A 235,963-nucleotide genomic window follows, 5' to 3' on the forward strand; every position below is an offset into this window, starting at 1 on the left:
TGTGTGTGTGTGTGTGTGTGTGTAACAAGCCTCAAAAAATCCTCTTGTAAAGAATTGATACAAAGTTTTATAACTTCACAACTTTTTTGTGTTTCCTCCTTTCATGGAAATCTGAGACATCATTGCTTGAATTTAAACCAAGTGTATCTGGGAAGGAATCTTTGAAATAATGCGAAGAGAATGCCTAACAGCAGCGGGGAGGGGGGAGGCTGATAATGCAGAACTGGGGGGCAGCTTCTAAAGGAAGGCTGTGAGTAGCAATGCAGTTGTCAGAATCCTTTTCCTAAGGAACAGACAAAAGTGAGACAATCCCTTAACTTCTGTCACAGTTTTCAAACTGTAGTAAGAATTTATCACTATGCAGGTTACCATTTATTTCTCTTTAGGACATTAGTTATCTCTGACTGCATCTTTGAAATGTATAACCTATGTTTCTTGGCTTCATAAGCTAAAAATAAAGCAGAGTTCTCTTGCCCCATCTTAGCTGGCTCTACCCAAAGGTCTGGTGGGTATTCCTCACCCCAGGTCTGTGTGAACCCCTGGAGGAAGCTGCGCAGGGAGCCCTACTGAGAATAGCTGTTTCCTATATCACCTCCCACCTTGTGGCACCGGTCAGTAGGATCTCATTTCAGTGCTTTAGGTTTTAGAAAAAGGAATCATGCCAGTCATACCACACATGCATATGCAAGTCCAACTACAGAAAGAAGTGGAACACCACAAGTGGGGTTCTTCTAAGAGCCCCGACTTTACCGCAGACTCCCTTTAACTGCATCGTTCCTGTCTGAGGATGCTTTTGATTCAGGGTTGGGAACGACCAGCTGAAGGCACATTTTTCGAGGCCGAGGGAAGCTCACTCCAGCCAGTGCCAACAGACCCCTGCCTTGCAAAACCCCCTTCTGGGACGTGCATGCAACAGCAAAATTCCCCTGGAGCACTGGCTATCAGGCAACGGCACTGCTGAGTACAGATGCTCTTTGACTTATTTACGAGGCGGTTATGTCCCAATAAATGCATCCTAAGTTGAAAATGTCCTAAGTCAAAAATACGTTTCATAGACATCCTACTGAACACTAACTTAGACATGCTCAGAATACACTATCCCCCCTCTCCCGACCTCCCCCCACGAAAGCTGGCAACAGCACCCCGCAGAATATCTGTTGTTTACCCTCGTGATCCTGTGGCTGACTGGGAGCTGTGGCTCGCTGCCACTGCCCAGCATCAGGAGAGGATTCTACTGCATATCGCCGGCCCAGGGGGAAAATCAGTGCCCATTGCTTCTGCACCATCGTAAAATTGAGACATCGCCAGTTGAATCATCATCAGTCAGGGACCACCTCTACTTGCAAAATGGAAAGAAGGATGTAATCGGGACCTTGATCTGACTCCAATTCCCATTGACGAGCTGTGGGATCCTGGTCAAGCTGGGTAACTGCACAGCATTTCAGTGACCTCTGAATTCTGGAGATTTTTGCCCACTGCTGTCCACGCTTCACAGGTGGTTGTGAGGGTCAGATGAGAAATTGTGTGTTATAAATGTGCTACTCAAGTATAAGGGATTGTTATTGTCAAAAACTCCCCGGGAGAAGGTGTTTTTGCCAAGACCCCAGCTATAGCTTCCCTTGTCATCACTTAGAGTAGGAGAGAAGAATGTGAGGAGACAGTCGTCTGCCTCTGCTCAGAGAGGTGAACGCTTATCGCAGGTGTGTGTTTAGGGTTCTTCCTTCTCCTTCTCCTCCACCCTCTTTGCTTTGGGGGAAAACTGCTCTTCGGCTATTATTCCATGGGGAGGAAACCTGCCCTACCCTTCTGATAACTGCAGTGAGCAGCTTTTCGGACCAGGGTCCATACTCTGCCCGGTGGCTCTTCATAGACCAATGGCTCCTGCAAGTGCTCTGCGCTCAGCGTCCTGACCCTGGACGGTGAATCGGGCCCACTCAGTTCCCCGTAATCACAGCTACCAGAGCCAAGGCTTCGTCCCAAACGCATCTTTGTAGGAACTTAAATTCCCCCAAATGAGATTAGAGGCACTCATGGAGTCATGTAGCCAAGCCGCTGGTACACAAAAACACACCCAGCTTCTGCCAGCATCTGGAAACAAGCCACCTTCTCCCTCTATTCGAGAGAGCCCGCGTCTGAAAGTGTCGCCCTGGCACTGATGACGTGGAGGCAGGTACTCGCTGTTCAGTGCAGGCTGGGCCTGTCCTGTGTACATGGGCCTGCCGCTCCTAAGCCGGAGGGGACTGTGATCACAGCCTGTGCTTTGGACTCCTCTCCTTTCAGTCTTACACCCCAGGAGAAAATCGAAATCCAAAGAGGTCAAGTAACTTGTCCAAGTTCATGTGGTCATTTTGGCTCTAGAGCTCAGATTCCTTTTATTGCAGCCCTCGGCTTGCCAGCTCAGTTTCTGCCATTCCCAATTTACCCCTATGACTAACTTGCAAATACATAGTGCCCTTTAAAATGGTTTCCCCTTGATTGAACCAGTAAATTAGGGAGTTCTTAGAGGAAAATCTGTGTCTCACCAATGCTTGGAGCAGGAGACAAAGGTCCAAGGGACATTGGGAATCACTTGGGTCTACCCAGCGAGGTTACTCTCATCCCGTCACGCGGAGAGACCGAGCCCAAAGCACCTTGCTTCGGTCAGGGTTCACTCTCCTGCACCGACCCTTAGCCTGCAAAGTTCAAAGCTAGTCACAATGACGGTGATCGCTATGGAAGCCTCTCTGACATTAGGTCAAGCATTGCTTGCTGTTCATGGGGTGGAAATGTTTTGCCACAGTCACTTGTTGCGTGTTTACCATGTGTCAGGTGCCTGGTGATCAGCAGAGGACTTTGGTAATTCATAGACCTGATTTCCATTAGTTTCCACTCTTCCCGGTGTTAACGGAGTGTCTCCGACAAGCTACCTAACTTCTGCAGCTAAAATCTCCGTGTGACGAAGTCAAAGCTTTCTGCAAAAATGTTAGCATGAATTCATTCTTTCTGCAAACATTTGAGCACTCACTTTGTACTCAGCATTGTTTTCCACGTTGGAGAGAAGTGGCCAACAAGACAAGACAAAGTATTTTCTTAGAGGCAAGTTACAAACCAGTGAATACCACTTTCTAAAATGTCTCAGTACATTCAAGTGCTATGAAGAACGTAATATGGGGCACTGTGATAGCAAGTGTCTCAGGTCTCCTTTCAACCTGGGCGTCTGGGAAGGCCTGTGGGAATGATGGAAGGAGCCAGCCATGCAAAGATCTGGAGACAGTTCCAAGCAGAAGGCACAGCGTGTGCAAAGGTCCTGAGGGAGATTTTACTTGGTGTGTGAGTGGTAACAGAACTCTGATTTACACAAAGAATTTTCTCCACGCTGATATTTCAATTCCTCATTGACCTTGCAAATTAAAAAGATGATGAGTATGCCTGTGTTGTCTTCAAAAGTAACAAGTAAATTTGGGAGAATCAAGAACTTTTTTGGGGGGGAGGGTTAGAATTATAACAACAAAGCGATTTGGACATTTTGGTAACAGAAATTTTGTAAATAGACCCCATACATTATAGTCTGTGCTTCGGTGCCTGCTCCGAATCCTAAGTGAAAGATGATAAGCGCCTCCCTAGCTGATGTGTTTTAGACAGCCAAGCAAATTCACACTGATCCATAGCCCTCGAGAATGTGAAGGAGAATACTGAGGGATAAATACGGGAAAGCTGATTTACTGACCGGCCTCAGGGTCAAGTATAGGCCCAAGGGGGCCACCTGCAACTTTTTATAACTTTTTATAACTCTTCTCAGGAAAATGGAACTGTGCCACCTTGGGTTTGCTTGCTGGCCCAGTATGTGAGAGGTACGCCCAACACATGTTGGGAAGGTTATTTCAACTTTTTGCTACATCACAAGTCTTGTGATTTGTGAACGTCAAAAGCCCAAAGAAACACATGCACCCTTGGCTGGCCTTGGGTCAGCATGGAGAGAATTCTACCAGTCAAGCAGAAGATTCTGGATTTTGTCTGATAATCCTTGAGCTGAACCCTGAAACATAACTGTGATAGCCACTCTTGCTGCAGCTACTGCCGGCCCTGTTCTTCTTTCAGACTCAGTTCGTGCCAAGAGCTGCCAGGAAAAGAAGCATTTCTCACTGTGGGCCTCACACAATTAAATGGCACCAGACTGAAGTACCTTGTTCAGTATCTAATTAGCTTGTGGCTTTAGGAAGTGGAATAAAGCCTCTGCATTTTTGTAGGATGTCACTTGAAAGTGTTTGCCGAATAGCCTCAGCTCTTCAAATAATAAAGCTAGATACGATGGAGCTGGAGCGTGTGTGTGGGCTGGGCTGGGGGAGGAGGGGTTCTGGAGTGAGGTAGCAGTAGTCCTGGCAAGAAGGGTCTAGGCCTCTTGGAGATTTAAAGGGCTAACACAGAAATGGCTGCACATTTTATTTTCCTCTTTAAAAAAAGCCCGATTTTAGGTTTAGAGTGCTCCTTGTGTGAACTGGGGTTGTGGAAGGAGAAACGTTTCTCTTCCTTTATTCTGGTGGGGTGAGGGTTTCCCTTAAAGGCAAGGGAGGCTCCTTGGCAGGTGTGGGTGGAAGTTCTTTCAAATTGAATGGATCCCTAGGCCTGTTTCCTCTCCTGAGAAACGAGAAGTGTGGATGAAACCAGTTTCCAGGCTGCTTGTAGGCAAGTGGTCTCTGGAGTGCTTATTCCAAAACCACTCCTGAATCCGAATACTCAGGAGCAGAAATCTGGGTTTTGAGCAGGCAACCCAGGTGGTCCTCTTCCTCAAGGATGTCTGGGAATGGTGGCCTGCATGATGTCTACGTCTTCTAGCTCTAAAACCCTTGGTTAAGTCTGGAAGGCGGTGATTTCTAATTGTGTTTGAGGCCCAGATCTCTGCAAATCTAAAGACAGCGGTGGATGCTGTCTTTAGGAAAAAATGTATTTAGATACAAAATATTGAATCTAGTTTCAGAGTCTCTGGCCCTTGATTAAGAATTCCTACTATGAAGTCAGCTCTCAAAAGAGAATCTAGGAATTTAGAATCATGGCTGTCACAAAGTAGCTGCTCACTGAAGGTTAGTTACTCTGTTTGTATGTCCCAGCTTTCCCATAACATGCTAGTATTATTTTCATTTTATAGATGAGGAAAGCGTGGCATAGGGAGATTAAGATACCATGAAAGTGGTGGCTAGATTTGAACCCAAACAGTCTGATTCCAGAGCCAGTGAACTTAAAATATTGGGTAACTCAATCACGTGATGACCAGAGTTGCCTTTCTGCAGTCGTAGCTCTTTCTGCCCACTTCCCTACACCTCTCCCAAAGTAGTTATAATTAGTTGAGCAGGTACTATGTGCCAGAAACTATCCTAGGATCTTCATATGCATTTTTTCATTGAAAAGTGTGTTCAGAAAATAGAATACAGTATTAATGTGCACATTGAGTCCTAAGTAAAAATAGAAAAAAATAGGGAAGGAAATATTTCCTGAGGCCCAAATTTTTTGGATTATTCCTCTTTGGATAATTTTTCTTTCATGATACTATCAGAGAACTACAGATAGAGAAGAAACCAAAGATTTCCTTGTTCAAATACCATTTTCTTAGGGACCAGCAGAGAACAGTCACACAGTTGTTTGCAAGGATTATTTAATTCATTTTAGATTCCTAAGAAGTCCGGTGATGATTTTATCCCTCTTTTGCGCACTTTAATATCCGTCAGCTGATTATCAATAAATCAACAAACAACAAATGCTGCCGCGGATGTGGAGAAAAGGGAACGCTAGTGCACTGTTGGTGGGACTGCAGATTAGTGCAGCCACTATGGAAAACAGTATGGAGGTATCTCAGGAATCTGAAAATGGAACTACCCTATGATCCAGTAATTCCACTCCTAGGCATCTACCCGGAGAAATCCAAAACTCCAATTCAAAAATCTGTATGCACTCCTATGTTTATTGCAGCACTTTACACAATAGCCAAGATATGGAAACAACCGAAATGCCCATCGGTAGATGACTGGATTAAGAAGCTGTGGTACATTTATACAATGGAGTATTACGCAGCCATAAAGAAGAAAGAAATCTTATCATTTGCAGCAACATGGATGGATCTAGAGAACATTATGTTAAGTGAAATAAGTCAGAAAGAGAAAGACAAGTACCATATAATCTCACTTATATATGGAATCTAAAGAAAAGACTATGCGAATGAACTAATCAGAGACAGTTTTGGGGACGCGGAGAAAAAACCGAGAGTGGTTAGATGGGTGTGTGGGAGGGGGTTGGGGATAAGGGGAAAGGTGAAGGGATTTGGAGGCAGCTGGTGACCACAAGATGGCCTCGGGGTTTTTTTTGTTTGTTTGTTTTTGTTTTTTTTTTTTGTTTGTTTGTTTTTGAAAATTAATTTGGGGAAGGTATTCTATAATGTTGTGGAGATTTTGTTGGGTATCCGATGGGCATGCGTCCTGTTTGGGAGACCACCTCAGGGATGCTGTGGATACCTGATCATGGCATTGGACACCAGAGGCTGGACATTAATGAATGCCAACTATAATTTTATATATATAATGTGATGGTTCGGTGTGGGGTCGGAGGGATGGTGGATGGGGGGAGGGGGGTTCACAGTGTGAGGGATAAGGATGATGAACGTCTAAGTATTACCTTGTTTTGTACACCTGAAACTAATAAATAAATAAATTTATGGAAAAAAAAAATATCCGTCAGCTGGCCCTCTGTGTGCTGCCTGTCAGAGCCACACTAATGATAGTAAGCGCACTATCGATTGAGCAGGTGCTTCATGCCACCACTGTGCTCAAGCACCTCACCGGCATCATTTCACGTTACCTCGCAATGACACCAGCCCTTCATACTTCAGATACCCATTTCAGGCTAAGGCCTTCAAGAAGAGATCTTGTCTGAGTGTGTGCTTGCACATTTCCCAAATGGGAAATGTGCACGATTGAGGAACAGCTACCCAGCAAGCCCAGGAGAGAGAGAGAGAGCGAGAGAGATTCCCCAGGGCCGAACTTGTGTCTTCCTGACGGCTCCCAGGCCAGTCTAGGTGGCTTCGCTTACCAGGCTGGCCAAGCCGAGATCACACACAGCGGGGAGGATCCTAAATCACAGGGGATCACATGCTCCACTGACTGAAACCAACACACAACAAGGGCTGGGCCCACTTCTCGGGGTGAGACCCAGAGAGGTTCCTGAGCTCAGCCCCATCTGCTGGTGCAAGTGGGTGTCCCAATGGACAGGCCCCACCCTGGGACACCAGCCTCCCCACCTGCCATACCGGGAGGACAGCTGGAGTCGGGCACACCTAGGTGGGGCATCCACTGCAACTTTTTTACAGGTAGGCCTGGCACGGTATGATGTGCCAAGCCAGGCAACAACGGATCTCAAACACTCACCTGTGCAGGACTCTGATGAAGCGGGTGGAGGTCCAGGCCTGAGAGTTTTAGCCTGTTGTTGGGGGAGGGGTGCAGCAGGCCACTTGGTCCTGGCCTCACTTTGGCAGGCAGTCTCCCATTATGGCCTTTGAGGTTTAATACACGCAGTCATAGATGTGTACTGAAATAGTTATAAGAAGGAATGTTCTCCATTGCAACTTTAACGTTGTCCAGCATTCCCTGTACTGCTCTTGGAATGGATTTCCTTAATGAGTCTTGAAGTTAGCAGTATCACACGTCACCTCGTGTGTGTGTGTGTGTGTGTGTGTGTGTGTGTGTTAAACCCATTCATTTATTTAATGGAACACACACAAAAATACCACATTCTTTGTATCCTATTTTGACATATCTTTGTTTTAGAAACTGTCAGGGCCTCAGTAAATGCGAGTGGCTCAGGTCACACTTGACCTCTGCGAGGCCTGGCAAGACCACAGATTAGAGATGTCAGCAGAGGACCAAACCCAAGCCCCATTTCTGCGGAAGCTCTGTCCCCAGCCAAGACTTCACAGCCACAAGTCCTACAAGCATATTGAGGGCTCCAGGCTCAGCTCTGCCATCAGCTGTGGGATTTGGGTCAGTTGCCCACTCTCTGGGCTGTGTTTCCACAATGCAAGGCTGGCAGGACTGCATTATATTTCAGAGTTCCCCTGCCTGTGACACCTTCAGAAGTTAATGATTTGCTTGACAGCTTACAAAGTTGCCCTGGGAATGTAGATGTCCCACAAGCTGCTTGGCTGTCAGTGCGAGGGGAGGTAAGCAGTACAGAGACGATAGGTGACCTGGACGGAAGCCAGGCAGCTCGGCTCTGGGCTGTCGCTGATAAAGTGTAAGTGATACTGGAGCCACTCTGGCCTGATGTACCCAGCAGGAGGTTGGACTCAAAAGACTGGGCCACACTTCCTTTGTTTATTAGGTACGGTATTAATTGAACACCTACTCTGTTCTGGGTTTGTTCAGGATTCTGGTGATTCAAAAGTGGATAGGCGAGGTTCCTGCCTGGCCTGGGGCTTACAGTCTAGGAGTGAGGAGGATATCACTATCGGAAATGATCTTACTTACAGCCTAATGTCATTATTTAAAAAAAGGGGGGGTAGTTTGAAGGGTGGGTGAGGTGGGGAAGGGGTTGGGGAGGAATGATCGGAAATGGTCTTTTGAGTTCTTCCAGTTCTGAACTAACTCATCGTGAAAATGATCATCCAATCATTTTCACCCTGAGGGTCTCGGTTTTCGGTTTCTATATTCCCCCAAATAGGGGGTTGGCCTCCCCGTCTTCGAGTTCGGTGGGATCTAGCTCACTCACTCTTATGTTCCATTTACCGAGCGGGCCAGGCTGGGAACTGGCCGGCCCTGTCCCCGCCGCTTCCCAAGCACTAAGCGTCCCAGGTGTCACCTAACCCGAGTCTCCCGGGCCTCCCTTCCATCCCGCGGAGGATCCGTGACGTTTCCCAGCGGAGCCCGAGTCCGGGGCTGCTCTCGGCGGGCGGACCCACCTGTCCGGCCTGGGCCCTGTCCTGGTGCCCCAGGTGTCTCGGGCCGGGGAGGAGCCGCGCCCGGCCCCGCCCCGCGCGCCCGCAGCCCACGCCGGCCCCTGGCGGGCGCGCTCGGAGCCGAGGCCGGGAGCCGGGCGGGCGCGCAGAGGCCCCGCGGGCGCGGGCGGGGCAGGTGAGCGGGGCGGTCGCCGCGCGCCGGGGGCGGTGGGAGGCCGGGGCACTGCGGAGCTGTCGGGGGCCCTGTGGGGCCGCGTGGCTGCGGCGGGCAATGCGGGGCGCCCCGCCCGACGCGCCGCGGGTAGCGAGGCGCGCGGGGACCGCGGCGCAGCGGAGGGGTGGGAGTCCAGGGGCTGGCTGGGGACCAACAGCTGGGAACATCTGGACGGGGCAGGGACGAGGGGCCCGGGCCGGGCGGGGGCTGTGTGGCTCTCTACGTGGCCAGGGTGCCGCGGAGGCACTGTGTTCGCGGCGCTGGTGAGAAGAAGAGGGGCTGGGGGGGCTGGACTGCCGAGGAGAGCCTGGGGCTGGGGCGGGGGTTCAGGCCGCCCGAGGGCGGGGAGCGAGCTGCTGCCCGAGTCTGCGGCGCTTCACGGGCCCGCGCCGTGCTGATGCCCTCTGGATTCGGCTCTTTACTTTTGGTGTTGGTGTTGAATAACCGTCTTACACATGGGTTACCTGGGGCTTCCGAAAAGCTGAGTGTGCAAAACGGCTCTGACTCCAGGGACCTTCGGTTGTGTGTAAGGCTGCAGCTCTATGCGCCCTGGGGCGTTGTGAGAGCTGGAGGTGGAGGGGCGCTCTCCAACTCCCAGGGCCTGGCAATCAGGGTGATAAAGTGGAAAAAGTCCAAAATGGTGTTTAAACTGTAGTTACCAGCGGTGTTACCCTGAACAAATTGCTTAACTTCGCTGATCCTAGTTTCCTCAAACGGTAAAGTGGGTATTATAATCATTAGAACAGCCTTAAGTTACATCATGCTGGTAAAGTACCTAGTATAATGCTTGATGAGAAAGTTCTCTCCATTTTTTTTTTAGATGTTAATGTAACACTTTATGCCTTCTAGAAGTCTCCACACATTTCTGAACAGAAGGGAGATCCAGGAGGCTTAGATTACCCTCTTTTAGGAGGGAACATGGTGGTGGTGGTGGTGGTGGTGGTGGTGGGTGTTTTTGGCGGGAGGGGGCATTTTTTTTTTTTTTTTAAACCACTCTGACTTGTTCATGGCTAGGCTGCTCTGGGCTGTCTTACTTCCTGACACCATCCTAGAGGCCAGCATTGAGAGGTGCTGGTGCATGGGCTCTTCAGATAGAAAGAGTATTGGCAGACAGCTCTCATCATTGCTGACTGTATTTGTCGGAATTCTTTCCTTTGGGTTGGGTTTTCTTCACTTGAACTTGCCTTATGCAATACAGAAATTGATTGGGTCACATAAATGAAAGGGCTGAGGGATTTAGTTTCAGGCATAGTTAGATCCAGGGGCTCCAATAAGGTTGCAGGTCTTTCCCCTCAGTGTTGAGTGATTCTTAGTATGGAGTGATACATAGCGCTGGCACCTCCACTCTTACCTGCTCCTTCAGAGAGGGGGTGGGGTGGGAGGAGTCTCTTCCATCTCCTCCATCATTGTAATAAATCTTGTCCATATACTAGCCCAAAGCAGGGCGAAGCCGTCTCAGTGGACAGGGAGTGGGTTTCCACCATAGAAGTGGGTACTTTACCCAGGTGTCATTAGTGTTTGGGAGGGATTAGTTCAGCTACTGTGACAGTGCCAGCCCAGCTGCTGGGGACTGGGGAGGGGCAGTTCCTAATGAGAAGGCTACATTCTGGACAGAGAAAAATAGGACATGGCCATTGCACTATGTCTACCTGTGCTCACCACCATCTAAATGAAGTCCATAGCAGAGCGGAGGCTGCCCGGATGCCATATCTGTCTCTGAGTCATCAAGTCTTTTCCAAGGCATGAAAGTATTCTGCACGTTCATGTTTTCATTTATTGTTTTGTTCATTCATTCACTCAACATGTAAATAAATGCCCAGCATACGCCAAGGCCTCTGCCAAGGGTGAAAATGCCTGCTTTTGAGAAGCTCACAGTCTAGCTGGAAAGGCAGATGTGCAGATAACACCGTCTGGGACTGGTTAATGGGGGATATAGTGAAGATTTCCCAGGGAAACTGTTGTTAATGTCTAAAATGGAGATGAGTAGGACTGCTCTAGTAGAAAAAGTTGGAGGGACTTTTCAGGCCATGTGGGAGGATACCAGTTAGGGTACTTTCTGTTGTAAGTAACATTATTTAGCTTACTTTACTATCTTGTGTAAAAGGTCTGGAGGCGCGTGGTTCAAAGTGGTCACAGCTCTAGGGTGGGTTCTTGAAGATTCTTTTAGTTTTCTCTATTTTGCCAGAGTGTGACTGGGCCGCCATCATACCTTCAAAGCAGGAAGGGAGGGACAGGGCTTGCTTCTTTGTGTTTCTCTAGATAAAAAAGGACAAAATTCCCCAGAAGTTCCCTGTGCCATTGCCAGGTACCACTGGCTGGAATGGTCACATGACCACCTAAACCAGTTACTAGTAAAGGAGAAGAGAATGGCATGAATGTTTTGGCCAAGCAATCATCTGGAGCTGGGGGAGGGGCTCACTTTCCTTGAGCACATGAACAAAATCTGAACAAAATCAGAATTCTGTTAGCAAGGAAGAAAGTGTGACTACCATTCGGGCTGTGAGGTAGGCAGTCAAGCATGTCTCCCACAGGTGGTGACTGAAGATGAAAGCCATGGCCCATAGGGGCCGTCAGAAGAAGTTCAGTATAACAGGAGACGGACAGAGTGTGGCTGGGAGGAGGAAAGGAGCTGAGGCTGGAGACACAGTAGAGGAAGGAGTACCTACGTCAGATACTCTGGATATCACTAAGAAGCACAAATCTTGGTCCCACTCTTCTAAGAACTTACACTCAAACCCTGGAAAGGTTTTCCTGAGGTTTTCGTGGTCCATTAGTAACAGCAGCAGTGGCTCACTGTGTGGTGGTCATTCTCGAGGGGTGGGTTGGGGTGGAGGAGCCGAGGACGGGCCCTGTGTAGTGTGAAAAAGCTTCACAGCGGTTCTGCGGTGCCTCCCACTCCCCAGCCCTCCTCAGTACCTTCCCTTCACCTTCCCTCATGCCCCCCTTGAATCACATCTTCATTTCAGTATTTATCTGCCTTCAAACTATTGGACTGGGACTTGGTGAGGAAGCAGTTTAGTGGTAGATCCTGGACTAGAAAACAATTGTGCAGACAGTGAGCACAGGGAGTGACTACTCGGTTGTTGTGTGTAGGAGGAAACCAGCCTCTGCCTACCGCTTTTAAAGCATTTAGCCTGTTTTCGTTGGCAGTATGAGTTGAGTGCTGCTTTTTGTTTGCATTTGACTGGTGACCGTTGATGGACATTTGGAGTAGATTGGGTAACCTGGGATGCTACTTCTCTTGATCCTCCATCCTCAGTGTCTAGTTGCCATAGAAATTGATAAACAGATCTGGTCATTAATCCTGGCAGAGAGGAGGGAGTGAGAGCAGCATATTTTGTTATTTTCATCAGCAGTACTGCCATGGGCTGGCCAGAATCACTGGAAGGTTGTGAGGGAATGAGGTAGAGAGATACCTTGGGCAGTCATTCATTCCTTAAATATTGAACATCTGCTGTGTGCCAGACACTGTTCTGGTTGCAGGTGATAAAAGAGCACATAAGAAAGAAAAAGTCTCTGTTCTCATGGAGCTTACAATCTACTGTTTCCTATGCCAGTTGGTGAGAAGTACTATAATGAAAACATAGGTTAAGAAAAGAGTGCAGTCGTTGGAAATAAATTAGCCATAGTGCTGGAAATCTTCAAGGTTTATTCTTTCCTCGGGTTTCCAGCAGAGAAATATTCTTTGAGCAGGTATGGTATTGGGCAAAGAAAAAGACACAGATGTTCACTGGGAAGAAGAGAGTTACATATTGAATAACTTGATCTTAGAGGATCTCTTTCATGCAGAATGTCTTTGTTTGTTATACCTCACATTGTTCCCAAACATGATTTACAATGACTTACAAAATATACCAGGTGATGAGAAATAAGTGAAGAAATATGAGCAAAGGGAAAATCAAGGTCATTTCTTTCATCATAGTGTTCTGGAATTGTTTAGTTTTGGTACAAGGGAAGGAGGAAGTATGGTGATTAAAAATGTGATGATTCATGCTCAGGGTTCATTCTTTAAAAGGTGAGAAAATAAATTTTGATGACTCAGGAAGTTATAACTTTTTTTGTTGTTATTTAAAGAATTGATTGTATTTGATAGGAAAAGTCGTCTCCTTACTAAATAAGGACTTATATGAAATACATCTCCTGACTTGAAAGGAAACTAATTTTTTTAGATCAATATAAAGTGTTTAAGAGGTTAATGGAGATCAAAAGCCTAATTCAATTGTCAAATAATATGGTACAAATGAAAATTGGTGACAAGTTTGGCTCTATAACTGACTGGAAAAAATATACAAATTCAAATAAAAATTTACAGCATAGAAGTGCTATGCAGAGGTAATTTTGATTACCTAATTTTACTGGGTTGTTTGTTTTCTTATTTTCAAGTTTTGAAAATTCTTTACGTAATCTAGATATACATTCTAGATTACATTCTAGATATACATTCTAGATATTCTAGATATACATTCTAGATATACATTCTAAATTATTTGTGACTTACAAATAATTTTTCCAGTTTGTGCCTTATCATGTTATTCCCATAAAATGATCTATTTCAGGGCAAAGTTTTTAAATTTTGATAAACCAATTTATCAATCTTTTTATGGATCAAACTTTCATTGTTGTATCTAAGAATTCTTTGCCTAACCAAAAGTTTTGAAAATTTTTCTACATTTTCTTCTAGAGTTTCATAGTTTTATGCTTTACACTTAAGTCTATAATCCATTTTGGGCTAATTGTTATATAAGGTGTAAGGTATAAGGTATATGAGTCAACAATTTTTTTTTTCTTTTGGCACGTGGAAGTTCAATTGTTCCAGCACCATTTGTTGAAAAGACTATCCTTTCCCTATTGAATTGTCTTGACACTTGTTGAAAATCAATTGACCATAAATATAATTATTTATTTCTGGACTCTGAATTGCATTCCAATCATCTATATGCGTACTTTGTGCCAACACTACACTGTCTTGATTACTGACTTTATAAGCTTTGAAAGCAGATAGTTTAAGTTCTCCAACTTTGCTCTTTTTCAAAATTGTTATGACTCCCCTAGTTCTTTTGCCTTTCCATATAAATTGTAGAACCATCTTGTCAAACTCCTGTTGGGATTTTAAATGGGACTGCATGGGATCTATAGATTAATTTAGGAAGAACAGATATGTTTACAATATTGAGTCTTCTAATCCATGTACACGATATAGTTTAAGTCTCTATTTTTCTTTTCTTATTTTTCTATCAGTATGCTGTAGTTTTCAGGATATAGGTTTTACACATGTTTTGTTGATTTATCCTTCAATATTTCAATTTTGGGGTTGCTCTTGTTGCTAATATGTAAAAATATAATTGATTTTTGTATATTGACATATTCTGTTATCTTGCTAAAGTCACTTATTTGTTCTTGGAGGTTTACTTGTAGATTCTTTGGGATTTTCTACATAAACAGTGATGTCATCTGTGAATAGAGACAGTTTTATGTCTTTCTTTCCAATCTGGATGCCTTTTATTTCTTTTCTTGCCTTGTCGCACTGCTTAAAAATTCCAGTACAGTGTTGAACAGGAGTGGTGAGAAAGAGTTTTCCTTGTTTCTTATTATAGGGAGGAAATAATCATACACTATTAATTATGATGATGGTTGAGGTTTTTTTGTAGATGCCCTATGAGGTTAAGGAATTTCCTTTGTATTCTATTATGGATGGATTTGGAATTTTGTTGGGTGCTTTTTCTCCATCTATTGAAGAGATTGTGTAATTTTTCTTTATTTTTTACTATGGTGAATAACACTGATTTTCAGTATTGAAGTAGCCTTGTATTCGTTGGATAAATACCATTTGGTTGTATTGTATTTTTGGAAGAGAATGTATAGGATTAGTAGTTTTTCTTCCTCCCGTGTTTGGTAGAATTAATTAGTGAAAACATTTGAGACTAGAGTTTTCTTTGATGGAAGGTTTTTAACTATGAATTTAATTTCTTTAATAGATACAAGATAATTCGGGTTGCCTCTTTTTTCTTGATAAGTTTTGGTAGTTTGTGTCTTTCAAGAAATTGGTTTACTTGACCTGAGTTGTCAAATTTATGCATATAGACTTGTTTGTGGTAGTATTATGTTATCTATTTAATATGTGTGGGGTCTATAGTGATATCCTCCTTTTCACTCCTGATATTGGTAATTTGTGTCTTTAATCTTTTTCTTACTCTGTCTAGAAGTTTATCAATTTTACTGATCTTTTCAAAGATCCAGATTTTGATTTCATTAATTTTGTCTTTTATTTTTCTGTTTTAACTCAGTTGATTTCTGTTCTTTATTATTTCCTTCCTTCTCCTCGCTTTAGGTTTAATTTACTCTCCTATTTTGTTAAGGAATAAGCTTTTATTACTAATCTGAGATTTTTCTTCTGTTTTAATATAAACATTTGGTGTTATAAATTTCCCTCTACCATTGCTTTAGCTGCATTCCACAATTTTGAAATGTGATTTTCATTTCCATTTATTTTGAATTAAAATACTTAAAAATTTTCCTTGAGACTTCCTTTTGACCCACGTGTTATTTGAAAGTATGTCATTAAATTTTCACATATTTGGGAATTTTCCAGAAGTCTTTTCTGTTACTGATTTCTAGTTCAGTTTTATTATTATCTTACAATATAATTTGCGTTTTTTCTATTATAAAAAAATTGTTCATGTTTGTTTTATGGCCCAGAATATGGTCTATCTTGGTAAGTGTTCAGTGTGCACTGAAAAGAATTTGTATTCTGCTATTGTTGGGTAGAATGCTCCATAAATATTAGGTCCAGCTGCTTGATAAAATTGTTTAGGTCTTCTCTGTCTTATTTTCTGTCTACTTGTTTTATCAATGACAGAGAGGAATGCTAGGGTCGCTAGCTAAAATTATAGATTTTTTTTTGTTTCTCTCTTCAGTTCTATCACTTTTTCTTCTTATAGTTTGACCATCTCTTCTTAAGTGCATATCCATTTGCACTTGGAGAATTGATTCCTTTCTTATTGTATAATACTCCACTTTATCCCTGTTAATATTCCTTGTTAATATTAATGTCTTTGGGTGTTAATAGTATAACTACTCCAGGTTTCTTTTGGTTAGTGTTTACATCCTGTTCTTTTCCTTTTAACCAATCTATGTCTGTATATTTATGGGGGTTTCTTGTAAACCTCATATAATTGGGGGGCATACTTTTTTAGCCAATATGACAATATCTGTCTTTTAATTGGTTAGATCATTCACACTTACTATGATATTGATATGGCTTAATGAAAGTCTGTCATTCTGCCATGCTGTTTTCTATTATTCCATCTGTCTTGTTGTTATTGTTGTTTTCTCTACTTCTTGAGTATTTTTTGTAATTCCCTTTTATCTCCACTATGGACTTCTTATTTATGTATCTTTAACATTTCTTTTTTTCAGAGTTCAGCTTTTAGTTGAACATGTTACAAAAGAGGTTTAATCAGAAAGACTAAAGCTCATGTCATCATCAGACTCCTCAGATTCTTCTTTCTTTGCTTCCACTTTCTTCTCCTCAGCTGGGGCAGCAGTGGTGGAGGGGGCAGTACCTCCTTCTGGGTTAGCGGCAGCTACCCGGGCAGGCCCACCAGCCCCTACATTGCAGATGAGGCTCCCCATGTTGACCTCGGCCAGAACCTTTGCAAACAAGCCTGGCCAGAAAGGTTCAACATTTACACTGGCTGCTTTAATGAGCGCACTGATCTTGTGCTCTGTGACTGTCACCTCATCGTTGTGCAGGATGAGGGCTGAGTAGATGGAGGCGAGCTCCAAGATGGAGCCCATGGTGCCCTCGAGTGCGGGGCGAACGCTGCCGGGCACGGTGCTAGTCACCAGATGAAGTGAGGGCCTCACCCAACACTGCCTTAGCTTCCTCGGAAGGACCGAGCACCTTACACCTTACTGGTAGCTGAGGAAAAGGGCCTTTAACATTTTTCAGTTATATGTATATATATGTATATCTCAGAATGTATTTTCGAGTAATATACTGTTTTATGTGTAGTGTATAGGACCTTCACCAGTATATTCCTGATTTTTCTTTTCCATCCTTTGTGCTGTTGTTATCATTTTTCTTTTATGTATATTGTAAATAAAACCTTGCTACTATTTTTGCTTTAAACAAGCAGTCATCAAACTTTTTTCTGTAAAAGGCCAGAAAGTAAATTTTAGACTTTGAGGCCACATGTGGTCTCTGTTGCGTATTTTTCTTCTGTTTTTAAACAACATTTTAAAAACATAAAACCATTCTTAGCTTGTAACTCATACTAAAACAGACGATGGGCTGGATTTGGCTTGCCCATAGTTTTCTGACTCTTGCTTTAAATATTCAGTTATCTTTTATAGCAATTAAAAATAAGAAAAATGTGAATTTTATTTGACTTTCATTTATTCCATTTCCAGCACTTCTTTCCTTTGTGTAAATCTGAGTTTCTGTCTGACCCCATATTCTTCCTGAATAACTTTATTTAGCAATTCTTACAGTGTAGGTGCCTTGGCAATTAATTCTTTCAGTTTTTGTCTATGAATAGACGAATTCTTTCAATTTGTCTATGAGAATCCTCATTTGTCCTTCATTTTTTGGAAGATATTATCATTGGGTATAGAATTCTGGATTGGCAATTTTTTTCCTTCCAGCGCTTTAAAGATGTTTCATCGTCTTCTTCTTTGCTTGCCTCCTGAGAAGAAGTCTTCTGTAATTCTTATCTTTGTTCCTTTGTATTTAATGTTTCATTTTTCTCTCACTCATTCAATACTTTCTTTTTGTCTTCGGTTTTCAACTGTTTGAATATGATATGCCTGTGTGTATCCACTTGGTATTTAACCTGGTTGGTATTTTTGAACTTCTTGGCTCTGTGGTTTGGTGTCCGTCATTGATTTTGAAAAAATTTCAGCAGTTATTCAAATATTTCTTCTGCCCTATTCTTTCTTTTCTCCTTCTGCAATTGTGATTACATTTAGGTTAGAGTTTTTTTTTGGTAGTGTTTCACAGCTGTTGGACAATTTTTTTATTTGTTTGTTTTGTTTCATTCTTTTTTTCCCCTCTTCTTGTTGTAGTTTGGGTAATTTCTGCTGACCTATTTTCAGGTTCACTGATTCTTTTCTTGGTTGTGTCCAATCTATTGAAGAATATCTGTTGAAAGCATTCTTAATTTCTGTTAGAGTGTTTAGCCTTTAAAGCATTTCCATTTGATTCTTATAGTTTCTATTTCTCTGTCAAAATCTTACATTTGATCTTTCATGTTGTACACCTTTCCATTAGAGTCTTTTACAATTAATTATGGTTATTTTAAATCTGTCCGATATCTTCAACATTTGAGTCGTATCTGAGTCTAGTTCTTTTAATTGCTGTGTCTGTTGGTGGTGTAATTTTTTTTTTGTGTGTGTGTGTGTGTGCTCTGTAATGTTTTGTTGAGAATGTGACATCTTGTGTAGGACATTAGAGATTGAGATAAATAGTTTTTATGCATGGAAATGGGTATGCCTTTCTGTTTCTACTAGAAAGGCTGATCATTCTAGTCAGGAGTTGAACTGGATTTGAAGTTTTCTATGATTATCCTCAGTGCACCACAGACTTCGGATTCCTCTTGAGTTACCTTGAGTTTAGAGTTGGGGCTGGTTTGCCACAGGGCTATTCTCAGTATCTGTTTCAGTGTCAGCCTTATGTTTTTCTTTTGCACTGTGCCCAAAAGTGGTCTGTCTCTGTGCTCGTTCAACTCTTCCAGCAGCATACCATTATTATTTGTTACCTGATGCTTGTTAGCCAGTGGCCATGTGAATCTGGCTCAGGTAAACAAGTGCTCATATCTTGTATCTTTTTGCAGGTGCTTAGGTCTCCTTAGATTTTGGGCTAATTTGTTCCCCTGTGACCTCAGCTGTCTAATGGATTCAGCAAAGTTATGAACTTGCAGTTTGTATGGCTTTTAATTTGTTGTAAGCATGGGAGTGATGCTCTTTCCAGTCATGAGCAGAATTCAAAAGCCTTGATTTGATGTGTTCTAGCTCGCTCTTTTTATGATCTTCATGTAAAATCCTGGTGCTGTTTTCCTTCTGTTTGTGCTTTGCGCAATGTTATTGATACATGTTATACATATGAATCAGTGATTCTCATGTTACCTGGGGAACATTAAACAAAATAAAACTCTTGGGCTTCAGTATTTCACTTGACATACCGCATTTTCCCGAAAATAAGACCTAGACAGACAATCAACTCTAATGCATCTTTTGGAGCAAAAATCAATATAAGACCCTGTCTTATTATAAGACCGGGTATAACATATAATGTAATGTAATGTAATGTAATGTAATGTAATGTAATGTAATGTAATGTAATATAATACTGGGTCTTCTATTAATTTTTGCTCCAAAAGTTGCATTAGAGCTGATTGTCTGGCTAGGTCAGGGGTGTCCAAACTGCGGCCCTCGGGCCAACTGCGGCCCGCAATCCATTTTTAATTGGCCCGCGGCAAATTCCAAAAATATATTTAGTTTACTTAAATAAACCAGGTGAGGCAATACGTACTTCACCTCGAGTAAGTGGCCCGGCTGTTTGTGTATTTTACCGCATCTGGCCCTTGGTGAAAAACGTTGAAAAAAGTTTGGACACCGCTGGGCTAGCTCTTATTTTTGGGTAAACATAGTATGTATGGATCCAGGCAAGGGTATCTTTTAAAAGATCCCCAAGTGATTCTGATGTACTTCTAGGCTGAGATCTCCTGGGCTAAGTACCACTTACAACTTTTAAGTTTCACAAGGTGCTATTCCAGTATAAACTCCCAAATGAAACTTCAGGCTGTATGTATTCACTCTTGTGACTTCTGTGGAATTGTTTTCCTTCTAATTGTGCCTTTAGTGGTAGTTAATTGCCTGTGATCTACTGATAGTTTCATAGAATGGGGAGGAAACTTAGAGTTCTTCTCATTTCACTATCTACTATTTAACGTGAATGCCCTCCATGACAAACTATGGCTTTGGTGCTGATGCAGTCTTTTAGGTACTGAAAACTCTCTGCTATTCAAAATAATACACCCCATTGTGTGATAGTTTTACTTGCTACAAGTGGTTTCCTTTTACTGAATTGAAATGTATCCTTCTATAATTTACCAGGTGATTTGTCTAATTAACAGCCTTGTAAAATGTTTGGAAAGAAATCTGTTTGCGTGACCCAGTGCACATGTGTGTGCATGTCTGTGCGTGTGCGCACACACTCATACCCATGAGAAGCACTTTATGAAACAGCACTTATTGTAAGTCTTGTACTTCTACATTGGTATCATGACCCACCAGTGAGTTGGTGTTTTGCTGGATGAAAAATGCTTCTCCAGCCCATATTCCAGCAGATAAGCTTTCAGAGGTTTCAAGACAGCTCTCCTGGCACCTCAAAGTTTTCTTGTGCCTGGTGTAGTGCTGGTTCCTTCAGCTGTTTCAGCTTTCTCACCACTCTGGCCAGTGTCTCGCACTAGATGGACTTCAGTGTGTGGCGTCTTCTGCAAATGAATGGCCTCGTTCACAGGCCAGGGTTCTGCAGGTGGGCAGATCTGTTCAGAGTAGAGGAAGAGTTCCTTGACTTTTTCTGGACACCATTTCTAGTCACTGGCTCAAATTCAGTGGGATGTCAGTTGAAGCCGTCTCTTGAACATTGTTGATGGCTTTTCTTTGTAATTTTTATGTGTCCCACTTTTTTTCATATTAACGACATGTTATCCTAATTAACTATTATACATGTGTGTCTTTATTTTCCAAGAGACTGTGAACTCCTTAGGTGTCAAGAAGAACAGTTTATTCTTTTTGTTCATAAGTAGTGATCAGTACAAAAACATAATTTGTTGAGGTAATCTTAAAGAACTGTGTTCACAGTCAAGAAACTTTGGTCTTTTTGCACCATTCCTTTGCTAACGGTTTTGCTACTAATCTTATTTATAACTGGCCGACGCAAGGGCTTAATAGCCCTGTATTTACTTTGGGCAATGGACAGACTGGGTAATCTAGATGAACTTGTCCCCTTAGTACTCATGCATGAGATACTGTGACTGGTTCTAGGTGAGATGCCCGTATTTCACAGCTTACAGAGCATTTGGGGACACATGACATGCAAGATGAGTGTCAATGAGTTGTGTAGTGGGTATGTGCTCTTAGAGGTCACAGGTGAAAGAAAAGTCACACAGGTAAGAAAGACTTGATTTTGGCTTTGAAGGTAAATATCAGACACATGGAGTGGAAGGTATTTGGAGGTGAGCAGGATTTGGAAGCGGAAGAAAGCTGTTTTAATAGTCTCCCAAGTTCTACGAAAGCTCTGCTCTCACTGGGAGTGACTTGGATCCGTAGGATCGGAGAGAAAATGTAGGTAAGATACAGAAGGAAATGTAATTTACACTGTTTCTATAGCAGGATAGACATTCACAGAAGGTGACAGGCTCAACTCCCCTTACTCCCCACCCCCACCTCTGAGCCTTCAGAGACTCTGACACTGAGAGATGTAGTCCGAGTGTTGTTCCAGAAGCTACTAATTGTCACAGTGAGGGTCAGCTTGCCAGGGCCATTTCAGGGCCAGCAGCTCTGGCTCTACCTCTGCGTGACTTCCATCAAGTTTACAGCAACCATTCGTAGCCACTGACCTAATTTTTTTCTACTTTCTCTTCTCAGAGGGCTCGATTGGATGTATTATTAAGACACATACATCCTTAAAGTATACTGCATCTACCACTCTTCATTCGTGATCCACTTCATCTGTGAGACAATCTTCTGAGTGTTCTCGTTCGTAGTGAATCAGTGTCACCATCAAAATATCGCATAAAAGCCAGGGATTGTGTCCTTGGAGTCATATTGAAAACATCTCATTCATTTTGATACTATTTTGCTATGATAGAAAATAGGAGTGGAAGTACTTTATGAAAAAATAGTAGGTACTGTGTGTGTGTGTTATTTGTTCCTTAGCAAAGTATGAGGACCTTGACTCTTAACTACAAGAATAGTTAGAAAGGTGAGGGCTGTGCTACACTTCAGGCTCACTGAGACGTGTGCATCACACATTTCTCTTAGAATCTACTGCCAGAATGGCCGTTTATCTCCTGAGAGACCTATGTAATTCCTTGTATTTCTCTTTGAGCCTTGGAAGCAGGAAGCCCAGAGCAAAATGTAGAAATACTCAACTATAGCAATAATTTTATTTCAAGTTCTAAGTACAAAGATTTCCTGTCTAAAATCATGTGATTTCATCTTTTAAAAACAATACTCTTATTTTTTCCTTATTATCACAGTAATATATGTTCATTATAGAAAATGTGGACAATAATAGATTAGCTCCCCAATCAGATATTTTCCCATTACACAGAGATAGTCACTGTTTATGTTTTAATCATTCTCGTTTCTTCTAAGCACATGTGTGTATGTGTGTGTATAACAAAGTGAAATGATACTTTTCACACTGTGTTGAAACTTTTTTTTAACCTTAACCTTTATAAACATTTTCCATGTCATTAAATATTCCTGCACAGCACTATTTTTAATGGCTGGTATACTATTTCATTGTGAGGCTGTACTTTGTACTTTTAGCTTGAATTCAGCTTTTGGCTATCATAAACAACTCTGTCATGCATATGTTTGTAGCTAAATCTCTGAAGCACATCCACGATTATTTGCTTAGAATAGAGTTTCTAGAAGCGACATAATTGAGTAAATGGCTGTAATATTTTTAAAGCTCTAGATATATATATCCATGTTGTCCTCCGGAAAACATGAACTAACTAACCTATTTTATCACCTAAAGCTTGAAAGTGCCTCTTCCCCAAGCTTCCTGCAGTACCAAGATTATTATTCTTTAAAATCTGTATGAGGAGGCCAGATTTCTGGCTTTGGCCAAGTAAGGAGGTTGCAAATCCTCTTCCCCAGAAAGCAACTATAAATCTGGACAAAATGAACAGAAATAGCCATTTTATCACTCTGGTGATACATCAAAGGCATACAACAATCTGAGAAGCATTATTCTTGAAAAACTGCTGAACTTTGGGTAAGAACAGAGGTAGTCCGTGGTGCTCTTTCCTGGGGTTGCTCCCATTTCCTCACCACCCCTAGTTCCGAGGGTGCAGACATATGGTCTCAGCAAGAGAGGCTATCAGAACTAGCCCCTTTGCTGCCAAGATCAAAGCGACTCATTCCATTTGCAGTGGTGGGCAATGTCTGCGCCAAGAGAGTAATTTTCCAGGTCCCTTCTCCCCAGTTCAGTTGACTTCGAATCTTTAAAAAACAAAAATATTCTTTTATTATAAACATTTATATTTATTATAGAAAGGGGGAAAATAAACATAAACAAAGAGGAAGAAAATTATGAGGCTACTTGGTGTGCATTCTTTTGTATCAGCTCATTCCAGTAGAACTTGTTGCGATGATGGAAATGTTTTGTACTGTTCAGTGCTGCAGCCACTGTCCTCAGGTGTTTGTTAAGCACTTGACGTGTGACTAGTGTAATGGAGGAACTGAATTTTTAATTTTTATTAATTCCCATTAGTTTAAATTTAAATATACACATGTGGTTAATGGCTATAGTATTAGACAGCCTAGTTCTATTATTTCTTTAATATGGAGGCATGGATACCTACATATAGTATAGTTAAAAAAAACCCCACAAAAATATACTTTATATCATATTTTATTTCCTTCTTTTTCTGGTTAACAATGTATCATAAATATAATTTCAATAGATGACTCATTTTCTATGGATTGAATGTACTGTAAATCATTTAACAAAATCTCTGTTGTGCCTTCACGGTATTTCCAATATTTTAACGTTATAAACAACATTGCAGATAATCTTTATAGCTAAAGTTGTGACATTTATAATTATTTACAGAGGATAAAAATCTTAGAATTTAAATGATCTGGTCAAATTTGATACCCATTTCCAAACCTCTCTTCCAAGAAGTTCTATCAGTGAACATTCTTACCTGCAGTATATGAAAGCATCTCATTATTATTATTTTATTTTAAAATTGAGATAAATATACATGCTGCAAAAATTATTACCCTTTTAAAGTAAATAATTCAGTGGTTTTTAGAATATTCACAAAGTTGAGCAACCACCATCACTATCTATTTCCAGAACGTTTTCATGATTCCACAAAGAAATTTTATACTAGTTAGCAGTCACTTCTCATGCCTTCCTTCCCTCAGCCCCTGGCAACCACTTATCTACTTTCTATCTCTATCGATTTGCCTATTCTGGACATTTCATACAAATGGAATCATTCAACATATGGCCTTTTTTGTGTCTAGCTTCTTTCACTTAGCATGTTTTTGAGATTTAAGGTTCATAATGGTTTCAAGGTTATAGCATAAATCGGTACTTCATTCCTTTTTATGGCTGAAAAACATATTGTAACGATATGCCATATTCTGTTTATCTGTTCGTCTTGATGGAGATTTTGGTCATATCCATTTGTTTGGCTACGATGAAGAATGCTTCTATGAACATTCATATACAAGTTTTTTTGTGGACATGTTTTGAGTTCTCTTGGGTACATATACCTATGAGTGGAATTGCAAGATCACATGGTGACTGTATGTCACCAAAGCAGCTGTGCCACTTTACAGCAATATCTGAGGGTTGCAATTTCTCCCCATCCTCACCAACACTTTTTATTGACTATCTTTTTACTTATAGCCTTCCTTGTGGGTATGACATAGTATTTTCTTGTGGTTTTGATTTGCATTTCCTAGTAACTAATAATGTTGAGCATCTTTCATGCACTTATTAGCCATTTGTGTATTTTCTTTGGAGAAATGTCTATTCAAATCCTTTGTCGGTATTTAATTGGGTTATTTGTCTTTTTATTGTAGCGTTGTAAGAATTCTTTATGTATTCTGGATATTAGACCCTTATCAGATATACTATGTGCAAATATTTTCTTTTATTCTACAGGTTATCTGTTCACTCCTTTGATAGTATCTTTTGAAACACAACATTTTACTTTTGATAATATCTTTTTAATCTTCTTATTTTTTCACTTGTGCTTTTGGTGTCATACTGGAGAAACCATTGCCTAACCTAAGGTCACAAATATTTACACCTATGTTTTTTCCTAAGAGTTTTATACTTTTAGCCCTTCCATTTAGACATTTGATTTATTCCGAGTTAATTTTTGTATATGGTGTAATTTTGTAAAATGGTGTAAAAGGGATCCAAATTTATTCTTTTGCATGTAGCAATACCCTTGTAGTAGCACCATTTGCTGAAGAGTATTCTTTTCCCCATTGGCTGTCATAGCGCCCTTGTCAAGATCAATTAACTAGAAATGTATAGTTTACTCCTGTATTCTCAATTTTATTCATTGACCTGTATGTCTATCCATATGTCAGTACCACACGTTTGATTATTTTTATTTTGTAGTTTGAAATTGGGAAATATAAGTCTTCCAACTTTGTTCTTCTTTTTCAAGATTGTTTGGGCTATTGTGGATCCCTTATATTTCCATATGAATTATGGGATTAGTTTGTTAATTTCTGCAAAAAATGTTAGTTGGGATTTTGATAGGGATTGCATTGAATCTGTAGGTCAGTTTGAGGATTATTGCCATTCTAGCAATATTAAGCCTTCCAGTCATGAACATGGGATGTTTCTTCAGTTATTTAGATCTTTAATTTCTTTCAACGATTTTTGGTAATTATCAGTGTTCAAGTCTTACGCTTGTTTTATGTTTTAAATTAAATTTATTGGGGTGACAATGTTAGTAAAATTACATAGGTTTCGAGTGTACAATTCTGTAATACATCATCTATATATTACATTGTGTGCTCACCAACCAGAGTCAGTTTTCCTTCCATCACCATGTATTTGCCCTCCTTTACTCTTTTCTACTATCTCCTCTGCCCCCTTCCCCTCTGGTAACCACTAAATTGTTGCCTGTATCTATGAGTTTTTGTTTCTTTCTTTTTTTTTTTTTAAAGATTTTATTGGGGAAGAGGAACAGGACTTTATTGGGGGAACAGTGCATACTTCCAGGCCTTTTTTCCAAGTCAAGTTTTTGTCCTTTCAATCTTAGTTGTGGAGGGTGCCGTTCAGCTTCAAGTTGTTGTCCTTTCAGTCTTAGTTGTGGAGGGTGCAGCTCAGCTCCAGGTCCAGTTGCCATTGCTAGTTGTAGGGGGCGCAGACCACCATCCCTTGCAGGAGTCGAACCGGCAACCTTGTGGTTGAGAGGACGTGCTCCAACCAACTGGCCCATCTGGGAGCTTAGCGGCAGCTCAGCTCAAGGTGCCGTGTTCAATCTTAGTTGCAGGGGACACTGCCCACCACCCCTTGTGGGACTCGAGGAATTGAACTGGCAACCTTGTGGTTGAGAGCCCACTGGCCCATATGGGAATCGAACCGGCAGCCTTCAGAGTTAGGAACATGGAGCTCTAACCTCCGGAGCCACCGGGCCGGCCCTGAGTTTTTGTTTTTCCGTTTGTCTTGTTCCTTTGTTGTTTTATATCTTTGTTTCAGTTTTATATCTTGTTCCTTTGTTTCAGTTTTATATCTTATACTTGTTTCATTAAAGAAACAGTTTAAAGTTAATTTTTCAAGTTAAATTTATTACTGAGCATTTTATTTTCTGATGCAGTGTAAATTAAATTGTCTTAATTTCATTTTTGGATTGGTACGACATAGAAGTATAGTTGATTCTTGTGTTTTGATTGTGTTTCCTGAAACCTTTCTAAACTAGGTTAGCTTTAGTAGTTTTTTTAGTGAATTCAATAGGATTGTGTATATACAAGATCATGTCATCGACACATCGAGATTATTTTACTTCTTTCTTTTCCATATGGATGTCTATGATTTATTTTTTCTTGCCTAATTGCTTTAGCAGTACAATGTTGAATACAAGTGGTGAGAGCAAACATGTTTGTCTTGTTACTCTCTGATGTTCCTGATTAATGAGATAGCCAGTATAATTTATGTTATTTTTTTATGACTTTTTATACTTTAAGAATCTGAGTGATGGAGCAGGAGTTGCCGACTGGTTCCTCCTAGGGAAGGGACAGTTAAACAATAAGACTTCCCTTGGTTCCATACATTGGAGGATTGGCATAGTAGTTACTAGAAAAGAAGTATTTTAACTGAAGAATCTATTCATGTGACCTTTAGGTGCCAATGAGTTTGATTAACATTTTCTAAAATATCAGCATTCATTATTTAAAAGTAAAATTTCAATTTTCCCGACTAGTTTTTCCATCCTTCCACATCTTTGATTGCTTACTATATTCTTCAGGTACCGTGTTGGGATCACAAAGACTAAACACAAGCCATGTCCTCAGGGTGCTCATGGAGAAGTCTTTTGGGGAGACAGAGAGGAAACACGTAGTTTAATACTTTGGCAAGTGTTTCCTTTCAAAGGGTAACCTGTGACAGATGTGGGCTTTACCCTTAGAGTTTTTGGGTCTCAGTATGCTAATGGACATTCTCTTTCTATCCCATGGAATCAAAGAATTTTAGAATTGGAGGCTTGAAAATCCTTTATCCATCCTCACATTGTTTGATAGGAGGAACCTCTTACCTTATGCAACAATTCCTGCTCTATCTCGTCAGCAGCTCTTCTTTCTCTGAAATGTTTTTTCTCTCTCTCTCTCTCTCTGTCTCTCTGTCTCTCTCTCATACACACACACGCACACACACACACACACACACACACACGACCTTTTTCATAGGGAGGCAATCCACAGTTAGCCCACTTCCTGGCTCCATTTGTTGTGTCTGGTTGGGGTAATACAATACCAGCCCCGTGTTCATCTTCAGTGTGACTTGGCTAGGATTCCTGCTTTCCTCGGCCTGAGAAGACTGCTCAGCATTGTCCTTCTGATAGATGCTTTTTGATGTGGAATTGACAAGGACTGGACATTATCCGACTTCAAATCTGAGTTACTCTGAAAGCTTGGGGAGGGCTTCCTGTTACGTTTTATTGTACATTCAACTTTGTGAAGCACATACTCCAGCCATTTTAATCTTCTCAGTTCAGAGGATTAACTAGAATGCATAGAAAGTCATATCTGGGTGCTTATTGTAAAGACATCTTTCTAGGAAAGAAAAGAGTGAATGTAGTATGAACAAAAGCAATGACATTGGTACACATCTTAAAAATGTTTACAGAGTTTTGTTTTTTTATAAGTCAATTCAGAATAGTGTGGTACATGTGTTTCCATTTTTACTTTGCTATTTAAAAAGAAACCCTCGATTCTGGCTTTATTATATATTATTTATTATCACAATTGAAATAACATCAGGTTCCATTTCACTGGTAAAATGGGAACAGGAACCTTATGGTCTTGGGCTACAAAAGAAAATGAATTGTTCCCACAAATCTTTCAAGTTTAATTAACTTTTAAACAAATACGAAGTTCTAGTTTTCTTGTTTCTTTTTTATTACACTGCATTTTTTCTTTTGATTATGTGAGGGGTACGATAAGGACGCAGAACTGCTTTCTGGTTCGCACTGTTTACTGCGTGTGATACAGCAGCCAATTCAATCACAGAGAAACAGGAAAATAACTACTCTATTTGGGTGTTGTAAGCAGTTTGTAAAGTCAGCCTCCAGTCCCTACCATTAAATGTTGGCTTCTCTCCTTGCAGACTTGTAAAATGAAATTAGAAAGTGGAGCAAACAACATTTTAAAACCAAACACAAATACTGTGTTGGGACGAACCCAGCAAACTGAAGAATCACAGCATTGCAGCTAATCATTTGATTCACTGCTGATAAGAATGCAACAGAAAGGAAAGGGGTGGGGAGGGGATTCTGAGAAAGTTCTAGGTCATTGAAAAGCCTCTAATGATTTGCCCATGTTGAGGGTCAATTGGGGTGAAGAGAGGAGGGGTGGATTGGTGTTTATAGCAGTGCTTTCCCTATTATGTGTGTGGTAAAGGCATCCGTAAAACTGTCACTAAGTTACTCTTGACCTCAGTTTAAGCTCTAGAGTGGCCCTGGGACTTGCCAGTGGGGAAGGGAGAGGGAGGTGAAGGTGTGAAGGGCCTTCCTAGAAAAGAGGGTGGCGCTGTGTAGAGGCCATAGCATTTGACCTGGCAGTTGGGACCCTGAGTCCTGTTCTTGGCCCTTCTGCTGTCAGACCCTGTGACCTTGGACGAGTCACCTTACCCCTCTGAACTGTGGTTTCCATACTGCAAAATGCCGGTTTGGGCTGAATCTGATTTTCAAGCCAAATTCCTAAGCCTCCAATGAGCATCTCAGAAGTTGTCCTTACACCAACCATTGGGAGTTCCTGGCCTCTGCCTCCTAAAGGGAGTGGCCTCAGTTTCCTCTCCTGTATTGAGGCTTCTGCAAGCCATTGTTTGAACAAAGAGGTCACTAGAAAGGGGTCACTAGGAGGCCTCATCTCAGAGGTCTTCTGGTTCTTACATTCCAGTTGTCCATAATGCTGACTTCACAGTCCAAGCTGAATGTGACATGGATCAAGGCACACCTATGATTCTGGCCTCTCCCGTCTTTCCCAGGATACACCAGGGACACGTGTCTTCAGCATCAGAATCATCGCTCATTCGGGAACGTGATGGTGCAGTGGGGAAAGGGGTCTGTGTTTTTAGGATTTCACCCTCTATCTCCAGGAACATTTCACTCTTATGGATTATACTTTCCACTCGGCTCCACCATGAGGACCTGGCTGTGATAAGTGGCCTAGGAGCCATGTGATTTTGAGGACAGCTGTAGCCTCCATCTCGTAGCTCTCGTCAGCTCCCCACAGGTGCTGTCAGGTTGCCAAGCCCTGAACCTTTACTGTGTGTCTTTGAGGTTAAGGCAATAATAACCGCTTGTCCCCTGCAAACTGGAAGTCGGAGAGCTGGTCCTCTCGCACACTAGTTCATATTAAATAAACCTTTTCTCCCCAATGTCGTCACCAATCTGAAGACACATTTTATTCCTTTCCTTAGTGTCTTCCTCTGCCACAGACTTTCCTCCGTCTCTTTTGAAATCATAGTAGACATTCTTTTGTGTTCCTACAGGAGGGAACATTTAGGGGGTAGGCCTTCAATGTCCCTGCTGTTGCAAGTAAATATATTGCCTTTTGTTACTTGTCCCAGGATGCCCTGGTGAACACATAAACCTGCGAGGAAAGGTTTGGCAGAGGAAACTGTCATGAAAGAACTATTTTAATTGAAGAATATATAGCTGGAGACCCAGGGGTGTTGAGCAATTTAATTAATGTTTATTAGAAATGAAGACTTGCTATTTAAAAACGAACCACTTAAACCTCCTCTCCATTTCACCCTCATGTCATTGTTCCTCTCACCCACATTTTACCTTAGCAAACTTTTATTGTGTTCCCACGATGAGACCAGACACTGTGTTAAACCACGGGGTTGACAAAGAGGAGTAAGACCTGGGCTTTGCCCTCAGAGGGCTGGTGGCCATGCTCAGGGAAAAACTAAGCAGATGATAACAGCCCAGAGGGGTCAGTCGTCTTTGGAGAAGGTCCCGGAAGTTAGGGGCCACTCAGGATGAGCGGCCAGGTGTACGTGTCTGAGATCAGGAAGTAGTTCCTACAGGAGGTACCCCAGGGTCTGTGTCCTTGAGGATGACCTAGAGGTGGCCCAGGAAAGGAGGAGGAGGGCACTCTGGGTAGTGGGAAGAGCGGGTTCAAGGGCGAGGGAGTTGGTGGGTTTGGTAAAATATAGGAGCTCAGTGTGGTTGGAGCCCACTGTGAGGGAGGGGTGAGGAGAGAAGCAGCAGTCTCCACAAGGATGGGACGGTGAAGGGCCTTGAACTATAATGGGCTTGTCAGTTTGCATTTTCCCCCGAGGGTGTGGGAACCCACAGCAGAACTTTAGGCAGGTTAGGCTAGGGGGTGTGCAAGGCTGCGTAGCACAGAAGTTACAGCAAGGGCTGTGGAACCAGGCGACTGGTTTTGCGTCTGCCTTTGCCACAATCCAGTTGTGGGCAAGTGACTTAACTGTGCTGCGTCATCTTTAAAATAGGAATAAAAATCCTGTCTGTCTTACGGGGTTCCTCCGAGTAATAAACAAGTAGACGCACCTAAGGCTCTTACAAGAATGGATCTATAGTGAGCACTTATTAAAATTTAATTCTTGTTTTCTGGGGAAGGGACAGACCCTATTTTCCATGAGCAGTATCAGTTAATTTCGCTATTGCCATAATAATGCCCTGTAAACATTCTATAAAACACAGTAGCTTAGAATAACAATGCTTTACTGTGGTCTTGCAGTTGTGGGTTGGCTGGTGTGTGGCTCGTCCACCCTGGACCTGACTGAGCAGCCATGCTTCAAGCTATGACTTGGCTGGGCGTGCAGTTTGGGTCTGTGTCTGCTCCACGTGGGATCCCCTGGGCATCTCTTCTCAAGGCAGAGGCAGAGCTGAAGGTCTAAGAGGAAACCCGCAAGACTTCGTAAGGCCTGGGCTCCCTCCAACCAGAGCAAGTCACAGGCAAACCCAGACTCTCGGGGCAGAGATCTCCGTCAGTGGGCAGAGCTGCAAAGTCACATGGCAAAGGGCCTGAGCACAGAGAGGGGTGAAGGATGGTGGCCAACACGGGAGGTACCACAGGCTGCCTTGGAGTTTCCTCCAACTGCAACTCTGTAGCTTCTAAGAGGAAGCCTCCCTGAGGGGCAAAGGCAGCACTCAGCTTGGCAAGCCTGAGCCCAGGGGCCTGCTCTCCATTAGCGACCTTCCTGCACTCGTCCCAGGGTGATTCTTTAGGCTTTGCAAATGAGTGCCTTCTTTCTCCTGCTTCTCTGACGCTTTGGGGGAGACTGCACATTTTAGGGGAAAATATGCTGGTATGGGTTTCAATCTAGACTCCGTGGCATGAAATGGGGCAATAGCCTCGGATACTACTTATGGGAAAGATTAGAGAGAAGCAGAAGTGTTCCTGCAGGAATGCTCTGTAGCCTCTCTCTCAGGTTACCCAGGCTGCGTTGACATTCTTGAGCATGGTTTGTAGCAGATGAACTGCTAGGGTAAGACTGACTGTTTCTATCGAAGAATAAAACACATGTTTGTTTGCATGTGTTTTTAGATGTCTCAGTCCCAGTGGAAGGAACTGCGTTTTTTCTGGGCGCCCTGGCATTTGTTGTCTACTTCCTGTGAACCTACTATGAGGCGTGCCTGACTCTCCTCTTCAGGGCACACCCCTAGGCGAAAGCTGGGAGAGAGGCTAGGGAGAGGCAGCATGGTTAGCATTTATTAGCATGTAACTCTACCCCTCCTTCTCTCGGACTCCTTGGGGCTTGGGAGTAGGATGGGGACAGTGATGGCAGGAGTCACATACGATTGCTTTGACAGCATGTAAGATAATCTCTCTCCTCTTCCCTGGCCTCCTTATGCTGCGTGACAAATGTATCCATTCTTCTCCAACCGAAAAGAGAGAGAGCAGGGACAGGCAGGGCATTCTTAAAAGTTAGACTTTCCTATTTTCTGTACGAGCATATATTATGAAATTAAAGATGACATTTCTTTACATGCTAGTCATTTACTCGATTAAGAAAGTAAGCAAGAGCTCTGAAGTTACACTTACTAATTAAGTATTTTATTAAACTGAGCAATTTTTTTGGAGATGGGGAGGGAATACATTCTACAGTTTTTTGGGGTAACAAAAACAGCACTGGAAATACTAACAAGTAAAACAGAAGTGATTGGCATATATAAGCTGCACAGTAAATTGTAGCACTGATGATGATGATAGTGCTTTCTCTAAACTTTTATTGGTGGAGGAGACTAAAAACAGGGATTGCAAGGCTGGGGGCTCCATCCACTGCCTCGCTTCCGAGGAACCTCCTTCAGCTGTCGCCTCCCGACGTGGAAAGCAACAGGAAAAGGAACCCAGAAAAGCTCAGATTCTACAACCGAGCCAAGTATATACCTTAGAAGTTACTTTTTTTCCCCCCCTTAAAGTGATTGCTTCTAAAAGGTACAATTCAAAATAGTCACTGCAGGAATAGACATGCTGAAATCCTAATGGCACAATTCTGTTTTGTTTAGTCAAAAAATAGGGCTGGATAATGATGAGTCATAGCTATGCAAATGCGAAGACAGATCAGCACATCTTGTGCTTCAGGGAGTGCGGTGATGGCAAACCCTGTCCCTATTACTTAGTAGGGAAGATGGGTTCAGACAAAAGCTTTCAGGTATATATGTTCTTTTTCTTTTTCCTTTTCCTTAAGCATCCTTTATGGCTGAAATGCTAAAAGAGTTGATCTGTTGGCTCCCTTTTCTGAGTGTTCACTGTGGGCAAGGCATAGCAAAGAGGTAGCTATAAGGATTGCAAGTGAATCCTCCCTCCTTCCCTTCCTCTTTCTTTCCTTCCTTCTTTCCTTCCTTCTTTCCTTCCTTCCTTCCTTCCTTCCTTCCTTCCTTCCTTCCTTCCTTCCTTCCTTCCTTCCTTCCTTCTTTCCCTCCCTCCCTCCCTCCCTCCCTCCCTCCCTCCCTCCCTCCCTCCCTCTCTCCCTCCTTCCTTCCCTCCTTCCCTCCCTCCTTCCCTCCCTCCCTGCCTCCCTCCCTCCCTCCCTCCCTCCTTCCTTCCTCAATAAACAGTTTTTGCAGTCTTTGCTTTCCAGGAGCTTGTATCTTAATGGGAATAGCAACATACAGACAGTAGAAACCAAAACAACAAATGCAAATTTGTATAGGACATACTGTGTGTGGTAGGTTTCTAGTATATCTGGAAGAAAAATAGTAGAGTAATAATGATGGTTCTAAATCTTGACTAAATTAAATAATGACTTCCTTAACTTCTTTAGTTTTTTTTTTTTTTTCAGGCCAAAGGGTGTTATTTCCAGGTGTGCCAGGGTGAGAATAACATTGCCACCCAAGGAGTAGCCCCTCCCCATAAATAAGCAGAGAATTCAAACGGTACTTGGTGACTCAGCTACCATATACTTATAGACCCTACAATTACATTCTCAAAGCCTTCTACTGAATAGGAAGACTGATTTTAACAGGAATTATCACTCAGCTGCCTGATGTCCCACTGAAGATGAAATGGCTTGATGGTGCTGATTTGATTTGTTCGTGATCCCTTACTGAGATTTTTTACACAACTATTATGCATATTTGAGTTTTTTTTTTTTTTACATTTTTTTTTTACATTTTTTTTGCCTTTTTGTGTGTGTGTGTGTGTATGTGTGTTTTGAGAGCCCACTGGCCTATGTGGGAATCGAACCGGCAGCCTTCGGAGTTAGGAGCATGGAGCTCTAACCGCCTGAGCCACCGGGCCGGCCCATATTTGAGTTTTAATTTGAGGTTCTTGTACTTTATATTAAAAAGTGAATTGGAATAATTTCCTATCTACATACAACTCAAAGGTGCTCAAGTTTTCCAAATAAGGCAATGGGGAAGAATTAGGTAATAGATTCTTTAATAAATGGTTTGGACATAATATCACCTTGGATCCCACAAACACACCATATCTCAAAAATGAACTCCAGAGAGTTGAATATTGCAAATCAAATTATAGAAAAACTAGCAGAAAATATTTATTAGGTCTGCATAGGAATGACAATTTTTATGGCTTTAAAGCAAGAGAAGCAACCAGTGAAGAAAAAAATTAGCATACTTGACTATTAAAATTTAAAACTTCTATACAAATGAAAAGATAATAGACTGGGAAAGTTTGCATTAAGTTTGTTACACACACAAATTATTAATATGTGTTATAACTTTAATATATAGCTTACTCAAATGTATAAGAAAAGGGCTGGGGCCTTAATAGAGAGATGGAAAATATTACAGCCACCCTTTATTGAATATTTTTCTGTGCCCACATAGATTTACAAAATCTATACTGACTGCTTTGTATACAGTTTTCCTCACATGCCCAGACTATGTTGCTAATTAGTCTTCTAAAACATGGTTTTCAGTAGTTACGAAGTATTTCATTGGTAAAGAGGTACAGTGCAATTTTACGTAACTAAGTTTTCTAAGTTTTCGGTGGTGGATGTTAAAGGTGATGGAAATCTAATTGAAAGTGATTTTTTTGTGGTATCTCTTCTACCTATAAAGCCACATTGTTAGAAAACTACATCCCATTGAATGAAACTGAATGATTTGCAAAGAAGCACATTTGATACTGTTTTTGTCAACAATTTTATAAGTAGCACTTGCCACTGAAACCTGTTTCAGCAAAAGAGGAAATATCATCTGAGATCCCATACTTGTCACAACATGTCATCAGTTATCTTGAAAGGCCTTAGTAAAAGAGACGTGTTAATTACCATCCCTGAGAGCATCTCGAGGGGAGTGATGACAATAGTATTATATTAGGGCACTTTATCAAGCATGTCATTCTCTTATCTTGCTTTTATAGCAGAGGAAATAAAGACACTAGAGAAATATCTTTGAGGTCACACCACAAGTTAACAACAGATAAACATTAGAACTGGCAGCTCCAGAATTCCCACTGTGTGTAATTAGTTCACTGCAGGCAGGAAATGACAGCATTGGGGATAAATGGCAAATGTAGTGTTTGGGGACCTGGAAGCTGGTGGGAATTTTCTGTGCTTTTCCGAATGGTTAATTAAGTTAGTTTCTGAAGGTCTCACTGCATAGAACTTGGAGGTCTCTCAGCCAGGTACCTTCTTCCTTAGGGTGAAAGGAAACACGCTCACCTCTAGCACTTTGATGGGCTTTCAAGGTGGAGGAGATTGGGTGTGGGCCTGAGTAGTTTCTTAATCATTTCAGTCTCTTACTGAGGCATTATGGAGTTTCTGAGTGTGGTTTTTGTTATTAGCTCCTGATGGACCCCAAGGTGGCTGGGAGTGTGAGGTGGTGAGTGAAAAGGCAGAAACTGTTTTGTCTGTTTACAAGTTCACACCCCTGCCCTGAACCACAGGGTTCTCTGTCATGTGGTAAGTGCCTGGTCTGCTCATGGTGGGAGTACATGTTTGCCTTGTTTTGGTCTTTTTATGAGTTCACGGACTGCCTCCTATTCTTAGACATCTAACAAAATCATTATAGGAAACGATATGGTCTCTGAAAACCACCACCAAGAGATTTGGTATGTTTTTGGAAACTTCTAGGGAGTCCAGAGGCAGTCTGCCAAATTGGAGCCAAAGGCTAGTTCCATTGGGTGGCTCTGACAAACTCATTAGGTCCCGGAATCATGATTCTCCTAATTTCATGGACCCCCTTTTAAGGACATGACTGAATCTCTGTCCTTCCTTTAGAACTTTGAAAGAAGGTAGAATTCTGAGTTAACTTCTAGATGATTGGGGAACACCACTGCAGAAAAGCCAGTTTTTGTTTCTTGAGCTCTTTGCTGAGACTCGAATGAACGAACCGTTGCAGAAATCTCTGCTTTTCTAGGTTGTTTGGTAGAAATTGGCATGTCATTGTTAACATCTGTAGACTAACTGTCTGGGATGTTTGATGGGGGTCAGGGGTGTCTGGTGGTGATTTGCCCTGTAACGTCTTTGCCAGGCTTTGTTGTGGAATACATCACTGCCCTCAACACGGAATGTTATCAGGTCAAGTGAAGAATTCCGTGCATTTCTATGTCCATGGACTACCTCTAGTTGTTCTGAGAATGATTAATGCAATTTGCAGTTCAGGATCCAGAGTAACTAATGAGTATTTCCAAAGTTTCAAACTTTACTTGCCTCTTTTAGAGAACATTAAGGGGATTCAATGTGTATTTCTAAGAAATCTAAGTAACAACTCTAAAAATCCTCTTCCTTCTCTCCCGCCTCAGACGGTTCTGAATCACCTCTCCTCAAAACTTCTTTTCACTCCTCCAACCCATGCCTTTCTGAAGACCCGGCTACTTCTTCCACCCCATTTCTTCATGTGTAAATCACTTGAGCCCCATGGACTCCTTTTAGTTTTCTTTCTGATTAACTTTCAACCTGGAGAGAGGTGAATTTGTTGATTTTTGTGGGTGGGACGCTGGGCGTGGCCTTGGTGGAATCTGAAGGTGAAAGACTGTGACTACTTAGTCATTGATAGCAGATGTTTTTTGTTACACCGGCTTCAAGGTACCCTGTGTACTTCATGCTTGTCTTGGGGACACAGACTGCATTCTTAACAGTGGCGTTGAGTCTAACCAACTACAATGAGTTGGTTAGAATTTATGAATGTTTGTTAATCGGAAAACTGTCATGTGCTGCATGAAACTAGGTTGATCAGGATTAAATTGAACTGAAAGATGGCAGATCTTCAGGTACCGCCCCAAACCCTGTTGTGTCTCAGATGTTTGGCTGCTAGCATCTGATTCATGCTGAGAAGCTGGTTGGGCAGGAAGGATGTGTGGTATGGATATTACACTAGTCTGCTTGTCATTTAAATTTGCCAAAGACTTGAAGGCAATAAACATGTTAAGAAATGTCGCTGTGATAATAAATTTCAATGCACCAGTCTCCCGTAATTCTGCACGTTATTCTTTTTAACCAGCATGACACTTTTTTTTTTTTTTTTTTTTTTTTAAGAAGGGCGCAGCTCACAGTGGTTCATGCGGGGATCGAACCGGCAACCTTGGTGTTATTAGCACCATGCTCTAACTAACTGAACTAACCGGCCACCCCCCACATGACATCTTTTTATAGCATCGTTGCACGACCAGTTGCCCACGGTGCTGAGCTGTATTGTCTGTTGTGACGCCTGGTACCAGTCCTATGTATGGAAGCTGAGACTCAAAGCAACAGTTTTTGTTTCTATTCATTGAAGCTTAGGGTTTTTCCCCAGGCAAATATGTTTGCTTGCTGTATAACTTTTTTTATTGCTGTTGTTGTTCTTTATTTGTAGGGGGCAGGTTGTTCTCTAGAAATATGGAGATATAAATTCTTAGAAAAATAACCACTGCAGAGTTTTGAGTAAATGAAAATTTGGTAAGTGGGTGGTTTTCCTGTGATTGATGAAAGGGCATATGTTTGGAAGCAGGGTTCTGTCTGGTGTTGCTGCCTGCTCCTCTCGGGTCGTATTTCTCATCTCTCTTTCTGTGAACGTTACGTTCTGGCGACACTGGCACTGGCCTCCTTGATGTTCCCCAGCATGCCAGCCATGCTCTGCCACAGGACGTTTGCACAGAAATCTCCCCTGTCTGGAATACTTTTTCCCATTTATCTGCAAGACTGGCTCCCTTATTCTCTCGAGACTCAAATATGAGCTTCTCACAGAGGATGTCCTTGGCTACCCATCTGTAATTTCACACACTCCTTGAGGCCCTTTGACGTTTCATATTCTGCTTTCCTATTTTGTTGTTTGCTTTTTGTTTTTCTCTTCTCCTTAGCACTTATCAATATCTAACACAGTATACATTTTACTTATTTATCTTGATATCTCTCTCGCACTAAACTACAGCCTTCCTGAGGACGTGGTAAGGTTTATTCCCTCTTGTACTCTCAGTGCCTACAACAGTGCTTGGACCATCATATAAATATTATGTCATCATATAAAGTGCTTGATAAATAATGGCTAGAGGGAAGGAGGGAAGGAGGAAAGGTTGTGAATGACTTTTGTTGGCTGCTACTTACCACGATTGACCTTCACATTTTAGACAACCCAGTGAAAGCTAGCACCTAGCCCAAGCCCTGCCCAGAACAGTCTGTGATTTTAAGGTGAATTTGAGGCTCCTGGGTTCTTCTGGCAGGCTTCACTGTTGGTAATCATAGGAAGTAAACTATCGTTAGTATTTGATATATAGAGGCATGTTCTGTGAAACCAGTAAATGCCTCTGTCTCTACACGGTTCTATTTCATACATTTCCAAGAAGTCAACAGGTAGTAACAGATGCAGCCTGATTGATTTCTGGGAGGGTAAAGACAGAGCATATTTGCAGTGGGATAGGTAAATGGAATCTCTGGCACTGAGATTCTATTATCTTTTGTGCACGGCTGAAAGGTGTGTGACTTACTTATCATTTAATCCCACACGCAGCATTAGTGGTAGTGATAGGTGAGGGGTGTGAGGAGAGGGACTTGTGCATAGTGATAAGATGGTGGGAATGTAAAACTTGGTTTGGCAGGGTCTGCCTGGGATTTTGCTGAGTCCATAGCAATATTTAATTAACTGTGCAAACATTCTATTCAAGATAAGACTATAACAGTTGCCTTGGGGAAAATTCTTTTGAATCAATATTTGTTTGATCTTTTTTTTTTTATGTAGTATTTTGGCTCTGCTATTCATGCTATAGCAAAGTTCCTTTTCTAAATGCCATTTTCGGGGATTTGCTATATTTGCACACCAGGCCACTCCTGGAAGCAGTAAAGGATTGGAATCTCTGTTTAAATAGAGATTCTAAAGGGGTTTCAAAAGCATTTTTAAAAGTGGAAATGCTATGTTTCAGTCACTTGACAAATAATTATTAAAAACCTGTGTTAAGTATTCTGGGGGATTCCAAAATATAGGATAAGATCTCTGCCCTCAATTTGCTTACAATTTAGTTGTAGAAATAAGATTTTAATCAGCATATGTGATACAAGCAGTGTCCTAAGGCTTTTCTAAGCATGAACTAACTTTTAATCCTCTCAGGAGTCCAGTGAGGTAGGTGCTGTTGGTTAGTGTGAAGTTTGCATGGCACAGACAATGCTGTGGGAGTTTGGAGAAAGGGGAGGCCAGGGAAGCAGAGGGACATAAAGAAAACCTTGAAGGAGGAGGATTCTCACCCTAGATTTTAAACATCAGGAAGCAAATGGCTGTGGAAAAGGGCCTAATGGGCATTTGTTGGTTTTGCCTGTATGTACTATTCCTTTTTCTCTCTGGAAGGTGTCTTTACCCTTCTTAGACTCTCAGCACATATGCTTATGGTGAAGGGGACATAAACAAATATATAAGTAAAACATACAGAATGTCGGTGTGTTGTGTGCTTTAAAGAAAAATAAATACAGAAAGAAGAAAGTGGTAGGGTGTTGGAGGAGAGGATTTCTAATTTTTAATAGGGGGCTCAGGGAAGGCTGACTGAGACGTTTGAGTGAAGATTGAAGGAGGAGAGAGAAAGAGCTATGGGGTACCCATGGGGGCACCTAAGTAGAGCAAGTGCAAAGGTCCTAGGGTGGCAACTACTTGGTTTCTTCAAGGAACATCAGCGAGGTCAGAGAGGCTGGAGAATAGTAAGCAGGGAGGAGAATGGTTGCAGGTGATGTCTTCAGAGGTAACGCTTTCCCAGTGACTGTTGGTTTTGATGATGATGGTGGTGGTGGGTACGTAGGAGGATCTATGGAGAGTTTTTCAGTGAGTGGAATGGCAGTTTGGCAGCTGTTCCTGCTTTCCCTGAGCAGCTGTAGCTCCTTTGCTTTGCACTGGCCGGCCCAGCTCCGTAGCTCTCAGTTCCTGATCCATTGCTGACATGGGCAGAGGCACCCTGGCAGCTTCACACCCATCTCCTGGCAGGTAGGAAATTTGTGACCCCGTTCACACCGTGGATGAGAGCATGCACATGAGCTGAGTGACACCCTTGCCTCAACCCTCACAATATTTCCTTGGCCTGTAATTCTGAGTTTCTTGGATTGTTCGTGCTGGGATCACAGACCTCTCGTCTGGGCCCTGGGATCTGCTTGGTTCTTGCCATCTTCCTTGCCAAGCCCCCCTCCCCACCTCCATGTTGCTGGGAGTTCGTGCTGGTTCTGGGCTGTATTTGTAGCTGTTCAGGGCTCTGCGCGGAGTGAAGACCTAGGGAGATCCAGCGCTCGGCTTGGCCTCCTTTTCCCTACCCTAGTGTTTTTTGGTTATGGTCATCCTGCTCTTGTATACCAGGCACGGAGACTGGAATGAGGCATGGCTGACCGTGCTTCTTTAGACACACATGCTGGACTGTTGCCAGAACTCTTCAAGGCAGGCATATAACATGCGGATTCCCTCCAGCGTGGGTTTGTCTGTCTCTGATCCTTTGGCCCGTGCAGCTGATCCACTCAGTTACAAGCACAGGCTATGCCAGAGGAGAGAATGGGGACCCGGGGTGGGGGGATAGAGACCCAGACCAGGGCACTGGCAGTGCACGTTGAGAAAGGAGGGCAGAAGTGAGCGGTCTGGGGAAGGAGGCCTCTGCAGAGCGTGGTATAGTCTGCTTTATGGTGACTCAGTTAAAAGCAGAACCAAAACAAGAATTTAAGTGTTTACAAATGAACGTTAATTCAGAGGTCGCAAGTACCACTAGTGCTTTCAGAGGCTATAGCTGAGTCCTGACCACATTGTGTTAAGAAGAATGTGTCTGCCGTGGAGACACTGTGAGGGTCTAGGTGGGGCTGGGTAGATCCAAGTGAAGGTCGGATCAGAGGGTCACGCTAATGTTTACGCAAAGGGTCAGCAGTCGGGTTCCTGGGGTGATAACACACCCGTGCATGCACACACAACTTTTCACCTGTTCCTTCATTGGGTCTCTGTTTTGAGTTGCAGTTCCGTCTCTATGTGTAGACCTAAAACACCGACTTGAATGCTGTTAATAGGAACAACGATAGTGCAAATAGATCCAATTCTCAAACTTACAGACCAGACGTTGAGGTATTAGAAAGTTCTCCGCAGTATTATCCTGTTCTCAGCAGCAGGAACCTGACTTAGTAGGGGTGCACATAGAAGCTTTTTTGAATCTGCTAGGAATCACGGTATGCTGTTGGGCATTTCCAGTGCCAGAGAACAGTAATCGGATTGAAAAACGTTACTATAAAATACAATATTGGCATGATCCTAGAAGGTGGTTAAACTAAGAGATATTCCCTCTTTGAAGAAGAATGCTAACTTATTTGAAGTGAGTGATCTCCCCGGGCCTACCACTTACTGCTCTGGGAAAAGGATTAATTTGAGTTAACATTTATTGAGCTTCCAGAGTATTCTATGAAATGCTTTAAAATTTTAAAGTACAATTTATTTTCTGAGTAGGTAATTCACTCATGGGGTTCAACATTTAAAAGGTTCAAAAGAACGTTCAGTGAAGAAAATTCTCCCTTCCATTCCTCCTCCTCCAGTTGGTCAATTCCTCCTCAAGGCAACTCATGTTCCCAGTTTCTGATATTTTTTGTTAATAGATAATGTAATTGCCAATCAATGTTAATAATATTATGGAAAAACAAGGTGTCTTTTCTGTCCTTAAAACCTTGCATTTAATAAAACAAACCGAGCCAGTCAATCATTATAGCTGTATTTTGGAAACTTTTATTATAAATCCAGTCATTACAAAATTCTTAGACGCTGAAATCTATATATTGGGGGTACCAAAAAAATGTATACAAGGGGCATTTTGGTCAACGTTGCTCAAGCAGTAGTTCGTCGTGATCAGAAGTGTCTGGACACTGATGGTAACCACTTTGAGCACCTCTTGTAATTGCAGAAGTCAAACGTGACTTGTATTCATCTTTTGTTATTAGTATATAATGAGCATTACAATTTTTCTTTTTTTTAAAAGGTACCAAAATCCCCAGGCTTCATTCTAGACCAATTAAACATTCTAGACCTATTAAGTCAGAACCTGGGGGTGTATGCTAGTGGCATCTTTTCTTTTTCTTTTTAAATTTTATTGGGGAATATTGGGGAGCAGTATTTCTCCAGGGCCCATCAGCTCCAAGTCGTTGTCCTTCAATCTAGTTGTGGAGGGCGCAGCTCAGCTCCAAGTCCAGTCGCCTTTTTCAGTCTTTAGTTGCAGGGGGCACAGCCCATCATCACATGTGGGAATTGAACCGGCAACCGTTTGTTAAGAGCTTGCACTCTAACCAACTGAGCCATCTGGCTGCCCCTCTGGCAGCTCAGCGATAGCTTGTTATCTTCAATCTAGTTGTGGAGAACGCAGCTCACTGGCCCATGTGGGAATCGAACCGCAACCCTGTTGTTCAGAGCTCATGCTCTAACCAACTGAGCCATCCGGCCGCCCTGCGTATTACAATTTTAATACAGTTTTCCTGTCTTAAAATGTGTATTCATTTTTCGGGGCATCCTCCGTATTTGCTACTCAGGGTTTGGTCCTCAGACTAGCAGCAGTAATATAGCCCCTGGGAGCTTGTTAGAATGAAGACTCTCCAATCCCTTTCCCCACCTCCCGAATCAGAATCAGCATTTCACACTGACAGAGGATTCAGAGGCACTGAAACGTTTGAGAAGCCACTGCGGTATATCATGTTCACAGTGTCAGACTCAGGTCGTCAGTTGTAGAGTAACGTGAGGTTCCAATGGAAGGAAGACAGGAAGAGGTGGTCATGGAATTGGAGCTGTGCTCCTCACATTATTCCCAGCGTTTGGTTGCTAAAGTTAAATGATGGTGCTCTTTTCTTAATTTGCAACCACAGATTAAGATGGTTATAAACGTTTTGTGATTTGGATTTTGAAATTCAGAAATCTTCCTCCCTCTCTCTTTCCTTCCTTCCCTCCCTACTCGTGAATTGGCATCCTTATGGACTGTGCTGGTCCTAAGTGAACAAGTAGTAAACAGATAGTAATAGAAAAACGTAGAAACAGCTAATCAGATTTAGATTGGCGACTTCTATTTTGATGGATATGTATGTTTATGGTTGTGGTTTTATATTGTATTTTGCAGTGCATATGTACATTTTATTAAATTACCCGTTTCTGAGTAATTTAGATTTAATATATATATTTGTGTTAAATCTCAGTGTGATGGAGTTACATAGTTCGTGGGATTCTAAAAAACAATGAACTAAGGTTTAAACTCTTGAATAGTTGTCAAACTTCCAGAGGAGAAAAGAAAGAAGGAAACTAATTTGTTTTATGTAAATGGAGGCCCAGACGGCAGAAATTATGGATGAATCTGTAAACTACTGCACCTGATTTGAATATGACTCTGCGTTTGACTAGGAACTTGTGTAAAATTTTACCAAAAGGAAATTAAAGAGTAGGTCATAAGACTATATCAAGTGCTTTTTTGGCTAGACACTTAAATGTTTCTAATCACTCAAGGTTTTACATTCTAAAAAGCAGGTGACATAAACAAATATGTCATCCCCATAACTTAAAAAAATAAGCTCGATAGAGTGCTTTTTTGAATGTGTCGTGGCAGAGTTAGAGGATGAGTGAAAATAGGCAGAAACGAAAGCAAATACATAACAAAACCCTACCCTCTTAAAGGTGAGACTACTTAAGCCTAGGAAATTGGGGCCTGTTCTACTGCGGGAGGCAGGCGGTTTACCTGAGAATAAGGCCAATGCAGGAGAGAAGATCCTGAAGAACGTTTTAAGGGAAGAATGGTTTTTGAATATCGGTGAGTGAAATGTCAGGATTTAGCACTGAAATGAATGAGAACCCTTCTGGTAGTGTGTTACTTAAACTTTAAAATGATTTACCTGTTTGGGTAAGTACACCTGGAATAATTCTAACTCTAGAAATATATTTTCAAGGGAATGTCTGAAATAATAATAAAAAAAACCCTTTGGCCTAAAGATATTCTTTAAAGTGTAATTTATAATAAAGAAATATCGAAAGTGAGTTAATTATCTAACAAGAAGAGAATGGATAAGTAATGGTAGTATATCCATAGGATAGGATGTTTTACAGCTAAAATAATATTTATGATATGTTCTAAATTAATTATGATGCAGGATGAAAATTGGAAAAAAGTCAGGAAAAGAATGTTGATGGTGGTTGTACATATTTGATGGGATCTAATAAATCCACTATAGTGAGAGTGTAGTACCTTAAAAAGCAAAGGAAAAATTTTTACTCCAATTTACAAAAAGTTCCAGGATTGAAAATGGACAGGAAACTTGGTTGCCTTTATTATTTGGAGAGTATTATCATGAATGTTTAAAAAAATTTAAAAAAATCTTTCCAGTTATAGTTGTGATAAAACATTATATCATTTTCAGATGTATAACAGAGTGATTAGAGATTTATATACCTTACAAAGAGATCGCCCTGTAAGTTGAGTACCCATACAATACCATACATAGTTATTGTAATATTATTGACTATATTTCCTGTGCTGTACTTTATATCCCCTTGACTATTTTTATAACTGGTAATTTGTACTTCTTAATCCCTTTCACCTTTTCACTCTCCCCCGAACTCCCCTCCCGTCTGGCAACCATTGGTTTGTTCTCTGTATCTATGAGTTTTTTTCTGTTTTGTTTGTTTGTTTATTTTGGTTTTTACATTCCAATTATAAGTGAAACCGTATGGCATTTGTCTTGCCCTGTCTGACTTACTTCATTTAGCATAATACCCTCTCAGTCCATCCATGTTATTGCAAATGGCAAGATTTCATTCTTTTTTATGGCCAAGTAATATTCCATTGTGTGTGTGTGTGTGTGTGTGTGTGTGTGTACACACACAGACAGACCACCACATCATCTTTATCCATTTGTCTTTTGACGGACAGTTAGGTTGCTTCAGTAATCATGAATGTTTGAAAATCTGAGGTGTTCATGGCATTTTTGTAAATTCCTTACCAGTGTAGTGTCAAGGTTAAAATGTGCAGGGGTTGGATTTGGTTATTTAGAGAGAGAGAGGAGGAAGCAACTCTGGACTAGGGAGAAGTGAAGATATCCCTAACCTAGGATACACATAGCTGCAGGTTCACCCCATACCCCCACCCCTTTTGTACTAGAGGCATTCGTATTTTGTGGAGATGACACTCTGTGCCTTTGGCTATGGCCAAACTACTGGCTGGTTGAAATGGACGGCCTGGAGCACCTGGAACCTGTGATCAATGTCCTGTTAAATGCCACGGAATGCACTGAGGGCTTATATTAAATTTCCAGGGCATTTCTTGCAACTTTGAAAAGGTAAGGCGAAAATATCCCACTGGCGGTTCACCCAGTTATATCTGCAGGAAGCGCTGGAGAGCATTGAAACTTACTAGCTTTCCATCAGCCCAGCGGGTGGGGAGTATGGTTTCCGGGATGGCTTAAATAGCCATCTGGACATAATAGATTTACTGAAAAATATGTTCCCTTTGTGTTTGGAAACCATTGTATTCCTATACATTTTGGTTTTTCTTAAAGACAATGTGACAGGTAGTGAGAAGTGGTGACTATAGATTCAAAAATTTTCCCTGGGATTCCCCTGGTGCAGCTGGCTCTTCAAAAGGCTGTTTTTAAAGTGATTGGAAGGGAGTAACTTTTAGTTTTCGTCCTTTCTTTTCAATGTACCTTATTCTTTCAAGTTGGTGAGCGGAGCATATTCACATGACCACACAATTATCATTGTTCCATTTTTGAGCTCCCCTGTGGCACAGTGACAGATCAGCGCCATTAGCACAGTGCCCCCATCCTCTAATTGCTGGGCATATTTTTAGGGGATAAATTGTGAGTTTAATCATGTAAAAACCGAAGTTAATCACGCTGGCATCTAACTTTTCATTTGTCTTTTGGCTGAAAGTGAGATGATGTCATTAAGGAAGAAAGGGGGTGGAATGACGTCAAGTCCCAGTGCTGTGGCTGTGGTCTGAAACGGAGCTGTTGTTCCTTGAAGCAAATGCAGCTGCTTCATGAGGGAACGACTTGGGCGAAGAGGCTGTTTCTGAGCGGCTTTGTCCTCACTGGGACAGGGAAATTGTAGAAGTGACATGAGGAATGTGACAGTCAACACTCTTAGTTTGGCTGGTAGGCTGTCCTGCCGATGTCCGGTCTCAGTGCCACAATGTCAGGCCAGAGGAGGGTCCTTGAAGGACTGAGGAGTCCCATATGTGACGGTAAAGGGAATGCTGCCCTCACTTTGTACCCCTGCCTCCCTCTGGGAAAGTGCCACGATCCCTGGACAGAGACCTGGCTGTTTCCTGCCGTAACTGATAGTCATCGAAGTGGCCTGTGCGTCCCTCTCTGGCCAAGGAATGCTTTGCCCCTGTCACATCGGCGTATGTTGGAGGGCAGAGTTCTTTTCCGGAAACCAATGATTTGAAATGTGAAGTTGTCAGCCAGGATAAGAAGTGCAGTCTCCTGATGTACCTTGTCCTTTGGGGATGAAATCAGTGACTGGCTTTCTAAAGCTATCCATCGGTCTGCTTCCGTGGTTGGTGCACCCACTAAGTGGGACGAACCCTCCTCCCTCCCCTACACTGTACCTCTGAGAAGCCAGAGCCCAGACTCCGGTACTCATTTCAGTGATAGTCATGGAGGGATGGCTAATTTTCAAATTCAGAAGAACAAATAGAAATTTCTAAGATTGTTGTTACAAAATTTACTTCTTTAAAGACTAGCAAGTACCATTGGATGAGTTACCTCTAAACTCCAGCTTGTGAGCCCTTCTCTAAGCCCCACGAGGGCAGGGCTAGTATCTGTTGTGTTCATGGCGGGGTCTTTCAGTGTGTGGACTGGTGTCCTGTATGGAGCAGGTGCCCAATCAATATTTCTTAAATGAGTGGGCTTCCATGTCATAAAATTTAACTCGAGCCATATTTTTCCAGCTAGTATTAAGTTTAATCTAGATGTTACTGATGTTTGCTGTAATTTGGACTTCAGTCATACCTGGCATATACCAGAGATCAATTCAGAATACCCATCCTAGTGCTGATTACTTTCAGAGATTCATTTTTCTCCCCCCACTGTGGCTGCCTTTGAAATGGACACCATTGTGCCAGGTTTTTGCTGGATTGACATTTTTGGAAGACAGTGTAGATTAATTCTCTGTTAAAGTTCAGAAGTGATTCTGAACTACGAGCCTTCCTTGGAGTCTTATTATGTATTAAAATGCCATTTCTATTCATATTCTCTTTTTTTCTTGTCTTATTTTCAGTAACTACATTCTTTCTAGCAGATTCAGGCCTTTGAAAAGTAATTCATTCCTGCAATGGGAGTTACCAGTCTAGGGGAAAGTTATGCTGGAGTTGGCTTTGGGCACATAACTTCCGCCACCTTTCTCTTTGGAGAGAACCATCTGGAACCATCCTAGACAGAGGAGTTAGCAGGTCTCCAGGGAAAGAGAATTGACTTCTTTCATGCGTTTACTTCACACACCATTTTGCAGCTCACTTTTTCTTGATTCCTGAATTGTAATCTCAATCAGTGGGGGCTTTGTGATGTAAAGCAGTCTACTTTTATTTCTCTGTATTTGTTCCTTCACCTCCAAGATAATGATAGAACTACCTTGCTAACCAACATTGCCAGACCTGGGCTATGTAGGGGTATTACTTTGCTAGGGTTACCATAACACAGTAACACAAACTGAGTGGCATAAACCACAGAAACGTATTTTCTCACAGTTCTGGAGGCTGGAAGTCTGAGATTGAGGTGTTGGCGGGTCTTGCTCCCTTTGAAGGCACTAAGGAAAGATGTCTTCTGGCCTCTCTCCTGGCCTTGGCTTGTGGCAGCATAACTCTAGTCTTTACATGGTGTTCTCCGTGTGTGTGTGTGTGTGTGTGTGCACGCACGCAAGTTTTCCCTTTTCATAAGGACCACAGTCATGTTGGATTAGGACCCACCCAGTTCCAGTATGACCTCATTTTAACGAATTGCATCTGCAATGACCCTATTGCTACTTAAGGTCGCATTCTGAGATACTAGGGGTCAAAACATCACCATATGAATTTTAGGGGACACAGTTCAACCCCTAACAGTAGGCACGAAGGTCAACTAGGATTGGACAGTCTGAAGTAGCAGGCTGTGCCATTTCTCTCCAGTTCTCTATTTTTCCTTCCTTTTAAAGAATCCAGTACATTAGGAGAAATGCCAACCTGGGACAGGGAGATTGGCTGTCTGACTGGAATCCTGCTGACAAACACCAGACAGAAGTTAATTTAGTGGTGTCTTGATTTAATCGTGTGTTTGCTTCAGGACATCAGTGACACCTTGGTCCTGCATTCAGCTGTTGTCACGCGAAGGGGCAGGATCAGGGCTTGGTTCTGTAAACAGGTGTCAGAGAGCCGCGGGCCTGTTTGTGGACTGGCCTCCTTGGCATCCAGATAGAACGTATAATAGCAGATCAAAGGCCTCTGTAATTACTGCCCCTCAGCAATTCTGGCTAATGCCTTTGGACTTATTCACATGCTATGGCCGGGACTGTGTCTCATTTTACTTTATGTGTAGACTTAGATGTTGGTTTCCAATTGCCTTGCCCTCTCACGTTCCTGAAGTGGCTGATTTTATGTATCACCATCATTGCTGAGGTGGTTTCCAACGTGGAAGTCACAGCTCTCCTGGCGTGGGGGTATTACATTATCTTTGTATTTTAAACTTCGCGAATGCATCCTAGCAAAAGTGTTACATACCTCATTGCTGAAAATCACTATGGTCACTTTCAAAATACTCCCCTTGGGGAGCTATGCACTGACGCCAGCGCCTAGTCCACCCTTCAAAGCAATTTTGGAACTCTTTTTCTGGAATGGCCATCAGAGCTGTTGTCGTATTTCCCTTGATGTCCTGAATGTCATCAAAATGTCTTCTTTTCAATATTTCCTTTATCTTCACGTAAAGAACGAGTCATTGGGGGCCAGATCAGATGAGTAGGGAGGGTGTTCCAATACAGTTATTTGTTTACTGGCTGAAAACTCCCTCACAGACAGTGCCGTGTGAGCTGGTGCATTGTCGTGATGCAAGAGCCATGAACTGTTGGTGAAAAGTTCAGGTCGTCTAACTTTTTCACGCAGCCTTTTCAGCACTTCCAAATAGTAAACTTCGTTAACTGTTTGTCCAGTTGGCACAAATTCATAAGGAATAATCCCTCTGATATCAGAAGAGGTTAGCAGCAGCGTTGCAACAAGTTCGCGAACTTGCCAAGCCTCATACAACATACACAGAGAAAAGTGCACCTGGAAGAGTCCAGTTCAGGGCATTTCCACACACTGAGCACAGCTGTGTAACCAGCACCCACATCAGGTGGGAGAAACTTACCGGCCCCCAGAGATAGTCCCTGCCCCTCGCGCTGCTTCCTACTGACTACCTGTCTCTCTAAAAGTCACCGTTATGCGGAATTCTAACAACATTCATTATTTCGGTTGGTTTGAATTTTATGTACTTATTTTTAAATACACTTAAAACTTTTAAATTAAAACATTTTAAATAAATTATTTCGATAGCTACATTTTATACAGTCATAGCATGTACTTTTTCGTGTCTGGCTTCTTTGGGTGAACACTGGATGGCATTGCATCTGTGTTGTTGCCTGTAGTGATTGATGTCCATTTATTCTGTAGGAGGAAAAATAATTTTCCTCCGCCCTTTTGAGTTCTTAGCTAAGACCCCCTATAATAAAAGACAGATGAGCAAGAAAAGACAAACGAAACAAGTTTGTTAACATGCATACCTCATGTATACATGGGACATACCCAGGGGGAAATCTCCCCCAGGGAGCTGAGAATTCAGGCTTAAATACCATCCTAATAGGGAAAGGGGAGGAGGGATATAGGCCTCTTAGGGGAGAGTAAATGATTTTGGGGGAAGATGGATGGACCCTTGAAGAATAGATGGGAGAGATGATGGTTTGTGACACAGTTGTTCTGGGTGTGCTGTTGACGTCTAGTCTCCTGTCCTGTGATGAGTCAATCTCCCCTGGTTGAGGAAACTCGGGGAGGCGGTTTATAACGACTGTGTTCCCTTGGGAGGATCTGTTGTTAAGCAGGTAGGGAATTCAGAGACAGCCTTTCCTTGCATTTGCTGTTTTTCAAGTCCCCACAGCTCAAAATAATCAGGATGCCAACGTGGGAGGGCAGGTCCTGAAGTCTGACAGTCATATTTTGGTGTGGCTTATTCTGTTACCCTTCAGTTCTAATTGCCACCTGATATTCCAGTGTAGCCTTCCTGTGTTATTAATAAAAAAATTGTTCTCTTCTGTATAGTTACTATGTAGATACAGTTACCATGTAGTTAAATACTGGAATCACTTGCTGAATGTTTTGCCACACTTCCTTTTTGTACATGTTTAGCTGTCACTGTCCAAGATTGGAAGTCTCACCTAAGTTCGCGGATGTTAGAAGGTCCCTTTTCTCCTTTATTCTATCCCCCTGGGGTATTTGAAGCTTGATTTCCCCCCTTAATAACTCTCAGCAGTAACTCTGCGGAGGGAAACATCTGCTGTCGTCTTCTGACTCTTCTAACACTAACGTGTGAAAGGAGCTGTGGCATTAGCATGGCCCGGGAGGAACAACTGGATAAGATATATCTTTGCTGCTCTTGCTTTGATTGCCATGGTAGGCAGCTGGGAGCAAGCTGTGATTTTTGGTTCTGGTACATTCTTTCTCATGATAAATGGTGATGGATGCCTAGACATGGCAAGAATTTGAAGTTTTGCATTAATGGTTTTTAGGAGAGAAACAGTGAACCTCCTCCCACCCATAGTACCAATTCCCATTTTTTCCAGCAGTGATGACTTACCCTTCTGAATGTGAATAATATTACAAATTACGCTTTGGCCTTTACCTATAATGAGTATTGCTGTCGTTACTTAAGTGTAGTGTTTAAAGGAATAATGATTGACCACATCTGGAAATCTATAAATTACGATACATGTAAGCCACTTAGAATGGTGTCTGGCACACAGTAAGTACTCAAGAACTGGGGTTGTCAGTGTTATTGTGTGAAATTACTTGGGATTGTTCTTGTGCCAGCAGAGGGCCCAGATTGGCTGGACTCCATTGCGTGGTTAATGATTACCATGTAGTTAGGCAGCTGGAAAACCTTGTCGCCGAACCAGACTGGGTACAGCCATAAATCAGGCCTTCCTTTCTACCTCATTGCCAATAGGAAATAAGGAATTCAGGGTGTGGAACAGCTTTCTCTGCCTGCTTGGGAGCTCCCGGGTATGCCTCTGTAAAAGCAACCCAATGCCAGCACAGGAAACATGCTCCTGCTACTGCTAACGAAGCCAGTGCAGAAATCCATGCCCAGAGACACTGGATGAATGAAGTACCCTTGAGTGGGAATAAAAGGGCACAGTAAACATACCTTCAGAGCAGTTATTACAAAAGGAAAGAGCTTCATGTGTACCACGCCAGTACACTGCACCAGCAAATAGCCTTTTGCTATATCTGCTCTTCTCTCTCTCCTCTCTCTCCAGTTTCAAGCATCAGAGCATTTCACCTCTAAAGACTTCAGAATACATCTGCTAAGAATAAGGACATTTCCCTGTTCATTACTATATTATTACAACTAAGAAAATGAACAATGATTTTTTTATCATCTAATATCCAGTATTTTCAAATTTCCCTGCTTATTCGAAAAATGTCATAACTTTCTTTTCAACATGAGGATCTAAGCAAGGTTCACACATTACATTTGGTTATGTTAGTTTCCTTTAATTTATAAGCCCCCCCACCGCATACCTCCTTCTTTATTGTTTTGTGGAGTCTGGGCTAGTTATCTTGGATAATGTCCCACATGATGGGTTTCTTGAGGATTTTCTCCTGAGTCAGTTCCTTATTCACTTTCATGTGTAAATCCTGTAAACTGTAAGTTAGGTTTAGAAGTGTGAGTCGATTCAGGTTGAACATTGTGTTGGTCTGTTCACGCTGCTCTAACAAAGTACCCTAGACTGAGGAGCTTATAAACAACAGAAATTTATTTCTCCCAGTTCTGGAGGCTGGGAGTCTGAGATCAGGTGCCAGGGTGAGGGGTCGTCTTCTGGGTCGCAGACTTCTCCTTGTAGCCTCATATGACGGGTTTGGGAGCTCTGTGGGGTCTCTTATAAGACACTTATCCCATTTGTGAGGTTCCACCCTCATGGCCTAGTCACTGCTTGAAGCCCCCACTTCCTAACACATCATACTTTGGAGGTTAGGATTTCAACGTATGAATTTTGGGGGAAACCTAGACATTCAGACCATAGCAAACATTTTTGCCCAAGCTACCTCATAGCTGATGCTGTGAATTTCATATTGCACAATATCCTCCTGTCTCAGTATTACTGATACAGAGCTAATGATTGCCAGAGCTTTCCACTGTAAAAGTACATTTTTCTTTTGCAGTTAGTAAGAATTTGTGGGGTGATTTTTGGCAAAGTGCATATATCCTGTTTCTTAACAACTTTTTAACCAAGTTTTTTGCTTCCTTTGATCCCTGCCTGAATCAGGTATTACACTGAAGTAGCCAAATGGGGATTTTGCAATTCTTTCTTTGCGTTGGTATTGAGCTGCTGACATTTTTCTGTAAAGAATTTCCCTCTCCCTTTTTTTTTTTGAGTATCACTGTTGGTTTGTGGGTTTTTATTTATTTAATACCTTATAAACAATTACGGCCTTTATTCTTTTGATACTCTGGATGTGCATACTGAAGGCATGAGGAAGTTGAGTTTGTTAATTGACAAGTTTGCTTATGTAAGAATAGAGCCATTTAAAGTAGTTTCTTCACTAGAGGTAACTGACTTAAAATTGGTTATTTTCAGAAGTATTTAGAAGGTTCCAGCAATGGCGGTATATATGTGGAGGGTTAGTTCTCTTTAAGAACCAGTTTTGTTGGGGCAGTTATAAAATTGTACAACCTAAGAAGGGGTAGGATGCTGAGTATTGCTAAAGCAAAGAAGAGAGGAAGGAACTCATCTAGTCACTTTTATGATCAGGTAACTTTTCCTAAGTTTTTTTTTTTCTGATTTGAAGCATTTCTCCAGCTTTTCTGTCACTAATATGGGAGAAGAATGAGGAAGGACCCCCGGGAGAGGATGGGAAGGGAGCTGTTCAGAAGGCTCATCAGGGAGGACTGGAATTACCCAAAAGAGGAAGTTAGGCTCTGAGTGCCTCTCTGGTAATGCAGGCAGCAGGACAGACATCCATTCAGAACAACTCTATCAAAATCCAGTACCGTCAGGAAGCTGCTCTACTGCAGAGGACCTGGGCCTTTCTAACGCATGGATGCGCCGTAAGTGAAGTGTTTTGACCAGGTGTAATGTAGCCTGTCTTTTTCTTCCAAAATTAAATGTTTCCAAATACACTCCCTACCCCCTACGCAGATAAACACTTCCCCCATGTAAAACAGCCTGCCCACATTTGCACACATTTAATAATAATGAAACCAAAGGAGGCTATGTCTAGAAAATGGAAAGGAGCCATCCATCCATTCTCTTGCCTGATAAGACAGGCAAGGAGAAAGCCAGTTGGTTTTAGGGTTTGTGAATATTGGACTTCTTCCTTCTCAGCCCTCACCTCCCAGTCCGCACTCTGCTCCTGCAAACCCAGTACTGGAAAAGGAGCCACAGGAAATGAGTAGTAGTGGTTTTGGTTTTAACTGTTGCTGTGCAGTCTTGCCCATTCTGTAGCTGGATACTTTTAAAATATGTATTTCAAAATACATATTAGCGGTTCAATAAAAAGGCAATAAAAAAGTGAATCCATTTTAAAAATGAAAATTGCTTAATTGTGCAGAGGCTGGACGGGTGAGTGTTTGGAACACTGTTGCTGTAGCCAACTGTGTTTATTTTTTATAGCTGTGATAGAAATCCCAGCCCTTCACGCTCATATCCTATTTCATTTTCTTCCTGTACAACATGCACCTAATAGTGTATAATGGGGATGGAGGCAATCTATTCTGGGAACCCAAAATCTGTGACTTTGTCTTGATTTGTATATTGGAGGGGTGAGGGAATTTTGTGGCTCTCTCTGCATACATTTCCGTTCTTCCAGTATGGTGAGGATTTTGTCATCACATAATGTTGAATTAATGATAATAGATGATATCCTGAAAAAAGACTACATATTTCAGAGATAAGTGAATTCACCCTGTGAAGGGCATCAATCCAGCCTAAGGCATTAACATAACATAGACTCACATGCTATTATATAGGCCTTTTAGGAAATGGACTTATTTTCCTAGAATGGTTCACATACAATTTCCAACTGACCAGCGGGTCATAATGACTTACATAGCAAAGTGAAATCAACGTGCACTTAAATTATATGAATAAATCAGTGTTTCTGGTTGATTTCTTTCCATTTTAGACTTGTTTTCTTTTGGCTTAAGCCTGAATCAGAGGTATTCACAGAATGTTAGGAATGGAAATGATCTTTACTGATATTGTCAGGACTCTTTTAGTTTCTTCAAGTAGAATTGTTCATATTAAACCAGACTTATGTCCATTATAAGACGTAAATGGAGATACTCTAAAAATCTTTAAGTTATTTTGAAATAATACCCTATTTGTTAAAGAACCAATCTTAAATGATTAGGGGAGATAGACAGGGGACCCAGTGATATTGGGTACATAAAGCAAATGAAAGGGTCTTAAATCTATAAAACAATACAAAAGCAGTAAGGTTGTCTTTACTCATTTAATTATTTAACTGCTTTTTACTAAGTGCCTATTATGTGACAGGCATTGATTATTTTGAAACCCTGAGGCTGTAAAACCATAGCATTGGACAACATAGTGTGCTGAGCATGGGAAAAGATAGTAAGATGCAGACCTTTCCCATGAGTTTTGTGAGGTTTCTTTTCCTTGAATTTGTTCTGGTTGGTCTAAATTATTCCGAAAATATGTGGGTGCCATGTATTAAACACAGCACTTGAAGTGAGATTGAACACAATAAATCAGAACTCAGTTCTTGATTCCTTATGTCTACAAGGTAGGATGAAGTAGCATTAGCTTTGGGAGAGCCCTTTATTCAAACTGAGCTTTGCAATAAAGTAAAGCATTATATATATTTTCATTTCTACAATTTTCTCTATTTTATTACATCTCTGCATCTGTGTAGTTGGGGTTTTGGACCTAAGTAAAAGACCTAAATTAAATGAAGGACTTTATATTTATTTTTTAAACAAACAGACAGACTATATATATACATAATATATGCATATATCATATATATCACATATATATCATATATATGATATATCTATACCATATATCATATACCATATATCATATATATGTGTATTATATATCGTATATATGATTGATTGATTGATTGATTTGACCCATTCATTCTCAGTCTATCGAGAGGCTTTGGATCTTTTTTGTGGCTTGCTAAATTTATTTTATTCTTTTGGTTTCAAATCTTTGGTATTTTTAATGACATGCCACTGTATCCTCATTTATGTTGAGCCAAACAAGTCCAAGGATAAAGTTTAAATTATGTCTTTCATGAGCTTCCCTTGTGTTTATATTCATCATAATTGCCATTCTTTGTTTCTTTAAGTAGCTACAAATCTACCTAAGTTTACTATAGTCTAGAATGTATTCTTATTGTCATCAAGTCATTTATCTGTCCACCATTCGACCCATAAACCAATTAATATGTATTAGATGACTCTGATATATCACATTCTGTGCCACTTCTGCAACTAAAATATAGAGAAGACAGGTTGTAAGCTAGTAGAGGAGAAAATGGTATAAAAGGACAATTTCAAGTCCGTTTTGAGGATAACTGCTTTAGAAACAATTGACTCAGGATAGAGGTTTGTTCGGAAGGTAGTGTGAGAGTTTCATTTGACCAACTATGGTGTCCAGATTGGTCGAGGGAGGGAACCATGGGATGGTTGGGAGGGAAGAAGGTGATGAGGGAGGAAGAGAAAAAAGAGATCGATGGCAAGAGATAGAGAAAGCCTGGCAGGCCAGGACAAATGCTACCAGGGGACTAGCTGTCTTAAAGTGACAGAGTAGGAAAGTAAGAAAGCTGGAAAGATAGGAAGGGGATTGGTGTGGGGGCTTGAGTTTAATATGTCAAAGATGACCATAAGATCTAGTGCGTGGATGGAAGTGGGGATAGCAGAGCTGGAGGAAAGGTGAAAGGGTTGGCATTGAGGAAGTCAAATAACTGTGATGGTAGGGGGCTGAACAAGCTCTCTTTATGTACATAAAAGTCATCTTAGATGACAGTGGGACTTGAGATGTTATGAAGACCATGAGCCAGGTGTCATTGAGCATGTGGAAGTGACAAGGCAATCTCTATTTGTTATTCTGGGACAATCCTTGGTGGTTCCTGATGAACTCTACTCTTTCTCTAAGTGCTCATGGGCCATTTCTTTAAAGGTCAAGTTCAGGTATTTCCCTTTGGATTTGACGTTTTGTACTGCGCATGGTTCACTCTTCATTATCTAGACAGGACTGGACGTCTTTATTCTCTCTTTCCACATGCATGTTCTGACATCACATTTTCTTTATTACCTAAAACTTTTACAATTTGTGATTTTTCTCTTTCACCAAAAATTTTCTTTTATATTTCTTGTATATACTAGGAATCTGCATTTTGTTTTACTTCTTTAGCTCTTGTCAGTGAATAACTTGGTTTTTCCCGATTTATGATAATCACTCTTAAGTTATGTTCTCACACTTATTCCAGCTCCACTAATTTGGTGACGCATTTTTCTCTATCATCTGTCCATCTGTGATTCTTCTTAATCACTTTGAGACTCTTTTACATCACCTTTGTCTTTCTAATTATAAGGAAATAAGAGTTTTCTTGACTTTTTTTTGTTTCTGATATATTTTAATGGAATATTACTTTGGTATTGTGGAGCTGATATAGATGGTAGAACAATAAATGGGTAAAATAAACATGTATAATGAATGAGAAGATTTCCTCCAGCAAATAAGAAAATAATTATCTACTTAATTTTTGGTACTGATTTAATTATTTTTGGTCCCCTGTGTGTGAATGAATAGAGATAATAATACATAGGGTAAAAATCTTTTTGTCTTCCTTTTTAAATGATCAAGCAAGGATTTGAATTCCAGAATGCAATTTCACTATATAAATGTAAATGAACTTTTGACATAGGAATGATTGGACTCTGGCTCCCATAAGGAAAATTGAATAAAGCCTGTAACTTCACTTCTGGAATTCCAGGGACATGATACAGTCTTGGAGATATATTTTGCATGTAAAGATCGTAATTAGATTCGCTGAACAAATATTCAAAGGATTGTCTGAAAACATGCCACTGAACCCCAGGTGGAAGTGAGCAGTCAGGAGACTGTTACCCTAGGGTTAACCATTTGCGGATTAAGTTCTGGATATGGTACCTTATCAGAGCAGGAGAGTAATGGTGCATTTCCTGTAAGACTGGTATTTGTGAGAGTATTCATAACTCTCTGATGGATTTTTGTTTTTGTAAAGAAGAATGAGAAAATTAGATTTTACTTTAAACTTAGATTATTTAAAATGAAACAACATTTATAGACAATAGGAACATCAGCACCGTTTGCTTGTAATCCCTGTTTTCATGTCTGATCCTTGTCAGTAGATGACAGCTAGCTAACTTGTTAGTTGTGATGAGGAGCTTCACACCACCACCATATTATTGTTTTGTTCACTTGGCATTGCTTAGTCACTTAAAAGTCGAAGGACTTTTAAGGAGCATGTGCATGTATGAAATAGCAATTCCAAAAACAGCTATCAAAACAATAAAAATTTATTAACATCTGCTGTCATTATTCTGGCTTGTGTGACTTTTAATATTCAAGAATTTTTGTTTTAAAAGATTGCGGCGGGTTGGACGGATGGCTCAGTTGGTTAGAGTGTGAGCTCTGAACAACAGGGTGGCCGGTTCAATTCCCACATGGGATGGAGGGCTGCATCCCCTGCAATAAAGATTAAAAATGGCAACTAGACTTGGAGCTGAGCTGCGCCCTCCACAACTAGATTGAAGGACAATGACTTGGAGCTGGTGGTGGGCCCTGGAGAAACACACTGTTCTCCAATATTCCCCAATAAAAATTAAAAAAAAAAAAAAAAGATTGTGGCATGGACACCATGGCTGACGTACTAAGATGAAGGCAAAAGTTGAAAGGACATTTCTCTTTTTAAAAGGCTGGTATGCCGTTCCAAGCGATATGGTGCTCCCCGTTGAAGACATTTCATTCACAGAGTGAAAATTAGTGTGTGTGTCTAGTTGGGCTTGGGCCCCTCCTCAACCCAGTGGGAATTTGGTTAAGCACAGTGTTGCTTAGTGATTTGTATGCACTTGGGTTGAACAATAAAAATTATTTACTCTTAGCTAATCTGGTTAATTATTGCTGTCTGTCTGATGTCAAGGAAGTGAATGGGAGAGAGGGCCGGTGTGACAGTGAGGTGAGAAAGTGATCAATTGAGGGGGTCTGAAGGACAGAGAATCAGAGAGAGAGGGAGAGGGAGAGGCAGAGGGGGAGGGTGATGGGGAGGGGGAGAGGGAGGGAGAGGGAGAGGGGGAGAGAGAATGAATATGCAAAAATAAGGCCAAGCAGGGGAGGGAGGACAGGGAGAGAAAAAAAAACGGGGAGGAAGGGAGTCAACAAGTTTGAGGTGGTGTTGTTTGTTAGGGCCGCTTGGTAACTCCCTGAATTCCTTCTTGGTGAGTTATCATGGTGCAAATGTAAATTTATTGTATGCCAGTCAATGAATGGAAAATCACTTGAGAGACACGTAGCAAATTTACCCCTATGGGTTAAATATCTTTATTTTCCACTTAGTCCATCGTTTCAGATCCTGAAGTTGGGTCCTGAGCTCTGTTCATCATTACTTAATATTAATATGGAAATGAATTTACCCTGTTGCAGTCCCAGTTTCAATCAGTAAGTAATTATGAAAATGAGTCTTAAAGATGCTGTGAAAGGGTGTTGCTTTCCAGGCAATAATTAAACCTCTCAGCCATCTCAGAGTGGTTGATTTCTTTCTTCTTAAGTTGTTTTTTTTTTTCCTATTTTACTTTCTGCAGGTGAGGAAAGATGGCAAGTTGCTGCTAACTGAGGGATTCATTAGTTGAGGTGTGTAAGGTTTCATCAAGAGAAGAAGGTTGTGCATAGAATGTGTTAGAGCTGAAGACAAAGAAAAGAAATAACTGCTTTCTTCTGGCCCAAAGCAAAGAATTACTATTTTTTCAAAAGTGTGACTAGAATCTTTAAATCCCCAGTTATTTTCAAAGGGATAATTTTGAGCCAGATCTCAAAATGTGGAGCTAAGTCTTCTTCCTCAGTGGGAGCCAGCCAAACATACTTGCCAATTTCAGTTTCTGGCAATTAGTAAACAGGTGCTCGAAAATGGCAATGCATAATAACTATTATCATCATCATCTGGAAAGTGCTGTGGGAGCTGTGCGTTACTGCAGAAGTGGAGCCTGAAAGGCTCGTAGGCAAGCTGCTCTGCTGGCACCATGCACCACTGTCTGCTCCCCACCTCCTCCCCCCAAAAGAGAACCTCTCTCATTGGAAGAGCAGGGCCAAGCCACTCTGAAAGCCCTTAAAGTATGCCGCCTTCAAAGACATGGTGTAGATGGAGGTGCTGTTCTTCAACTTTGGATCTGCAAAAGTTGCAAACTCACCAGGATGTCGGAAAGGAGTCCCCTTACACCGGAACACCATACACAGGAACTCACTGGAGGGAGGTAGGGTTGCCAGATAAAATACAGGACACCCACTTACCCTTGGATTTCAGATAAATAATGAATGCGACATTATTTGATGTTTATCTGCAATTCAAATTGAGCTGAGCATCCTGTGTTTTTATTTGCTGAACTGGCAAGCCAGCTTGCATCACCTCGGTCGGGGACGCCAGACTGTGGGGACAGAGCCCTAGAGAGCAGTTTCCAGGCTCTCGGCCTCATGTGGAAAGGTGCTGGCTCGAGTAGTAGGGGGCCATCATCAGTAGTAGTGAGCCATTGGCCACTGATACAACTGCCGCAGCTACATTGGGGAGTGGAGTCGAGGGGAGTTGAGGAGGGTCCTCCGTCGGTTGGCAGAAAAGCAGACAGCAGGTCACACGTCCTGTGAATCCAGCCTACAGTGAGACTATAGTGGTATGACTCCCCTACCTATGGTCCGAGGGTGTTCCTTTTTGGCCTAGCCACATCCTGCGTTCTTATGTGGGGAGCGGGAGCTGAGACCCCCACAGGCCTCCTCGCGTGACACAGACCCTAACGCTCTCAGAGGGGCAGTGATTGAGGCTGTTGTTCTCAGGACTGTGATGGTTCCTCTGTTCTAGGGGGGTTGTACCTTCTTCCAGAAGGTGGTATCGATGTAACTGGGAATAATTATGAAAGGAAGAAGGCAGAGTTTTTGGATTAGATATCACCAGCAATTTATACAAGTTAGATGAGGCAATAAAACAAGCCTCTTAAATAAATGAAGTTGCTTTCCTGACTTTAGAAAAAGTCAATGGCTGTTGATCCATCAGTGAGAAATACAAATGTGCTTGAATCAAAACATCAGCAGTTTTCTTAGGCGATGTGGTCATTCCATCCTGTACCCTACATGACTTTTAAAGCATAGACACAAGATTTATTTAATGAGGAAATAGTAGAAGGGAGTAGAATTTTTAAAAGTCATTGAGTCAAATACTGCATTTTTGATTACTTTGAGGCAATATCTTTTAAAGAGCTCGCAAATAAAAATTGTAAATAATTGCTTTCTTGTTATAGTTATGCCTTTTTTTTGCTTATTGAAGGAGTTGGCATAGTGATGGAAAATCCTAGGAATTAAGAGACCCAGCCCCAAGTGCTTCTCCTGAATTATTTTCTTTGTGAATGGGTACCAATGTGGGTACATTATGAGTTTCATTGTGAATTCCTGAGACTTAAATTTCCTAAGGTTACTCTAGCTTTTATGGTTTCAAACATTATATCCATGTAGTAAAAGATCTGTTTTCCCTGGGTGAGTTGTAAAGGACATGACTGAGGAGATTTAAAACTGGGTTTGATTTCTTGCCTTACTTCTGTAAGTTAAGCTTATCTGTTATATGAGTACATTAGAACTTTGAGATCTATCCATATAATATATATATTATATATAACATATACATATTTTACCATACTCATTTAACAGTGGAAAGTTGAAGACAGATGTGAGCTGCCGGGACTTTGATGCACTCCCACGTTCTGCACTTTTCCGTGGCTCCCGGCTGCCTTTCCCACATATTGCACTGTCACTGAAATGATCAGTGGCTCAGAATGCCTCCTGAATTTCCGAGTAGCTGCCAAAACAATTGCTTAAATAAATGTTTCCTGATGTCCAATGACCGTTAATGTCCCCCATATATAACGGGTTATGAGCTGAGATCTTGAAGGTGTACTGCCTATACTTGAGTGAAATCTGTGAAAAAGCTTTGCCTCTGTGGTACACTGGACCAGGGAGGGCAGGTAAAGTCCTTTCGAGGGAAAGGAGCACTTCTCTTACATCTATTTCTTCAGGGACCAGAGTGGGTATCTGAGCGGCCTGATGACTCCTGGTAGGCGCACACGAGTGCCAGCAGGAGGCAATCCATGTTCCAAGATGCCTCCAAGCTTGGACCCTAGTGGTCTCTGCATTGTTTCAGTGTGGCGTTTGGAAGGAGCAGTTTGCCCTCATTATGGTCCATCCGAGGAATTTCACACTTTTCTTCTAAAGGGAACCATTTATACCAACTTATTTCCTGTTAGGAAAAGATTGATGATTGATATCTGCCAGGGCCTGCTGGGGAGGGAGGGGTGTGATGCAGTACGTGACAGTCTAAACCATATCATACTGCGTTTTAAAGTCATGATAAAGATATAGCCCCTTTTCCTTTTGGCCCAAGTGTGACCGCAGAATGCGTCTCAACTCAGTGTTCCAAGCTGTCATTGCTCATCAGTTGGCGTGGACACATAAGCAGATGTCAATTTGCCACTTCTCGTTTAGATGGATTCTTTTTCTCTGCTTTCTCTAGAAATTTGTATTCAAAAGCAGCTCTGTGGGGCTTCCCCTAGGTCCCTCTGCCCTGTCATTAATGGGTCATGGGTCCTTGGACTGGACTAGAGGACCCTGTAGAGGCTTACCTTCAAAGAGAGCCTACTGGCCAATACATCCTCTTCTTGGACTGGTTTAGTTCTCCTCACTACCCTCTCCTCCAGACTTTATGAATCAAGCATCTTATTGACATGGTGACTTTGCGGATGCTGTTGTGGAAGGCTAACTGAGTCCATCTTTGCACTTACTAACAAATCCTCCTTTAGAATTCTCCTTTCAAAGTTACCATGCAGGCTGGACTGTGAGCTACCCAGAATGTGGAGTGTAAAAAGCAAAACAAAAATGTGCATCTTATCTATGTGCATACCAACCCAGGCCCCTCCTGCCATCCAGCTGTTGGTGGCATTTTTCATCCATACTCTCGCTGCTTGAACTCACCCTTGTCATAGTTTCTATCTTGCAGGACAAAGCTGTGTCTGCAGACAGTTAGAACCCATTTACTTAAACAGTAGACCCTCTTGTCAGTTCTGCTGCTTTCAATGTGTTACCTTCACTCGGCGTTCATTAGTGTGTGTCTTTGACAGACAAAGCATACCTCCACACTCCGCTAATTGCTCAGCTGTTCAGTATCAGCGTGACTGGATGGAAACTAGCCATCTCCGCAGAGGGCTGCTTCTCTGCCAGATCCAGTCTCCAATGTAGCAGCAGTGGGGACAGGAGTAGCAGTGATGAGCCCAAACCCGAGGAAATCTGGAACCCTCCAGGGAAATGTCAGTGCTTCCTGTTTCTCCAGTATATTTCCCCTCGGAGTACTCCTGAGCCACTGCACAGCCTAGAGGCTAGAAATGAAAAGGAATTAGGTGGGCGTGGGGGGACACCACAGAGAGCCCTAGAAAGTCAGCCATGGCATTATGAATTTAGTAGTAACTAGTGCAAAAGCTGAGGCCTGGGTAATGCTTGGCAAACCATTAAGTCTGGTTGTGCCTGTTGTTCATGGCACAAGGGCACCAAGCCAGTGGGTTGAGTGGGGCCCAAATCCAACTTGTGCTCTGTCTGGAAGAAGGCTACGTTGGCCTGGAGAAAGGGAAGCCTTTTTCAAATGCTCTCACAGACACCCCATCTCACCACGCCACATACACACATAGCGCTGCTCATCTGCCCAGAGTGGGCGCCTTTTCCTAATTTTCACAAAGGTGCCATGTGGGCTAGAAAAGGCCCTAATGCTTCTCCCAGGTCCTCAGAGTAGGTCAGGCTTTTGTGTGGACTTTGTCTCCATCTCAGCCTCACGTCTGAGGAGACATGTTCTCAGAGACCCTGGAGGGCAGGGATTCCCATGGCACGAGATGATTTCGGGGCGCACATGACAGCACATGTAAGACGTTACTCCCTTTCAACCCTCTCTCAGTCCTACTCATTAGTCAAGAAGAAAGTATCAGGTTGTTCAAAAGAGATACCAGCAAGTGCTAGAGATGCCTGTTACCACACAAGCTCCAAAGACAGAGCTGCGCTTACACCAGAGACTTCTGCAGGAAATGCTTGTAGGCATCTAGTGACATCTTCAGTGTTCATTCTACTTATATTTAGAATTACATTCTGTCCTCACCAAGGGATACTAGTTTTCTATTCAAAGAAGTGAAGTAACGTTTAAAACAGAACTAAGTATATTTAAAAGATGAGTTGATTTCTTTATTGTTTTAGTCAAATGCAAGTTGTCACTGGCTTGGACTGCATTTAGAAAACACTAATTTAGTGTAAAGGGACCAAATGTGAGATGGCATTATGGAATTATTTGAGGCAGAGAGGCCTTCACAATAATACAGGTTTTTGATAACTTCTGCTAAGAAGAGAATAAAGGAAACATTTGCACTGTCGTTGGAGTGATTTGGGTTTGAATATACAAGTATGCATGTGTGTCGCTGAGTTTGTGTGTACTTGTTCCATAAACGAAAACTGAGAAGTTGTGGACTCTATGAATTCCTGAGGACAGGAGTAGGAGATGTAGGAGAGACTGGAGCTATTTAGAAGTCGAGCAATTGACCCTACATTTTTTATGTAGGAAAGGAATGGCTGGATTAAAGCCAGAAAGTTCCAGAAGTGCAAACATATGTGTTAATCGCTATTTGACTGAAGGTCTCCCTTCATATGTCCCCCTCTGTGTCTCTTTCATATTTTCTCTCTGTCTCTCTCTCTCTCTGTCTCTCTCTGTCTCTCTCTCTCTCGATCTGTCCTACACACACATGCACACACAGATGCATGCACACCTCCCCCCCACCCCCAATCCACCAATGATTCAAATCTGCTGTCTTCCTCGTAGGACAATTCCCTGCAGAAGTCACCATGTAAAGTAACTGGCATGATACAGAGAACTAAGGGCGTTGTTCTCAGCACTCTTCAGGTGAAATAACACATTCCGCTGCAGGTGTGAATATTCTTGCTTGTGAGTAAAAGCATTGTTTGGTATCCAGTGGCAACACTACTTTATGTTTACATAAAGAAAAAAAGTGTCGTCTGATAAAATCTCAGAAAACTGCTGCCACAGGCCTTTGAAACAATTAGTTTAGACTGTTTCACAGAGCATTAAGCTTAACAATGTCACTGTTCCTAAATCCTCTTCAAGAAAATGTTTACAATGAGGCAAAATTTAGGTTGGCAAAAGGGCAACCTCAAATAGACAATCTCCTCTTTCTGTTTTTCAAACAGCTTTTTTGAGATAAAATTGACCTACAATAAATGGCACATATTTAAAGTGTACAATTTGTGAAGTTTCACATGTGTATATTTGTGAAACTATCACCATAATCAAGATAAGGAACACATTCATCACCCCCAAATGTTTTCTTGCACCTCTTGGAAATTCCCACCTCCCACCCCTCTCTGTGTACCCCCTTCCCCAAGCCGGGAAATGCCTTCCATCACTGTAATCAGTTTGCATTTTCTAGAGTTTTAAGTTAAGAGTACAGTATGTACTCATTTTTGTCTGGCTTCTTCCATTCAGCATAATTATTCTGAGATCATATACTGTTGTGTGTATCATTAGTTCATTTCATTTTACTGCTGAATAACATTCCCCTGTATGGATATGCCACAATCTGTGTTTCCATTCACCTATTGATGGATATTTGGGTTGTTTGTAGCTTCGGGCTATTACAAATAAAGCTACTATGAACATTTGTATACAAGTCTTTGTATGGATGTGTATTTTCTGTTCTCTTGGTTACACATGTAGGAGTACAATGGACAATGGCTGGATCATATGACATAGTTGTATGTTTAACTAATAAACCATCACACTGTTTTCCAAAAAGTCACACCATTTTACTTCCATACTAGCAGTGGATGAGAGTTTCAGTTCCTTCTCTTCCTCCCCAGTAGTTGGTCTGTAAGCCATTTGATCTCATTGTGGTTTTAATTAATGTTTTCTAACTGAGTCACGATGCTGAACATCCTTTATGTGTTATTTACCACTTGTATATCTTCTTTGGTGTGGTGTCTACCCATTAAAGAAATCAGACTGTTTCTCACTATTCATTTTTGAGCAGTCTTTTACATTCTGGATCTAAGGCCTTTATCGGATATACGAGGTCTGACAATTAAGTTCGTGACCTTGTTGCAAGGACATTGCTAACCTTTTTTGACATCAGAGGGATTATTCATTATGAATTTGTACCAGCTGCACAAACAGTTAACCAAGTTTACTATCTGGAAGTGCTGAAAAGGCTGCATGAAAAAGTTAGACGACCTGAACTTTTCGCCAGTAATTCATGGCTCTTGCATCACGACAATGCACCAGCTCACACGGCACTGTCTGTGAGGGAGTTTTTAGCCAGTAAACAAATAACCGTATTGGAACACCCTCCCTACTCACCTGATCTGGCTCCCAATGACTTCTTTCTTTAACCAAAGATCAAGAAAATATTGAAAGGAAGACATTTTGATGACATTCAGAACATCAAGGGTAATACGATGACAGCTCTGATGGCCATTCCAGAAAAAGAGTTCCAAAATTGCTTTGAAGGGTGAACTAGGCACTGGCGTCAGTGCATAGCTGCCCAACGGGAGTACTTCAAAGGTGACCATAGTGATATTCAGCAATGAGATATGTAGCACTTTTTCTAGGATGAGATTGTGAACATAATTGTCAGACCTCACGTGCTTTGCAAATATTTTCTCCTAGTCTCTGGTTTGTCTTTTTATTCTAACAGTGCCTTTCAAAGAACTGAAGTTTTAATTTTGATGAACTACAGTTGATCAGTTTTTTTCACGTATGGTAATGAGGGAGGGAGCGAGGGAGAATGAAATTAAGAAGGTTTTAATTTTTGAGTTTCTGCCTCCCTCCCACAACAAGAAAAAGAAAGTTTCTATTTACTGGGTTGGAGAACACTGGGGGAGGAGAATAAAGAGCTCAGTTTTGACCTGTCGAGTTTGAGCGTCCCTATAAGGTGCCAAGGATGCACGTGGACATACAAGTCTGGAATTTTGGGGAGAAGTCTGGACTGGAGGGCCAAGAGCCATCCATGTATAGGAGGCATTTAAAGCATAGGCCTGGATAAGATCACTGCGTGTAGACTGAGAAGGAAAGAGGGCTGAGGATTGGGGTTGCCCAACATTTAGAGGTCTGGAAGACGGGGAAGGGCCATCAAAGGAGACCTGCAAGGAATGGCCAAAGAGGCAGGATGACATTGAGAGAGTGACATCCTAGGAGTCAAGAGAAGAAAGTGTTTCAAGAAAGAAATTGCAGTGGACAATGCCAGTTGCTCTTCCAGGTTGAGGAAAATGAGGTCATCGAAGTGATCTTGGGATTTGGCCATGTGGAGGACTGTGGTGACTTTGACAAGTGCAGTCTTGCTGAGGTGGGAGAAGAGCAAGTCTGGTTGGCGTGAGCGTAAAAGAGGATGTAGGAGAAGAAGTGGTGACGCTGAGCATGGAGAGCCATTGGAATCATGTAAAGGGGAACAGAGGAATGGAGTATAAACAAATACATGTGCCTGACATGCTTAGATGTCTTAGGGGAGACACAAGAAAGGGTTCCCTATGATTACCTCGGAAAGAGATTGAGTGGCCTTGGGTATAGAGGGCATGGAGGAAGATATTGTTTCCCATCAAGCTTGCGTTGCTCTTATTGAGATGCAATCCTTACAAGGTTTATATTAACATTTGAAAATACATATAAAGGTAGACTATGGTATACATAGTATGTTTAGTTTAAACAAACAAAACTATGCAGAGAAAAGACAAGAAGAAAATGCCTAAATAACATTACATGCTATAAATGGAACGAACTTTGGGGCTGAAATCTGACTCCCATACAAATCACTTAATGTCTTTTAGCCTCGGTTTCCTTGTTTGTAATATATATAAAAAATGCTACCATCATCAAGGGTTAGTGTGAAACTTAAATGGAATAAGGTATGTTAAGTGCTTGGAAATTAATAGGTTCTCGGGCCATTATTCCTTCTAATTTTCTAATGTTTTAGAGGGACAAAATAGTCATGTATCACTAGTGTAATTAAAAGTTAGTAACATTGAAAACAGACTGGAACAACAGTGGCTGAAATGTTAGCAGTGTTTGGTTCTAGGTGGTTTTCCATTTGGTGTAGTTTGTGTTTTTAAAACAAACAAGCCAACAAATAAAGTTTAATATTCCTTTAAATAGAAACATCAAGTGATTTTTGTTTTTTTTGCCCAGATCACTGACTGTTTTGTGGAACAAAAGAAGAGCGTGTATAGAAAGCACTGATGGAGAGGAGCTGGAAGCTCAGATGGTACCTATTTTCTCCATCTGAAAAATCAGCTGGAGAATATTTAATGCATCTGAAAAATAGGTTAATGAAAATGTGATTTCATTTGTAGATAAGCCTTCAAGGCTTGAATCTCCTGGCTAACTTGAGGTCTACTGGTGAGGTGTGTAAAGAGAGTGGCTTGTAAGGACAGTTTCAATTTAACTAGTGCCCTGGTGTCATTATTTAAAGAGTCCCTTTCCACATTCAGAAGTGTCCAATTTGGAGGCTATATTATGTGATCCCCTACTTAAGGGGTGTAGAACCCTTAAAAGTTTTCACAGGACTCAGTAATACTCTCAGACATTTTTGCTCAAACATGTGTATGTTAGGAGGGAGAATAGGATTTTGTCTCATGGGCCAATGACGTTGAAAAGATATCAAGGTCAAATACCAGCTTTAAATTCTGTGATGAAGTTGAGAAAGATAAATAACATTTGGAATGGGAAGGTAGACTCTACAATGAAGTCTTCTGTCCTTGCTAGTTGGGCAGTATAAGTATGGGTTCTTAACATAGGCTGGGGGAGCAATATTAAGTAAAATATGTTGCAAACTATAAGGCTCTATTCAAATGTAAAGTGCTTTCATGTGTATGATTCCATCTGACACTCATGGTATTCTCTAGTTGTTTTTTTTTCCATTGATATGGGAATAACTAGTAATGGATTGGTCTTGGAATAAAACCCATATCTCCTCATGCTTTTTCCATTATAACACACATCTGGGAGCCTTTTCCACACTCTCTGGGTAGGGCTTATTATGACTGGGACAAAAGAAAGTGAGTTTAGTTGGCTTCCTGGAGTAAACTGTACGGTTCCTTTTTCAGGAGACCAAGTTATCTTCACTATACAAGGTGCCATTGCTACATGAGGTATTGAGAAGGTGTAGAGTTTTGGACTGAAAAATCCTTGCCCTTTTCCAAGGTGGCATAGTAGTTGGTTGGCTGCTGTCAGATCTGGGTATGTGCCATTTATCTCAACACTGAAAATTCCGTTCTTTTCTCTTTCTCCCTGAAAGCTCAGTAAAGCAAAGGAAAGCTGTGGACAGAACAGTTTAAAAGAGCTTTAAGGGGTTAACCTGATACAATTTGAGGCTTTTACTTAGTACTTTACTCACATACTAGCTTCTAAATTAAGGATTACAGTATGGAATTTAAGAATTGGAAGGAAAAACAAGAGCTTGCAGCCAATTAATTGCTCTTTCAACTCTTTCAATACACAGTCTTTGGAGAAAAGTCTTATCACTGTAAGTAATGTTTTTATCTCAGTGCCCAGTGATACTTCATTTTGATATAATCTAGGGTTTGATAGGAATCCAGGCTTTGGACATATATTTCTTTTTGAAAAATGTTAGCATTTTGTGCTGCTAAATTAAGTAACTACTGATAAAGAAAAATCCTAACATAGCTCTTTCCTGCTGTCCTAACACCATATGAAGACCCCACATATCTGAGAGAAGGAAATTGTACCAAACACAGAAGTCATAAGGGCTGGTCTTCGTTAAAGCGAGGCTGTCAGCAGCCTGCAAATTAGAACGGTATGGAGTGTTGAAACTTCAAGTTCATCTTGAACACAAAGTGGGTTCATGCATGCTGTTCTGAGGGCTAATCTTTAATGACAGATGCAGAGAAAGGAGTCTCAAGTGTTATTAGGAAAACCCAAACCTTCCCCTTTAAGCCCATTTGGCTTTCATTTTAGGCATCAGCCATCATTGCCAGAAATATATCTGAAGGGGCTGCTCCCAGGTATTTCAAAGGTCCTCCTTTTATATGAGATATTTAGAGAATCATGCAGTATTCTGCTCCATGGCATATTTTATGTATACCATAATGACCACAAATATCAGTGATCCTAATGATTTTTTTCCAAGTTAATGGCCGTGTGGACTTGTGGGAAAAAAAAAAGCTCACAGAGCTGGGAGGCAGTCCTTACTACAAGGATTCAAATTAGGTATTACCACTAATTAGATAAGTTGTTTAAACTTTTGTTGCCTCAATTTTCACATCTATAAATGGAGATTCTAATAACTTCTTACCTTATTGGGATGTTTTTTTATGGTCAAATGGATGATTAGATTTCAGGTCCTTTGGAAAATAGAAATTGATGGTCGTAGAGTCTTATAATGCTCACCAATATCTAGTTCATCTTTGTGGGACAATTTCTGTTCCTGGCTCCCTTTGCAGTTGGGCAGGTTATGTGGCTCTGCCCCATGGGTTGTGGTTGAACGTGAGTCACTTCTGGGCCCGATTGTTTCATTGCTGGTGTTTCGACCCTTTAGGGCTTTCTTCCCCTGCTGTGGTGATTGTGAAAATGTGTTTCCACATTTAGAGTTGTCTGGAATGCTAAGACAACACTTGGAAGATAATTATCTGAGAGAGGTGCCTGGACCAAACGTGTGCTTTGAGTCAGCAAGAAGTAGACGTAGACTGTGGGAGATCTCCGAGATTGAGGGCTGTTTGCTTTGGCAGCATAACCTCGCTTGTGCAGGCTACTTTAGGTGTAAAGAAGTCATAAAATTATTACTGTGATTAATAGTTACAAGTCTTCCAGATACCTCCTAATATTTACCACTTATTTGTTGGTGTGCCACTTTCTGACAACTAATGGATTTGAATTGGAATATTTTGACTTTCTTCCCATCCCTCCACTCCCAAGAATCTATGATGTTCTTTTTAGGATGTAAACTGAAAGAACACATTGTATTGGCGTCCTAACATATTGGCAGTTACAACATAACCGGAGCTAAGTTCAAGAAGTCTTGTATCTGGCGTATAATGGCTACTCAACCAACATTTATGGACAGTAGGAGGAGAAATTGGATGACGTAGCTGTTACCAGTGATTCCGTGGGCAAGATCTGGTAGTCCACCTTCAGTTTTCATCTTTCTCGACCTCACAAGTGGCGTTGGGCACATTTTATCACTCCTTTCTTGAAATCCTTTTTGAATATTGGCTTCCTGGACCTCAGATTCTTCTAGTTCTCTTCCTATCCCATTGGCTACTCCTTGGTCTCCTTTGCTGAAACCTCTTCTTCCTGACACCTAAACACTCCAGTGCCCTAGGGCTCCGTCTTTGTTTGCACCTCTTTTACTTGAATCTCTCAGTCATGTCTGCTTTTTGTTTTACTCTCGAGTGATTTCTTTTTAATTTATACATTTTCTTTTATATAGAGAATATTAATACATTGTCCATCCTACATTGCTGATAACCTTCCCCATTTGTCATTATATTTTTTACTTTATAATTTTTCCATATAGACATTTTACATTTTTATGTAGTCAAATATGTCATTTTTTTAGGTTTTTGGAATTAAGTGGGGAATTTGTGGGATCAGTTAATGTGTGATAGATGACGCTTAAAATATGAAAGTAATCTGTATATTAAAGTCACTTTCCTCTGTGTAGCAGGGCCATGTTGTTCATCCATCATTGTTTAGACATGTCCTTTGGGTTATGTAGCTATATGAGGAAGGGTCATGTCGTTCCACTCCATATTCTTGCCAAATTACCTTTGTTACTGTACTAACAATCTATTGCTATGTAACAAAGCACTCCAAAATTTAGTTGCTTAAAGCACCAATAATCATTTATTATCTCTCATGGGTTTTCTGGGTCAGGAATTCAGAAGTGGCTTGGCTGGGCTATTGTAGATCCAGGTTTCTCATGAGGTTGTAGTCATATGTTGGCTAGGGCTACAGTCATCTGAAGGCTTGTCTGGGGCCAGAGAATTTATGTCTAAGGTGACTCACATGGCAGGCACTTGGTGCTGGCACGTTGATTCCTCTTTATGTGGACCTTTTCATGGGACTGCTTGAGTGTCCTCATGATATAGTGCTTGACTTTGTCCAGAGCAAGTGATCCAAAAGACCCAGGCAAAAACTCCAATGTCTTTTAGGAATTAGCCTCAGAAACCACACGTTTCCACCTAATTCCATTGGTTGTGTTATAGACTACCCCTGCTTCCTTCCGCGTGTGTGTTGGGGTGGGGGAGGGAACAACCAAGGGTGTGACTACCAGGAGATGGGATCACAAGGGGCCATTGTTTAGGCTGGCTACCATTGTAGCCAAAGAGTGTTATTTGTTTGAGATGCTTTCTTGGGTTTGATATGTACTTTTAAACTTAGAATACGGGAATGCCAACTGATGGGTACTGGGGTTTATCCCAAGCACTGTTACCCTTAAGTCTACTCAAGTAGGAAAGAGATGGATGAGTTTTTACAGACTCTTTGCTCCAGAAGGGCCCTGAGGACAGAAGGCGTCTGAGATTGCATTGATATCATACCTCTGGTACATTTTCTGGAATTACTGTTGTTATTCTTGATTTTCTGCTTCCTCTGCATCTCTCTGAATTCAAATATTTTGAAGAAAACAAATCAGGTAGGGACAAGAAAATGTTTAAGACGGAGTAAAATAACTGCAACTTTTATTTATCAAGCTCCTGCTATGTGCCAGATACGTAACAGACCCTTTTCGAAGTTACATCTTTAGTCCTTCCATAGCCATTGATAGAAGGTGATATTATTCCCATTTTAAAGATGAAAAAACTGATGTTTATAGGAATTCGTCCAAGTGCTGGCAGTAAGTGGCTGAACTGAGACTTGGAACCCAGATCTATCTCCAAAGGCCATGGTTATTCTGCTACCTCTGACCATATCCCATTGGTATAAAACACATGCACATAAAATATTTGGGCATCAGAAAGTTGAAAAACTGTAGAGTTGTGTGCTCTCTGGAAGGCACTGTCAAAGGTAAAAAGATCCAGGAAAATGTAATGTCAGATACAAAAGCACTTTGAAAATGAAAAGTGCTTTATAAATATAAGGTGGCAGTGTTATTAATATTATTCAGCTCGGAGAAGTGATAAATGAATCATGTGTAATCCCTATATTTCTTCTTCAGTCAGATTATAGCAGAACACCTGCCCATTCATCTTTGCCCTGTTCAAACATAAACTGCCTATCCAGGTAATACATTGGAATTAATGTGTAATTAAAGGAAATGATCATCCGCTTGGCTATAAAATAGGGAAGCAATATTTCAAGTTAATATATATTCTAGACCAATACATGTTTTAAATGAGGAAACTCTGTGAAAATGTGTAATTTAGGGAGATATCCAATCATCAGTTTAAAATGAAAGCGTAAAGAGCATTGTGTCTATAAAAGCATTTCGTTGTGATGTCGATAGGGCGTCTTATTTGTCTTCACTATGAAGACACTGTCTTTCTGACAACTACTGTTTACAGAAAATAAGTCTTGGGCAGAGGGAAAGCACTTTTCTCTTAGATTTCCCCTCTTTGGAAATGATTGTTGTTGGCATTAGCACATTAGCAGTGAGCTGAGATGATGGTCTGGAGGGTGGGGGATGATATGTAACCCTCATTACAGTGCCTTGGCACCCGGCCCACAGACACCAGCAGCAAGAGCCTTGATTTCATTTTAAAAGGAGTTAGAGGAATGTGCAGAAGGTCATGGCCATCAATCTGTTATCACTCTGCTAGATGGGATCTCTTTAAGGAGGAGGGTGAAACATTTTAAAACCTCCAATGAAGACCCCCAAATGACAACGTTCATCTTTCCACTTTCTAATGAAAGTGCTCAGTCTCAGAAAGAGCTCTCACAAGGCACTGCACCACAAGATTTGTCTAAGGAAATGCTTTCATTTTAAATTGTCCCAGCTAGAGTCAGCATATACATTCAGTATACACAGTGAGTCAGATATATGAAAGCAAAAAAATATTTTGTAGTCCTATTAGGTTTCGTTAGCTTTACATCCTTTGGAGTGGGTCAGTAGCCATCCTACTGTACAGGAAAGAAATGGAGACTGAAGTTAAATGTCCTTCTGAGGGCAGCTTATTGACTGGAGGGCAGGACATAGTCTGAAGGAGACTTAATCTCCCAGAATGCACCCCTTGCATCGCTTGCTGTAGCCCTGTGGTCTTTGGATATTATGCCCTTCGTTGTATCTTAAAAATATTTTAGAAAAGAAACACAACGTACTTAGAATTTGAGTACTCCAACATGGTATTTAGTTTTGTGAAATTTTATCTAATGTTTAGGTGCATACGTATTTATTTTTACATAATTAAGCTTCTAATGTATGTTCAAATATATGTTAAAGTAGTCATTTCATTTACCGTTAGTATTATAAACATCTTTCTGTTGCTACAAAGTCTTATTAATATTTCATGGTAGTATTGTAGCCCATTAAGTTGATGTGTCATAATTTAATTATTCCCTTACTATCGACATCTAGGTTGTTTCCAAAATTTCCTCTTCTATAGATAAAATGTAATAAACTTCTTCATAAATATAACTCTTTTATTTCCTAAGGTATTTTTTTTTTAAGCTAAAATTTTCGTGAGTGGAATTAGAGGGTCAAGGCCACTTTGGTTGCTTATATGATTATCTTCATGGGCTTGCTTCCCTGATAGGTGGTGATTTTTCTTCTTTTTTTATATTGTTAATTTTTGAGAATCTAATCCGCACCTATGAGTTCACATACCATGTTTCCCCGAAAATAAGACCTAGCCGGACCATCAGCTCTAATGGATTTTTTAAAGATGCATTAGAGCTGATGATCCAGTTAGGTCTTATTTTCGGGGAAACACGGTAATACAGATTTGCCTGAACAATTTGATGGTTGTATCAGTAATGTTCCCAGCAGGACATCGAATTCACCCCACTGGTTCCAATGAAGAGAATTTAGGTAAGAGCTGCTCACAGAGGTGTGTGCAGGGTGAGAACAAACAAGGGACTGCAGCTGTGGAAAGCCACAGCCAGCTCTGAGCTGAGGAGACCAGAGAAGGAAGAAGTGTTGTATGTGTGCTCATGGCCAGCCCTGGCCTGAAGGGACAAGGGAAGGAAAGAGTGTTTCTTTCATGAGCACTTAGGGCTGCATGCAGTGGAGGAAGCAGTGCCTTCTGGGGCCGGGTCTGTGGAGGGATCCTATTCTACCCGTGATGCTGAGCTAAAGAATGTGGGGAGTGGGAGGAAGCACCCCAGCTCCCCTGCAGTCTCTTGCGGGTGCCTTCATTGGCCAAACCTAACCGGAAGTCAGCTGGCCCAGCTACCTGTGTGACACAATGGGTGGAAGTCACCCTCCTGGGGCACAGAGCAGGGCAGACAGTTGACCTTGGGCTGGTGGAAGTGGGGATGCAAATGACAAAAAGACCAGCAGCATGATGCTGGGAAGTTTGTTTCAAGGGCAGAATAGGCCTATTTTGTAGAATCTCAAGTTTGGATCATGTTTCATCATTCTCTGGACTATAGTCTCTGAGAAAGGCCTTCAGTATGGCATGTCCTTTATTATGAAAACTAGGTCACAGTGAGAGAGCCGGGGACTCACAGCGCTCAGCGCTGACAGAACAAGTCACATGTCTGCTGGGCTTTGCGTTTGCTTCTTGGCAGTCTTTGCATTATTTTATGTCAGCTCCAATTTTATTCCTTATGCTAATTGTTTCCCATCTTCTCCAGCTTCTAAACTCACCCCTCAAGGTTTTGATCCAAGTGTTTCCAGTTTTAAGGACACACTAAGGGCAGCTTATTTGTGAGAACGTGGTCACAAATAACATTCCACAGGGCAGTTTCTCACATTGGGGGCTGAGAGCCTTGAGGGCATTTGTGGGTGTTGGGGTTTGTGAGTTTTCTGTAAGAATTTTTAAATGTTGCTTTAACTTGGATGGCAATGAAAATTTATTCTAGACATATTCTGGAAGACTGGATAACTGTGTCATTACTGAGCACGGCGGCATGGTTTCAGTGTCTGCACCTGAGTCTAGCTTTATATTCAAGTTAGTGTCCAGCAGATCAAGTTTAAATGTGGAGGGTTCTTAAGAATTAATTTGATGCCAAGGCACTGTTTACATTTAAAGACTAAATGCCCACAGAGCGGGCTGATGAAGACAGGTTTCAAAGTAGTTACAGTAGGGAAAGTGGTGGGAGAATCCAGTGATCACATACGAGTTCGGACAATGGAATTCACGAACTCATCCTACAAAAGGTGCTACCGTGTTTCCCCGGAAATAAGAACTAGCTGGACAATCAGCTCCAATGCGTCTTTTAGACCGAAAATTAATATAAGACCTGGGCTTATTTTACTATAATATAAGACTGGGTATAATATAATATAATATAATATAATATAATATAATATAATATAATAATATAATATAATACTGGGCCTTATATTAATTTTTGCTCCAAAAGACGCATTAGAACTGATTGTCTGGCTAGGTCTTATTTTCGGGGAAACACAGTACATACCTCATTGCTGAATATCACTACGGTCACCTTCGAAGTACTCCCCTTGGAAGCTATGCATGGACTTCAGCACCTAGTTCATCCTTCAAAGCAATTTTGGAACTCTCTTTCTGGAATTGCCGTCAGAGCTGTCGTCGTATTTCCCTGATGTCCTGAATGTCATCAAAATGTCTTTCTTTCAATATTTTCTTGATCTTTGGGTAAAGAAAGAAGTCATTGGGGACCAGATCAGGTGAGTAGGGAGGGTGTTCCAATCCAGTTAGTTTGTTTCCTGGCTAAAAACTCCCTGACAGACAGAGCCGTGTGAGCTGGTGCATTGTGTGATGCAAGAGCTCCTTCAGGACTATCTTTGCACACACCTTTCTCATGCCAAGATTTTCAGTTAAGATTGTCCTAACTGTTTCTTTATTGATGTTTACTTGGTCTGCTAGGCTTCTCACAGTCAGCTGACGATTTTGACACACAATTCGACAAATTTTTGCAATGTTTTCATCAGTGCTGCTTGTTACTGGCCACCCTGACCTCTCTTCATCAGTGACGCATTCTCTCCCCTCAGTAGAACGTTTAATCCATTTGCACACTGCCGTTTTCTTCATAGCATTATCCCCTAAACTTGGACTAACATGTCCCTGATTTCACTTCCACTCTTGCCAAGTTTAACAAGAAATTGAATGTTTGTTCGTTGCTCTAATTCAAGCTCAAACATTCTTGTGACAGCACACAGAAACACGCAACAGTAATGAACGCCACTCAGCAAGACATGGCCAAACATCCACACGAACGCAGGTGTGAGACACCGATATACCAAGGTTACGAAACCTTACCGAGCTGTTTGTACAGTGCTGCCAAAGTAAGCGCAAGGTGGAAAGTTTGTATACTTAATTGTCAGACCTCAGAAGTAAATGCTTGCTGAGCTCAAAAGGACCCACGCCACAGCCATCAGTGACGAGTGCCACATACATCCTCCTTTGGGCAACAGCGTTGTTTAAGCAGAGCACCATGTAGCGTGTTATATTAATGTTATTAATTTGAATGCTACTGGTTTGGGTTGGGTTGTATTTGTTTCTGTAGTTTGGGTTGTATTTATTTCTACACGTGCTTTGGTGTGTATACATTAGGGGCAATACATCTAAGGAGTTTTTACTTGGTTTTATATTGGAGTTTTCTAAAGAACACACTGAAAATGATAAAGTTAATGCTGGGGGATTTGAGGGAACATTGTTCTTTAAAAAAAGAGTCTGTATTAATTCAAGTTGGACAATTTTTCCATTGGGCATTGTCTTTTCTGTACATGTAGCAGACAATTTATATCAACACTCAAGGCAACTACATACATGTGGGAAAAGGAGGTAATGGTATGTTTGGTGTTAAATGCACAGGTCTGTTCTTTAGGCAGCAGTCATAAAACACATTATGTAACCGAGGGGTCATATGATACTGTGAACAGGTGTGTGTGCTGGAGGAACCCGTTATTCTCAGCGAGGCAACATCTTTTGTCCTTAGCAACTCTCGAGAGCAGAACCACTTGGAATGCTTCTGAAGTTGTGGGAACAGGGCAGTTCTTAACTATTGTCACCACTCACTGATTCTTCTAATGGAATTCATCAGAGGGAAAGACAATCCAAATAATAGATAGTTTTCATAAATAATTTGTCACTGGCATTGAAATGTGCCCTGCAGTTTCTCTCTTGCCAATTGACCTTTCTACTGTTTACTTTAGGCTTATGTATAAAGGAGCCTGCATTCCACAAGGTAGGATTCAGTTACAGTGTGGTCCGCCTCAGCCAGCTCTCTTCCCACCGCCTTCTCCTGTACCAACCCCGTTGTCCAAGTTATTATGAAAAATGATGAAGAAATGTTCACAGGAAGCTTCTTTGGGTAATTTTCCTAGTGGCCAACCCCCATACTCATGAAGACCCAGACTCGGTAACCAAGTTGAAAGGGAGTCTTTGAAAAAGGATTGTCTTGGCTGGGATTTTTATTTTTCTAAGAAGAAAGTTGATGTAGGTTGATGAGGTCAAACTGCCTCTAACAGAAAAATTCCAGGAGGAAATTGGGCTTCCCCAGTCAAACACAAACCTTTCACACCACTTATCCTCCACCCCAGACCTCTCAATTGGCAAAACCCAGTAACTCAAACATGCCCTCACCTACCAGGTCATACAGTGACTTTACAAATCACTAATCTCCAAGCCTGTTTACTAAAGTCAAACAGTGCCAGCCCCAGCAAAGCCCTCCCCAAACAAAGCCATGCCTGGACTGTGAGTTAGGATAACTAGATTACTTTCTAGATACTCTGAAAGTTTGGCTGCCAAAATGGCTGCCTTTACTCTCCTCCAGGCTTGTGCTTTGCTCAGAACTCCTCCTGTGTCAGGAAAGCCAGTCATTCTCCAAGGATCAGGGAACCTACCAAGAATCTGCTGGTCTCCCCCCACCCCTTCCTGCCTGGATTACAACTGGGGAGGTTAGGTCTGGAGAGGGGTGGGGAGATGAAGTGGTGTAGTTCAGGCAGATTAAGCCATGATGCCATTTCCCCCCTTGTGAATGAAGTTAACCAGTATCTTAACCCCTTTTCCAAACCACACGCATAGTACCTTGGAGTACTTTCATCAGCCTCTCTCTTTTAAATTGGTATACAACATTGTCAATATATAATTGACAGAAAATGTTACATTAGATTTAGGTGTGCAGCAATGATTTGATATTCATATATAAGGTGAAATGATCATGATATGTCTAATTAACGTCCGTCACCAATCATAGCTACACATTCTTTTTTCCTTGTGTATTTAGTTCCTTTAAAAGACGCATTTTCAGCTAACATGTGACATTTAACTGATTTCTTTACTGCAAAATAAATAATATATATCCCGTTATTCAAGTGGCTCTATCCACTTGGTTATTATATTGATATCATTTGCCTCTTGGATATCGGGTTTGTGTCATATTTTTCTTTTTACAGCTGGTTACACCTACCATGTGATAAACTTTTCTGGAATTGAATGACATTTTCCCAGATAGCTTGACAGAGATCTGGGTATGGCGTTTGGGGATGTACCTTCAGATAGCTTTTGAAATCTCCTGACGGGCCAGTCTTAATTAGTAGAGCAAATAGTTTGGTTCAAGTTATAGATCCAACTCATGAACTTGAGGGGTAATTTCTGAAAACGGGTTCCTTGTCCTGGTTCTAATTGTTGGTACCGCATCTCCATTCCCATTACTGATGAGCAGCTGCTGTAATTACAAGAGAGAGTCTCAGCGGGAGGAAAGTAGAGGAAGCACTGGGTTTTATTTGGTGTTAAGGCAGTACTTAGTGTAGTGCCTCCTCTGGATAAAGACTACTGAAAGCAATGCGTAAGGTACTCAGAGCTCCCAATGAATGGTGGTAAGAGGGTCTTTGAATGGGAAACATTTCCTAAATTTTCTCTTTTCAAAAATACCCTTTCGAAACAAGCCAGAATTTCTTAGGGCAATTATAGAGCCATTTGTATCAACAGATGGCTCAGATGCTTAAGGACAGGCCAATGAAGAACATATCACCTTGCCTTTTATTTTTGCTCGAGAGACTGCTCTATTTCTAACCTTGCCTAGAGTTCTCATCCCCTTGATTGTGCACCAGAATAAAATCTGATGAGAATTACGTTGGCCACCTCATAGACGAGAGGAATGGAGAACTCACCTGGGGAATCTCAACTCTTGTCTGATGAAAATGATGAATAATTCCTGATTGGTTGAAATGTAGTGCTGAGTGGGTGAATAGTGAAGGGCATATAAGATTTGGGGGTCCATTGCATGCTTCCTAAAACTCAGCATATAGGGGATATCCTTTAAACACAAGGAGGTCCTATACTGGTTATCTGATGGGGTCATGCAAGGCAAGAGTCAAAATCTGTGTGTTTAGGAAAGTTCCCGAAAAAGCCATCTTCTCTAAGACCCCAATAAGAAAAAGTAATCTAAGAGTTATATGTAGCATGTAAAATTATTTAGAACATGAATGATTTTCCAAGCTTGAGAATATACCAAATATAGCAAGAGGGTTGTTTTTTGGGAGTGTGGCCTGAAGAATTAGGACAAGTGCCAGGCCTGAGCTGCCTTCTGCATACACTTTCTACTCTGTACTACTTATAGGGAAGCAGTCTTCAGACTCTCTATGTGAAAATCTTCTTGGGAAGGATGTCGTTAACTCTTTTGGACAGAGGTCTAGATTACTAATAAGCTTCATGAATTTCTTCTTCCTCCTTTTTAACAGGAGATAATCTTTCAGTCAAGGAAATGTAGCTCCAATTGTGTAATAGCAAATATGTCTACTGGGTAGGGGAATTTACCTTTTGAAGAAAGGGGTATGGGGGGCTAAGTACTTTCTGCAGCCACAAGCTTTTCCTGTGTTGTGGGCAGCATTCGTAGTTGGTGGTGCTCATGATGAAATAGACATGACTGCTAGTGGAGTTTACCAAGATTTCCTGATGGAGCTTTGTATCTTCAGAGCAGGGAACCTATAGAAATGATCTCTGCATCCTTCATTTCTCTCTCAATGCCTGGTGCAAGGTAGGAGCTCTACAAATACTGACTGTTGCATGGATGTCCGCTCAGGACCTGCCAGCAGGGCTAGGGTCTCTGTGAAGGAGAAATGGAGAGGCAGACAGACAGGCACCGCACACGAAGGGCTGAACACCAGCACTGTCTTATTCTTGCTCTTGCCATGGTACCTGTCCTCCTTGATGCTGTTTTTCCTTTTGTGAAAAAGTGGCTTTCTTATTTCTTCTTGGATCCCCAGACTTCTGCTTCTCCTCCATCCCAGGCCCTGATCTTTGGTCCAGCAGTCTGGGGGCAGTATAGTGAATGCATCCCTTTCTTCCCTGTATGCCCTGGAGAGGTCTGTTGGGCCAGGACTCCGAACAGCAACTCTCCCTCCACGTCTTAACTCTTTTACTGCATTAATTGATTTCAAGGATTTTTTTCAAAATGTGTCAGAAGTCCACCAAAAATCAGAACGTTGATTTTTGACGATGTTCTACATTTAATAATAAAAATTTGAGCTGCTTTGTATATAAATGATATTATTTTTATGTATAAAAATGTCCTATTGTTATTCATTCTTGAAAAACACCAAAATATAGAAAAATGGACATCTGCTTTCCTATAATTCCTTCCTGGAAGTTTCTGTCCACAGTCAACAGATGGAAATAGTCATTTGGATATATCCGACCGGCGCTGCAAAAGGGTTAAGTTTGCCTCTCTCTGCTTTGGATTCACCTAAGACACAGCCAGGAGCTCTGTTCCACTCAGAAGCTCTTGCCAAGGACACACTCGTAGTTTGTGCCAGTCTATTGATCTGTCCCTTCAGCCACTGCTATGAAAATGGCAACTTTCCAGATATGTTGCATTTGTATTGTTCTAAGAAAAAAAGCTTTAAATGTCAGTCATTTTAATTTGGACATCAGAGTGGTTTGGCTCGTGTCCTGTAGCCATTTCATAATGAGTCTTTATTAATCGAAGAGGGACAAAAATTAGCCATCCGTCTTGGGTCCGTGGCAAATTCTGTTTTACACCTGGAGGGAAAGCTCACGGTGCTTGCTCAAAAACCATAGGTTTTTACCTCTGAACGAGGAAGGAAGGCCTGGTCCCACTGAGTTACAGCAGGGCCGGACTCAGCGATTCTCCACCCTGGGGAGAGGAGCACTGATCCTTTTCCTCCTGCTGCCACTGACAATCTGCATCCCCCTAGATCGTTCTACCTGGGGTTAGAGGATGCTGTCTGAAGTCAGGGTCCTTTTTGTATCTGGTTTGTACTTGGGAAAGGTTATTGAGTGTAAGGGCCTCTTTAAAACTTGTCCCCTGCCTAAAACCTCCTACTTACTTGAAAAGCCTTTTTATCCCAAATGTCTACAACATCAGTCATAATGATACCTTTCCATGTTCATTTGTTTAGATATGCCACACTTCTGCCTGCTGTTGGCAGCCCTCCTGGACGAGGCTGCTTTTGTTAATCACGTGGATGTTGAGTGTATTATGTTCACAAGTGGATGTAGAGAAGATATTTTGATTGAACTACAAATGCTCACCACACGCGCTCCTCATGCTTTGCAAAAACGTATTAAGTGGTTGTGACCTGGAGTTTCATTAATCTCAGGGATTACGCTGGTTGCACATCTGTTAAATAGTGTGGTTTCCGTATCTCCTTCCCCTCATCCTGCCGACGTTTTATGAAAAACTTGTGACTCAAAGCTGTGTCTTAGAATGTTTCAACATAGAGTTATTGATCTGAATTTGTGATGGTGAATTCATTTCATCTTACATGCTTTTATGTTACAGCTTTCCTCATGCTGTCAACATGAATGTGCTTCACAGAGCTCTCAGTCCTGATCTTGTGGTTCTGTTATTGAAGATAAGCAGCAATTTCTTAATTTTATTTTCCTGTGGGTTACCAGTGGGTCTAAATAACCACCTTAGTGTGCCGACAGGACCCCAGGAGATGCGAAAGGAGGAGAAAGAAAAAGGAAGAACAAGAATGTTTGAGAAGGATAAAGGAAAGGGAGAGTAAAAAAAGAGAAGCATTTTGGGAAGGTGGAATAGGGCATGGATTCCTTTAGGGCTGCAAGTCTCTGGCATGACAGTTTATAAGCCAAGAGTTAGAAAGGGCCCATCTGCAGCCTCCGAATGAAAGATATGTGTGGGCCCGTGTGGCCAGTGAGGGCCACTTCTCCACACCTGACGATGAAAGCGTGAGAGAGCTGTTACGGCTCAGGGGAATCAGAAAGCTGGAAGTTCCCGAGTCTTCTGTCTCTTATGTGATATGAAGAGTCACACAGAAAATTCTCCAGCAGAGGGCAAAGGACTTCTGACCAGCAGAGTCTGGGGGTAGATAAGAGGATAATTAAGAACTTAAAACAAATAAGAGGTCAGAAAGAACTGATGATAAAAATACTTCTTTCAAAAAGAGATACATCTCAGAAACATCCACAGTACTGGAGATCTTAGAGTAGATAACATTCTCAGCTATGATTTCACTCTCATCTTTGTGTTTTATCGATGGGGAAACCAAGACCAAGAGAGGGGAAGCGATGTGCCCAAAAGCTGCACAGTAGGTGGCTGAGCAAAGCAGTGTATCCCGCGTCCTTTCCATACTATTATGTGACCTTTGCAGGCATGGAATCATAGGCAAGGCAGAGCTGTGTTGCATAGGATAAAAGAAAACAGGGCAGACAAGAGTTTGATGCATTACTTCAAAAGAAGAGCCATGCCTAGAATGGAGTCCATCTTGTAAACTTACCTTTCCCCTGGCTGAGCCAGGCCCCCTTTGTGCAGCAAATAGAAGCATTCTAGATAGAGCCCAGGTTGCCGGGCACAGACAAACACTCAAAAGGTTGATTTAGAAATGGACTTGCTTTCCATGTACCATGATTTGATACTCATTCGGGAAAGGGGAAAGGGACTTAGAAAAGGCACATGTATACATAACCAACAGCACATGATTCCACGTGTTCTTTCTCCAGGGAAGGGGTTTGATGCAGCTTGAATTTCTCCATGCAGGGCAGCTCCAGTGGGTGCTGGGCAAAGTCCCACATTTTGGCAGCCTCTTATTTTCTGCAGCTAGAAAGGAGCTCCTTGGCAGCTACACACCAAGGAGAAAAGCTTCAAGGCTTCAAAACTCTTTCAGAGCTACTTAGCGAGGAGACTTACTGCTAAAGACAAGGACAGCTTATTTCCATCTTACAGATGTGCAGTTTGTTAACTGTGTTTGGCCCTGCCCCATTTATTTAGCTTTCCACTCTCCGTAGCCTGTTGAAAGCTTTGTTGGGGGCTCTGATTCAGTGATCCTTGGCAGGCAGTTTTAGTAGAACACTTTGGTTGCAGACGTCAAAAACAAAATGCTGAGACTTAGAATTGTGGTCTCATCAAAGCCCCTAGTTTCTGTGGCCTAATGCTTTTATTTATTTACTCATTCTTAAAGTTTTTCCTAAGCTATGTTCCCTTGGAGTGACACAGCCAAGAGCAACTATGGATCAGACACTTAACTGCTTCTTTGGTTTATATTTTATATTTTATGGTTCTTGTTTTACTGGGTTCTGGATCTCCTGTGGTTTAAGCGACTCACGGCCTCTCATGTCTTTGCGTATCTTCCTCTTTTGCTAAACTTGATTTAAGACTTAAAGGTCTTAAAGACTCATCTTCAGGAAGGTGAATGTTTTTGGCTAGAGAGATTCTGAAATGCAATGTAGCATTGGTAAACTGGGAGGGAGGGGGGAGAGAGAGAGGTAGCGGTGGGGGGGAGGGAGGGAGAGAGAGAGAGAGAGCGAGAGAGAGAGAGAGAGAGAGAGAGAGAGAGAGAGAGAGAGAGAGAGAGAGAAACAAGCAGAGAAGGGGGCTAGGGAATGCTGGGGGTGCTATTTTACAGAAATGTGGTCAGGAAAGGCCTATTTGACAAGGGGCCATTTGAGCAGGGAGCTGAAGGAAGGGAGGGAGGGAGAAAGCCATGTGAATTTCAGCTGGAGAATGATGTCAGCTGAGGGAACCCTGAGGAGGGACACTGGCCCTCTGTGAGACTCTTCCCTGAGGCCCAACTTACTTTCCTTGCTGATTCTGATTTATAAGCCGGATGTGATTATTTTTACCATAAGTTTATGAAGGAGTTACTGTTCAAAGAGAATTATACATATAATGTCCTTTATTATAGCAGTTGTTGCTGTTATTAAGCATCAAATTAATCATATTTCTGCTGCATGGAGTTCTGATTTTTTTAGAAAGCCACAGAAAAGACTCCAACCCACCACACTCATTATTGCTGCTGAGGTATTTGTAAGCATAGAAAACTATTCCTCTGGGGATGGCAATGCTACATAAATGTAGAATTGTTTTACTGCCCCTGCAATTCAGATCACTAGAGAGTGTTCTTCTGAAATAAAAGCAAGTTTGCTTTGGGATAGATTCGAATCAATGATATAACTTGAAACGATGCCAGCAACCCCATTCTCTCACAGTGTACGATGTGGTAGAGGGAAACGGTGGTGTAGGAGGAGGCAAAGGAATGCACTGGCTTTGCATTAGCCAAATCTGGAAGTAAGCCAGGATCCATCATGAAACCACGGAGTTAATCTCCGTTGTCAATCACTGTCTGCCAACCCAGAGCTACTGCATCAAGATCTTTGGGGTCGGCATGGTGGAATAAACAGTCGTGGAAAAAAAAATGCTAAGAATATGCTAAGTTAATAAGAGGATACCTTAATATTTTTAAACCAAAGGTACTTTGGAATCATGGAAACTATTCATGGCAAGAATCCACTCTTCAAAGTAGATCCCTTCTAGTTATGTCTGATTTTCACAGGGTTCCTTGTAAATACCCCATTGTAAGCAGTATTTTGTAAATTGTGAGGGTTCCTCTAGGTTAAAAGGATATTGTTTAGTGAGTCGTGTGTATATATATTTAAATGTGCTTATGTATGAATATATGTTTTTTTTCCAGTCTATTTCTATGAAAGTTTGAAATAGTTTTATAGAAAGAATCAGAAGCATCAGAAATCAAGTGAGAGATAATTTACAAAGCATCAGAGCTGATCTATCATATTTAGAGGAATCCTTGGTTGTCTCTGCCATCTCCCCTCACCTCCTCTTCCCCTCGCCCAGGCTGGGTGAGGAGCCCTGTACTGAGCTCGCAGAGTATCCCGTGTGTATCTCAGTCATAGCAATGGCCACTTGTTAATGCAGTATCTTTCCGTGGCTTTCTAGAATGCTGACTCTATACCCTTGAGCTCACAATCCCTAGCACTTTGCATGGTGCCTGATATGTAATAGGGACTCCATGTATGTTTACTGAAGAGATGAATGAATGCGTTATCAAGATTTGTATCTGGTTCTGAATTTTATGGTAACCAAAGCAAATATACATACATACATATATATGTATACATATATACATATATATACATATATATGTATATCTCACAGTTCTCATATCTACTATATAAAACAGCGTTACTTCAAAAGATCCATTTGTTCCCCTTGATGCTAAGTGCTTGAAAGTATCTGATAAAACATGGTATAAAGACAGTGAGTTTCAAGAAATGTTATTTTCAATATTTAATAAGTTCCTCTTGCCCTGGACTAATGAAAGGATTAACGTGGCTTTTGGTAGTGCCTTGTGGCTGGAGGCCACGCTAGCACCTGGAGAATCTGGGACTTCATTAACTTCTTAGCTGATTCCCTGTTAGAGCATCAGTTTCCCAGATGGCAGTGGGTCCATGAGACAGCTTATTTTATGCCACTGGGTTTTATTTTCACGATTGCCACTGTCTAATAGATATTCAACTGAAAGATTTTATTGTGCTCGCAGGCTGAGGCATTAAGTAAAGTGTGAATTAAGGGAAAACATCTAATAGAAAACAAATTGTGAGGATGCTGCAGTCAGTTTAAGACTTGAGCATGCCCTAACAGGGTACGGGTCCTTGAAATTTTGCAGAAAAATTTGCCCTTGTTGATTTTTGAAGGCTTTATGAAAAAAGAATTATTTCTGGAAACAAATGTGGATATGAGAATACAGGTGAGACTAAGCTGAGAGATATCTGCTTAATTAAAAAATATTTTTAAACCACCTTCTTCAGTGAAGAGGGAACAGTGCTAAGAAATACAAAGATGTAGTTCCTGAAGGAGAGAAGATTGATTTTTGCTGTGTACGTATGGGCTGAGAGAGAGTGGACAATTAAAAATTCCTTGATCTAGCAACAATACTTATTAGTTAGATATTTTTAAAGGATGCATTTTGTTTTCAGTTGATTGATTAATTAGTAGAAGAAAGCATTGAGTGGTTGTGTTCTGAGTCCCAATGCAGCCTAAAGAGAAAAGGAAGGAAACATGTTTATTGAGCATCTACTATTTCCCAGGCATATTGCAAAGAGTTCTAGATGTTTTCCACGTCGTCTGAACTCTTACGGTAATTCTGTGAGTCACAAAAGGGGAAAGTGGGTTAGTTAAGTAAATTGTTGAGAATGTGCAGTTAGTATATATATCAAAGCCAGTATTAAATCCACTTAAGTGTGTTCCACAGATCAGGCTGGTGTTATTATTATTATTTTTTATTTTAAGAGAGCTCCCATAGCTTCCCATTTACATGACAGGGACCCACTGGAGCGTTAAGAGCACATCTGGCATTATCTGTATATACAAAAATGTGTCTTACAGATACACATGTATCTGTATTTCAAAAATATGTAGCCATTTCGGAATTTCCCATTAATAATTTACTTAAAAGTGTTACATCTAGAATATAAACTCTACAAGACCAGGGCTTTTTTGTGTGATTTGTGTGATGTAACTGAAGCACCTAGAACCAAACTCAGTATAACATGTGCTCAGTACATATTTGTGCATGCAAGAGTGAAATAATCATTATAGTTCTTTAAATATCCACGCTTTATTTTATCAACTTTCTATTAATTGACATTTAGATTATTTCCATGTGTTCTTTCATAAATAATATTTACGCAGACTGCAAATAAGTCCTTATGCATATACATCTTTGTGTGTTTATACAGGAATATTCTATTATTTAATTGTAATAGATTCCTGGAAGGGGAATTGCTGGGTCAAAGGAAAATACGTTTTAGATTTTGACACAGCCTTTCAGCAGGCACTTTGTCACATAGATCAACGGCATTCCCTCTAATAGCAGGTAAGCTTCTTTTTCACCTCAATCTGGCTGACAGTAGGAGTTATCAGACTTTCTGCTCTTTTCAAGTATCATTAAATTCCGAAATTTGGAAGGTGTATTGCTTCCTCTAGTTTCTATTTACCCTGCTTAGAAGCTAGGACAGTCTAGTGTGGTTTCCTTCTTTCCTCCTGGGTTGAGAGAGTGTGTATGATGATGTTATTCAATGACATTAGTTTTTTGGAAACCCAAGTTATGTTCTCTTTGCTACTCACTGCACCCGTTTGAATACGAGTGTACAGACCCTCGTCCAATTGCAAACTATGTGTCTAGAGAGAAAATATAGTTCTAGAATTAGTTGTACATCATTAATAAATGGAATCTGGCCACTTGCTGTGAAACCGTGGATGTGTTCCTAAACCACTTTTAACCACTGTGGGGATGACCCCATGGGAATCTGGAGTCGCTTGTTCCAGGCCCAGCAATAAGCGTGAATGAATGATTCCATAGTGTGTTCATGTTGGCTGTTAAGGATGCAGAGAAGCTGCTGACCTTCATCTTTGCTCCATGGCAGGAGTGGATGGGAAAATCCACGTGTGATGACCAGATCTTTCCACCTGGTCAACATTGCAATACCATCCAGAGCACGGACTCACTGCTGGCCTTTTGGGGGGTTTTACAGCAGAGGAGTTTAACACTCACAGAAGCATGTGCTAAACAGTCTCTAAAACAATGTTAGCAGCAGAACTGTATCTTTTGAAGGAGTGCTCTCTTCTCTCTTACCCACATGTGAAAACTGTGTAAACCATCATATTCCTCTTTTTGCTTTGGTTACCAGGAAGTTCAGAACCAAATTTAAATCTTAATAACTCATCCATTCGTTTATTCAGTAGATGTACATGGAGCCCCTCTTATGTGTCTAGCACTGTGAAAAATGCTGGTGATTCTGAGCTCAAAGACACACTGTCAGCTTTTCAGCAAAATGGTTGGAGTTCCAACTCACGAAGGAATGGTTTCTGGACTCCTTGAGCCCCTTGCTTTGGACGCTTGCCCTAGAAGGGGAGAGCCCAGCCTTTCCCATGCAACACAATCCGTCTCCACTAAACTTATTAGCACTAGAAAGAAGGCAGCTCATTTTCCTCTCAGGTGTAGACAAAGGTGCTGTTGTCCCAGGGTGAAGGGCCTTTGCTGACTTGATTAGCACACAGCCTGGCCTGCCCTGATTTTCAGATGGAGACCATCAGATATAATCTGCAGCCTCATTAGGTTGACACTATTCCTGTCCCCTCTTGTAATAATGTCACTGGATCACCTAATAATCTTAGGTAAATACTTGGCAGAGGTAACCCAGGGTCAGTGGCAACAGATGCTCTCAAAAACAACTGTTTTTTTCATTCTCTGCTCTGCTTAAAATACAGCAAGCAAAGAGGTGTAATAATTGTGCAGATTTAAATATGAGAGGAGCAGAATAACTATTCTCATTTCTGATTTTAACTTGCAGTTTTTAAAGATCAGGGGACAATGAAATAAATTATATGATTGCCATGGACTTGCAAAAGAGTGCTCATTGATTTTAGAGAAGGTAGAAAGGGCCCTTAAGTATTTGAAAATGGACAGTATTTATGAATTCTTCACCTTTTCCAGTGAAAACAGGAGAAATAAGTCCTATTAATTCGAGGAGGAATTAGGTTAGACTATAAGAAGAACTTCCCGACTAAACTGGAAAAGCTTATGGGTGGAAATGGAGTAGGCTCATACATATACAGTGTACGCACAAATATATATACATATATTACACATATATGTATATATATTTGTCCTTATATATATGTATGTATATATATTCGTCCTTTAATAGTAGTCAGCGGTTTTCTTTGTGGGAATTGGATTTCAGAAACTGTTTCTTGGGCTGATACTAGGCTGTGTGCTCTTTCACAAAAGTATACAACCTGCTCTCGGGGAACCATGTGGATGTGGCAGGAATTGGTTAGGTTGTTTTATACTATTTAGCGGGTTACGAGACTGCAGTGGGGGAAGACGTGGAGCCTTTGGCTCAGTGCCATAGAGCGAACACCATCTTCTCTTTGAGTCAGAAGCTGGGGAGAGTAGGGTGATGGGTGAGCTTGTGACTCAGTGCTTAACAGGAGGTGGGGCTCCCTTAAAGAACCAAAGTAGGGGTGCCTTCAGAGCAGAGTTGTCTGGCCGTGGCTGAGTGGAGAGACTTCTCTCTGTCCCTGTGATTCTCTCACACAGGTGAGCACTGTTTCTCTGATAAGTGAGGCCTAAGGAAGGTAAGTGGGAGCAGTCTAATAGAGAGCCGCATTTGATAGGGGTTAGGGGTGTCCCTCCAGGGGCCAGGTAGCTGAATCCTCCACCCTCTGGGATGTAGGGAGGTCCTACTTCACCTGCTGGGCCTGAGGGCCACCGACCTTCCTATGTGCTGAGATTCAAATACCTTCTTTCAGATCCTCCTTGCTTTTAGCACACGAATGTAGCATTGGGTTTTTATTCTTCATATTGTCGGAAAAGAAGATTTTCCCTAACTTTTATGCTTGGATGACCAAGAAATTGAATGCTGATTCTGAACTTGTAACATGTTAGCCTGGTGAATCCAGCATCATGATGCAAGTTCTTTCTCCACTCTGCTCTTTCTCCAGAGAGAACATTTCTCCATTTGCCCTACCCTTGATCACTGGCGGGGCATAAAAGACAAGAAAAAGCTGCAGTTCACAAAAATAAACGTATGTGAGAAGGGATTTGGCCAAAACATAAAGAGAACTAGGCTATAGATTTTCCATCTGCAAATTTTATTTATGTGACATTTATTTAGTGCCTACTATGTGCTACTAGGTACTGGTGGATAGCAGTAAACCCTGCCCTCCTGCGGTTTACTTTCTAGTGTGGGCAGCAAATAAATAAGCAGTGAAAATCATGTCAGGTATAAGTGATGGAAAAAAACCCAGCCAGAGTTAGGAGATAGAGAGGGGCTGGGAGGGTAGTACTGTCTTAGATAAGCTGGTCAGGGAAGACCTTTCTGAATAAGTGACGTTTGGGCAGATATCTGAGTGAATCCAGGGAGTAAGCCATGTGATGGGGGACATATAGGAAGAGTGGGGATGGGGTGGGGTAGGAGCATTCCAGGAAACGATAATATTAATAGCACATGCAAAGGTCCTGAGGCTGGGCTGGGATGTGCTTGGTGTGTCATTTGGGAGTAGGGAGGGGAGAGAGGTCAGAGATATAGGCAGGATTCATCAAGTTGGTTTGCCATGAAAGGAAGCAGTCTTCTATTTGTTTGTAATCGTTCTGCCCTGCACTTTTTGACTGAGCACCTTTACATGTCAGGTAATGAACCTCTTGAAAATCTCGTTGAACATGTTTGCTGGTTTAATTGCACAGACTTGTTAGCCCTGACAGTTCATCAATAAAGGAATTAAAAGGGAATGTGCGAAGGAATTTGGAATTTCTGCAGTTTGTTAGGCTTATCACAAGAGACTTCATTTTATTTCGATGCTGCATTTTAAGTGAATATATAACATGATTATTTATTTATTATAGAGTCTCTTTGCCTATTTATTATTTGGACAGTAATACATGGACATGGTAAAAATGCAGATATATTACAAAAAAATACTTAGTGAAAGTAAGTCTTCCCTGTCTCCCAGTATTTTTTCCCAGAAGCACCTACTGTTAGCAGATTCTTGGGTATATATGGTTCTGGAATGTACATACCTCTCTTTTATAAAGAAAATTAATGATTGTGACTATACACATTGTTGCATATCTTGCAGATCTTGGAGTCTTCCATATCAGTAAATATGATATTGCCTCATTTCTTATTAATATTCAGTTATCTGAGAAGACCACAATTCAGTCATTCCCACCTTGATGGACATTAAGGTTTTTTGTGTGTTTTGCTATAACAATCCATACTGTGATGAAAATCCTTGTACACTTTTCTTTTTTGCACATTCGTAAGTGTATCTATAGGAAATATTCCTAGCAATGGATTGGTGGGCAATCCATTGTATTTTAAATTTTGATGGATGTTACCGAATTATATCAATTGACACCCCCATGATACCCACGATAGTCCGTGTTCTCACATCTTAACCAGTACCTTGTGTGACTGTTTTTCTGTGTTTGTAGGATAAGTGCAAAATGCTGTTTCACTGTAGTTTTATTGGCATTTGTCTTAGAGTGAAGTTGAATTCAGAGAGAAACAACATTGTATTTTGGTCAAGGAATGTTGTTTGTATGACTGTGATTCATTGAAACTTGTTGAGATTTCTTGGAAACCTAGTATATTGATAGTTTTATAAATGCTCCCATGTGCTTAGAATGTGAATTCTGTTCCCTGGGAGTAGGGTTTTATTACATCTTTTTAGATTAGTCTTACTGGTCAGGTTGTCCACATTATCTGTAGTTCTGCTGGTTTGTACCTGCATCTTTTCTCAGACTAATTCTTTTAGAAGAGAACATCTACCACTCTGTCAGTTCTTCCATTTGTCCTTATAGTTGTCAGCTTTCATTTGATATTTTTGTAGGTTATGTTGTTTAGGAATATTCTAGTTATTTCCTCCTGGTGCATTGTAAGCTAGAATTGTCCCTTCCCGTCTCTGATATTAATACTGCTACACTAGTTTTTTCTCTTTTAATGTGGAGTTTGGTTTACCTTTTTAATTTTCTTTATATATTTTTTATCATTTTACTCTATTCTAGAAATTTATTTGGGAACTGTATAACTGAATCAGATTTGTAAACCCATTCAGCAGTTTTTATTCTAATAAATGAGTTTTAATATGTCTATAGTTCATGAATTACTGACATATTTGAATTTATTTCCACTGTTATTTTGTAATTTTGTATTTATGTAAAACTTTTTTTTGTCCTATTTTTAAAAAATTCCTGCCTTGTTTTGGATTCGGTTGTTTTTTTCTTTTTCTTCCTTTTCCCCTCTCCCTAATTGGAAGTTGATTTTGATTCTAAGGCTGCTGCAGTAAAGTATCATCAACTGGGTGCCTCAAAACAATAGAAATGTGTTGTCTCACAGTTCTGGTAGCTAAAAGTCTGAAATTGAGGTGTCAGCAGGGCAGAGCTCCCTCTGAAACCCATAGGGAAATCATCTCTTGTGTCTCAGCTTCTGGTGGTTTGCTGACCATCTTTGGCATTCCTTGGTTTGCAATTCCATCACTTCAGTCCCTACCTTTGTGGTCACGTGATGTTCTCTCATGGGTCTCTGTGTGATTTCTGCTGTTAGCTTTATTATTCCCTTCCTTCTGCTTGTTTTGGGTTTACATTACTCATTCTAAAATCTTGAGGTAGGAGCTTAGATTATTGATTTGAAACATTTCTTCCTTTCTAATGTTTGCATTTCGTGCTATAAATTTCACTCAGTAACTACTTTATCTGTGTTCTAGGTATTTTGATACATTGTATTTTCATTTTCATTCAGTTAAATATATTTTTTAATTTCCTTTAAGACTTTATTTTTGACCCATAGATTATTTAGAAGTGTATTATTTAGTTTCCAAGGGTTTGGAGAATTTCCTGTTATCTTTCTGTTATTGATTTCTATCTAGTTTGATTCATTGTTGTTGGAAGATATACTCTGGACTGATATACATTTTTATAAATTTATGGAGGTTTGTTTTATAGCCCGTGATATGGTCTCTCTTGGTCTATGCTCCATGAGAAATAAAAAGAATGTGTATTCTGCTGTTTTGGGGTGGAGAGTTCTATAAATGTCTATCATATTCTGTTGGTTGATGGTATTGTCCTTTTATATTCTTTTATATTCTTTTACATTTTTGCTGATATCCTGTTGAGTTCTTCTACAAATTGTTGAGAGAGGATTAGTATCCTCTCTCAACACCCTCCTTTTTAAAGTTATTTCTCCCCAGAATACATCCTTCCTTTTTGAGGACTAAAATATTCTCTGAATTCATAAGGAGCATTTCTTTTCTTTCTTTCTTTTTTAACTTTTATTTATTTTAAGTGTTTTTCCAGGACCCATCAGCTACAAGTCAAGTAATTGTTTCAATCTAGTTGTGGAGGGCTCAGCTCACAGTGGTCCATGTAGGGAATGAATTGACAACCTTGTTGTTAAGAGGACTGTGCTCTAACCAGCTGAGCTAACCGGTTGCCCCCAGGAGTGTTTTTTATTGACCATCTACTAGACCATGGTGATTCCACTGTCCCTCCCTTACATTCTTAACTCTTAAAAGTAGTCTACTCTACACATTTCAGCTGCTGGAGACAAGCGAGTGAATTAGTAGCTGCTGGAGGGAGAGAAAGTAGTAATGATTTGAAATTTCCACACCTGTGCTGTTGAAATAGTTAATTGATTTCCTAACATCCAGGCTTGGTCTACTCCAGTTCATATTATGATAGACTCATATTCAACCCTGCTGCATGTTGGAACCTCCTGGGAAGCTGTTTAAAAAATACTGATGTTTTGGCTCCGATCCAGGACCCATCAAATTAGATTCTCTGTCGGTGTGGCTCTGAGCATTAGTGTTTGTTAAGAGCTTCCCAGGTGAGTTCATTGCCCAGCCAGGGCGTTGCCCAGCCAGTCTCTGCATTCCTTGCCTAGCTAATCTCCACAAACGTTTATTAAGCACCTGTAGTCATCGGGTCCTGTGTGAGTTCTGGGGAGGCACAGCAGAGGATGGTTCTTGCTTTTCTGGGAATGTGGCCCCATACTATTTACTGAGGGTCTTACTTTTACCTGGGTTCAATTAATGTTTCTTAAATCAGTTGGTTGAATCACAGATCACTGATATCAGTGAAAAAAGTTAGGAGTGAGAAGGGAGTTGGAGGGTGGCACCCCAATATTTAGTTAGGGAAACAAGAGATACTGCATCCTTAAAACTCAAACCTTATTTTTGTCACTTTCTTGTTTGCTGTGTACTGTGATTATCAATCCCTACCCCCTACATACACTCATTTCTTATTTCCTGCATTCTCTTGGCTGACTAAAATTTAAAAGAATTGACCTTTTCTTCCTCTACCTGATTATAAGCTACATATCTTAATAAAATTCTTTAGGGATTACCCCTATTTTTAAAAGTTAATAAACTTTACACTTTAGTTCTAGATTTTTAGAAAAGTCCAACAGATAGTACACAGGGTTCCCATATGCCCCATACCCAGTTTATACTATTAACACCTTACATCAGTGTGTACGTTTGTCACAATTAATGAACCAATGACACATTAGTATTAACTAAAGTCCATATTTATTCAGGTTTTCTTGGTTTTTACCTATTGTTCTTTATCTGTCCCAGGATCCCATCTAAGATACCACATTACATTTATGGACTATGCTTTAAAAAACAATCATAAATCCATTTATTTCCCAGCAAAGTGTAATTGGTAGCTTTTTGCCATATGAGACAAGAAGATTAACACACTTTAATTTCCCTTTGTTTTTCTACCTCAACTTGGCTAGTGGTGTGTAACTTTTGATTCCAACTTATTTTGAGGAATACAAATGAGTTATAATCTCGGCAAGGACAGTCAATGGGAAATGGCTGTTCTCTTGCCCTTCCTTTGCTGAGGACGTGAGGGAAAACCATGTCTACCCCACCAAGTTTGGGCTATCCTGTTTGATAATTTTAGAAATTTGTCTTCTGAAATTGCAAAATTATGTTTTCTTAAGTCACCCCAACCTTACCCCAAATGAGTGGCAAGGGAAATCAACTGTGACCGACAAAAACTTGCTTCCATCTCAGTAGCTTCTAAACTCAGATATCTCCAACCAGTTGTCTGTTTTTGGAAGAGGGTAAAGACAGAATCATCACAAGATGCAGTCAGCAACACCCACAGAGTTTAATTGTTTTTTTTCAGTTTCAATTATAACTAATTAAATGCTAAGATGTGAACAGCTGCACAAGAATATTTAACAAATTTCTTGGAGCCATCCCCACTTTTGATAGGACTTAAAACACTAGCTCATGGAAATCCATAGTGAATGGTTATTTTTTATTTCACATACAAAAGTGAAAAACCATCCCGAAAATTGGCAAGAAATAAATTCTCTGGTTTTTCTGTCTAAGCTGCTCATTGTAGGTCACTTCAGCTGGTGGACAACCACAATACATGGCATAACTAGGTGCCTAAGAGTAATCAGAGGACATCTCAAGATGAGGCAAGATCGGTTCAAAGTGGGGGGTGATGGAAGTCTGTGGAGGTGTCACCCGAGCTCAGTCTTGGAAGATTATCAGGATTTGTTCATGTATATATTAAGCTTTGACTGTGCCCCCAGCACTGTGTGAGAACTGGGTCTCCAGGGTGAAATAAGTTATAACTTGAGCTCGTAGTGTGGTGGAGGAGATGGACTGATCAATCAGTGGTTTCAGTGTAGCGCAGGGGATGGCAAACTATGGCCTCTGGTCCAAAGCCACCCACTACTTGTGGCTCATGAACTGAGAATGATTTTACAAAGCAAAGAGGGATGGGCGTGGGGCCTCCCAGCATTGCTTTTTGTGGCATTTCAAGCCATAGTGGAGCCCCTAGCTGGTTCTTTGGATAAAGGCCTAGTGTTCAAATTGCAGAAGACTCATGGGACTATAAGAACACAGGAGGGATGGCTATATCTACCCAGGGAAATCAGAGATGTCACCCTCAGAAGAGGAGATGCTAACAGGAACAAACATCTAATTCCTCTTACAGTTGCCATGCCTTCAAATACACCAGTATTCATATTGTCGTGCAGGGAGTCTTGCAGGGTCTCTGGTCCCGCTCCCCACATAAGAACGCAGGATATGGCTAGGCCAAAAAGAAACACCCACGGAGCCATAAGTAGGGGGAGTCATATCACTATAGTCTCCCTGGTGGTATCCGCCTCTCTGCAATGCGCTCTTGCTAGCTCAGCCACTATCTTCTTGCTAGCCCCCATTTTTTTCTGCTAGCAAAGCCACAGCAGTTATATTAGTGGCCAATGGCTCACTGGTTACAGCTGACAGCCAACTAGCCACAGCTGATGGCCATCCAATCACAGTTGATGGCCATTTACTACCCGAGCCAGCACCTTTCTATGTGAGGCCGAGAGCCTGGAAACTGCTTTCTGGGGCTCTGTCCCCACACATATCTTTCATCTTTGATTTTTTTTCCCTTTAAGATTTAGTCATTCTTTCACCTGCTCCTTACGAAACATGGCTCCCATGGCTCTTCTTGTCACTATCCATTGAGTGTGTTCCTCTTTATGTCTGTTTCTCTAAAGCTGTGTTTCCTAATGTGAAATCCATGGATGGGGCTTAAGGGTTCGGAGAATCCCTAAACTGAGAGTAAATAGATGAACATGTGATTTTTCTGGGAGGAGGGTTCAGGGCTTTCATCATATTCTCTAAGAGGTCCGTCATTCAAAAATTTTGAGAAACACAATTTTAAAGTGGTTATCTCAGAACTACAATCGGTACTGCTGGTGGTGGGGTCTGACCAGTGCAGAATTAGGTAGAGGGACTGTGAACTCCCTTCTGTCAGTCCAGACCAAGATATTCCAATAGCTTCATTCACTCAGCTGACATTTAGTGGGAAGCTCCTCTCAAAGTATGTGCTTGGGCTCTAGGTGCAGTTTCTCCTTTTAGGGAACATTACAGGACATCAACTTAGCTCCTCAAGGCAGTGGGGTCTGAGAGAAGGATTAAGGAGCCAACAATTATTTGAGAGATGCAAGCCCAGGATGGTGAGAGGCGGAGGAAGAAGAGAAGCAGGACAAGGGAAGACACGCTGCTTTACGGTGCTGGCTGATGCCTTTCCCCAGATGTGAAGAACCGTATCTGTGTCTCAGCAGCTTACACGTATTCACTGGGCTCAGTACTTCTCCAGGAGTGCTGTTCGTAGGAGAGAGAAAGGAAGGTGGATTTATCTGCTGGCCTCACTCCCATCTCCTTTTCACCTTGGTAAAGCTACATCTCATGAGGTGCCAACTCTATCTCACTTCAAGCTGGCATCTTCCACCCCTCAAAGACTGCTCAGAAAGCTAGGTCCCATGCATGCTTCGGAGGACCTTCTCGGCAGAGGAAGCATGTGACCAAAGGTGGAAATGAAAGAGAATACCGGGAGGAAAAAGACTGTGATACTGCGATCGTATGTTCATATTTCCATCTGTACAGACACCTGACATTTATGAAGTCTGTGCCAATGGTGATACAGTGGGTGGACAAACACAGACACGGTCTTCTCTGTCACAGAGCTTAAAATCCAGTGTGGATGACAGAGTAATCACATAATCGTACTAGCAAATGTGCACTTGCAACTCTGTTTAGCGCTCCTAGGAGAATGAAAAGTCGAGTGCTCTGAGAGCTTTATTAGATGGAGTTAAGCTAGTGAGATAGGTTGGAGAAGGCATTCGAGGCACAGTGGCTCCATGAACTGAAACAGAAAGGACAGGGAAGACGGGCCAAGGCATGCCAGGCTATATTAAAGGATTTTCACCTTTCTCTGAGGTGCAATGGAAAAATGTTGGAGGACTTTAAGTAGAGAAGTGTTATAACCTTGTTAAAGGTCATTTGGAAGGCCCATGCAAGAGATGTCCTAGCAACATTGTCAGATAGGGCAAGACACTGTAGATGCCCACATAGAAATTTCTAGAACTGAGTCTAGAATAGAGGCCTCCTTCTGAGCTCCCATCCCACAAATGGCAATGCTGGGAGATGGTCAGGTGACGGGCTCCTCCCACACAGCGCTAGGCCAAGGTCTCTATCCCGGAGGATGCCAACCCCAGGCTCTCATTTTTTCCCTCACAGCACTGGCACACATTTTCTTTGAGCCTTACTGTGCCTGAGAGCCAGTGCCTACTCTGCTTCCAAGAGCTTTGGAGATAGTTGTGTGGCCAAAAACTCTGCATGTTCAAAACAAAACACATTACAAAGGAAAAACCCCACAGGGAAGTAATTTGAGAAAGAACTTTTATCAGTCCAACTACCAAGTTACCTTTGGCTTGTGATAAACAGAATAATCCAACTCATTAACCCAGGAGAAAGTCTCTCTGAAGGACAGGCTTTTACTGTCTCTTGAAAATCTTTGAGAAGAATTTAAATTCATTCTCATTTGACAGGAATTTATTTATGTATTTTGATTACCTCCAGTCAGAGCAAATTGTCTGATGCTTTAGTGTAACTGCAGAAGCCTTGGGACTGGGCAGAGCAGGCTTGGCTGATTATAAATTTATGCATAGAACGTGTGTGTGTGTGTGTGTGTGTGTGTGTGTGTTCATGTTCTAATCAACTCAGAGGTTGTAGTAGTCATGTATTCTGAGCTGTGAATAGTTTTGATTCTTCTTTTCTTCAGGATGTTTCAAGATGGCTGCAAGAGCAGACCTCTCTTGACCCACTGATCTGTGTAGTTTCAATGCACACAAAATAATAGGGAATAGCTATGCACAAGATTGCAATTCCTCACATTCCCTGCAGTGCTCTGCATTTTTCCTTTCTAAACTGGGTAGCTGAGTGTGAGAAGTTGATTTAACATGTCAAATCTTGGACATTCCTTCTAAAAGCTTTTAGGTGCACTCTGGCTTAGTAATTCTAAAGTGTGAGAAAAAAAATGGGGGACTTCATAGTTGGATTTGGACAACTTGGAGGAATTTAGAAAGCCATAAAGGTGATTAAGGGCTGGAGAGAGTGACTAAAAAGAGATTAAAGGAGTGAAATTTGGATCTTGACCAAACTACAGATTTGCGAAGAGCAGAGGGCAAAACACTTAGAGGAAGATAAAATGTTGGGAAAGGAAGAGGGGCTGTTTGGAGGCTCTTAACCTCTTTTTGGGTCATGGACCCTTTTGTGAATCCAGTAAAAGCTCTGAATCCTTTGCTCAGAAGAATGTCTCCGCTCACACTTACTTGACCCATCTCTTTCTTGCTCTTGCTCTTGGCTGCAGACATGTGGTTACCATATGAGTCTGGAATTGCCAGATCTTTTGATTTTTCAAGACAAGTTAAAAACACAGATATTTATGTGAATTTTTCCATAAACAAACAACAACAACTGGGCAAATTAAATATCTCTCTGGCCCATTGTAGTGCCTAGATTGTCATAAAATCTTCATGTTCCTATTGTCTCTGAGTTCCTTTTTTATCGGTTTGGTTTGGCTCCACTTTTTCATGTGGGAGGCTTTCCTCAAATATCTGATCCTTGGTGACCTTAGTTATAAATTCAGTGAGTAGGTGGGGCTTGCCTATAGGTAATGGATGGTGGGTATATATGGGTGTTTCTCTGGGCACGTAGGTTTTCTAGAGAAGAATTGTCCAGTTCCCCAGGGGAGGAAGTAGTGAGGTGGGTCTGAAGGAGGACAGAGGAAGGAGAAGGTATGTGTTCTCTAGCTGGATGCTGCTTGTACAGGATTGGGCCATTCAATATGCAGATTATTGCTAATCTGCCAGTGTTCCATCTTACATTCCATCCCACTGCTCCACGGTGCCTGGTGCCTTTGAAGCCAGAAATTGCTCTTGTTACATTTTTCAAAAGAAGGAAGCCTTGGTCTTTTATTGGGTTAGATGCCTTGCTACTCAGGGCTGGGGAGAGGCTCTGGGTCTAAATTTGGACTTTGCTATCCATATTAAGCAAGTTTGAATTTCTCCAGATGATTCTGATACATATCTAGGTTTAGGTTCTGTGACACCACAGAAAGGATCATCTGACAATGCAGATGTGACCACATCACATCTGTCTGAAAGCCTTCTGTGACTCCCGTCTCCTACCGAGTCAACTTGGAATTCCTTGGCATGGTGTTGGAGACGCTTACCTACCTTTTAGCCCCGCCTTCATTACTTGTCACTCACTCAGACAGTGGGCCGGAAGACTGTGCTCTTCATGGAACCTGGAAAATGTCATGTGCCTTCACTTGGTTCTGTGTCGTTTGCAGATGCTGTTTTTTCTGTATTTTGTGCTCTTCCCTGACCCCCTACCGTTTTTGCTCATTAAAATATTTTTTATCTCTCAAGATCTATCTGAAGTTCTACCTCCTCTAGGAAACTTTCACCCCTTTCAAGAGCGTCCTTTTCTGTGCTCCCCACAGAATTCCACTTATGCTTCTCTTGTGACACAGTATTATGATCTGGGTCACTGTTATTCACCCGTGTGCTTATTGTATCCTCCCCTGCCTCCAAATGTAAGCTGTGTGCAGGCAAGGACTGTATTTTTCACTTACTCTATATGTCTTACTGAATCAGATATTTCAGAGCACATGTTATACACGAGGCACTGTGCTAGATTATGGAGACACACAGGAATCAGACAGAGTTCCATCCAGATTCTGTCATGAGGTTGATGACAAGCACTCAAGTCTCTAAGGGGAAGGGAGAACAAGGAGGCCCTATCTGTCTGGCAAGCTGTCGAATATTAAAAGAAAGAGGAATCTAATGTGGTTGATGAAACTGCACAAAGACTTATGGATGAGCTGTCTTTTGAATTGGGCTGTTCTGTGTGAGATATTGACAAGCGGACATAGTCAAGATAGAAACTTGTTGAATTAATGAATAAATCCTAGGCAGAGGGACTTCAGAGTCTTGGAGGCCTTTGAAAAGCTAAGTAAGAACAGTCAGTAAGTTACTTTGATCAAAGCCTGGACCAAATGGAAGGGGGCAGTGGAAATTAAGGCTGCGAGAGGGGTTTGGGACTCATTTTAGTGGACCCAGATACTGGGCTATATGAGGTTTGACAATTAAGTTCTCGAACTCATCCTAGAAAAAGTGCTACATACCTCATTACTGAATATCACTATGGTCACCTTTGAAGTCCTCTCCTTGGGAAGCTATGTACTGATCCCAGTGCCTAGTCCACCCTTCAAAGCAATTTTGTAACTTTTTCTGGAATGGCCATCAGAGCTCTCGTCATACTACCCTCGATGTCCTGAATGTCATCAAAATGTCTTCCTTTCAATGTTGCCTTTATCTTCGGGTAAAGAAAGAAGTCATTGAGGGAAAAATCAGGTAAGTAGGGAGGGTGTTCCAATACAATTGTTTGTCTATTGGCTGAAAACTCCCTCACAGACAGTGCCCTGTGAGCTGGGGCATTGTCGTGATGCAAGAGCCATGAATTGTTGGCAAAAATTTCAGGTCATCTTTTTCACGCAGCCTTTTCAGCACTTCCAAATAGTAAACTTGGTTAACTGTTTGTCCAGTTGGTACAAATTCATAATGAATAATCCCTCTGATATCAAAAAAATTAACAACATCGTTGCAATAAGTTCATGAACTTAATTGTCAGACCTGGTAAAACGACTGAGTTTTATTTGTCACTGAAAGTTTGTGGGCAGGCATGTGGCACAGTTGGGCTCTATTTAAAGCAGCAACAGGTGGCATGGTCCGTAAAGGAACCCGGAAGAGCAGGTAGGAAGAGGTCATGACCTGGTCCAAGACAGATGATCCAAGCTGGGGCCAGGGTGACCAGGCAGAAGGCATAGAAGAGAAGGGACAGGCATGAGCAGTTTTGGAGAAGTGATCCAACTGTACTTCATTACTGTGGATTATGGAGCTGACTGGAATTGGGGAGCAAGAGGGTGAGAGCCCTTGATGATAAAGCAAGTAGTTGAACCTGCGTCCTGATTAGAAAATGAATCTATTAATATGAAGAAGAGCTTTGGGAGGAGGGAAAGTTTTTGTGGTAGAGAGGATATGTTCTGGTTTTGGATATTGTAGTGGAGTAGCATCCCCCAAACTAGAAATATCGAAGTCCTAACCCCCAGTGCCTGTGAACGTGACCTGAGGTGGAAGTAGGGTTTTTGCCGATGTTAAATTAAGGATCTCAGGATGAGCTCATTTTGGATTTAGGGTGGTCCCCAGAGCCCATCTCTGTTGTCCTTATGAGAGAAAGGAGAGGGAGATGTGATACAGAGACACCGGGGGGAAGGACATGTGAAGACAGAGGCAGAGATTGGCGTTAGGTAGCTACAAGCCAAGGAATGCCACGGATGGCCAGCAGCCACCAGAAACGAGGAGGAGACAGGCCTCTCTCAGAGCCACCAAAAGGCATTAACCCTTCAACAACTTGATTTTGGACTTCAGGCCTTCAGAACTCTGAGAAAATAAACTTAGGTTGTTTTAAGCCACAGAATTTGTGGTAATTTGTTACGGCAGTCCTAGGAAACATATAGATATGCTCAGATTTTAAAACAGAAGACAAGCATTGACAAACCTTGAAGCTCCATCTGTAACTTGGTTGTTTTGTATGATTCACTGGACTCACTCACACTGGCCCTTTATTTTAAGGACGGGGTTGCTGGAGTTCGTTTGGTGAGGGGGTGAGGGGGAGGAGGGAGTTCTGTTGTTGATTCAATGAGGCAGGTAGAGTGGATTTGCTTCCCTACAGGGGAAACTATTTCATAAGCAAGAAGCAATCAGTAGTTGAGGCCTAACTGAGGTTCTGTTTTGTGTCCAACACTATGTAGGGCTCTCAAAGAACCACCAAGAGACAGCAAGAAGCAAAAAAAAAAAACAAAACACTTAGCACAGTGGAAATATCACTGTTGATGTCAACGTTACTCGACAGATGCAGCACTGGTCTTTAGCTAGAGAACTCTCTGGAACCGTTAAAGTGGTCTTGGGGACAGCTAAGTCCGTGGGCTGCAATGCTGATGGCTGCCACCCTCATGACATCATAGGTGACATCATCAGTGGTGGGTGCCCAGCTAGTTCAGAACTACAAAGGCAAATATTTCAGTTAAAGATCATTTGACAACCCCCCCACCCCCAAAATAATAAGATTCCACATGGACTCTTGAGATGCTCACAGCTTAATATACTGAAACAAAATATTGTCAAGGCTAATATGTAACCAATTGGTGAGTGGTATACGGAAGATTGAATTGGATAAGGAACCTTAGTTTATTATTTTATTCATTGGATACTTGAAGTTTTTCATATCTCATCACTGAGTTTCAGATTCTGTGACAAAGTCAGTCAACAGGTGTGTCCCTTAATTCCTAAAATCAAATTACCCCATGGCTTGATGTGTGATGCGTGCTGATTTAACAGCAGAGCCCTGGAATTTGTAGGCTGAGAAAGCATCCTCTTTTTCTTTTTTCCTTGCAAGGAAAATGCTTGCAGCCCCCAGATTCAGCAGGGTATGGAAGCACAATCACCCTCCGGTAATGCAAACTGAATAAATTCAAGTAATGTGTTATCTAAATGGCTTGACAAGTTCCCATGCACCTGGCTAATTGCGTCTGTCTGCTGTCTTTTTCATTCTGTGGGCTGGGACTTAGCAGGCGTGAGTGTTAGCCGGAGTGTTAGTGGTCCCCTGGTGCTGGCATGTGCCCTGGATGAGAGACCCCGCCCATCACTGCAGCCTAGAGACGACCCAGGGGCCTTGTTTGCTGACTCCAAGAGTGCTTGAGGGCTTTACTTCTAATAATAGGAGATTTCACATTGGTTTCTAGATATGTCTACTCTAGGCAAAGCTGTGCCAAGCTTGTGTTGGCTTTGGGGAGATAGCCTGAGCAGGACGGGAGAGTTTGAGGAGACTAATGGCGCTAGGACACTAGGACAGGCTGGGTGATTCCTGGTGCCACCACTGTCATTTTTGACTTACCTCCAACGGTCCATCTTGTTCTGGTCCCCCTCTGAATCCAGCGTAGTTCCCTTTAAGCCATAACCTCTGGAGCCAGACCTAATGGCCACCTGTGCTATACGCCAAACATTATCTATGGAGAGGATGAAAATTAAACTATGGTGTTGGTGGCTCTCAGCACTAAGAAAGGACATCATTCAGCTCTCGTGGTTGGACTTTTCCAGTGAAGGAGAAAGTCATTACTTGTGACTCAAATCTCAAAGCACCTGGGAATCCTTTCGTCCCCAGTAATCTCTTGTTTTGGCCTCACTTGTGTCATGCGCAGGGCACTTTGGTCTGCAGTTCTTCCTTTTCTTTTTAAGCAGAGAGGGAACTGAGTTCGGTTAAGGCATCTGAGCCAGTGCTGGACATGGAGGCCTGAGAAATGAGGGCACTATTTCTGGGACTAGCATCCCAAAGACGCTGTTTTGAGGATGACTTTTAGTTAGCACAGAGCATTTGGGAAAGAGAGAGAAAGTTCCTGTAACATGGGGGTCAGGGGTCTTGGGGCAGTGGCTCCCGGTTTTGGAGTAGGGGTCTTCAGGGTGTCTGTGAGGTGTTCCCACTCGTCACTGTCTTTGGATTTAGATTACCCTGGTTGGGGATAAGGAAATGACAGCAAGGAGGGGAGGAGTGAGACGGGGAGGAGACAGTGACCCTGAAACCTTTATAGACGCCATCCTGGGAATCGGATAATTCCGAGGAGAAAGCGAAAAGAGAAGGTATTAGTGATTTAGAGCTTCCATGACAAGTACCACAGACTAGGTGGTTTAAGCAACAGAAATTTCTCACACTTCTGGAGGCTGGAAGTCTGAGATCAACATGTCACAGGGTTGGTTTCTTCTGAGGTGTCTCTCCTTGGCTTGCAGATGGCTGTTTTCTCTTTGTGTCTTCTGTACACGTCTGTGTCTAAAGTTTCTCTTATAGGGATAGTAGCCATATTGGATGAGAGCTCATTTGATAAGGAACTCATTTGAATGTAGTTACTTCTTTGAAAGCAGATTAGGGGAAGACATGTTTTTCTAGTTGATTTCGTCGGGGTATTTTATCTGCAGGGATAGAAAGCAATGCTCCAGAGTAGTGCAGTTTCTCTGACGTCTTGACATCAGCTGTTCTGATAGACGCTCATTATCACTGGGTCAGGGGTTACGAATGACACATTATAAGCTTTAAGCACCATGATATGAAGAGTTCCAGTGCACACTGGCTACAGAGTGGGGATATTCTAATCTCACTTCAGCTTTAAAAATGAAGAACATTAATTAAGATTGTGGGGAAGATTTACCTACCCCTTAGGGAAGAAAATGTGTTTAGGAGACTTTTGTTTTCTTGCTGCTGCTACTGATTCTGAAACTTGGATTTGTACAATTAATTGGTTCCTTGTGGAGTGACTGTTCTGCCTCTTATACACTGTTCGTGGCCTAAAGTTTAGTATTTTAAGAAAATCAAACTTTTCACATTGTAAGTATTTGATAATTACTTATTGAATTAATTATATAAAAATTGATTTCAGGATAAACAAAATGTATATACTTGCAATGGAATGTTATTCAGGCATAACGAGTGGAATTCTGATACATGGTACAACAAGGATGAACCTTGAAAACATTATGTTAAGTGAAAGACAGACATAAAAGGACATATACGATTCCATTTATGTGAGGTACTTTGAATAGGCAAAGTCATAGAGAAGATAGAAAGTAGAATAGTGATTATCAGGGCCTAAGGGGAGGAGGTAATGGAACTAACTGTGTAGTAGGTACAGAGATTGTTTGAGATGGTGAAAAAGTCTTTGAAATAGATAGTGGTTGTAGTTGCACAACTTTGTGAATGTACTTAATGCCTCTTAACTGTACACTTAAAATGTTAAATGGTAAATTTTATGTTATGTATATTTTACCATAATAAAAAAAGTTTAAAAAAATGACTCCAATGCAAAAGGATATATAAGACTTCTACAAATGCAAAAATATATAATTAAATCTTATATTTCTTAGACATATATTATAAACCTTCTGAGGGCTTTTTTTCTGTAGATCTGCTCCCAATCAGCAATAGAGAAAATCTTTAGGCTGTTGCCAGAGACCACCACCTCAGATAGTTGTAGCTCCAATGCCACCTGGCTTTTTGTTAGGAGTAATAATATTTCTGGGAAATATCTCAAAGGATATGGTGTCCATTAATTCTTCCAGAAACTCTTATTTGTACCCCTGGACCAAGCTAGATGATCTGACTGCTGTGTGCTTGGGCGCCATTTTGGCCTTCCTACATCATTTCAGTGAGTTGTGCTTTGGCCTCTTAACTCACACTGAGGGAAGCAGTGAGAAGTGCTATAGGAGTCTCCCTACCGTATACACTTAGAAGCACTATTAGTTATTACTTTCCCTCCTGACCCTCCAATGTGGATAATAAAGATACTTTAAGAATTTACCCAAGGCAGGGAAGGTTAACATCTTGGGAGAAATATCTCAATGACAAGAAAAAGCTAATACTGTTGAGAAGTGTGTACATTGTATTTTATCTTAGAGTCAACGTGATTGTCACCTGTCTGTTTTCTTCTTTGCTTTGGCCACAAGGATACTCAGAATCCAATTTATGAACCGCATCAAGTAACAGTTTACTTTACAACATACATTTCTGTGGACTAACTTTTCCTCATGCTGTTGTAGTCTCTTTTTATATGTTGTCTTCTTTATGTACTATGTTTCCCCGAAAATAAGACCTAGCTGGACAATCAGCTCTAATGCGTCTTTTGGAGCAAAATTTAATATAAGACCTGGTCTTATTTTACTATAATACAAGATTGGGTCTATAATATAATATAATATAATATAATATAATATAATATAATATAAGGTCTTATATTAATTTTTGCTCCAAAAGACGCATTAGAGCTGATGGTCCAGCTAAGTCTTATTTTTGGGGAAACATGGTGGTATTCACATATTTTATAAATCAACTCATCCTTTTTTGACATTAGATGGTGTATTAGTTGGGATGTACGTGTGTGTGTATACACAGAGAGAGAGAGAGAGAGAGAGAGAGAGAGAGAGAGAGAGAGAGAGAGAGAGGTTTATTGTAAAGAATTTACTTACATGATTATGGAAGCTGGCAGGTTTGAAATCTGTAGGGCAGGCCAGCAGGCTGGAGACCTAGGAGGGAACTTAGTCTTTTCTCTTCAGTCCTCAACTTGGATGAGGACACACCCACATTACGGAGGGCAATTTGCTTTACTCAAAGTCTACTAATTTAAATGTTAATCTCATCTAAAAAAAAGTCTTTACAGCAATATCTACATATGTTTGACCAAACAACAGGGTACCATAGCCTAGCCAAGTTGATTAAACACATAAAATTAACCATCACAGATAGAGATATAAATATATAAGAATTTAAAAAAATTGGGCCGAATTGTTATTTGTGTTCTCTATTTGCTTATCTGAGTGCATGTAGAAAAAGTTTCCAGTTCCCTCCCACCTCCTCATCTCGGTTCAGTCTCATGTTGTCATGATTTCCTCAGCTGGTAGGGCAGTCTTCCAAAGCAGGGCTGGTTACACCGCATAGAGTCTGCATTGTGTATGGATGTGTTGAATGTGTGAATGTGCTGACCTGCCAACATACCCTGAGACATGTCAGTGTTATACAAATTTCTGCCAGCTCCTGTCTTGGTAAACAGCCATTTTTGTGAAGGAACGTGATGACGTGTATGATTTCACCAATTATTACCATTCCCAATTAGACGGGACCCAGGCATATGTTAATAAAATGTTAACTCACTCGTTCTGGAACCTCAACAGGGATTTGATTCCCAGGATATCATGCATTTGATATTGTTCAGTTGTTTATATTGCTGCTGTTCTGTTCTGAGAGGTCTTCAAACATCGGTCGGAGACCTGCTATTTATGAGAAAACATTCCAGTTGTTCAGGAATGTAACTCATTATCAAACAGTAGCTCTTCCCTTATATATTTATTTATTTTTACTTTTGGTAGGCTGGTGGTTCCTTCCTTTGGGCGCAGACCTCTTCACTGCTGGAGAGAGGAGCCTGACAGCTGCACTCTTTCTCTTAAGGTAAGAATCAAGATGATTACGAACAACCCTTGGCTTTCATTTGGAAGCTCTGGATTAGGTTGTCAGAGAGCCACGTGCACTCTTGAACATCTTGGGACTCTGTCTATCTTTAGTCCATCTCCTTGATGTTGTGCCAGGTTTTCTATCCCATCCCAACCCTTTGCTGCTCAGGGCAGTCCTGGCATTTGGAAACCTGGCTTTGGCTTTAGTTACATTTCCACTGCACCCAAGGAGGGAGTCTCCATGCCCAAAGAATGGTCAGTGGATCATAGATTTCTCTGCTTCCCACATAATACACTAATTTGGCCAATTAAAAGAGAACCTTCCAGAGCAGTCGTCCCAGTCAGGGGGGTAGGAATATGTGGGGAGAGTAGGAGCAATGCTCAAAAGTGCCCATGTCAAGTGAAATATTAAATATATTGCTAACTCTACTTAGTGAGTGTATGCACTGACTATTGAGCATTTGTAATTATAGGACATGGAATGGTGAGGATTAGAAAATATTTCCTGATCCAAAATGGTATGAGAATGTTAACTCTAACAGAAAAGAGGTGACAGCATTGAAATGGGCCCACATAGAGTTGTGCTCTAGTGATGACTGCTTTTTACTTCATTTTCCCCTTTTGGTTTAGGTGTCAGCCTTAATACTCAGGCTAATCATGTTCAGTTGTTAGGCCTATCTCCCTTTTCCCAGTGAAAAAAACTGAATCTGAGGTTTGTTTCTTTGAGGTCAGGCTGCCAAGACCAAAGAATGTCTTTTTGAGGGTTTGGGGACCTGCGCCTGATCTGCTGAGTAATCTCCCTGGTGTGGGCTCTCAGCTTCCAGCCAAGAGGCCCTCTGCCTTGCAAACAGACCTCCCACCTTGAATCTGGGGCGGGGGTGGGGGGTGGGGGGAACCAAGAGCCTTTAAGGGAAGTTGTCTGAGATTGTGAGGGGATGGGGCCAGGGCTATATTTACCTTCCTGTTTCTTGTCTAAAGAGCAGATTGAATTACTATTGTGTTTCTCCAAAAATAAGACCTAGCCAGACCATCAGCTCTAATGCGTCTTTTGGAGCAAAAATTGACATAAGAACCGGTCTTATCTTACTATAATATAAGACAGGGTATCGTATCATATCATATCATATCATATATCATATCATGTCAGTACCGTGTCTTATATAACACCGGGTATTACATTAATTTTTGCTCCAAAAGATGCATTAGAGCTGATGGTCCAGCTAAGTCTTATTTTCGGGGAAACAGGATAGCACCCATGTTTATTAATGTTAATTATATGTTTTAAATACAAAGTAGAAGTCCATAGACTACCTATTAAGATGCTTTACTTCTTGCCCTTTTTAAAGGGTGATATTGTACTACCCTAATGAGGCCCAAGAAAACAATTAGGAATTTGTATATTATTGTGACTGATTCCCCCAGGTGATATTGGGTAGTGTGCGAGCTGTTACTTCAACTTAAGAGTCTGCTATTAATAAACTCGAAGAATATGGAGTTTAGAAGAGTGATGGTCCAGGAATAAGACATATAGAGAGCATTAGGTGATCTTCCAAAGCAAGGAAACTTAAAGCATTTTTAGTTACAGTGTTAAACATAGTGGTAAGAACATCATCATCATCAATGATGATAATAATAATGGTAACAATGATAGTAAAAAATAACAACTCTAATATTAACCATCTCTATTGCCACCATCATGACAGCTAACAATTATTGGCTCCAATTTTCTGCCAGGCAGTAGACTAAGCATTTTATTTGCATTATTCTCTCTTAATCTGCACAGCATCCTTATGAGGAAAGTCCTATTAATACCAACCATTTACATTTAGGAGACTGGGGTTTGAAGAGATTAGGTAAATTGCCTAAAGTTAGACAGCCAGGCTAAAAGGTGGCAGAGGAGGATGGAACTGACTGAACAGCACAGAATGGGGTCCGCATGCTCATCCCACATGCAGATATTTATGGCTGACATTCCACTTGACTTTCACACTTGTCTCTGCTCACATGCCCTTTGCCCTCTAATCACCTATCATTGACATTTTTAAAAGACTTTAGTTAAAATATAGCTAACATACAATATTATATTAGTTTCAGGTGTACACTATAGTTATTCAACATTTATATACCTAAAGAAGTGATTACCATGATACGTCCAGCAACCATCTGACACCGTACCATGCTATCACAGTGTTATGTGTCGACAATATTCCCTGTGCTGTACATTACATCACAATGATATATTTGTTTTATAACTGGCAATTTGAACCTGTTATTCCCCTTCACCCTTTCCCACCTTTAAAATTTTTTTCGTTACACATGACATTCATATTATTTTGTATTAATTTCAGGTATACAGCATAGCAGTTAGACATTTATATAATTTAAGAAGTAATCCCCCTGACTAGTCTAGAACTCACCTGGCACTATATATAGTTATTACCATATTATTGGCTATAATCCCTAAGCTTTACATCCCCATGACTATTTTGTAACTACCAGTTTGTACTTCTTAATCCCTATACCTTTTCCTCTTTCCCCCAGAGCCCTCCCATCTATCACCCTGATAAGTCTAGTACCCATAAGACATAATACATAGTTATTACAATATTATTGACTATATTCCTTATGCTGTACCCTATATCCCCATGACTACTGTGTAACAACCAATTTGTACTTCTTAAGCCCTTCCCATTTTCACCCAGCTCTTCAACTCCCCTTCCATCAACCATCAAAATGTTCGCTGTATCTGTGAGTCTGTTTCTGCTTTTTTTTTTTAATGTTGTCCTTTAGATTCTACCTATAAACTAAATCACATTGCATCTGTCTTTCTCTTTCTGACATACTCCAGTCAGCGAAGTACCCTCCAGGTCCATCCATGCTGCCCACAGATGGCAAGAACGCATTCCCTTCCCTGATCAAGCAATATTCCATTGTATACATGTATTACCTCCACTTTAACCATTCATCCATTGATGGACACCCAGGCTGCCGCCACATCTTGGCCATTGCAAACAATGATGCAATGAACATATGAATGCACACGTTTCCTCAAAGTAGTGTTTTTAGTTTCTTCAGGTAAATACCAAGAAGTGGGATTACTGGGTCCTTTTTTGTCTCTTGTTGTAGCCTTTGTTACAAAGTCTATTTTGTATGGTATAAGTGTTGCCACTCCAGATTTTCTTTTTCTTTCTGTGTTCATGAAATATTTTTACCATCCCTTTACTTTCAGTCTGTGTGTCTTTCAATCTGAAGTGAGTCTCTGGTGGGCAGCATATGTAAGGGTCTTATTTTCTTATCCATTCAGCCACACTGTTTTTTGCTTGGAGTATTTAATACATTTACATTTAAACGAATTGTTGAAAGATGTATAGTTATTGCTATTTTATTCATGTTTTTGATCTTTTTTTTTTTTTTGTCTTAAAAAAATCCCTCTAACATTTCTTATAATACTGGTTTGGTGGTGATGAACTCCTTCAGCTTTTTTAATGTCTGGGAAGCTCTTTATCTCTCCTTTGATTTTAAATGATAGCTTTTCTGGGTAGAGTAATCTTGGTTTATAGGTGCTTGCTTTTCATCACTTTGAATATTTCCTGCAAATTCCTCTGGCCTGCAAACTTTCTGTTGAGAAATCAGCTGACAGTCTTATGGAACCTCCCTTATTGGTAACTAACCGCTTTTCTCTTACTGCTTTTAAAGACTCCTTGTCTTTAACCTTTGGCATTTTAATTATGATATATCTTTGTGTGGGCCTCTTTCGGTTCATCTTGTTGGGACTCTCTGCTCTTGGGCACGTATGTCTGTTTCCTTTGCCAGGTTAGGGAAGTTTCCTGTCATTATTTTTTCAAATAGGTTTTCAATTCCTTGCTCTCTCTCCTCCTTCTGGTATCTCTGTGATGTGAAATACAGTGGTACACTTGATGTTGTTCCACAGGCCCTTAAACTGTCCTCATTTTTTTGCATGCTTTTTTCTTTTTTCTGTTCTGATTGTTTACAGTGGCCAAGATGTGGTGGCAGCCTGGGTGTCCGTCAATGGATGAATGGATAAAGTGGAGGTGATACATATGTACAATGGAAAATTGCTTAGTCAGGAAAGGGAGTGGGTTCTTGCCATCTGTGGCAGCATAAATGGACCTGGAGGGTACTGTGCTGAGTGGAGTGTGTCCGATTGAGTTTTTTCTACTACCTTATCTTCTAACTTGCTGGTTTGATCCTCTGTTTTACCTAATCTGCTATTGATTCTCTCTAATGTATTCTTCATTTCAGTTATTGTAGTCTTCATTTCTGATTGGGTTGTTTTTTATTTTAATGTTTTCTATCTCCATTTTTATGTTTTCTGTCTCTGTTGAAGTTCTCAGTGGGATCACTGATCATCCTTACAACCAGTGTTTTGAACTCTGCATCTGGTAGATTGCTTATCTCCATTTAGTTTAGTTCTTTTTCTGAAACTTTGTTCTGTTCTTTCATTTGGGACATGTTTCTTCATTTTCCCATTTTGTCTGTCTCTCTGTGTTTGTTTCTTTGTATTAGGCAGGGCTGCTATTTTCCTGGTATTAGTAGAATGGCCTTATGTAGTAGGTGTCCTGTGGGACCCAGTGGTACAGTTTCCCTTGTCACCTGAGCCAGGTGCTCTATATATGTTCCGTGTGTGGGTTGTGTGTGCCCTCCTGTTATAGTTGAGCCTTCGTTGCTGTTTGCATATCAGTGGGAGGGATTGATCCTGGGGCTGATTGGTTGTGAGGACTGGCTGTGACTAGAGTGGAGTTGCTGCTGTGCGGGGGTTGACCCTACAGAGCAGGATTCACTTTAGCAGGGCTCTTGTGCCTGCCCAGCAGACTTTTGTGTGTATCATCCTTAGAGATGGCCCAGTGATGCTCTGGCGTGGTGTGGAGCAGGCTGCCAGGCATGCCAGCCCCAGAGCCTCCTGGGAGGGGCCCTGTCACAGGCCACATTCAACCACAGCCTATATGTGCCTTGCTTGGGGCCACCTGGCATGAGCCACAAAGTAATCTGTAGATCTCCACAACCTAAGCTTGGCTTGGAGGTGCCTTGACAGGCCAAGCCATGAACTGAGGCCAACGGCGCTAGTGCCAGGCTTGGGGCTGCTCCGCAAGAGGTACAGGACATGCTGAAGCCAGATGCTGCTCGTTTGGGTTTTGTGAACCTTTGAGAGATTTTAGGAAAGTCCTCAGCATGAACCAAGACAGGCCTTTTGTTCATAAAAGCCACTGGAATTGGCTTGGGTGTGCCTAAAATTTGGGTGGGGCAGGGTCCCAGGGAATCACCAGGGCGTGGCCAACGGTGTCAGCTAGGTTGTTGGAAATTTGGATATGATGCTCATCTAAGTCTGAATGCCAGGAGTGGGGAGAGCTCAACAAAGAAACAATGGACTCTGTCAGTATTTCTGTCTGGGAGAAAGCTGTCCCTCGGGCCCTCAGCTGGAAGCCAGACAACTCAGCTCCTCCCCATATGTCCCTATGCCTTTTGAGCTGCTGTCCCAGCACTTGAGTTCAAAGCGAGTGAGTCCATCAGTGAGTAAGTCTGTGCATGGACCCTTTAAGAGAAATGCCAGGGACTCTAGTTGCCGTACTACTCACTCAGCCACAATCTCTGCTGATTTTTCACAGTCAGAAGTGGTGAGGACTTCTCTTCTTGGCACTGGAACCCTGGGCTGGGGAGCCTGGTGTGGGGCTTGGACCCCTCACTCCTCCTGGGGGCACCTCTGCAGCTGAGATATCCCTCTCGATTTTTAATGGTCACATGCAGGTGTGGGACCAGCTTGTTTGGCATCTCTGCCCCTCCTACCCATCTCAAGGTGGCTTCTTTTGTATGTTCTTAGTTGTAGGACTTTGATTCAGCAAGATTTCAGGCGATTGTCAGTGATGGTTGTTCAGTAGTTTAGTTGTAATTTTGATGTGGTCATGAGAGGAGGCAAGCACAGGTTAGACCTCAGCTGTTCCACCATCTTCCCTACCAGTGACATTTTATATTTTCTCCACTGATGTAGTCAAAACATTTACAAATATATAAGTAGTTAAAGATTGTGAAACAATATTGGGCTTCTAGAGAACAGAGAAAATAATGAAGACTAAAAATCACCCAGTTTTAAAAGTTGCCAACTCTATTGTCATGAACCCATTAGTGTGTTTTGCTTTTGCCTTTCCCCTTGTGTATAATTTGTTCACATAGTTGCTACATATTTAAGTTTTGAATTTTAAATTTAACAAGTATTTTCTTGTGCCTTTGCGTTCATAAGTCTATTTTTATGGCTGCTGTATTTGGTTAGAGGGCACTCAAGTTTATTTCCCAAGTTGTATCCTTCAGTTGCTCCCATGTGATAAGGGTAGAGTTCCTGCTCATCATATGGAATAGCCAATTTCTGTCTGCTGACAGTTAGACATTGTAAGCACCTTGTTTCTTGAATGGTGTCTCTGTGGAGTTTGGCAGGAGTCCTGCTGGCTTGGAGTTCAGGAGACCCAGATTTGGCTCTGCACTGAAACTAGCTGCAAGTCCCTAGGTAAATTATTTTAGCACCTTCATCTATGGACAACTTACATCTAGTAAGTTCTGTAATTCCATGAAATCGGGAGTTTTCTGAACTCCCTTGATTTATAACCTGATCAATTCCAATTGATGCAAGGTTTGGTGGAGCTCAGTTGTGTTACTCTGGGTAGCTTCAAGCAAGGAATTTTGTTTCTCAAGATGATCAGATCTATAAAATCTTGAAGGTGAAATGTCTTAGCTACTTTTATATGATTCTTGCTATCCCCACTCTGGCCCCCCACCATCTTTCTCCCCATGCCTACATACCCACAGAATAGACAGTACAAAGTACATTCTCAACAAACATGAGATGAGCAAACAAATATATGCATGACAGATGCTTCTGATCTTTGCCTAAGAACCTTTAGCAGTATGGCTGATCCAACATATCCGATTAATAAGATTGTTTCATTTAGATGTGGTGGCTTTGTTTATAATAGACAGGGACTTAAACCTCTAACATGTGTCATAACATATGTCAGAGTGATTTTCCTACTAATGTGATTATCAATTCTTCCCACAAGTGGCAGATGAAAGAACACTGATCTATGGAACTTTGTATTTCCGCCCCCTGTATTGTGGGATTTTTGCTTAGGTCACAGTAAAATCAAAATTTACAATGTAATCATTCTCATTTTTGACCAGCAGGAAAAATGAAGGCATTTGGGGCTTCCTGTATTCTTGTAGTAACATTTCTGGGTAATAGGGATTATGTGGTTGGTTCTGACTGGCTCTCCCTGATTCTTACCTGGTGATGTTGACCTTGAATTGGTTTGCTTATGCCTTGAAGGAATCTACCCACTTCCTTATGTGTTAACTCATCCAAGACCATGGCATAGAGCTACTTCCAAGGAGACCATATCTTGCCGTTTCTGGCCCCATAGTTTATCACAGACAAAAAATCCTGTGTTTCTGTATCACCCTTCTCTGCAAGACCTAATTTGGCACCTATCTTGGTTGAAAAAGCTTGCCTCCGTCTCCCCAGATTTGATCACTAATTGGCTTTAGCTTTTCCCAAGTCAATATGCTGACTGGTTGGCTTCACTAGGTGGCCACTAGGTGGGTGAGATGAGAGTGTAAAAGCACCATGAAGTAGTTCGTAAACCTGCTGGCAAAGAGACAAGAGGCCTGATTTCATGTGTGTGTGTGTTTGAAATGCTGTTGATAATAAAGCCTTATTTGTTTAGGGATCTGTATCAGTTATCTATTGTATAATAATACTCCACCCCCAAACTTAGTGGCTTAAAGCAACAACCATTTTATTTGCTCATGAGTCTGTGGATCAGCAATTGGGCTAGACTCTTCTAGTCTTACCTGGGGTCACTCATACTATTGCACTCAGCTGGTACCTGGGAGGTGGTCGATATAAGGGACCTCAGCTGGGATACTCATCTCTGTCCTGTGGTCTCATCCTCCAATAGGCTAGCTCAGCCTCCTTCACATGACAGCTGTCCAAGAAGAGTACAGGAGTGGAAGCTGCACATTCTATTGGTCAACAAAGTCATAGGGCCAGCCCACAGGGAAGAGGGGTTGGAAATAGAGTCCACCTGTTAATGGAATAGTTGCAGATAATTCATGGCCATTGATAGTTAATCATAGGCTCTTTGATATGAATTCAATCTAAGATTACTTACTTTAAAATTATTTTATTTTGCCTTTAAACCATCTTGGAGTAGGGATGGTATTGTCAGCCCATCTGAGAGAAGTCTGGAAAACAGAGGTGTTCTGTAACATACCCAAAAGTATAGAAATAAAGATAGTAATAATAACAGCAAATATTAACATTGTTCTTCCATATTCCAAGCACTGTTTTAAGTCTTTTACATATTATAACACATTTGGTCCTGACACAATCTTATGAATAGGTACTACTTTATCCCCATTTTATATATGAGAAAAGTGAAGCACTGAGAGGTTAAGTAACTTCCTCTAATGTCATAAAGGTACTAAGTGGCACAACTGGGATTCTACCCAGGCCGACTGACTGCACAGTCTGTGAATTAACCCCAAATGCCTCTCCGGTTAATGGAAGCAGAATCTTCCTAACTCTTAGCAGAGTTCTCTCTTGAACCATGTAGTTGTTTATTTTTGTTTTTGGTTTTGTTTTTGTTTTTTAGAGGCAGGGGGATTGGTTATTTGGAGAGGGACACTAAGCCTTTCTGGGACACTCATGTGGCCAAAAATGGGTTCAGTTACATTGCAGGAGACCCTAATTAGAGATAATAAGAACACTTGTGATCCCATGCAACCGAGAGTAATTCTCCTGGATGCGTACGTATTGGGGTGTCTGGTGAAGGTGGTGGTCGTGGTCATTGGCACGGGATAGCTCTGCTCGTTCGCCAGGAAGGCTTTTGAAAAATGAGAATGTGTAATAGTGTCCTCCCTATCCTCTCTGATAGCGTCTTGTTCTTGGCTTCAGGTGATCTGAAAGCCTCAGCGCCAAAGAAAAGAAGGTTGTGTTTATTTAGCCTTTTGTTGAAGGATAGGTTGACAGCCTCCTTTATACAGCGTTTATGGAGCTACATTCAGTCCACTTTACAGGTGGTACCAGGTGGTTTATCTAACAAAAGTGATAAATTTCACTGACTTTTATAAGGTCACCCTCGCAGCCATGGATGGAGTGGTCCCTGGCACCCTTCCTCGGTTGGAGGGATGCAGGACCTGTGTAGGAGCCAGAACTTTGCATTTCGTGCTAGAATGGGGGATAAACCATCAGTGTAAGACTGAAGGGCAGTCATTCTGGCCACGTAGCATCTTCTTGCCATCAAATCTCATAGTGATCTCCTGACTCCACAACTAGCCAACTAGCCTCCTTCTGATGTCCTCCTCCTCTTACATTGACTTAGTGACTTTCCCCGCTGCTGGGAAGTTTTTGTCACAACTTCTGCATTCATAAGAACTTGTATCTGATCTCTAGCTAGGAAACACAAAGGAAAAAATAGAGCTGGAAACTGGGCAACGTGGACGTGCACAGGCCCCACCAGAGAAGCCAGAACATGGGGTTCAGGAGACCCGTGCTGCTGGCTACTCCCCACTCTCCTCCCATCATCTCACACCTTCCCACACCAGAAATGTCCCCCGAAGGCCAGATTTCTTGGTTGTCAAGCAAGAAATCCTAGAGATGCTTTCTTCATACTAGTGGAAACGATGTTACTTCTATAATCTTTTTCTTTAGCTAATTTTGAAGAATTTATAATCCTGTCCTACCTACATTAAGTACTTTTTCCTTTTGGCTTGCTTCCTGTTCTTATTCAAACCAGCTGGGACAGTTTATCCCCTACCATAGATATGAAAACCTGACAGGCAGGTCTCTACAGCAGAGACTCTCCAAACAGTACTTTACTGAATAGCTAGCTCAGCCTTCCTTTCCCACACAGTGAGAGAGCAGAGCACAGGCAAGAAGCTTCCTTTCTTTGTTTCTGAGGCCTTGGGGCTGTCTTGCCTGGCTGTAAACTGAATTGCTTCCTGTGATGGGTCTGCTCAACAGGCCAGTACTCCTTTAGTTCCCTCCTGCTTGGTCAACCAGGACTGCCAAAGCCTGCACCTTTGGTTTTCCATAGGCTTCGTTGATCCACATTAGCTTGCCTTTAGCTTTGGTTAACATTGCCCATTTTGGGGAGCAGTGGTACCCAGAAGAAGGACATGAGTCCTTGTGTGGAGAAGGGAAGAGAGCTGAGAGGCAGCTGGACCCTGGGACAGCATGAGCAGGGTGATTTTGTACGCTTAGAAAACAGGCTCACTAGGACCCTGAGTGCACACAAAAGTCCGCGTGCCTCCCGAAGGGGAGGGTTATTCACCTTCTCCCCAGAGGGGACGGTTCAGACGTGCAATTTCCTTGAATTTGATGCAGTTTTGACTCACCCTATGGTTGCTGGGTAAGTAGAACACTGTTCCCCTTTCTTGTTGGTTTTGTGACCAATGTTGTAGGAAGACAATACCTGAAAGTTTGTGTAAGTCGCTCCTTTGTTTTCTTTTTTCCTAGCACTGAAGATGATTGCTTAACAGTAAACACAGACAGGGAGTTAAAAAAATAAAAAGAACTCTGCTCTAGGCTGGCTCTAGGCAAGGGAGGCAGAGCAGGAGAAGGCATACCGGTATTAGATGGTTCCAATGCGTATTTTACACCTCTGCACACACAGCCATCAGCGTCTTACCCCCAGTAATGGGCACCTCAGCAACTTTCTTACAATCGTCAGTGGCTTTTTCTTGAAAGGTTGTTTTCAGCAATCCAACCAAAGCACAGCATTTCACCTTTAGCGTAAGCAGCTCTCAATTTCATATGCAGGAAGTCTTTCTAGAACAGAGATGCAAACTTCTGTGTCTAAACATGACAAGCCCATGCAGGATTCTGTTCTCAGCTCGATTGATTTCCACATTTAACCTGTGAACATTCAGCCCTGTCTACGTATTAACTGTGTTCCCCCCCTGTTCTCTAAATGTGGGTCCATGCTAGGATAAAAAAGGGCAGAGATGGTTACTCTGGGATGTTAAATATTTGTTAACCACCCACTGTGACACTGCCAGATAAGTGGTGAATAAATGTGTTTGGACAATAATGTCACCTGCAGCATACACTCTGATCATGGGGGTCTAGCTTCTCTTTTGTGTTTAAACTTCAGGTATACTTTGATCAGGTGTGTGGGCAAGCCTTTTTACTTCAGTTTATTTTGGAGCCTCGGCAATATAGCCAGTCAGGTTGTTGCCAAAATCACACATGGCGTAAACCTATTTAGCTATCATCTAACAGAACTCTAATATGAGGCAATAATGTAGGGTGGTTACTTGCCATCTATTAAATCAGTTTATTTTCTATATTTTTTAGTAGCACTACATTTGTAATTAAACAATATTTTTAATGTTTTTGAAATATATTTGACATGTAACATTGTACAAATTTAAGGTATACAATGTGTTGATTCAATACAGTTATATATTATAATAGTATGATTGTCATTTTAGTGATAGTTAGACCCTTCATCACATCACATAATTATCATTTATTTTTTTGTCGTGGGAATAATTCAGATCTAGTCTCTTAGCAAGTTTGATGATGATAATACAGTGTTGTTGTCTACATTCAATATATTGTGCATTACCTTAGCTCTCCAGCACTTGTTGACTAGTTGCAAGGAAACCGTATTTTAACATATCTCCCCCAAAAGGGTAAATTAGAATAATGCTATATGGAAAATAGTGAGAGATTCAGATTTATTAGGAAATGAGAATCCCTAATGCATTCAGGGATTTGCTCCTGAGATTGGTTATGCCTCTGAAAGGGAAAGATTTTCCATTTTCAAGTCTTTATAACTTTCACTTGTTAACATGTGTGCTTACCCTGTTAGAATAAGACATTTGATTCTTTTCATAGAATTCCTAAAATAACTGAGGCAGTGACCAAGAGCAGAGAACCAGGTGGTGTTCTTGTATAGGATTTCTTTCCACTAAAGTTACAAATGTCCTCTCAGCCATTTCTTCCACATCTTGTCGATTCCTGTTATCACCAGAAGCCGATGGATGATAGTTCTGTGGATAGCTTTCCTTGAATTGTGAGCTGAAATGAAGATTTTACATACGTAGTTTTAAGATTGTAGGGAGGAAAGTGACATTGATTTATTTGTTTTGTTCTCCACCAGCCAGAGGAACCTGTCCTGTCAAGTAATGAACAACTGCTTTTATACTAACTAGTGACTTCAAGAGAACAATTATTCATCCCATCATTACCATTCCCCCTGAGTCATCCAGGCTGGCTCATACTGGTTTCAACTGAATAGGCAATGAATGGACTCTAGGGCCCAAGTTCCTATTTAGTTGTATGAATTACATAATTGTGCCTTGGACATACAGCTGTGGCTCATTCTGCAAAGAGATATTTCATAAGTCCAGATTTCCAGCCATGGGGAGGCAGTGTGTGTGTATGGGGGGGGGGTCTTAGTAAAGCCCCTTGAAGACCCTATCCTTGTGATTTTGCTGAGAGAGTCTTGACACCTTGATGCTTAAGAAGATATGTGCTATCATGCACAGGTACTATGGAAAAGCAGCTGGGGTTACTTCCATGTACAAATATTACCTATCCCCTAGCATGTCACTGTTCTTGGCACAGTTCTTGGGTCCTATTGTATGCGATTTGGATGACAAACAGGAGACTGAATTGTCCTGGATGAAATGTGAAGATCAGTTGTAGAGATCAATATTGATTGGCATGCGTTTGCAGTTCCAGTTCATTCCAAAGTTTAATTTATTTCCAAGTTCTTAATATTTTTGTTCATTACAGATCTAGAGAAACTTAGGTTTGAGTAAGAACTGTCTTTTGAGATTTAGTTGAGCCATCACATGTTCATGTGAAAGCTTGACATGCAGAAAATAAAAAGGAAATATTCAAAGCAAATGCTGGATGCCAGTTTGTGGGTTAGTCGAAAATCCTACCTCTTTTACAAATTCTTAACTAATCCTTCCTGGGTTTAAATCAAATCAACAGTTGCTTTTTTAACAGCTACTCTGTCACCTTTCTCTGTCTTCAGGCACTTGAAATATATTATTAAACAACATCAGAATTAATCCAGAACCCTTTAGACTGTAGACTGAGCTCCTTAGGGTAGGAACCTTACTTTCTTCATCTTGAATTCCAAGGACTAAGACAAATAAGAACAACGATAACAACAACAACAACAACAACAACAACAACACACACACACGGAATCTATTTTATAAGCAGCTATGTGTGAAATAACTAGTAGCCATGAAAGTAAAACAAATTGTGATCCTGAAGCCCTGGCGGTATGATGGCATGTCCTGTATGGTCGTGTTAGATGGAAGCTGGGTATAGGCAGGAGAGCCACTCGGGGATTCTCGGCCAGGCCTGCATGGAAAGGCAATAATATGTGTCCTGTGGCACATTGACTTTACCATCGCCCATGATTCCTGTGTTGAAATAGGAAGACTCAGCCCAGACAAATGCTAAGGAAACAAAACCAACTCTTTTATTACTCTCTACAACATTTATAGTCAAGTCCTACTAGATGCCCTTATCCTTGAGGCATTCCAACAGTCATTTTAATGATTTATTTTCTTTTTCACAACCAAGAAAACAAATAAAATAGTTTAGCACCTTTGGGGTAGACTCGATGTCTTCTCTTCATTTCATCACTTTCTGGGTCTGTAAAATTTCCCTTACCTTTGAGTTTTTATAAGTCAAGGATAGGAATTCTGTTTTACTCATTCCTTATGTGAAGGCATTTTTTAGTGTGACTTTTTTTTTTTGTCCTGTATCCCCAGCCTATTTTTGTTGTTTTGTTGTGTGTCTGGGGTGGGGGGAGCAGTGGAATAAGGAAAGGGGGACTCAAGAAAAGCCACATGTTTGCAGTAGCTCACGGATCATAGGGAAAGGTTTTGAATAAGAAAAAATAGTTTTTCAGTGCTGTCCTATTCAGAGCAATAAGAACTTGGGAGCCACTGGGGCTGAAGAAGAAGTGCTTATGCTGGACTCTACACTGAAATTTGCTCTGTGGTTTGTTACCCATGATCTGTAGTAAGAACCCAATGATCTGTGTGAGAACCCACAGCCCTGGGATTACCGCTCTCCGTCCTGTATGCCTTCACCCCAAGCTCCCTGTTTTACAGCTCACAGGCCCATTTTTCCCTCTTCTTTGCCCTTTTTGTTTTTTTCTGCCTCATTTTCTATATACCTACTTCTAGAAAGGTGTCAACGGCAGGATACCCACTCAGACTAGTCATCATGAGCCATAAAAGCTACTCAACCACATGTGTGGCTTTGTAAGGGCGAAACTCTTCCCATGTGGGTGATTTCAAGTCTGATGCAGCATGTGATGTATCAACTTCCGCAGTGCAGCCGAGGGATTTGAAATGTCTGTCTCGGGCTCCTTGGTCCCTCCACCGTCAGCACCCAGGAGGGACATAGAATTGAAAGGGGCTTCAAGGTCCTTTCCTTCAAGGATTCTGATCTCCAAGTGCAGAAATCCCTTTGACACATTCCCATTGGTGGTTGTTCACCCATCCTCTACTTGAATAATTCTGTTGGCAGGGCGCTTGTTGCTCTCAGGCAGCCCATTCCCCCTTGCTGGGCATTTCAAAACTTGACCGGAAATGGGTCTCTGTGTAGCTTTTGTGAAGTCATCTTCTAAAGCAACTTTCTCCTCTCCAACTATTTGAAAAGTTATTAGTTCAAGTTTAGCTCTCACTTTCCCTTTTTCTCCACCAAAGTTTTTGTTTCTCTGGGCAAACTAGTGTAGGTCTCTTAAATATTATAACTAAGACAGAGTTTTTAGACCTCTTACCATCCTGGATGTATGGTTCTGTAGGCCTTCTAATTAAAAGTGAATGTTGAATTGCAAAGGCGATCAGATTCATGAGAGGAATTTGGCTTGATTCAGATGTCATACAAAGATGAGGCTTAGTTGTGTATTAGCTTCTTTAACTAGCAACACTATTTTTATATTTTATATATATCTATATCTATGTCTATATTCATCTGTATCTATTTATATCTACATACCTATATCATCTATATCTGTGTAACCATATGACATTTTTACTTACTACAAAATTTATAAAAACTAATTTCTGTCTAAAAAGGTCTTGCTTATTCCATGCCTGTACCCTTGATAATTTGAAACAAAATGCATAACTTTATGTTTAGCATTAGTTGGTTTCAGCGTGATACTATAATCTGCCAAATCTTTCTTCAGATCTTGATTCTGTAATGAAACATAGTAGTTGTCTTTCCTGACTTTGTGCCCACGTTAGGTTTCATAGGTAATTTTCTTATTTGCATTTAAGTACTTGATAAAAATGTTAAACTGCATAAATAAAGATAGAGTTCTGCAGCATGCTACTAGACCACTTAGGTTTGAGGCTCGTCTATTAAAAAACATTATTTGGTAGCTCATAATTGGCCATCATTTCCACAAGGATAAAAAAATGTATGTGTTGCCTTGCCAAAATCAAGGTCATGTATGAAATTCTACTGATTTAATTGGTAACCATGTCACAAAGTAAGGGAGATTTGTTTGGCTATACTTTACCTCAGTTTACCCATCCGAGACCAGCCTAATCACTTTCTTTCTACTTGCTCACAAACCAACTGCTTACGAATCTACACCTTCATTTATTTTTTTATTTTTATTTTTTTTGTTGCTGTCCTTTTTTTAAAAAATCTTAGTTGTTGGAGGGTGCCATTCAGCTTCAAGTTGTTGTCCTTTCAGTCTTAGTTGTGGAGGGTGCAGCTCAGCTCCAGGTCCAGTTGCTGTTGCTAGTTGCAGGAGGCGCTGCCCACCATCCCTTGAGGGACTCGAGGAATTGAATGGCAACCTTGTGGTTGAGAGCCTGCACTCCAACTAACTGAGCCATCCGGGAGGCAGCTCAGCTCAAGGTGCCATGTTCCATCTTAGTTGCAGGGGGCAGAGCCCACCATCCCTTGCGGGACTTGAGGAATTGAACCAGCAACCTTATGGTTGAGAGCCTACTGGCCCATGTGGGAATCGAACCGGCAGCCTTCGGAGTTAGGAGCATGGAGCTCTAACCGCCCGAGCCACTGGGCCGGCCCTACACCTTCATTTATTAAAGTTCAAAGAGATGTTTACTTGTGAATCTTCAGTGTCTGGTACAGTATTCAATATATGGGACATGATTCTTGCCTTCAAAAAATTATAGTCTAGTGAAAGAAAGAGATATATAATTATAACACTCTTGATAATATACATGTATGTGTGTGTATGTATTTATATTACTTGTAAAATAAAGATGGAGTTTTATAAACAGAGTATAGTAAATAACACCTGTAAAGGTATGTCCGAGAGAGCAGACAATTGCCTGGTAGAGAGCTCATGGACGAGCAGAATTTGAGCTGGGCCTTGCTGGATAAGCAGTTGGCGGTTAGTTTTAGAAAGGAGGGAAGGGCATTCAAAGAAAGCAATAAAGTGGCCTGTACCTGGACTCCAGCCTGGCCTGTCGAGGCCCCTCTGCCTCCTGCCTTGACTGCTGACTCCCAGACCTGTGGCTTGCACGTGGTCATGTTACCTACAGTTGATTTCAAACAATGCAGGGGGGATAAGCTAAGGGGTCGTGACTCCCTGTGTATTTGAAAAACTGTATATAACTTTTGACTCCCCCAAAACTTAATGAATAATGGCCTATTGTTGACCAGAAGCCTTACCAATAAACAGTCAATTAACACATATTTTGTATGTTATCTGTATTGTGTACTGTATTTTTACAATAAAGTAAGCTAGAGAAAAGAAAATGTTATCAAGAAAATTGTAAGGAACAGAAAATACATATTGAATAAGAATTCACATATAAGTAAGTGGACTCGTGTAATTCAAACCCGTGTTGTTCCGGGGTCAAATACTCTGACCTTAACCTTAACCACTTCACTCACAGACTTTTTGGCTTTGGTGGGTCATTCAGGCTATTCAGGTAACTAACTACAGGTAGGTGACCTGTCTGGTGGCCACCTATATCCTAGCATGACAGCCACCCATAGATTCTCCAGGAGGCAGTGGTAATTATGACCCGGAAAGATGTCACACACAGCCAATGAGGATGTATCTCTGACAAACATTAAAGTTAGCATAGAACCTATGTTTTTAACCAATGACAACTCCACTAAATAGAGACCGTCTCCATCAACACACCCACTATCCCCATGCCCTAAGACATCCAACCATCATCCTTACTTTGAAATGTCTCATCTGCTTTCGTCCTTCGTTGAATTGTTTGGGAAGATATGAAGTAGATCACGCAGAAATGCTGTGTTTGCGTTTTCTAGAGCACGAAACATGGTGTTTCAGTTATTGCATGCGGAGAGATGAGGAACCAAACGTACAGCCTGGAGTTTTAGATTGCAGGTAGAACTGGTGGCATCAGTGGCTACAAAAATGGCCCCCTTGCATGGAGCTGAGTCCATTCGACCCACGCCACATGGAGAGGATAAATCTGGAATCCCACAACAGCAGGCAGTTTTCTTCATATGCGTTTCCAACCACTCCCATTTGGTGGGAAAAGCTTTTGTTTTTCCACTGTTGGACCTCTCTTTCTGTCCAATATGTAGCCAATTGGCTAAGAGAGTTAACCCGCAAAGCTGGCTGGGATTCTGTTTTTTCGTATCTTGGCAGGAAAGAGAGGTTTGTTATAACTGGGTACCTTAGCTGTTCTTCCATCTGCCCATTTCCTCCTGTCTCTGATTTCCCTTCCTCTTGTTTCTTTAGGAGCTAGTAGTGTTGATTTTTTATATAGAAAATGGATATAAATGGCCAAGGGCAATGAAACAGCTCATGCATTGCTTTTTGGTTTAGAAGGTGGACCTTTTGGAAGTTACCAGCAAGCAGGAAGCTTTGCCACGGGAGCTGCAAGGGGTTGGGATAGATGGTTGATGCTCTGAACAAATCTCACCCCTGCCTGGCACTTCATTACGCCTTCCCTGCAATGAGAGACTTCAGCAGGGAGCCTGTTTACAGGACTGACAGTGGTTCAGTTAAATCTGCCCCTCCTCCCCCACTAACAAGAAATTCAGTGTCAGCTTCTTACACTACCTGGCCCTGTCTCCTCCACAAGTTCCTTTGCCACAATTGAAAGTGAAAAACACATTAGAAGGAAACTAACATTTATTGGGCGTTTACTATAGGCTTGGCATTGTGAAACACACTTTATTGTTAATTCATGTAATTCTCACTGTTTCTTATCATTTACGTGTTACCACAGCCCCGAACTTAAAATTTTCCTGTCCTGATTTGTAGATGAGGAAACTGAGACTCTTAAGAAGTTAAGCAACTTAGTCTAAACCAGTTCCTAACAGGGATGATCAGAGCTTAAATTCAGGATCTGAACAAGGTTTTCCTGACTCCAATTAAATCCCAGATACACTAAACCTTGAGAATAACTTGTGTTCCATTGGGGGCTAGAGATTGAAATACTCAGGCTGAGAAGCAATTAGGCTTCCAGTATGGCCTTTTTATGTAGCATGTCACATGCAGACAGACAGTGGTTCATTGTTCTTTCTATTATTGCCATCCAGTAATGTCAGAGCTTTATTGAAATTGTAAAGTATTATAAAGACAGCATCTTGGCACCACTGTGATCTAGAGATTAGTGCAAAGTTAACTCAAAGTCAGTTTTCTATCATTTTACCTTCCCCCGCTCTCCCAAATGAGACTAAACAGTGCTACCTGTAAGCCCTGTCCTTTTAGCACATGACAGACAACAAAAGTGACTACAATTGTGCCCTGTGCATCGAGCATAGTCTGTCAAAGTTAAAGAACTCTGCATTTCCAGCAACTTCAGACAGATACTGGCAGCTAACTCACCTTACTTTTGAAACTTTGTTTTCCTTTAGGTTTGGGAAATGCCTTTAATCCTTTCCTCCCCATACTGATACCGCATCATAGCCACGATCTCCTAAGTCACACCTGTGTTTTATGAGGTCCTGCTTCAGCCGGCAGTGCAGGCGCAGGTACAACGTTATATGCTTTACACAAGTGAAACCAGCAGATTTCATGGTTCTCTGCTTCTAGGTCATAATTCTTTGGTAACAGTGAGAATTCCAAACCTGGCAGTATACATTTTTCTCTTTTTTAACAAATGGTGTATCCCTGCACTTACTCTAGCCAGAAGGTCTTGTCAATAAATCCATCAAAGGCCAGGCCAGTCTGCACAAAGCACACTTTACACCTCTCCCGACGGGGTGAAAGGCAGCCCTTTAGAGCTCGGTGGGATGGAAATTACTTTTCTTACCCAGCTCAAGAATGAAAGTGTACATACATCTATCAGTTTTCATTCTTATCCGACTACTACAGTGGTCGGGAGATTACTTGTTGTTTTTTTCATTAGCCACTTTGTAAGTACCCAAGTTTGGGGGTGAGGAAACAAAGTTCTAGCTATAGCCAGTGATTTCAGAATCACTGACGAGTGGCAGGCTAGAGAGCAGTGCATGCTGGGAGGCCTGCTTTCCTTTCCTTCCCACAGTGATGCTTAAGGGCTGTTCTTCCAGAAGATTCAAATGGGAGGTTTGTGCACCTAGTTACCAGACCCGGGATCAGAGACCTCAATTTCTCCTGGTGTAATTATGGGTCTTCAGTGCGGATTAGAAAGCGCTGCAATTATGCAGATGACTTTCAAAAGCAACATGAGATATTTTTCCTCTCAAACCCATCTCAGCAACTCAGCAGCTAGCTGACAGTGCCGATAAACTGTTGTAAAATCTGGAGCTTTCGTGTTGGCGAATTGCTCCTGAAGCACAGAAAGCTGCGTAACTTATTATAAGAAGATTTTATATTTTTGACAGGGGTGATTAAAAAAAATAAAAAACCAGACTCTGTTGCTCGGATCAGCACATATGCCACAGACATAATTTTTCCCCTCCCGATTTCTAACTGGGATATGTTACTGTTTGCAGTGTTGGTTGAGTGCTGAAAAGGTCATTTTGATTTGTTATTTTTTAAACTGGGCGTTCTGAATATGGAAGAGTTAATCAGTTCACTGGAGAGCTGTTGTTACTTCATAACTTACAGTCCCTTTTGGGAATGTCTCTTGCAACTAATGTCCCTGTAAGCAGAGTTACGATCTTGGAATTTTCCATCTTGAAAGGTTATGTGCAAACCTGCCAGGGGAAGCTCATCTTGCACAGTTGGTTTGTATATCATCTGTATGCACTCCAGTTTTCATAAATTTACAAGCAGTAGCCTACTTAGTTTACACGTTCTGATAGTTAGATTTGCTAATTCCCAAAACTGGGAAGAAATTTTTCAATCTCAGTTAAAATGCAAACAGCTATCGTCAGAAGTTTTCTACAAAACTCTATTGCTTTTATTTGTTTTTCTTAATAAGGAAAGTAAGGAAGGGAAATATTAGAATTGGAAATTCTGTCCCTTTGTTAACTGGCAGGAAGGTGGGTTTTGGTCTGCCTAACTTTTCTCCAGGAAGATTTAATCAGTTTTGCTGTCACAGAAGAGAAATGCTCTAGCTTTGAGAAGGACACTTTGTTCGATAAACACGGTTAAGGGGACAGTAGGCGCTGTCTGAAAAAGGGAGGGGAATACTTTTTTATGATTGGAATACAAAAAGACAGATTTACTAGGGGCTCTGCTGGACTTCCCTCCCTAAACTTCCTGATTCAGTGGGCAATGCAGGAGCAGGTACAATGTTATATGCTGTTATACAAGTGAAACCAGCAGATTTAATGGTTCTCTCCTTCTGGGTCGTAATTCTTTGGTAACAGTGAGAATTCTAAACCTGCAGTTTATCTTCTCCAGGGCACACACATACCTTTTCTTAAGGTGGGGTTTTAAAAAAAATTATTTTATTTTATTTTTTTTCAGTTTTGGTGGTGGGTTGGTGGTGTTTTTTTGTGTGTGTGTGGGTGTTTTTGTTGGCCTTAGTCTTAGTCTCCAAAAGGACACTACAGTGAGGAAAGACAAAAGAAAGGAGCAAGTGTCAAACTATGAATGAATCGGAGGAAAGTATTAACCAGGCCCTTTTCTTATTAGCAGTCATTTAAGCTTCATTTGCTGGCAGGAGGCTTCACACTGAAACAAGCTCTGGGTGTGTACCATCCTGCTGCTCTGAGGTCCAGCCAGGCAGTGTGTGGGGGACCCGCGTCCCAATCGCTGTCCCTGCCACCTGTGCTGGGCGGCTGAGGGCACCAGGACTCTCCCTGCACAGGGACAGTCAAGCGCCCAGAGGCAATCCTGGCCTGGGGGCTTCAAAGGACGTTACATGATTTTTGTTTTCTGCGATCTCAGTTGCCCAAATTTCCACCGCCCTCCAGCTTTGTTGAGGTAAAATTGATTGTAAAAAATTGGAAAAAGTATGTTAAGGTGTAAAATGAGATGATTTGATATATGTATGCATTGTGAAATGATTACCATAAAGAGGTTAATTAACACCTCCATCACCTCACAGTTACCTTTTTCTTGTAATGAGAACTCTTAAAATCCGTTCTTTCAGCATGTGTCAAATATATAATACAACATTGTTAACTATGGTGACCATGCTGTACCTCAGATCCCCAGAACTTATTCATCTCATAATTGAAAGTTTGTGCTCTTTGACCGACATCTCCCCATTTCCCCCACTCCCCAGCTCCGGCAACCACCGTTCTACTTTTCAGTTCAATGATTTTGACTTTTTTAGATTCCACACATGAGATCATACTGTATTTGCCTTTTTCTGTCTGGCTCATTTCACTTTGCCAAATGTCCTCAAGGTCCATCCATGTTGTCATGAATGGCAGGATTTTTTTCTTTTTTATGGCTAAATAGTGTCCTACAAATATCTACCAAGAAATTATATACCACATTTTTTTTTATTCATTCATCCATTGATGGACACTAAGGTTGTTTCCATATCTTGGCTATTGTGAATAATGCTGCAATGAACATGGGAGTATAGATATCTCTTGGGGATAATGACTTCATTTCCTTCAAGTTTATACCCAGAAGTAAGATTTCTGGATCATATGGGAATTCTACTGTTAATTTTTTGAGGAACTGCTCTGCTGTTTTCCATAGTGGCTGCACTAATTTACGTTTCCACTAACAGTGTAAAAGGGTTCCCTTTTCTCCACATCTTCACCAACACTTATCTTTTGGGTTTTTTTTTTTTTGATGACAGCCATTCTGATGGTGTGAAGTGATATCTTGTTGTGGTTTTGATTTGAATTTCTCTGATGATTAGTGATGTTGTACCTTTTCATGTACTTGTTGACCATTTGTATGTCTTCTTTGGGAAAAATGTGTATTGAAGTCCTTTGCCCATTTTTAAATCAGATTTTTATTTTTGCTATTGAGTTACATTAGTTCCTTGTGTATTTTGGATATTAAATTTCTTGTAGACACTTATTTGCAAATGTTTGCTCCATTTCACAGGTTGCCTTTCCATTTTGTTGATTGTTCTTTTTTGCTATGCAAAAGCTTTCTGAGTTCCCAGTTTTAAAGCAGTGGAAAATGCCCCTCAAGTGGCCGCATCCCCTCTGTGACCTTGAACCAGACCCAGCACCACTGTGTTGATTCCTCATCTGTCTGTTCCTGGCATTAGACTAGATCAGTGGCTTTTCAGATGTTTTAAACTATGGAACCCTTTACCCAAATGAAATTTTGTAAAATATCTTAATAAAAGCAATTAAAAAAATTAGACCTGTTCTCATTTAAGTATGGGTGAGAATACTCCTGACCCCACTCAAATCCCCTTGATCTGTTGGCACTCCAACAGGCCTGTGGGGCCACCTTTAGTCCAGCCTGGTAACAGGTTGGCCCAGGCAGGAAGCCACACTAACCCAAGGCTGAAAATGGAGGTAATGTTACCTTTGCCAATCCTGAATTCTGGAGACAGCATATCATACATGTTGTAAGTCAGCCAACCTAAAATTGCTTAGTCTATCATACATTTGTAAGCAACAATCATTCTTCTCTTTTATATGACCTGTTCCTTTTAACCAGACTATTTTTAGCTTTGCGGTTGTTCAGTGATATGCAAATGAATGTGAGTGACAGGATTCTGTAAATCGGACCCACCTCAGCATCTCAGAATTATCTCAGGCCCTACGCCATTTCCTCCTGGATTTCAGAAAATCAGACTCTTTGCCTCCCACCTCCCACCTTTGTAACCATATCAGTTTTCTTAATCTCTGTATCGATCATGTCTGTCTCCTTCAAAAAAACAGATCTCATTATTTGAAAGACCAAAACTTGACTCTGGACTCTGATTTTCTGAAAGTTCCATGATTATTTCATTTCCCTATCAAATCCCAGTTCCCACTTCCTTCTAATATATATTCCATTTCAGTAAGTCATTCTCTCCCAATACTCTGTCTCCAAGCCCATGATTGTGTTTTTTGCCCATCTCTCTATCTTCCTTTATATCTCATCCTTCAAGTCCTTCCAGGCTCCCTCTTTTCCCTCCCCTGGTACTTAGCAAGGAGGCAGCATGATATGGTAGCAAAATTACAGAACAGGGAGATGACGCTTGGACTACTCTCCTGGAATTCTGCCATTTATTTGCCAGGTGCCCTTGGCTAAGTTCCTTTACTTCTTTGAGTCACAGTTTTCTTATCTGTAAAATGGGGTTAATAATACAGTATCTCCCTTGCCTGCCCCACTGTATGGTTGTCAGAATCAATAGAACTATGGTATGAGAATGCGCTATATCTAATTTAAGCATTCTTCATTTTTCAGGTTTTGTCTTTAAGTAATAAGATATTATTATCACTTTTTGTACCCTGTTTCACTTGTTTTAATTATTAATCGTGCTCTGCCCTGTACCCACTGTAGTCATTTCATGTATTATATCCAGTCTTACCAGATCTTTAGGTCAGAGATTTTTCTTATATTTAAAATGTAACTCAAGTAGAATTCCACACTTGTTACCACAGTTGCTGACCACAGGAGGCTCTTCATATAGGTTTGTTCACTAGGATTTTGATGTCTGATATTTTCCAAAATCCTACTCGTTTTAGTGTGCTGGAAGTGGAGGTCATTTAATTAAGAAGGATACTTGAAGTTCTGGCATCCTCCCAAAGCAAGACTGAAATGCTAAGGATTTTCAAATGGACGTGGAAGACCTTGGAAGCAGGATAAAGACGTTGAGTGAGATACTTTATTGAAAATTAACTCAAGGTACAGCTCCATGCTGGGACCAGCTGTAATGAGTTTGGCAGCCAGGCCTCGGTGAGTGTAGACTTTGAAAAACCCTGTGGATGCTCACAGTGGATGACGGGAAAGTTCAAGTGAGAGAGGGTACCACCTAGACCCTCAGAACTTACTGGAACTCACTGAGGAGGCGCCTTCAATCTGAAATAGTAAAGGAGCCCTTTGCTGGTTTCAGGAGATTACATGTTTTAACACTTTATATCCCTTTGCATCCAACTTTTTCCTAGTCATATATGTTCCCGGAAGATAGCTTCTTGTATTAAGTGATGTCCATTGTAAGAGTGAATGCTCTTAATGCTTCAGTGTGTGAATGGCAGACACTTCTTCACATATGTGAAATTATTTCATTTTGAATCACAGGAAAATGTACTTTTTTTTTTTTAGGTAACTAGAATGCCTTCAGGAAAATAAGGTGAACATGTTGAGATAAACTCTCATGAGGGGACAGAAGCATGCTGGGTAACTCCACTGGCGATTTAATTTGCAGTGGCTAAGCTGGTGATCAGTAAAACTTGATTTTTTTTTTTTTTTTGGCCCCCTCAAGGCTTGACACATCTAGTGTATCTCCTGCTTCTGGAAGAATTGAACTTTGCTGAAAGGGTGAAATTTCTGAACCAAGAATTGGAGTCAGGGCAACCGTGGAGTTTGCTGAAAATCCTCAAAGTACCAGGATACCCAGTTCCTACTTTAGGATATGGAAACAGAGCCTCCACATGAAAGCTAATCAGTGCTGCAAATCTAAGCACTTGTCTGCACCCATTAATTTATTCTGGTGATATCTCTGGAAAGTCTCGGCCAGCATGTTTCCCTTTTTTTTTTTTTTTTAAAGAAAAAAAGCTTTTTCCTGAGGTATTTCCTTCCCTTGGCCAAAGAAAATGTGTATTGATCTGTTCTTTGCAGATTTGCTTATTTCTGGGAGCCTCCCTGCATGGTTTCAGCATAAATACTATGCTTCCCTACGTACTACCAGCCACAGGGATCACTACATTTTTAGAAAAGTAGATGTAGTCAAGTTAGAAATGCTCTGTAATGCACTGTCCCTATAACCACTGCCGTGTATGTGCCATTATAATTGGACTGCCTTCGCCACTGTATTCAAATCACTTCAGGGCATGGACCATGTCTTACATGAGTTTTTATTTCTAGTTTCTCATGCCATGCGCTGTCGGTGTTCAAGAATGCTTATTAAATGAATAAAATATAGATGCATATTAAATTTAAAATATTTATTTGATGAATACTTTCTCAGCTAAGGAAAACCCCCAAAAGAAAGTTGGATTGATGGTGCCATAACATGAGACTTCCAACCCAATGCTCAGCATCATTCCCCCCACAGAAGGAAGCCAAACACATGGCCTATGTGTGTCGCGTGGCCATGTCGCAGCTGCAGAGCGTTGCCAGGTCTTCTTGGATCTGTCCCACCCAGTGAACCTTGACTCAAAGGAATTCTTGTGACAGCTCTCAATCACCTCTCCTTCACGAGCGACTGTTGCCACAGAGTATAGAAAGTTAACTGAAAGCGTGAGGAAAGGTGGCAGTAGTTTTTATACAACCTCCTAGTAGACCTCGTTAATGAATTCAATTCCTGAAGTTCTGGAATTTTCCTTGAAGGATTTCAGAAGCAAATCAAGCATGTTACTTAGACTGTTGGTTATTGCTGCTGTTACTACTGTTTTCCTGGTGGAAACTCCTGATTTGATGTCAGTTTCTGACACAGACTTGCAACCTTCCACTGTTTCAAGGTAATGCTGAGGAATGAGATCATCTTTGCTGTTACGTGCTGAGCACTAGTCATGTCTTTTCAGTGTTCTCATTTAAGTGTAGTATGTGATATGCACAGCCCGGGTGCAAGTATTTTCGTCTGATCAAATCCATTGTCCCATTCAGGGCTTGTTAAAAGAAAGCATGACTTTACTTTCACACCTCCTTTCTTCATTGCACAGCATTCAGCAAATATTTGGGCGCCTGCTCAGTGCCAAGCCCATGCCAAAGAGGAAAGACTATTCCCGCCTTCAGGAGTGGTCTTTGGTGAGAGAGGGAGACAGTCTTTTTCCTTTGGACACACAATCTTCTTCCCATTGAAGAATCTGACATCCTGGTCTGAATGAATGGTGCCATGGGTGTCTGGGGCTCAGGGGTTAAATACAAGGTTCTTTTCAGTAAACCGGGTGAAGAAATCTTCAAGGAGAATCATAAGGATCTGAAGACTCAGACTTGAACAATCTCACATTAACCTGGAAACATACATAGCAGCAGCGATTGCAATCTGCTGACACACCACCCAGGGACAGGGAAGGAATGTTCTAGGCTGACTAGGCCTCCCACAAGCAAAGCTGTGGTGGGGGAGGATGTCCCTGATTAGAGCAATTAGAGTAACTCCCTGAGCTCGTTCATAATTTTGCTTAATCGCACTGATTTCACTGAACTATGGTTTTAGCTTTGGGGGTTTTGGGAGTGGGGTGGGGGAGAAAGCAAGGTTTGGGGAAAGGAAAGGAAGTAATTAGAGAGAGATTTCAAATTGACTCTCTCCCTTAGTTTGGAGCTGGCAAAAACTAAGGCAGACGACATCAATGACCAGGTGTAAATATAAGGAAGCTGATTTGGAAAATGTCTCCTTTGAGTCTTGTTTGGGTGAAAATCATGAGATCACAGAAGGAAGCAGCTGGTAAGCTCTTGAAACCTTTTTGTGTAAGCCCAGAATTTGAATAATTCACTAAATGGAGTGTAGTGCCTACATTTAAATATTTATATACAAATGGTTGTCAGTTCTTAGCCTGCTCTGCCATGGTCCCATGACTTGATACAATTGCTTTTACATGATTGTGGTCTAGATGCTAGAAAGGCATCATACAGAAGATGAGAATCACAGCAAACCAAACAAAGAAATGCAGAAGAGACTATTATAAACAAAGTATAACCAGCATAGCACACTATAACTAAGAAGTTTGGAAGGCAGTGTAGTATACAGATTAAGGTGGAGGAGTTTGGAATTGGATGAATTTAAATTCTATGCATGGTTTATGAGATTTGTAGCTTGGGGTAAGTTACTTATCCTCTTTTTAAACTTCAATTCTTCATCTATAAAGTGGCATAATAATAGTACCCAACTTATGGGGGTGTTCTGAGAATTACATGAATTAATGATGCTTTTTGCCTGGCACCCATAAACCCTCATTAAATGTGAACCTTAACAAGAGGTTATTCTGCATGAGGGCACATGGAGGAAATCATGAGCAAATCATTGGAAAGTCGGATCTTAGTCATATCTTAGATCTCCAAGAGCAGGAACTTAGTTTTAGGACTAAAGCTATGGCAGGGAACAAAAAGTTGCCTGGCACATAGTAGGTGCTCCATAAATATTGATTGACTCACTGAATGAATGTGTGTAGGCCATGTAGAGTGTATAAATTGGATTATTTTATGAAATAAAAATGTGCATTTTAAATGAAGAAAGTGTAAGGAAAGAAATACTGGATGAAAATTTTGAGTGGGGCAGAGGTGTAGTTTGCCAGGACGATGTTTGTTCCTTTATTTCCCACAGGATTTGATCCCATTTACTTCCCTAAGGTCTGATGATATGGGGGAGTGTTTTTGTAATGTTCTGGATGGCTTTCTCCAAGTGGGTACAGCATTCGCATTTCCTTTGCTCTTCTGTTTGCATGGTATTAAGAAGAGACACTTTAGGGAGAGACAAGCACACATTTAAACTACTTATTATAAACACTTTTTTCTACTATTTACTTCCAGATCATGACAGTGTAATAGTCCCCTTATGATGGAAAATAGAGTCTCAGAGGTTCTAGGTTCTAGAGGCTTAACTGCATCAGTTTTCCCATTTGTAAATAAGCCTCACCCCAGGGTCTTTTCTAAGCCTTCTTGTCAAACTGTGGGCTGGTTGGTTCTGCCTTTGCCTGTGCAGTGCAGTGTCTTCCTGTGCTCCCCAGTGTTTCAAGAGGGCAATGCGATTGGCACAGAGGGGCAATGAGATTGACGTTCTCTGCGTAATTCTAGCCTGCAGTCATTTCTCAGACACAATGTGATGAACAAAATACTGCCTTTGTAAGAAGATGTACAAATTTGCCAAGGAAAGGAATGCAGTTCTGGAACCTCCTAGCTACAGGATTATATAAATCATTCAACACTAGTAAAGTTGAAGTTGTGAAAGTTAATAATTTCCATTTGTACCACAGCTAATTAGTCTAAAGAAAATGGCGACAGGATGTATTCTGTGACTTCTCAGGAGGTAGCCTTGGGAGCCTGGCTCCAAAGGGGGAATTTTAAACATATCTCTAAGGTGTTACATACAGTTAGTTAATATTTGAGTTCATACTATCTTTCTGTTATTCTAAGTGCTGAAGACATATTAACTCATTGAGGTCATTATTTTTTAATTATCTCCTTTTTACAGTGAGTAAACTGAGGCACATGGAGGTTAAGTAATTTGCTTAATGTTCACCCTAACTTTTAACACTTAATTCTACATTGTAAGGGAACTGAAATGCTGAGAAATAGTCCATTAAGACAAAATAGTTAGCTTGTTCACTCAACCAACTAGCAGGAATTTCCCTTTTGCTGTGCACAAGTAACCATGGCATCACTTCCTATGGGAGTGGGTTATAGCCCCTCCTTCCCCATGCTAGGGGCTGAGGGAGAGGCTTCCCAGGCCACTGCATCTTGTAGACTTGAAAGCCTGAAATTTGGGATCTCAGAACCTCAAATGCAGGCACAGGAGATAGTGAACTGTTTCTCACATTTCATAGAGCCCAGCAAAAATTGACTATTTAGGGGCAAGAGAACAATGTGCCTATTGAGTGTATACAACTTTTTTGCACTTGTCAAAATTATATCATGTTAATGTAATAATTTAGTTATTTCATGTGGGTCAGACACATTTCATGGCAATTATGTATTTTACATCTTAAATTTGGGTAATTATCTTCTATAATACATACAGTTTAGATAAATCCCTCTAAACATGGAATCTGGGGTTGGAGGGGGCAAGATAGAAATGGACCTTGGGGAAGAAAAACTTAGTGCTTATTGGTCTATAGTGTAAGAGAGATGTGTTGCTAATAGTCAACAATTACAATACACTCAAATGGATATAATGCTTCTGTTCTGCAGGAAGACAGTGCTTCCTGCCCATTTATCTTCCTTACCTACTTTCTTAACCTGCTCTCATTGCAGACAACTGTGACTCTGTACTTACTAATACCTCAAGGGACTTTACCAATAGAATTTGAGAAATGTAATTAGGATGGTGAATTGTCTGCTACCCCTATCCCTACCAAATTATACATTGCAAAGGCAAATAAAAATGCTATTTTGTTGTCAACTGTAATTTAATATATATATATATATAGTCATGGGATGTGGAGTACAGCATAGGGAATAGAATCAGTGGAATTATAACAGCTTTATACAATGTCAGAAGGGTAGTAGATTGGGGGGGTGTTATTCACTTTGTGAGGGGTGTAAATGTCTTACTAGTACATTGTTTTGTACACCTGAAACTGATAAAAAAAAATGCTGTTTTGTATCTGCTTTGTTTGCATCTGCTCTTTGGATTTTCCAAGCCCGTAGTCCATCGGAGGAAACTATTGAGCTTTAATTATACGGTAAGTCAATCAATAATAAACTGTAGAACCAATCGAATACTTTGTTTTCATTTAATTTTTGAATAAGTTATGCATTCATATGGATCAAAAATCAAAACAACGAAAAGAGGTACACTCTGAGAAGCCTCCTTCTGCCTTCCGTCCTTTTATACTATATTTTTTACACCTGCCTCTCTACCTACAGGGCATCGTTTTTATTAGTTTCCTATATATTGTGTATTTATGCATCTATAAGTAAATACCTACAGTATTTTTAATTTATTCCCTCTCTAACACAAGAAATGACATATAGTATTCATATCTCTATATCTCTCTCCAATATACGTGTCTACTGTATATGTACTCTTTCACAGCAACATATAGAAAGCATCCTCATTTTTTTAATGGCTACATCATACCCCATGTGTATATGCATATATTAATATGTAGATATATATGTAGATATATATGTAGATATATACACACACATAATATACATATATGTAGATATATTTGTAGATATATATGTAGATATATACACACATATAAACTTTTTTTGATGGACATGTGGGTTGCTTCCAGTCATTTTCCATTACAAATAGTGCTGCAGTGACTACGTGGTGATATATCATGGTGCATGTCTGCACTCTCTCTGGAGAAAAACTTCACAGAAGTGAGATTTTGGGTCAAGGGTAAATGCGTGTGAAATTTTAATAATGTTACCAAATCGCTCCGTGGGAACCACATTCACACCAGCAATATATGGAAATGGCTGATTTTGCATGGTCTCCTCAAAAGAGTGTTAGAAAGCATTTTTATCAGACAAGTCAAAATCTAGAAGTTATAAAGTATATTTTTAATTTGCATTTCTCCTATTTGAAAAGATGTTCAAGTCATGATGTTTAAAGGCCATTTTATTTATTTTTCTGTGAAGAAGTGTCTGTTAATGTTCTTTGTTAATTTTTCTGTTGGGTTGCTAATAATTTTCTTACTGATTTCTACTAACTCTTTCCATATTAGTGAGATCATCCATTATTTTGTCTGTGCCATCAGTTGAAAATATTTTCCCCAGGTGGTTACTTGTTTTTCACTTTGCGTATGGTTTTTTTTTTTGTCATGCAGAAGTTATTGTTGTTTAATGTTATTGAATGTATCAAACTTTAATTTTATACTTTCTGGGTTTTGAATCACAGTTAGAAAGTCCTTTTCCCCATTAAGGAAGTCACTCATATTTCTTTGTGTACTTCAAAAAAAATTTATTATGGAAAAATTTAAGTATACACAAATTAGAGAAAATAGTATAAGAAACCCCAACTAGCCATCATCCAGTGTTAATAATTAGGAATATTTTGCCAATCTTGTTTTACCTATTCTTCCATCCAGTATGAGAATATTTAAAGCAAACCCAAGACACCATAGTATTTTCTTTATAAGTAAATTAATATATATCGACAACATGTAAGGACTTCTTAAACATAGCCTCTATATCATTATCACACCCAAAATTTCTTAAGATCATCTAGTAGCATTCTGTGTTTATATTTTCTCTTCTGGGACTTTTATGGGTTTGTTTTTCTTTTTTAAAGAAAAGAAAATGTATGTCCTATGTACCCAACCTTATTTTTTTCCTGGCCACCCAGTTTTCCAAACTCAACTTCTTAAAGTGTATCCTTACTTACTGGTTTGAAAAGCCACCTTTACCATATAACAAATTGCCATGTGTATTTGAGTCTATATATGGCAATTTATTATATGGTAAAGATAGCTTCTGTTCTGGACTCTCTGTTCTGTTCCATTTGTCTGCCTACTCATACGCTAGTATTATACTGTTTTAATTACTAGAGCATTGGGTAATGTTTTAATGTCTATCAGGATTAGTCATTCCCCAAATGGAATAGTAAATCATCTACTCCAACTCATGCTATATAAAAATGGCAGAAAATTAGAGTTTACAATCCAACCTCCTCAGGTCAGAGACAGGCCTGGTGATTTAGAAATTGACAAGGAATGGGAGTTGGAAGTGTGCAATGAATTGTGGTCCCTAAGGAAAGTAATAGTAATAACACACTATAGGAAAGTAAATAGTAATAACATAAAAACCTGAAACCTGGGGCATGTCCTAATCTAGGAGGTAGGGGGAATAGGAACCAGCAAAGGAAGAAGGACATAGTTTTGGTGGGTGAAGCTTGATTCTCCCTTGGAAATAGCCAGTCCTGGTTCTGTTCAGCAAAGTCAGAAAGGCTGATGGTACAGAAGGTTGAAATACTATTTGCTACATGCTTGCCATAGGGACCCATCAGAGACATGAGGTGAAGTGTGTCGGATAGACTGTGTGTCATTCTGCTCTGGGCAGTTTGCAGGCCTGGACAGGCAGTAGTAACCTTGAACTCCAAGACTGCTTGTGCACTGGCTTGTGTCTGTGAAGATGTGCGAGCAAACCTCACTGTACATTTCCCAGGAAAATAGATGAAGATGTATTATTCTCAGTCCTCTTTCTAGGAGACAGTACTAAATCTACCTACTGAAATATCTTTACTGGAAAAGATCTGAGAGAGATGACTTCTCATATGAGTTACTGTGGAAAAGACATCTGAAGGTGTTTAGCAGAGGCAAACCAAAATGCTTTTTTTCTTTTTGAAATGCACATACCTGCTGGCCTCTGTCTACACCTTCAGAAAAGCCCAGAGAATGATAAGGTGGTCTAAGCGTGGGGGAAAGGCCAGGATTCCAGAGTGGGCGGAGAGGCCGAACCCAGGACTGCATGATGAGCTCATTCTGCGGCAGACACCCTTAATCACCTTTGGCACAGCCTGTAACCTCCTCATCCCCAATTTCCTCCTTATAACTTGCAGATGAGCACACCACACTTACCTCGAAGGGATGTGGGGAAGATTAATTAGTTTCAGATGGGAAAGTTCTTTGAAGATGAGTCATGTGGTACAGGGAGTGTGCTAATTAGGGGTTGCACAGCCATGAGTTGGGGTAACCACCTGCTGCCCAAACCCAGACCAAAGCATAAGTGGAAATCGGTCTGTCTCAGAGTCAGGGGAGGGGACTCTGCAAACTGAGTGAATGGGTGAAGTCGACCTTATTTAAGCATTTATTCAGCTATTACGCGTGAGTGTCTATGCTGTGGAAATGGTACTGGGGTTAACAAGCGGTGGTGAGCCCTGCTGTGCAGGCACTCTTCGCTGCTGAAATAAACTGCGTGCTATGACAAAAGAATATAGTGCTGTTACCCACGGTGGAAGACAACGCAGAACCGTGACTCCATGGGCCACGGGCGATCTTTGCCATCAGTGATGTGAGCTGGGCGTCAGTTACGGTGGGCTCCACATTCTGGCCTACTCTGAACAGTAAGTAGGGCTTCCTCAGTCCCCTCACTTTCCACTGTTTTAAAAAGTACATTCAAGGTCTGCTTTCTTTTCAGCACAAGGTAAAGGGACTATTTTAGGCATCATACAGAACACTTCCTCTGCCAATAAGGAATTTTATGGTCTGGAAATTGGTACAGAATATGGATGAGATCTCAGTGTACGTTTCAAGCTGAACTTTTCTTCTTTTTTTTCCCTTTTGGGTGTCCTTGAGTGAGGGTAGCAGGGAGTTGGAAGGGAAGGGGGAGGAAAGAAAGTTGATTAAGAAAGATGATTCCGAGTAAACTTAGAAGGTGAAGGAAAGTGCTTCTCTGAGCAAATGAGGCTATTAAGAACATTATCACAATAGGAAGTTTTGGGACTGCAGAACAGGAGGCAACCAGAGAATAACCAGAGGGTAGTTCAGAAGTGAGAAGCCCATTGTCATTTAAAAATCAAGTGTTGTTTCTTGAAATATGAGATTTTTAGGAAGCAGATTATAGGGCAACGCACCTTTGCATTAATATGGGATTCCATGTTAGCAATATTCCATATTAATTGTTAACAATATTAATTTAGTTTTCAGTGAATTTATGGTATTAAAATAAACCTACATCTCTGTGCAGCTATTTATAGGCGCTATAATGCAATAGGAAGGTACAGCCTTGACTGCACTAAAGCTTCAGTGGGCCTCAGTGCTATGTTCATAACAATATGTGTTTTTTCTTTATCAGCTCTTTTATTGAATTTTCAAGAATCTTGGCCCTCTCTACTTATTTAATGATCTTCTTCAAGTTTTGCTCCAAAAGACACTTTAGAGCAGATTGTCCAGCTAGGTCTTAGTTGGGGGGAAATATGGTATAGGCCTAAAGGATAAGAGGAAAAATGGTTACCAGAGCCCAGGAGATGGTGGCTATGGCGCCGGCCACCTGACAGGAACTGAGGGATGTGATGGCTACCTGGCAGGGAGCAAGTCAGAAGTAAAAGTACCCCCGTCTCACTCCAGTCGGCTTGTTCCTGCCATTGGCCAAACCAGACCAGAAGCCAGTGGGAAAGGCAACTGTGTGAGTGGTCTTCATAGCTCTGCTTCCCAGGGCCCAGAGCAGGATGGACAAGGATGGAGGCTGAATCTTGAGGGGTCAAAGCCCAGGAGGGTTCACTTCCCATTCGCCGTACTAGGATAGTTTGGGAAGGCCATGTGCTTGTAGCATATTTAAGGCCCAACATAGTATGTGTTGAACAAGACCTGAATACATTAGGCCAGCATTGGGCAGACCTTCCGTTGCTGAAAATGGAGTTCTCACAATCTCCATCGAGTTAACCTAAAATATAAATGAACAATCAAAATGGAAATTCTGTTGCTAGAAAAGATGAAAAAACTTTTTTCCTGCGTAAATTTATTTTTTATTGGTAATGCCTACAAGTAGTGAGGCCTTCAGAGATTTTCAGCTCATTTCCAAGCAGCGAGCTGTGCAACTAGCTGTGCCCAGCCCAGGGAGGGCGAAGCAAAGAAGGACAGTCTTATGTTCCCAAACAAATCCTAAGTGATTTTCAGGGTCGACACTGACCCAAGGGCTGGAGGAGACACAGAAAGGTTTAATGAATGAGAAATATTGGAAGTGGGCCTTCAGGGAAGTGTGGGAAGTACAAGGGAATGACGCATGTGAGAGCACGGAGCCTGGTGCTTTTTAAAGCAAACTTTATAAGAACTACTGCATGCTATTTAGGACTATAGACAAAGAATATAGATTTATCAGAAAGCAGATAGATGAGAATGCTTTACTGAAGCCTAAATGTTGTTCCCACATATATTCTAGAATAGTTTTCCTGTTAGTCTTTAGAGGAGTTTTATATCCTTCTCTCATATGTGCTCAGATAATCATAGAATTTAGAACTGAAAATATGTATATTGAATTTCAGTCTTAAATCTAGTCAGATATTGCATGATCTTAATGATGTTAGTGGGTGTGTAATTAATAGAAGAACCATTAATCTATATTAGGCTTTCTATTTATTTTTAATTTATTGGGGTGACAATTGTTAATGAAATTACATAATTTCAGGTGTACAATTCTGTATTACATCATCTATAAATCCCATTGGGTGTTCACCACCCAGAGTCAGCTCTCCTTCCATCACCATATATTTGATCCCCCTTACCCTCATCACCCACCCCCCACCCCCCTTACCCTCTGGTAACCACTAAACTATTGTCTGTGTCTATGAGTTTTTGTTTCTCATTTGTTTGTCTTGTTCTTTTGTTGTTTTTGGTTTATATACCACATATCAGTGAAATCATAGGGTTCTCTGCTTTTTCTGTCTGACTTATTTCGCTTAGCATTATACTCTCAAGATCCATCCATGTTGTCACAAATGTTCCTATATCATCTTTCCTTAACGCCGAATAGTATTCCATTGTGTATATGTACCACAACTTCTTTATCCATTCATCTATCGAAGAACATTTTGGTTGTTTCCATGTCTTGGCCACTGTAAACAAAGCTGCAATGAACATTGGAGCACACATGTCTTTATGTATAAATGACTTCAAATTCTTTGGGTAGATACCCAGGAGAGGGATTGCTGGGTCATATGGTAATTCTATTCGTAATTTCTTGAGGAACCTCCACACTGCCTTCCATAGCGGCTGCACTAGTCTGCATTCCCACCACCAGTGTATGAGAGTTCCTTTTGCTCCACAGCCTCTCTAACACTTGTTGCTATTTGTCTTGTTGATGATCGCCATTCTGACTGGGGTGAGGTGATATCTCATTGTGGTTTTTATTTGCATTTCTCTGATGATTAGTGATGTTGAGCATTTTTTCATATGTCTATTTGCCATTTGTAAGTCCTCTTTGGAGAAATGTCTCTTCAGGTCCTCTGCCCATTTTTCAATTGGGTTACTTGTTTTTTTTTGTTGTTGAGTTTCATGAGTTCCTTGTATATTTTGGATATTAGACCCTTATCGGAGGAACTGTTTGCAAAAATCTTCTCCCATTCAGTCGGTTGCCTCTTTATTTTGTCGATGGTTTCTTTTGCTGTGCACAAACTTTTAAGTTTCATATAGTCCCATTTGTTTATTTTAGCTTTTACTTCCATTGTCTTTGGAGTCAAATTCATAAAATATATTAGGCTTTCTAATCGATTTAGTAATTTGACAATAAAAATAGCAGTGGATAGAGACTTATCATTTATTCTCCTTTAATTTCCACAACAACTCTCTGCAAAATAGATATTTAAGATCTCTCTTTTACTGATGGGGAAACTGAGTCTCATAGTAATAGAGGGATTGGCTAGATGCAGTATCCAACAAGTGACAGAGTCAGAATTCACACCCGGGCCTGGGTGTGCCTCCAAAGGCCGTTGTTCCCCCATTATACCAGGCAGCATTTACACTTGAATTTAACTTTGTGGGATTGTGAACCATTGCTTAAATGTCATTTCTCATGTTGCAATTAAAACTTCATGCATGTAATTTTTCAGTTTCCTCTGAGAATATGAAATTATGTACATATATATCTTTATGCACATTTCCTAATACTCCAGGTTGTAATAGTGACGATTTATAGAGCAAATGACACACTGTAACTTTGTTATATATTATATATAATTATATATATATAATTTCTGAATGCAGAAATTTTTTTAGTAGGATTGCTGTTATAAGCTTATCAGCTTCCAGAGAGTTCTTTGAATAATCTGTTCTGGATTTTGTGACCTTGTGATAGTCAACATTGCTATTCTTTTGCCGTGGCATGCAGTTTATTGTTGGTTTTTAAATGGCCGCCTCTTTCAGAATCATACCCATGAACTTGGTCTTGACTTGTGTAATGTATTTTTAGATTCAGAATCAAGAATAAAGTTGAGCTAGTAGAGGCTCCATAAACATGGTCAGTGACATAAAATCCTAGGACAGAAGAAAGACGACAGGACAAAGGCATAGTAACAATTCTGCCTTTGAAAGTTCTCCCAATTGAAGGATAACCCAATTGAATGTGGTGCTAAAAGCAGCTGACATGATTGGTAACACAGTCTCTTAAACAGAGTTCTAGGGAGGCTTTTACAACCTGGCACATAGTGCTTAAGCAATTCATTCAATAAAATATACGTATGTGTATATGCAGATATACACGTACATACATGTATGTGGGATACATATAATACACATATATATACACAAACATATATCCAAATGAATTTACCGCCTTAGATTTCTGCTTTGGTACAGACATTCTGTCATATTAGAATATATACAGAGAGATTCCAATGAGAAACACATCTGTATATACACTTTGTTTTTATGTTCATTTTTCTATGTCAGCTGAGGCTAAATGAAGTCAAAAGTGGTAGCCATGACCTACACACCTAGTGACCTGAAAGCTGGATTTTCTCAGTTGAGTTCTGTGTGCCATGAACTAGAGAATGCCTCCTAGGGGGTGATACACTCTTCTGCTCAACAAATGCTCAATAACAGGTCCTTAGGCAGCTGTCAGGCATTTCAGCCTAGATTTCTATTATGAGAGCTTTGATTGGTTATTAAAAGAAATGAGCTCAGTAAAGCAGGCAAGACAATGGAACATAAAAACCATGTCTTCTGTGCTCAGCCTCTGTTGCCACTCGGCACGTATCCCTGCAGTTCTGCCCGTGGACTGTCATTTACAGTACAAACACCTGTGTGCGTGCAGCTCTCCTGTACAGCTTCTGCCCGGTTATTGTATCTTCCTCTCAGATATCAAAACACCTCTCTTCCACGGCAAAGAAAATAATCTCCGTCATTGGCCTACCTGACAGTGGAGATATCTCCATTATATTACCTTTTAAAATTATGCTATTGGCTTTTCTAAAGAAATAGCCAAATGAAGGATGCATCTAGTGTTCTTCAAAACAAATTCCCGGCTTTACCTATGTGCTGTTTGATGCTCTCTGTATGACAGTGCATAGGGTCCATGAATTTGAGAATTAAGTGTCAGGAAGAATTTCCTTTTATCAAATAATAGAATGTGTGTCCTCCGCTGTGTCTCCCTTGGCTGCTAGGAAGTACAGAACCAAGGGTAACACACAGCAGAGGAAGACCATTCATAGAAGGGGTGAGGAATTTTATTCTCTTCTCATCCAAGAATGGTTTTTACTCCGTAGTTTGAGAGCCTTAATGCATTAATGACTTGGTATAAGCCTCCTCAAAATCAGTTATGGAAGCAAGCTAGGTAAAAATTATTCCACCTGTGTGAAGGATACACTCAAATTTACTACATCAACATATTTCTTTAATCAGGTTCCTACCGTTTGTCCAAATAATTCAGTAAAACTTGACAAGCCAATCTTGATTTTTTTAAAAAGGAGTCCAGTTTCCAATTCCTAAACATCTAGCTTTTTAATCTTGTTCACGTGGAGTTCTTACCACGTTACTCCTTCAGTGTCAGGGAAGCCTTCTGAAAAAAAAAGATGTAAAATTGTATCTTTGTCAAAAAATGCAGCTGTAAAGCTATTATTTTGGAAGTGTCTTTTAGCTTTTTCTTAAAATTTGAATCACATTTAAAAAGATGTCTTTAAAGTTGATTAGACTCTTTCTCCACCCAAATTACACACTTATAGGCCCTGTATTAATTTATGATTAGATTTAAAATCAATTTGCATAATGAAATTATTTTGATATTAGCACTGTTTTAGACATTCTCGTTTCTCAAATTGCACATAGTAGAAAGACTTCTGTCTTTAGCATTGCAAAATGGACAGCTGTATGTTTAGAAATGAGATATACTTCTTTCTGTGAGGTTTTGATCTTGTGCTTGATGATTTTTTTTTGAAGTTTGTATTCTTTAAGAGAGTATAGCAGGAATCTGAAATATTATAGGAATGCTGTATTAATATGACTTTTTAGGGCATAACTGGAATTCTTCATTATTATCCTTCCATAAAAATCAAAGAATATTAGAAGTGAAAGCAACCTTGGCAGCGATCCATTCCATCTTCCCACTTGGTTGCAAGAGAATTTCTGAATCCTCTTAAGAAATGAATGCATAGAACTCAACACTGTTTATCAGACGTGGTCCAGCTAGTATGGAATGGAGTTGGACAATTATATCCCTTGACCTGATCTCTGTTCTCCTGCTAATGATGTCTGAAAAAGCGGGGAGGGAGGGAAGGATGGGGGAGCAGGCAGCTAACATTTCTTGAACACCATCAAAGTAAAAGGTTCTTTATGTATGTAATTGCACTCAATCCATACAACAGCTTAGAAAAGTTACTTACATGGCTCTAAGCCTCCCTTGTCTTATTGGCAAATGGGGACAATACTTCTTCACTCCGTGATCACCCAATTAGTAAATGTAGAACCAGGATTTTATTCTAAGTCTTCCTGAATCTATGAGGTCTGACAATTACGTTCACGAACTAATCCTAGAAAAAATGCTACATACCTTTTTGCTGAATATCACTGTGGTCACCTTCGAAGAATTCCCGTTGGGAAGCTGTGCACTGATGCCAGTGCCTAGTGTATCCCTCAAAGCAATTTTGGAACTTTTACTGGAATGGCCATCAGAACTGTCGTCTTACTACACTTGATGTCGTGAATGTCATCAAAATGTCTTCCTTTCAATATTTCCTTTATCTTTAGGTAAAGAAAGAAGTCATTGGAGGCCAGATCCAGTGAGTAAGGAGGGTGTTCCAATGCAGTTTTTTGTTTACTGGCTAAAAGCTCCCTCACAGACAGTGCCATGTGAGCTGGTGCATTGTCGTGATGCAAGAACCATGAATTGTTGGCGAGGAGTTCAGGCCGTCTAACTTTTTCACACAGCCTTTTCATCACTTCCAAATAGTAAACTTGGTTAACTGTTTGTCCAGTTGGTACAAATTCATAATGAATAATCCCTCTGATATCAAAAAAGGTTAGCAACATCGTCACAAGTACACGAATTTAATTGTCAGACCTGGTAAAGCCCATTGTTTTTCCTCCCTTCAGAGATGATTGTGTTAGCTCTCGGCAGTCACATCTCCCCAGTTGATCACAGTGACTTTTTGGCTTCAATAATGTTTGAGAGCACAAAGGACTGTTTTTCTCTTTTACACTACTGTACACAAAGTGCTTAGCATAGTACCTGGTATAAATGCAGGACATAATCATGCTACTTGCAAGATTTGGACAAGCTCTAATGAGAGGTTCCATCATGATTCTATTTTCCCTATTGAATTTTGTTATCCAAGAGTAAAGTATATGGTACTCTGTAGAGATTTTGTATTTTCAGATGAAAAATGATGGATTGAGCATAAGCTAAACTTCTGTCTTACATTTTGCTTCAGGTACATAGAAATGCTAGATTAAATACCTTTAAAGTTAAAGAAATTCATATTTAAACTTGGGGGAAAGAGAATTATATTCCGGAAATAGAGACAGAGAATGTATCAGAACCTTCAGGTAGAAGCTGAAGTCTTGGGAGCTGGGCTTTCACGGTCCAGGTAAGATTAACAACTGGAACTCAGTTTCAATGCAAGTGAAGGAGCTACAACAGAGTCTCAACATAAGACCCCTGAACACTCTTCCTGAATTTAATGGGAATCAGAGTATGTCCATTAGTCAACATCTCCAAACAGCCAGAAGCAAGTAGCACCACCCTTATGGATGGTAAAGTTTTCTGGCCAATTTCTCTATTTAAAAGAGGTGTTTTCATCTATTCCACTATTCTGAATAAAAGTTTAGCACTCATTTTGAATTTCCTCTTTGCCTTCTATTCTTTTTATAAGGGAAGCCAGACCTATTAAAGTTTGTCATTAAAATGTCTTACTGAGGGGTAAGTGATGCTTGCAGGAAAGTGTGAATGCGAGCGTTGATAGGCATGTTGGACTTAGAGCTGCTTCTTTTAAATTACCTATTTCATTTGTTTTCTTGGCAGGTGAAGTTGGCCTTGTGCTTGCTGATTCATTTTTAGCAATGTGCAAGAAGTGCCAGTATTTACCACCTCTGTTTGGCCTCCTCTTTTTCACATCTCCTTTTGAGGCCATTTCTTTATCATCTTTGGACAGTGTGCCAGCTCCTGACTGCCCATAACCTTTGTCTTACTTGCTGAGAAAGGCATTCCTTACAGATCATAGCTAACTATGTTGGTTATATTCCAAGAAGCATTTATTGAGTACCTACCATGCACTGAACATGGGTTTAGGGAATATAAAAAATAATGTAGGTCATTTTCCTACCCCCAAAGAATTTATGATGTCAAAAATGAGCCATTTCCTGAGGCCCCCCTCCCAACTTTCCACATTTTCCATGGAAGCGTAAAATGCCACATATAGGATGAGATGATTGCCATGGCTCAGACTTGGGAAATAGCCATGGTTCTGGACCAAGTGCCACATAGGTCCTTTACTCTGGGCAGTAGTGGGTCAAAGTCTTGTGGGGTTTCCTCAATTTACAAATCTGACTACGTGCCATTCCCTGGAGTGCCTGAGAGTTGTCCATCCCTGTTATATCCCTACAAATATGCCTTGCATAAATCCTTTCCTCTCTTGACAAAGAAACACACTGAGTTCTGGAACCAGAATGAATATGCTTTCTCAATGCAGGACTCAAATAGAAGACCAGCACCGTGGGTGAGGGGTTTCGGAAAGGTGGATGACGGTACTGAACTCTGTCTGAGCTACCTTTGACTTTGAGTGCGTGTGGACCAGATACCTAATGTATATGTGCAGCTTTCTTAGTTTCAAAATATGAACACATCTAAGTTACAGGAAGTTGAATCATAATGGCTGTGTTCTGCAACAGCAAGCAGCAGTTCTTAACCATTATGTGGGTATCAGTTTCCTTTGAGATATTCAACCCAGGGGGAAATATGTATGGACACAAATTTTGCAGATAACCTTAAGAAGCTCATAGGTTACCCCTCTCCCATTTAAAGAACTCTGCTCTACTAGGGAAAGTACCAGAATGCTTTAGTCTAACTTGTATTAAAGATTTTTTTTCCTTGTAGAGCAAAATACAAGCTCTGTTGTAACCTTGTTCTGCAACAAAGACTGCAGTGAAAGCCTACTCAGCAGTCTCAGCAGATAGTTTTTAGTTCAGAGTCTTCGTGAAATGATTTTAAATGTAAAACAACTTTCAGATACTATAGTTAGTCATTTGCTTTTTCATGATCCTAATGTCTTTTGAAAATAAAACAGTCATGTTAACAAAAACCTATACACTGAAAAATAGAGATAGATATAGGTACTTAGGGGGAAAGCAGGGTATGGGAACAGACTATAAAGCATCCTCTGGAAAATACCAGACATTTTATGTAGTGCTTTCCTCATTTGACTGGTAAAACCTTTGCAGTTTTGGCGAATTTTGACAGAATAAGAGTATGCTGTTTCAGTTAAAAAATGGAAATGAAAATACACCTAGCCTATATGGAAGCAATATTTTTTTTGGTTTACTGTTCACTAGTTTTCATGTGTTGTGGGCTAGAACGAGCTATGTGGAAATGTTTTGAGGGGCTGCTGTGTTCCAGGCAGTGTCCCGGACATTTGCACATATTGCCTCTGAATCTCACTTTCCTCAGACGTGCAGTGGTAATGAGACCACATTTCCTCCAGTGCTGTTTTGAGGAATGGAGAAACCGAAAAATAGAAAACCGAGTCTAAGCCTTGGGTTTGTTGTTCATTCAGTTGTTTTTATGTCATCTATCATCCATTCACGTATGCATTCAAATACACCTTTGTGATATATCTGAATGTTATATTCTTCTACATTCACTATAATTTGCTTTCTTTTATTCCTGGAGCTAGAAATAAGGCTAGGAATTTGGAACTACGTACTCTATAGAGACAAAGCATTCTTGGTAATTTTCAAAACTACATAATCTAAAATTAAACAATTTATTGACTTTTCTAGATCTGAAATCCTTGCCATGACCTATAAGTGCCTATGTGACCTGGCCCCATAACTCTCTGACTTTGTTCCCAGCCTCTGCATGCTCCAACATCTGGATTCCCCCAACAAGACATGCTTCTTCCAATCTTAGGACCTTCATTTCTTTTCCCTTGGTTCTTTGCTTGGAAGGTTTCTTGTTATAATTTAATTCACCTGTTCAGATGTCATCTGTGCAGAGAGGCACACTGGGCCCACCACACATGTAAAGCAGCTCCTTCTGTTCACTAGCATATCTCCTTACTGTGTTTTGTTCAAAAATTTATGACTGTCTGAAATTGTGTTTTTTCCATATTTATGTTCTGTCTTCTCCCTCTAAAATACATGAGAGTAAAGACCTTGTTGGGGATCCAGTGATTTAAAAATGTTTGTTACAGATGAAATGTCAATAATGGCATGTTGAATGAATGAATGAATGAATGGGCTTTTGTCTCACACTGAGATTATATGAGGAAAACCAGGGGTTCTAACTTGTGATTCCAAACAGTTTGGGGATTTGTTCATAATAGTAAATGCTTACTTAGAAAGAATTAACAAAATGCTGAGCACATAGCTAATTAGGTAGTTCAAGTGCTTTCATGTATTAATTAATTAAATTCCTACAACCTTATGAGGTTGTAGGAATTATTACTCCCTATTGTTACTCCCATTTTTATAGATGCAGAAATTGTGGTACAGGGAGGTTGAGGACCTTGCATGAGGTGACACAGACTGCAGACTTGGAAGCAGGTATTTGAGCCAGTGCTCTTTACCTAATAAGAACGTGCTCGATAAATACTGCTTTAACCATGTGCAGTACCTGGCTGAGTGCTTCATACACACAGTGTCATTTAGTCCTCCCTCCGCACTGAGGTAGAGAGGCCCTGTCCTTATGCCTGTTCTGCAGATGGGGAGGCTGCGGCTTTGAAAGCTTAAGCAACTCGTCCAAGGTACCAGAGTTGCTTAGGGAAGCAAATGGGACCTGAATGTAGACAATATGAAATCTCTGATCTTAGGCATTGTCTCCATGTTAAAAGAATGCTTTGGATTTCTCTTGGAACACGGTCATTTTGAGGTTTGTGAAGGAGGAATTAGCTGCCCTCCCAACTCAAAGGATCTTCACTGGTAGAAAGGCCATTACTTGGCCACAGATTCATAATGAATGCGGGAGAGTCCAACTCAGAAATGAATTAGAAGCAGCAGAATTTCTGTCAGAATAACCACTTGTCTATAAGGTATAATACAGTCGGCTAAATGTCTGTTTCTTCAGAGAGAGCAGAAGAACAGGATTTAGAAATCCGATAACGGAAAGGTCAATTTTGGTTTCTAAAATGAACCAAGGTGCACGCGTACACAGACACACACAATGTGTGACAATTAAGTTCATGAACTCATCCTAGAAAAACTGCCACATACCTCATTGCTGAATATCACTACGGTCACCTTCGAAGTCCTCCCCTTGGAAAGCTATGCACTGACGCCAGTGCCTAGTCCTGCAGAGCAATTTTGGAACTCTTTTTCTGGAATGGCCATCGGAGCTGTTGTCATATTACCCGTAATGTCCTGAATGTCATCAAAATGTCTTCCTTTCAATATTTCCTTGATCTTCAGGTAAAGAAAGAAGTCATTGGGGGCCAGATCAGGTGACTATGGCGGGTGTTCCAATACAGTTAGTTTATTGGCTAAAAACTCCCTAACACACAGGCGGTATGAGCTGGTGCATTGTCGTGATGCAAGAGCTCCTTCGGGACAATTTTTGCACACACCTTTCTCATGCTAAGATTTTCAGTTAAGATTTTCCTGTTTTTCTAATGATGTTTACTTGGTCTACTATACTTCTCACAGTCAGCTGACAATTTTGGTGCACAATTCAACAAATTTTTGCAATGTTTTCCTCAGTTCTGCTCTTTACTGGCCACCCTGACCTCTCTTCATCAGTGACACATTCTCTCCCCTCGGAAAAACGTTTAATCCATTTGCACACTGATGTTTTCTTCATGGCATCCCCATAAACTTGAACTAACATGTCCCTGATTTCACTTCCGCTCTTGCCAAGTCTAATAAAATATTGAATGTTTGTTCATTGGTCTAATTCAAGCTCAGACATTCTTGTGACAGCACACAAAAACACGCAACAACTGTAATGAATGCCACTCAGCAAGACATGGTCACACATCCACACGAACACAGCTGTGAGACACTGATATACCAAGGTTATGAAACCTTACCGAGCTGTTTGTACAGTGCTGCCAATGTAAGCGCACGGTAATTGTCAGACCACGCGTGCGTGTGTGTGTGTGTGTGTGTGTGTATGTGTATTATTTATGTAACACTAGGTCTAATTCTGTACTGAAATGCAGTAGTGTATACAGTTTGGCACTGTTGCTTTGTGAAACTTACTAAGTCTTTTTTTTTTTTCCTCTGAGACTTAGGGACTGGGTTCTATTAGTGACGACAAAAGCCATCTGTACACATGAGACGATGTTGTGGCTACATTTTGTCTAATATTCAGTTCTATCTCCATAGGTAGGCATTATTAGCCACACAGGCAACACCAATATACTCACAGCACAAGAGGGGGAAATAAAATCCTGCAATCAACGCATTATGACCATGGCTTCAAACAAAATATCTGTGTGAAGGGTTATGCTTGTATATGTGGAGATCAAACTTTTTTTTTCTTTGAAAAACTCCCCATGCCCACTGAGACTAGTTGACTCAGCAAGAAGAAAATGAGTTCAGCCAATATTATCGAACTCTAAAATTCCAGCATTTTCACAGAACTTGTATTACAAGTGCTCTTACATACCCAATCCTATGTGATCCTCCCTGAGCCTGGGTTTGATGCTCACAGTTACCCAGAGCTGTGGGCAGAGCGGGTGTTATCAAGTCACTTTACAGATGAGGAAATTGAGGTTAATAGAGTTTAAAGGGCATGCCCAAGGTCAGGCAGCTAGTAAAGAACAGAGCCAGCCCCAGAACCACAGTCTTTGGATTCCAAATTATATACCGTATTTGCCGGCGTATAAGACGACTGGGCGTATAAGACGACCCCCTAACATTTCCACTCAAAATACAGAGTTTGTTATATACTCGCCGTATAAGACTACCCCCTCTTCCGCACACCTTCCACACACCAAATAACTTTCAGTTTAAAATTTGCATCATACTTCTTTCTTTTGGCTGGTGCCATGATAGGGATGATAGGGGTTTGACTGGTCGACATTTTCTATGCTGTACTGTACAATGGTGCAGTATTGTGGTTGGCTGTTGGCTGTATACAAAGCCTGATTTGATTGGTCCCTGCTCCCTGTTTGCCCGCCCTGTCACTATAGCAGTCTGGTCCACCCTTGCATCAGCATCTCCCTGGGACCTCACTAGTGCGCAAGTGCGAGCTCTTCAACATTCTAACAGGCACCATGATAGCGCAAAATCGCGAATCTTCAATGCATATGTAAAGAAATATACGGTAACCCGAATTTACCACACTCGCAAAATCGCACACAGCCAACCATACACCCAGTATGGTATCGCGATTCGCGATTTTGCGCTATCATACTGGGTGTATGCTCGGCTGTGTGCGATTTTGCGAGTGTGGTAAAATCGCATAACAGCAAAATCGCATAACAGCCAAGCATACACCCAGCAGCGCTGCTGATGCCTGAACGGTATGTGGAATGAAGTGGGCGGGCATCGGGAGGCCACTATGGCACGGGGCAAGCACTATGGGCAGTCTATCTGAAGTGTACCTGGCGTATGAGACGACCCCCCCACTTGGAGGCATATTTTTCGGGGCCAAAAAATCGTCTTATACGCCGGCAAATACGGTACCTTTTCTGCTGCCCACACCTCCACCTAGTCGAAGAGAACCTGTCACTGGTGATATTCCAGGTTCTGAGCATTTTGAATCTCCTAAAGATTTTGTTACTACCAGGTCTGCTTCTAGAGGGTATAATCTATGGGACTTAAGATGTAATATCTTTTACTCGGCTTTGTGCACGTCCATTGTTTCATTGAGTTTCAGCCTTGCCTACTTTACGTCTATGAAAACAGTGAGCAGCATTTGTGGGCCAGGACTAGCATCCTATGGTTTCTAGCTTTTCAAACAACTTTAATTCTGTTTCCTCTAGAACCTTCTGGCAGCTTCTCTTGGCACCCAATGCGACAAACAGGCGGGATGGCATTTCACAGTGGCTTTTGTTTCTCTTCTCAGTGTCTGTGCTCTGGGATCCAGCAGAGACTTTGTTTTTCAAACTCATTGAACTTTTACCCACTCTCCTTCTCACTACTCCAACTTTTATTGTTTCCTCCGGGTTTTGAAAGAATTGCAAAATTTATCAAACATAGGTTTGATCTCCTCAAGGACTCAAGGACTAGAATTGACAGATAGGTGGTTCAGTAACTCCAGCTGAACATGCCTCCAAACCATGCTTGGTAAGAGATCAGGTGATTTAGCCCGAAGTAAAGCAGCAAGCCTGAGGCAGCAGTGGAATGGCGTGCAGCCAGGCCAATAGTGGCTGCTTGTTCTTCTGGAACGCGAAAGGCCATTGGGTGTCCTGTTAAAACTCACCTGGCTTGTGCAGAGGCCCGACCAGTAGAAGGCAGTAATTGCTTCACTTTCATGTGATCAGAAAGAGTGCAGTTTACTCACAGGTACTGTCCCTAGAGAACAACTAGATGGTTGAATACGTTTGAATAATCAACCTTTCCAAGCAGAAGCAAAACGTATTCTTCTTGACACGTAAAATGCAAATACACTCAACCCGTCTCTCTTTTCATCCTAGATATATGGGTTTTGGACTTTCCATATCCGAGATCAGAATGTTGCCCCATTGCCATGCTCTGGCTGTGGCTGTTGTGCAAATCTTTATCTGCTCAGAAAACCGGGTATTTGCCAAGAACATCAACTTCTATAACGTGAGGCCTCCTCTTGACCGTAAGTAGTGCTTGTCCACATAGTACATGACTGTGGGGTCCGAGTGACGATTTGGAAGTCCCTGTTTCCACCTATAGTGACGGTGCTTTTTATGGAACATTTGGTTTATACCTAGAATAAATCAGAAAATCTTCACTACTTCTGAAATTTTCTTCATTTCTTTAAAACGGATTGACTCCCTGCTGAAGTCTCCAAAGAGTTCTTGTTTAAAATTATCTTTGAACACTGTCCCTAAGAATGGTTTAGCAGAGGAAATTCAGTGTTCTTTGTTCATCTCTTCATTGGAGAAGGATATTGGCTACAGGAAGTTTCTGCATCAGTGATAGATTCTTTCAAATGGCCGTTAACAATTTGACATACTAATCAAAACATACTAATCAAAACAGATTAGTATGTGTGAAATTTGGAAGGGAATGCTACTTGGATTTTCATTATTATGCACAGTTAGAAAAGGCTGTATAAAACTCAACTTTCCCACTAATAATTTAAAAATAAGCAAATAGTATATATCTTCTATATTAGCTATAGGATAATACATCTATGTATACTGTATGTATGTCTATATTTTATATAATTATCGACAAATTTTGAACTTTTTAAGCCTACTACAAGTGGGTGATCAGAAAAAATTATTTCCAAAATGAGAAAAACTGTAAAGTTTTTCATTATAGAAAGTCCCAAAGAGACAAGAAATGTATAGAAGAAAATAAAATTTATTCATAATCCCAAGAGTCAGCATGAACTCTTTTTTCCATTTTGGAATATTTCCTTCCACTGTTTTTTCTATGTATGTGTATTTAAATATATGACATACTGAAAGCAGACAAATTTAATTTCGTAGCAGTTTTTCTTCCATTGCACTATATTTTAAATACTTTTCTATGTCTTTGAAAATGTTTTAATGCCTCTTACATTCAAGTTTTTAAAAATCATATTGCTAGTCTATAGGTTATGTAACCAATTCTCTATACTTTACATATGACACACATATACACACACAGTCACAAGCAAGCTAAATGTTAATGCTTCATTGAAAATCTTTTAAAATATGTGCTCCTCTTCAATTGGCTAATGACCTCAGAATAGATTCTTGGGATTATTAAATCAAAAAGATTGTGCCAATTTATACTTTTACTCTTTACCCACTAGCATTGAGTATTAGTATTTTTTAAACTGTACTGATTTAATAGCTGAAAGTGGATTTCATTATTTCATTCTTTATGTACCTAATTCACTTTTATGCATAGGCAACACTGAACTATACTTGCAATACTTAGTGTAATGTCCTCTGAACTTAAGCTTTTGATATTTTGTCCTTTTTTTTAATGGCTCACTATATATCCTTCGCTGTATTTGAAATGCCCGCGACTTTCTAATTATTGTTCCAACTTGTGGTCAGGTTACTACGATGGTTTGGAGATCACCTTGAGCTTTTATCTGTTTCATCATCCAAAAATGGGAGAGTTGAAAATTTTACACAGGGCTTTATATCCTGGCCTATAGAAAAATGTCAGATTTATTGTATTTTTTATTTTTGCCCATTAAAACAAGATACAAGGCGGGGAAAAAAAAGCATGAAGACAAAAAGAACATACTTATTGCTCTCAATCCAGGCTGCCAACAGCTCCTAATTCCTCCTTTCCATAACACAGTGGGCTGAGAATAAGGGCCTGAGAATTACTATCGTTCTTACATTCAATGTTCCTTTCCTGGTTGAGGTTGAATGGACATGTATCAAATGAGATTACTTGTTTGAAGTTCAATGTCGCCATAATGCAAGTGCATAAGGATGGAAACCAGCGCGATGTGCAAGGGACTCTACTACTAGATATTTTTCTTGCAACCTCCTGTTTAATCTTCACTATCCCTCTGCAAGTCATGGGGATCTTCATTGTTACTATTCTTATACATAGTATTATTATTTCTTTGAAGTTCAAAATCACACAACTAATTAGTGGGAAGGGCAGAATTAGAGCTCAGGTTAATCTGACTCCAGTTCTTTTCAGGGATGATGCTTTATCAAATTACTGGTTCCAGGGCTGCCACTACCCTTTATCCATCCCCTTGAACCCCCACTTATTCCCAAGTTATAATAAAAGAACACCGTGGATATTTCAAAGTGGCTTGTGGAATCATTTTTATTAGTCTATCGTAGATAGTCACAGATGAAATATTTAAAGAAAATTGAATAAAAGGAAGTGCCCCAAAGTCTGGCAGTTGAGTCCAGCTCCCTAGAAACAGAAATCTGAGGATAATGGCTTGTAGATTTTGTTTGATCTAACAGCAGTTACTAATTTTGTGCCATATTTGAGGTTTACAGTGTTTGTCTTTTTTGACCTTTCCCTTTCACTGTGCATTTTTCTTTACAGCTACACCATTTCCAAACAGCTTCAAGTGTTTTACGTGTGAAAATGCAGGGGATAATTATAACTGCAATCGATGGGCAGAAGACAAATGGTGTCCACAAAGTAAGTGTGCTGAGTTTGGAAGACTCCTTTGGGATTATACCTCATTTAGGTTCTCTTGACTGGTCCTTAGCAGAGGCATTTTATGTAATAAGATTAGCAAACCAACAGGCTGATGATGTTCAATAGAAGTCAGAGATTGCTTTAAGAGACTCTCCAGACATCAGACTACTCTGAGAGTACTCGGAAACTGATGGCATAGCCTTAATTTGCAGTTGTGTGTGCCTTGAGGAGGAATTTCTTAAATGGTAGTTACCAGGAAGAACAAATAGATCACAATGTTGATTAAGGCATTCTAAGAATTTCAGAAATGCTCGATGATATCTCTAGAAAAGTCATACTTACTGGCTAAAGCAAAGGAAAAGTTCTCTACTGTTGAGATACATTGATGCTTGGGAAACTCATTCCTTCATGTGGCAAACGTTTGAGTATGTTTTTGCTTATTTAGTTCACTAATATATTCCCAGGGTTTAATCCAGCGCCTCGCCCATATTAGGCACTCAGGAAATATTTGTTGATGGGATGAATGGATGCCTTTGATTAGGTAGCCAGGGAACTCTTCTCTAAGGAATGTACATTTGAAATAAGACCTGAATGACCGAAACAAGCCCTCCATGTGGAGGTCTGTAAGAACAGCATGCCAAGAAGAGGGATCAGCAGATGCAAAGACTGCAAGAGACAAAATTTGGCCTCTTCAGTGAAGAGGGAGAGGCTGGCCAGTGAGGGCTAGTGGGAGATGGAGAAAGACTCTCCTGGATGTAAGGACCAGGATGTGCAGGATCTTCTTTTTCTAATAAAGAGTTTGAATTTTATTGTAAATGTGATGGGAAGGCTGTCGGGGGTTTAAAACTAGGGAATACAAGATGCTAGTTGTGTTCTAAAATATTGTTCTGGGTGCTGTGTGGAGAAAGGATGGTAGAAGGTAACACCAAGTAGGGTTTTTCCTTGCCTTCAGGTAGAGAAGATGGCGGCATGGACTAGGGCGTAGGAATAGAGGGGGAGAGAAGTTGAATGATTTAATATATACAAACATGGACGTAAAGCAATCGGGATGTGCTGATGGGTGATGTGGAATTAAAAACTCTACAGCTATAGGAGATCAGTCTATTCAGATTTTAGAATGTATCTTTTTTTCAGGTTTTCCGATGTAAAAGACCAAGAAAAACAAACTCAGACTTAGAGATTACCACTTTTGGTCTACTGTTATCTTGAATCTTTTGGAAATTTCTGTATCACATTATATGTAGTAGTGAAATAGCTTTACCTGTTCGAGATAAAGCCAGTATATGGAGCCATTAAATAGTATACACCGGAGCCCTTTACTGGGCCTGAGAGTCTTATACCATAAATTAGCACAAATGGTTGTGACATCTACTTGGACAGTACTTTCGTTATTTCTTTTCAAGAATAATTAATTACCAAAATATTTTTCTTGGGGTTCTCTTACATTTCTGTAGAGTGATCGACCTTGAATTGGGTGCATGCTAGTGAGTGGACGTGCATGCGTGAGCTTATACATTTTGGGATTTGTTTCCAGAGTTTTCACAGAAATTTATCATAGTTATTTCAAAGTTTTTGAGGTTGACTGATGCCTCTCTGTGTTTATTTCAGATGGTAGTTAATCATTCTGTAGCTATTTGCTTTAAATCCCCCTGAAAACCGGGTGATACGGGTTAGAACACTAGTACACTGGGGCATTGCTGCCCATCCTCTTGAGCCTTATCTTCAGGAACCATGCTCTTCTTTCGAATTGTATCAAAACACTGTTCCTAGAGAGGTCTGAGCATAATGCTCCAGTTTGTCATTTATTAATCAAAACCATTTTTAATGGGAACATGCATGCATATTTCTGGGTTTTCGAATTTCATCTGTTGCAACATGTATGGGAAGCTGTAGCTTTCCACTAGTAAGAAAATGTACGTCAGCAATGGAAGGGTGAAGAAAGTTGGCTCTTCCATGTCCACCCTGAAAACCTAGCTCTTCAAGAGGTTGACATGGAATCACCCTGCATTCCAGCAGGCATGGCAGTACCTTCTGGGCTGTACACCAGTCAAGCCCCCCAAGATACTAACCATCTGGAATTCTAACTGAGAATATAGTTTCTTACTTTTCAGTTTGTCATTACTTAGGGAAGTGATAGTCGACCATTTCTTGGGACCAACAGGCCTGCAGCTACTTTTCTTTGTCATCTCAGATTTCCTTGTCATCTTACAGCTTTATTTCTGTGGTCTGTCGGTGTTGTTAAAGGAGGTTCTCTGTGTAATAGGATATGACAAGAATGACTTTTTTAAAAAAAATTTTATTGGGGAATGCATTGGGGAACAGTGTGTTTTTCCAGGACCCATCAGCTCCAAGTCAAATTGGAGTTTTTGTTTTTTTGGGGGGGGGTTGTTTTTTTTTCAGTCTAGCTGTGGAGGGCAGCTCCAAGTCAAGTCGTTGTTTTCAGTCTAGTTGTGGAGGGCGCAGCTCACTGGCCCATGTGGGAATCGAACCGGTGATTTGGGTGTTATGAGCACTGCGCTCTAACCACCTGAGCCAACTGGCCACCCCAAATGACATTTCTTATTTTCTTTTCTTTGGCTTTTATTCTTACTTTCTAGGGCTGCTCTAGCATGTGTGACATTGTGCATGAACACAAGCAGCCACCAGTTTTTGATTCTTCTTTGTCTGAAATATAATTGAAATGCCTTTCCAAAACATTTAGTGGTTCCCTGTCCTTCTAAATTCAGAAGTCAGCTGCTCTTGTAGAGCCTGTTACAGCATCATCTAGTTTAATATTAAGTATACTAAGAGGCAGAATAGTATTCTGATTAAGAGCGCAAACCCTGGAAAAAGGCCTAGGTTAGAATCCTACCTTCTAATACTTTCTACCTACGGGACCATGAGCAAGAAACTGTGCCTCAGTTTCTTTATCTGTAACGTGAGGATATTATCTTAAGGCTTACCTTATGGCTTATTATAAGGATGAATGAGTGAATATATGTTAGAAGAGTACCTGGCTGGTGGTACCCACTCAGTATGTGTTTACTATTGTTAATATTAGTTGACACTTACAACAATCCTATCAAAATACAGGGCACTTACCATCATCATTTTACTAAAAAGAAAATGAACCTAAAGTAATCTACATATTCAGTGTAATCCCTATCAAAATCCCAACGTCATTTTCACAGAAATAGGACAAAGACATCCTCAAATTTGTGTGGAACCACAAAAGACCCCAAATAGCCAAAGCAATCCTGAGAAAACAGAACAAAGCCAGAGTTATCATATTCCCAAATTTCAAACTATACTACAGAGCTATGGTAATCAAAATATAGTATTGACAAAAAAACAGATCTACAGACCAATGGAACAGAATTTAGAGCCCAGAAATAAATCACACATCTATGAGCAACTAACTTACACAAAGAAAACAAGGATATACAATGGAGAGAGGAAAGTCTCTTCAATAAATGTATTGGGAAAACCGGACCCTATCTGACACCATACACAAAAATTAACTCAAAATAGATGAAAGACTTGAATGGATGACCTGAAACAATAAAGTACTTAGAAGAAAACAAAGGCACTAAGCTTCTGGACATTGGTCTCAGTGGTGTTTTTATGAATTTGACTCCAAAGGCAAAGAAAGCAAAAGCAAAAATAAACAAATGGGACTATGTCAAACTAAAAAGCTTCTGTGCAGCAAAGAAAGCTATCAACAAAACAAAAAGGCAGCAAACCAAATGGAAGAAGATATTTGCAAATGATATTTCTGATAAAGGGTTCGTATCCAAAATATATACCAGTAAGAAGTGATACAGCTCAACAACAAAAAGCAAACAATCTGATTAAAAAATAGGCAGAAGATCTGAATAGATATTTTTCTGAGGAAGACATACAGATGACCAACAGACATATGAAAAGATAGTAATTTATTAGGGAAATGCAAATCAAAACCACACTGAGATAATCACCTGATACCTGTTAAAATTGCAATTATAAAAAAGACAAGGAATAGCAGGTATTGGAGGGATGTGGAGAAAAGGGAACCGTTGTACACTGTTGGTGGGATTGTGAATTGGTGCAGCCATGATGGAAAACAGTATAGAAGTTCCTTAAGAAATTAGTAATAGAAATACCGTATAATCCAGCAATTCCTTTTATGGGTATTTATCTGAAGAATATGAAAACACTAATTTATAAATATATATGTACCCCTATGCTCATTACAGCATTATTTACAATAGCCAAGATATGGAAATAATGTGTCATTGACGGATGAATGGATAAAGATACATACATACAATGGAATACTACTCAGCCATAAAAAGATGAATATTGCCATTTGTGACAACATGGATGGATCTTGAAGTTATTATGCTAAGTGAAATAAATCAGATGGAAAAGGACAAAAAAACATATGATGTTATTCATATATGGAATATAAAACCAAAAAAGTAACAAGTGAACTAACAAAACAAAGCAAAGTCATAGCAACAACAGATTCGTGGTTACCCAGAGGGGAAGAGGGTGGGGGGAGTGCAAATTGGGCAAAAGTGGTCAAATATATGGTAATGGAAGGAAGCTAGACTTATTGTGAGCATGCAATAGAATATACAGATATCGAATTATAATGTTGTACACCTAAAATTTATATTAACCAATGTTACCTCAATAAATTTTTTAAAATAATAGTACAAATAAATAAAAAGAAAATTATCTTAAAGGATATAATGTAGCTTGCCCACTTGTGACAGAGGTAATTTCATAAGTGCAGTATTCTCAACTTTAGTTGAATTTTTTTTCCCATTCTATAACATTGCTGTTGTGGTTCCTTCCCAGTAAACCAAGCATTTCATTGGCCTGAGATAACTATAGTAGATACGCAGAACTAAAGCAAATGTTCTAGGATATTGAATACAATAACTTTCTTTAAAGAACCCTAAGTAATAAAATGCGAGTGGATAACCCCACACACATATAAGCTAGCTATAGAGAGGGGGAGGGGACAGAGAGAGTAAAGTGTCAGTGAAAGACGAGGCATAAAATAGAAATTCTTTGAGGAAAAGTCAAGCACGTTAGGAAGGTTAGAGTGTGAACTGGGTGAGTAAGAAGGTGGTCTTTGATGTGTATTTTGAAGCACCTGCTTTTCATTCCAGTTCACCACAGGGCCTATTAATATATGAGAAACAAAAGTTGAATAATGCAACAGGAAATGTTCTGACCCATAGCATTTGACGGGAACAAGTTTCATTTTATTTTAGAGTTACCGAACATGTGTGTCAGAGGGAGACAGATGAGAGAGAAATACTGATGCTTTCATATGAAATGGGTGGTCCTAGTGATTCGATGAAAAGCTTGTTCAATTTTTTTCTCAGCTTCAGCTGACACCTAAGGATAGGTGTCCATTTATAATTATTTTTCAAACTACACATGTGCTTTAGAAGCTAATGCCGTTTTTAAAAATGCCACTGAGAAACTCTAGAGTTCTCTGCCATTGTATTTTTTGCCTAGAAACCTAAGTATCATCCTGGATTTTAGTTATTTCTGAGATTATTGTTGTGAGTTTCTCTTTTGCAATATTAACAAAATGAAGTTGCCTTTTCTTTTCTTCTGCGTAGATACACAGTACTGTTTGACAGTTCACCACTTTACGAGTCATGGAAGAAGTACATCAATCACCAAAAAGTGTGCCTCAAGAAGTGAATGTCATTTTGTTGGCTGCCACCACAGCCGAGATTCTGAACATACAGTAAGGAGGGAGGGAGGGAGAGAGCGAGAGCGAGAGCGAGAGAGAGAGGAAGATAGAGGAATAGAGAGAGAGAGAAAAAGAAGAGAGAGGGAGAGAGAAATTACTGTCTTAAGGCTTGTTGCTAGTGATTGTTATATGGAGAGGCAAGAAGAAGAAGTAGTAAGTTGAACATGTTTATACTTCGAGGAAAGATTCCTTTACCATGACGCAGTGGAGACTATAGGGAAGTTGAAGACTTTCTGTTCTTCAACAAAATGTTACTAAAAACAAATTATAGTTCCCAGACTCCAGACCTAGATCCTAGACCTTGTTCTTTGGGCAAATTGTCTGAAGTCCGCTCTGGAAGCCCAAGAGCAAACCGTCCATGAGAAAATGACAACGACTGCAGAGCCCAGCTCACCTATTTTGTTCGTGGCCAGAAACCACTGCGCAGGGGAGCTGGAAGGTGGAAAGAGGAAAATGGTGGCACCTTTTACTAAGAAAACTTTGTGTCACCCACTACCTCTGCTTAAATAAGGAAGTAAGGGTTTGAAAGATTGACCTCAGTTTGATATGATGAACTGTAGATACATTTTAGGTCAATGGATCTCTTTTTCTCATTTTACTATTCGAAATGGGCATTTTACTTATACATGCCTGGAATCATGAGCTAGTTGGAAAAAAAATTGCTTGAAAGTATGTTAATTCCATCAGATTTTAGAATTTGATTTAGCCTATGTGTATAGAAAATCTGACACCAGTGGTGTTTAGGTCTAGCTACACAGGAGAATCTTCTGGTGAGCTTTTATAAGCTGTGCTGGTGGGTAACCCAGACTAATTGAAACAACTTCAGGGTGGGCATCAAGAGTTTTTTTTAAGTGCCCCAAGGCGATTCTGATGTGCAGCCCGGGTTGAGAATCACTGATAAAGGAATCTAAGAGTCGCTGCCTTTATCTTACCTAGCCATCCTGGAAGCCTCTGTGAATGGCTAGGGTTATCAGGTTGAGGCATTGTACCAGATATTATGACAGGAGATGGCTTCCTCTGAAAATACCCTGTGCTGTGAGGGAGCAAGTATTTTTCACCACTCAGCAGCCATTATTAGCAAGCTGTTGTGGCTGTAATGATAGGAATCTGTGGTTACTATAGACAATAGAGAGTCATTATTATCTCCTAACAAGTAGTACTGAGAAAGAAAATCAATGACCAATCCAAAACTTTCCTAGCTTTTGTGTTTGTTTCAGTGTTTTTCCTTACAAGTCTTCAGAAGATTTGCTGACTCAATCTGACAGTCTTATTCAGTTTCCCTTTCCCTTCACTCCCTTGCTTATGCTTGGGTTGATGCAGATAAATCGCAGTTACAATGAAAAGACTCTCCAGATGGTTCTTACTTTCAGGTCCATCGGGGGAAGGGTACCCAAGGACCTGGGTGACTCATAGGCTGGATAACCAACCCTAATTCTGTATGTCCTCAGATAGAGCTCCAGAAAACTTTCTTTGGTTTTTCTTTGTTTTACCCTTTCCTCTTCTTCCTAGTATTCACTCTCTCTTTCTCCTCTCCTCTTCCATTTGTGACAGGAGTGTAGGTCTTGCTGTGAAGGAATGATCTGCAATGTGGAATTACCTACCAACCACACTAACGCGGTCTTCACTGTAATGCATGCCCAGAGAACGTCTGGCGGCAGTGCCCCCACACTCTACCTGCCGGTGCTCGCCTGGGTCTTCATGCTCCCGTTGATATGATTCCATCATCTCTCAGGAGAGGCAGAGACCAGCCCTCCGAAGCACAAGCTAAAAACTATGTAAACAGTGAACTTTTGTGTGAAGACCAATCTTGCAGTTGGCAAAGAGTGCACATTGGACTCCAAGCAGAAGGCAGTTGTTCGTTAAAATGTTCTTGCACGAGGCCATGGAATTTGCAGAAGGGGATTTGGCTGCCACTGAGGGCATTATCTGCCTTCCAGGCTTCCTGGTCAGATAGGCTGCATTTTGTCACTTCTGCAGGGAAGATCCTGCTAGCATTGACAACAGGCAGGTGTCGTAACTTATACTGTCCCAGCCTGACCAGGCCTTTAGCCCAAAGGACTCATTGACTCCTTCAGAGGCTGCTGGGTCAGAACCTCTCATTTTTGGGATTAGCTTAGAGCATCTCTATGGCACCTAACCCTTCCCCTGATGAGAAAGCAATTTCCCTGACAATGGCATAGTCAATGACAGAGGCAAGTACAGGAGAAAAACTTCCAGTTGAATTAATATGAAACCCATTTGTGAATTGTGTGTGTGTCTGGTGGGGGGAGTGCGGGGGGGGGGAATAAAGTTTTTAAATTATACAGTGTAAAACGCATGCTTGTGTGTTTCTTGACTGACGCAAAGACCTCATATGAAGCACATTTACCAGTGCCATAAAGGAGCTCACTGAAGTTATGTTTCCATGCACCATGGATGATGTATTCTGGGCTTAAAATATAAAAATTATATGCCAAAGTGACTTGGTTTTTTCTTTTGGGAGAAGGAAACTTCTTAGGATGCTAAAGGCAAAATTACTGAATTGAGAAGTTCAGGAAACCTCCCTGATCAAGGAAGATGACACCTTATCATATGATGTACCCTCAATAGTGGCAGATTAAGGTCAGAGAAACTGGCAACTCCCCAATACAGTCAACTTCTCTCTGAATGTCAGGGCCACCAAGAGAACCTTTCTAAAAACATCCCAAGACATTTGGTCCCCTTGTTTCCTTCTCTTTCCCCTTTATAACGTAGGCTCAGAATTTCTAATGAGCAACTTCTCTATGTTTCTAGAATCCCTATTTCCTGCCTTTACACTTTGAACACTCTGCCCTTGTATGTATAGTGATGAGTTAATGGAGTCTTTGTTTTATTCTTTTTTAAATTGAGCATCCGCCATTAGGACACTGAGTGCCTCATGGAATCTATTAATGATGCCATCGTTGCCCTGTGCATTCACCTGTGATGGGGGTTGGCTAATTATGGCCCATGGGCCAAATATGTCTCCTTCTTCTTAGTCTGCTAGACTGCTGTAACAAATACACTATCAAACAAAAACATAATCCTCATAGTCCTGAGTGCTGGGAAGGCCAAGATCAAGGTGCTGGCAGATTGGTGTCTGGTTAGGGCCCCTCATCCTGGTTTGCAGAACGTCCTCTATTTGTATGCTCACAGGGCCAAGAGCAGGGAGAAAGCTCCCTTCCCTTCATTCCCTTGTAAGGGCATTGATCTCATTCATGAGGGCTCTACCTTCATGACCTAATTATCTCCCAAAAGCCCCACCTCCAAATACCATCACTTTAAGAATTTAGGCTTCAACATATGAATGGGGGGGGGGGATGGGACACAACTCTTCAGTCAATAGCAACCACCTATTAGGTTGTTGCAAAAGTAATTGCAATTTTTGCAATTACGTTTAACCTTTTAAACTGCAATTACTTTTACACCAACCTACTGTTTCTGTGAATAAAGTTTTATTGGAAAATAGCCATGTCTATTCATTTACATATTGTCTGTGGCTGCTTTCATACTGTAACAGCAAGGATGAGTACATGCAGCAGGGAGTATATGGCCTACAAAGTGTAAAAGATTTCCTGTCTTGTCCTTTGCAGTAAAAGTGCTGATCCCTAGCTTACAAAATGGTCAAACTGCATCAGGAGAAAGCTGCTTGCTTTGCAAGAGCAACGGTGCTAATGGTGGTTACTCAGCCTGTGCAATGATTTGCCAGATCTTTTATCTTCGGCATCAGTGAATTTTTCGTCTCTGTTTTGTTTGTTCCACTCATTCCATTCAGTCTCTTAGTAGTTAAAGTGCTGTTGTCAGGTGCTAGGCTGTGTATTTGTTTCTTCTCGTCTTTGGTGCACTGGGAGAGTCTCTGTTTAAGGCTCTTTAGCTTCCAATAAAACAGGGAAGGGACAGACATCATCATCTCCCTGTCTCTGGCTGAACCTGGACTCACCTGGAAGCATCAGTATTAAAGCCTGATGTAGATTAACCAGCTTTCACTCAGCACCTTGATATAGTTGAGTTTTCATAGCTGTGCTTGTTTGAAATTAATTACATATGGCTTCACTTGGAACATTTTAATAGTATCTTTGGTGTCTTTTTATTCCTCAGGGTTTCTTTTGACTGTGTAATTGAGGAACTGTCTGGTAAAAAACCATTAGCAGTCAGTATTTATTTTTTTTCTGATTTTGTTCTGCTGTCTAGATTAATGAATTTCCTTTGTGTATGTGCGTGTGTGTTTTCTTTTCTGAGGGAACATCTTAATTTTCTCTTCTGCACCGCACACATCATGTTTGCATGCATTTCACTCCTCACCATCACTCCCTTATGCATGTAAAGTCAGGCTGTGTTGAGCAAAAGAGGGAGCGAACAGAGGAAACAAACTCCTGGCACGGACAGCCTAGTGAGTAGGGGTGCCAGGTTTCCAAAGAAAAATATGGGATGCCCCATTAAATCTGAATTTCAGAGAAACAACAAATAATTTTGAGTATAAGTTCTTTGTGTACTCATAAGTCAGGTTCATCGAAGACAGTGTCTTCAAATCCTTGTTATAAATCAGAATCTTCTGGGTTACTTCACAACAATAAAATTCCCAGGGTATCCTTGAGCTGTTGACTCAATGGATCTGGGATGAAGTACAAGCCTAACTCCAGTAATTGAATGTTAAATTAAAAAACAAAAGTATTACCTTGTTTTGTACACCTGAAACTAATAAATAAATTAATTAATTAAAAAAAAACAAACAAACAAACAAAAAACTCTTGGTGGATTGTTATGATTGGCCAGGAGTGTGATCCTTGGTGTGAATGGATTAGTCCTTTCCCTGGAGCCGAGTCCTTGACCACATAATAGAAATGCTAATGAATAATAAACATGTGCATAAGTAACCTGGGTTGGAACCAGTGGGACTCAAAAGTGTGGTCCCCAGGCCACCAGTATCAGCATCACTTAGAAACTTGTTAGAAATGCAGACTCGTTTCAGACATATCAAATCAGAATCTCTGTGGGTTCAATCTGGATATTAATAAAGCCTCCAGATGCTTCCGATGTACACACAAGCTCCAGAACCCCTGGACCAGAGATGGGCTCCCCAAATGTCTTCAGTAAAGGGGTTCCTGGTGGTTGCATGAGAATCACTCAGGGAGCTTGTAAAAGAGAAAAAGAAAATTGGGCTCCAGAAGGTTAGATGTGTTATGTCTGAGTTGCATCAGAATATCTGTGTTTTTAACAGACTTCTCAATTGATTCTGATACTTAGCCACTTTGGGAGCCACTAAACTAGAGAATAAGAGATGGGTGTACTGTTGGTGACCGAAAGTCCCAGACTGCAACACCTGACCTTTGAACTCTAACATGAATGCCCTGTGCATTGTAAGTGGACTCTATGTAGTACCTCCAATGTAATTTAAAACCTGGAATACAAAAAATAGATCAATCATTAGAATCCATTACATGGATATTTTTTGACCATTGCATAGGGACCTGGAATGGCCAGGTATCCCAGACTTCAGACTATTTTAATTTGCTCTCAGTGAGCAAGAGAATGAAATTACTTTTCCTCAAAATGTTCAATGATAATTGGGGTAGTGGCGGGGGGGCAGGAGAGGCGGGCAATGTGTAGGTTTGTTGTTATAAAAGAGACAAGGGGATTAGCTATGAATATGAGGAGGGTCTGAGGGAATGGCCTGTCAAAGGTCCATTTTGAATAGATCTGCATTCTAGAATAAACTTTGAATTCCCATCCATCAGTCGTTTTCTGAAAAAGAAAAAAAGTGGTAATGAACACATTTTTCCCCCAGCTGTCTAAACTCCCCAAACCCAACCCTGAGTGAAGTTAGCAGTTAGAAATTACAGGTATTATTTTCCATACAATCTGTATTCTGTCATGGCAGTCACTGTAAAATATATTTCACAAGAAGGGGGAAGGAGGTGGGTCTGTTTCTCTTTCTCCCTGGGAAAGAACTTACAGAGCCCTGCAAAGCATGAAATAAATAAATGAGCAATGTGAACTAGCATGGACTTGGGAGGTGAGGAATCAGGCAAATATATTTCATATTTGTGAAACTGCTGACTCTTATGCAAAATTTTTGTGGCAGGTAGATTGCCATCTTATAAAACTTTGCCTTCTCCTTTGGATCTTGGGCTTTCTGTTTTTCACTTAGTTCTTTGTCATTGACTCTGTGATTTGTGGAGGGTTCCATCGTGATGCTGGATATGCCTGGGTACAAATTATGCCGGAAGACAAAGGCTAGTAGTGAATGCACAAAGGTGAAAGTTGTAGAAGCTGGAAAACAAATGGCTGTCGTAATTTGAGTCTGCCTTTAGGTAGGTTCTACTGCTGTGCGCCTGAAACAGTCCGGCGTCTTTCTATCTCATTTCCACTTTTCCCTTCACCTTCATAATTCTGTCTCCTTCCCAGCCCCACCCCCCTCATCGCCTTTCATCAGATTCAGAGGCTGAAAGCTGAACTGTCATTGGAGTAATCCAGAATTTGAGAAAACCATGTTTGAGGCTGTAAAAAAAAATAAAATAGGGCTTTTGCTTGATCTCAGGCATATTCTTTAGCAGGTCTGGGAATCTTCATTTTTAACTTCTGATCACGATACTGATGATTCTGATACTGGTTGTCTTGGGGCATCATTTTAGAAACAGTCACGCAGAGCCTCAGCATAAGGCCGTAGATACATAAGCTGAGAGCATTACACCATTGGTAAACCTCCACACATGCAATTTTTTGACCTATGAAAATTGGTCCCAGGAAAGGGGTGTGAGCACCCAGAGAACACTGTGACTTGGCAGAGCTGCCATGTCGGGAATAGTCCCGGAAGGCCTGGGACATGGGAACTCGGGGAATCCTGGGAGTTCTTCCAGGCGGGTAAGATGTCCATCAGCTGGACTCCCTGTGAGCCATGGCTGAATGGGTCAGTAAGGAGCAAAGCAAAGGGCAAGTTGAGCCCTTCCACAGGTGCTGAACAGAGACTGAAAACCAGATCCAAAGCAAATATTCTCCCAAAGAGGATAAGGAACATGGTGCAAACAGCTCCTGGAGACAGTCTGATAAGGTTATTGAGGGTCCCCAGGGAGGACACCTTTTATAGAGTATGGTATCCATCAGAATGACTTCAACTACAAACAATAGAGAGCCCCAAGCAATTAGAATAAATAAATTTATTAGCTCACATAACTGGAGTCCAGAGGGAGAATAGGTTCTAGTAGTTTTAGCTCCATTTTCTTTTCTTTTTTTTTTTTTGCATTTTTTTAAATAAAATGTATTGGGGTGACAACGGTTTGTAAAATTACATAGGTTTCAAGTGTGCAATTCTGTCATACATCATCTATATATCATATTGTGTGTTCACCACCCAGAGTCAGTTCTTTCATCACCACGTATTTGAACCATTTTCTACTACTTTTTTGGCTCACACGTCCTCATGCCCCCTGGTAAGGAGATGGCCACAGCTGTTCCATACTGCCCACCCAGTGTCCAGGGGAATAGATGGACACTCACCAGGAAGAGATGAAGGTCTTCGCCCAGGCAAATCACAAGCCAGATGAGGTCACCCTCTGCTTAATACAGCTAGAGAGCTCAGTGTCCCCTGAGGCATGTGCGGTGCATGGCAGCAGGTAGCTCTTTGAACAAAATAAGAATTAAAAAGGAAGAGGGAAGAAATGGATGTGGGTGGGCAGCCAGAAATGTCTGCTCTAGTTTCCCAAGGTCTGAGGCTGTGTTGGGAGGCAGTTGTTAAGGTAGCTGAGAAAATGCTATCATGTTAGAGAAGGTGAGCCGAGCCCTCTGGAGCTGTACAGATTTGCCCTAAACACACAGCTGGCTAGAAGCTGACCCAGTCAGCGAAGCTCCTCTGCCTCCTGAAATTCTCACCACACTCTCTTTTGATTAAAGTACATTGTAAATCCATAGGAGAGGAGAGGGTATGCAGCACTTCTCGAACTATTGCACGAGAGAATCCTTTCTTCCTCAAACATTGGGATGCCATAGAACACACTTTGTTTAGCCAACACCACTTTGCAAATGTAGAGAAATGTGAGAGGGAAGTTATAGAACACAGGGATGAGTAAGAAACTGACTCCTGAAATAAGTGTTATATCCTAGGAACTTGCTGAATGTGTGCTGAATACTTGAAACTAGAACCCTTCAGAAACTCTCATCTCTCCAAAATCTTAGGTTCCATCTTGTACAGACCTGTTTCCATTATTCTTAGGTGAGGAGGAGCAGAACCTGGAGAAACTGCCTTAAAAGGGGGCAGCTTCAAATGCTTTCTTTTTTGTTATTTTTGTCGTTCTTATATTTGTTGAGCTATTCAGTGTCCTAAACTGATTTTTCACCCCACTCATGGCATTCTAGGGCTGAAGGGCCCATCATTCCTTAGGACTCAACTATAAACCAATCAAGAAGTGTTTTTGGAGAATGTTTTCTTGTTGTTTCCTCTCTTTCCCTATGCCCTCTGAAGAATTATCTAAAATAGTCATTTGTTACTTCTAAATATTTTTAGATTTATTATGAAATCAATCTTGAGTCAGAGATGGGTCCTGACTATTTATCCTTATTTTAACTAATAAATTTAGGTCAGAATTCATTAATTGACTAAAGATGCCTTTCTGTCAGAGGTGTGGACAGATTCTCAAGGAAAGTCCTTCTAAAGCTCATCCAACAAAGGCAAGCAAAGATATAACTAAGTTGAAAAGTAAAGGAATAACACAGCATTTTGCCCGTCTTAGGTAAACCCATATTTCTTTTGGTGGATCTTTTCTTGTAACTACTCAGAAATCCCAATGCCTAACATTGATTTTGGAAGATGTTTTCTCAGCAGTATTCAGGATCTGGCTCTTTTATTCCTACCAGGCCTTGAAAATTCTGGAATTTCAAGGAAGGCAAGAAAAATATATTGATCATCGTTGCAACAATGTCTCATCTTTTTTTTTTCTTTAAAATGGTTTATCAAATAACATTTAGACAATCTTGCCATTGCCCAAAATAGTTTTTAGAGGTTTTTTTATTAGTTTCAGGTGCACAAGACAAAGTAATACTTAGACGTTTATCATTTACATCCCTCACACTGTGTGGACCCCCTTCCCCCCATCCACTATCCCTCTGACATCGAACAATGTTTCATCTTTAACTACCTGGGGGCAGGGAGCAATTATTTGACGATATAATAAATTAGTGAAATAATTCTACATGACATCTGTATTTTTCTTTTTAATGCAATGTTTCAAAGTGAAAAGTGAGTTTAATTAAGTGGAAAGATAATCCATGATTAAATAAGACAATGAAGCACATATTGCAAACAGAGGAACATGGTAAAAGCTTACAGTTTATGGTTAGGGAGAATACAGTTAAGCAGTTTGAGGCAAAACTTTGATTATTAAAACAAACAACAACAAAAATAAGAATGCTAGAGCTTGTCTAGTTTTTGAGCAAGGTAAGGGGCAAAGGCAAATCTTTCCCATTTCAGTATCAACTTCTCTGGAAATGCAATTACCTGAAGGGGTTTGAAGTCCCTTGTCAATGTGGATAAGTGTTTGTGCTAAGATGTAAGGACAGCACCGAGGTATGTGGGGTGCAGTTCTCAGGGCACATGTGCAGAACCCTAATAACTATTTAATTCTTTTACTCAGAGAAGCCTGCATTCCCTGGAGGGGATGTGTAACCTGAGATTTGCACAGACAAGTAGGAAAAGCACACTTGTGGAGGGGCTTCTCAGTGCTTGCTCTCTTGGAATCTCTGCTGCGTTCTGCAGTAGTACCTTAAATCCAGGGGTCAAGACTGGCCTAATTAATAGGTTACCGTTGGGAAGCTTCGACCATTGCAGCTCTGGTCAGATTGTTTAGCGTTATAAGCAGCCAGAGTTTGAATGACATATGTCCTAAACACACTCAGGACTAGGTTATTGAATGAGGATGGCTTTTACTCTTGTGGTTCTCTTGAATGGAAGGTGGGTGAATGACGTTGTGGGGTCAATATGTGGGAAGGTGAATTATTTAAAAGACAGAAGTAGGAAATGGCTTTGCAATCTAATATATTATCCTGCTTGAGAATCTGGTTCTTCCCACACCCTGTTTTGCTCCATGTAACTGAACTCCTGCGTGATTTTTATTAACAAATGTCTAAGACAAATTGTTGCCAACTTTTTATGTATTGGACTTTGTAGGGAGCAGGTAGAAACCAACCTCTGGTAGAATCCTTAATAAAAATGAGCAGGCAGGAAGGAAGGAAGAGTATAAAGAAATAAGCCTAACAATTCTCCAAGTGTAACTTAGCCCTTGAAGAACTGAATGTGTCCTGGGATGTGACAAAATAAAATTATCAATTAAAAAAACAACAAAAAATGGCACGGGGGTCCTTAACTCCCTGCCCCACCGCCTCCCACTACACCCAACGTTGATTCCTGTAACAGAGCGAATGACAGGTATTTATTTCAATAGGTACTTATTGTTGTACTGAACAATACCTGTTGAAATGAACCATGAAATACTTTTTACAAAGTCCTTAACCTCCCCAGCATTTGGTGACCCTGTTAACATTTGTGCCTGTTATTTCTCCCCCATCCACCTCCTCGGCATTGCAGACAAACCAAATAATGACTCTTAAGTGTTGGTAGTCAGCAAGTGCTGCAAACGAATAAGAACTGATGTTATCTCTAGTTTATTTTAAGGCAATCAGTTATATTTTATGTGCTACCCTTTATATTTTCTGTGGTTTTGAAGTCATTAAGATGCCCCCGTCTACACCCCTCAAATTGGCTTCATTTTATTGACAAAAAGAGGGACGCTTATTTCATTTTCATTAACTAGTCAGATGGCCTCAAACTTCAAATGCCTCATTTAGGACACCAATCGGAAGTATATGCTTTATATTATGTAATATGCAGGGCTTCCATTTTATGCATTATTGGGCTAATTTTAGGCCAATAAGCAAATTAATTTATGCAAGCTATTAATACCAATTATTAATGCTTTTAATTTTGTTGGCTTCAGCAATCTCTGCATGACACACACTGCAACAAAATGGAAATTGATTTCACCAAGTTTGGCAACACTGCAGTGTTTCATAACCTTTGCAACCATGCTTATTTGAAAGGCTGGGTTTAATTATCCTCTTTTTTTTTTTGCCTGCATCTCAAGATGCTGATGGCAACAGTTCTATTGCACTTGACAGTTAAAAGTAAATTCATCTTCAGTGTTCCTGCACTGTCCTTGATGCTCGTCACATGGGGAGACTTTAATATGCCCACCAGAAAAGCACTAGCCTAACTTATCTAGGTGTTAGTTTTTACACGTGGAGAAATGTGAGTCTCTCAGATAGAAGGCAGCGTAGGCAGCAGGCCTCTGGGCAGAATAGAGCCTGATTTGGTCAGCTCTTTCTGAGACTGGAAGTAATTCCCACTGGGATTCAAGACCCTTGAAAGGAGAAGAGGTTGGATCTTCTCTCTACAATGCCTTTAACGTGACTTTCCAATTTACACCTTTTTTTGGTGGCTTCTCATTTTATCCCTCTTCCTGAGAACTGGCTCCCTGGCCACTCTGCTGTGTAGCTTCTGCTTACATTGGAATCCTTCGTGACTCTGGCTCTCTGGGCCTTGTCCCTTTTCTACCTCACTGCTTTCCTGCATTTGCTCCTACTGCACAATCCGAGTTGCTCAGCACTTGCTGGCTTTGGAAGTCCTTTCCACACCAGGCTCTCAAACAGGGCCCTGTCCAGCTTAGAGGTTAGTTACCCCTGGTCCAGGGGAGTGTTTGTCCAGTAGTGGGGAGGGGGAGCATGACTCACAGGTGAGGGCGCGTAGCTGCCTGATGATATTCCCCTCTGCAAGGCAGCCAGACCCAGCAGCCTGCCTTTTAAATGGTGATGGGTGGCCTCGGTGCTATAATTGGTCAGAACACACCTTTGAGGATCCTTTTCAAAAGCTAAATGTGACAATATAGGGACACTTTTTCCTCTTGGTCGCTCTTCTCATTTCCACATACCAACCTTCCCCCATGTCGAATTTGTTCCATCAGCATTTAATAAGACCCTGACTTGTCAGGTATCACATTTTCAGTGGCTTAAAATTTGGAAAAATAAGTGGTGTGGGAAACATTCTGTATTGCAGTGTTTTGGACAGTGAGGGCTGTATTTATAAAAGGATAAAATCCACAGAGACACTAAGAAGGTGACAGAGGTGACAGCCCAGAATGCTTGTTTTTCCTTTGGGCCTGACCCTTTTATTCATTGCTCTTCGTTTTTTCGAATCAACATCTAGTCATGCAGCAGAGCAGGAGGTTGCAAATCCAGGGTTACTCTGACTGGGGCAGGAAGTTAGGACACGTGAGATTATTTATATTATTTATATAATTAAATAGCATTTAATTAAATCTCACAGAGGTGAAGTCCATCTTGAGCGGATTCGAGCTGTAACTCACTGCATGTTTGCTGTTGTGATAATTAATGCCGCACTCATCAGTCTCTCCAAGAATCCATACTAACTTAGGGCATAGATGTGGTTCCACTTTGGGAGACTTATAATCTAAATATCTTAATGCAACATTTCCAATTTCCTGCACTCTTCCTGCAGGTCTGCCTAACAGAACAGAGGCCAGACTGATAAGATGTGCTTTAAGAAAGAATGTTAAAGTAAGGCACAAACAAGAATGTTTTCTTTGATCAATGCTCAATTAGGCCTTTTTGTCTTTATCTTGAATTTTTAGATGGTGGGGTTACAGTTCTTTATTATGCTTGAGTAAGATTTAGGTTTCCTGGGGAAAATTTCTGATAAATGTCTGCACTCCAAGATAACCAGATTTTTTTTTTTTTTAAAGCAAGCCATAGGAATAAACATGTTTAGTAAAATTATAGAAAAAATGAAAACAAAAACCTGATTAAAAATATAAATTCTTACCTCTGCCTGATGCTGTGGTTTATGCTTCAGTAAAGTTTCAGGGCAAGGTCCTGACAAACAGCCTGGATTCTAGAAGCCAAGTGAGAAACGGGAACAATCTAAGCCACGTTTCTCAGGGGGCGTGGTCTCTTTCTGTCGCCACCATTACATTACAAGGTCTCTGTGTCGCTAACACTGGGCATGCCCAGCTGGGCTGGTTCTCTGCCCTGGTGCTGCTGGCCCTCCCCCGCTTGGAATGGATGAGGCTTTTCCACATGCCCTTTGGATTTGCCAGTGAGTATGGGAGGGGTGGCCGTTCAAGTGGAGGTCTCACATAATTCTAGTTTTCTGGATCATTTGATTTATTGAAGTACCCACAATGCCAAGGCCCTTGGGCATTTATCCAACCAACTGCTTATGTTTCCGTAAATAATGTCAGCTCTGGGACTCAACTGAATGAGGCCCAAGGCTGGCTAAAGAGTTGTCGCTCCTGCACCGTGAAGGTCAAGAGATTTGGACTATCAGTGGATAAGAGCTTTTTCAAAAAACTACTCCAAGATCAAAATTTCAGAAACATGGTCTCCCTGAATATTCAAATCCCGATGCATTTCAGTAATCTATATGTGGGTTTCGTTTTGCTTGGTGTGGAGAAGGGGGCTCTAGAAATTGATGTGGGGAATTAGAATTTAATACCCATTGATTAACCCTAGCAGATTTGTATTACAAAGGCAAAGTCCAGGAAGCTGATGTCCAAATGGCAATAAAGAATTCGTGGATGGATGAATTATGTGTTTAAATGCCAAGGTCAAGGAGAAATTCAACTAGATGTTTGGAAATTCAAATTCCTTAATAGTTGCTCCTGGACCCTAATGATTAATATAAATGCATCATACTAGTTAAAATGAACAAATCATTAACCTTGGTCCTTGTCGTGAACCAGCATTTTAATCAATAAATCATATTTGTTCTTTCGTGCCGAGTAGTTGGGAGATAATTGTCTGGACAATGCTAGCAATGGACACTCAAGAGAGAGAACTGTCGCATCTAGCTGGCCTGCTACAGAGAGATTCTTTTGGGTACTATGACGCCCATGTCACCATGCAGCACAAATAGATGTCACCAAGACATCCAGGAAATGCTCAGCACACCACTTTGCAGAGGCTTGGGGACCGACAATGAAAGAGGGATTCTAGTTATTTCTAAAATCTCCCCCAAAGTGCTGTTTTCTGTAAGAACCGGTTGTCTAAATCCGTCTGCTCTATTTCCCCCCCTACAAATACAAACTCCCTTCTGCTTTCCTACTGCTTATTCCTCTGAACACCACTTAGTACTTAGAGGTCAAGGTGTGGCCTCTCCCATATTAATCCTCTCCCTTAATCCTCCCTACTGCCAAGATTGAACAAAACTTCCTGGAAGGTTGGGTGATCTTGGAGAGAAAGTACAACACAGAAATATTGACCACTGCACGGGGTCTGTCTGTGGGGCCCTAGCCCAGGCCTGGCCCGCCTCTGTGTGCCAGCAGCCAGTTCATCACCACTGTCCATTCCCTATCTTTTCCACAGCAGTTCCTGCCCCAGGAGCTGCCTCCTCTCATGATGACTGCATAAGAATATCTACTTCAATCAAGAGAGCCCACCACCAACTCTAATGGTACATCATGGTCCGCTGACCTCAAGAAGAGGTCTGAAGACCGTAAAATCAAGAATATACTGATGTCTTCAACCTATTACAGATGTAGATAATTTGGGGCAGTAGTAGAAAGCGATAGGGAGATGCAAAAATTAGAAGAGGTGGAAGGGATAGGAGGTGTTTAATGTCTTTCAGGACTGAGTCTCAGAGATTCTTCCACTCTGACAGCAGCTAGCCAATTAAGAGGGCAAGTATTACCTGCTAGATTGAACAGTGTTTAGCACTCTCTCTAAGCATGTTTGACCAGCCTGGATGATCTTTGCTGAGTGTGTTCTGTGGAAGGAAAAGGCACTTGGTCTCAGCTGTGTGCTATCCCTTCATGGTATGGGTGGTGTGGGTGTTTCCTTGTGTAGCACAGGGAGAAGCCATGTGTACGTGTGTGCATATGGCGGCTAAGCCCTCAGTGAACTCCTGGTCAGCTTGGGCTGTGCAGTCCTCTTTGCTTCTCATTGTGCTAAAAGCTAAGTGGACATCATCTTTAGAAGTAGGTACCGCTTTTCTTTGGCTATGATTGTTGTCACCGGTTTGCTTTTACCCAGTAAACTGAGCATGTTGCTCTTAAGAAAGAAAGTGTGGCAGCTTAAATGGACATTTTCAGGTACCTCATTTATTTAGTCAGTAAATACTTAAGAATCTGACAAGTATTGGGATATGGAAGGTGCCAGAAAGACAAACACCTTCCCTTTCCTCAAAGAGCTGAGTCTAGTGGAGCCCTAGATGTGCAAAGAAATTAAATAGATATGTCCTTCTTCACGGTTTTCACTTGTTTTCCCAAAAGCAGACCCTGAAAAAAGAATTTGAATGCAAGTGTCTCTCTCTCTCCCTCCCCCCCCCACACACACACCTCCCTCTTTCTCAGCTAGTCCCAGGAAACTCTATGAGGGAGTGGGGAAACGGCAGGAAAGGAGCAAAGGCACTAAAGAGAATATGAATGATTGTGTGACAACTGGGGCTTAATCCTCCTGGAACCATGTAAGACACCATGTGGGTCACACCTCAGAGTTATCTCCTGCTGAGTGAGGAAGCTGAGGCCTTTATCCACCACTTCCTGGGTGAATGCTCCACCCTTCTGGGCTGCTTTGCCCACTGACTGAACATAACATGCTCCAGCTCCTTCCAGAGAGAGCCACCCAAAGCTGTGTTGTGAGCAGGAACTGTCTGCGTGTGACCTCTGGGTTGGCCAGGGCTTATGCGGAGGGCAGTGACAGCTTCAGCTCAGGGCATAGAACAGCGACTCATTACTTTTAATATTCACATTAAATGTCACGGAGTCTCATTCCATCCATCACAAGTAATCTCATTCTTCTCTCCCTCGTGCTGTCCTTCCTGGTATTTCTCTAAGAACGCCAGGGTCTAGGCCTAATTTGATAATCTTCTATTGACAGAAATCCAGGAAACCTGCTCAGTCCAATAGTGCTCTTACTTTTTGGGTAGTTGTTGCTGCCTGTATGCTGTTGAAACACTGTTGAGCAGACACCCCCCCCCCCACCGTCCCAGGCCAGCCATTGCTGGAACAGCATTGCAGTGAGGTGGTGACATGACTTCACTCTTGTCCAAATACCTGGTAGCTGAGGGTGAGACATGCCCACTAAAGAAGAGAGTTTTGGTGATCTAGGGCCATTGATCCTATCAGTGATCCTGAGTGAGAGATGAAAAGTCTTTATCTTCAATTATTTTGCTCATTTAAAGTCATTACAAGCCTCCCCAAAACTGGGCTACCAAAGTCACCAGCTTTTGGGTTTTAAGTACAGCAATCTCCCCTTATCTGAGATTTCGCATTCCATGGGTTCCCTTACCCTTGGTCAACCATGGTCCAAAAAATATTCAATGGAAAACTCCAGAAATAAATAATTCATAAATTTTAAATTCCATGCTGTTATGAGTATCATGATGCAATCTCTCACCCTCTTGCTTCATCCCGCCTGGGATGCGAATCTTCCCTTTGTCCAGGATCTCCATGCAGTATATGCTGCCTGCCCCTAAGTCACTTAGTAGCTATCTCAGTTATCAGATTGGTTGAAAGAGAGCGAGGGAGAAAGAGAGAGAGACCAAATTCATATCACTTTTATTACAGTATATTGTTACAATTTTTCTATTTTATTAATTATTATTGTTCATCTCTTACCACGCCTAATTTATAAATTAAACTTCATTACAGGTATGTATGGATAGGGGAAAACCATAGTTATGTGTATGGTTCGCTACTATCCACTAGAAGACTTTGATGTACTCCCTGTAGATAAGGGGGGACTACCATACACACATTCCCTCAGGCATTCTTTTGGTGCCCTAGCAGGTAGATGGGTCTGAGGAGTTTCTAGTCTTGGCTACATACTACATCTAGAATGAGCTCTTCTCCTCCCACCTCTGTATCCCAGCCCTTGAGATCAGATGTGATCTTTTGCTTTTCAGTCCCAAGCCTGACATTCTTTTTCACCCCAGGGTGAATGACACTATTTTAAAGTGTCAAACCACCATCTTCTCACAGGGCCCTATATCTCCCAGAGATGCACTGAAGAAGAGGTGGCTTAAGTAAACACCTACCCAAGACTAATTTTTGCTAATCCTTCTGTGTGAATGGTTTTCCCTCTACCCAACAAAATTCTAAGACTATGAGAGAGCCAGGAAGTTAAGGGTGAGGGAGAAGATGAGATGGTAACTAAAGATAGAGACATATGAATTGAGATAACCCTTTGGGAGACTAAATAAAGAGAAAGTTGGACAGAAATCTGGAAAGACAGACAGAAGGAAAGGCAGAAACACAGAAGAAAGAGAGGAAGGAAAAGAGGAAGCATGTTCCTTTCTGTTGTGAATCTTTACTGTAATGAGAAAAACGGAACTCACAAATGTGAAAATATCTTAATGTCCACAAAAAGATACATAAATCAATGCAAAGCTCTCTGGCTAGAGAAGACGATGCAGAGAAATGCTTGTATGTACAGAGACACGTGGTGAGGCACAGGAAATGAATGTATCAGCATTGCCACTGTTTGGGCAGTCTGGCTGTATCATTTTTGGAGGCAAACTCTGGATGTTGTTCTTTAAGATTTCTACTACTGTGATTTATATATATCAAATATATTGCCAGGTCACAACGTTTTTTCTTTTTAAAGTGTATGTTTATATACGAACTTTCTCCTTCTCTTTGAACTGACATACAATTTATCCCTTCTTGTTTTCTGTTGAAGTAACTAGAAAGGCTGTTGGTACTTGCAATGATACCAAATAGCAGCCATGAGGAGAGGACTGTACCAGAAACTCCCAGTGGTGCAGCCACTGCCAACTGAGATATCCCTGTTTTATTGGTCACCCTGGGCTGATTCTCAACGACGTGCCAAGACTCACTACGCTCCATGCAGTGTTGGTGGAAGCTGGTATGGGCTGAATGTTGGTGCCCTGTCCCCCAAAATCCATATGTTGAAATCCCAACCCCCAAAGTGATGGTATTCAGAGCTGGGAAATTTGGGGAGATGATGAGGTCATGAGGGCAGAGTCATCAGGAAGGGGATTAGTGCCCTTATAAAAAGAACCCCAGAGAACTCGCTCACTCTCTTTCTGCCATGTGAAGATAAAACAAGAAGTTGGCAGTCTGAAACCCATAAGAGGGTCATCACCAAGCTTGACCATCCTAGCACCATGGTCTCAGACCCCCAATAAATTTCTATTGTTTATAAGCCACCCAGTCTATGGCATTTTGTTATAGCAGCCCAAATTAATGAAGACGGTGACAAACTATGGAAGGCGAATGCCTTCGGGTTTGTACGAATGCTGCAAGAACTTTTACAACTTTATGAACTAGTGAACTCCTTAGCACATTTTGGTGAGCCAGTAAATTGTCTTCATTTTCTCTGTCCTGGAAGCATTGAGACTCTTTTTCAGGGCAGTGCTATTCAAAACTTAGTTTTAACAGGGAGTCTGATCATTTCTCTTACTTATGGCATTATTTTAACTTTTACTTTTCATGGGAAACAGATGGAGAAGATGAATCATTATTCCGTCCTAGATCCTGGATTCAAGTGGTTATAGTTTTAATTTCCTTACCAGAGTACATTAGTTGTTTTCTTTACCTGCCTACATCCATTTACTCAAGAAATCCATTTTGAGTACCTGCTGTATGTTAGACACTGAGGGTATACACAAGGTTTTATTAGTCTGTGTAAAAACAGGTCCTACCCTAAGAGCAGTGGAAGAATAAAAAGATTACAGATATCAAAATACAAATTGTTAAAAGTCATAGTACCTGGAAGGGGCACCCATCGTATTATAAATGTGACTGGATTCACCTTCAGAGGGTCATTTTGGGCAAATGTATCTGAGATGATCATCTTACTGTTACCTTTGTGTAATGAAGAGATTTGTCTTCAAAAACGTGCTGTAGTTTGTGTGTTTAGCTTGCAAGCATGAAGGAGACTGGGCTGCTTGCTCAAGGAGCTGTGCTGGACATGTTGATTTCAAATTCTAACATATATACTCCTCTTCACTATTACTTCATTGGGTCCAAAATGTGCAGAGTAGAGACTTTCTAGAGAAAGTTTCTCTAGCTACATTTGTAAACCACATTTGGATGTGATAATCCCATTGCAAAAGAACCTCTGGGTACATGCTGCGGCTTTGTTCCTGAACAAACTCGGATGCATGCTGATTGATAAAAATAGTTCTAAGATTAATATGTCCTTTAAATTGAAAAAGAAAGTCATCTGTGCATTTATTAAAGTTATGTTGACCTGGTTTAGTGATACATGGGGGAAATTCAAAGCTAGATGTATGACATGAGTTTTTTTTTTTAAAATCTTTTGACTGATTAGATATTGCCATTGAGATAGAGTTTATCATCAGCCTCCCCAAGCTTTGTCAGAGACCTTCAGAAGAATTGCTCATCGTTTTCACAAATCATTTTGCTGCCAGAATGCATCTGAGCTGGAAAGAGCTAAATATTCAGATCTATAACTCGAGAAGTAAGTCCTCGCCCTCGAAAGGACCTTCAAAACTTCTTCCATCATGTTTTATTCCTGTTTATTTCAGGTCCTTCCAAAAGTCCCACTTGCTTTTCCAAGTATCCATGATCACCTGGACTCTTCTCTACATACTACCTGGTGCATCTCCTAATTTCTTTCCTCCCTCCAAAGTCCTTCCTCTGTAACTACTTTACCTCTTGGCTCATAGAATTTCTCATCTCCTCAAGCCCCATTATCCATCTGACACCCCATCATCTCCATTCCTGGTCCTCCTCCACCACAAATTCCTCTTATATTCATAGCCTAAATGTTTCTTCAGTAGAAACTGTACTGAATTTATAGTCTCAGTTTTAAACCTCCCATCCTTCAATCACTCCCAACTTACACAAGGCTTGCTGGTGCCTCTACCCTTACTGCCACAGGTCCTCAAACTCATCACGACCTTCAGCTCAGTGATCTCAGCACCTTGTCACAAGTAGTCAGTTCTTTGTGTCTTCACTTTGCTCTCTGTGCACCTTTTAGTTTATCCCTGTACTGAGTATCAAGTGCACGCCAGCTCTTTGCCACGCTTTATCTCTGTCACACCTGTCTACCAAACTTCCAATTATCTCCATGCATGTATCCCAATATTGTGAGAAAATCATAGAAACAATCTCCACATAACAAACCCTGTTAAGAAACTTTCCTACTTTTGAAGATAACAATTCATTACCATTTTCTGTCTCCTTAAGACTCTCCCTTACCTTCCAGTTGACAACATACTTCATGTTCACTGAGAAATCATAAACTGTTGAACAGAGTTCTGAAATCTCATTATAGAATCTAAAAGTCAGTCTTCATTTGTATCTGTCTTTTTTTTTCCTTTCCCTATGGAATTACTAAAGTTCATTCTCTCCTTTTTTTCACTACATTCCATTTCCCTTCTCTTCTGCACCTTCTGTCTCTCCTTGTATACTATATATTTTTGAAAATTTAGAGCTAAACATTGCAATGACGGAAATGAAAAATTCACTGGGTGGACTTAAGAGCAGGTTGAAGATGTCAGAATAGAGAATCATTGAAATTGAAGACAGACAAATAAAAAAGTATTTAATCTGGAGAACACAGAGAAAAAAGATGGAAGAAAAATTAACACAGTCTTGGGAGTCTATAGAACATATCACATGATCAAATATACGGAAATGTCGAACAAGTGAGTTCGCGATCTTTCCATCGTGTAAGTGCGTGGTGGAAAGTTCACAAATTTAATTGTCTGACCTTCGTATGTGTAATTTGACTTCAAGAAAAAAGAGAGCATATGGCAGGAAAAGTTTTGAAGGAGTACTCATCTAAATTTCTTAAATTTGATGAAAAACATCAACTTAGATGTTCATGACACTCAGTGATCCTCTAGCAGATAAATGCAAAGAAAATCACACTTAGGCACAACGTGGTCGAAATTGCTATCATCCAAAGATAAAGAGATACTTTTGACACCAGCTAGAGAAAAATGTCACAGAGGAGAATGATGATATATGAATGATGGCTGGACTCTATCAAAAACAATGGAGACCAAAATACAAAGAAACGACATCTTGCAATTGCTGAAAGTGAGAAAAAAACCAAAATTTTTTGTATTCTGTATCTAGTGAATATATTTTTTAAAAAATGTGGGTGCACTCCTGGGTATCTACCCAGAAAATCTGAAAGCATTTCTCTATAGAGACACGTGTACTCCAATGTTCATTGCAGCTTTGTTTACAGTGGCCAAGACATGGAAACAACCAAAATGTCCTTTGATAGATGAATGGATAAAGAAGTTGTGGTATATATATACACAATGGAATACTATTCGGCGTTAAGGAAAGATGATATAGGAACATTTGTGACAACATGGATGGATCTTGAGAGTATAGTGCTAAGTGAAATAAGTCAGACAGAAAAAGCAGAGAACCCTATGATTTCACTGATATGTGGTATATAAACCAAAAACAACAAAAGAACAAGACAAACAAATGAGAAAGAAAAACTCATAGACACAGACAATAATTTAGCGGTTACCAGAGGGTAAGGGGGTGGGGGGTGGGAGATGAGGGTAAGGGGGATCAAATATATGGTGAGGGAAGGAGAACTGACTCTGGGTGGTGAACACACAATGGGATTTATAAATGATGTAATACAGAATTGTACACCTGAAATCTATGTAAATTTACTAACAATTGTCACCCCAATAAATTTAATTAATGAAAAAAGAATAAAAATAAAATAAAAATGTGGGTGCAATAAAGACATTTCAGATCAATGAAAGCTGAGACAGTCCGTAGCCAGCAAAATTGTATCATAACAAAAGCTAATGCTTCAGGTTGAAGAGAGATGAAACCATATGCAAAGTTGGATCTATTGAAAGGAATAAGCACAAAAAATGGTAAATGTGTAAATATAAAAGAATATGATTTCCCATTTTATTTTCTTACGAGACATTTAACTCTTCAAAGCAAAAAAATAACATTGTAAGGTAGAGTTCATAGTGAATGTAGAAGTAAAAGGACAACAATGGCACAAAGGATGAGGGGAAATAGAAAGTGTGAAGTATCCGAGGTGAAATGTGAACTGGTACCATATTAACGCTAATGTTTCGTTGAAGTTGAAAAGCACTGTCCTAAACTTCTCCTAGACAGTTTGATCTGTTTGCGAAGCTTTGAAAGTCTTCTCTATGCTGCTATATCTCAACTTTCTAACTCTCCTTCGGTCTATCCTCTAAAATCTAACCTCCTATTTCCAGTTGGTTACTTGATATAATATATGGGTCAATGGCATTTCAAACAGAAATAAACCAAACTAAAATTCTTGATTTGCACCTTTTCCTCCAATCTGCCCCTTCTTCAGTCTTTTCTATCTCAGTAAAGGATACCACCATCCACCCAGTTCAAACCAGAAATGGGAAATTGTGGTTTCCTTCTTTTCCCTCACTCTCTCCAATCTATTACATCACTAAGCCTTGTTTCTATCTCCAAAATATATTTCCACCACATATATTTAGGGCAACCCCTATCTAAGCTCCTCCTTAGTCACCCCACTTCTGCTCTTGCACCCTTAGTGTGAATGATCTTTTTAAAATGCCCACAGAAGCTTGACATACCTTTGCTTAATTCACCTCATTGACTTCCCATGGCCTCAGGAATGAAATCGGTACTTCCACAGTGGCCTGATGATTTGGCCCCTGCATTCCTCGCCTACCTTTCTCCTCTCACTTACTGAACTCCAGCCACACTGCCTTACTTTTGTTTCTCACTCCCAGGGCTGGGACTAGTGTGAGATGAATGGCTCCCAAAATATCAGAAATTTAAAGACGGGGTCAGTACTAGGTAGATTGGAGCTTGAGACAAAAGGAAAAGTCAGTAGAATATGTCTTTATTGAAAATACTGATATTTTGTTCGTCACAGATTGTTGCATCACAGAAATTTGATTTTGAAAATATTGCTTTCAAATATTATTTATGTAGATTCCTGAGGTTAGCACCGCCGTTGAATTTTGCAGCTTCATGGAATACTTCCCCCTAGTGCCTCACCCTAATGCCTGGTGCCCCAGCTCAAACCACCAAGTTCATTCCTGCTTTATGATCTTTGCTCATTCTTTTCCCTCTGCCTGGAATCTGCCTTCCACCAGATCACTGCATGGGTGTTCCTTCCTACCCTTCAGGTTTCAGCCTAAATGACACCTCCTCAGGGGAGGTGATCATCCTGTCTTAACACTAATCCCATCCTGTCCCTGTTTACTCTTTGTTACAGATAAAGCGCTCTGTTTTTTTTTTTTTCCTTTCTTTAAAGGGGTTTTCACAAGCTATAATTATTTGGTTTGCTTATCTGTTTACCTGTCTAATATTTATTTCCCCCACTAGCATATACTCCACAGGAGGTAAGGAGTCTAGCATTATGCTCAGATCATAAGAGCCATTCAATACATACTTTTAAATACATACTTTTAAAGTGAGTTAATGAATAAGCTGAGCCCACACAGACTAAAGTTGTACCCTTCTCTCTCTGGCCACTGCTTTTCCCCCTGTTACAACTTCACTCTTTAGCCTATGAGAGAATGAGATCTTACTGAAATAAATGCCGTTTGAGTTTCCCCTAAAAACAAAGCAAAACACAACACACAAAGAAGGTTACATGGATACCAAACCGACTTACAACGGGAGGGAGAAGGTGCACGATGATCCTCTTAGGTCTGCCTCAGATTTTTATTTGTTAAGGATTTATGAATCAGTAATTATTTCCATGATTGCACAAAGGCTTATAGTTATAACCACTGAATCCAATTAACTGCTGAGACTGTTTGGTACTTCAATGATTTTTTTTTTTAATTTAACCATAGAAAGAAACTCCTATTAAATTTTAAATATATAGAAACTGGTTTCTAGGTTTTTCCCTTTATGTTTCTAAGATAAATCTAGTGATGGTTTATTCATTCAATAAATATTGAATGCCTTTTGTATTCCAGGCAGTGTCCAGTGCTGGACATGCAGCAATGAACTAGACAAAGCCTTTGCTATATGGAATTTATCGTCTAGTGTGGAGAGATAGTAAGCAAGACAGGAAGTGATATTGCTGGGAAGAAAACTAAAGCAGCGTAAAAGAAATGAACAGCAGTGGAAAGGGTATATTGATGGAGAGGAACTATTTTAGCGGGGGAGGGTTCAACAAAGACCTTTCTGAGGATGTGACATTTGCACCGAGGCCATTAAGATGTTTTACCCTGAAGTCTTATTTGTCTTATATTTTATTTCCAGGCAGTCATGGGCTGGGTTCTCTGGAAGCAGATGCTGAATCGGACTTTGGGGTGCATGCGATTGATTAGGATCAACACCTGTGAAAGGAAGGGAGATGGGGCAGCTTTCGGCAGAGGGAGATGCTGAAGTGTCATGCCTTGGCTAACCTGTGCCTAGAACAAAGGCCTTCTTAAAAAAGCTTCTTCTTGTTGAAGCTTTGTTTATACGAAAGTTAAAACAACCAATACACTGTTAAGTGAGTCACTGAATAAATAATAAATACCAACTATGTCCTAAGCCCTCTGAGAGGGACTGAGTGGGAAGGAGAAGCAAGTGAGCATGCTACGCTCATGGAGCCCTCATATCTGGAGTGATAGACGTGTATGTGAATAGTTTCAATTCAATGTAGAAATTGTGTGTAAAAGGGGCTCTTGGACTGCACTGCGGGGCATGGTGAAATGATTTACTTGCAAGTACATTTTATAGCGAACTGACCTGGCAGGCTCATTGGTATGCAGTCTTCCTCAAAATGAAGTATTCTGCTGGAACACTATTAAAGGTATATTTTGGAAGGGGCAGAAAGTTGATAAACCCTGCCCTCAGAATCTCGCAGATCTAGAACAATTCTTCCATACTTTATCTTTCAGTACTCTGGGACTTCAGCTGATTAGTTTTGGGAACATTTGAACAGGTAATGAATAAATAAATAAAACTTTCTTTCAGGTAAGAGACTAGATCCTGTATTATTTTTCTATATAAGCCCTCATAGTTACAGCTGCACGCAATTCATAGATAAATAATTTCCTATCCTTGAGACATTTCTCTGTCAAGGAGCAATACATGTATATTTGGAAGATAATTATATGTTACAATACAGTGTGTGTGTATATATATACACACACACACACATATATATATGTATATATACATATATATTTGTATTCAACTAATGTCTAAAAGTTCTGTTTAAAGAGGACCAACGAGATAGCTCTTTCCAACCTGAAATAAAAGAAGTTGGGAAATTCTAAAGAAATGAAAAAAGTGAAATAAGAAGTTGAATAGAAAATAAACCTACTGAAGGTAAATGTATCAAATTTGCATTTAGAAAAATCCAGGCGCTTTATTTTAGAAAGAGAATGTATCAACAATCTAATTCTTGTGACTATTCCTTTTTCTATGCATTTATTTTTAACATACTCATTGACGAATTCTAGTAATATTTTGAAGGATAGAAATATAAATACTACCCAGAGTTTTACAACCCAGATTTTGATACCTGTGAGTTTTAAGGGTGACTTGGCTGTGACGGTGTTAAATTAAATTTTGGCATTGCTACCTCAAGGCACCCCAATCTATGTTTACTCTTTAATCCTATGGGAAAGACTTGATTTATATCCAGAAGACAAAGTAAACTTGTGTCCTGAGAACAAATGCACTTACTTAGGGATTTCGGTTTTTAATAGAAGAGTGTGGAGGAAGTTAAGGAACAAAAACCTTGTTATTGGAATTGTTTTATCTTCTAATCCCTTCCTCCTCAGGTGCCTTCCTGAGTCAGGCGTGCCTTTACTACGAACACCATTTAGCTAAGTACTGCCTGGGAAGCTTGTGGCAAATCATCCACTGTCTGATGTCATTTGTCCGCAGACTAAAATAATATGTCCATTTGCCAAGCAATACAGTAAGTCCTCATTTAACATCGTGGATAGGTTCTTGGAAACTACATCTTTAAGTGAAACAATGTATAATGAAACTAATTTTACCATAGGCTATTTGATGTAAATAGGAGGTTAAGTTCCTACAATGTATTTCTAGTCACAAGTTAGCTTTTAAGTAAAGACTCCAAACACGTCTAATATTAAACATTGAAATAAATGTGAGCTGTATGGACATTTAAGAAAGATGAATAAAAACAAGTAAGATAATGATTTTCCAACCCGCTTATTGCAGTTCAAGGTCATGGGTGGTTGGAGCCTCTCCTGGCAGCTCAGATTTCAAGGCAGGACCCACCCTGGGCAGGACAGCCTTCCATCCCGGGGTGCACTCACCCACACCCACACCCACATCCACACTCACTCAGACTGGGACAATGTAGACACGACAAGTCACCTCATGTGCACAGCTTTGGAATGAGGGAGGAAACCAGAGTACCCAGAGGAAACCCACACTGACATGGGGAGAACGTGCACACCCCACACAGACAGTGGCCCCAGCTGAGAATTGATTTTTATTTTTTTTCATCGACCTTATAATGGAACAATGTTGAATGAAAAGCTGTTATTCAAGAACCTGCTATATGCAATTTTAAGCTAGATAAACGGGACATGTTAAAAGCACCCACACAGAACATGTCCCTGTGGCTTTTGGAGACCACTATTGAAGAAAAGAAAGACTTTACCTGCAAGTATGTTTGTCTATTTGTCAACCCTCTAATATTTTGGACAGAATTCTAACACTGCATATTCACTTCTGTGCATTTCCCGGGATGACATGTTTGATATGTGATCTTTGCATGGAGAACTGCAAGTACTGAAATCAACAAGGTCTTCCGAGGTGGAAGGTGGGCTTTCCGTGGTGACATATTAGGGATCAATCTGAGACCTTAGCTGGAGACTGTGACAGATTCACTTTGTAATGTGCAGAATGCAGATCCTTTTATCTGACAGATATAAAGCTGCTTCTCCTCTTTCCTCCTCCCATTGGCAATGATTTAAGTCCAGAAAATCACTTTTCCTGGAAAGGACTTTCCTAATTAATATGTTTTCCTATGACATCATTTCTTTGTTGTTGAATAGAAAACATCAGCCGTAAAGGGGATCAGCAGAAAGTCAGTGCTGCCCTTTTCTTTGTTGTATGAGGAATAGAATGTTGTTTCAAGTTTGAGCTGATTTTTTGTTCTTTTTGAACAAGGCAGTGTGGACCAAAATAATAATGAAATACTAAAGATTTGGTTAAAATAGACTTGATTGATTTGAGCACATACATTGTCATTTGGGAAGGACATTTATGAGAGCACCAATCCTCCTTGGTAAATAGTGACAGACGCCAAAGTCTACAATTCAGTTGGGTCTCTGTATTTCTTGGGCATGTTCTACATTCATGGACAGGTAGGTGCTTCTCTAACACACACTAAAAACGGAGTAGAAGCCATGACTTTAGAGTAATGGGATTATAGTCATGCTAAAAGCCACGAATCTTGTCTGATTTCCATTGCCTTCTATTTAATTAGTCCTCTCTCCCCAATATTTCACAAGCTGAGAGAGCCAACAGTTGACACATGGATTAATTTCTTGTGTTCAGGCATTTCAGAAATGATGCTTCTAGAGGTGTGTAGATTGGGTCTCATTCTCTCTGAGTGACCAGTTTCATCCCCCCCAACACCTGCACACGCAAGCACACGCCTCCTACATCCGTCTCCAAAAGGCCATGGGTCACAGCAGTGTAAGTCAGCCATCACATTTAGGTGAATGTAAAAAAAGTTTATTTTCATCTCTCCTCTTCATTTACTATTATTCCTGATAGAAGTGAAGATTTAATAATGGAAATATAATAACGGCTTAAAAGTATTTTTGGGACTTTAACTATCAGACTGTATAAATATAAAGGAAAGTCGAAATCTGACGTGAGTATTTCCCCTTTGGTTGTGAACATACTGAACTTGAACTAGGTCAGCGTCTCCAGTATTTTCAGTTTTTAAGGCATTTAACATATGTGTTCCCACCATAAGAAACAGTCTTGGAACAGAATGTTGATTTTATGTTTTCAGATGCTGTCAGAAAAGGATAACACAGATTTTTAATTGCACATCTCTTTGACTGTTTGCCAACCTTCTGAATAACCTGAGGACTTTGAGGTGATTTGGTTTAAAGGTACATCAAATGATTTTTAAAAGTGGGATGGTTAGAGATTATACAAGAGGCAAGACGTCATTGTTATGGCTTGGAGAGTGAAACGAGGATAAAGTCTCAAGGTGTTTATTCTGGAATTTTCAACTTTGAGAATATAAATGCCATTCAGCCTGACACTCAGGCTGAAACATGTCACCCAGCGTAAGCATCCTCGCCTGCATGTGGATACCTATGCTTTGGGCTAAGGAGTGCCCACTCATTGAAAAACCAATTGCAGGCTCCTGGCAAGTATAGGGCACTGCTCTGTGCACTTGGAGAATACTAACTCACTGGAGCAGGACAGAGTTTCGTGTCTAATAATGGAATTTAAGACAGGATTTAAGTTTGGAGGGAAGATGGTTATCACCACCACAGCTCGACCTCTTGCCACAGCTTTGTTTTCAGAAAAGCAGGCCCCATTCTCCATTTCGAAGACCTGAAGAGGAAATTCAGTTTTATTGTTGTAGACGGGATTGAAGGCCGGGATTTTGGCAGATACAGTGGGTTGCCTACTGCACAGCTAACCCACTTTGTTCCTTGCTAACAGAAGCCTATATGGGTGGCAGTACACTCAGGAAAGGGGAGCCCCTTCCAAAGCACTACCCGCAGGCCTTATGGGAAATGCTTTTGTCTTATAAGTAAGGCCAGCATGTATTCCAGTTTTCTGAGATAGTGCTGGTTTATGTATATTGTCCTGGTAAAATTATTAATGGTGCCCTCTTTCACTTAAAAAAAAAATTGTGGTTCAAATGATAAATTATATGGTCTTCCTGTGACTATGAGACAAATCCCTGCTCTTCTTTCCTTTCTGTCTCTGGCAATGTAAAGTGAGGGTATGATGCTTGGAGCTGACACAGCTATCACGTGTCTATGAGGATAAGAGCCAAGAGAGAATCAGGGAATCAGACCCAGAACCAACTGATTCTGGAACTGCAGTGCCTCTGGATTTGACAGTAAAAGTTACGGTTTGTTTTCCTTATTTAAGATTCTTAGGGGAACAGTTTGTTTTTCTTACTTAAGATACTTAGGGGAAGAGTCCGTTACTTGCAAGGAAGGGTATGCAGGAAAGGAGAAACAAGGAATGGACATCCTTTCCATGAAAAGGATTTTCAATCATTTTGGATAAGATTTCTGAGTTATAGTTAGTATTCCTTTTTTATACTTAGAATTCTGGAAATTACATTTGGTTCAGAGGGAATGGTAGAAAATAGAAGAACAATGGTCTGCTCACTGAAGAGGGGTAGAAATTGAAAAGGAGTAACTTTTTCTCACCCCCTATTGTGGGCCCCGTTTGGGACCAGTGAAAATTGATGCAATATGTCTAGAAATAAAGGTTCTTGCTTTGCACAATTGAGCCACTATCACCCCTGTCCCCATTGTCACCAGCTAGCTCTGGGAACTCAATAGTTTGATTTTTATATCACCAAAATGATATAAGAAAATGTAAATTCCGAACGTAGTTATCTTATAGTTGTGACATTCCTTGTGTACTATCTCAGAGGAAGACATTTAGTTGAGAAATTCTAAAAACTGCTCTTGATTCTTTAAAAAATGTATAGAAAAAGGAACATATTTTTCTTTAATTACTTGAAATCACTTTAGGAAAACGATGACTGAAACACAAAAATTCCATATGGCTTTGACCGGAAAATGACTCATTGTTTAAACTAACCTGTGTTCACGCAAAGCAAAGTAAAAGCCCGGTTAAAGATTTTTGTAGTGTTAATACCAAACACCAAATTGTTCAGGTCTCCTCCAGTACACACACACACACACACACACACACACACACACACACACACACACACACGTCTATTATAACTTCTAAAGCAAAGCTACTGACTTTCAAAGGAGAAATATACAAGGAGACCAATACATATACAGTCTCTGGCACTATGCCTGGCACATAGTTCAATGGGGCATTTCCTGTCTTACTCTCCGCCTCACTGTATTATTAGATAATGATGTGATTCTATGGGGTTTTGACTTGGAAAAGACCTGGATGCCTGGAGCATAGTTTTCTTTGCTTTAGACAGCACATGCTTCTTAGCTTTGCTTCTTAACGAGGACAGTGTTCTTTGTGTTTCTTCTTCTCCGAGGGCCTTGGAGATGCTGCACTTAGAGTCAGTTGAAGAGCAGAGGGTCTGTCCTTGGGAACTGATTTGTCCGAATCAGTTCAACATCTTTAAATGTCTGTAGTGATCTATGGCAACTGAAAATTAGTCTCGCAGCACAATTTCCTATCTCCCTTCTGTTGGGTCCTATGCATTCTTGGGTTAACTGTGGCAGGACAGACTTCATTACTGACATCACGTGAGGCTACGTGGAGTGGAGAGAATGCCCGACACGTGACACTTTCACTAGCTCATCTCACTGGACACTTGCAAAACTGGATAATGCTTCTTCACATCCAAGTGGCAAAACTTTTAGAAAATGGGTATCTCATTTCTATTTTAAATATATTTCTTTAATCACCACAGAGGGTATATTTTTGCTGCTGCTTTTCTTGTTTAAAGTCTTTTTCTGCCTTCTCACTTTCTATCAGAGTACATTTTCTCTTTTCATCTTGAATTTCTTTGCATAAGAAGTGTGTGTGTTTGTGTGTGTGTGTGTGTGTGTGTGTGTTTGCGTGTGCGTGTGCTTAAGACCCTGATCCTAAACTGGGTTTAGGCTTGGGAGAGTAATATCAGCATCACCTACGTCCGTGTGAATATGCCTTACGGGTGAAAGGAAGCCCAGATAATGTATTTTGCAAAAGCAAGATATACGGATACCCCAGCTAATTAAATAATTATTTAATCAATCAGCTTACTCATTTGTCATTCCACAAATATATTTTGAGTGCTTGCTATTGTAGCATTGTTCTAGGAGCTGGAGGTACAGCTGCAATAAAATGGCACCCCTGCCTGCATGGATCGTACATTGCAGCAGAGAAAACACGGACAACCAGCAAATAGATAAGTGATACAATATATGCTGATTTCCACTATTGACAAGCACTACCCTCTTTCTCCGAAAATAAGGCCTAGCCGGACAATCAGCTCTAATGCATCTTTTAGAGCAAAAATTAATATAAGACCTGGTATTTTATATTATATTATATTATATTATATTATATTATGTTATGTTATGTTATGTTATGTTATGTTCTATTCTATTCTATTCTATTCTATTCTATTCTATTCTATTCTATTCTATTCTATTCTATTATATCCGGTCTTATATTATAGTAAAATAAGAGTGGGTCTTATATTAATTTTTTCTCCAAAAGATGCGTTAGCGCTGATGGTCCAGCTAGGTCTTATTTTCAGGGAAACACAGTCTGATGAAAAATACAGCAGGCTAAAAGAATAAAATGTGACAGTGGTGGGATATTTTAGACACCACACTCTTGGCCTCACCATAAATGTTATACTGCCTTTTGGACAAAGAAGGAAGAGTTGTCATTCCCTCCTTTCCTCGTTCCCTCATTTGCTCCCTTCATCCTTCCTTCCTTTGCTCCTTTCTCCTTTCCCTCCTCCTTTTGCAACTGCAGTTAGGACAGAGAAGGCATACTCAGTGGGGAGATCTAGGGTTATTATTTTCTTTTTCTTCATGGAAAAGCTTCTTCCTGGTGAGTATTTTATCACTTCCAAGGAGATAGTTCAACCTTGGCGAAATTGGCTTACACTTGCAATGAATAAATATCTTTCAGGTCCTATCAGCCCTCTTCATTGCCCAATTCCCAAAGGTGACTGAGGGTTGCACTGAGTATTACATGACCTCAGAGCTTTTGCATTAATACCCTCAGCTAATGAGCCTTTTCTTTGCCTGTGTATATTGGCTCATCTCCATTTCTGAATAGATATGTAATTAATTTTCAAATGTTTTTCTTGATTCAGTCATAGAGCTAATGATTTTGAGGATAAAAATCTTTCTTCTAAAATGAGATTCATGCCAGTTCAGTTCTGTCCAGTAGTTCTTCACTATCAGACTTCTTGCAGCTCATTTAAAACTCAGCCATTTAAAATATCCTTGTTCTCATTTGAGCCTGTGTCCCGCTCCCCACATAAAGAATGCAGGACAAGGTGAGGCCAAAAAAGAACACCCACGGAGCCATAGGTAGGGGAGTCACACCACTATAGTCTCACTGGAGGCTGGGTTAGAGACACAGGAGGCAGGAGCCACATTATCTGCAACCCGCCATCTACTTGTCTCTGCCAAACAATCTCACTTGCTAGCAATCCGCTTCTCTGCAATTTGCAATCCACACTCCACCGCTTACAGGCTCAACCACCATCTTCTTGCTAGCCCCCATTTTTTGCTAGCGTAGCCACAACAGTTATATTAGTGTCCAATGGCTCAATGGTTACAGCTGACGGCTAAGTAGCCACAGCTGATGGCCATCCAATCATAGTTGATGGCCATTTACTACCTGAGCCAGCACCCTTCTACGTGAGGCCGAGAGCCTGGAAACTGCACTCCTGGCTCTGTCCCCACAGCCTGTTTTAAAGGAGAAATCTTAGAGGCACATTTTGACAGTGACCCTGACTTGACAGTTAAGTTCAAAGCTTCTAATTTAGTGGACTTTGTTTATATGTATTTATATACATATATATATCAGTGTAATGTTCTCAATGTCTTCTTGGTCATTAATTTTGTTGAGCTTAAACAAATACAAGAAAAACATTTTTCCAGCAAAATGGGTTTATTCAGGAACAAACAAGAATTGCAATCCAGGACATGTGGTCTAATGGCAAACCACATGAGAGTCCAGGGAAACAAAGGAGAGGACCACTCTTTTATGGACTTGGGAGGGGCTGTTGTAAATGAAGAATCCATTTGAGGAAACTGAAAGATTGAAGTATAGTGACTTCTCCTTGGCTGAGTTATGGCAGTCTCTCATTGGCTGAACTGTTACTGGGTGAGGAGCAATCTTTTCTTATTCCTACTGAGGTAGTAAGGTAGTATTTACTTCTTGTCAAATATGCAAGACATGTCTCTTCCTGTTGGGGTCAGTAGTGTGCATTGACTAACAAGTGTTATGACTGTTCTTTCTTTTAGCCTCCAACTACATTTTGAATGAGGTTTCTGTTTATTAATTTTCACAACTTTTTTTCTGAAAATTTAAGTACTGCTTTCTTGAGATTGCTACAGAATGGAATCTGGGCATTTATCATAGTTCTTTAAAATTAAAGTACAGTTCATACTATTAACATTGAAAATGTGGCTGGCACACTAATCCCGTTATCTTCTTACTTGAGAATAGAGGATAATTGGAAAAAAATAAAGTAACAAACATAATTAAAGATATCTAACACTCCTACCTACATATTTGTTTACTAGCAATACCTTCAGAGCAACATTAGCCTGCAGCAGTGAAGTCAGACAAAAAGGGGGAATCTTTTCTGTTCCTTACTTTGTACGAAAACTTGGAGCCAGGTATTTTTTAAAATACTCTTTAAATGATTACTACTTATATCAAACTTTGTTTACCAGTGTTGATGATGTCAGATAATTTAAGAGCATTCCTAATCCAAAAGTAACACGTTTACCATGTTGGTGCTTTAATTTCAATATGGGATAATTAAGACTCATACCATTTCACACAACATAGTGAGTCTAGTTGTCGTGCGGGGTGGCCTGTGGGGTCTCTGGTTCTGCTCCCCACATAAGAACACAGGCCATGGTGAGGCCAAAAAGGAACACCCATGAAGCCATAGGTAGGGGAGTCATACCACTATAGTCTCACTGGAGGCTGGATTCACATGACGTGCGACCTGCTGTCCGCTTTTCTGCCAACCGACCGACTCCCCCTCCCCAGTGCAGCCATGGCAGTTATATCAGTGGCCAATTGGCTAACCGGCCACAGCTGATGGCCAACTAGCCACAGCCAACGGCCATCTACTACTCGAGCCAGCACCTTTCCACGTGCGGCTGAGAGCCTGGAAACTGCTCTCCTGGCTCTGTCCCCACACTAGTTCTATCATTTAAGGAAGTTAAATAAGCCGAAAGGGTGTCGTAATGTGTTAAGAGTGTGGACAGCATCAAGCACATCTGAATTCACATTAAGGCTGTGCCATTGGAGAGACAGGTGACCTCAGCCAGTTGTTAAACTTGGAATGGGGATAGTACTTGCCTCATGGGGTATTTGAAAGGATTAAAAGAAATAAGAGCATGTAATCACTTAGCATGGTCCTCAATACACGATAAGCTCTCAATTTAGTTATTACTACTGTTGTCATTATTTAGACAAGTGTCAACTATTGGATGTATGTACTGGATTTTTTTTCAAAAAGCCAAAAGCTGTTTCATGTTAAAATATTTTAAAAACGTATTATTATAGATGTTGGAAAATATGTTACCAAGATGAGAAACCAGACTAATGCCAGGAAATGTAAACCAAGAATTATATATGTACTTCTCTGGGTCAGCAAGGCTAAATGTAGGGGCATGCAGGAGTTGATACTATGCTTATGCATTTTTAAGTGTTTTACAATTGTTGTAAAGGTAGGAATACACATTGATGTTGTCGACTTTCAAAGAGAATCAAAACACTCTAAGAATCTCTAGTACCATTTATTTTAGAAGCTGATGGAAGGCTCTATGGGTATTCCCAAATTCAGGTAGACAGACCAGTTTCAATGTGGTAAATACAAAGAATACATTTTTTAACAACATATATGAGATGTGAGCTCGCAGCTGTGATCCCGGCTAGTTGGGCTGGTGGTTGGTATCTTCTTTAAAGCTGCTCAAAAGGCCCAGGGAGCTGGGCGTCAGAGGGAGGGAGGCTCAGGCAATGCAGAGTGCACCTCCTTCACCCACCGCACTTTGAAACCGTAGGAAAGACATAATGAAAGCAGACCAGGTCCAAAGAGGGCAACTGATTGCTCAGGCAGCCAGAAGGATATGAATAAAAAGAAACTTCAATCTGAGGGTCTATCAACAGAAACTAAAACCTTAGAGCTGTTGAATCTGGATGTGCGAATGTGGAAGGAATCTACCATACACAGTGGCAAAATTATGAAGTATAAAAGTAGACTTAAGGGACCGGCCTGGTGGCTCAGGCGGTTGGAGCTCCATGCTACTAACTCCAAAGGCTGCCGGTTCGATTCCCACATGGGCCAGTGGGCTGTCAACCACAAGATTGCCAGTTATATTCCTCGAGTCCCACAACGGATGGTGGGCAGTGCCCCCTGCAACTAAAGATTGAACACAGCACCTTGAGCTGAGCTGCCTCCCAGATGGCTCAGTTGGTTGGAGCGCATCCTCTCAACCACAGGGTTGCTGGTTCCACTCCCACAAGGGATGGTGGGCTGTGCCCCCTGCAACTAGTAATGGCAACTGGACCTGGGGCTGAGCTGCGGCCTCCACAACTAAGACAGAAAGGACAACAACTTGACTTGGAAAAAAGTCCTGGAAGTACACACTGTTCCCCAATAAAGTCCTGTTCCCTTTCCCCTTTCCCCAATAAAATAAAAAATAAACAACAACAACAAAAAAGTAGACTTATGAAGTTTGGTCCACTGGGATGGATGGGATACCTCTTGAAGCTTAAAAGAGATCATTTAATACACAGAAGGAAATATTTTTGTAGCAATAATGAATATATGGAACTTGTAAAATCAAATAAATAAAAACAATTTAACTTTAAGACGGTAATAATGGAATATTAGATTAGAACTTCAGAACAGGTTATTTGAATAAAAGAAGGAAGTTTAACTTAATGATAACACTATAGTTAGTAACTCCAACCCACATCTCCTGTCTTCAGTACAAGAAAGTTAGATTGAATTGTTCATCAGTTTAATCCAGTAATTTCATTTCTCCACTTTTTTGTATTAGTCAATTTGATAAAAATATTTTTAATTGCAGTACAATATAAATACAAAAAAATGTACAAATCAAAGTGACCGCAAGTTAACACACTCACGTAACTACCTCCTAGGTCAAGAAATAGAACATGACTAGCACCCCAGAGCCCCAGGGTCACTTTCCCCATCACTATTTCTTTCCTCCCACAGAAAGGTGACCCCTCTTATAGTCTCCAATATCACAAATTAGGCTTGCTTGATTTTGAGGTTAGTATAAAATCAATCATATATATATATATATATATATATATATATATATATATATATATATATATAATTTTCTGTCTGGCTTCTTGACTTAAACTTATTTTGTGAGATTGAGTCACATTGTTGCACGCTGTGGTAGTTTATGTATTTTCATTGCTGCTCATTATTCCTTTATATGATTATACCACTATTTATCTATTTGTATTCACTTTGGGGCTGTTATGAATGAAGCTGCTCATATTGTCTTGTACATGTTTTTGGTGCACATACGGATGAATGTTGAGTATATATGTAGCAGTGGAATTGCTGGGCTATCAGTTATACCTATAAACATCAGATTTTGAAAAAAACAGGAAAATTCCTCACATCAACTCCTTGATGTTTTTCATATGTTGAGAACAGTCATTTTTCTGCCAAATGAAGCAAGGAGACTCGTGTTGCTCCTGGGACAACACCAAGAGGAGAACAAGTGTTTTGAAGCTGCTGGACATGGAGGCTTGTTGAGCTGTTTCAGTCCCTTAGAATTTAGTAACTTCCTGCTTTTATGCCACTTGCTTTCCTCAGACTACAAGATTTGCTTCCACACTTGGATAAACCTACTTCTCTTTAAGAGCTTTGGAAATATTTTTCATTTGCCTGGAATTTGTTATGTCTGGAAATGGACGTCAATATTTTCCTTTGCCAATAGATAGGGCTATCTCATGAAGGATACATTTCAAGTACCTGAGACTTGAGGTAGCGTTGGCTGCACCACTGCTTTGTTAATGCTACATGCTCAGACTTTTGGAAATAATATGTACTTTTCACTGCACCCAGGAGGCAGTCAGGGTTTAGAGAAGGAGGTATGGTACCATCTTGTTACTGACTGTTTGAATGCAGCTGAAGTGCGGCTTTTAAAAAAACAGTTACCATTCTTAAAAAGGGATTGAGTTGGCAACCCATAGTGAGGGTTGCCTGACTCCCACAAGCTTAATGTCTTGGACACTCTGCAGAGAGTTCATTTAGCCTTAACATTGTATTTAAGATATAGAAATACTTTGTCTTATTTTATATCTGATTTTTGAGCACACGCTAAGTGGTTTATGTGTAGTAATTCTTTGAATTTTCTAACCCTCTGAGTTAGACACTACTGTTATCTGTTCTTACAGATAGGACAGGGGAGACTGATGGACGTTAAGTATTTTTCCCAGTGATAAGTAAGTGGCATCAGTTGGTGGCAGAATCAGAACTCACATGCAGGTTTCACAGACTGCTACTGAAACTGTGACCCACACTGTACATTCTCTCCCTGCTTTTTGTTTCCTAGTCTACTGCTTTGGTCCTTCACTTGTGCTAACTCTGGTCTTGCTTCTTGGTTAATGCTTGGCAGCATTTAGGTCTCTCTCCCATAGGACTGTCATTTACCACATTCATCATTTCTGTCTTCCTTAAGGTATTGCTTCAGAATTCTCTCAGCCAAGGTTGATGCTGCCTCTGTTTCCAGTTCCACTAATTATAGTCTGGCATTTTTGTGCAAGGGCATATCTAGAATGCAGGTTCATATCTAAAGGCTTCTGTTTATTGGCTGCTATTTTAAGAGTAGGGCATATTCAGAAATGATGGCACACACTACATCATGTTAATGGTTTGCAGTAACAGAGTATTTTACATGGCATGTTAATACCTGAGAAGGAAGTATATGGTGTTAGGTGAAAAAAACACACCCATAAAGTGGTATGCAACAGCTCATTATAATAGATTTGTGTGCCTGCACATTAATAAAGATTGGAAGATAATTTGCATAAGGCTGGTATTAATTGTTTATTTTATTCTTCGTTGTATGCTAAGTTGCTTATGTCAATAGAACTAATAAATAACAGATTGATTTGGGGAAACAATGTAAAAACAGTTAAACGAAAGCATAAATCAAGGATCTTAAGTTACACTAAATCACTAAATACCTTTTTCTGTATCACAGTTTACAGTTTATAAAGTATATTTGCATATATTTTCTTATTTGAATGTCATTAACAACACAAGGAAATAGGGAATAGGTATTATTTGCCCCATTTTATAGACAAAGAATGTAAGGTTCACAGAAGTTGTTTGACTTGCCTTAAGTCACCAGTGATGGGACAAAGATTCATGCTCAGTTTTCCTGACTCCATTCAGGATAGCACATTGTTTTCTTTTCACCAGAGGGCAGAGCTACTGGCATTGGCTAGACAGCAATAAGCCCACTGGCCATGTAATGTCCACTAAAATCTAAAACCACGTCAATGTTTCCAAACCACATCTCCAAGGTCATCTTTATCTAAGAAATTCTAGCCAGTTACATAACTCTAAACTAAGTAAACAAAATCCCAAACCAATGAATTACTTAAGTTGTAGAAAAAATAAAAATATAATGTGACCTGAATCCAATCTTCCTTAATCCATCCTTTTGGGCTATAAAATAGGTTCTTGAGGGTATAGTATGGTAGGTTTCACTTTCTTCTTATTTTTTTTTAAATTGTGTTTTAGAGGTTTGTGGTAAGATACACATAACATTTACCATTTAACAATTTTAAAGTGTACAGTTCGATAGTGTTAAGTACATTCCCATTGATGTGGACTCAATCTCCAGAACTCTTTTCATCTTGTAACACTTAAACTCTATACCTATTAAATAACTCCCCATTCTCCCTTCCCCCAGCCTGTGGCAACTACCATTGTACTCCGTCTCTATAAATATGGCTATTCTACGTATTATACCTCTTATAAGCGGAGTCATACAATACGAGTATTTGTGTTTTTGTGACTGATTATTTTACTTAGAATAATGTCCTCAAAGTTCATCCATTGTAACATGTGTCAGAATTTCCTTCCATTTTAAGGCTGAATAGTATTCTAGTGTATGTATATATCACATTTTATTTATATATTCACATATTGACGTACACCTGTGTTTCTTCCACCTTTTGACTATTATGAATAATGCTGCTATGAACATGGGTGTGCAAATATCTCTTTGAATCAATCCTGTTTTCTCTTGGGGGGGGGTAGTAAATACCCAGAAGTGGAATTGCTGGATCACATGGTAATCCTATTTTCAATTTTTTGAGGCACCACCATATACGTTTCTAGAACAGCCTATTCAGGAATGATGGCACACACTACATTTTGTGGCATACACTACATTTTGTATTCCCACCAACAGTGCACAAGGGTTCCAATTTCTCTACATCCTCATTAATACTTGTTATTTTCTATTTGTTTCGTTTTTCTTAGTAGCAATTACCATTAAAGAATGGAGGTGAAGTGGTTTGATTTGCTTTTCTCCAGTCATTAGTGGTGTTGAACATCTTTTCATGTGCACGTTGACATTTGTAAATCTTTTTTGGAGAAGTGCCTTTTCAAAGCCTTTGCCCATTTTTAGTGGGGTTGTTTGTTTGTGTTTTTCTTTTTGTTGTTGTTGAGTTATAGGAGTTCTTTATATATTCTGAATATTAATCCCTAATGAGATATGATTTTCAAACATTTTCTCCCATCCCAGGGGATGCCCTTTCACTCTGTTTACTGTGTATTCTGAAGCACCAAAGTTTTCAATTTTCATGTAGTTACCTCTTTTTTAACCAGTGTTTGGCTTGTGTTCCCTCTGAGAAATCCATAAAATAAACTATCCATAAAATAAAAATCCATAAAATAGACTATCTTCCAAGAAAAATAAAACATATATGCATTCAAGTAAAATGTTACATACATTACATGAGGTTGTCTTATTCCCTGTTGTCTATCTGGGGAGCTCCAGGGAAGTGTTTGTCATTTGACTGCTCAGTGTATGATGAGGTGGTGGGGCTAGCAATAGCTGTTGGGTGCTGGAGAGATGTCTCTCCTGTCTGAGTCTGAATCCCCACCTACTAGTCTTCAGTTCTTGTGTTTCCTGTAATGAAGGAAAATTAGATCTGCAGTTCTTGCAACGACAGGAATTTAACTGGAATGGCAAAAAAAGAAGGTGCAGATTTGTGTAAGTGGTGGCCGAAATGTGTATGTAGATGTGGAGAGGGGATTTAGGAGAGGAGGCACGCAGAAGTGTTGTCTTTTAGAAGAGTGGCTGCTCCTAAGGAGATGCATCAGTCAAGGGCCGACCAGAAAAATGGAAACCAATGTGAGCATTTCAAACAAAGGGAATTTAATTCAGGGAATTGGTTTTATAAGAGATGGAAGATGCTGAAAAACCAACCAGGAGAAGGATTGTCAACCTAGAGTCCTATCAGAAGCAGAAAAGTAGAGGGAAAAAGTCTAAAGCAGAAAGAAAAGGGGAGAGACACACTAGCTTCTTCCTTCCTCCAGCTAACGTCTCCCAATGGCCCACCCAGCCAGAAGCCACTGACTTGCAAACCTGGGAAACAGAGCAGAGTGGGGAAAGGGCAGGGAATAAATCTAAGAAAAACAGGCCCAGAGGGCCAGATGTACTTAGGATAACTGCACTGTGTGGGATACTAACAACCCCCTTCTGCTTTATTTGGAGGATTTCAGCTACTTTTGTGCATGGCATTTGCTGGGCGTGGCTGTGCCCCTTGAAACCTCCTGATTAAGCTTCAGGGATTAAGGTGTTATCAGTTGGAAAGGATATGACTTGTCTTTGCGTTTGTCCAAGGCTGTGAAAATTTGGGGCTAAGGTAGATAATGACGATGGAAGAGAAGGGATAAGTGAGCAGCCCAGTGACCAAACTCAAGACCTTGGATGAACAATGTAGTCGGGTAATCAATGGAAACAAGCTTGGCTTGGTTTGGGAAGGTCAAGAACAGGGTGTCTTTTGACAATGCATCCAAGGAAGGCAGGATGGAGGATTTTAATATTAGCCATTAAATTCCTTAATTTTCTTGAGGAACTTCCATACTGTTTTCCATAGCGGTTGTACCAATTTACATTCCCATCAGCAGTGTATGAGTGTGGAAGAATTTTGAAGGGAGCTTTAGTTGAGGTCAATTGTCAGGTGTATTAAACTAGGCATTTAAAGCTTTGATTCTACATATCTTCGATTTCCACAACTCTAGTCCCTCTAGCCTCTAATCTGTGAGCCACTCATTTCTTACATCCTGCCAGGATGAAGTAGAGTAGTGGTTGTAGCAATTAAAATATGGATTTAGCAATAGATCTCAGGTCTGAGGTGTCCCCACATCCCACCTCACTTGCTCCCTGAAGCCTCTGCCCGATTCTCAGGAATCACACCAAACTCCCCACCATCCAACAACCAAAGGTCTTCAGATCCCTGCTCCAAGGCTCCATGCTGACTGGTTGGCAAACGTTTTGAATATCACCTCATTTTACTGGGATTTTCACCACACCCAGCAAAGAAGGATTATTCTCTAGGTTTCAGCTGTACTGATCAAAATATTGTCATTCCACAGGCTGGAAGAAACTAGAAGAAGGCATAGATGTGATCTGAAGGCCAGCCTTTCCCTGACTCTGGCCTAAATGAAAGAGAAAAATTCAGCCAATAATACAGATAATTCCCAGATATTAGCTTAATTTTGGTGTTAGATTGATATGCTCTTCTGCAGAATCCTGCCTACTAGAGAACTGAGGTTAAGACAAATACTTCAGTTGAGCATAGAACATGGACAGTATTACATCTGATTTGTTCTCTTTAAAGAATTCAAGCTATTGATCAAATCTCTCCAACAGAAATTTACTCAACAGAGTTCTAGATCTGAGAAAAGCATATGTTAAGAGTTAGATCAGAGGTTGGCTCTATGCTTCAAAAGCACTGACCAAATTTAGGCATCCCTTGATGTATGTGATTTTGTTTTGGCCAGTCTCCCTTTCCCTCTGCTTCTAGCTGTATATTATGAGTAAAACTTACAGTGATTAGTATTTCAGCAGAATCAAAACCCACCATTTTGATATAGTGACAACACTCAGCGTTAGGATGTTTGGGATCTTGATGTAGAATTTTAGTCCTTTTCTTTCGCCAGAAAGTTATCATTCTTTTTACGTGATTGTCCAAAGTTGACTTTACATATTAAATTAATTCACTGCACCAAAAAAAAAAAAAAAAAAGAAATCTGTCATTAGTTATGTATTACCCGATTTTAAATTTATTTATTACTTCCTTTTTCTTCAAGAAAACGTCTTTTCCTCTGGTCAGATAGTTATATTTTCTGTCTGTGCTGTCATAGTAGGAGAGAAATCTTGAATTATGTTCTCTTGAAGAGAAAAAGTGATTTCCACATTGGTGTGTGAGGTGAAATTCGCCTTTTCACCCCCACATAGAAATATAGCCCCTATGATGGCTCTCTCTGGTGTTAAAGTCCTTTATGGGGAATCCTGGTGGGAGTAGCAGTTTAGGGCTATTTCCCACTCACTGTTGTGTGGGTTACATTTGCACCAGAAAAAAGAAATGCGGAGAGAACAGTCTGACCGCGGGTATGCTGTTTCCATGCTATTTACTTGAGGGCCTTCTCTCTCAATCCCACTGCCCAATCTTGGTGAACAATTGCAATGCCTTCCTTTAAAGAATGAGCTGATTGAAAAGTCACCTTGTTCTGTTTCCCTGCAAGGCGATTTCTTGAGAGACAAATTGAGGGACACTCATCCACAAATTTAACCTCTATACAGCTTGAGCTTGACTCCTGCCGCCTGCATTCTTCTTTCTAGGAGGAAAGTGAGAGTAGGAAGATTCTGGCAGTCTGAAAATGACAAAGCACGGAAAGTCATCAGGGGATCCCTACTGTGGGAATGGCTCTGACTGGGTATTTAGCTGTGCACGTCTTAGATTAGCAGGTTTCAGTGGTTTCTATGAAGCCTGGGCTTTCTGCAGAGGGGGCCCTGCTGAGAGACTAGCTGAAATTTGCCCTCCAGATCAGAAAGCAAGCTTGTTTAGGTTAAAGTTTCAAAGCACTAGCTTTTATTACATTTTAACGATCAGAGTTATATTTTATTCATAGAGCTCAAGCTGAGCACCCTGGAGTTAGTAAAATACAAGGTTTCCACTTTACTTAAGCCAGTCTATGGAAAAGTTTGAGATAGATGGAAAATTTTGGGATTGGGCATCCTTATTAAAAATGAGCATAAAGGATTTGCTGAACACTGAAAATAAAATATGTAGCGTGACATACTTATGAAGCCTCCAATGGCTTGTGTTGAATATGTCAATAAGGTATATCTCCTTTGCCAGAGATCTAACTGTCCATGAACTTATATTTCCAGATCTTCACAATATACCTCTAGTAGAATTATAACTCTCCCTGGAAATTCGTGTCCACTACGAAAAGTTTTAGAGCAGCCTGTATACTACCGTTTTCTTTTTGAAAAAGAGGAAAAGAGAAGCATTGGATGTGCTTCATTTCTATAGATAATGTGGAGAAGATTGAGTAAGGTTCTAACTCATTTTGTAGGAAAGAATGAAGAAGAATTTAATTTCCTCTTTCCTCTGCTGCTAGATGCAAGTAATGATAGGGGGTGATTAACTTTTATGTTACTGAAGCGTTTTCACATGAAAGTCATTTTCAAAGAAATAGCAAGTAATCCTGGTAATTTAGAGTTTGTGTGAGGCACTTTCAAAGTGACCTCTGTATTTTGGGGGAGATTAGGACAACACCCATGGGGAGTAACACTCAGATGTATAATTGGCATCCAGTTGTGAAAGGTTTATCTGTAAATCCACCTTGAACTCTCTGGCCAAAAGACAAAGCCTTGAGTGTGGCCAATGTTGACTTTTCTCTCTCTCTTTCTTCTTCATTTTTTACAACTGTACTTAAATTAAAGATCAAAGGACACCTCTGGAAGGAGAACCTAGGTTAATGGTAATAACAGATGTTCAGCATCAATTCAGCATTGTCAGTTTTCCATGATCTTCCTCAATCCAAGGCCTAATTCCTGTGTGTTGAGCAGTTCCCTATAATTATGGAGTGAATAAATGAATGAGTAGAAGAGAAGGGAATATGAACAAAATGCTTCCTAATAGCAGATAATCCAAAAGCCATTTTCTTGACATTGTAAAGCATTGCATGTTTTTTTCTGTTGTAGATTTACTTCCTTAATTACATTTTGCTTGAGTTAATACTAAAATTCATGTTTTTTAGTGCTTTCACACTAATTATGTGAATTTAAATGCCTCTGGGTCGTGAGTAGCAAGGAAACATCAAGAGTAAACTAAAAATGTTCCAGTGACAATTCTTAAGTGGATAATTCACTTAATTTTTCTTAAATGCCAGCATACGTTACCTATGTATTTAGCTAACTGCTGCCACCTCCTAAATATTTGGAATTCAATGGAAGGAGCTATCTTATGTGTGTGTGTTGCACATTGTCAGTGCTTGGCCTGAAAAGAGGGGTTTAATTTCAAATGTTTTCAAAGTATTTTTTGTAGACTCCTTTATTTTTGAAACACTGCAATTCTGGAGATTCATCTACGAGGTCTGATCCAAAAATACAGTGAATGTTTAAATTTAAAAAAATTATTATTAGGTTGGTGCAAAAGTAATTGCAGTTTCTGCAATTATTTTTAACCTTTTAAAATGAAATTACTTTTGCACCAACGTAATACATTAAAAGACACATTACCTTTAATCCCCCTCAAAATACTCTTCCTCGCTTCAAATACACTTATCCTATCCTGTCTTTCTTGCCACTTTCTGAGCAGTTCTGGAAGTCCTCTTTTGTGAATGTCTTTAGTTGCATTGTCATGGCTGCTTTGATGTCCTGAATCATTTTGACTTTGGGGAAGAGCCAGAAGTCGCACAGTGCCAGAACCGGTGAATAAGGTGGTTTGAGGATACACTGTAATGTTTTTATTTGACAGAAATTGTCGTACCAGAAGGAATGTGTGACACGGAAAAGTGTCATGATGGAGGATGATATATGGCACTTTGACACACTGCTTTCCATATTGAAGATCCCTGCCTTTCCGTTGGATGGCACTTGGCTGCAGCATTCACCATATTTTGTGATCACAATGGAAAGGCTCCATGTCACACATCACTTCTGGTACATGGCAATTTCTGTCAAATAAAAACATTATGGTTTGTCCTCATCCACCTTATTCACCAGATCTGGCACCGTGTGACTTCTGGCTCTTCCCCAAAGTCAAAATGACCATGAAAGGTAAACGTTTTGAATCGATTCAGGACATCGAGGGAGCCACGACAGAGCAACTAAAGATATACACGTGAAAGAGAACGTCCAGAACTGCTTCAGAAAGTGGCAAGAATGATGAAATAAGTGTGTTAGAAGCAAGGGGGAGAATTTTGAGGAGGATTAATGGCAATGTGTCTTTTACTGTAATAGTTTTTTTTTTTTAATTTAAACATTCACCTTATTGTTTGATCATATCTCATTTAGATAATAATAGGTCTCATTCTTAGGTTTCAGTTTTCTTATTTGTAAAATGGAAATAAACAGGTTATTATGAGGATTAAAGAAAATAATCCACATAAAAAGATTTGGACAGTTCTTGGTTCACTGTAAATGCCTGAAACTATTGGCCATTTTTATTTTTACTCTTGTTACATGCTCTGTAGAGTAAATTAGCATTGACTTTGGCTTTCCTTTGAAACAGTTAGTAGTTGGGATATCTTCATTGATACTAAGCACACAGGCTAATGGTTTGCAAACTTTTCATCACTAATGAGCTCTCCATGCTTTGCAGTACACTAATTGAACTTTTTTTGTTAAGTAATTGAAAAAAATTAATCAAAGATGTTTCCCTACCAATTGGAGCTTCTGATTAACATGATATAATCAGGATTATAATGGATTGATATAATTCTAGCTGTTTAGCAAATTAATATTTATTTTCCTTTAGGTTTTAAAACTGTCATATATTATCTCAAAGACCCTCATTATTACTTACTATATATAGATACAATCATATTTACAGACCCTGATTTATCTGCCGTTTTATATTTCTCTAGGGTAGAATGTTGGACCGAAAGAGGTATAGCAATTAGTAATTCAACTACTTTATTTAACAGATGGGGAAACTGAGACCCAGAGTGGTCATATGACTTCTAATGTTAGAGACAGAGTTGGGACTAGGAACAGATCTTCTAATATCAAGTAGTATACTTCTTCCAATGTCCCACATGAATGTATACATAAAGGGAAACTAAATTATTCTTTGCTGTCTTAGCACATTTTTTATTCAGAAGGAAGAGAAGTAAGGTTTTTTGCCCAAAATGAAGATAATAGCCAACAATTCCTAGTAGTTCCTAAGTATCTATGCTAAGTGCTTTACAGGTATAATCTCATTAATATACATAGCAACTTTATGAGGTGGGTACTATTGTTATCCTTATTTGAGAAAGTTATGCCAGTTGGGAAAGCAAGGCTCAGAGAGGTTAAGAACTCAAACTGTAGGTTGTGAGCCAGGTTGTAGTAGGTTGTGAGCCAGGATTCTGTGACTCTAGAGAAGTCCAGGTCCTCCTCTTTGAGTTGGAAGACAATGTTTAGTGTCTGTGGGTGCTTACCTAAGGAACTTAGGACAACTATGTAAATGAAGACCAAGCCATGAATTCCAGGCTAGAAAAACCAAAGAACTTTTATCTCCCATGTTCATAGTCTGTATTCTTAGCTCAGGCTTCTTATCTTGTAAGTGTAATCTTGGCTTAATGGAAGCCCGCTGAAATGTGGCCTCATCAGTGAAAATGCTTCTCTACTCATGTGCATTTAACTGGCAAATTTAACCAAGAACCAATAAAATTACCCAAATAGGAGTCACAAAGAGATACTATGCCCATGTATCTCTTTATTTAAGAGAATCCCTCTAATACTTTACTCTTGGCAGACACATTTTCTTTATGAATTGTTTTTGGATGTTCTTTGTCCATTTTTCATGTGTGTGATTTTAGATTGCTTTGCAGGAAGTCTTTACATAGCAAGCCCATCAATTCTTGGACGGTCATACATGTACAGTTATTTTTCTATGTGTTGATTGCCTTATAATTTTATTCATTTGTTACATGTAAAATTGTTATAGTTTTATGTAGTAAAATCAATCCTTTTCTTCATTATTTTTTCCTTGAGTATTATAGAAAGTATAGTCTCACCCCAAGGATATATTAATATTCACATGTATAATATTTCCTCTGTTTTAATAGTGTGTTTTTGTACTTTTAAAACTTTAATCCAATTGGAATTACTTTTAGTATTTTGTATAAAATAGGGAGACTTCCTTATTTTCCCAAATTTTTAGTCTTTTAACCCATTCATTTGGTGAAAATCCACCCCTTTTCCATTTATATGAAATATTCTAACTTCTGATATGCAAAGGGTACCAAAAAATGTATACACATTTTAAGAAAGGAAAAAATTGTATTAAAATTGTAATAATATATACTGATAACAGAAGATGAATACAAGTCATGTATATACATTTTTTGGCACCACTGGTATATACAATTTCTTGTATAATTTCTCATATTTCATCAATATATTTTGCATCAGTGTTATACTAGTTTCAATTATTGTTGGGTATGCACTTAATTTTACACTTCTTTATGCAATACTCGACTGGGTTTCTAGTTTCCTGACCCTCAGTCAATAAAAACAAGCAACCTCAAGGCCCTTAAAGGGAGCATGAAAACATCAGAACTGTGGTCCTCCTGACTAAAAGGTGGGCACTAGAAAACACTACAAAGTATCCTTGAAAACTCAAAGTTTTTTGGGAATATTTACCGTGTTTCCCCCAAAATAAGACCTAACCAGAAAAAAAACTCTAGCGTGATTTCTCAGGATGACATCCCCTGAACATATGTCCTAATGCGTCTTTTGGAGCAAAAATTAATACAAGACCTGGTCTTATTTTCGGGGAAACACAGTAATATAAGTCAAAATTCTTTAAAGATCTCAAGAACCTCTGAGGCTTTCACTAAGTGATTGATATTCCTAAAGAACATGGATTATTAAAAAAAGTAAATATTTACATATTCCTAGACTCAGGCCAATCTCTGGGACTTAACTGGGTCACAGTGAAGTAAGGAGAAAAAGCAGACCTTGCTCTGCCAACTGCATGCTATATAATAGATTTCAGTCCCTGCTTATGATTTGCATAAAATATAGGGACATAAACTGAAATTAAAATTTAAATTAGCTCACAAAATTGTTGAATCAGTTATTTGGCAAGAGTGTATTTTTCTCATTGGAAAAGTGCTTGTGGTAATATGCAAATTTTGTAAAGTTTACTCTGCAGAATGTAGAACTACCTAAACCAGGTTATTTTAACCTTGGGTGCAATTGCGACAGCTGGAATCCTGGAATAGCTCAGCCTTGACGTGTCTGTAACAACCGATTCTACCTTTTCTAGAAATTCTTCCCTTCTCTCCCCCCATCAGTGCGAGGTCTAAGAGAAAGTAGCAAACACCTAATAAGGCTTGGGAGGTTCACACTCAGCTTGCATTGAGAACAGTGAGAGAACAGTGAGCTATCGTTCACACGAGAGAGGAAGTGGCCGACCAGGGCTGGTTTTACAGTTATATTTTAAAATGGAAAAATAGTCTTCATTCCATAAAACATATAAATCTTAAATGAAGAGTTTGATGAGTTTTCACAAATATGTATACCCATGTATACCCATGTATACCCATGTAACAACCAACACCCAAATCAAGAGATAGAACACTTCTCTCACCTCAAGGAATTCCCTCATGTCATGTCCAATGAACCCTACTTCACTAGAGAGGAAAGCACTCTTCTGATTTTCCCACATCATAGATTAGTTTTGTCTATTTGTATAATTCATATAAATGGAATCATATTATAGTATGCACTTTGGAGGGGGACAGGCTGGCTTCTCGTAGTGAGCAAAATATTTTTGATCTGCATCCAAGTGGTTATGAAGGTCAATTTGTTCGTGTTTATTGCTGAGTACTGTCTCATTGTATGAATATACCACCATTATTTTATCCATTTTCATGTTGGTGCATATTTGGTTTGTTTCTAGATTTTGGCTATCATTAATCAAGCTGCTATGAATGTTTTTATACAGTCCTTTTTGTGCACATGTATTTTCACTTCTCTTGGGTAAATATCTGAAAGTGGCATTTCTGGGTCAAAGAGCAGATGTGTGTTTAACTTAATAAACTTCCCTCATGATTTCTCATATTGCTTGGATCATTTTAATGTCTGAGAAAGTGTGAGAGTTCATGTCATTACACATCCTTCCCAATATTTGGTATTATTAAATTTAATTCAATTTTAGCTATTCTAATGGGTTTGAAGTAGTATCTCATGGGTGTTATAACTGCACTTTCCTGATGACTAATGATGTTGAGCACACTTTCAGGTGTTTAGTGATTATTTTTATGTCTTTTATGTAGTGATTATTTAAGACTTTTGTCTATTTTAAAAATCAGGTTGTCATTTCATTATTGATTTATAAGAGATCTTTATACGTTCTGGTCACACATCATTTATCAGATATATTGCAAATATTTTCTCCCATTCTGTGACTTGTTTTGAATTTTCTTAATGATTATTTTAGGAGCAGAACTTTAAAATTTAGATACAATTTAAATTATCAGTCCCATCCCACAAGAGTTAGTGTTTTGTATGTGTGTGTCCAGTCTCAGAAATCTTTGCCTACTTCAAGGTGGTGCAGACATTCTCCCATATTTCTTCTAAAAGCTTGTAGTTTTAATTTTTATAATTAGATGTGTGATCCTTCTCAGATTAATATATACCTATGGTAATAGTTAGGGATTCAGGTTTACTTTTTTCTACATAGATGTCTACTTCCAGCAGCATTTATTGAAAAGATTTTAATTTCCCTACTGAATTGTCTCGGTGCCTTTGTAAGAATTGGTTGTTAATGTGAGTGGCTGTTTCTGGATCTTTCTCCAGAACTCCAGACTTAGATATTTAAATGACTTGCTTGACATTGCCACTTGGATGTCTAATAGACCTTTCAAGCTCAACACATTCCCAAGCTGAACTCCTTCTTCCACTCCACACCTGTTCTACATGTAGTCTTCCCCATCTCAGTTGATCACAATTCCATTCTTCTAATCATTCAGGCCCCAAATCTTGGTGCTTTCATGGATACTCTGTCTTGCACAGTATACTTCTAAAGTGTGCGTCAACATTCGAAATACATCCAGACCACTTCTGAAGCCACCATCATGACAGTACTGATCTCTGCTTCCATCCTTGTCCCCAAGAGTGTACTTTCAAATAGCTGGAGTTTCAAGAACTTTTGAAATTTAAGTCAAACATTTTTCTGCTCAAAACACTCCAAGGACTTTCTCTTTGTACAGAAGAAAAACAAGGTCCTGGAAATGATCTTTGTATCCTGCAAACCCTTTCTGCCCTTGTCGCCTACCACTCCCCTCTCCTCTTACTCATCAGCAGCCTCCCCTGCGCCACTTCTGTTCATTGACAGCAAGTGAGGTCTTGATGGCCAGTGAGGTCCCAGCTCAGGGCCTTTACAGCTGCTGTTCCCTCTGCCCAGAATGTTCTTTCTCCATAATTCTACACGGTTCCCTCTGTCGTTTCCTTCATGTCTTTGACCAAATGGCACCTTACCAGTGAAATTTCACTTCACGACTTATTTAAAAGTGTAATCCCCCAGCATGATCACTTTTTAATATTTTATATAAAACTTACTTTTTTGTTTGTTGCCTGAATGTTGCTCCAACCAAAATGTAAACTCCATGAGAATAGGGATTTTTGTCTTTTTGTTTCCTGTTACTTACTCAGCATCTAGAGCATAGTAAACACCCAAGAGATATTTGCTAAATGGATAAATTAATTCCTTCCCTCGGGGCTTGCAAGGTGTTTTGGGGGTATGGAAATAGACTCAGAATGAAACACATTTGGTGTTAATTTTGAGACTTTTAGTTCTTGTTAGGGTCCCTTTGGGATCTACTTTTTAAAAACCTAACAGCAACAGAAAATCCAGGGATTAGAGTGAAAGTATATCTCTCCCTAAGAGTCCCCTGTGCTCTTTTCCTAGGATAGAACTTATCTCACGTTATGAAATGAAGAAGACAGAAATGTATGGAATACACTCAGTGTTAACAATTGAAAATTTAAAGGTTTAATACAGAATTAGGCTTCAGTTACTTGCAAAATACATCATATTTTCAAACAATGCTGGGGGGAAAAGGAGGTATTATATACATTATCAATATAGTTATCTAGCTGCTAATATGGAAGCACTGGCCTAATGGTCAGGACTTTGCATGTATGAGCTCATTGAATCCTGACGACACTCCATATAAGACAGGCAGACTACGGCACTATAAGTATGTGCATTTAGGAATTTGAAGCTTAAAGAGGTTAAGTAATTTGACAGCTATGCCCAGGATTTCCTCAATAGCTTCACATTGAAAATAAACTTTCTCTGAATTCCCATAATGTAGCATCAAGGGTCTCCTCAAACCTGCTGTCCCAAGTTAGAATATGGCCAAAGCTAGACTAGTGAGGCTATTGTTGAGGGTTTAGCATTTGGTGACAAACTTCTGACCCCAGCTTCCCCTACCAGAGAAAATGTCGTGTAATAATCTGAACAGCAACTTTAGGATTACCTTGCTACCATACAACAACTCCAAAAGGAAAATCCCGTTGGCACACTGCAGCCCATAGGAAGATTAATATCCACGCACAGGTCTCCAGACTTCCATACAGGTGGAAAAGATGAACGAGTTTCTAGAAAGAGAGAGGAAAAAAATCCCAAAGACATGGTTCTGGTCTAGTTGTGCTACCTTTACGACTTATAATAAAGACTCCTTCCCCCACCCACCCACCCCCACACACACATAAGTAAAGAGGTAAGTTGCACATAAGCCTAGAAACAGTTCCTGGAATAACAAGAAAGATACTGGACATTGTCAGAATGAACAGATGTGCCCTCTGAGAAAGGCATTAATCTATATTCTGGTTCTCTTGGAAGCTACTGAATACCCCGTGGGAGTTTTAAAGCTGTGATACTTTACTTCGCACCCTGATATTATCATTTTCTGATCTTTGTCACCGTGAGTTACTTTGTCCACAGGTACAGGTAGTCCTCCCTTCAGAATCTGTAAATCGTTTGCTTCCACACACACAAAAAAACCAGAAAACTCTCCAGTTGGTTCATTGACTTCTGATGATCTCCAATTTCTTCCCCAAATCCCAGAAACTGGATCATGCTTTATTTCCCCAAGACCCAGTTTCTCTCTCACCCTTATTCCAGTATTTGTAACACTGGTTTAACCTTTTTCCATCCATTTTGTCCCTTCTTCCCTTTTCTCCCCACTCCTTATCCCTCCTAGGTTTGTTGCAGAAATTCAGTTCTGGGGCCTTCTTCAGGTCACCTGGTGTCTGTCTGGTCCTTAGGTTCTGGCTGTCTAGGGCATTCCATCACACACACATTCAGTTAGGAAACATGGTAGGATGTGGATGGCCCCAGATCAGGGCTGCCACCTAGCCGGAGCACAGAGGTAGCATAGCATGAAGGCTCCATAAGGCAGGCTCATGTGCAGCCCAGAGAAAATCGCGGGGCTGTCCAGAGGATGGTTTTGTGCTGGGGAATAGTGAGAAAGGACGCATGAGGACAGGGCTTGACTTCAGAGAGCCTCTGCAGTTAGACTGAGGAATTTTACATTTGATGAAATAGAACCATTGGAAATGCTAGTGCAAGGGTGAATGAAAAGCTTTAAAAAGATTAGTCTGGCTGTTATGGTATGTCGGATGAATTGGAGGCAGAGAGACTGCATTTAGGAAGGTTTTAGAGCAACAAAAGAATGCAAAGCCACAGACCACGTTTAGGAGAATGGGCAGAAAGAGGTAAAACCAAGGAATTCTTTGAAGGATGAACAAACAAGAGATGGTGACAGAGAGCACTTTATTCACAATGCTAAACAGCTGATGGAAAAGGGAGACTGGGCGTTGAAAATCCAGAAGTTCTCAAATGCATGTTCAATTCTTTAATGTTACAGGAGCCATACATCCAATATTTAAAAAAATAAAAATTTTTGTTTTGTTTTCTGACAGTCGATGGTTATTTTGCAGATACAAACATGCTGTGTATACTCAGGGTCAGCAATGTTTCAAACAAGCCACTGGGTTCTGGAACCAGTTAGTAGTGATACTAAATTGTAAGGATAGTTTGCATAGAGGTCTAAATAAACTTTAGGAATTAAAGATAGAAAATGATTTTATAAAGTATTTTTTATAAATGCTTGCTTGCCTCACTTGCCTGGGAATAATAAATGGTGGGTCATTAACAAAGAATGTGAATTTTATTTATTATTCTGGCTTGGAGAGAGAGGGTTTGGTAGCTTTTATTCTTCTGTTTCTTGAAATGGTAGAATTTGTTTAGAGACAGAATGATATGGTGTATTGCTGAGACAAAATAGCTATTTGGGAAGTCTGGCCAACTTGGGCACTAATTCCATCTCTACTATTTACCAGCTGTGTAATTTGGGCAAACTCACTTCATCTGTGAGGTGGTCCATTTCTTATTGCAAAATAGGGATAAAGTCTGTGATTCATGAGGCTGTTTGCAACACTCAAGTAAATTAAGGTGGTATTAATAACAGCCTCATAGAAGGCACTCAGGAAATGCTAGAGTTGTTCCCGTCCTTGAAAAACTTCAAAAAAGGCTAATTTGCTTAGTCAAGTACTAGACAGGTTATCTTGATTAAAACTTAGGGAACTGGTGTAGAGTTTATTGGGGGTTGGAAAAATGTATGTGCAACCAATGCTACCTGACTCTTAGGATATTGCTCTTGGGTGTTGACTCTAGTAGACAAGCAAGGACAAAGATGGCATGTAAAGTCATCCTCTACTCTTAAAGAAAAGTGACAAACTAATCAAGGAAGTCAACCAAAGGAATAAATTATAATTTCATCTCAAGTTTGGGCAGATATATTTCCATTTTTGAAGCAAAGTAATTGTATCAGCGAATGGATGGAAGGGTCAATAACACAAGGATGAAGAAGGAACCAAATCACAGTATTGGGGCAATAAATCCAGGGCTTGTGAGGAAGTCAGACACAAAAATATAAAAATCAACAAAAGTACAATTCTGACTTTGTTTTTGGAGGCAGATGTTACTGTGGATAGATGGCAAATCTTTGGCACAATGTGAATGATTGTGTCTTTTGCTGCATTGTGTCTTTTGCTGATTTAGTATTTGGAAGATTTTTATAAAGAAATTTGATCTCAGTTTGGTGGAAAACAAGAACGAGTAATTAATAATCAAACTAAAGAATGAAAAAGGGACAAAGCAAGTTTGAATAATGGAAGAAAAATGAGGCAGAAACTTATTTAAGGAAGCCATGCTAAATTATGTTCTTCAAGCCTGCAGAAGTAGCTCCAAACAAGAATAGCAATTAGTGAGGTAATGGCCTAGTATTTAGAAAACCAATAACTTTCATTCTATGTGTATTCTGGGTGTAGACATACCATAACAATGATATAAAATTATAAGTTGGTAAAATGGAATGAGTTTACATTAAAATGAGGAAAAATACACACACACACACACACACACACACACACACACACACACACACTGTCATTTGATTTGTTCCTAAGTCCAGGTTGAGAGCAAGGAAGGAGCAATACTAAAGGACTATGGGTGTTTGTGAAGAATTAAAGAAGCAGCACATTAAAGGAACAGTGAAAACTGTAGACTAGAGATTTAAGACAAAACAGTTCTTTGAAGACATTTTAAGACTAAGATGAGAATCTCTGACTTCATACAGATCAAAGAAGGAAGCCAATATCACTCTTTGAGAATGGCAAATGAGGGCCAAGAAATGGAAGAGAGTGATTTTCGAAGACAGTTTTATGGAAAGTTGTTTTTGTGCTCCTTAACAGTGGAGATCACGTCTCTGTAATGTGTTTGGGGTACTCATTTGCTGTTTTGCAAATGATCCTAATTCCAGAAATGGAAACCTGAATGGAGATGGTACCGATTTGAAGAAACTCTAGTTCTCCATTGCTTGAATAATTCTCTTTAGGATGCCAACTACAAAATTAAGCCAAGTTTTAGGAACTCAACTCTTGGGTATCACAGAGCTTTGCCCCATGCTCTTGGTACATTTTTGTTTCTACTTTTTGTCCACTTGAGACTGAAAATTGATTAAGAGAACCACTACATAGAGAAAGACCTGTGGATTTGTCCACAAATAGTGTCATGGACTATCTTTGACTAGTTTTATTTTCAGAATTAAAATGTGCAATTAGTAGGCGGAAAGATCTGGAAAATGCTAAGGAGTTAATCATAAATGGACTCTGTGAATATTGAATGAATGGCCATCAATATCTGCCTTTGTAATGCCATAGGAAGGGCATTGAATCACAGGAACACATACCAACCTCTGGTACCTTCATACTCTCACCCCACCCCCATCTCCCCTCCTTCTGATGTTTGATGGGCTGACCCACAGGTTAGTAGCAAATAATGAGTAGCCGCAGGTAAACCCCTCTCAGGTAGCAGACAACTGGCTTTAACAAGAAGACTCAATTTCTAGCTCACAAAGTTTATGGATATTAGTTTGAGACCAAACCCTCAAAAGAACTTAGTTGAAATCATCTCATAAATCTTTTAAGATAAGTTAGGAAGCCAGGCCTAAAGAGGTTTCCAGATGAACAATAAAACACAGACCCCTGCATTGTATGCCCCTGAGCAATGCAAGTGAAAGACGTGGAATGAGAACCAAATGTTGTGTATACTTAAAGGGCAACAACAGTCACTCCCACAAACTCCACAGTTGTTGCTGTTTTTACAGGCTTCTTTATGGGGTGACACAGCCAGTCGTGTTTACTGTGCCCCACGGTTAGTTATCATTATATACAGACACTCAGCAAATGAATTCTTCCCAGTGAAGAAACAAACTTCCTTGCTATAATGGGGTAGTAGTTTTGCCTGTTCTCAGGTTACTGAAACCGGTCATTATTTTCAGGGACTGCTAGAATTATTTAGGAATCCCCTGTCCCCGGGCTGATAGACCCGAAATTTTCCGCTGACCTTCACTGCTTCTGCCATTAGAGCAGTAAATCTCTTTTGAAGGCAGACAGCACTTGGGTAATTTTAGAGAGGGCAAAGGAGCAGAATTATAGGTTGTCTGGGAAGGGTTGAAAGATTAGACCTCGAGAGGGAAAAAAATAAAATGAATCATCATGAAGGGCAACTACTACTTAGGGTCAAAGTTTAAATGTCTGTAACCAGTGTTTTAGTTTGACTTGCTGCTGGGATAATTAATGTTCTCAGGTCTTGGAATAATTGAAAATAAAGTAGTACATTCAGAACAGATGAATTCATTTCAGAAAACAGAAAAGACATTCATCTGGAAAAAAAAAAAATCTGCCTGTCAGTCATTGAACACATGAAGACAAATACAAATGATCTAACGTTACTTTTCTGAAATGATTAATTTCTTTTTTTAACCTATAAAAGGATATGAGGGGTTTCTTTATAGTAAGAATGGTGGAATCATATTAGACTAGATCCTCAACTTCTTTAAATGTGTCTCTCTGCATGTAGCTTTTAATTTGTATGTTCTTTAAAGCTTTGATAGAAGAGCCACAGAGGATTTTGGAAGGCATTAGAGGCTTCTGATCCTACTGTCGCAGACCTTGAGCTTGAGGCAATGTATCATAAATGTAAGTCATGGACTGTCTTGTGCACACATGGCTCAACCGACCAAAGTAGTGCCTTAAAAATCACCTTTCTTCTCAGCAGCAAGAAGGCTAACACTGCATGTTTAACTGTCTACCACTTAGATCTTAAATATTTCTAGTTTTTTTAAAAATTAATACAATACCTGATAACTGGAGATCAAAATATAAAATATTTTGTTTTATTAGGAAAGATTTTCCTGGGTTGCCAATAATATGGGTGTGTGGATCCTAATCTTATCTATTAGGCTGGTTGCGTTATACCAGGAAGATAGATTTAACAATCTTGGGAATGGGAAACTTTAAAAATTCGAATCTTCCAACATTCCTATTTCTCTCAGTATTTGTAATCAATTTGGTAATGTATAAATACATTGTATATAAATACATTGTATAAATACAAAAGTATGATGTAGAAATCCATGACAAGGGAAAGCACTGGTAAGTCTAGAGAGATTCACAAACATGGATTGTTATTTTCAGGAGTTTGCTGAGAATCAGTTTAATTGAAGAGTGAGTATCTTTGTGGGTGACTAAGGCCAAATACGTCTCTGACAAGGATTGCACCTGGGACAGTTGACTCCTCTATCAGTTCTGTGATTTGGGGCAAATAATTCTTCAACTCTGCTTCAGTTTCCCCATTGTCCAACCTCTGAGAGGAGTTATGCCTTTCAAATGTCATGTAGAAAAATGCAGTGAAAATGAAATCTCTTGTTATTACAGTTCTGTGGTGCTGCTGTTGCTCCTTCTAAGGCAGAATAGCTAAGGGAATATGTGGCCTGGGTCATGGTCAAACTAGCTGCTGTTAGCTATCGCAACCTTGGCTATAATGACCCTTTCTGGACCCTGAGAAAAGGTCTGGCTGTTGGATCTGTCACCACCAAGGCCTGGCAAATGGAACCAGAAGCAGTTAGGCAGATAAAGCTGAAAACAAAAACAACTCCCCTCAAAAACCCAACAAATAAAATCACCCCTCATTTCTGCCAGCTAATTTCATCAGATGTCTTGAGAGGAAATATTAAAAAGAAAATTTCTCCATTATTGCTATATCACCTTAGTTCTCAGCTTTACTTATTTTTACACTTTTCATGAAGATAAGCTCTCTGCTGCCTCCATGTTTAAGGACTAGTAGGCAAAGTCGAGTTTTGTGGAAGCCACACGGCAGAGCCGTCTATTTCCTTGTGTGAAGACCCATCTCTGGAGAAAGACTTGGCCAACACAGCGACCCAAACCTGGCTATGATGAAATAGCCAGACAATGCCAATGATCTTAGTCCATCCACAGGCTTAAATCGTTCCTTGAATGTGTCCAATTGGCAGTAGTAAAATCGTCAAGTTTTGTCGATCGGGACTGCTCCCTATGTGTTTCTTATTCCATTCCAAATCTCTCTTCATCTTGTTATTATAATAACTTTCCAAGGAGAGTTGTACCTTCTGAGAATTTTACAGATCTCCACCTCTAGGGGACTTGATCGGAGTGACTTCAAGTTATGTTTGTTTGCAGTTTTCAGAGTCAAGCTCTCTACGCTCATTAGAACTAACTGTACATAGATCTCTTCTATGTGTGCTTCTTGAAGCCTTATGCCAGCCACGGGATGGTACTTAAATTCTCTGTTAACATGATTATTGAGTATTCAGAAGTAATTAAAATGACTTCCCGTGGCAGTCTGTTCCATCAACAACACCGAAGGAAGTCTGTTTTCTTAAAGGCATAGAACTGTGTGGCGAGAACTTGCAACCATCTGATGTTTAGAGACGGATGGATAAATCCACTCCCTTCCAGAGTGGCAGGTCATGTCATTTGGCTGCAAGTGGGTCTTTAATTATGGTGAGACTGCTCAGTGCCCCCCAGTGGCCCTACTGCTTGCTCTTTCCCATTAATTTTGAAATTTTATCCCAAGTCCAAAGCTGTTTCAATGTGACCTTGAGGTTACTTGAGTTTCCCATTTATGTTTAAGTAAATAATTGTGATCAGTAATTTCCCTCTGGAACCCTTAGAGTATGGCAATTACATGAAATTTGCTTGGTTCTGTCATGCATGCCAAGAGTTAGAAATAAGTGCATAAGGTATTTGGAATGATAATTTCCAAGATATGCCTGAGCCCCTCAATAGCTCTGTGTTCCTTCTCTAGCTCATCAGTATTCCCATTGTCACTTTTAACTGCGTAAACTAAAGGAAATAAGGCAAATGGAGGGTATATTCTTTTAAGCTACAGAAAAAAAATGCTTTCTATTCTCTTCCACTAAGCTGAAACCATGGATTTGCTCCAAGTAGAAAAGCTAATGCTTAGGGCAACATCTCTTGTTTGACTTTTTTTTTTTTATTTTGTGAAAAAAAATATTTTAAAGTTAACTGTGTTGTAGTTGGCTAGGAGATGGCTGGGTTTGGGGAATGAATTAAATAAAGTGTTAGGCCTGAGTACCTATTTAGCAGAGTATTCACGTTCTGAGCAGCTTTTAAGGAAAGGCAATACATAATCAATAATGATGTACTGTTTGGTTTTTATGAAAACCAAACCCTCTGTGTAGTGAATGCAGTTTTCTGAGAAATCAATGGACATTAATTTTATAGAACCACAAGTCAAATTTATAACAAGTGGAGAGAAATAAAAATCTTGACATATCCACTTCATAGAAATTGGATAAATGTTTAATTATGCAGCCTATTTTGTTACCTTGTAGAATTTCTAGAAGGTCTTGTGTTCTAAAATACAAATAGTACTATAGAGTTTTCTGATGAATAAACCATAAACTGATGTTACAATCTCTAATAATTTAAGAAATGACAAAACATGATACAGTGGATAAAACAAGCAATAAAGTAAAAAGGCTCCAAATTTGCTAATAAAAAATCCCCACAATTCTGTCAAATCTTCACTGTGCAACTTAGCAGCTATTATATTAGACATTGAAGAAGTTCCTTAATATCCCTGAACTTCAGTTTCTTCATTTATGAAACTGAGATCCTAATATTTTTCTCAGGTCACAGGGCTACTGTGAAGATAAATGAAACATTTATGGCAGTGTGCAATGCAAATATTATTCTAACAACAGTTAATATCACGTAGCAAAAGCTCTTTAAGGATTGTAACCTTTGGTCTCTTTAAAGAGCTCACGAGACTGCTGGTCTTGGAAACTCACATTTTCAATTACCTTACCAGATATTTATCCCTATAATTTGGATCAATGGTCCAAGTAATATAATGGTGACTGATCATCTAAATAGATTTGCTTCTTGTGAATGTGGATAACAGAGTTAAATCAGTAAGCTTTTGTATGCATATGTTCTTTTTTAGAACAAATCAAAATGGAAAACTATTAAATTACCTAATGTAGCTCGAGCTCAGCAAGGCACAGTGGAAAGACCAGCACACAGAAGAGGGTAAGGATGTCTGTCTTGTTCTGTCATTAACTTGCTGTGTGATTTCTTTTAAATCCCTTCTGATTCCCAGTTTCCTGTGAAGCTCCATGAAGACAGGGGATCACAGCTATAAAAGTGCTCTTTAGGAAAAATTTATTAGGGAGGGAGCGAAGGAGGGGGAAAGTCAGCCAAGATGTGGTCTCTGTTAAAGATGAGCCTCTGGGCTCATGTCTCTGGCATAACCACTGCCCCTTGGTGGAGGGGGTTGGGGAGTGTGAGAAGGGGAAGCCTGAGCCCTTAGAGGCCACAGTCACAGCAGCTGGGGTGACGTGCACCAGCCCAGGAAAGGACATCTCGGTGAGGTGTCCATGATGCCAGCAGCATCTATAACAACTGGCCACACGTTTCCTTACAAAAAACTGTTTCTTTAACAGAAAGTCAGGTATGTATGTATTATGAACAAATTCTCCCTAAAAGTTACTTTTTGCTTTTTGTCTCATTTTTGTCAAAGCGCTGTACACATTGCCTTAAAACCGGTGTTTTATCTTCCTCACATCCATCTACCCCATGGCCGTTTCAGTAACAAGATCATCTTGGCTTACAGGGTAGATGCCAAGAAAAAGTCTACACTGCAAGAAAAATGCTAAGTTGATTGAAATGGCTTTGACAACGAAGATATTGCTTCTCTTTTTTCATGTTGTCTTCCCATTACCCATGTTTCATAAATATCAGATTTACTCTTCCATTGACTGTGGATGGCCAGCAAGATGAAACGCTGTCATTGAAAACTAAGTATTAAATTATGTAAATTTCAGACCAAAAATGTGTAACTAATAGTCAAAAAACAAAAACAAACAAACAAACAAACAAACAAACAAACAAACAAAGAGAGCCCTTCACTCCCTAAAAAATTTCCAGAAACTAAGATTTCTGAAGCTAAATAATTTTTGTCTGGGACATGCTGCATGTTTTATCCTCAATTAAGAATGTCATAATGAACACTTTGTAATTAGTTTTTTGTTTTTGTTTACTGTTTATTGTCTGCCCTTCACTAAATTGTACCACAAGTATAGGTGTCTGTCCTGTTTATCACTGTGTCTCCAACACCTGGCCCAGTGCTGGGCTCACCAGAGCTCTTAATAATTGTTTGTTGAAAAAAAATGAACCTTAGCATACTACAGCTTTGAAAATATCTGGAGTAGTGACTCCCTGTATAAACGTGTTAATCTAGTATTTCCCAGATGAATTTATGCAGAGACCTCCCCCCTCCCACACCTACACAGCCACCATCTGGAATGTATTTAGGATACTGTCTTAGACCAAGAAAAGACAATTCAAGAGAGGTTGGCATTTGGCTTTGGTCTAGATGGCTATTGTGCTGGACATTCAGCTTTTACCCTTCCCCAACTCCATTCTCCACCTTCCTCTCTCCTGACCCTACAGGCTACTTCATCTAGACTTCATCAACCTCTGGTTTTTGGTTGGATTGAACCAGTGTGAGGCAATTCAAGATATCAAAGGGCAGGAAGAGAGAGAGGTTTAGAGTATTTCTTCCCCATTTCCTCTGGGCGCTGCAGTTCTGTCAATGGCTTCCTCCCCCCATGACAATTGCTCCTCCCCAGTGAATTCCCCTTGATTTTTTCCGCTCACTCAGACCTCAGTAACATGTTCCTTTCCTCCTCCTGTCAGCTCTCAGACTGTTCATGACTTCCCCTTGTGCTATCCTTGGGGTCCTCAACTTTGTCTATAGATTTCCTTACTCATCCCCAAGCCTCTATAAAGAGTCCTTTCATTACATTCTCTCCAGAATCCCTTCCGAGCATGCCTTCTGTTTCTGTGGGCCCTGACTGCCATAGTGATGGCCTCCTTAGCCTGGAATGGACTGCCAAGAGGGAATCAAACATCTTCCCAGTAGAGTCAGAGCTTCACATGGTGGTTTTGTTATGTTGGATGACGTTTTGTGAATTTCCAGAATTCCATCCACACCAGTACAAAAATAAAACCCAGAACCAAAGTAAAGTATTCTTACAAGTTATCTATCTTTCTCGTTCACCGTTGGGAGGTGAACTCTGTACTAGATGGTTTTAATTTATTCCTCACACAGATTCTGAACTTCAAAGAAAAACAGGAACTTATCCTCGGGGCCATCACTCCTCATTTTTAATATGGTTCAGGACACAGTAGGCACTCATTGCACATTAATTTAATTCATATATTCATTTAGATGGTGGCCACAGCTGCTGAGAGTAGATGAAGTGGAGGCATTATCCATTAGCTTCAGACTAAAAGGTAACATTTGGCAGTACTGTGAACAAAGGGAGAGGGACACATTTGTGAAAAGAAGGTCGCAAATCCCCAGGTGTAATGTTTAGCATCTTTTTATGTGATATAAAGATGGGACTAATATACTTACGTTTTACTATAACAGACTTGGCAATAATTAGGATCTGTCCAATGGTAATAGAATAATAAGAGTGTCCTTTGGGCCTAAGAGCATATGCTCTATAGATGGGGGTGATTATATCACTATATGAACTGTTGATTTTCTAAATAGCTTTAGTAGGTATATTTGCCTTGGAAATCAATGAATATAGGATAAAGCAAATCAAATAATGTTGCAAAATAAAGTTCCCTACAATTCATGGAGAGAAAACTTCCCATTCTGATGATGGGGCTATAGAAATTTAATGCATTGCGAAGGCTCCCACTGGATTTCATGAGAAGGAGTTATGACTAGGGGAGCACCGAGCAGACTTGTTCCCCCAAACAAGGCAGGTATTGTTTAGTAAAGATACTGCATCCAGGACAGCTGCTATCACTGAGGCTACTATTTGATTAAGTTTATGTTGTTCCTCCATAATTTGCCATGACCTACCTGGATTTTCCAAAGACTGCCAGTGCAGGAAACAAACAGAATACCCTGAGTATTTATGTAGCACCTCAGGAAACTTCCAGTAGCATTAATATAAATATGTGACCGTCAATTAGAGTTGGTCTTTTCCATAAAAGATTTTTTCAAGGAGTAAACTGAATATAATCACTGCTTCTGTGTTGGTCTCTTTTGATCATTTCTTTATCCTAGACCTTAGCTCATTTCTTCTTTGTATAATTTTCATTACTTTAAATATTATTTTGCTGGATGAAATGGTTACTTTCTTGTTATGTGGGTCCTTAATATGGGTTGTGTGTTTCCTTTCTGAGGAACTGGTTCATAGGATTTCAGGCTAAACCTGTTTGGGCAGCTAAACTTGTGATGAAAATAATGATAACCCAGTTTTCCTGTTTTGCTTATAATTATTTATTTTAATAATCATTTGTTTATATGCTTATCTCCTTCTCAAAGTATTAGTTCCTTGAAAACCTGTCTCTTTAGTCTTTATTGTTTGCTAGGAGCTGACTCTACTCAGGATGACTGACAGTGGAAATGACAAGTCCCCCAAGGGAAAGCCCCAACCCTGGCAATTTACCTCCTGCAGAAAAAACGATATTAGAACCCACAAGGATATTCCCCAAAGTCTGAGTTATTTGGTCTTAACACCATGTGTAGGACATCAGCATTCAAGGTTAAGTTTATCTAGCCTGGTCCAGAGGTGACCACCGTTACTCTTCTAGAGCGATATTAGAGTCAAGGCTTGCCCATTCTCGTTTCACACGTTTAAGTCCCAGCCCCATATCTCTTCAGTGTTCTCTGCTTCTGACATAGGCAACATTTTAGCAGTTTAGCAACATATAGCCAGAGATTCTTAAAACCCATATTTCTATCATTTGCATGAATCAAACGTCCATTTCTGGTGGTTTTCCCAAAGTAAAACAATAGAATGCTGCAGAGTGGATCCAAGTCTCCATCTCTTGCCAGTTGGACAGAAAGAAGCTTTGTTTTTCATTCCTACTATCTCCATTAAGATTTCAAACATTTTGTAGATAAGATTCAGACAGAGCATAAACATATTCTATGTTTCCCACATTGGTTTCTGCATTTACTATACCAATATAGTCCTTGAAAAATCCAGATACATCATGGCAAATTATGGAGGACCACCATAAACTTCATCAAATAGTAGCTTCAGTGACAGCAACTATCCTGAATGCAGTAGCTACATATCATTGCTACAACATATCAGCACAGCCTTTTGCGGTTGGTATGTGACAACTTATTAGCACATAAACCCTTCAGCCTGTATTAGGAAGTAGGAATCAAAAGTACAGTTGACCCTTGAACATGGATTTGAACTGTGCAGATCCACTTATACACAGATTCTTTTTTCAATAAATACCTGACTGTCATCTGTCTGCAGTTGGGAGTTCATGGATGCGGAGGGCCAACTGTATGCATTGCCTTACACCATTTTATATAGGGAACTTGAGCATCTGCAGGTCTTGCTATCCACAGGGGTCCTGGAACCAATGCCCTGTAGACACCAAGGATCAGAGTTTTGGGGGCATCACAAGTTATACACAGATTTTATACTGTGTGTGGCTCATGACCCCAAACCCCCACTTTTTCAAGGGTCAACTGTAGTTTCCATTCCCCTGGGATGGGGCAGCTTCCCCAGGGCTATGTTAACTGTCCAGCTTTCTAACAGAGTCTAATCCAGAAGGACTTTCGTAATCGTGATATTCCACAGAACATCAAACAAACCCACTGCTGCCTGGTTGTTTTGGCATCCACACGCCAGTAGTCTACCAGGTAGAGAAAGGAGCTAGCAGAGTTACTTACCGACACTGACACCTTGAGAGGAGAGGGTAACTACTGCAACATGGCAGCCGGGAGAAGTGTATCTGAAACACAAGAGATTCACTGGGGAAACTTTTCCATACCTGACACCATGAAAGGATGTGTCCTCCCATGTTGCTTGGCCCTTAGTGTTCCCTTATGTAAAATCCTGTAGTTTGCTACTCCTGCTGCTTTGGGCTTTCCCTGGCCAAAATCTTCCTTGGCCCATGCACAGAGCAGGCCAAACTGCCAGAGCATCAGTTGGTGGGTACATACCCCAGCTTCCTTTCCCTCAGGAGAGAACCACATATTGCTTTTGACAGGCAACTGCTATAGAAGTTTAGAGAGAGAATAACCACAATGGGCTAGGTAGAAAAAGATTCATGAAAGAGGTGGAACTTGACCTCCTAAAAGATAGATCAGATTTTGACAAGCGGCGAAGAGGAGGAAGGGCATTAAGTGGGAGGAATGACATGGTAAAGGTCTAGGGGTGTAGCAGTTTCACTTTATTCCGAGTAGGTTAAGCTAATATTTCTTATCCTCCCTTATTTGTACCAAGCACTGTGCTAGGTTAATTTCCTACTTTGTAAAGGAAGAAGAAGTAGATCAATTTGACTGAGACAGAGTATTTGAGCAAAGGAGCATTCAAAATTTATTAAGAACAGGACTGGAAATTTTAATTCTAGCAAGAAGAGTTTGAATTATATTGGTGAGATTTGAGAGTAACATATACAACATTTTTGAAGTGAATTAGATGGTATGGATAGCAAATACTTGAGTAAAATGATGTTGGAGGGAAGACCAGTTGAGAGACCCTTACAATAGGCCAGATAAAGTATGACATAACATAGGCCTCACTAGGATTTAAGGTCATGTGGGATGGACAGAAATTTTTAGATATGAGACTGCAAAAGATATGCATTAGGGGAAAAGGAGAGATCAAGGATGACCCCAAGGTTTCTTATGTGATGGTGGAGGGGGTGAGAGGTATCAAATAACAGAGAAGAAATGGGAAATCTGGAAAGTGAAAGAAATGATTAATTTGTTTTACTACCCCCTCTTTCTTTTTCTGGAAAGCCTTGCCCCTAGAGACTTCTGAAACCTAATACCAAATTCAGTTTTTGTGAATTGAATTCACTAAGGGAGGAAGTGTTGAACCAGATTCTAAGCCTCCCTGAGCTCCTGCCTTTTGTATTCTTCATGTATCATAATATTTAATAGAAGACAAACTGTACTTTCTAATTCGTATTCCAATTTGCCGTCCACATGGAGAATCTTATTTTCACAACACCAGGGGTTGGAGACTTTCTAAATTTGGAATTTCCCAACTTCCATCAGGATAAGTGATACTTTTTATGTTCCTTAAATATAGTGTTTGGGCATTTAATTATATTATGCAAAATTAGTAAACAGCTATTTCAAGACAGGGCTGATTAAAACGAATCTGCAAGGTGTGGTATTTATTAGTATTTTGTTTTCAGAGCCAAGTGATATAGTGTCCTAGTCCTTGAAGTTGAAATATGAGTGGCGCCTAGAAAATGATATAACAATGATGACAGCTGGTGTTTTAAGTTTCAATGAAATAGTTGTTTTGATGATTTCTTATGAAACTGATTAGTCCCCTCAGGGGTTGGCTGAGAGAGAGAGACACCTGTATTCTCCTTTTTTCCTTTCCATTTTTCACATAGCCCGGTGGATGTTCCTTACCTCTTAGAGATGTTTTGCTCTTCTACATTGCTAGATGTCATGTCAGCTGAAAGAGTTGTTGACCAGGGAGAATCCAGCACTGTAGATGCTGTAGATGAAGATGGCTATAAATGAGGAACTAGAGATTGCAGAGGAAAGATGATGAAGTTCAAGCCATAGTAAGCACCATTCTGTTATGTGATTACGTGCCAGCAGAGTCCCATGGCTACCGTGTACCTTCAGGAATTCAACACACGTTGCTATGTTCAGATATGCAGCTTTCTTTATGAAAAGAATGTGTCAGTTACAATATATTTTAAAATCTTTCTCTTATTCTCTGTATGTCCCTCCATATTTGTATGCCCTTTCTTATTTTTAAGGGATTATGAATTGCAAACACTTACATGCTTGCTACTGGATGGTTTCTGGCCGATGAAATCTGCCTTAATTCCAGATGTTTATGCGTAACATGATTCCGCAGCCAGGCTGTTGTTCTAGAGACTGACAATTTTAGAGACAGCAGTTTTAGGTCAGATTGAAAACTTCTGCTATGACTTCACCAGACTATATCTGAAGATTATCACCAACATACAGATAATTTTTTGTGTGTGTCTTTGGTCACCAGGGTATTACATGCAAATCACTATATCAGTTCGATCATATATAGATCCCACTGGTAGCCTACTTCTGGAAAGGTGTCCACTGTTGGCCTATATCCCTTTCCCAGAATTCCTATAAATGTTTTGAAATATGGATATATTGCATAGAAATTTAATTTTCAGGAATTAATAGAGGAAAAATCTAAAATCTATGAAATTCTTATGCAAACTTTTCCCTTTTTTACCTCAAATTCCAGTCTGTGCAAACCTTTATTTCTCCCTTGGTGCTGAAGGCGATGACATTGTCTTAAGCTGTGTATTTCAGGGCCTCAGCTTTGGGAATCACTTCTGTGCCTTCCAGAAACCATGGGTACCTACATTGTCTATGGTATATTTTCAACCGTGTGCCTGGTTCTTTGGTTATTTTGGTATCAACACATTTTTACCCTTTTCTTCTTTTTGTTTTCTTTTTTACCCCTAGGGTTTTCCTTCTTTCTAGTCATTCCTTTGTACCCCTTGTGTCAGGTATCATTTTCATTTCCCACTGGTAAAGGCTTTTGGTCCAATTATCAATTTATTATGTGCTCTTCACTGAAAGGGACATAGGTTATTTCTTGTCATTTTGATGTCTTTTCCTTTCAGGAGCTAGCTACCTTTCCCCTGTTTGGTAGGACTGTCTGATCACATGGTCTCATCTCCTCTGTTACCCAGTTCTGGCTGGCCAAAACACCCCATCCCTTTAGCCTGAACCCTGATTTGTTCAGGTGTGGCCATGTGACCTAAGCCAAGCCAATCATAGTTTTTTCTACAATGTTTGTGAGAACTTTCAGTAAACTGTCCCTTTCTTATGTTTACTTTGGGATTGCTAGCTGTAAAGAGCACAAAACTTAGGACTGGCAAGGACTATCTTTGCCACAAAAACGGGGAGGGTGCCTAAGAATGAAGCCAGCACAGACAAAAGCAAAGCCAGGAGAGAGAGAGAGAGACGGCTGCATTGAGTCCTTAAGTGATGGTTGAGCCCTAGGCTCCTAGCTAGAACTTTTCAGGTACATGGGCCAATGAGTCTTTTTTTCTGCATAAGCTTGTTTGAGTTGGGTTTCTGTCACAGCATCCGAAATATTTCTGACTAAAATACGAATGCAAAATGCCAGTTATAAGTCAAGGAATGTCACCTTAAGCAAGAAAAGGTCTCACCAGCCTATGACTAGAAATATAATTTCACATATAGTAAGTAATCAATTATGAACGAGAGGAGCTAGATTCTTGTCATCCGGAAGGTAGGGACAAGAAGCCAAAAATGTCTTCATTTATGTCACCATTGCCCAGAAATGGGTCCCTCAAAGAGGTTCCTAGCATTTTTTGTTCCTTGTCAGGCTGCCTCACCACTGCTTCTGACACTGTTTTAAAGCCCAGGACTCTGTCTCCCTCAGATCTCTGCATCAAACACCAACTTGGCCTTGTGAAATGTGGGGCTGCTCTTCTCTTTATCATTCCTTCTCAAACCTGAGAGAAGAGCCTTCTTTTGATCTGGACATCATAATTGTGAGCAGAGCGTAATTTTTAAGAGTCGTATGCTCTACCGACTGAGCTAGCCGGGGTCCTCTATAACAACCGTGTTTAGATTGGCTCTACTCACAGCCCACAGGCTCAGATGCCACTGCTTGGCTCCCAGCTTGCCTGAAGAGGCAGAGGCCAAACCACTCCAAGTTCTCAAAGCATGTGCAGCTCTTAGAGCCACGACCCAGGGAAGGGATGCAATGACTAGTTCCCTCGGTCTAAGGCCCACCTCTCTAAACCTCATTTCCTGTTCTGAAAGCAACTTATTTCTTAGACAGTTGACTACGGAAATGACTTCTCCAGGTAGGGAAAGCCCATCCCACCCACAGGGGTATGGTGTTGCTCACTGGCCCCAGCAAGAGAATGACTCAGCACGATTTGCCAACACCAGTGCTTTCCTTCATGGACACCTTGTGTGGGACAGCACCAGTCCAGTCCTATTGAAGTGCTTCCTCCTGTGCTTTTCTCCCAGCAAGAGGTGAAGCTCATTCCTGAACATCTACCACTCCGCTTAATGCTGCCTAATGAAGACACACATCCAAATACTGCCTAGAATTAAGGCCAAATTCTGACTCTGCTGAGAAGTAGCGGTATCATACTTCAAAAGTAAACTAACCACTGTGAGCCTCCATTTTCTTCACATGTAAAGTGGAGACAAAGACTGTACTTACCACACAGGTTGAAAGATTAACTGAGACAATCTATTTCCGTTCTTAACGCAGTGACTGACTAGTAGTAAGTTCATGAAAATGGAAGCCTCTACAGTCCACTTCAGTGAGCATTTACGTAAAAAAGAATATAGCACACCTTCCAAAGAATAGGAGACAGTAGCAGGCAGAGTGCAATATAGTGTCTGCATGATGGAACACTGCCTCCTAACCAACGAAAAGGGGGGAGCAGGGATGTTGGTAAAGACATCACCCTGCTGTGATGACATTCGCGGGCTCAGATCACCTGCGACACTTAGTAGCCAGACTAAAACAGCTGCCTTTAGGTCAGTGATGACTTCAAAGTTTACCTGAAGAAAACTTGGTTGGCACTTGCTTTTTAAAGTGTGAAAGTAAAGAGCCCCTGCTAATAGTTCTCCTAAATCAAGAAAGCTACTTTCCCCAGAGATTAAAGTACTCGTCTACCTCTTGAGAAAGACAATTTCTTGCAACTTGTTAAGACATTTCCTCCAACTTCTACTTGTCCCAGCTTTAAAAGCCTTTTCTAGGATACCCTGTTCCATTATATTTAAGTGGTTATTGGTGTGAAACACAATGATAAGTGGTTCTTTTTTGTTAGAAGAATAGAGATAGTGTGATGGGTGAGCTTGTTTATTATGCATCTACTTTGAGCCCTGTACTACGAGAGGCATTGGATTTATGTTGGGAATAAAGCAAGTAACTTCTCTGTGCTAAAGAAGCTATTATATCAGTAGGGAAAAGCAAACAAAGAAAGGGAACAAAGTTCCTAAGAAGGGATAAAGAGTAGTGCTTTTCAAACATTAGTGTACATATGCGTGTAAAACCCTTTGGGAGCTTGTTAAATGGCAGATTCTGATTCAGCAAGTCTGGGGTGGGGCCTGAGAGTCTGCACTTCTGTCTGTTTCCCTGGTGCTGCTGATGCTGCGAGTATAAAGACCACTTTAAATAGTAAGGGTAGAGCAAAAAGGGCTATGCTTTTAATTAAAGCAGTACTTTTTTTTTTTTTTAGTTTTAATAGGAGGTACACCAAAGATGAGCAGCTGCAGAGGCAGGAAGTGATGACTATCTGATAATTTCTAGTTTTTCAGTAAATTATGAGAATGAGGGAGGAGAAGTTTGAATAGAAAATTTCAGAAGAGAAAAGACAGCATAAAAGCCATCACTGAGAGTGGAAAAGTAAGCCCTAAAGGAATGCATAGTTAGATTTTCAAGTAGGGTTGAGGACCCATTTGAGATTTACAACTATGAACTAAGTGTGAAATCAGTCTACAACATTTAACACCTTGTGTGCCCACAAGGAGAACGGGATGTTTGGATCTCTCTGTTGTTGGGCTTTTGCCAATTGAATATGACAGAGGGAGTAGGGCTTAGAAAGGGAAGGTCTTTTAAAAACTGGTTGTAATGATGACCCCGAAATCTAGGCTGGACAAGAATGAAAGTAAACTTACTGTTCCTGCCAAACGTGTGTCAGTGAAGACAGCAACATTAATTTCTGTGAAGAGAAATGTTAAGCTCATTCTGGGAAAAACATACTGACTCATGTGAGAACAGACTATTATCTTTAAAAAGCATTCTAATCGAGGAATGAGAGGAATGGGTTTTCTGGGATTCC

General features: G+C 40.5%; 2 protein-coding genes across 5 annotated transcripts; one reads left to right on the forward strand and one right to left on the reverse strand.

The window, feature by feature from the left end:
- The first annotated feature begins 9,010 nt into the window (after window positions 1-9,010).
- LYPD6B (LY6/PLAUR domain containing 6B) lies at window positions 9,011-167,433 on the forward strand. 4 transcript variants are annotated; one of them, XM_081051168.1, is made up of 7 exons: window positions 9,011-9,089; window positions 108,737-108,815; window positions 138,588-138,629; window positions 156,620-156,771; window positions 159,141-159,239; window positions 164,843-164,973; window positions 166,531-167,433. In XM_081051168.1, the coding sequence occupies exons 4-7, from the start codon at window positions 156,624-156,626 to the stop codon at window positions 166,693-166,695; spliced, it is 543 nt and encodes a 180-aa protein (XP_080907294.1). In that variant the 5' UTR covers window positions 9,011-9,089; window positions 108,737-108,815; window positions 138,588-138,629; window positions 156,620-156,623; the 3' UTR covers window positions 166,696-167,433. The 4 variants fall into 4 exon arrangements, with proteins under 4 accessions (XP_080907294.1, XP_080907292.1, XP_080907295.1 ...); XM_081051167.1 differs by lacking the exons at window positions 9,011-9,089; window positions 108,737-108,815 and adding exons at window positions 133,556-134,753; window positions 135,547-135,676; XM_081051166.1 differs by lacking the exon at window positions 138,588-138,629 and having other exon boundaries at window positions 9,022-9,089.
- Window positions 16,581-16,925, reverse strand: LOC308499043 (large ribosomal subunit protein P1-like; the record flags this gene model as incomplete). Its single annotated transcript, XM_081051826.1, has 1 exon — window positions 16,581-16,925. The coding sequence occupies one exon, from the start codon at window positions 16,923-16,925 to the stop codon at window positions 16,581-16,583; it is 345 nt and encodes a 114-aa protein (XP_080907952.1).
- Window positions 167,434-235,963: the final 68,530 nt, after the last annotated feature.

This window comes from Rhinolophus hipposideros (genome assembly GCF_964194185.1).
Source record: "Rhinolophus hipposideros genome assembly, chromosome: 6".
Taxonomy (NCBI): domain Eukaryota; kingdom Metazoa; phylum Chordata; class Mammalia; order Chiroptera; family Rhinolophidae; genus Rhinolophus; species Rhinolophus hipposideros.

What these genes read in the sequence shown, in the direction of transcription:
- LYPD6B (XM_081051168.1), top strand. Translation starts at nt 156,624, where the DNA reads ATGGGTTTTGGACTTTCCATATCCGAGATCAGAATGTTGCCCCATTGC. An exon ending in CGTGAGGCCTCCTCTTGACC is followed by an intron (nt 156,772 to 159,140) that starts GTAAGTAGTGCT and finishes TTTTCTTTACAG; the next exon opens with CTACACCATTTCCAAACAGC. An exon ending in AGACAAATGGTGTCCACAAA is followed by an intron (nt 159,240 to 164,842) that starts GTAAGTGTGCTG and finishes TCTTCTGCGTAG; the next exon opens with ATACACAGTACTGTTTGACA.